Raw genomic sequence first — 288,358 nt, 5'->3', positions numbered from 1 at the left:
ACAAGATATAGCCATTCTGACTGTGGGGGGAAACGTAATCTACAGCCAGCATCTACTCTACCACCAGATATTTTTCTCCATGGTAATAACAGCCAGATCTCGTCTGTTGTTTCTTAGCCACTTGAAGGAACTGACCCAGTTCTGTTATAGTTCCACCAATGGATGGATGGATGAATAAAGAAATGTAATATATATACATAACAGAATATTATTAAGCTATAAGAAAAGGAAATCCTGCTATTTGTGACAACAGAAATGGATCTTGAGGGCATTATGCTCAATGAAATAAGTCAGACAGAGAAAGACAAATTACTGTGTAATCTCACTTATATATGTGGAATCTCCTGTAAGCTAGACTCAAAGAAACAGAGAGTAGAATGGCGGATACCAGCGGCTGGAGGGTGGAGGAAATGAGATGTTGGTCAAAATGTACAAACTTCCAATTATAAGTAGAGTGAGTTCTGGGAGCTAATGCACAGCATGGTGTCCTTAGTTAACAACACCTACACATTGTCTAATTGTGTAAGTACTAAGAGAGTGGATTTTAAATGTTCTCACTGCACACACTGAAAAGGTAATGATGTGAGGTGGTAGGTGTGTTGACTGCATTTGGGTAATCATTTGGCAGTATATACATGCATCAAGTCCTCACAATGTACACCAAAAATTACACGATGTCATACATCAATTATGTGTCTGTAAAGCTGGACAAAGCAGTCAGGTGGAGCAGGTGAGGCTGGTGGAGGAAAACCATGCCCTAAGGGGGACCCAGGTGCAGGTGGGCAGAGAACATGGGCTGTGCCAACACTGCTGGCCTGCTCTGTACCATGGGGATGGGGTGGGGCAGGGTGTCACAGCTGGGAGTCTTGTGGAAGATTCTGGGCAGCCTCAGGCAGCTCTTCCAAGTTAGACTATAAAAACCAATACAATGTAAGAAAGAATAGCACAAGTGCCTTTATTCAGCTTCTCCTCTTGGCAACATTTCCCATCTACTCTCTGCAGGCCTCCAAGCAGAAAAACGAACCTGGACCAGGAGTGTCTGGATTTTTCATCATCAACACCTACACCAAAGAAAAGTGGAAATTTCTAAATGAAGCATCTTGGAGACTTTGAATATTTATCAAGAGGACAATGAGCAGTTAGTTACCTCCTACGTGCCAGGGGAGGATGAAAATAAGACACAGACTTCAAGCATAGACTTTGTTCCAGTATTATTCTTCCTTTTGACCTCAGTGTAAGGGCTATTGGGTGTCTGTAAAGGGATAGGCAGACCATGCAGAACTCAGGGTACTCTTCCCACATTTTATATCAATAAGGGTTGTCCTAGAATTGCTCAAAAGCTTATACTTTGTTTTGGAGGAAAATTAAAAGCCCCGCCAGTCCCAAAGTATCTCTGTCATGGGGGGGCTGGAGGTGTCCTACAACTGACTCAAAATACTGTGTTTGTTTAAACAGTAAGAGTGATTTCTACAGGGTGGGCCAAAGGTAGATTTACAGTTGTGAGTATAGGAAACATAGTTTATTCTTCTATTATTTATTAATTACTAGAGGCCTGGTACATGAAATTCATGCGGGGGGGGGGGGTCCCTCAGCCCAGCCTGTACCCTCTCCAATCTGGAACCCCTTGAGGGATGTCCGACTGCCCACTTAGGCCTGATCCCACCAGGATCGGGCCTAAACGGGCACTCAGACATCCCTCTCACAATCCAGGACTGCTGGCTCCCAACCACTCACCTGCCTGCCTGCCTGATTGCCCCTAACCGCTCCCCTGTCAGCCTGATCAATGCCTAACTGCTCCCCTGCTGGCCTGATTGCCCCTAACTGCCCTCTCCTGCTGGCCTGGTCACCCCTAACTGCCCTCCCCTACAGGCCTGTTTGCCCCAACTGCCTTCCCCTGCTGACCTGGTCACCACTAACCGTCCTCCCTTGCCAGCCTGGTTCCCCCCAAGTGCCCTCCCCTGCAGGCCTGGTCGCCCCCAACTGCCCTCTCCTGCAGGCCTGGTTCCCCCCAACTGCCCTCCCCTGCTGGCCTGATCACCTACAACTGCCCTCCCCTGCAGCCATCTTTGACCACATGGGGGCGGCCATGTCGTGTATTGGAGTGATGGTCAATTTGCATATTACTCTTTTATTAGATAGGATTGTATTATTTTCCATATGAACAACTGTAAACCTGCTTTTGCCCCACTCTACATTTAACAAATGAATAAAAATTATCACCAAAGCATCTTCCCCACCACGTGGCTCAGAGAAAAACTCTGAAAGAAAAGAAAACATGGGCAAAATTGCAAGGCTGTATCCCCTACACATGGGATAGTGATGGGCTTATAAGTCAGAGGGACCTGGGGACACTAGGCATTTAGTAAATATATGAGCACAGGATGGTAGAAAATAAGACAACCCCAGGCTAAGGCGTAAATTAAGTAGGTGGGGTTTGTCTTTTATGCTCTTTCCACTCTTCTATCCCTCTGCTCTTTCCTGCCCATGGTCTCTTGTGTATCCTTGGTGTGCCTGCACACACATGCATGCACACACATGTGCACACACATGCATGCATACACACAAACATAGAGTCCCCAGTCTGCTCTGTTGAAATTCAGGTTATACTAGCTAAGAAAGAGATATATGCCCCATCTTTTACAGACTTTAAAAATGCTGGTAGTAGAAGATTTTTAATGTCTTAAAACCCTTTCAGACAAAGGACACTGTTCCTAATACTGGAGGCTGACAGCTGACAGAGAAAACTGGGGGCACAGAGACCAGCCTGGCCTTTCTCCACTCACCATCTTCCACACCCGCTAGGAAAATCCATCAACACTCTGGGGCAATACCTTCTGCTCAGTTACGATCAAGCTTCTCCAGCGCCCCAGTTTCACACAGAGCTCCCTAAGGGTATTAGACCTCGGTGTGTACTCTGTGGTGAAGGGAGGAAGAGCACAGGAATTAGGAAAGCACCTGAACTACAGTATACTGTACAACATTTAAGTCAATAAAGATACAGCTACTTTAAGGCAAAATTAAATCAAAATTTGAAATTATTTGTGTAGTTTTATTTTTAAAGGGATCTTTGGGAAGTCCAACCACTAACTTATATTTTCACAGAATGTATTTGGTCCAAGTAAAGAAAATTTTCAATTATGGTACTTTTATTTGAAAGCAAATAAGGATTTATATCCTCTTTTCATGAAATATGATTGTTTTGACCAAAAAGAGAAAAAAAACTAAATATTTTACATCCTTCAAAACGCTGAGTCAAATTATTAACCTCCCTAGTCATTTCAAGAAATCTCAGTGTTTTCCATCATCTACTTTTTAGTTTGAACCTGAGAAGTTGAATATCTACTTAACTCCCAGAAAATATGCCATCATAGACCTCTAAATATGCAGTTCAAAGAACCCACCAGCAGAGGGAAATAAAGATGCTAAATCGTGAAGCTGTAAGTATAGTGAAATCAGTGGGAGTTTCAATAAAAGGAAAAATGTTATATACAATAATAATAGCTTATATGTACATGGACTTTGAAAACTTATCAACACACATCACTGATCAATTTCTATGGCAAGGGCAGTGGAGTTTGAGTGTAGAAAACAGTATACTTACATCTTAAAATTCCACCCCCGCAGAATCTACATGCTATTGAAAAATTGTGGGAATAATAGCTTTCTGTGACTCAATGATGAGGCTACCTTTATCAAGAGTAGAATCTATCTTCCAACGATGCTCGAATGCATAGGAAAATGCATATCTTGGAGAATGGATAAACTCTTGAGTGACATGAAAATAAGTAATTGTTCAAATAGAAAATGTACGATATGAAGAAGGAACAGTTCACCCTATATTAGTGTGGATATAAACAGAAAGGTATCTAAGAAACATAAAAATCACCTCTAGGAGCTAATTGTAAGTAGAAGAGAATTAACATGGGTGAAGGAGAAAGGAGTTGGTTCTTAAACATACTTTCATTTGTTTGTTTGTTTTCTTTTATGTATATTTGCAATATAAGGAAATAGTAGCTTTCAGACCCAGTATCCCAATGTAAGAAGTGACCTGAGGATTCAGAAAACCACTTCTCTGATTCCTCCTTCTATCTTTTCTGTGCTGTCCTTCTGGAACTCGTAGTGTTCAGATATTAACGTCTCTTGAATGGGCTTTCCCATTTTCTTCCTACCTTACTCACCTATGTGCCTTTTTTGGTTCTACTTTTTTTTAATATTTTTTATTGATTTCAGAGAGGAAGGAAGAGAGAGAAAAAGGGAAACATCAATGATGAGAGAGAATCATTGATTGGCTGCCTCTTGCATGCCCCACACTGGGGGTCAAGCCTGCAACCCGGCCATGTGCCTGACCTGGGAATCAAACCCTGACCTCCTGGTTCATAGGTTGATGCTCAACCACTGAGCCAGACCGGCCAGGCTGTTCTACTCTTTATAAATTTTCCAAATTAATCTCCCAGGCCTTACTTTCCTTTTTGTTTCTTCTCTAGCGAATTTATAATGTTTTAGTGAAGAAGGTGACAGGTTGACACAGGGATGCCCAGAAGCTCTAGTGTATTGGGCAAGGAGCTGAGCCCTAGAGCAGACATTCATCTTTGTTCTTTAGATTCCATGAAAAGTGCTTAGTACATAGCAAAGGCTCAATATGTGCATGGTTGTGGAATAAATAGATAAATAAATAATAAAGCTTAGGTTCGGGTCCAACTTATATTTCTTTCCCACATCATCATGACATGGTATGCCCTCTCTTGGTCCCAGTTTCTAACTTGTAACTTGCAATTTCAGACATTTTCTCTCGGCCACAGACAGCTCTAACATAGTTTGATTCTAGCAAGATAATTAATCTGTATTTTTTTGTAATGCTCACTCTTTTAATCCCTGTGACTGTCCCTTAATCCTACATAATAAAAGGCTAATATGCAAATTGTCCCCTCTACTGGGAGTTCAGCCAGGGGACGAAGTGGGCTGGCCAGCCTCCCACGTCCCCTCCCTGCTGCCAGTCGGGCCCCAATCAGCCCCAATTGTGGTGGGCCACCTGGATCCACCCATGCACGATTTCGTGCACCTGGCCTCTAGTCACAAATATAATTTATAAACACACACAATCAACTCTAACTAACTAAAAATTTTAAATTATCTTATATATAGGATCTCTGATACAGGTATAGAGTGATTTAAAATAGGTTTAAAAAATCAGCTCTGTAGTACTTCAAACCCACTAAAAATCCATCCCAATGTATTTTGGTTTCGCTGAACTTTATTTACTTTTAGTAAATAAACCAGAAAAATTATCAGTATGGCAATTTGGCAAATAGAGTTTTTTGAATAAATTTCAAAGTGATTTCTTCTATCATGTATAAGAAATCTAACTATCCACATTACTTCATTAAAATGTGAAGTTTTATACAATTTTCTGATTATGCAGGGGCCTCATCAAGAATTTTCTTGTGGCCTTAACTGGTTCGGCTCAGTGGATAGAGTGTCTGCCTGCAGACTGAAAGGCCCCAGGTTCGATTCTGATCAAGGGCATGTACCTTGGTTGTGGGCACATCCCCAGTAGGAGGTGTGCAGGAGGCAGCTGATCAATGTTTCTCTCTCATAGATGTTTCTGACTCTCTGAAAAATCAATAAAATATATTTTTTAAAAGAATTTTCTTGTGGAACAGTACAAAGGGTTTTTGTATCTTTTTAAAAAACTTATCTGTATTGTTGGAAGTATTACAGACATCCCCTTTCTACCCCATTGACCCTCTCCACCCTGCTCATGCTTCCTCCCCAGGCCTTTACCTCACTACTGTCTGTGTCCATGGGTTATGCACATATGCAGATAAGTTCTTTGGTTAATCTCTCCCCTGCCCCTCCCCTCTGAGAAGGTGTCTATATCTTGATACTGATTAAAGGGAAGCTATCAAGTCTTATCCTACAATCATTTTATATTTAAAAAAAAACAAAAACAACAGTTTAAAAGTCAGTCTCCCAAGTTTTAGACATCTCTACCTCTAAGTCAGTCGGGCCACAGCCAGAGCTTTTAAACCTTGACTTCATTTGCCAATCACTGGTTTAAAAAGCATGCTTTCCATTCCTCTTTTTAAATAAAAGCAGCCTTGTCTGCACTGATTTCATCATCTCCATTGAAAATGTTTATCGGCCAAATGAAAAAAAGAGTCCAAATTAGAAACACTGATACATCTTCTGACATTGTTCATTTAGAAGCGACTTCTCAGGCTGTCATTACATTTACCACATAAAAATCAGAAATGATTTGTTTGGAGACCTACAGCTATTTCTAGACCCAAGCGATTTGGCCAACTGTAGATAAAGTTTCATTATCAGCCTGAACTAAATAAGCTGTAATTATATATAAATCAGGGTGATTTTTGCTCCGTGAACTGAAGTTATTAATCTACTCGGGCCCAGCCTCCAGGATACCCTCATTTTATAAAATTATACAAGTGTGTTTCCCAGCCAAGAATGTACAAAGTGATGTTTGAACATTCAGATCAAGGATTGGTTGGACAATGCGTATGCTTCTATCATCTGATTGCTTCCATCTTTCCTCTGGGTCGAGGGAGCCAGGCTAGGCTTGTACTTCCACAAAACATTCTCCATTCATTCTCACTCAGCATCCTTGAGCTTATTAGTCAGACGTCATTTCCTCCAATAAACAATAGGTTCATTAGGTCGGGGGCCTCTGCCGTCTTATTTCCTTGTGTGTGTTTACTACTGCCAATGTAAGGGCCAATATTTGCTGTCTGGATGAATTGAATAAAGGAGAGAACACCAGCCGTATTGGTCTGATAACTGAATTAGGGAATGGAAGCTGAAAAGTTTGAATTGACCCTGAAATTTCCAAAAATTTTACCTTGCGGTAGTTTGTTTAAAATTTGGTATGCAAAATGTTATACGAATGAAGTAAGCAATAGTAAACAATGATAGCATGGGTAGCTCAAGAAGTAGGTTTCAAGTTACCTGAGTCTAAAATAAAATGTTCTCCGTATCTATGGGTGGAGATTTTACTAGAAAATTCAAATTAAATAAACTAAAAGTGATATTCAGTACTTAAGTATTTAAGAAACAGGATTTAAAAATTCAGTAGTTTACTGAATTTTATTATTTCTACGCTAATTAGCATCATAATTCATTCAAATGGCAAATGAGATGCAGACGTCTCAGAATATGTACCATGTTAATCAAATGAAGAATGGCACTAAAATTCGAGTTTGCTTTTCGGGGATATCAAAATTTTGTACTAAGGTAACAATGAGATTGACATTTTTTGAGAACCTTATTCTTTCAGAATAAAAAAAAATGCCTTTATTCTCTTTTTAAAGCAATTTCTGTTTTCTTTTCGTATGTTATAAAAATGTAATGCTTCCCTGTGGGCATGCAAACATGACCAGAGTGCTACAGAGCAGGGCTTCAGATATAATCTAAGACACTTCCCCACATGTGACAGCAGAGACCAATGAGTCATGAAATTGCTCAGTGCTGGGTGTGTTCCTTCTCATAGAACTCATAGTTCATGCAAGACATTTTTCTTCAAACCTTTGAAATCAAAATATAAACTCTACTCAGTGTGTCAGCATCTACATTAAAATGAAATTCCTACTCTGGGAAAAGCTTTAATTAGTATACTTAGAAGTTTGGAAATTATCAGTACATCATGGCAAACAATTTAAATGTTTCTCTCCCTATCTGGGGAGGAATAAAAAAGGAAACATAGGAGGAAAAGAAGAAAGAGGTCTTTATTTTGCTTATGAACAAAACTATTAATTTATCTGCATCTGTACTGGTCGACTCAGCTTCCATCCGACCAGTGGTCAGCAAACTCATTAGTCAACAGAGCCAAATATCAACAGTACAACGACTGAAATTTCTTTTGCGAGCCAAATTTTTTAAACTTAAACTATATAGGTAGGTACATTGTTATTAACTTAATTAGGGTACTCCTAAGCTGGCCTTTGCTAAAAACGTTATCAATCTGATTGAGGTACATTCGCTGAGGTCGACCCCTTCCAACTCTCCCATCTACACTCGTCTTGTATACTTGTTTCGTCTATCTCCTTTCATTCATCCTCTCTATATGTCCACCCCCCACTTCTTCTAATGCCACTTCTTCAAAATAGGCTCGCCCAGGCCGAAAACCAACTTCTGCTCATGGGCCATGAAGTTTCAATCGCACTGTACGTGCACGTCCACATGTGGTATTTTGTGGAAGGGCCACACTCAAGGGGCCAAAGAGCTGCATGTGGCTTGCGAGCCACGGTTTGCCGACCACTGCTCTAGACTGAAAGGAATGTCCATTTCCTACCCAAGTGCTCAGGATTCTATCCCAGTCCACTACTCAAGATTGCCCTTGAAATTATCCTCTCGGCCTGCATCATCAAATTCTTCCTTTATACTCCAAAATACAACTTAGTACTCTTATTTTATTTTTTTAATATGCACTATTAGTGACTCTCATTTTAAAAAATAATAAAATAAAATTTCCCATCCATAAACTTTCCAGGTCTCCTCTAACAATCAGTGTTTTCATATTTCTTCAGATAAGGTTTTTCTTGAGTATCAAGTTAAGAACACTTCATTACTGGTTATTCCAACTTTTTGTTTATTTCTACTTTTAGGTTTGTTAATATTTGCTGTATATATTTAAGTGTTCCTGTTTGCGGTACATAAATATTTATAAACATTATAACTTATTGTTAAATTTTTATCATTATGTAATACCCTTCTTTTGCTCTTATAACAGTATGGTTTAGAGTCTATTTGGTCTGATGTAAGTTTAGCTACTCCACCTTTCTTTTGGTTTTCATTTGTATGCGGCAACTTTTTCTATTCCTTCACTTTCAAGCTGTGTGTATTTACATGTAAAATGAGTCTATCATAGGCAACATATAGATGGGACCTGTTTTTGTAATCCAGTCAGCCATTCTGTGTCTTTTGACTGGAGGATATAGTCCATTTACATTTAAAGTAATTACTGATAGGTATGGCCTTATTGCCATTTTGCTCATTGTTTCCTGGATATTTTTGTAGTTCCTTTCTGTCTCTTCTTCTCTTGCTCTCTTACTTTGTGGCTTTATGACTTTCTTTAGTGATATACTTAAACTTCTTTTTCTTTATCTTTGTTGTGTTTACTATAAGCTTTGGCTTTGTGGTTACCATGAGGCTTACATAATACATGAGGATTACATAATAATCAGTTAATTTTGACAATACATTTACTATAAGTAGTTACAAATCATAAAAATCTTGGCACAATAGATAAATACATACTTTTATATTATCTAAATGGCCTCTATCTTGGCAGTACAAGTTTAGCTATTATAACTGGTATGGTGCAAGGAACACATTCCATAAATATTTAGGCTCTGAAAAAATGTGTAACTGAGAAGAGCCCAACCCAGATGATGAACACTGGCCCTAAATACACTGGAGAAGACATAAAGGTAAACATAGCAGTTCTTCTATTGCATGATACTTTATTTACTACTAGAGGCCTGGTGCACGAATTCGTGCATGGGTGGGGTCCCTCAGCCTGGCCGGCGATCGGGCCAATCAGGGCCCATGGGGGCCAGCCGGCCAGGGAGGGACCACAGGAGAGCTCCAGGGCATGTCCAGACCTCTCACCCAGTCCCGATCGGCTGAACCCCAACAGCAAGCTAACCTACCGATCGGAGCATCTGTCCCCTGGTAGTCAGTGCATGTCATAGTGACTGGTTGAGCGGTAAACCGAACGGTCAACTGATCGGTCAGACACTTAGCATATTATGCTTTTATTATATAAGATTAGACACTATGTACCAACAAAGCCACAGGTGTTCAGTCTTCCACTAGCCTGTCTGTCACTAGTGGGTTTATCTTTTTAGAGTTTCAGATTCTACAATAACACTCTTGAAAAGATCAACCAATTTCATTTTTACTAACTAGGAAGTACTTTAATATAGATAATTTAAGCAACTTTCTGAAATTATACATTTTATGACAAATCTATTCCTAGAGTTTCAGGTTCTGATAAATGATAATCTAAACATTTATTACTCATTGCGAAGTGGTCAAAGACAAGGTCTAGTTTTATCAAGATGAAACCTTCCTTGCATTGAATAATTCTCCCATTAAAAAACAAGCATAATTATGTCAATTCCAGAGGCAGAACATAAACACAGAGAAATCCATTTAAAATAGTATTCCTGCTGAGAAAACATAAGAAGACAAGAAAAAAAAATCTGTAATGGAAGGAAAAGGCAAATAGCAAAAATAATGAGCTTTAAAGTTAGAGACAGACAGCTATTTACTAAAGATGAGCATTGATGGAATATAATTCAGAATGAAACATTGATGAAAAGTTGTAATTGTTGGCTTCAATAATAATAAAAAAGCTTAATTATTGAAGTTTTCAAAAAGAAACAATATATTTACTGGTATACATGTTATGTGCTTCACTAGTCTTTTTGTTGTTATAAGTGTCATTAATGTGGTCAAAAAACTCAGAGCAAACACTAACGGAAATACAGTAGGTCAAATGTGAGGTGTGCTGGAAAGCCACTTCACTGAGTGACAATGGCGTTTCCACATCACCACGTCTGTGGCCTAGGTTGATTCTGTCAAGCAGGTGCCTTTTCTCTCACAGCTCCACATGTGCACAATTTCACACAGTCCAGGATACATGAGGCCACGGGTCAGGTGTGTCACATCACCACCATCACCAAGATTACTTTTCTTCTGCCACTTGTATACTCGAGTGTAAGCCTCCTGAGGGCAGAAACGGGACTATTTGTTTATGTTCACTGCCCAATGCCCATTGCTCAGTAAAGTGCCTGGTACAGGGGAGGTGTGGCAGAAAGAACACATAAATATACAAATACTCTTACAACTGGTAGCATCTATTCCTTCCACTACTTATAATCTTGCTTCAATAAAATAATAAAAATAGAGAATCAAAAGGTCCTTGATAGATATTTATTCTAATCTTCCACTTACATGACAATCTTCTTAACAACAGCAACAGCAACCCAGTATGTGTCGGTACTATGCTAAACACTATGCCTACAGTGGAACTTGTAATACCAGCATGGAGTATATATGATTATTTTCCTTTTACAGATGGGAAAATGAGGCTTAGAAAGTTCAAGACACATGTGAATGGCCCACAGCCAGCAAGTGATAAAGCCGACATTCTAACTCGTCTTGGACAAGTTCAGGTATCAAGCCGAATTAAGTTTGGCTAAGAGTAACAGAAAACTTCCTAAGGATGGTGGCTTGAACCCCAGGCTGGCGTGGCAGCTGTGCTCTATACAGTTTTTCGGAACCCACGCTCCGTACAGGTCCCTGCTCGCACATACCTGGACTGTGGCCTTCATCCTCTGACTCTAAGGCAGTATTTCTCTTCCAAGGAGCATGGCGGAAGAATAATCTAAGAAGAGTAGTGAATACATGAAACGGTGTCTTAAGGAAAGCTCTGTGAGCTAACAGATTTGCTGACTTCTCATTGACCAGAATGCGCAACGGGGTGAAATGCTTGCTCTCTCTGAATTCTAGCCTGCATTTCTCCCAGGGCCTTCTGCAACCTCAGAAATACTACTTAACTGGAGGAATTCTGCTTGAGGCTTGAACAACCCCTGGTTGGAGGGAATCTTGCCCTAAGAGGTGAGGAAATATGCACAAAGTAATGACAGCTCGTCAGAGACTCACAGGAGTCTGCAGAACTGAACTCAGATCAGCGGGGGTCAACAGATTGAACCAGGAAAAGGGATTTAGAATTTTCTAGCTCTTCCTTGGATCTCTTTCATGCCCAGCTGTCTAGCTATCTATGGCCACCCCCACCTCTTGCCTCTCCCCTCCTCCCTTCCCTTGGCCACAAAAGACGCCTGAATTCTGGCCTCTCTTAAGATGGATTTGCAGATGTCATAAGGTACCCCATCTTCTCAAGCTTGGTCTTCCCAATCGATAAACCTTTGCTTACTGTATATTGAATATTTGCCTTTTTCTTTCATTTTTTTAAGCCCCGGGCCCATGAACCTTGTGCCTCAAAATTATGGGTTAGATTGTGTCCCTCAAAATTCATATGTTGACATTCTAATCCTCCATGCCTTGAAGGAAATAGTGCCCTTGAAGCTGTAATTAGTTAAGATGAAGTCACACTGGAATAGGGTGGGCCCCCTGATTCAATATGGGGAACTCCTTACGAATGCCATGCAAAGAGACAGGTGTGAACACTGGGAGAACAGGCCAGTGAAAATTCAGTCGCCATAAGCCAAGGAACTCCCAGATGCCAGGAGAGAGGCCTGGAACAGATGTGTCTCTGGCACTTTCAGGGGAAGCATGGCACACCTGACGCTTTCATCTCGGACCTCTAGCTGCTGGAACTATGAAACAATAAAGTTCCATTGTCCAACCTGCTCAGTTTGTAGTATTTCCTTAAGGCAATCCTAGCAAACCAATAAATATTTATTCTAATCTGGAAAAGGTGGTCTGGCAAAAGTTAGCTTTTTGTATCTACGTCTAGCCAAAATTTTGGAAAAGAGGGAAAATGGTTATTGCAGGGCCAGAGGCAGTCTCTGCCAAAGCATGCTACCCTCTGAGCGGTGGTCTCAATATTCCATGTTATGTTGAATCTGTCACTATTAATTGTGAAAGCTGTATTAGCACTGAGGAGAACCAAAGCTTTGCCACCCCAAAATGCACCTTATGGGATATTGACTTTCAGCTGGTTATTAAGAAACAAGAGACTCTGAAAGAACCGTTCACGTTCCCCCACCCCCCTACCTGCCTAAAGAAATTCAGGTGCAAAACCTGCTTAAAGGAAGGGAGCATCACCTTCGTATCATCATATGAACTGACTGTGGCAGAAGGAGAGAAATCTAACAGATCCTGTTGGTTGAACTTCCTTCTGGGTCCCATTGCTTCTGGGTGGCCCAGTGAAAATTTAATACGTGTTTGGTCTTTCTTGTCTACTTGTGAATTGCCTAGTTTTCCTTAGAACTCCCAGACCCTTGCCTACTTCTCCTTTGTCCAAAATGGCATATAAGCCTCAACTGCCCCATGCGTGCATCTTTGGGTCCCATCTTCTTATGGCACCCTTCATGGACATCCGTCATCAACTTTGGACATTTTCTCCTGATAATCTCTCTCCTGTGAACTTGACTATTAGCCCAGTGAGAAGAATTTAGAAGGTGGGAGGAAAGTAATTTGATCCTCACAGTACATTATATTTTGAACCACCTAGAATGAAAAAAAAAATGCTAACAATTTAATTATGATAAGTCACCTACTATAAGGTGCATTCTTATTTCAAAGATGTTAAATGTATAAAAAGAGAAATGGGCATCTTAGAACCAATGATATAGAACCAATGGACTATAGACAATGGGATTATAACAGTAAGCACAGAAAAGAAATAGTTTACATAGGCTATAAAAAAAAATTATGCTCTGGCTTATAAAAAACAAAATGTCTTTCTACATGATTAGAAAAAGTATACATGTCATAATCAGATACAAGGGATATAAAAATGTCAATATGGATATAGATATATATAAATATATAAGAATAAACCTCTTCTTTGATTAACCTTGTTCAAAATGCTTCCATCATAGTAGGGACATGTAGTATCAGTCAAAATAATATCTGATATCAGTTATGTTTATTCTACAAAAGAAGAATAATTTAGGGGGGAGGGTTCATGAAAGAAAATTAATGCACCTTTCCCTACCAAATATAATAATAATAATAATAATAATAATAATGTTTTAATTGGGAATAAAAAGATGATCTAATAAATGAGACTATGAACACTGTGAAAGCATTAAATACAGTAGCAACTAAGTTCCTTGTTAAAAATGTTTTTGCCTTTCTTTTTCTTTTTCTTTTCTATGAAACTCAGTCCCATTTACTTGAATTATTCTTCTCATTATGTATAGGCTCGACTTCTTTAGAAGCAACTGGGATTTTTATCTTTAGTCCCAAAGGAAAGTTTTAATTGTGTGTTGCCATGACAGTTTGAATTATTAAGACACATATTACTAAGGAATTCTACAACTTTCTAATTTTAGAGGCTCTTATCAAGAATGCCACTTTCTTTAGATGTAGCTGAGATCTGAAAAAAAAAAATGCAAAGCATCCATTTCACGATTAGAAAGAAACAATATGAGGATCAGTCAACTTACTCAACCAGGGCCAGAGAAAGGAAGCCAGGACCTCCCACTGTGCAAGCTTTGATCATTTTACATTTATGAACACAATACTGAGCTTAAGTCATTAACCGACCTGGGAAGCAGCACCAGATATTAATAGCAATAATTATTATAGTATTTAGAGTATCTCCCCATAGTATTACAGAACCTAATAAAAACAATTTGAAATTCAATTACCTCAATGAGTAGCTAAAACAGTAGTAAAGATATGAGCTAACAAAAAGAAGAAAATGATGAGAATCTAAAAGAACCGTTGGACATTGTGACTTTAAGCAAGGCAGTCTCTGGGAAGCTGTTTTTTCTACGGCGAGAGGGCTAAGTAGTGATAGTAATTTCAGTCAGGGGAGGGGAGAGGGGAACAGTCAAAATGCAATCAGCAAAATGCAGGTGATAAGTAACTCACTCTAATAATTTGAATTAATTTACATGTTCATAAAGCAAGGAAAAAGAGAGCACAAAAAAGACATTGGGCCCTAACCAGTTTGGCTCAGTGGATAGAGTGTCGGCCTGCCCAGGTTTGATTCCAGTCAAGGGCATGTACCTTGGTTGCGGGCACATACCCAGTGGGGAGTGTGCAGGAGGCAGCTGATCAATGTTTCTCTCTCATCGATGTTTCTAACTCTCTATCCCTTTCCCTTTCTCTCTGTAAAAAATCAATAATATATATATATTTTTAAAAAGACATTGGAAGCACCCAGCAATTTAAGAGCTTTAGACAATAAGAGATTCATTTTCAGCAGAAATCCATTTTATGAGAAGAAATTTTAAATCATAAAGTTATTATCCACATTTTTATCCATAAGACTTTAAGGAACCAAGAAAAGTTAAAAAGGAATTCTCTTCTCCAATTTTTGTAAGTAAATTCAGTATTAGAAATACCTAACAAGGAGAGAAGAGAGGTCAGCACTGAGAAGCAAGGACAGAAGAGAGGAGAGAAAGTTCTCAGCGCAGAACACAGCCATCCATCAGCATTTTAAAAGCCAGTAAATGAATGTGAGAATCCCTGGCTAAAGAAACAAGGTAAACAGAGAAGACCAAGCCTTGGAAACAAAAGTGGAGGAGGAGTGTGAAGGGCAGTGTGGAACCCTTTCAAATACAGCGACAGTGATTTTTACTGTAAAAATTGAAGTGAGTTCAGTCCTGTGATGGATAAAGAGGTCAGTGGTGGCTCAGTAAGGAAGGTTGGGTGAAATGGAAGAGGAAGGAGTAAGAAGAGAGAAAACAGAACAAGAAGTGTGATCTATTCTTTTCAGGGACTTGACTTTAGAGGAAAGAATAAAGATGGGCAGTACCTTGGGAAGGAAGTTTGGTCAGAAGGGTTGCTATAAAGGTGAATTTGAGCTGTGCATGTGTTTATTTTAAGGTCCTTCATTCATTTCTCACCACAGCAGTTTCAATCCTTTACCTTCTCCTCACGCTCATATCCCTTCTCCCTTCCCTTTCAGAGGCAGCTAAGAAACTCACCTATTTATTAGTAATACAGTAGGTAGGAACCATCAGGTAAAAATTTTTTCAACTTCTCAATAGAACCTCCCTCCCGCATCTCAACAGCACAAAATGTCTTACCTTCTGCCTGGCTATCACAGTAGAAGTAATAAACCTGCTCCAAATAAACAAGTGGGACTACATCAAACTAAATAGCTTCATAGCAAGAGAAACCATCAACAAAGCAGACAGATAACCTATGAACTGGGAAAAAAATACAAACCATATATCTGATAAAGGGTTAAAATCCAACATATATAAAGAACTCATACACCTGGACAGCAAAAAATAAAATAACCCAATTAAAAATGGGCAAAGGACCTGAATAGCCATTACTCCGAAGAAGATATACAGAAGGACAGCAGTACATGAAAAGTTCTCAACATCACAAGTCATTAGGGAAACATAACTTTAAACTAAAATGAGATATCATCTCATACCTACAAAATGACCATCATCAAAAAGACAAGAGATAACAAATGCTGGTGAAGACATGGAGAAAAGGAAACCCTTGTGCACTTTTGGTGAAATTATAAATTAATGCAGCCACTATGAAAACTAGTATGGAGGCTCCTCAAAAAAATTAAAAATATAACTACATATGATCCAACAATTCCATTTCTGGGACTATATCCAAAGGAAACAAAAACACTAACTTGAAAAATTCTCTACACTCCCATGTTCATGGCAGCATTATTTATAACAGCCAAGACATGCAAACAACTTAAGTATCCATCAGTGGATGAGCGGTTAAAGAAGTTGGGTAAAGGAATATTAATCAGCCATAAAAAATAAAAACCAAGAAAATTGTACCATTTGTGACAACACAGATGGCTCTTGAAAACATGCTAAGTAAAATAAGTCAGACAGAGAAGGACAAATACTAAATGATCTACATGGAATCTTTAAAAAAAAATTCATAGAAAAAGAGATCAAAATTGTATTTATCAGAGGTGCAGGGCCTGTGTGGTTGGGTGGAGTTGGGGATGGGAGAGGAGAAAAATAAAGGAAGGTTAAAGACATAAACTTCCAGTTAATTTGCTTAATTTATCTTATTATTCATTTATACATAATAACATATGATCATTAATTTATCATCTAACTTTCAGGTTATGATTTATCTTTTCTGCTAAATCTTATATTTAACCCATTGCATGAAGTTTTTGATTTAAATAATTACACTTTTCTGTCGTAGGAATGTGGAGAAGAAAAATATTCTGTATTCCCATACATTTTTCAGCCCACATGATGTGAGTCACTTCCAAGAAGAATCTCAGATGGGCTTGTTTGCTAGCTTTCAGCTGTCCCTTAGCCTTAGCCAAGAAGAGGGCCTCATGTTGAGATAGCAGAGCATGGCATTCAATCAGCCTGGATGTCTAAGTTGCTGCACTGAACACAGTTACCACAGAGAGCCAACTGATTCTTGGCTGACTTTAAGGGAGTAAAAGGAACATTTGTTGTCAGGGTTACATTTTGCCAGGGCTCAGCTTAGTCTAATACAAATTATTAGTCTCCTGACTAACACAAATGTCCAATTACTTCTTTTTTAACTCTCTTTGGTTATTTTATCTATCTTCTATTCTTTGGTCACTTTTTTAAAAATATATTATAATATATATATATATATATATATATATATATATATATATATATATATATATATATATATTACATCCTATAAGCAATGTTTTCATTACCTGATGTCCTCAGGGTTTACATTTGTTTGTTGTTGTTTTCTACCGAATGTGTTTGAATTTTTTTGTTGTATGTTTATATTTGATTGAATTTAGTCTGTGGATGAATAGGAGGGACCAGATTAAGGATGAATCCCTTAGAGAGGAATTTCAGAGGCTACTGCTGCAGACAAGACATCTCAACAAGCTGGGACCACTGTGATTTAACCTCTCAGCTTCCAGATTCCCTGGCCACCCAGGTAATACAAAGTAGAAGCCAAGACTGAGGGGGGTGTGAGGCAAGCCTATGGCACACACCCAAGGATCCACTTCATTCCCCCATCTGTTGCTCTGGCCAAAGAGAGATTTTCATGTCTCTTTCCATATCTGGCTAGCAGATTTTTCCATTCTGCACTTTCACTGAGTGTATATCCCTCTGGTAAAGCAAGATTTTATGAAAATTCTCTTCACATCCCCCAACTGCACAGGCCCAAGACCTAATATCCTGATCCATACTTTAACCATTATTCCACAAAATTTCTGGTTGGGACAAGATTGGGTCTTCCCTTCCTGTGCCCAAAGGAATGCACCAGATTTCATAGTGGTTTCCCATTTTTTAAAATAAATCTTTATTGTTGGAAATATTCTATATGTCCCCTTTTCCTCCTATTGCTCTCTCCCACTCCCCTCCCTGACCCCCAAGCCTTCACCACCCTACTGTCTGTGTCTAGTGGCTTGCCATTTTGACTTCACTTTTTAATTTACTGTTGTTAGAGAAAGAGGCAGAACTTGAAGATGTCCTTTATTCTCTTGATAACTCAGCTATAAATTTAAAAATATATTTATTTTAATTTGATTGACGTCATTGGTTTTTTTCAGAGGAAAAGCTTAAAGGAAACAAATTTATCTGTACTTTTACAACTGGCTATCTTCCCACCACTTTGTGTACTATGCAAACACAAAGGTATTTATTTAATAAATGTTACAGGACTGTTCATATTTTAAAAAAACCAATACCACAAAAATGTCATAAGAACTATTTTCTAATTTCTAAATATTTAAACATAAGGAGGATAATATAAAAGAAAGTAAAAAGTGAATATCAAGTTCTAACCATCCAGATATTAGAAAGCTTGATATTCCTCTAAATGTGTTTCCATCTTCTTTCAGAGCCATACAAAGCTATCAAAACAAATAACTTCCAGGAGTAGAGGATTTATTTATCCATCCTTTTAATTGTCATGCATTGATTCAAAGTTAAATATTATGAACAATGCTTAGCACTGGAGATCTAAACCACTTATGTTTTAGGTCAATGCTAGAACTATGCCTTTCAAACTAAAATTTTACTAGGACTCTGTTATTGATGATTCGACCTTGTTCCAAAAACATCTACTGAGCACCTAGAGAAGATATAGCAGTGAAAATAAAGGGGAAGAAAATGTTCTAATTATGAGAAATCTTCTTTCTTACTTACTGAAACTGTATATCTAAAAACAAAAATGGACTCATCAGTGCATGTTATCCTCTGCCTTTCACCTCTATTTATATTATTAATCCTTGACAAAAAGATCAATATATTGTGAATTCATTTCTATATACTCAATATCAGTAAGATAAAATATAATTATGAAAGTACTATTACATAAAGAAGTACCAGATAGAACTATTATAGATACTTAGAGATGAGCTATGCGTCTCTCATTTCCTGTACTTTACTGTACAAGTAGATATAATAGTATTTCTTCCATTATGAATTGAAATATTCTTAAATTTGTTGAAGAATTTCAATAAGCCAATGAAAAGAATTATTAATCCCCTTGGATAGTAGTGGGAAATGCACTGTAATTGGTAGGCTTCGTATCAGGGTTCTTGGCATTTCTCCAACTGCATTAGCAATTGGTCATCTTAATTACATGGTCCATTAGTTGAAATCTGCATCCCAAAACCACCAGGCACAATTCTTGCCAACTCAGATCCATTCATTGTAAGGTCAAAGTTTCCTTGCTCATTGCAAAATGAAACTAGATATATTAAGTTAAAATATTCTGAGCTCATTAAGTATGCAATCTCAAATTAGTCACCATATCACATACAGAAGAGAACTGCAATTCCAGAGACAATGCCTCTAATACTTTCAGTGTTTTGTGATGTACGGTAGTTCTGCAAGAGATCTGCACACTCAAAATATTTTAAGACTATAACAAGCATTGAGTGTCTACTTTCTGTGCCTTACAGATATAATCACCTACAATGTTGACACAGATGTTTCGGTCTAACTGATAATAATGATTAGTGTGTTTCAAAACAAAAAGTAGATTTGAAGCCAACCTTATCACTGCCAGCAAGTACTTAATCCAGAAGTATCTTTGGACCCTTAACGGACGCCACCATGCAAGGTTTCTTTAGCACAATCCCTACTCAAAAATACTCAGAAAACCAAGTAATAATGAATGGGTCTATTCCATATTTATCCCTCCACTCTGACAGATATTACCATTTTGGGGGCATATACTATGTGCTCCATGCTGGTGTACTGAGGTAAATAAAAGATACTCCCTGTCCTGAGATACTTGTGATCCAGCCCACTGTATAAATTTCTCAAAGGCATACAAATTTATCATGTTATTTTCCTATCACGGAGCCCTCATTTCTCTACTTTCTCCCAAAGGGTATAGTGGAAAAACTTACTCAAATCCCTTGTTAACATCCAAAGACTATGCTATACATTTCTTGAATCTCATCTAATTAATCAAAATATTGAGGCTAATCTGGAATATAGCACATGATGAATTCAGGCAAGTATTGTTCTAATCTTAATACCCTTAATCTTAATACCTATATGACAAGCCACCCTAGAATTTTGCCCAGCACTGAAGCCATGCTTACTGATTTATATGTCGCAGACTCCAGCTCCCCCTCAATGAAAAGGGGGACAGCAGGTGCCTGTCTCCTCTCTTTGCATATTTCTTTTTAGTTCCTCTGAGATCACTGAGAAAATTTCAAGTGCATATGCCAGTCCTTAAAGCATATGAGCTTCAATAGTATAGTCTCTTAGTCAATAGACCTGCTAAGTACTAGTCTCTTAAAATATATGTTTTTATTGATTTTCTGAGAGAGAGAGAGAGAGAGAGAGAGAGAGAGAGAGAGAGAGAGAGAAACATTGATGAGAAACATTGATTGGCTGCCTTCTGCATGGCCGTCACCAGGGATTGGGCTTGTAACCCAGGCATGTGCTGTGAGCAGGAATTGAACCAGCAACCTCATGTTGCATGGGTCATCACTCAACCATAGAGCCACACCGGCCAGGCAGTACCAGCCTCTTAATAGTCTTTTCATGCAACCAAGATTTCATATTTCTTCATCTAAAACTTATCCCCTTTGACATGAAAAACAAATGGAAATGGGAGAGCATATCTACTTTCTTCAACTCCACATTACAGCTTTGGCTTCACTGCATAGTCATGCCTTGAACAAAATAACAAAAACAAAAAATAAAACAGCCTTTTTGGTGCCTCTACACTTGTTCTATGCTTTTTTGTTGTCTATATATTTTTCTTATTGCAGCTCTCATGGTGCATCTTATATTGTTCTGTGTTACTGTAACGTACATCCTAATGTTACTCTAATGTACCTCCCTAGGTCACTGTCATCCAACCCATCTTCCTACCAATCTCTTTAATATTATGTCTTAGTAAATTGCTCTCTGTGCAGCTGTAACTCTTTCTATAGATTATCTTCCCCTTTTTCGTTTTCATTTGGATCAGTTGCAATTGTAGAGTTTGAAATTCTTTTTGGGAGGCTCCCCGCCTTCTTAACTCATCTTCCATTTTAGTGGGTCAAGCAGTGGGATCAAATCTGTTAGGCTAGAAGCTTAGAAATGATATGACTTAAGTCAAATCATCTCATGCAACTCTGGCTGTCTGGAAACAGGAATAAAGCAGTTTCCTGGAAGGAGCTGCATAGATAGGATGAGCTCTGTGGTGTTCAGTCTAGTTTCTAATCCTATTAGTCCCAGGGGGAGATAGATAAAAGGACCATTAAAGTGATACAGACATGTTCTGGCCTTTTGATTGCACCTCGATCTCTGACAATGACTACCTCTTTGTGGTCAGCAAAGAGGCTACCAGTGATGTAAGGAAGTTCTGCAAAAGATCCGCACACTCAGCTAGGCCATCTTCAGTGGTGGCAAAGATGAAGGGAACAAAACTGTACTTAGTGCATTTATTAAACTGGAGCCATTGTATGACACAGTGTAATTAAAAGAATGTGGACAGACTTGGAACAACCTTCTACCATCCCAGAAGCCAAGAGACAAGTCAGAATTAGAAGAGGTGATCATTTTAAAGGCACTGCCAAAGAGCAATGGGTGGTGGTGGTGGTGTGATGGTGATGATGATGATGGTGGTGGTGGTGGTGATGGTGATGACGATCTAATATTATGACCATATCCTCAGGCTTATGTTGGCTGGGAACTACCTTGCTTTGAAGAATCTGTACCTTCCTTTTGCAATACTTCAGGCACATGTCTAATTATAACCAGCATTTCCATTCACTAACAACTGGGAACTTTAAGATGATACAAGCCTTCTCACGTATTAAAACAAAATTTCCCCTGTTTCAAAAAGTTAGGTTGACTGTAGGTCCCATCACTCTCTTTACCTTTTTACTGTTTAGACATGAATAGAAATTTCAGCAACCATCTGAAGAGATAAAGTTCCAGGAAAAGAAATAGTATTTGAGCCTATGCTATGTGCTATGTATTTTCCCATATGTTAACATAGTTAATATTTTAGTACCTCAAATTCACTGATGCTCACAGGGTTCGAATGGCGCCCCAGAGCCCGGTGGCGTTCTCCACTGCATTGCTGATCCTTGTCCCTGCTCAGGCCTGCACAGGAGGTGGTCTATCCTCCTTATCTGGCTACACTGGTATTTGGCCACAGTGACAAACCCCCGCTTTCCTCCCTGCGATTTCGCCTTTCTTCTCTTCTCACATTCCTTTCCAACGCGAAGGCAGTTGCACCCTTCAGGAAGCTTCTGTTGTTGCCTCCATGACCCATGACCAGGAGTCAGGCCCTCCTCCCAGTCCCCACCTTCCCAGCACATCTCTACTAGAAACCTCTGAGGAATGAGTACTTTATTAAATATTTATTAAAAAATAATAGAAGGCCTTTCCATAACTCAGGGCATAAAAATTTACTTCAAAACTCCTGTTTTCCTCCCAAGTTGAACCCACAGCATCCACCTCCTCTCTCTTTCAAAGTCTCCCCCCAAAGCTTCTCTTCCCTTCCCCCAATAGGCTGTACTTTCACCGTGGCCCACTTATGTCTTCTTTTTTTTCAAATGTGGATTAATGTATCTCTTCTAGTATATCAAATCTCACAGTCATCATTTATACTGTCTGCAAGTTGACAAAAAGGCAGAAAATAAAAGACCCTCCCATTTGTTATGTGAATCCATCCTCCTTACAAAATGACTATAAAATTATTATATCACGTTTTTCTACTATATATTCAATCGTTTTCAAATGCATTGTATGTGCATGACTCCATGTGAAGTGTTAGGAAAATAGAAAGAAATGATACACAGTCACTAAGTAATTTCCCTCCACCCATAAAAGGAACTGACATTTAAATATGCAATCAAGTGAAGAGGCTGTAAGAAGATATACATAATGTATTCAGGTGATACAAAAGGGTAATTAGGAGTTAAAAAGTGGGAGATGAGAGAAGTCGAGTAAGATTCCAACCAACTATGGAACTGAACATTTGATCAGTGACGTGGCCCCACTTCTAGGTTGAAATAATTCTTAAAGTCTTAAGCTCAAAGAACATGCCTAACGGAAGGAGACAAAGCTGAGCCTTGCATCATCAAACCAATGCTGATTCCTATAAGGTGTTCCTTGTGTTCTGCCATAGGGCTCAACACAATCTCACTTGGCTTCTTATGGACACTTTGCATTCCCACACTCCCCAGTCCCACTGTCCAGGCCCCATTTCTAAATATGTCATCCTTGCTACTTCCTCCATTTTTATCCTCTTATCATTGCCATTCCCAGTGTTTTCCATAAGAATATTTTTTAAAGTTTTCCCCTCTCTGGCCAGTGAATCTTTATGTTGAAGGGGTTTTGATAAAATGAATAATCTCTTTATAATATTTAAGATGCAGTTTATCCTCAAGAAAAGATCCCATCTTACAACATTTTTAGCCATGACCCAAAAAGAAAAATTTTATTCCTCACCACAATATTTGTAGCTAGTCATCTTTCCCTGTGCTTTCCCTTATTTTTCTAAATCCATGCTTTATGGAAAAGAATAGATAAGCATACCTATTTCCTAGTTATTCCAATTCTTTCCTTTTCTTTCTTAAGTAGCGGATATGACATAGATTTTACTCTCTATTATCTCCTGATCCCCATTCAACAAATATCTAAACAAACCTCTGTTAGCTTCTGGAGATACTGAATGTATAAGAGAACCTCCACAAGCCAGAGTCAAGCGGGAAAGACCACACAGTACGATGGCCAGCATGGAGAATGCAGTAACAGCTCAGAGAATAAGCATCTACTTCTCACCTTCGTGGTGAAAGATACATGTGGAAGAGCAGGCACTGGAAGGTCCTTTTGGAGTACATAGCACTTGAGATGCCAATATTGCTCCATATCCAATAACGCGGCCACTCTAACTTATCCCCCCAAACACCTGCCTCCTTCATGTCACTTACAATTTTCTCATTTTCTCCATCCCTCTGCCACGGTCTTAGTTGCACAGCTATCTTTCTCTGGAATACAACCAGCCCCCTGGACATTCCTCCTGGTTGCATAATCATTCCCCTCCAATCTTTCATTTACTCTTCTTTTTCCCCGTGTTAAAATTCAAGACTTACCCCAAACTCCTCAATGGTTGCCAAACATTCTGTAGGTCAAGCACAAACCCTTCAACATGTCTCAACTTGTGCCTTTGAAGCCACACAGTCCCTCAGAAAATGTGTCCTTGAGACTCGGTTTGAATTCAGTCACCTAATAGCTGGAGGTGTGAGGCCAGTGATTTCTCTAAGCCACAGAGTTCTCATTTTCAAAACAGCGAATCTCTTCATCGGATTATGATCAAGACAAAATGAGGTAAATTCTCCAATGTTTTCAGGGTGCTCTCTGGCACATAGTAGTACATGCGTATCAGCTGTAACTATCCTCTCTCCAACCTCCTCTTCTCCTGGGATATCCCGCTCAGTGCATGTGAATGACAAACCTCTTCCTCTGAGTCACCATACTGCCCATCTTTGTGTCTTTCACATGCTTCTCCTCTACCTACATCTCCTGTCCATGCTTTCTCCAAACTTCCTAACACCAACTTATCTTTCAGGTCCGATTATGGATGTCATTTTCTGCCTCAGATTCCCCAGCGCTAAGGTGGATGGTTTTCTTATGGTTTCCATCAGTCCCTCGAACAATTTATCCTACTACAAACCACTCCATTCTCCTTCACTGGATTAGTAATTCCTTAAGGGCTTATTCCTCATTGTCTCCCCAGTACCCACCACTGCCACCGGCTTACATACGCACAGCATTAGCTTTGGGGAACAAATAATCTAATTTTCAATTGCTTATACAATTTGAGTTTGTCTGAGCAGGAGCCATAGCACTATTATGAGCTCTAGAAAAGCCACGCTTTATGAGTTGTGCTCTTTTGAAATATGTATTTCTTTATGTCCAGGTCTGTATCTCATCCCCTTTTATCTTCACTGCTCATAATCAGCAGCTAGAGGAGTATTTTCTACAGCAGTGGTTCTCAACCTTCTGGCCCTTTAAATACAGTTCCTCATGTTGTGACCCAACCATAAAATTATTTTTGTTGCTACTTCATAACTGTAATGTTGCTACTGTTATGAATCGTAATGTAAATATCTGATATGCAGGATGGTCTTAGGTGACCCCTGTGAAAGGGTCGTTCGACCGCCAAAGGGGTCGCGACCCACAGGTTGAGAACCTCTGTTCTACAGACAAGTCAACATATAGTAATTGGTGTAAATGAAATGAAATCTCTTTTAATTGCACAGTCCTAAGACTCTTTCTGTGTGAATGAAGCCTGAAAAAGTAAGTTTGGGATACAACTTATTTTTGCTATAAATAAATGCCACTGGGTTTTATGTCTTTAATCCTGATGGTTTATATTATTTTTAGAGTGAACATTTAAAAAAAAAAAAAACTAATGGACACAGCATTATTCAAAGAGAAATTTTGAAAGAAAGGAAATCTTGAGGATTAATGTCCTTAATATTCATTTCTGACAGCCTATGTTCAAGTTTAGGTTGTCTGGTCAACATTTGGGTCTGACTCGTAGTTTCCAAATCACGGTGTGTCGTGTTCTAAATCAATTCCCCAGGAGAGATTTAGGGATAGCTTTTCCACAGGTTTTCTCAATTAAAGATGCATCAAGTTTTTGCCCACATCACCCACATCTGCTCATAAAAAATGAATAATGGAACACACATGTGCAGACTTGCGATTCATTTCAGCCTTGTGCAGGTGCAAATGCAAGTTTTAAGGTGCAAAGTGGAGCCACAAACGTTGTGGGCTTGTCCAGCCGAAACTCTAGCCTTTAATCACATCTAAATAACTCCTCAGGTGATGCAATCACAGGACTTTGCTCACAAAAAGTGTGTAATAAATATCATAGATTGAACTGGTGCATATTAGCAGATGAAGCTACATTATTTAGAGAAAATGAAATCCAGCTCATTTTCACCAATCTGGTATTTGTTAATGCATACTCTTTATATATATTAACCCCAAATTCACCTTGAGTATGTTTCAAAGCAATTTGACCACATAAAACAGGAAATAAAATGCTTTTATTTGTATACATAATTGATTCGGGGGTTTACATTGACAGATAACCTAAATCTATTGTAATTACTACATATCCTTGCAGCTGGGGTAGGCTTCTCACAGACAAACTAAGTCAACACTCGGTTACAAGAAGTAATAGAGGCGCTCACTGGTGCAGATAATCCTGAGCAGCAGAAAATCCCCAAATCTTTTCTTTTCAGCTTGGATGTGCAGTTAGGAGATTTTTTTTCCCCCATCAGACATCCACTCCTAATTTCATTTCCCTTAGGTTAAAGTTCTGTGAATTACACACCTTACTAATGATTAAATTGTTCCGTACCTTTCATTAGCCAACATATACAAGAGTCTGTCTCTTGCCAGTTAAGGTCATATGGGTAACAGAGCTGATTGGGGATGGAGAGCCGAGCTTTGCTTTCTGGGGAGACAAATGCCTCCATAGCCACCCCTTGTGGCTAGATTTTCATGAAGTTTATGAAACATGGTATGCACTGTGCCGTCTGATGCTTACCTGTACCTCGATAGTTATTTTGCTTGAATAGGGACAATATATTTCTCCCTACTTTGACATTAAAAAGTCTCCCAGTTTCTTTATTTCTTTCTGAATTAGAATAGCCCAGGTTATAGAGAACAGTACACACACACACACACACACACACACACACACACTTACTTGTCTTCATTTTGATATTGTAAATACAAAATGGTATCATCAATATATTAAGTTGTAAGCAACAGATATGAATGTATCATTATGCAAGGGAACATAATAGAAGGGAGAATTTTCCAGGGAACCTTGTTTTGACATATTCTGTGATCATGAGAGAGTTCAAAGGTCAGAGAGAGAAAGGAGATTTCCCTCTGGCTTCATGCTTAAGTGTATTCATCTCCTCTTATCAAACCCAAGGCAGAGAAAGCTGAAAATCCGGTTCCGCTTTTACCTTTCCCTCCTGCTATAACACCGCTTAGCAAGACCCTCCCTGCTCTGTCTATCCGACCGTGCACGCTTTTCCAAGCGCAGCTCGGACCCTGCTCTGGTGCAGCACCCCCTCCACTTCATCTGGAAGCAATCGCTCCTTCAGAACTTCCACAGCCCTATTCTCCATCCCGCTCATTTCGCACTTATTTACTGACCGGGAGACACACAATGTTTTCAGAAATGTTGCAGCCATGGTGGGGACTTTTTTTATCCTCTTGTATAGAAAATAAGTGGATGTTTTTTAAAGCAAAGTAGGCCTATGTGTTTTTATTGTTCTTTGTGGGCCTTAAATCTACTTTGTTAGATTACTGGCTGCATTGCAAAAAGGAAGTGTGTATGCAGCACTTGCAATGTGCTAGGTATTTCTTTGAGAGCCTTGGAAATATTAAAAGTTCTAAATACACATATCAGGCTGCTAATACATGTGTATTTTTGTGTGCACCTTATATCATATATGCATGCACACATATGTGTGACATTTGTGTACATATCTGTATATATGTGTGCATATATACTTGTTTTGCTCTTATAAATATCATGTTGGAGAATGGAAGTAAAACAATATTTATTCTGGAACTTATTATAAACTAGGGGCCCGATGCATGAATTCATGCACCTTGAAAGGAACCATGGGCTGCAAGGCTGCAGTGGGCACAGGATGGGTCTCAAGCAATCCTCTGCGTCCCCACCCAGCCCCTCCTGCCATGCCCCCCAGTCTCCTGTCTGCCAGCAGCCCCGCTTCCACCATCATTCCCATGTGCTGATGGGGCCAACCCCACTTGCACCCACTGACAGTGTGGAGTGATTGGGGTTGGCGCCAGCAGCAGGTGTGAGCAGTGGCTGCTGCCCCAATGGCCCCTCAGGAGCAGGGGTAGGTGGAGAAGCCCTGAGGGGCGATCAGGGCTGGCAGCCACCGCTCACACCCACTGATGATGCAGAGCGATCAGGACCGGCGCCAGCAACAGGTGCAAGCGATGGCTCCAGTGCCGGCTGTGGACCCCGATCGCCCCTCAGGAGCAGGGGGAGGTGGAGAAGCCCTGTTTTAGCAAATCGAGTTTAATCTTGTTAATACAGAAAACAATGCTCTTCCAGATAGGCCCTTATCAGCTTCACCCCCCACAGTTCCCCCTTCACATTTTTAAAAAATATATTTTTATTGATTTCAGAGAGAAAGGGAGAGGGAGAGAGATGGAAACATCAAGCTGAATCCACTAAGGATTTATTTTAAAGAGAATACTAATAATCTTAATAAATATGGTAATTTAGACACTACGAGCTAATCCACACAAAAAACCTCCCAAAGAAAGGTATCCAGACTATTGAGGAACAATGTCCATTAGCTATCCCAGCACAGTGCCCAATAGAGAAGGAACTTTTCATAAAAGGAAAAGTCAGGTTAAGAGACCAAGTGGATCCAAGACAGCGACTCAAGCCCTGCTTCTCAGATGCCCAAACTCAAGGATCTCAGGGGTCTTAGGCAGAGAGAAAATATAAGTTTGCAAACACAAGATCTGATACAAAAGCTGGAGAAGAGAACTATTTTATCTTACACCAAAGTCAGCAATGTGTGTTTTGTTTCCTGCAGTGATTTTGGAAGGAGTGATACTCACTGCATAAAAGCAAAGAAAACTATCTGAGCAATGTGGGGGGTGAGGGCGGGGAAGCAGAAAAGTACTTCTCACCAAAGGTGGTTGTAGGGAAAAGAGAGGTGCTGTGATGGGAGGCAGAAGAAGATACCAGCACTCACTATGCACAACAGCCCATGAGGGCCCCGAATCCCATAAAGACTGGAAAGAAAAGACCAGAAAGCATTATTGTTATAATGCTTTGTACCACCCCAAAAGATTATCAGGAAACATAGAAAACGTTAAAATCTTCTTGACTGAGGAAGTCAATTTCAGGTTATAAAGGCTGTGTAAGCAAACATTATTTACTCATATTAAAAATGTGTTCTCGTTTTACATTTGAGGGAGAAATCCATTATATAGAATTTTAAGTTTTTTTCTTAATCAAAAGACAGTTTGTACTATTTTTATCTCTTCAAGGCCTTCCGATTGTTATCAACTGTTATTATTAGTTATTTTTAGATATACCCCAGTTTTCTTGCTGGAGCTGGGTTTTCTCCCTGGAGAAGGGAAAAGGAGCAGGTCGTACATTTATTTTATTCTCTCTCACCGTGGAACAGAAGCCCAGAGCTCGGGTTTGATATATGGAGGCGCGCACACATTAACTGTGTCCCACCCCCTAAGAGAGAGAGACGACCACAGCCGAGATTGCCGCCATTCATCGTAAGTAAGATTTATTATGGTGTCAAATTAGATTCTAAATTTTGATTCTCTAAGAAATTAGAAAATGAGTGACGTAAGACCCCAAAGGGCATTTTGTTATATTTTTTAATGCATATTTCCTTTCATGTTCATCTCCTTATTGGCTGACTCCTAATTCTGTGTCTTTCAAAGTTGTTCAGACACAACTCTTTTTTTTTTTTTTTTTCCATCAGCACCTTTTCTTTGCTGCACCAGAAGAGATAAATTGGGAGAAGAGACAAACTAATTTGAGAAAAAGGAGAAAGTGTCTAGGAGGGAACTGTAACCATTTATACCAAAGGGGACACACCCAAAACTGTGCCAACCCCTCCAACCTTTTTTATAGGAAAGGCTTAGAAATCTTGGCTGTCCTTTGCTCGTTTATTTTTTATTTTTTATTACAATTCAAAGTGAAGGGGAATTCAAAATATAATTTCCTGCCCTTTGGTGCCATCATGAGGCCAGAATAACAAAGTGCCCGGAAAAGCAGATCTTCAGGGTAACCAAGGGTTTTAATATTTTCTTTTCATTCCGAATGTAATTATCCAGAGAATGAAAGTTTGTTTCAGAATGAAATACAATTACCTTTACTATAATTGAAACCCTCCAACCAACAAATCATAGCTCATATATCTACATAGGTAGCTTATTGAGTGGAATAACATGAACCTTAAATCTTTAAGCAACTGTGAAATTACAGTTCAGTGAATTTGAAGTCAGTAAAATATTCAAAGTTTTGAAGTTACAGAGCCATGACCTAAAGCTTTTAGAGTATTTTAAACCAATCATAGCAGCATCTTAGCTTTATGTATTTACTTTTTTACTCCATGGTGTCATAGGGTGGCAGGTAAGAAACTATGACAAAGTCCCTCAGAGGTCCCAGCACACAATGTTATATCTCAAGAAGAGAATGTGCTATTTTATTTTTTAATATATTTGTATTGATTTCAATACAAATTGAGGAAGGTAAAGGGAGAGAGAGAGAGAGAAACATCAGTGATGAGAGAGAATCATGGATCGGCTGCCTCCTGCATGCCCCCTACTGGGGATGGACCCCCAACCCAGGCATGTGCCCTGACTGGGAATCAAACCCGGACCCGTCAGCCTGCAGGCCAAGGCTCTATCCACTGAGCCAAAGCAGCCAGGGTGAGAATGTGCTATTTGAGGAATGGGATGAGGGGCGGTAGAAATCATAGGGCAAAGCAACGCACTAGACGGAACGGCTAATGAACATATGACTTCACACCCAGATGAAATCCAAGTACAAGCCAGTCTCAGACGATTCAGTGCCTCAAATCATCATGACAAAGTACATCTTTTTAAAAATCACACACAAAAAAATGTCTTATTGAAAGTCTCAACCAAATAGACCCTGTTCTTCCACAGCGTTTGGACGGACAGACCCAGGGACGCCCCTTCCTCAGCCTCCGCCGCCCTCCACGGCTCCTCCAGTCGCCGCCTGGAACCCTCCGCCTCCTCGGCCTCCGGACCGGCCAACGCCATTCTGTCTGTTTGGCCTTAACTCCTTGTTGCCGAACAACCATGAGCTCCCAAATTCGTCAGAATCATCCCACCGCGGAGGCTGCCGTCTCCACCCCCCCCCCCCAAGCCCCCCATCTGCGGCCTCACCTACCTCTCTCGGGGCCTCTGTCCCGGGACCGGGTGGCTCTGGGGGCGCCGCCGCTTCCTCAAAGCAGTAGCAGGAGGGCCCCGAATGGCTCTCAAAGAGCAACCAGCGCGGCCGCCCTCTCTCCGGGACGGGCTGAGGCCTCCCCAGGGCGAGTGGGCGACACTCAGGGCGCCATGGAGGCCGCCCTGGTCCTGGAGGACCAGACCCTGGAGCGCAGGCCCGGTTCCGTCCGCAGCCTCCGCTCGGTGACTTCCTGCAGAGCCACTTCCGGGCGAGCAGGTGGCGCTCACCCAGAAGATGGCCGACGCCTGCCTCCCTCCGCGGGCTGCGGCCCAGGCGGGGCTGGGCGCGGAGCTCTTCCGCAGGCTCCCCCTCCAGCCCGACCAGCAGCCCTGGAGCCCAGAGGCCTCGGAGGGCCCCTCTGCATCCCCTGGTGCCTGGCTCTTACCCGAGCCTCTCCCGGAAAACACCAGCCATCCTGTTAACCCCCCTGGAGCCCTCTCCCATGCATGGGACCAAATAAAGCTTCTTGCAGAAAAAACAAAACACGTAACAACAACAAAAACTATGGAAAACAGTATTGAGTGTCCTCAAAAAAATAAATATGGACTGCCATTTGACCCAGCGATCCCACTTCTTCTCTATTATCCTCTATTCTCTGTTATCTTTTGATGGATTAATACTGCACAAAATGCATTATAAAATGTATCTGCAGACATACAAGCATATAACCTAAATATAGTCAATTCCAATTTCCCATTCTTATTTTTTTCAGGACCTTTTGCATAATACTTATAAAGTTTAAACTTAATCTAAAGATTCTATGACTTCGGTGGTAATCTATTAGGAAACATAAATTAAAAAGTAGCAAGCCAAATCTCCATGCTACAAATTCATTACAGAGAAACCATAACCAAAGTGCTTGCTGCCATGTTCAAAGGACTGCATGCCGCATCTACTTCCTTTTCCCATGAGACATCTGTAACTTGGGTGCTCTATAATATTCCCTCTCCAGTATATTGCTCTCCACGTCATCATACACCCCCCTTTTCTCTGCCTCCATTGTCTCTAACCCAACCTCAGGATAATTAAGGACACTGGCCAGGGTAGTTAATATTTTACATTATGATAGGAAACATATATTCTCTGACGTCAAATGTATGGCAGGCAGGGATCTGCCTTCTCTTTCTTCAAGGCGCCACCCTTCCCTTGTTCTGAACGGTATCCATGCTTTCCCACAGAGCTTCTTCATTGTTCCCGAACTTCCCAACCTCCTTGATCTTGACTGTTATAACCTTGGAGTGATATTCTCCTGAATAATCCATTGGCTCCGCATTGTTTTAGCAAAGCAAGTTTAATCTTGTTAATACACTCACAGCACCTCCCTCTCCAGTGACAGCAATACACACAACCTAAGTTAAGCCAGTGAGATTGACTCTCCCAAGAATGTACACCGCAGGTGAGCATGTGGCTTTAGATGGAGGTGACCAACAGCAAAACCCTAAAAAAAAAAAACTATGATAACAACCTAAATCTGATAAATGAATAGACAAGACGTGTTATATCCATACATGGGATAGTATTCAGCCATTAAAAAGGTGTGGCTTTCAGAGGCTGTAAAGCTTGCGAGATCCGGCCGGCCCAGGACGTCGGATCCATTGTCCTCCCAGAGCTTCGACCCTTCCCTGGAGGCTCTCAATAAAATAGATTGTGCCCCCTTCCTAAGAAAAGAAGTGTGAAATGGTGGTACATGTTAAAACATGAATGAGCCTTGAAAACATCTTAAATGAAAGGAGCCAGAAACAAAAGGCCATATAGTCTATGATTCCACCTGTAAAATACACAGAACATGCGGATTTATAAAGAGAGAACACAGGTTAAGGGTTGGCAGAGTCTGGTGGGGAATGGAGGAGATATGGGCGTAAAGCTCAGTAGGTAGGGGTTTCCTTTCGGGGGTGATGTTCTGAAAAGAGGTAATGGTGATGGTTACAAAGCAATGTGGATGCCGCTGGGTATATACTCTAAAATGGTTACAATGACAGATTTTACGTGACGTCTTTTACGACAATAAAACAATTATCAAGAAAAACAGATGACCATTAATTCCTGGTTCTGACATCCAAAACTCCAGTGTCTGTCCTTCCGAAGACTTGGTTATTTAGCTTTTCATTCTATTTAATGAGTTTGTAATTTTCTAATAAATACATTCCTGCCTATGTTTTCTATAATCATTTTGTTGTTTCAAACAACACCTAATTCTTACATCTGATATTAAGAGTGTAGAAGATCAGTTTGGTAACATATAGTAAAATAGATAGTATCCAGTACAGCTATAACTAAACATCTGTAAGCAGGAGTAGGAACAAATCAGATAGGGGTATAGTTATACCAAGAGAACATAGCAGAAACAGAACGTTGCAAAAGCTCCTCAAAAAGTAACTTTGGAGGTGGGTTGTAACACTATATTCTTAAATAAATCTACATCAACCCACAATACAGTATTAATGCTATTCTAAATATTGATTTAGACACACTATAGAAAAAGCATAGCATTTGGAATGTAAAAAAAAAAGCTGAGTTTGAACATCTCTGCCATGAATGCATCATCCAATCTTTATAAACTCACTCAAGTTCTCATTTACCTTATTTCACCCCTATTAAATAAAGACAACACCTGCTTTTCTCAATTGCCTCTAAGCTTCTCCCTCATTTCTGAATTTCTACTGTAGTTTATAACTAGAGGCCTGATGCACAAAAATCCGTGCAAGAGCAGGCCTTCCTTCCCCCAGCTGCCAGCGCTGGCTTCCCTCTTGCACCCAGACCCGGGCTTCCCTCCTCCAGAATCGGCAGGCACCCAGGACCTGGGCTGGCTTCCCTTGGGCTGCCTGCAAGCATCCGGGACCCAGGCTGGCTTCCCTCCGCCCCGGCTTTACCAGGAAGGACGTCCGGAATGACATCCAGAAGATGTCTGGTCTAATTAGCATATTACCCTTTTATTATTATAGATTGGTGCCAATGCCAAGTTGGCTGAACATCCCAGACACCTGGCAGTGAACCTGGGCCCATCAGATGCCAGTGCAAGAACCAAGGACAGTGAGTACCAGACAGGAGGCAGAAAGCCTGTTTGGGCAGAAGACTCGAAGGGCCCTGCAGGGAGACGTGAATAAAGAAGAAATGAGGCCCAAGAGTTTTCTCTTCACCGAATCCTTTGATTTGTTTGTCCCTGGAGCAAAGGCGAGGTCTCTATTTTAAATGTTTATTCCTTTTATATCACAGTTTCCGTTCTATTAAAAAGACAACAACGAATGAAAAGGCTGGCAGCATTCCTCTAAGCGGGTGATGAATTTTTAAACTTCTGAAACGTCAGTGATGAGAGCTCCACGAGCTTTCTGAACCTTTTAGGTGTGGAGCATATGTTTTCTTGATGAAAACCACAATATTATCCTAATAGGATTTTCACAATAAGTAGCTGTGGTGGGAAATGACAATAGTATCTTCACACTTGAAGGCACCGTCAAAGACAGACGCTCATCCAGTTAAATGTGCTTGCAGTGCCCTTCATTTTCTTCAATTCCAGTTGACATTGATATTAACCTTGTATTAGTTTCAGGTGTACAGCACAGTGGTTAGACGATCACATATTTTACAAAGTGCTCCCCCTGATATTTCCAGGACCCACCTGCACCATACATCGTCTTTACAGTATTATTGACTATATTCCCGATGCTGTCCTTTACATCCCCGTGGCTATTCTGTAATGACCACCTCTTGCAGCCAGCCTCCCAGCCCCCCTCCCCTCTGGCTACAGTGCCTTCACAGCCAAAGTTGTAAAGGAGAGATATAGATGTATAGATGCCAGTGTATAGATGCCGGTAAAGCAAGCTGAGTCATACAAGATGATTCAAACCAGTACCTTTTTCCTACCTCTTATCTACTGGAGGTTTTTGAGCTTCTCAACTGCTATCCAATAAGCGATTGCTTTAGACTAGTACACTTCTGTCCTCCATGAAAGGGGCTAGGCCTAGAGGTTAATTAACAATGTAGGTTCAGGAGGCAGCTGGCCCAGGTCCTCCTCCCAGCACCACCATCCATTAGCTCCGTGACCTCGGGGAAGAGCCAAGTTGATGGAGTCTCAGATAGGCACCCACCTGCCCTCCCTGTGCGGCGAGGGCTCACCAAGGGCACAATGGCCTCGCCAAGACTTCTGTCTGGGAGAAAGCTGCCCGCCAGCTCTCACTCTAATGCTGGACTCCCCGTATGTCTCAGTGCCTCTCGAGCTGCTGCCTCCAGGCTGTAACACAGAAAGAGTGAGTTCGAGTACGTGTGGGCATGGGCCCTTTTCAACAGACTGCCTGGGCCTCCTGCAGCCCTCTGTCTCCCTCTGTCTCAGTCCCCCTGGTTTCTACCGCCAGGAGTCATGGAGACCTCTTCTTCTGACTCTGGAGCCCTGGGGTGGGGCCCCTCGCTCTTCAGAGGGACTTTTGCAGCGAAGATGTCCCTCCCAATTTTTATCCACCACGTGTGGGTGTGGGACCAGCATGCACCCAGAAATGTATGGGTTGTTTATACCTGGAATTTTCCATTTAATATTTTCAGACTGCAGCTGCCTGCAAGTAACTCAAACCATGGAAAGCAAAACCATGAATAAGGGTGGGTACAGTAGTCCAGCTCATTTGTTTTCGCCGTCTGTTGCCTTTGCTTTTGGAGTTAGACCCAAAACCTCATCACCAGGACCAGTGCCAAATAGCTGACCAGGTGTGTTTTCTTCTAGAAGGTAATGGTCTGATTACTTAGCCCATTTGACATTTGACTAGTCGTTTGAACTTAAGGACTTGTGCCTCTCTTTAGCTCGGAGAAATACTGTTCTTATACACTTTCCTTCTCTACATTTTTTTTTCTCCTTCTGGAACTCCTCTACTAAAAGCAACTGGACTATGGATTTTTCCTTCCTCCTTGTGAAATGTTTTCTCATATTGTTCTTCTTTTTGACTTTTTATTTTATGTTTGTGGAGAAGTTTTGACTTTGCCCTTATACTCTTTTAGATTACTAATTTAATGTATTTGTGCCATTTTTTCACTTAATTATTTTAATTACTTTTAAAAATTACAATATTTAAAACTATATTAAAGTCATGTATATTCAGTATAACCTGCATAGAGTAAATTACATAAGTCCTTTTAGTACACAGATCTATGAATTTTAACTAAAGCACACAGTCATTTAACCATCACCATTGTTAAGATATGGAACCTCCAGGAAATGGTCACATTTTAACTTCCTGTTTTATGTTCTTTTCCCCATAGATAACTGTTCTTTTTTATGCATTATTCTCTCAAATCATTTGATAAATTTTAATTACTTTTTTCCTAAATTATTCTGTTTCATGAAGCCCTGTAGACTTTTGAGGATTAACTGTTCCATCTGATGCTTCTCCCCACTGCCCTGCTGGGAGCTGCTGTGTGTTTTCCTGTGATTTTTTGTCCATTTTCCCGATGACTTCTCCCTTGAATGAGAAAGCTGACTTCAGGCAGGTCGGTAAGTTGGGTAAGATACACACATGGCAGCTTCACTTTAGGGCTATGGGCATGACACAGTCAGGCAGCTGAGGATCCCACAGGACCAAGTGAAGCCATCTTTCTTGGTTGTGCTGTGGTGAAGCGCGGGGCTTGGTTGGAAAGTCTGTAAGGAGGATTCTCTGGAAGGTCGGGGGCCTCCATGGGGACCCTGCTGAAGGCTGCAGCCCTGCCTTGACTTTTTCAAACAAGTCCGAACCCCCAGGTGTTTTACTGGAATCTCTATATTTAGTCTTTAAACCTGACCTTGTAGAAGCACATGCTTTCTCAAGGATGCTTACCCTGCTGTTAGCATCTAATAGTTAATTTTAGTTCAAGCTGTTGTTACAATAAAAGCCTAAGGAGGCAGGCGAACAAGGCTGTTTGCTCCTATAGCCAAGCAGCCCCTTAGCCCTCTCTTTCACAGAAACATGTGTCAGAGTAATCCATTCATCTGTCACTCAGGGTCTACTGGTCAGCCCCAGCAGTGCACTGTTCTCATTCTGGGCAAAAACTTTATTTCTTTCTCTTTTATGCTTGTCATGATAATCCAGAGGGTCTTGAGATCTTGAGATACACTTCCCTCTCTCTCTCAGATATTTATTCCCCATTAGGAATCGTGGTTCAGATTTAAGGCTCTGGTCTAAGCCAACTGCTGAAAACTATTGGGGGGAGGGAGGAAGAGAGAGAGAGAGAGAGAGAGAGAGAGAGAGAGAGAGAGAGAGAGAGAGAGAGAGAGAGAGGTGAGGGAGCTCTCAACCACTCCGTCTGCTCCACAGGATGAGATTCACATCACTGCCTCAGCATTCAGGAATTCCTCACAAGTTCTCTTCCACTGATGTTCACTTCCTGTCTCCCAGCACCATTGCGGAATTCCTGTTTCTGTCCTTCCTCCCTTTTTTTCTTCTTTCCTCCTTTCTTGCCTCTTTCCCTTTCTCTCTTCCTTCTTTTCTTCCTTATTTTCTCATTTCCTATCATTTTGTTTTTAGCCCACTATCTTAAATCAATCTTTTTTACTTATTGGATCCTCTACTTATATACTCATTAAAGAGAGAGCAGTATAACTGTTAAAGTGTGCACTCTGACCCCAGAAGGCCCAAGCAGGATTGCCAGTCTTCCATACATTATCTGTGTGACCTGGGGCTAGTTGCTTTACTTTTTGTTCTTTGATTTCTTTGTCTGTAACTTGGTTATCCCACCTGTATGAGGTTGTTTTATGGGTTAAAAGTTATTATGTGTAAGTCACTTAGAACATTGCCTGACACAAATTATTAATGTTTGATATAGTATATTCATAAAATTCAATGAGATTTCTTTAATATTATTTCTTAACTTTTGGTTTATGGGTTGCAACAACAATTTATTTTATTTACTTATACTAAAGGTGGGGGGGGGACTGTTTGTATACAGATGGTTGCATAATGTATTAACTAGAAACAATTCAAATTTTATTAACTATAGAATGAATAAGTAAATATTTTATTGTAAATTAAAAGACAAACATGGAAAAAAACAGATTCATGAAAATTTTGTATGAAAAAATAGAATACCTACTAATATTTATACATTAATTTTATATATAACTTTCAAGTGTTTAAAGATTAGAATCACAAAAGGTTATATTTTAGCCATTTTTTGTTTTAACTGGATAGATTGTTATTTTAACAGAGAAAGGAAAGAAAAAAACTGCAATGCCTTTAAGAAGCAGCTGCGTTTTAAGATGGCTTCAAACGTCAGTCCAGGAGACAGACAGTGCTTGCTCTCAAACACCATAACAGCCACTGGGACCCACCCTAGAATAAGACAAAAGTCCTAGCGCATTCTGTTTTGCTTAAATGAAGTAGCTCTTTGTGTCTCAACTTTTGAAGGCAGCTCAACCTACCTGTATTACAACATCACAGCTACAGTCCGTTTCTAGCAGTTTTCCAGTGAAGAACAAAGCTTAGATTATGTGAATCCTGAGAATCACGGAGAAGATGGTCCAGATTAGACAATGGGAGCTATAGTGTTAAATTAAAACAAAAAGTAGGATATATTGTTGGTGAAATTTTTTTATGTTTTTAAGGGCATGTACTGGGATAAAATGGGTGAAATATTTTAGAGCACTTCTTTCTTGTATGATTTAGGATCAGAAAATCAGCAAGGTATTTTTTTAAAATGTAGGCAGAGCAAATAAAGCTAGGGATATGCTTAGCATGTATAATTTAAATAAAATGCGCTGTTTTGATGGTTATATTTTGTAGATTTTATAATTTTAACATCTAACAGTCACCTGCATTAAAATATTTTACAAGTGTAGCTATATACAATGCTAGTGTTAAGCACATGTATATGTTGTAATCTTTTAAAAATTAATTTGTAAGCTAATTTACCAAAAATGAAAAGTGTTAAGCTTATCATTCATTAGCTTATTGCTAAATCGTTGTGTTATAGACAAGTGAACAAGATGTTTACATATATTTTTTTTCTTTTTAGCAGATCAAATTTTGTACAATAATACTGATAAGCCCTGATTTGTAGGCTTTTAAAAATTATATTTGGAAAGATACACTACATTCCTTAAAAATGTCCCTGTGATATTTTCATTCAGTTAACAAATTAAAAGAAGAAAGATAAAATGTGACAGCTGAGAAATATGACAGTCTATTTACTGAAAACTAGTTTACCGATTGAGTTAAAATAATGAGATGAGGAGACTTCTGGCAGACACGTAAGACTTGTTTACAGTTTTATTGCAGTTTAATAATTTGCTGATTGCATTATAATCACAGCAATATTGCATTTTAATCACATGCATACATTTGGTTAACCAAATTAATGTCTTTAAATCACAATTTGATTTTTGCTAATACATAACCAGTTCTTTTTCTGCCCCTGCTCCAATAAGGATCATAATCAGTACGCATGCTTTTGAATCAATTCTTTTTGGTGAACTCCCTAGCCACAATCTGTTTCTAGCCTCCTGAAGACATTATCTTTCACACAAATGTGGAATAATGAAGAACGCCTCATAGAATAATGTACAATACACTGGAAGCAAGCCTCATCCAGCACAGACCTGCAACATTCCTTGTGTGACTAAAAGCCACAATTATTGAAGCAGAGAACCACCCGGCTCTTCGCAATCTGGGTGCCTGTCCTACCTGGTGCCGAGGCTGCTTGGGGTTCCATGGGCCAGCAGCTGGTACGCAGGACAGAATCGGACACAGAACATGTCACCAGACCCTTTAGGACCTGCAGAAAGAGTTAACATTTCTTAATGTGCCTCTCTCCCATTACTCAAGCATTTACAAAGTTTTCGTAGAAAATATTATGAGAAGCAAAATGACTCAGAATCCACTGCCCAGATCATCTCTGTGCTGTTTTAAAAATAAAATGAGCCCTGGCTGGTGTGGCTCAGTGCACCTAAAGGTTGCCGGTTTAATTCCCGGTCGGGTTACATGCCTGGGTTGTGGGCTTGATTCCTGGTTGGGGGCATGCAGGAGGCAGCTGATTGATGTCTCACTCTCACATCGATGTTTCTCCATCTCCCTCTCCTTCTCCCTCTCCTTTCCTGTCTCTCTAAATATCAATTTAAAAATCTTTAAAAATAAAATGAAAGTATTACACCTGTGGTAGAAAATTCAAACAACATAGAGTGGTTTTACAGTGAAAATAAATACTTTCTATTTATTTCTACAAATGCGACAGTGTCTTGAGTTCCTTCTAAGAGTTTTTTTATGGTAGAAAAGTATTGTTTTATGTCTTTATATGTGAGATGTGGTTTCATGAATAAATTGTTCTACTTTAATTTTATCACTTAATTCTTATAAGCTTTAGGCAATGTTATTATCTCACTTTTACAGATGAGGAAGCTAAGATTTAGAACGATGAGTTTACCCAAAGTTCTACAGCTAGTAAGTGATGTACCAGGTTTTGTGCCCAAATCCCCCAAGTTCACAGTTATTTTGCCCCCTATGACAGTCAAGGGACAGTCAGGAAGTAGAAACCACACCAAGGTTTTTACAGAGCGAAGGTATGTAACAACTGTTCACTAGTCTTGCAGAACTGAAAACTCAGAAAGGCAGACACTCCTTTTTCACAGAGGCAGCGACATCAGAAGTTAGACGGCATTTACACCATTGGCTCTCCAGGTCTCAGGCCTGCAAACAACACTGCCAGCTTTCTTGAATCTCTAGCTTACAGATGGGTGACTTGGGGATCTCTGACACTCCGTGATCATGTGAGCCAATTCCTCATATCATCTATATCTATCTATCTATCTATCTACCACCTATTTATCATCTATATATATATATATCTATCATCTGTATCCATCTATCTATCACCTATCTATCACCTATTTATCATCTATATCTATCTATCATCTATATCCATCTATCTATCATCTAACTATCTATCTATCACCTATTGCCTGTCTATATCTTACTGTTTCTCTGGAGAAGGCTGACTACAACTGGCAAGAAAAGATCAGAGAGACATGCGCACTGAGGAGTTTCAGCTTTCTGTGATTCCATCGCGATGTCCCTGACATTTGCTAGGAGCCTCAGCTGGCTGTGGTTTTAACACACTGCAGTCCTGCAGTCTCCCCTGTGAAGTTTTGTGTGTACTTTTCAGCACGGTGGCTGTATAGCTACGGGAAATATGGAGCCCCTGGAGGCTGCTCTAGAAGCTCTCTGGCTGAGGGACTGCGATGAGAGTGTACACACCTGAGCCGCTCATCTTCTGTCTGTGAGGGCTCCAGGGCCCTTAGAAGAAGCTGTTCCAGGCCCTGGCTGCGTTGACTCCACTGCTGCCCGATGGCCCATGGCAACAGTCCCTTCCTTTTGCAGCCGTTTAATTACTGCCAAGAACAGGAGGTTGTTTATGATTCATTTGGATGCTCCTACATCCCTTGGGTGACTAGCTCCTACTGGTCAGGAGCTCCATGCTGCACGCAGGCCTAAGGCCACAACCAAAATGGTCTATTTCTTAGGTATACTTTCTGGATCCACTCATCACACATACGTCTGCATGTTTTCCAGAGTCAAGTCAGGAAACAGAGCCACACATGTTAGTTTAGCCGAGACTATCGCATAAGGAATCGTTAACTAGGTACCGAGGAACAGAAACCTCCAGAAAGGGACGCCCAGATACCAATACCAAGAACTATTCCTGTGGCTGGTGGACCAAGGCGTTGAGATTTTGTTTTACTTTTTACATTTTTCCATACCAGTTGACATTTGAAATCATATTTGTTTGAGGTGTACAGCATAGGGTCCTGAATTGCCATCTTGGACTCAGCTCTGACAGTGTAGATTTTAAATGTGATGTCCGTGGTCTTATCTTCAACATTAATTTTAAAATGTCATTACATTAGACGAAAAAGTGATTAGAAGCCATTGGGGGGGGGGGTGTTTTTATATTTAATAGCAAACGGCAAAATGCCACATGATATCACACCTGTGCTGAACGGAGTTGGGCCCCTTGCTCCTTGCAGCGAGGGAGAATGGGCACCCAGGAAGCCATGGATGGCTCAGGAAGTGAGTGTTGGGAAGAAACAAACATGGGACTTGGGTTTGTGTTACATGATTTTGGAGGAGGGTTCAAACAAGTGGGGTATTGCTAAGGATCCATTCTGTCAGGAAGCAGGTGCAATTCTGTGACTATCTTAATAAATCTTGTGTTACATGACAGGAAGCAAGGTTAAAGCTGTGATTCACATTCACACACACACACACACACACACACACACACACACACACACACACACGCTGCAGTTACTTCTCCTCGCCAGGAGAGGGCGATGTTTGCTCACTTTGTGGTTTGAACATGTTATTTTGAATGTGTTCAGAATTGATGATGAAGTGGTCTTGTTTTTGTCTTGATGGATGATGGCCTTCGAATAGCCTTATCGGATGGTGGTGTTCTGTGAAATTATTTGTGTTAACAGGAGAACACCCAGGCTTTTCTATGAGTACCAGTCACCCGGGGTGTGTTTTTAGGAACTTTGGCAATTATTCTGAGGAGCTAGGAAGCCAATCTATGGCTGGGACCGAGGAAAACCATCACTTGTCTCTTATTTTAAAAGATCACCTGGGATGGTAGATGGATAATGTATTTTATACTTTTATATATTTAACAAAGACATAAAGCTATGCATTAATCTTTTAGAAAATCTGCTGGCCAGATTTTGTCAAGGTGTCCTTGCATTATATCTTAATGAGTATGACAGAATACTATGTGAAACTTAACCCTGATATTTGTATATGATTTACTTAATGTTTATGTCTATTAAAAATCAACCAAGCCTTTGAAAATAAAACACATTCTCTTTTAATAAGTTCACTTGGGTCTCTCTGGCATCTCCAATGCACATAATTCTTACAGCTTAAAGTAAAAAGAGGGAACTAGTTTAACAAGATTCTTAATTTTATCGTGTAAAAAACCGAATTTTGTGTTATATCTAATCATCACCTTATTTTAGTAAAAATTTAAACCCCTCAGTGCTACACCTTCAAGCAAACAAATAGAAAAGCACCTCAGAAGTTAGAAGTCTCAAGGCTCAAGAAGCCTCGTCCTCTTTTCTGGAACTGAATTCGTGTTTAGAGGAATTTGGTTTGTGCCAGACTGCACTGTCCCAGAGCGCCTCTGCCTGCCACGCCAACCGAGGGGTAGGACAGGAAACAGACAAATGTGCAGACCCTCTTCTGACAACGTTTTTCTTTAAAATTTTTATATCATTCTGCACCTACAAATATCCCTTTTAATATTTTAAAGTAATTATTAAAATTTTAAAATATTTTAAAAAATGTATAGAAAACCATATCAGGAACCTACTACCTGTATTTAACAGATGTCTTACTTCCATAAGAAAAAATACCCAGCCGAAACCGGTTTGGCTCAGTGGATAGAGCGTCGGCCTGCGGAATGAAAGGTCCCAGGTTCGATTCCGGTCAAGGGCATGTACTTGGGTTGTGGGCATATCCCCAGTAGGAGATGTGCAGGAGGCAGCTGATTGATGTTTCTCTCTCATCGATGTTTCTAACTCTCTATCTCTCTCCCTTCCTCTCTGTAAAAAATCAATAAAATATATTTTTTAAAAAAAGTTAACTCTAAAAAAAAAAAAAAAAAGAAAAAATACCCAGTGTCGTTCAGTTGGTTGAGCAGCGTCCCATTCACTGAGAGGTTCCAGGTTAGATTCCCAACGGGCACATGCCTGGATTTCCGGCTCAATCTCAGTAGGGGGGCGAGCAGGAGGCAGATGATTGATGTGACTCTTTCATGTCAATGTTTCTCTCTCTCCCTTTCCCTTCCACTTTCTCTCTAAACCAATAATATGAAAATAATATTTGTTTAAAAATAAAGCGCAAAATTCTAAAGAGAGGAACAAATACCTTCAAACATTTCCTTAGATATTAATGGGTTTAGGAGTTGTGATTATGTTGACTGGAAGTAGAAAGAGCTATTTGGTGCCAAAATAAATAGAATATGTTAATGTGATTTAAGTGCTATTAATGATATTTAAATATTTCTACCATATTTCCATCCATCAATGTGATTTTAAGTTCCTGATATTGACCCTACTCAGGATTCAGGATTTGGAATATGTAGCATATTAATACTTTTATGAAACATAGTTTCCAAAGTGAAAAACATATTTTGTGAAAACAGTTCTGAAAGGGCGGATGCCTAAATACATATTTCTAAAATGCAACTTTTTTTACTTGTCGTCCTCTCTTTTCTTTCTTGGCTTCTGCTTTCTCTGTTCTCAGTCTTTTTTGTCTGCACACAAACAGTGCCAGAAGGTCTCAATTCTGAAAAATACCATCTTCCTTTATCATTCCCTTTCTCAGTTAAGTCTATACTAAGATTTTGGTAAGATGTTAGGTTGTCTTATATCTCCCCTGAATTAAATATGATTCTGAAATACATTCATATAGAGAATGGATATTTCTAAAGTCTTTAAAAATACATAGTCAGGGTCATTGGGCCCTGTAAACACTATGAATTTTTCAAGTTGCAATAACCATGAATGGCAAATCGTACTTGCATCAGGAGTGAACAAACAATATTCAACTTCTTAATCCTATTATCAAAGTGAGTAAACAGAATTCAATTTAAATAGTACCCATTCAGAATTGCTAGTACAGATCTGAATAATGAATGTGCAGTGTAGGTTTTCTGATGTCACTGGCTTTAAGACAAATACCTTGGTCTCAAACGTTCAAATGTACTTCTGGTAAATTGATGATGATGAAGGGGGTCTGTGTGTCTGTGTCTGTGTCTATGTGTCTGTGTTCATTCAACATTAAATATATCCATGACATTTGACTTAGCTTTTACTTTATTATTATTAAACTACAGGGCCCGGTACACGAAATTCATGCACAGAGGGTGAGGGTGTCCCTCAACCAGGCCTGCACCCTCTCACAATCTGGGACCACTGGCTCCTAACCACTCACCTGCCTGCCTGCCTGCCTGATTGTCCCCTAACCACTCCCCTGCCAGTCTGATTGCCCCCTAACCACTCCTCTGCCAGCCTGATTGACACCTAACTGCTCCCCTGCCAGCCTGATTGTCCCCAACTGCCCTCCCCTGCTGGCCTGGTCACCCCTAACTGCCCTCCCCTGCCAACCCGATCGCCCCCAACTGCCCTCCCCTGCAGACCCAATCACCCCCAACTGCCCTCCCCTGCTGGCCCAGTCACCCCCAACTGCCCTCCCTTGCTGGCCCAATTGCCTACAACTGCCCTCCCTTGCCACGACCTGCCTCCTCCACCAGGACCCACCTCTTCTGCATGAGGTGGCAGAGACACCGGGACCGGCCTCCTCCATGCTGCACAGAGCGGCGGGACCCCCAGAACTCACCACGCAGAGTAGCCACCAGGCCCCGCCTCCACTGTGGCCATCTTGTGGTGGCCATCTTGTGACAACGTTGCGCAGGAGGACCACCTAGGCTTTTATTAGTATAGATAATAGTGTAGTCATTAAAGACATGTTAGCCATGCAGTTTTTGATTTTACAGAAAAAAAATGGGAGAATTAATAAGTAAAAATAAAGTGAAATAATAATAGAGTATAAAAAGGTGGAGATGAATAAATTTTTTAGAAATTCACAAATAATGATCAGAAATGCAACTTACAGAGCCCTAGCCAGTTTGGCTCAGTGGATAGAGTGTCGGCCTGCAGACTGAAGGGTCCCAGGTTACATTCCAGTTAAGGCCACATGCCTGGGTTGTGGGCTTGGTCCCCAGTAGGGGGCATGCAGGAGGCAGCCCATCAATGATTCTCTCTCATCATTGATGTTTCTATCTCTTGCTCCCTCTCCTTTCCTCTCTGAAATTAATTAAAAATATATATTTAAAAAAAGAAAAGAAATGCAACTTATAGAGAGACAAAGGATTTGGTTTAGAAAAAAACCTGAACAATAAAATTTACTTTCTAGGATTATATCCGAAGATAGTCATTATAATTAGCCTTGATCCAAAATAAAATGAGTCAATACTACTAAAAAGCATTTTGACCAAAAGAGCCCTTTTCTAGAAGAAATAAATGTGCCTAACTTTCAACACACTTAACATCAAATCAAAATTTAAATGAAGTCGAATTAAAATTTAATTTAACTTAGCACCACCTTTTGGAAAAGTTTGATGGTGTTGTTGAACTGGTGGCCTAATAAAAATCAGATAGCAATGGTTTTAGATGGATTGTTGCTATTCTCACTACACTGACAGTATGAAAATGACGAAAATGTTTTTACCAAGTACAGGATGAAAGGTTCTTAGATAGGGGGGTACTAGAGTCAGCATGGATTCGTTCAAATAAAAAAGTGGGCGCAGATCATGGAAACAATTCACAGAATATATTTATAATAGGAAGGCTTTCTGAAGAGACATGATAATTTGTAAATGTAGTCACTATGTTTCCTGTAATACTTGTGCTTTCTAATCCCCCTCTCCTCTACTCAAGCTATTGGAAAGGTTGGGATTATTCCCGTATGTGGGCCTTCCTCAGCCGTAATCTGGGGAAGGATCCTCTTTAATTTTACTACAGGGAAGCCCTGATGGGATTTTTAAATTTCCTCTAGAAAGGAGTCCCTCAAGCTGAGCCTGTGCCGTGTTACGTGAAAGGATTTATCTAGAAATGATCCAATTTGGAGTGAATAAAGGTAGCGGGTTCAGAGAGTAAGTCTCGAGGTGAGTATCTGGGGCATGGCTGAGTTCGTTCCCACAATGTAAATGAACCTGACTACAATGGAAACTTGACTTGGCAGCCTTTCACTATGTGAAACATTTTCACTCGGAGCAGCCAGATGTTTCCTCATTTTGCAGAGAAAACTCACCGAGTAGCAACAGATCCTTTATGAAGACCAGACTCCCTAGCTGACTCGGGGACTGGTGCTGGGTATAAGCTCGGAATAAACAAATCGGGCCCGAAGAGGAGGGAGGAACACGCTCCTCTGGCCTGGAGTCACCTGGCTCCCTTGGGAACGGGCACTTCTCTCTCTGCTGGGGGGGGGGGGGGGGGACACGTCACGCTTGTCCCTGTGCCCTTGTCACAGTCTTTTCCCAGCTGACCTCCAGATCCCTCTCACTGCCATTGCCCCAAAGAGGAGACAATAGTTAGCACCTTTCAGTGTCTCTTCTGCCATTTCACTGCTTTTTAACCCACTGTTTAAACAACGAGAACTTGAACCCACTTGCCTTCTGTCCTCATCCTTTAGCTTTTTTTTTTTTGCTCTTCTTTCCCAAACTGCTTTTCCAGATGGCTGATCCATAAATAATACTTGATAAGATTTCTGTCATTTTCCTTCTGCCTCATCTCCATGCTGTTGTAATAGCAGACAGAATCTCATTACTTCTCCCCTCCCTCCCCCCAAAAAGTGAATTGTCTGCCTTCAGGTGGTTGTCTAATCCAGGTCTCTTGTTGCTTTTACACCTTCGGCTGGAAATGGAAATGCCTTCCGCACTGTTGCCGTGAGTTACCATTCACAGGCAGAGGAGAGTCCGCTTTGACATCTTCCTCTCCTCGCCCTTGATGTAATTCTCACCAGTTGCTATGGATTATCTCTACTCATTATCCTAAAACCACCCTTCCTTTTCTTCCTGGTGTTACTGCCTAGTCCTGACTCATCCTCTCCTGTTTGGATTAATCCACAACAGCCCCCCCAGTCTGGTTTCCGCACCTCAAATTTCACCCCATGCCAATATATTTGCTGCAATGTTGTTGGAATGCATGAGCTTTCTAAAACTACTACCAGATCATGCTATTCTTCTGTCTCAAATTCTTCAATGGCTCCCAAGTAAACAGATTCTAAAACCCTCTGCAAGACATTTGAAAAACTTGAGAACTGAGTACCTGCCTCTATCCCAGCACATTTGCAAGTCACATTCCACGGGAGAGCTGGCAGCCCCGCGGGCCTTGAGGCAGACTCCGCTGTGGTGTCCCCCGCTCCCTGGCTCCTCCTGCCTGGAGACCCCGGGCCATCACCGGGAGGTCGTCCATGACACCCTTACTCTGCTTGGGTCGTGCACCTAACCTGGTATTTCCTTACATCGCGGGCTGCAGTAGATTGTTTTTCACTTGTCTGGATGTTCTGCTAGAGTTAGACAAGAAGCCTTATGGACATGGATCACCCCTCTTTATACTGTGTGTGTTTTTACATATGTAACATAGTAAGTCCTCAAATTTTTTAGATTAACAATATATTTGTGAAAATCCAAGGTCAAAATATATTCCCCATTGTTCTTTCAAGTTATGTAATTATCAACTGTTCTTTGAGTAATTGCCATTATTTATATGTCACAGATTTTCCAAAAAAAGTGATTTATCGCCCTAACCAGTTTGGCTCAGTGGGTAGAGCGTTGGCCTGTGGACTGAAGGGTCCTAGGTTCGATTCCGGTCAAGGGCATGTACCTTGGTTGCAGGCACATCTCCAGTAGGGGGTGTGCAGGAGGCAGCTGATCAATGTTTCTCTCTCATTGATGTTTCTGACTCTCTATCCTTCTCCCTTCCTCTCTGTAAAAAAATCAATAAAATATATATTTTTTTAAAAGGTGATTTATCTAACAAGAAATCCACATCATGTCATTAGAGGAAAGCATAAACAGAAGTGATACAGCACAGAGTGGGTTGGTGAACATATAACGCTACCTTGATTGCTAGAGAAGAACACAAATGAAAAAGCAAGCAGTAAAAAGCACTGCCTGCCACTGGGTGCCACAGCTTAGCTATTGGTGAAAGGCCATTGCTTGTGCCTCTGTATTTAGTTTCCGACTTACAAACCTTTAAATATTAAACAGTTATTTTATAGCTACCATGCTTTCCCCACGGTGCATATGTTCCCTTCTCCACTCAAACAAGGACTCTGTGAAGATCCTGATCAGGATTATCTTGGCCTTTGGATTCCATCAGGGTCATATTGAGAACTTGGCTCGAGCAAAAATCTGGCTCCAGCACCCCCCTCCCTGACCAGCATTCTGTTTGGCAAAGCCTGCCAGGTGCCTGATTGCACAGAGAAATGGGACGGGCTCACTCAGTGTGACAGTCAGGAGAGATTTCACAGATCACAAGTGTTGGGAGAGGCAAGTCAAAATCGAGCCATGCAAACGTGGCCTGCCATCTTCCCGCTAAATGAGGGTGCCTGCCAAGCAGGAGGCCAAGGTCACATGGCGGCATTTCTCGTTTGGACAATAGCCCAACACAAAGAGATGCCTCGAGGCATACCACTGGTGTATATAATTTGGGGATGGGCGGGGGCAGAGGGGGGGAGTGGGGAGAGAAATTCCAAACTCTGTTCTTTACCTGATCAGCCAGCAAGTACAGGGAAATTGGGGTTTAGCATGACTTGGTGGATAATAAGCCTTTAAGTAATGACATTTTTACAGTTTTCCCTCAAAGGAGTACAATGCCAACTTTGTTGTGAGGCAGATGGTGGGGAAAAAGGTGGATGTGAGTCTGATCATTTAGCAGGCAAATTAATTTATGTGACAATAACCAGCCTCCACATTGGGTTTATTGACTCATTACATTTTCTCCCTATGAAATTTAGTAAAATGCCAAACTCTACATTTTAAAGGAGCTGAAGGTTATTTTCTCATTTTAAAAGGGGCATATGCAGCATTAGTCGGGATCTATAATAACAATATTTCCACAGCTTCAAGTTAGTTACTGATTTTTCTATAGATTATGGATAATATGTTCGTAATAAAATGATGGTACCCAAGCAATCCTTAATTACACTTCTTTAGGAGCCTAAGTAATTTTCAAAACAAAAATAAAGTATTACCATAAAACAGCGGTTCTCAACCTGTGGGTCGCGACCCCTTTGGCGGTCGAACGACCCTTTCACAGGGGTCACCTAAGACCATCCTGCATATCACGTATTTACATGACGATTCATAACAGTAGCAAAATTACAGTTATGAAGTAGCAATGAAAATAATTTTATGGTTGGGGGTCACAACATGAGGAACTGTATTTAAAGGGCCAGAGAAGGTTGAGAACCACTGCCATAAAACCTCAAATTATTTTGAAAAGTGGAAAAAAAGATGAAGGAAGGAAGGGAAAGAAGACTGGGGTGAAAAAATTAATGACATTTTAGCACCTCCTTCAGTTAGTAAAGTCTGCTTACTATTTGTCTTATTGACCTCTTAAGGCCAAATTAATGAAAAAGAAAGACTTCTATTATAGAAAATCAAAAGGAGAAACAGTAACAGACACTGCCGATCACACTGAACAGCTGACAGTGCAATAAATTCTTATAAACCAGCCATTTTCAACCTTTTTTATCTCATGGCACACAAACTAATTACTAAAATTCTGCAGCACACCAAAGAATATATTTTTTGCCAATCTGACAGAAAAAAAAAAAAGGTATAATTTTAATTCATTCACACCGGATGGCTATCGTTGTGTTGGCTGTTGTCATTTTATTTGACAATCTAAGGGAAAAGAGGTCAGTGGCCCTGACTAAATAGTCAGATATTGCATGTTTTACAAATTCTTGCGATACAGGGGTTGACAATCGCTGTTATAAACCATACCCTAGCATCACGGGCTAAGTCCCTGCTGGGGCCTGCTGCCTGGTGGCGCTGACAACAGCCGAAAGCTCTCTGGGGACAGGTGTTTGCTTCACCACACCAGGGCCCCACCAGCTACCGGCTCCTGTATCTGCTACTTTCCACGTTTCAAAGGGCATGTCTTCTCAAAGTTATCTTGCTCCACCGTTGTTTATTGCCACAAGTCAAAAAAATTTGGTAGAGCCCTAGCTGGCTGGGCTTGGTGGATAGAGCATCAGCGTGTGGACTGAAGGGTCTCAGGTTCCATTCCAGCCAAGGGCATATGCCTGGTTTGCGGGCTCGATCCACAGTAGGGAGTGTGCAGGAGGCAGCTGATCAATGATTCACTCTCATCATTGATGTTTCTCTCTCTCCCTCTCCCTTCCTCCCTGAAATCAAAAATATACTTTTAAAAATCCTAAAAAGAAAATTTGGTAGAGGTGTACTTTTTGTCTGTAATACAAAAATAATTGCTATAGTAAGCATGCTTTTAAATTTAATTTTAACCAAAAAATTACATAAATGCATTCTGTTAGCAAAAGTTTGACCAGTGTGGTGACTATGGGCTAACAGGAGCACACTCCTTTTTTCTCAAAGAGGATTCCAGGTAGTTGTCTTTGTATTTATGAACATGGAGGTATGCACATGTTGTTCTCTGGCTTGCATTATTCACAGGACATGTGTGTTCTTGGGAGGATGCCACACCCTACAGAAACTCTACCTCAGTGTTTTCGTGGCTGCATAATACTCCAAAGGGTGAATGTTCTCTACTCATGTAGTTAGGTCCTTTTACTTCCTCCTCTGAGATGAATAAGAGGGCTACATCTTGCTTATTGTGGACAAAAACTCTAACTCCACCATTTTTAAATGTCTTGTCCAGAGGAAAAATCTGGCAGGAGACCTGGAGAATCACTATAACAAAGCATAACGAGGATTACTAATCCTTAAGTTATTTTTTAACATAAACTAGTATTTTCATTGATTTCAGAGAAGAAGAGAGAGGGAGAAAGTGATAGAAACATCAACAAGGAGAGAGATTCATTGATCAGCTGCCTCCTGCACACCCCACACTGGGGATGGGGCCTGCAACCCGGGTGTGTGCCTTCACCGGGAATCGAACCGTGACCTCCTGGTTCATAGACCAATGCTCAACTACTGAACCACACCTGCCAGGAATAATCCTTAACTTATTTGGAAAGCAGTTTATCAAACAAATACTTGCTATAAAATGCACTCTCAGCTGTTCTACCCAGTTATGTCCCCTACAATACAGTACCCCACTGTTCATGATATGTTTCTCTTGGCTAGGGTCTATCTAGTGGTCTCCATAGCCCCTGCTTCTCTGCCTCTGCCTCACCTTGAGCATGACTCCCAGACCATTCTCGCAGCCAGGTTTGGATGAAATCTGCATGTCTTCACTGCTTTTCATGGCTCAGCCTCAGTGGGAGCTAAGGGGATGGATGTGCTGTTCCATCTCAACCTCTGACCACTGTGAATTCACTGTTCACGCCACTGCCCCTCCCTGAGTCTGTTTCCTCATCTATAAAAGGAGGGATGGTGACTGATGGCATAATCTGTGGTTACTCCCGTTGTAAGACTCTCAGCCCATTTAAGTATTGATCAAAGAGCTGAGAAATTCTGTTTTCCGTGCCAACTCTCAGATCAGCAGTACATTTCATCCTCACTTCAACACAATTTAAGACCTTTTGAAGGATTTTGCTTCCGTTTTCAACATGTGAGTATTGATGTTTATTGCAATCCGAAAGCTGGAAGGGACCTGGCTCGTCTTTGTATCCTGGCACCACTTGCAGCTAGTGACATGAGGCGCTTTTGCCAGCAAGGCCTGTTTTAATCAAACGCTTTCATCTGAAATGCAATTCACCATTTCTAGGTGGGAAAGAATAATCCCCCACAGGATGCATGTACAAAGCTGTAATGCTGAGCTCTTTAAATACTTGCACCAGGAGGTAAAACTCCTCTCGTTGAACAAACTTGCCTCAAGTGCTCTCCGCACATCACTATCCTAAGGACACGTGATGACTGGCATGATGCTCCTGGCTTCGCGTTGCTCAGAGCTGAGTAGCAGATAAGCCATGAAGACTACAATATGTTAGAATATGGGGAACGTCATTACAGGAGCATCTCAAACTCTAGGGGTTCACAGAGGGAGGAAAACGCTGGTGACCAGGGTGAGGAGGAAAACATTCATGAAGAAAGTGGTCTTTGTACAGCAGTTTTTTAAAAATCTTTTGTTTCGTTAGTTTCACTTTCATGTGGTTAGTAGCAGTGAAAAGGCTTATGGAGGAGGAAATTTAGCATGATGGTGTAGACCTCACTTTTCCTCACCTTCCCCAACCAGGCAGAATCGTTAGCTGAGTTTCAGTGATAAACCCGGTGAGAAGACAGACATCATGACTCCCCTGGAGCGTATGTCAGTGGGAGACTCCGGGTGGCTGAGTTCACACAGAAACGAGAAAGCTATAGCCACCACCCTTCATAAGTCACAGCCAACCCAGCCAGATCTAGTACAATGTGTTGTTTCCACAGCTGAGGTTTGAGTTGTGATAATCATGAACACTTCAGTCTTTTCTTCAAGTTTGGAACCAGTGGAGAAGTAAATGCAAAAATCAGACAGGTATTTAAAATGATCTTTTCTGTGCTGCTAACGTGTCTTAGATGGAGAATGCAGATGGGGTCTGGCCAGTCACCCACGCCCCTCCCTCCACCCCACCTCCTCCTCACCTGCCTGAATGGACTTGCCCTCTCAAACTGCAGGTCTTCCCCTGCAGGCTGGAAGGTGGACTAAGTGAGGACCGCGGGCTACATGACAGAAGGACAGGCAGCTACTTGTAGGAGAGGAAAGGGGTGAATGACAGACAAGCTCAGTCCCTTCTCAGAACCCACAAGTCAAGGAAGCTGTGCCTCCTTCGGGGACAGTGAGCATGGGAGAGAGGCAGAGGCCAGAGTTCAGGGGTGTTTTAGTAGAAGTGCCCCATGTTAACACCCAAGGCATGAAGAACTTTTTTGGGGGGAGGTGGGGGGGTGGGGAGGGGGCGTTCATTTCCTTCCACAGGCTTGTGGTTGATCCTGGGATGGAGGAAATCAACAGTTCTATGTTTTCTTTATCAACCTCACTCCAGCTTTCATGAAATGCTGCCCTGACATCCAGGTTTGCCTGCATCAGGTATTTGTCTACTGTAGCAGCACAGTTATTCAATGCACTCCCTTCTCTCCAGGGAAGTATTGTTCTGAAAATGACAATTCTCCCCTATTCTATTCTCCATCCCTGGTCTTGCCAAGCTGTGTGGTCAAGTATAGATGTCCAGACATACACTGTAACTGAAAGACCATCTAGAAATACTCCCATTATACAATGACAGCAAAATAAAATGTTCCAAACTTTCCCACTGTGCATTCCTGTATATGAACAAAGTTCCCGGGAGAAAGCAAAAACCAAAAATGAACCTCCCCATTTTTCAGTTCCTCAGTCTCACCTGGAAAATCTTCACTGTGATCCTTAGTAGCAACCATCTCTGCCAACCATACTTTGTTCAGGACCTTAGAAGTACAACCAAGTAAAGGTAATGCAAGCCTCTCATTGTTTTACTTTTTAAAGAATCCAGAGAGATACTGGAACACAAACCACACCACTAGCTCCATTCCCATCACATGTATATATACACATATACATGCATATCTATGTACACACATACAAACAGGTACACACACATGCACACACACATGTACACACAAATACATGTACATATATACACACACAAATGCTTACATACATAATATACATACATATAAGGAAATCACTGTTAACCATAGCAAACTGATGTCCATAGAACCCAGAAATTAATACCATGTAGAACAACACCCTTCCCTTTTAGTTTTATTGTTGGTATCTTTTGCTGTGCAAAAGTTTTTCAGTTTAATGTAGTCTCATTTGTTTATTTTTTCTGGTGTTTGCCTTGCTCTTGGAGACATCAGCAAAAATATTGCTCTGAGAGATGTCTGAGATTTTGCTGTCTTATGTTTTCTTCTAGGATGTTTATGGTTTCATGACTTACATTTAAGTCTTTTATCCATTTTGACTTTATTCTTGTGTATGGTGAAAGTTTGCATGCACCTGTCCAATTTTCCCACACCAATTATTGAAAAGACTGTTTTTGCCTTAACCGGTTTGGCTCAGTGGATAGAGTATCAGCCTGCGGACTGAAGGATCCCAGGTTCGATTCCGGTCAAGGGCATGTACCTTGGTTGCGGGCACATCCCCAGTGGGGGGTGTTCAGGAAGCAGCTGATCGATGTTTCTCTCTCATCGATGTTTCTAACTCTCTATCCTTCTCCCGCCTCTCTGTAAAAAATCAATAAAATTTATTTAAATATATATATATATATATATATATATATATATATATATAGAGAGAGAGAGAGAGAGAGAGAGAGAGAGAGAGAGAGAGAGAGAGACTGTTTTTAGTCCATTGAATGCTCTTGCCTCCTTTGTCCAATATTAATTGACCATAAAGGTGAGGGTTGATTTCTGGGCTCTCTATTCTATTCCATTGATCTATATGCTTGTTCTTATGCCAGAACCAGGTTGTTTTGATTACAACGGCTTTGTAGTATAGGTTCCCAAGTATTTCTTGTAAGTCAAATTTGCTATCAACAAGTTCTCTCAGTGTTTGTTTATATAAGAATGTCTATATTTTGTCTTTATTTGTAAAAGGTAACTGCTGGATATGAAGTTCTTTGCTGACAGGGTGTTTTTTATTTGGAGGGGGGGGGGCACTTTGTATATACATCCCACTTCTTTTTTACTCCCATTGTATCCAATAAAAAGTCAACTACAATCTGATTAAGGTCCCTTGTAAGAACAATTTTTTTTCTTATTGGCAAAGTCACCTCTAGTTTCCTCAGCTTGCCTAACCAAGTGTGGAACCTCTGCCTTATAAACCAAGATAGGCTGAGGGGATTCTGGGACCCAGTATTTTCAGTGTCTGCGCCCAAGATAGAGTCTCCATCCCAAATGGGGACTGGGTGGAAGAAGAGAGCCCCTGTATCTTGGCTCAACAAGTTCTCTCAGTGTTTGTTTATATGAGAATGTCTACATTTTTTCTTTATTTGTAAAATATCTTACTGCTGGATATAAAATTCTGGAACTTAGCCTCAGCCACAGGTTGCTGAGCACAGGATGAGAAAATCTGTCATCCTACCCCTTCCAAGAAGATACCTTCATTCTCCAACTGATTGCTGGGGCGAAAGGGATCCCTGTGTTCTTGGATACATCCACTGGAGTGAATTTTCCATCACAGTGGAAGGAGAGAGGGGAGGGAGGATTGTCAACAAAGAATTTTATATCCAGTAGTTATCTTTTACAAATAAAGAAAATATATAGACATTCCCATGTGAACAAACACTGAGAGAACTTGTTGATAGCAGATTTGACTAACAAGAAATACTTAAACAATACTACAAAGCCCTTGTAATAAAAACAGCCTGGTTCTGGCTGTTTAATAAATGTGTTCTCATTTACTGTTTAGCCTTAGAACTAGTTTCAGAAGCTTTAAATGGTTGTCTTTTTATAATTTTTACCTGTTCCACTATGGAGTAGATCCATGGAGTTCTCATATTTTTATGCCCAAAGTGGAACTTACTTTGTCTTCAATGTTCACTGAATCTCTATCGACAGATTATAACTCATTTTAGACAACTGTCATGGACTTAATTGTTCTCCCCCAAAATTCATAGAAGAGAAGTTCTAAGCCCCAACATTCCAGAAAATGACTCTACTTGAAGATAGGACCTTTAAAGAGGTAAATTTTAAGTTCCAATGGGGCTAAGTGGGTGAGGACTGATGTCCTTAAAAGAACAAGAGACACCAGGATGCACACGCACAGAGGAACAGGCCAGGTGAGAGCGCAGCCAGAAGGCAGCCATCTGCTCACTAAGGAGAGAGAGGGTGCAGGGAAACCACGCCTGCCAGCACCTTGATCTTGTACTTCCAGCTTCTACAACTGTGAGGACATCGATTCCTGGGTGTCAGCCTCCCAGTCTCTGATGTTTTGTTATGGCAGCCCTAGCAAACAAATACCATGACTGTGATGGTTTTTCCTCTTTGCATTGTTATTTTTCTCCAAAATTCCTGAGCAAACACCTTCCCATCCCCTCCTATTACCACTCAAGAAATTTTAAAACAAAATAGGACCTATCCTGGCATTTTTTTCCAGCCTGCAATAGAAGCGGTGAGTTTACTGCAGTGCGAGAGGCATTTCTACTTTTAAATGGTTTTATGTATCATTTTGGACCAACCCCCTCCAAAGATCCAAATCCCGATAGCTCACTTTTCTGCAAATTGCTTGATATTTTTAAGATTTGGGAAGATTTATTAACGCACCCTCTCCTCCCACCCCTGCACACTCTGTTTTTCTGGGTTTCGTGTCAGCTACTCAAAATCCTCAGCATATTTTGTTTATATTCCTTTAATATTGCCTTTTTCAAAGATAATAAAGAATGTGAAGTTCTGCTCCTTCCTTTGTAGGAGTCCTGCATAATTTTCGTTGCTTTTAAGGTATGTTATTGTTTATTTTGTTCAGTTTCAGAAAAAAACGACACGATGTTGTCTTCTGGCTTCATTCTGTCATTATTTCATTATTCCATTCCGCCCTCTTGCTTCTGAAACACCTCTCAAATAAAAGAAAGATGGTGGAAATGTGGGGTTCTGCCAGCCTATTTCTTGAAAACTATCCTAAGAGGATGAAATTCTCTCCGAGGCAAGCCTAGAGTGTTCTACAACGAAGCTTCTGTATTTCCGACCATGGTGTCGTCAGAGCCCTCTCTCCTACTGTTACATAAGCCGTGTGTGGCCTTATGAGGACACACTGCTGACCAGGACCAGTGACATAACCTACCCCGCCATGACTTACATTTCTTAATTGGAATTAACAGCCCAAGGACGACATTGGTGCTAATAGCACAACTGTGCCATCTGTTTCCACGCCAGAGTTGTGGCGATTTCTACATGATGTATGGGAAGATCATTGTAAGAGGTGCAGTTCATGATGAAGCCTGCTCGTAATGCCTCTTTACTAAACCAATTTGATATTTACAAATGCCCAAGGGGGGGACAAAGCTACTGAAATTGCATCACCACCTTCAAAAAAAATGTAAAAGGGTTTGTTTAGTATTAATGTGGTATACAATTACTTTTGAGCCCTTGCCAAGAGTTCCAGGGTAATAGAGGATATGGATGTCCCAGTGTGCCTGGAAATTATTTTAATTTACCAAACCGTACTCAAGCGGCTGTTGGTAGATTTAAACTTGAGGACAGATTCTGCAAAAGGAATAGAATTATGCAAATATGTCTCGGAATGAAGCCCCAGGCTTGTCGCACGTTAAATCACCGGAGGTCACGTGGCCCAGGTGGAGACATTATGTAATATTCAGGAGGACAAATTGCTTCAGGAAGCTGCAGCTTTTGCAGAAGAATTCAAAAATGGCAGGGAGCGTGACGCCTCGGTAGCCCCTCCTCGTGGAGCTCCCACAACCTGGCCTTTGCTCTTGGTCTCCATGTTACTCAAGTAGCTCTCCTATTCTCGCTAACGTTTTCTTAAATTGCCAAAATTAGCTCTCTTCATTCTCCATCTCCTTCCAGACTTTACACCAGGGACCTTATCTTTTTCCTAAACAACTCTATTTTTTAAACTAAAAGCCATCTATTCTGAGATGAATGTTATGCCTTCCCTAGTGTTTGAAATAGCATTTTTTTTCCTTACACTATATCATGCCATTGTATGTTTATGTTTAATGAGATGTTTTTGCATTGAAATTACAAATTACACAGAAATGCAAGTTATTGTCAGACTGAAAGAAGGCAGCATATCATTTAAAATAGGCAAAGTTTACATTTAAAACTGTGAACTGAGCTATTTTACCGTTGTTACTTATCTTTTGGATTATGCAGATAATATTTTGCAGAGGGGCAGCAAAACTTCTGTTTTCTCTGAAGTCCTGCCATCTATTGGCTAATCAATGCAATAAGAAATTCTTCTAACAATAATTTTAAAAAAACAGCCACCACAACAAGTCTTTCTAATCATGAAATAGAAAATAGATGTATTCTTTGTAAAATTAAGTAATTATTTTCAAAACCAGTTTCTACAATGAAGAAATGAAGAGAGATTTTAGTGCTAATGATTCAATACAGTAATTTTCAAGAGAAATATTTTGCTTTCATGAAAGTTGTGGACAAAACTAAAGAAAAACTGAATAGGAGCTTGATAAATAGCACAAAATATATACATAATAATATCTAACCCACAAAAATATAATTTCAACAGTGATATGTGTACTATTATTCCCATTTCACACACAAAATAAGGAAGTTGATTGCAGAGACGTTAACGTCCAAAATCACACATAGATAATCAACAAAGCCAGGATTTCAGTCCGCATTTGTCTATTCCAAAGCTAAAGCTCATGCCAATGGAAAAGTAATTGTTTAAAAGCTTTGTAGTCTTAGTTGTAGTCAAAATAGTCACTATGAAATATATCTAAGTCTAAAACGTATGCTTTGGAAGGCTGTGGCTTCTCGTTATATGGCTGGAGACCTGACATCTCACAGTAATTGACAGTCTGTCAATCACCAGTCCACCACCCTCCCATGGCGCGTGGGGGGCACGTGCCTTCATCTAGAAATTAAGAGTCTTGGCTGTGGGATGAATAGCTGAAGAATAAGCTTAGTTGTTTCAAAAATATCTCACTGCGATTATTTTGCTTAATCCTCATCCCAAGGCAGTGGGGCAATATTATTCCCTGAGAACATGAAACTTAAGTGAAGGGCCTGGGTCACAGAGCTAGTGTGGCAGACCTGGGCTCTGACTCAGCTCCGTAGACTAACATCATTCAAACGAATGAATGATATCCATGTTTAAGCCAGAATACTTAAGTTTTTTATTTTGATGCTACTTTTTAAAAAAAAATAGTTAAAATTGTATTAGATGGGGAAAAAAACCCTAAAATCTAAAAGAGCTGAAAACATCTATAAAATTCCATGAAAAATATGTAAATTTTTTATTATTCAAGAAAAATTTGGACTTTCTTATGAGAATGAATCAAGGTAATAAGAAAATGCCCCAAAGTCATTGCCATTATGAAATTGGAAGGGTTTTTTTTTTTAATTGTAAAAAATTAGCAGCTTGATAATAACGTAAAAGGATGCAACATTTTTTAACGATACAAAGTGGACTAAAACCATCGTAAGCACTGCCAGGAAAATATCTACAAACAGATTGTCCTCCTATAATTAGATTGGTGTTAATAATTAGCCAGGCGCCAAATGGCAGTTTGGAGAATTGCTGAAAGACTTTCAGACCAATTCTTCCATTTGAGACATTCTGGGACTAAGAAATGTGTGGAATTGAATTAAAACACCGGTAGAGCAACCCTTTTTTCCTCTCTTTTCCATTGCAAAGAAGTTTACCTAGAATTCTGGTTGAGACTCGTAGCTGGAAGGGAAGGGAGAAAGGGAAATGACATTTACCGAAGTCACAGGTGCCCGCCTGTAGCCAGTCAAGGAGGACTCGGAGTGAAGACACTATCCCTGCCCTCAGAGAGCTCCCCTGGCTGCTGTATCTCACAACAGATCCCCAATTGTTCTTGTGGGACGAGGACACACAGGCTGGGTGAGAGGACCCAGGATGGTGAAGGGAAGTTGCCCATGGTCTCCCCTACTGTATGGGAGGCAGGGATTCTGCCCAACTTGGCTGGTGGGAGCACAGGATCAGAAACAGCAGAAACTAAAGGTTTGTAAGTATGTTTTACAGGTGGAAAAGCATCGACAAGGCATTGTTACTCACTGATTCATTCATTTAATAGATGTATTACCAGTGTAGCCTACTACTAGGCATATGGAGGGAAACAGAAATATAATAGTGAGTGAGGACAAATGTGTCCTGTACCTTAAAGAGTTTACAATCTAATGGAGGAAATCATTATGAAGGTAAAATGCAGTGTAGAAAATACTATGACAAGAATATCATGAGTCTATACCTCACTCCTTAACAATGTGCTTCATTCAGCAAACTTCGTGGGCCCTCTCATTTTTCACTAGCGTGAATGAATATTGACTAGCAAGGGCTCATCGCTAAACTTGACCAAATCAATAGGCCAATTAATGCATAATTATCAGGTTGTGTGGAGAATATATATAATTCCTCCTGTTCTAGTTCACTCACCATAATTCCCTAATGTTGTCAGGTACTAAACTGCTGACACTAAACTAACTGATTTTCTTATATGCATGTTTGTTTAAAAAGAGAAGATATAAAAATAAGTTTTAAACTATCTGCCTATTTCAGTTCTTCATGCCTTTGTTGGCTTCTATTTTTGTTTCTGAACATGTTTATATGCCTTTCCAACAATTTGTCTCAATATTTTTTATGAAGTGGATACATTAACAGCCCTGATGGCTTTTATAAAATGGAATTGACTTGAAAATTTTAAAAATTAATCTTGAAAGATAAAAAAAAACCCACAAGTTTAGGGAAGTAAAATTAAAAGTCATATTAAAAAACATATAAATATATTTGAACAGTAATTTCATTAACCAGCAATAACCATTAGTAATATTTTGTTATATTTTTACATTATTTTAAAGCTTACTATATATATATATATATATATATATATGTATATATATATATGTATATATATATATATACATATATATATATAAAATTGATTTCAGAGCAGAAGGGAGAGGGAGAGAGAGATAGAAACATCAATTATGAGAATCATTGATCAGCTGCCTCCTGCACGCCCCCCACTAGGGATTGAGTCTGCAACCTGGGCATGTGCTCTCGACTGGATCTAACCTAGGACCTTTCAGTCCACAGTTCCATCCACTGAGCCAAATTAGCTAGGACACAATTTTTTTCTTAAGAGAATTTTTCTCTATATTAGTGCATATAATTTTGAATTACCTTTTAATGGTTATAGCATCCTATTCTAGGTCATAACTAAACAACCCTCTTCTTTAGCAATGAAGCTATTTGTATATTTTTCTTACAAATAATGCTGCAATTATCAACTTTGCACACATTTTTAGAAATAAAGTAGCTGAATCCAAGATACTAACATCTTTAAGGTTTTGGATATATCATGACAAATTTTCCTCCAGATGTGTAGCAACTTAGGTTTCTAATAGCAGTGTAATAGAAGGCATATTTCCAAAAATCCTGGTCAAGACTAGTTTTAGCTTTTTCTATATTTACCAATATAATAAATAAGTGCAACTCATTGTTTTTAGTTTAAAATATTTTGAACACTAGCATATTAACCTTTTAAGGTATAATCTTTTGATTTTAAAAATTAATGCAGATGAGCACAAGACAGGAAAGTTTAAACTTATATTGTAAGCCCTAAGCATGCATGGGTTTTATTAATGACATGAAGAAAAGGTTGTCTTTTATTTTATACCAAACTAGAGGCCCAGTGCACGAAATTTGTGCACTCGGGGTGGGGGGGGGCCCTCAGCCCGGCCTGTGCCCTCTCACAATCTGGGAGCCCTCGGGGGATGTCTAACTGATGGCTTAGGCCCACTCCCCACGGAAAGTGAGCCTAAGCCGGCAGTCAGACATCCTTAGTGCTGCTGTGGAGGTGGGAGAGGCTCCCACCACCACCGCTGTGCTCGCCAGCCGTGAGCCCAGCTTCTGGCTGAGCGTCTGCCCACTGGTGGTCAGTGCACATCATAATGATCAGTTGTTATGCCGTTCAGTTGTTTTTCATATTAGCCTTTTATTATATAGGATATGAGGTGAAAATGCTAAGGATTAGGCCTACCAAGGTTGGGTAAAGACAAGTGAAGAGCTCTTCAATCTTGGTCATCATTGGCATTGGGCCTATTTAACAGAAGTTTATTTTTAATACATTTTTATTGATTTTAGAGACGGAGAGAGAAAGATAGAAACATCAATGATGAGAGAGAATCATTGATCAGCTGCTTCCTACTGGGGATCAAGCCTGCAACCCTGGCATGTGCCCTGACAGGGAATCTAACCGTGACTTCCTTGCTCAACCACTGAGCCATGCCAGCCTGGCAACAGGGGAATTTTTTAGAATAAATGAATCTTTGGTAAATCTTAGTATAAATTGTCACGAGATGTCTGGGGAAGGAGAATGAAAATGAGTGGAGGCAGATAGCCAATAAGATATTATTATAGAAAACTAAATATAATGTTATGATAAACACTCTTAGACATTAAAAGAGAAAAGTGAGCTGGTATCTATAAATTTAGTCTTTTCATACTAACTATTATCTTCTTACTTCCTTAATCAACCTAAAGCACCGAGATCTGTGAAGGAAGGAGTCATTGATACTTTTTTATTTTTTACTTATTAAAATAAATGCTAATATATAAATTTCTTTAAATTGCCATTAATACAGATTTCCGTGTACACACAATGCACCTAAGAAAAGGTAGCTGTCCCTCCTGAGACAGGAAAGAAAAAAAACTAAGGAGAATGAAGATCAGTGTGTTCTCATCAGAAGTTCAAAGGACAACAAAATAAAGGAGGTAAATGAATACCTGTTACATACATTCATTACCAGGCAGTCTAGAGTGTGCATAGGAGAGTCCAGGTGACAGGCCTCCCACGAGCCTGAAGCCAGCCTCCATCCTACAGGAAAAACACAACTTCCTTTGGGGGAGAACTGCTACTGCCAACACAACTAACAAAGACACGTTAACAAAGATGCAACTATGGCCGCTCACAGATTTTCGGGTGGAAAACACACACACACACACACACAGACACACACACACACACACCTGGCCTAGAGTGAAAATTGCTTCTCATCCCTTCATATTCTCCTCATTGTTTCTATTCACCAGTAACAGCATGGGTAAACTCTATGTTACCCAGTATCCCAGAGACCTGTATAGGCATGATGGTTCCCTTTCTCATGGAAAACATTGCTGTGCAAATGGGGAAAACATGACTGTTGCCTGTTGTCTTTAAGTTAAGCACGTCAAAATGTATTAACATCTTTCTCTGAAATAGTCAATGTGCATATTGCAAAAGTAAAATTTGTGATGCTTGTGGTCTTTTAAATATATTAGATCAGAGAAAGAGGGGTTTGCCTATTGAACACCAATCAAATACAGAATTATTAGTTGTAAGTGGCTCGTCACTCTGCTCCAGGAAAGGTAATACGGGGATGTTCAGAGCACAGAAATAGTCATGCGGTTACATGTTAAACCTTCCATGTTTACTCTCCAAAAGAGGAGGAGGCTCAGAACCAGTTTGAACTTTTGAGAAAAAAACAGGAAGAAGAAATCTCTCTAGCAGATGGCTTAATTAAATCCAGCAGAAGGCTGACACTAATGTAAGTAATATCTAAATGTTTAATAGTATTTGGGGTCGAAGTAAATGGGAAATAGAAAAACCCTTGACGACCCCAGGCTCTTATTGTCCCAGAATGTCTATCTCCTTGTTTGTTTTCAAAGAAGCAATATGTATCTTAGCTGGGAGAATTTTGATTCCATTAATTTTGGCCAATTCTAAAGGTATCAAGTCATAGAACCTCAAAAACCAAACTTGTGGTAGTTGAATTAAAATACAAATATTACTTTTTCTCTCCATGAAGAATGTCATAAAACAAAATTTCTTATTCATGATAAGAATCAGGGAAAATATACCATTTGTTAAAGTTTGTTCATTCTAATATTAGAAAATGCTCACCTTTAGAAATTGCAACACATATTATATTTTTTTTCTACTGTTAATTTGATAATCTAGTATAATCTGTCATTACCAGAACGACTTCCCTCAGGTCATCTTAGAGAAGTGGCTGGAAAAGCTAGAATGAAGATATTGATTTGATCTGTTCTGCATTAATGAGTGTTCATGTGGCTCAGTCCCAAATAGAAAATTATATTAACGTAGAATTATTATATTAAATAAATTTACTAGTTCCAGAACACTTTTCTTGATGAACATAGAGTTTCTTTTGTTTCAATGCTTTTTTAAAGCAAACTCTAACCTTTTTAATTTCATTTTGATCTGACTTATCCATTATAAACTGTATCCCTGACTAGATGACTTCCGTTATAAGAATTATCAGCTTCTATTATCAGTGTTAGTGTTAAAAAGGAGTCTCTTAGGAGAAAATACAAGAAACAGTAGAGTAACAATAAGATGACTGCAGAGGTTGAAATTATTTCAGTGGAATTTTAATATGATTTTAGAAGAAAAAGAGACCCAAGAGACCATCTAATCCAACCTCTTATTTTTTGTTGTGGGAAGGTAAGCCAGAGAAAGTAAGTAGCTTATCCAATGTTAGTTGCAGATTCAAGACTAAAGATACATCCATTGAATTTAATTCAGTGTTATTTCTAACCTGATTAATATCAATATCACCTCTCTCTCTCTCTCTCTCTCTCTTCTCTCTCTCTCTCTCTCTCTCTCTCTCTCTCTCTCTCTCTCTCTCTCTCTCTGGTGTGTGTGTGTGTGTGTGTAATCTTATCCTCTGAAAGTATTTACATTTGGGAAAACGTTTAAAATAGTTTTCCCCAGACTTTATGACCTTGAGCCTTGAAATACACTAAGATTTTGAAATAATATGAATATAGCTTATTAAGAAACCAAACTGAATTATTCTGAATTGGTTGTGGAATATATCACCCATATTAACATATTTTATCACCTTTATAAGCCAGTTAATTTTTCATTAATTCAATATTTTGTTGCAAAATCACCTAACATGCCAAAGAAATGAAGTTGTGGCAGTAAAACATTGGTGGATAAATTACTTGTAGAAAAAACAATGCTTCCAAATGAGGCACACAAAAATATCAGGATTATAATAAGCTAATGATAGGTTAATAAATATTTGTTTGGCTCTGACACAAGTAAAATTTTATTAATATATTTTTACTTCAGATTTTGTTTAAAAATTACTTCTCAGATCTATTTCCCAATGACAACAATAAAAAGATAGCCAATGTAGCAGGCATTGTTTTTTTTGTTTTGTTTTTGGTTTGTTTGTTTGTTTTGGCGGGGGGGCAGGCACTGTTTTAATTACACAATCAATAAGTTAATAATAGAGCCCTAGCTGGTTTGGCTCAGTGGGTAGAGCGTCGGCCTGTGGACTGAAGGGTCCCAGGTTTGATTCTGGTCCAGGGCACATGCCCCGTTGTGGGCTCAATCCCCAGTAGAGGGCATGCAGGAGGCAGAGGATCAATGGTTCTCTCTCATCATTGATGTTTCTACCTCTCTCTCCCTCTCCCTTCCTCTCTGAAATCAATCAAAATATATTTTTTTAAAAAAGAATAGAGCCTATGTTAATTCTTCTCACCCAGCTTTATTGAGAAATAAATAATACATAACATTGTTGAAGTTTAAGATGCACAACATGATGATTTGACACAGGTATTTATGGCCAATTCAGAATAATTCAATTTGATTTCTTAACAAGCTATATTCATATTATTTCAAAATCTTAGTGTATTTCAAGACTCAAGGTCTTAAAGTCTGGGGAAAACTATTTTAAACTTTTCTGTAAATGTAAATACTTTCAGAGGGCAAGATCACACACTCAGAGAGAACCACAATTCCTAGGTTCTTAGTTCTGTCATCTACCAGAGCTCGACATCAAGAAAAGGAATCCAATCTAGGCCTCACTTTTAGGACAGATTAGCTCTGAGCTGTTTAAAGGCTATGTATAGGGGACTGGGCCTTTTATTCCTAGGTGGGAATGCCATACTGAACTAAATTAAACCTGTGCCGTGTACAGTGGAAGAAACTGTACAAGAGGCCAAGAGAGGCTTAAAAAAAACCCTCAGCCAAGATCACACAGCTAGTAAGTAACAGAGGTAGTCCTCTCCTTAGTAAGCACTTCCCACCCATCTCATAAACAGCCTGTTACTCAGAGCCCTTGAAATTCTTGATTCCAGTGGAATCATTATAAAAAAATAATTTTGTCCTTTTTTTATTGTTGACACTATTACAGATATTCCCCATCCCCCCTCCCTTTGCAACCCCCTCCTTCGGGGCCCTCACAACACTGTTGACCATGTCCATGAACTATGCATGTATGCTCTTCAGCTAATTATTTTTAATGAAATAAAATCAAGTTTAGCTCCATCTTGGACTTCATGTTTGAGGTCTTACTTTGCCACTGAACTAAAATTCAAACGTTCCTTGTTGAAATGTCTGGTGGGCTTCTCCTCGTCCTCACTCTCTGGAATTCCAGACCCCTCTCTGGAATCTGGGCCTTTTGCTGGGTGGTCTCTAGCTGTGGTTTGGAAACTTTCCTTTGAAGTTGGGGCTCATCTGTCTCGGGCATCTTCTGAAGTTTACAGCATCCCTGCCCTGCAGGGAAGAGCTAGGATAAGGAGCTATGAGATGTTGGGAGGGGTGGAAATCAGATTAATAGAGTCTGGGTTTCTAGCTCCACTATTATAATCCAAAACATGTTTAAAATTCCCCATGAACCTGCCCTGCATCCCTTGAGAGTTTGGTGGGCCAGCTGTAGGAGATGACTGCTCCCCGCAGTTCTAGTGAGAGAGCACAGAGAGGGAGTGGCCCCTCCTTCTGTCTGAGAGGACACCTGAGAGTATCCCCAGGAAGAGAAACAGTGAGGTGATGTTTGCCTGGTGATCCTTGGGCAGCAGTTCTCAACCTGTGGGTCGCGACCCCTTTGGCAGTCGAACGACCCTTTCACAGGGGTCGCCTAAGACCATCCTGCATATCAGATATTCACATTATGATTCATAACAGTAGCAACATTACAGTTATGAAATAGCAACAAAAATAATTTTATGGTTGAGTCACAACATGAGGAATTGTATTTAAAGGGCCAGAAGGTTGAGAACCGCTGTCCTTGGGAGTGATGGGACACTATGACTGTAGGCTATGCTTTTGTCTGATCACTTTTTTGAATTACCCAAAGCCAATAAAAGAAAATTTTATTATGGGTATTTTTAGAAAAAGCCTTCAAACATTTTAAGAACCATTAAAGGACAGTTATTAAGAGAAATTGTTTTGGTCTACAAAATAGAGTGGATATCAATAGATTATAAATTTACGAACCAGGGCTTTTGACCAAATTATATCAGAGAATAAATCGGACTAATTTTCAAATAGGCTATTATGTAGGCTTGACTGGAAAAGAATTATTAGAGCAAAGGAAGTAGGAGGAAAACAAAATTAAAATGAGTTGTTGAAAGGTGATGAAATTATGTCATTGTTGGCATAGACTATGAAATACATATAAATCCCAGCCCATTTTAATGAGTTCCTCTCCAAGGATCTTGGAACCCGTTTGCTAAAGAGTAAACCATTTGTCTATATGTGACATCAGCTTTCCTCACACTGTGTATCCAAACTGATCAGGTGTTGGAGGAATCAAACGGAGAAACCGCCTCAGAATCATTCGGAAAAATGAAATGCACTGTGATAGGAAATGAGTTCTGAAATTAAGAGCATCGTGGGAAATGTGTATAATTCAGTCACAGGAAGAGGCTAAAAAAGGCCATTGAAAAGTTGATTTACTCATTGTTTAGTGCCAGATCCAAATGTAATTGCAGTGGGGGGATTAGCATTAGATTACTGCAGAGCAGTTTTGAAAAACTGTGTATTGGCCAATTTGTTTTTCTAAATCTATATAGCATTAGCCAACATGAGTCAGGCTGTAATCTTTTTCAGCCTCTGTTTACTTAGTGCCAAAACCTCCAAATAGAAAGTTTAAAAAAACCCCACACTGTATTTATACAGTTTTATGCAGGTGCCACAACCTGGGAGAATGGTGGACTCGCATCTCAAGACCATCTGGCCTTCCTGCCCAAGCCCCAGTGCTTATAGGGATGGGGAGGGAAGGGCTTTTGCTTTTTTCCCCTCTATCCAATTATCTTGGTAGCTATCGGCTTGCTCTGGCCCTATCCATTCATCTTTCCAGCCTTTGGTGAGGTCAGTGTAGAACCTCTTTCTGTGGCACCTTGGGCAATGGGGAGTCTTACAGGCTCCCTGTCTACAGTATCAGGTCAGTGAGGAGGGGATTACTGCAGGACCCACCATCAGGAAGCCTGGAGACTCCCCAGTCCTCAGCCTGCCTCCCCAAGCTCAACACGGTGCCTGCACATCTGGGGGAGTGGGTTGGAGTCTGGGGCATCATATATCATAAATGTTAGGCAATATTTTTCAGGACACCTCAAGTATTTCTAAAACTAAAAAGCATTAATGTACTGAAAATTATTGGTGATCACAATTGCTATCTAGTATATTTATAATGTAACGAGAGGCCCAGTGCATGAAATTCATACATGGGTAGGGTCCCTAGGCCTGCCTGGCGATGAGGGCTGATCGGGACCTTCTGGCTGCTGGCCGGAGCCTCCCTTCCCCAGCTGCTGGCTGCCAGCCGGGGCCTTCCTTCGTTCTGCGTCACCACCTGGTGGTCAGCACATGTCACAGTGAGCAATTGAACTCCCAATCTCCCGGTCAAACTCCCGAGGGGACACTTTGCATACTAGCCATACACACACACACACACACACACACACACACACACACACACACACACACACACACACACATACATATACCTATATACTCTAGAGGCCCAATGCATGATATTCGTGCACTGGGGGTGAGGGGTGAGGGTGTCCCTCAGCCCAGCCTCCACCCTCTCCAATCTGGGACCCCTCGAGGGATGTCCAACTGCCTGTTTAGGCCTGATCCCACAGGGCCTAAACCAACAGTCGGACATCCTTCTCACAATCTGGGACTGCTAGCTCCCAACCACTCACCTGCCTGCCTGCCTGATTGCCCCTAATCGCTTCTGCCTGCCAGCCTGATCACCCCCTAACACTCCCCTGCCATATTGATGCCTAACTGCTCCCCTGCTGGCCCATTCACCCCCAACTGCCCTCCCCTGCTGGTTCAATCGCCCCCAACTGCCCTCCCCTGCAGGCCTGGCCCCCCCAACTGTCCTCCCCTGCTAGCCTGGTTGCCCCTAACTGCCCTCCCCTGGCGGCCTGATCACCCACAACTGCCCTCCCCTGCTGGCCACCTTGTGGTGGCCATCTTGTGACCACATGGGGGTGGTCATCTTGTGCGAGGGTGTGATGGTCAATTTGCATATTACCTCTTTATTATATAGGGTAGAATGTAATATATCACCATATAACTCTACTCTTTAACATTTCCAGGTATTCTCACATCTGTTATCTTCCAAGAACCTTGAGGAAAACTGGGTCAAATACTATTTCATATTTTGGAAAACAGACATAGCAAAGATCTAGTGACATGTTAGATGTGGCTAGCTTACCCAGTTGCTTTATTCATGTATTCATTTAGTCAGGTAGTCACACTGTTTGGGGTACTATCCCTTGCCCTTGGAAACGATGACGACTATGGTCAAGGTCTGGCCACCCTTTACCTCACATTTCTGCCAGATCAGATAAACAGTCACAAATTAATAAGTGTTTGGTGTGCCTCATATTGCTAACTCATGCTCCTCCCATGGATGGGAATTTTAGGAGCAATGGAAAGTGGAACCCTGTGCGGTTCATATCTAGAGAAACTGGGCTTTTTTGTCCCCTCAAACTGAGTCACGTCAGTAAGTGCATTTCAAACTTTGGACAGATGCAATGGATTTGTTTAATGAGTGTCCAACAATTGCAAACTGCCATTTTTAGGAAAGAAAGAGATTTATCTGAATTTTAAAAAATAATAAACAAAAGGTATTTAAAAATAACAATTTCTAAAATTGCAGTGAAGACCTTCCATCAATTCCCCCCTGGAAAAATGAGCCACACTGATTGTCACATCACATTGGCTCAGTAGTTGAGAACTAGAGGTGCCTGCAACCCTGTTCTCTTCCTACTAAGTAACAGAACTCTGAATTCTAAATATTAGCTATGTACCTCATTATCCAGAATAAAAGAGTTCCTCCAGAGTTAGGTAAGTCCATGTGACTTACTTATTCTGACCAATGAAAGGAAGTACAAGTGTTATATGTAGTTTAGGAAATGGCTGGTTAAAAAGACCTGGCCAAGCAATGTGGGTCCCTTTTTTGCGCTTTTTGTCTCTTTTGACCACCTTTTCTAGGATGCAAATAAGATGGCTGGAGATCTAGCAGCCTTATTGACTTATGTGATAACCTTGAGGATGCAACCTAATGATAGGATGATGGATTAGAAAGACAGATGAAACTAGAGCCACATTGGACTGCCAGCCACTCAACTTCTTGGAGAGAGAGACAGAGTTAGAGAGACAGAGAGAGACAGAGACATCACAAAGCTGCTCTTAATGGGTTTTATTGTTATGTTCAGATAAAACAAATCTATCCAATACAATTAAGTATATTACTCCTGATTTTTTAATATATATATATTTTTTATTGATTTCAGAGAGGAAGGGAGATAGAAACATCAATGATGAGAGAGAATCATTGATTGGCTGCCTCCTGCATGTCCCCTACTGGGGGGATCGAGCCTACAACCCAGGCATGTGTCCTTGGCCGGAATCAAACCTGGGACCCTTTAGTCAGCAGGCCAATGCTCTATCCACTGAGCCAAACAGGCGAGGGCACATGCCTGGGTTTTCTATTGGAAAACCCTAACATGATGATCAGTCATTATGAAGATAGAAATTGTTTGATGGCTCTGGCAGAAAGTTCTAGATATTTGGATTGAATATGGATTTGAAAGTAATGGTGGGATTTCTCACTCCTTAGTAATTTCAGTGCTTGAAATGAATTAAGGGGACAAATACCTCACACAAAAGCGAGGTTTGTTAATTTAGACAACAGCTGTGAATGGACTTCTAATCCATTCTTTAGTTGTATGTGTCTCTGAAAGCATTTTGGAATGTACTTGATCTTAGTATAGCTGATAAATCTAGCCAATAGGGGGGCCACTGATTTCTCTCCCCAGTGAGTGAAAAAATAACCGAGTGCTGTGAAAGAACTCCAGGTGACCAAACTGTCTGACCCATAATTTGCTTTTCTCATAAATTCTCAACAATAAAAATTATGATATTTTGGCTTTAAAGTTATAAGTCCAGCACATTTAAGACACTGAATATCTTTGAGATCCAAAATTGACAAAGATGTGTGAAATCTCAGAGATGGCTATAATAGCGATATCAAGATAATAAAGAAATATCTTTATTTCATTCTTTATTTTAAAACGACCTTGAATAGCATTTGCTCCTTCCCTTAATTAGGGAGTGCACTTCAGAGTGAAAAAGCACAAGGAATGCTAAGAACATGTACACTTAGTGGCCAAAGATAAATTTTCAATTTCCACTATTTCCTTCAACTCAGCATTAACATCAAGAGGCATATTGCAACGCCAGCTGCTCCCTGTGAATGAAGTAGTTTGTGGATTGGCAGTCAGGTGGAACCAGTTTTATTCCATCAGGCATGCCCTTCCTTTTTCACACTTAGCAGGTGCTTCATTAGTGCTGATACTAAGTATAAATAATGGCTTAAAATTTGTCATTAATTTGGAAAAAAAAAAACACACACAGGTTTTGGGTGCTAATAGGACAAGTCTCCCTCATTAACTGTGTGGCAATGTATCACAGTGCTTACAACTTCAGGCTCCAGACCCACCCACAACGGCAGGGTTCAAATCCCAGCTCTGCCACGTGGGATCTTTGCAATCCTAGTTTAAGAAATCTGTCTGGGCCTCGGTTTCCTCGTGGTCACTGGGGAAAGCATGAGTAGCCGCCTCACAGGAATATGTTTTTCTAAATGGAAATATCTTTGCTGGAATTGCCACCTCTTCATTTTCACTTCAAGCAGTCGGGGTTTGAGCCCTTGATTTGACTATCAACACCCAAGACAAGAAAAATGTAATCAGCTTAAACCAAAGGCACAATGGATATGAAAACATGTTTGCTGAGATGAACTGCCTCCCATTAGCAATCTTAGCTTGTATAAACTAGCCCTGGCCATCCTACTGCTTGTGTGCAATTCTTAAGAAGTTAAAGGATAATTGGGATTTCTGTGGGAATAATAACTGAGATTACATTTCAAATTTGGAAAATGCATTTGACAAATCTCTTTCCCTCCTGCTCCTCTGAAACTGCCACACGTATTGCAGGTTACGGAGCTGGCCTCGGGCCCTCACTGTGGCCTGCTCACCAGACTATAGACATAGAATATTAAGCAGAAATGGAACATTGGGGAGAAATAGAATATTGGGGACCAGCTACATTATAAGAAATATTAATCGTGCTCTGTTAACCGTGACTGTTTGGTTCTGATTAAAGAAAGCGCCTTCGATGGCCAGCTAACCTTCGGGGCTTGCGGGGTAAAAAAGTCATGAACGCCTTTTTTCCATTAAGTGTACAAGTGGAAAAAAAGGTGTCAATTTTCTTAGCTAATCTAAAAGTTTAATGATTCTACTATTTGAATGTTTTCTGGAACTTGGCCTCCTCCTAATTTTCCATACAATGGCCTTTGTTTAGTCCCTCACCATCTTTTCTGCCCTTTCTTCCCAACTTCGTCTCCACCATCTACTTCATCTCCCACCAGATCTGGAATTCTCCCAATCAAGGATCAGGGTCATTATAAAGTGGTGGGAGAACCATAATATTTGCAGTTAAACAAGCTAAATTCTAGCTATTCCATGAGCCAGCTGGATGATATTGGACAAGTTACTTTTTTTTTTTTTTTGAGATTTTAGTAAAAAAATAATAGTACAAATACAGCCTGGTGCTGAGAGACTAAGATCACATATGCTCAGCACTTGGCAGTGTTTGATCTACGCGGACATCTCCCCTTTGGTTTCTGCCCCAGCCCTCTGCTTGCCATTTTCGTTGTATTCAAGTACAGTGGGGCCTTGAATTACGAGTGTCCCGACTAACGAGTTTTTCGAGATACGAGCCGTCTCTCGGCCAATTTTTTGCTTTGAGTTGCGAGCAAAAATTCAGGTTATGAGCCAGCTTCAGATACCCCACCGCTAGTTGGCTCAGCGAACGTCACAGTGAACACCACATCAGCCCAGCATCACGTGTCTCACTTGTTCACTTTAATGATTTGACATACGAGTAATTTGAGTTACGAGTTCTGTCATGGAACAAATTAAACTCGTAAGTCAAGGCCCCACTGTACTATGTCTGTCTGCTAAAGGCAAGGGTACTGTGCATGCTTTCTCATTAGCCCCTTCCCGGACACACGCAGCACACTGAGGTGTCCACGCTGCTGCTGTTGCTATCGCCATGTTGTGAGAACGTGGTCTGTCCCCATGCCCGGGAACTCCTGCTGACCCTGGCTACTTGGACCCCACATCTTTCCTTGAACCATCCCTGTCCGCTCAAAGGCCTCAGGATGCCTCGAGTCCACGGTAAAATCTCTGCAAATTGTACCTTGAAGAGGAGAAACCCTTTACCCCACACAGCCTGCCATATAAATGAATAGGACTCTGCTATTACAGTGTCTTTATCCACAGGACTTCATCGTCCCAGAATATCCTGCCCCGGGAAGATAAAATGGCAGATCACTCGATTGTTCCTTTCAGGATCTTCTCCAGACTCCATTTAAATCAGTGGTTCTCAACCTTCTGGCCCTTTAAATACAGTTCCTCATGCTGTGACCCAACCATAAAATTATTTCCGTTGCTACTTCCTAACTGTAATGTTGCTACTGTTATGAATCGTAATGTGAATATCTGATATGCAGGATGGTCTTAGGCGACCCCTGTGAAAGGGTCGTTCGACTGCCAAAGGGGTCGCGACCCACAGGTTGAGAACCGCTGATTTAAATGAATATCAGAGCAGTCAGCTTTCAATCGATAGCTTCAAACGGCTGTTTACTCTCTTCTTCACCCATGCCCACCGCCCACCGATTGTAAGCCATGGATCACCAACCTTACCCGGTTCTAATTGGCACTGCCATTGAAAGATCTGCCTTACACCAGAGCTCACCAACTATAAATAATCCACACTGCCTCCCCTCCCTGACAACAATAAACCTACGTTTCCCTAACAACCAAAGAGCGCTGTTGCTTACAGAAAAGAACTCTATATGATATTTTTAGTTTTCTAATTTCTAAGAGAGGTGTAGGTAAATGACAGTACTCTCCACCTCCCACAACCTACATCAAAATTACATCTAAAAATACAGAACCACCATCATTCAGAAGCGCCTGAAATCTGCATGGAAATCCTACAGCTAGAGAAGTCAAGAAGAAAGCGCATTGAGACTGGCAGTGTTAGGGTGAGAAATGTTGGGGACCAGCTATAATTGTAAGAAATACTAGTAATGTTCTGTTAACCATGATAGTTTTGTTCCGATTATAGAAAGTACATTCTAACCTGGCTGGGAGTTGCATGTGGGACCTGAGCTCACCTGGAAATGTGGCCCATCCTCTCCATCTGGGAGCTGCCTATTATCATGGGAAGATTAACAACCTGGTTGCAGAAACCAGAGGCACCGCGCCTTTGCAATCTCTCAGGCCTTTGCATACCCCCAGGCCTTTGCAAACCCCCAGCCCGCATTGCCTGTAAACTGCCCATTTTGCCTATCCATTCTTATCCCTTTTGCCTACTTCCCCCATGTAATCTTTGTCCTTCTATCCAATATAAACTGCCAGCTTATGGTGAGGTGCAGAGCAGATGTTTGTGGATGACCTGCTGCCCTCCCATGCTGCCGGCAGTATTGGAATAAACACTCACATATGATTCAACCCCATTTCTGCTTAACTGGCTCAGGTAGCGACAGGCAGCCTGGACCCATTGACTGTCCAGTTACAGTAGGAGGGGCAGAGGCAGGGAACAGGCTGCTCAGACACCCACATGTGGCGTGTTTTTAATCAGGAGGGCCTCTCCAAGGCCTCCCCTGAAAAGCAGGGGGTCCCAGCCCCACACCAGACCCCTCAGCACAGGGTTCCAGAGCGGGGGAGACAAGTCCCTGTAAGTTTGGGCTGTAAAAACCAGCGGGGATTAATGGTTGAGTGACACGGAGGCTGCTGGAGACCCACGGCAGCTCCCCCTAAAGGGCCGGCGCATGAACTCACATGGTCCCACTTCAGGAGCCAGGCACGTAGGGGGAGGAACTGGACTGTCTGGCATCGGGGTGCTCCCAGGGGTCACGGTTCCTGTGCTGAGATCTCCGGAGTCGCAGAGCTGACCGGCAGCCGCCCACACTGTTTGCTGCGCCCAGGTGATTCCCTGAGGTCCCGCCCCATCCAATCTGTAGCCCCACCCAAGTTTAAAATAAACTTGTTTGCAGCAGCTTTTCCATATGAAGGGTCTGACCTGGCTCAGGCTTCAGACTTTGTAAAATCTTTCAAACAAGCTGCAGCTGGAGTCAGCGCGCCCCAAACCGATCAATAAAAGGCCCAAGACTTGGCACTAGCACCAGCCTGCCTCGCTTCACAGCTGGGCCTCACCTGGGCATTTCCAAACCCAATACAAGTATTAGCCACCGCTCTGAAGCTCCTGCCGGGTGGCCCAGGCGGTGGCTGACTGCGCACCTCTGGACAGGCAAAGGTGGGGTATTCCTGTGGTTTGGGAGGTCTGCCTGGCTTAAGGAAGGTGAGAGACTGTGATTAGAATTAGGCAAGTTGACAACCTCACAGTGTAGAAGAGAGGCACCCGGCACAGCTTGGGGTGCTAACATGAGTCTCCAAGAGAAAACAATCATTTCAGAGCACGTGGTCCTGAGGAGGGGTGTTTGCTCTGAGAGTACGTTGAATAGCTCCCGTGCAAGTCAATGTACTATTAGAAAGTTCCTGGAACAAATAATGAAGACCTTTTCCATTTTTCTTCCTGGGAAAGAATTTCCTAGAATAGCAAACCCATGTTAATGGGGACAATCCAATAGTCAAGGCTTGTGAGAGGAGGCAGCACACTGTAGCCTGAGCTGCCAGCCGTGTGGGTATGGAGCGTTTTGGTTCTCAGGGTTTTTTTATTTTATTATTCTTATTTTTTTATTTCAGAGAGGACGAGATAGAAACATCAATGATGAGAGAGAATTATTGGTCGACTGCCTGCATGGCCCCTACTTGGGATTGAGCCCGCAACCCGGGCATGTGCCCTGACCAGAACTCGAACCAAGACCTCCAGGTTCATAGTCAACACTCAGCCACTGAGCCACACCAGCCAGGCGGTCCTCAGGGTTTTGATGAGGCACAATACTGGAGAGTCCTCTCAAGTACACTAGCATTGGGGATAAGTATTTACAAACATTTCCAGTGGTTAAAAGTTTGATCCTTTTAAACATTATCAGGGTGTCATATCCCCAAAGAGCCATTCTTAGTTCAAAATATCGGGCCCACCCATCTAATCCTGGGTTTCATTTCAGACTGCATCAGGTAATCATCACAGAAGGAAAATGGCTACATTTACAGGTAAGAATACATATTTAAGTGGAAAAGTCTAAAACAGCAGCTGTCTTTTAAGAGCAGGGAACTTTATGTTCTCTTATGTTTTTAAGTATTCAATGGCTGATAAAGGTCAGTACAAAGTGTCCTTTTATTTATTGGAGGCCAATCCAAAACCGCAGCTCATGACAGAACACAGTAATTGTGTTGTTTTGCTCTAGAAGCAACAAAAAAAGTGTTGTTTACATTTTTCTGACGTTTTGGCTATTACAACCATATTAAGATTTTCAATCCCAATTTGTCAAATAAATTGTTAAGGTGTCACATTTTTTATGATATGCTTTTACAAGAGAAATATATCATAATAGTGTGGTTTAAACGTGAAAATTATGCTTCTTTAAACAGCTTTGTCTGGAGTGGGATTAAACTGGCTGCCACTTGCACAGTGACTATGGCTTGAGGCAGGTTAGGAGGATGGTTAGCAGGTTAGGGGTTGGCCAGAGACAGCACCGATGGCTTGCAGCAGGGACAGGCGCTCCACTCCGGGTCAGAACTAGGTTGAATCCTGACCCTGGTACTTAATTCTGAGGCTCAAGCAAATTCTTAATTCTCTCTAAGCCTCAGGTTCCTGTCAGTATAAGGCTGATCCTAATACATTTTGGTGTGTCAGTCAAGCTTATGAGAGCGAATTCGGGGGCTCAAGGGGCACGATGAGGCACTCAGGAGTGGCAGCCAGGCACTATTATTGTGTTAGGATTTAAGAATATTGGATATGTCTGGGCCCTCATCTGTATCTGAATCTTAATTAATTCCTGCTTTCTTCCTTCCGGGTTTTCTTTCTTTCTGACAGATCCCCATGGATTATACCTTAAAAATAGTGAAAAGATGTCAACTCTAGGCTATACCTTTTCCTAGTTCTTTTTAAAATTTCAATTATATTCAATATTATTTTGTACTGGTTTCGGGTGTATGCACGGTGATTAGACAATCATATATGTACAAAGTGGTCCCCTCAATATTTCAAGTACCCACCTGGTACCACACATAGTTATTACAATATTATTGACTATATTCCCTCTACTGTACTTCACATCCCCATGACTGCTCCGTAACTACCAGTTTGTACTTTTCAATCCCTTTATCTGTTTTCACCCAGCCCTCATCTCCCCTCCTTTTTGGCAACCGTCAGTTTGTTCTCTGCATCTGAGTGTTATAGTCTTGGGCCAGTTACTGACTTTTCTGAGCACCAGTTTCCTCATTGGTGTAATTGGGCATGGTGGCATTTGCTCCCTAAATTTGTTCGAGGATTTCATGAGATAAAGTATTCAAGACATCATTGATTGTGTCTAACAGTATAGACAGTTATTAGCCAGTTAAATCTGCTTACTATAGAATTACCTGCTGAATAATGTGAGGAAATAGCAGGGTCCTATTCCCAGGCCACAATAAAATGGACATCATGTGTACAGACACAGAGAACATTAGCTTTATGCATATTGATAAAATATTGAGGTACCAGAACAAATTCATTTTAAAACTTTTTCTAATGAGACAAATCAAAAATCATTCACCCCTTCTTTTCAACCAGACAACTGGCTCAAGTAGAAGTATTTTAGTTTTGTGTCTAAAGGCTCCAACACTTTGCATGGGAGGGTGACAATAGTTTCTATGCAGTAGCCTGAAAACGATCACAGCAAAACTAATCATCAACTTTTGTTTCCTACCATATAGCAAAGGCACATCACTGAATACACTTTTGTTGCTTTAGTGTAAGAAAGAAATATTCATTGTTTGAACTGCTAAGACAGTGGTCGGCAAACTCATTAGTCAACAGAGCCAAATATCAACAGTGCAACGATTAAAATTTCTTTTGAGAGCCAAATTTTTTAAACTTAAACTATATAGGTAGGTACATTGTTATTAACGTAATGAGGGTACTCCTAAGCTGGCCTTTGCTAAAAACGTCCTCAATCTGATTGAGGTACGTTTGCTGAGGTCGACCCCTTCCAACTCTCCCATCCACACTCGTCTTGTATACTTGTTTCGTCTATCTCCTTTCCAAAAACCGACTTCTGCTCATGGGCCATGAAGTTTGAATCGCACTGTGCGTGCGCGCCTGCACGTGGTATTTTGTGGAAGAGCCACACTCAAGGGGCCAAAGAGCCGCATGTGGCTCGCGAGCCGCGGTTTGCCGACCACTGTGCTAGGATACATTATATTTCGTGGAAATCAGATCCCATCATTCTGGTTTTAAATCTTTCTTTGGCATTCCAAGGTCTACTTATGGAAATTGAAACTCTTTAACATGGCTGTTCAGAATATAACTTGCTTTCCCACTTACCTGGGCTTTATGCTTCTCATTATTTTTTTGTATTTTTATTACCTTAAGCTGCTTGCATTTGTCTCTTCACCATGACGTTCCCGTTACCTGCAATGCCTTTCCTCAAACATGCCAAGCTCATCCGTAACCAGCACTTTCCCCGGGAAATCAGAGTTATTTATATAACCCTCTACACCACTGATGGCGAACCTTTTGAGCTCAGCGTGTCAGCATTTTGAAAAACCCTAACTTAACTCTGGTGCCATGTCACATATAGAAATTTTTTGATATTTGCAAACCATAGTAAAACAAAGACTTATATTTTTGATATTTATTTTATATATTTAATCGCTTCTCGGCCTTTTGGCTAAGATCAAGTGTATTTATTTTATATGTTTAAATGCCATTTAACAAAGAAAAATCGACCAAAAAAATGAGTTCATGTGTCACCTCTGACACGCGTGTCATAGGTTCGCCATCACTGCTCTATACTGTTTCCACAGGAGCCTGTGTGTACCTCAGTCATAATCTTACCACTCATTTCATCGTCACCCCTAAGCTGAACTTACATGGTCATCAGGAAGCAGACCTGACAAAAATACCTTCTAATCAAACTTCTGTTGTACGAATGCATGATACTCACTCATCACTGTCTTATTTCCAATAGAACTGGTACTGTTCAGACAGGTTGGGTGACAAGAACACAGACACTACTCATTGATGTAAAATCCCAGTCAGGGCAAGATACACATATTTTGCAAAGAGTAAGCTAAGAAGCTGGCTGAGCAGATTTGCACCTTATGATTTGGTGATGAAGAGCAAGCTCTATTGTGCATGGACTGCCATGTGCCAACCCGTTACATAAAGGTCTAGCCAAGTACCCTGCTTTCCTCTGGGGACCCAGGCTTCCCTTTAGCCAATTTTGCTTCAATACATGGATCACATGGGTTTTACCACATTGAGTATAAATGGCATCCAATCCTAGAGATGTCTAAATCTGAGCAAAAATGGGACTTTTTAAGTTAAATGTAATGGGGTTACATTAGCTAATAACATGATACAAATTTCATGTGTACAACTTTATGACATCTGCATACTCTATTGTGTCCTCACCCCCTGAAGTCTAGTCACCTTCTGTCACCATGAATTTGACTTCCCTTTACCCTCTCCATCCACCCCCAAACCCACTTGCCCTCAGGTAACTACCATTCTTTTTCTTTTTTAAGAAATGTATTTTATTGATTTTTTTACGGAGAGGAAGGAAGGGGGATAGAGAGAAACATCAATGAGAGAGAAACATGGATCAGCTGCCTACTGCACACCCCCTACTGGGGATATGCCCGCAACCAAGGTACATGCCCTTGACCGGAGTCGAACCTGGGACCCTTGAGTCCACAGGCCAATGATCTATCCACTGAGCCAAACTGGTTACGGCAGTAACCACCATTCTTTCATCTGTATCCATGATTTCATTTTTCGTTTGTTCATTTTTTGCTTTTTGCTTTATATCCCATATGCGAGTGAAATTATACGGTTCTTGACCTTTCTGTCTGACTTATTTCAGAAACTGGAAAATTAAATTAAGCTGATATTAGATGAGAAAAACATATAATTAAAGGAGTTGCTGTCAAGAATTAATAATTAGCCCAGCCACTGTTGCTCAGTGGTTGAGCGTCAACCTATGAACCAGGAGGTCACAGTTGGATTCCCAGCCAGTCACATGCTGGGTTTGCAGGCTCAATCCCCAATAGGGAATGTACAGGAGGCAGCCAATCAATGATTCTCTCTCATCATTAATGTTGCTATCTTTCTCTCTCTCTCTCTCTCTCCCTCTCCCTTCCTGTCTCCAAAATCAATAAAAAACAAACAAACAAAAAATGCTTTAAAAAAAGAATTGACAACTAGTTTCCTTTAACTTGAGTTCAACAAACTTGTATGAATATACAGATATGCCCACAGCAGTTTTAGAATCAGGAGGGTGAGGCCTATACTCTTTTGCTCACTAGATCCAGGTGCATTTCCTGCTAGTGCTAGCAAAGTTGTTTCTTACATCAAAGGCGCCCACTTTTCCGTAGTGTGTACTGAACCAAAGGCTGTGACGACTTGTCAATGGGCAAAAATCCTTCCTTCCTGTGGTGCAAAAACAAACCAAGCAGATGGGTTGACAGAACCAAAATACATCAGAGCCACGGGAGGGCTCAGGGGTACTTGACCGCAGCCGAGCTCCATGCTTTCCATGTGATGGTGATAATAGTCTCTACGTCAAGGTATCAAGCTCGTGGCCCGCGGGCCGCATGCCTCGTTTACTTGGCCCGTGTTAGCCTTTGAGTTTGACATGCTTGCTCTACATGGCCGCTTGAGAAAGATCACAGCAAAACTCATTATCAATTTTTATTTCCTACCATACACCAAATGTACAGCACTGAACACAATTTTGTTGCTTTGATGTAAGAAATATTAATTGTTTGAAGAAACAGTATACAAACTACTTGAAATTAAAAAAATGCATACATCATTGTCCTTTTGTTGTTTACAAAAGACCCAATTTACAGTATCGACCAACATAGTTGAAAGGAAAATAATTCAGTGCAAATTACAAAACACGTCAAGTACAAAGGAGGCAAATAAATACAAATATACTTCATAAAACATACTGCTCAAACTATGCAAACACAAATAAATTATTAACCCGAAGTCATAGTAAATTATAGTAATAAATACATAGGCTGGTAAGAAATTTCTTTTAAATTAAATAAAATATATAACAAAGTTGTTAAAATATTTAGCAAATTAAGGTTTGTCTGTGTAATAAGTGAACTCATTTGTATGCATCTATCAAGTACTCTAGAGCAAACTGTTTGCAAGTACGTAACTTTAATAGAAAATTTTGTTTGGTGTCCCATTTATAATAGACAGCACACATGGTAGCTCTTTTTCTTTATAAATTGATTTTTAAATAAACACCATTCCTACCTAAGAACAGACATCTCATTTTCACTAAACTAAATTCAAGAGTTCAAATGAACCCCAAACCAAAGATAAGCCCCATTTAATACATAACAATGACCACAGTGGCATGGAAGTGGAATTACTGTTGATATTACTCTTCATTTGTGCAGGTAACAGTAATAACAGTGGAATATATCAAGCCTGTGAGTGCCATCACATTCAATCTACATATCCATGAGGCTAATAGAAAATAAACACTTTTATTATAGAACAGAAAACTAGGCCCACACTAAGTTCAAGTGTCCATTTACACGGAGGCACATTGCACACGAGGTGTGTGTGCACACCAAAAAGGCAGTTTAGCTGGTTGTCTATACCTTTTCTTAAAAAAAATAAATATAAAAAAACTTTTGAAACAATGCTTAACTACTTTACAATCCCTGAAATAGACATTGCCTTTACTATAGCAACTACTAAACTCTGATCTATGCAGAAATTCAAGATTTCGGGCTCAATTTTGTGTGTGTCTGAGTGTATGTGAGTGTGTATATGTGGGTGTGTGCCTGTGTGTTGAGTGTGTTTACTCTGTAGCACTTGTAGTTCTACAGAAAGATATCGATCAAATTGAAAGTTTCATCGTTGCCTAAAGTAATGACTCAGATCGGAGTAACAGTTTTCCATGTGTTACTATAGTTTTCCATTCCTTTCAGTCAACCAAGCAAGATAAATGCTATTTCAGGGGATATGGTATCTACAAAATTTTCCATTTGGATGTGTTTGTATTTGCTGAGTACAAATCTACATCAATATTGTCACTTGTATATTGTACCAGCATATGGCAGGGAAGCCTGGCTGGTCACATCAAGTCTTATTTCTCGTCTTGGGATAAGAGTTGCCAACTATCTGATATGACTTGAAAAACAAACAGACAAATCTGCACCACTAAAAAAAGCTTACGTTTCTTTAAAACATTTCAGATAAATAATTCATGTTTACCGAAACCGTACAGCCAAGTCGAGTAATTTGCTGATTTCTATATTTAATTATTGCTAACAAATTCTGAACAGGCTTTTTCAGGACCTGTGCTTCTGTGAGAGCGCATTGCCCACTAGTGGGCGCCATTCATCTTCCTCCTTCCACGCATCTCACCTTAGGACAAGCCCACTTATAAATGCGAAACCCAGTGAAAGGGGGGGGGGGGGAGTGCAATAAAAATCAAAGGGGAGCAAAGTGCAGTCCTTAGACAAAGATTTCCTTCAGGCTTTTTTGTTTGTTTTTTTTTTTGTTTTTGTTTGTTTGTTTGTTTTCTCATTTAAGCCCAGCAAGATATGTGATTTGAGACTAGCATTTCTATTTAAATTCTATTGGAAAAGAAACACGCTTGTAAAAAATATGGCAGACTTCAAAATGCAGGTAAAAGATAAAAAACCTCTTTGATTAGAAATGAATAAAATATTAAAATGTCACATTACTTTACATATACTTTACAAAGAAAAAAATTCAAAAGAGTGCAATGAGGAAATAAAAGAAAAACATATGAAAATAAATACCATCTAGTATTTGACAGCATCGCTTTTAATCCATAGAGTCTATTATAGTTTTTTAATTATTATTATTCCTTTCCTTTTTATGTCAGCTGGGGAGGAAATTAGTGCAATGTTGCAATGGTAAATGCAGTGCGCGGCAGCCTGCTTGCCTCGGCAGCGCAGGCGCCCGGTTCACTGGTGTGACTGCTGTTGGTGATTTCTGGTGCCCACCGCGAGGCGCTCCTACACGTGGATGCCCTTCACTGCCTGCTTGATACTTTCTAGCAGCGCTTTGCATTCTGGGGAATAGTCCCGTTCCAGGTTGCTGTACATGTCTGTGAGTGTATTTACATATGCTTCGAAATTCTGCTCACTGATAGGCCCCTGAATGGAGACAAAACACATGGAACCAATCACAGGGATTCAGGCTGAGGCAGAAGGAGGACCAAAGGGCGCAGAAGCCTATCAGGGACTCGTCTGGGAAGGAAGGTAAGGGTGGCTGGGGCTGCTGGAGTTTGGGGAGATGGAGAGAGAGGAGGTGCGCATTGGGATTCACCTGCTCATTCTTTCCTCAATTTATGGGGTTAGTGCGATCGGACAGTGTTTTTGAGGTCCGTGTGGGGCTGCGTAAGGTAGCTGTCTGGCTGCTGAGGTGGGCCCTCAAAGCTGCCCTCCCTTGGGATGCAGTCTCAGCCCCCACTGCTTGGGCTCAGCACAAAGCAGACCTCCTGTGTGTGGAAGGGAATGTCAGCCAGGCTGGGGAGGAAGGCCTGTTTGAACCAGATGTTTCCTTTGACAGCGCTCGGCTGGATGAAAGGAATCTGAGATTTGCGCAAGCTGGTCCCTAACCAGGTGTCTGGTGGGAAAGGTTCTTCTTTCATTCTCAGACACCTCTTTGTGCATCCCTCCCCCCACCCCCTTGCAGCCTCATTGTAATGTGCTTTATTTCTCTCCCCGTCTTTCCAGGTAGAATGTGAGGTCCACAAAGTCAGGGACTGCTCATCTCATATGTTTGTGTGTTTCGGTATCTCCGCGGCCTAATGCGGTGCTTCAGAGAGAACAGACACTTGACGTGTAGAAGTTGCACGCTGTGTGCAAGGAAATAAATGACAGGAAGCACTCCTACCCAATCATTCTTTGGTGCCCCCCCCCCCGTCCCTTCCCCGTCTTTTTAAAAATGCATATGCCCTGCTTACTTCACAAGATGGTTAGAAGAGAAGACTTTTACAAGGTCTAAATACTTTAGGTATAAAGAATATTGTTGCTATTTAGAAGGTGAGCTTCCTATACTTGGAGATTATTTTGTTTTTGCTCAGCAAAGTACTGATCTAAATTATTAGTGTTTTCTTAACCGTGGTTTTCTGTTCCCTTTTAGCTTCTGCATTTGTGGTGTCACATGCTTCTTGGAGTCACAGAACTGAACAAGGACCCAGGTGACAGAGTGAACAAAGCCCGCACTGAAACCAGGCCCGCCTGACTCATGCTAGCATTGGGACCTTGATCAAATCATGTAAATTTTCCGAGTCTCTACTTCCTCAACTACAGAATGAGAACGTCTTTAGTGCTTTTGTGAAAATTTAGTGTGATTAACCCTAAAACTTACCACTAGAGTACCTTATATGGTAACTATACAAAGTACAAGTTATCTTGTATGGTAATGATTATTTTAGTGGCACTGGTAAGGAAAAAATATTAAGGAATATGTTGGAAGTATGAGTTAAACAAACATTAATAAATAATATTAAAACATGTTCAATAATTACCTCAATACTGACCACAAAGTAATCATTTATTTTTCTTTGTGTTTTATAGTATTCCATTATTGATTTGTTTTTTAATTGTCAAGAGACAGATTTGGAATTGGTTAAAATGAGGGCTCCATGCTGGAAAGTTGGGTAAATTGAGGGACTTAATTGTTTTCAGAAAAATCAATCAGATTTCTTTATTAAATTGCTGTTTTTTAAAACATTCTATATATAAAATTTGTAGCATTAGAAAACTTGTTCTAAAAATGGACACAGTGAGGAAATTCAAAGCATTCAACAATGCAGCCCCCCCCCCTTTCAAATGTTCATTATATTTATGAAAATGTAAAGGAAACTAATTTTCTATAAATTTTAAATAGTTTCCATGCTTCAAGTATGTGTTTAGATTTGGGAAATATCACTTTTGTGCTTTTTTTTCTATAGCAGCGGTTCTCAACCTGTGGGTCGCGACCCCTTTGGCGGTCGAACGACCCTTTCACAGGGGTCGCCTAAGACCATCCTGCATATCAGATATTTACATTATGATTCATAACAGTAGCAACATGACAGTTATGAAGTAGCAACGAAAATAATTTATGGTTGGGTCACAACATGAGGAACTGTATTTAAAGGGCCAGAAGGTTGAGAACCACTGTTCTATAGGAAGATGACTTAAGTATGGCCTTCATACTTAGTACAAAGAAAGCATCAGGTTAAATTCTTTTCTGCGATTCTTAAGTTGGGTGGATGACACAAATGTCTGTGTCTCAGATTTTGTAAGCCATGTAAGATTTTTATTTGGAGAAACAATTTTAGCCAGAGAGTTTTGGCCTCCAACTTTCATATTACATTATAAAACAATTTTCAAATAAACCTTCATCTTTAAGTGACTTCTACTCTATCCAAAACCCTTGGCCTTCATGTAATTTAAGTGTATGAATCTCCGAATGAAGGAGGTCATTGCAAGTCATGCATAATGAAGCATGATACCTCGGTGACTGCTGGCAGGTCTCCTCAAAGCTCGGTGCTTCTGTTGGTGACTGACACTGACCCTGCAAACCCTTGGAATGGGGCGGCCACGTTCTGGCCTTGGACTTACCATCTGTGGGAGCTGGATGTCGGCAAGGCTTGAAATGAGAGCTTGGCTTAGACCCGCCAGCTCCTTCAGCAGGCTTTCGTTATTCTGTTCTATAAGTTTGTTCTCCGCCTCTATTGTCTTTAAATTGCTCTCCATAGATGTGATCTGCAATGAAAATGACTTGAAAATAAAAGAAGTGGAGTTTGGAAAGAGTACAAAATGTTTCTCTTGGAAGGAAATGCATTGGCTGAACCTCAATGCCCAGGAATGCCTCCCCGGTAACTTCTCTTCACAAAACAGCAACCCCATCGATGGCTCTAAAGTTTGAAATTGCATTCCCAAATTTATATCTTCAGCCCAGACTTCCCCCACATCTCCACATGGCTAGATGATGGATATCTCAAGCTCTGTGTTTCCCCAAGCCTGCTCCATCCTATCTAATAAAATGGTAATATGCAAATTAACCATCACTCCATCACAAAGATGGCAGAGCCATAGCCACAAGATGCTTCGTCGCCGTGGCAATGAGGCAAGCGTTCCACCGGGCCACGGAGGGCTTCTGGGCAGTGGGCACAGAGCGGCGGGGGGTGGGGGAGTTGGGGCAGGGGAGGTGGTTAACACTCTTGCGTCGTCGCCCTGGCGACAAGGCAAGCATTCCGCGCCCGGCTGCGGATGGGCCTCTGGGCCATGTAGAGCCTCTGGGCAGCGGGTGTGGAGTGGCCAGTCCCCGCAGAGAGCTACTGGCACATGGATTCGTGTGCAGGGCTGCTAGTATACTATAATCTTCTCCTTCCCAGTTAGTAGCAACTAGAATATTGCTCAGGCCTTCTCATTATCCCTGATGGCTCTCTTTCTCTCACACTTTAAATCCACTGGGCTCCTCCTTCAAAATATCCAGAATGGGCCGACAGTCCCCCATCTTCACTGCTGTGCCCTGGGCCCAGCCACCAGAGTGACTGACTGCCTTCTCACGGTGGCCCTGAGTGTGGCTTTGCCCCCTGCAATCTATTCTTTTGGTCCATCTTCAACACAGCTACCAATACAAGTTTCTTAAAATGCAGATCGCATGTAGGTCAAATATGATCACATTAACTTTTGGATAAAAACCCCAAAATGTTCTGTGTTCATTCAGAATAAAAACCAAGTCCTCAGAATGGCCTCGGACACTCATGTGTTACCCCGGGACACATCTCCTTTGATCTCCCACATCACTCACCTGCTAGTTCTCAAAACTCTGTGCTTTCTCTAGAAGTAGTGTTTTTATACGGTGCTTTCACTCTTTGAAACACTTGCCCCCCCGTACTTGTTTGGCAAACTCCCTCAATTGCTGAAGTCTTTGCCAAAATGATTCCTTCTTCTTGAGGCCTAGCCCGGCTTTCCTGTTTTATATTGAAATCTGGCTGCCTCTCCCTACCCGCTTCTCTCATACCAATGATTCCTTTATTTTTTTTTTATTGCTTTCAGAGAGGAAGGGAGAGGGAGAGGGAGATAGAAACATCAATGATGAGAGAGAATCATTGATCAGCTGCCTCCTGCATGCCCCACACTGGGGATCAAGCTGCAGCCCGGGCATGTGCCCTGACCATGAATGGAGCCAAGACCTCCTGGCTCATAGGTCAATGCTCAACCACTGAGCCACACCACCCAGGTCAAACAATTTATTTATGATTTTTTATGTTATTGTCGAGCTCCCCCATCTAGACTTGAAGCTCCATGAGGGCAGATGCCTTTGCTGTCTTTGCTAATGGTTATAAGAGGAGCTGTAAACCGAGTTCTTTTATAGACTGATCGTTATGCAATGGAAGATCATGGCATTGTTCACATTATGCTGGGTCAGGAAACCAAATCTACGTTTCAGGTGGACTTAAACCTTCTGTCTTAAACTGCTGGCAATGACTTCTGGGAGTCAGTAACCACAGTGATCTAAAAATCCCACATTGCAGGAGAGGAGAGAAGGGAGAAAGATACTGTACTTTTTGCAATAGAGTTATTATTTAGTGTGCTAAAAAAAAAAATCCTGGACTACATTTTTAATTTCCATTTGGATAAATTTAGTCAGGAATGGGACAGACATTACAAAGAGAATGCAGAGTTAAGACATTGCTTTCAATTTTTGGTAAAGAAGCTATGCAGGAAAATCTCCAGAAAGATCTGTTTTTAACAAAAATGGACACATTCAGAGGTGTTGTAGAAAAATTGAATGTGAAAAGTTGCCCTGTTTTACTTGAATTTTTAAACCAATCTAAGTACTCATATCTTCTCATATACAATTTCTCTAAAGCACCATGTGCTCTAAAGGACTCTACAATTACAGGATGACCTGCTTAGAAAGCCTTTGATGCACCCGAAGCAGAAACATTAATACCTTTGCCTTCAGCTACCAAATCAATGATGGCCCAGGTGACCCGCCTACTCACGTATTTACAATAATTATGTAATCTAGACATGCTTAGTATATTCATTATAATATATCAGTGTGTGGGTTTTTTGTTTGTTTTTTCATCACAAGGTTTAGCAGTTCAATGATTTGCCTCCACTAAAGAGTATGATTACCATGAAGATACCTTTCTGATTCTTTACCTGTGTCTGAAGTTTCATCATATCTGCTTCAATTTTAAGGTTGGATTCGTTCAATTCCTTTATTTCTTCATCCAAATGCCTAATTTCTTCATCACTCTCTATACCTGCAAAGAATCAGACTCTCTTAGTTCACACTGAAATTATGAGACTGATAAATCTCAGTCACTTTACATTTAGTTTGTGGTTTGTGGAGTGGTTTGAAATGTTGAATTTGTATCCAAATCCATGTTCAAGATTCCAAAATAATAGGTAGAAGGAGTTGAAGGGTTTAAATCCTTTGTAAGAAAAAGAAAGGCGTATAAAAGTACCACCGTTTAATTTGCCCATTACGCTGCAGGTGTGCTGCACGACATGTTGGTGTTCGTAAATGTTTTCTCATTTCAACTTCACGGCGCACTAGGAGTCGTGTACCATTATACCTTTCTCATACATGCAGACGGTGAGCCTTAAGCTAAGTGAGGCCATGCCCATCACTGACCGGAGATAGGACCTGCCCAAGTCCAAAGTCAGAGGCAGAGGTGGGACTGAATTCCAAAGGTCATGGGTCCTCTCGTACACAACCCTGTAAAGGCTATGAAGACCCAAGTTATGCTGATTAATTAATGCACCGTTCCACAGGTAGAGCCGGGTGCTGGCAGGTGGGTGCGAGTCCAGGGACATGAAATTTGGGTTCTCTACGTGGGCCTGGGTGAGGGCAAGGAAATGCAACCTAGAAGAAACATGTGCTTTGCCCGTGACTCTTGTTCTTGAACTTGGGAAACTGACTTCTTTGTGCTTCCACTTCCTTGTCGGTAAAAGAGGCATAAAAATCTATGTTGTGAGAATTAATACAAAAAATATATGTAAAGTGCTGAACACAGAGTAAACTGTCAATGAACAGGCATCACTTTCCCATCACTGTTTTATAGAAGGAATATGAATGGATTGGAAAGGTTTTTAAAAGGTGGGATGGGTAGTTAATAGTAAGGATGCCCGAAGCAGGATTTAAGGTAATCTCAACAGTCCATAGTGATGAATCTAAACCAAACAGATGGCAATTAAGAGAGATAAATGTAAACTTTCACTTTAGATGTAATAAGATCAATTTCATGAGAGCAGGTTGGGGACTTGACAATTTGTTTGAAAGAGAGCCAGGCTCTTGCACTTTCCTGGGGTTACTGCTGTGGAACACAGTTCATTATCTGCTTTAGGTGAACTTTACAGACTCTGTGAACCAGCAATTTCAGCCGTAGGTACACACCAGAGACAAACAGTTGCATATGTCTGATAGGAGGCGGGCACAAGGTGTACGTAGCATATTGTTTACAAAGGTACGACCTGGAAACAAGCCACATGCCCGCCAAAAACAATATGGATGACTCTTACTAATATAATGTTACGAGAGAAAAAAATAAGCCTGGAAAACTTACATACAGCATGCTAAATCAGGTGGCTGTTTTCTAGGTACTTATTGCTTTATTATAAGTAACTAACTACCTAAACAAAATCGGCCATGCATGAACCAATGCAGAGAGTGTGTCATAAGATTCCTAATACTGGGCTCTGAGATAAAGAAGAAAAGCAAACTCACCAACTAAGACCTCAGTATTTTAGTATCTAAATGAACTTGAATATGAGTAACAGGATGACGCAGTCATTAAGAAAAGATTAAACAATTACCCATGGCACTATCTGGGACACAGGGCTCATTCCGCACTGGCCTGCTGCATCTGGAGAATTGTATTGCATCGTCAGCACCATATCTCATTGGCTGATTTGCTGGTAGAGGAATCTCTTCCCAGGCAACAGGGATTAAAATATTTGTTTTCAACAACTTTATGGAGCATAGATTTTCAATTAAACAAGTATTTTGAGCAAATGAAAACTTCTATTGCTATGTTTCTTTTATATATATTGTGTTTTTTCTTTATGTCTCCTTGGAGTCAACTTCCTTTTCAAGGAATGTCATTTTCTATTGGTGTAGCTCAGTGGTTGAGTGTTGACCCATGAACCAAGAGGTCACCGGTTCAATTCTGGGTCAGGGCACATGCCCAGGTTTCGGGCTCGATCCCCAGTAGGGGATGTGCAGGAGGCAGCTGATTGATGTTTCTTTATCATCGAGTTTTCTATCTCTATCCCTCTCCCTTCCTCTCTCTCTAAAATCAATAAAAACATATTTTTTTAAAGTAAGGGAAAAAACCAGGTATAATGATAATGTTTGAGATAAACATTATACTTTTAGTTCAAATGTGAGAAAAGCTTCCATAGTGTATATTTACATTACAATTCCCAAATAAAGTATAATTTGGCATGCAGAACCCTGTGAGGAACTACTACCTGGGCCTCCATGGAGATGGTGACCCTGGCCATGAACTCTTACCTCCAGTTGCTTTGAGCTTGATAGTCATTAGCTCTTCCGAGACCTTGCCCTTTTTGATAGCTTGTGCATTTAAAGGACACCCAGATAAGCTGTGAAAATAGGAATAGGCTAATGTGTGAAACATATCATTTCATATACAAATTGAAATTTTTATTCACTACTTACTATTTAAGTGTTTGCCTGCCTATTAATGACATTATAACATGCAGTCCCTTCGTAGAAAGTAACAATATATATATAAATAAAAGCAAAATGCCCTGAAAAGATGTAAAATGTTTTTTATGATTCTTTCAATAAAAATACAAATAGCTACTGCTCATACCATTTAATTAATGTTATCAAATTATTTCTATTCTGCATACATGTAAGTGCCTTTCTTTAGTAGTGGTTACTTTATTTCCTATAAACATGAAATGGTCCATACATTATTAATAAGAATTGTCCCAAATTAGTCAAACTTCCATGAATAATAGAGCAGAATCTAGTTCTTTCCATCTTTGTATAAACTATATAGCCTGACCTATACAGAATGGTTCAAATTATTACCAAATAATAACCCTCCTTCCCCAGGCAGTTGGGTATGGGAAAGTTTCTAGCTTATTCTTTAACTTTTAAACCCTTTTTGTCATTCAAAAAAAGCTCTACCTTGAAAGGAAAATAAAAGGAACAACGATAAATATATTCAGACACAATCATTGCCCAGGCAACATATCGTCCTATAGTGGTGTTTATACTCAGTTCCTTATTTTCATTATTCAGCAGTCCTTTCGTTAATGTATCTGTTGTACTTAAATTGCACCAAGAGGATAATAACATTGAACAAAGCTTGTATTCCATGGTACATAATCAGATGATTTTGTTGTTTTAAACACCTATTAATTCTTTTGTAATTTTGTTGTATTTTTGGAGATACAATTTTTAAATGAAATTAAAAATGATCACAGTCATTGAAAATATTTTCCCACAGAAATGTGATTATAATCCATGTATGAGACAATTATTTTCAACCTAAAGATTAGGGCACTTGGCCAAGTGAAAAATATTATTTCTGAAGCAAAGTAAATGTTTGCTGAGTGAGTATATTTTTAAAGAATTCTAAATTATTGTATGCGAAAATTATACAAAATATAAAAGTATGTAATATTATACATACAAAGGATCATGTGATTTGCCAAAATTTGATAAATTATGTAATATTTTACACAGGAAAAGAGAATAATGAAAAAGCACAAACTGAATTTGCACCCGATTTTTCTAGTGTAGAAGTTTCTCATTGTAAAGTGTGGCTCATTTAAGCTTCCTTATTTGTTTTTCTGGAATGTTTGCACAAATCTGTCTTGTTTCATGGCACATATTGTTCTCAGAAAATGGTCATGAAGAGGACTAATACCTTGTTGCTAAGTTCGGTTTTTAAAGTGACCTGTCAGAGTCTGTGTGTGAAGTAATGGACATTAACAGCTCATTCGCCTTCTCCGTCTCCCCTAGGATCTGCGTGGCTCGGCCAGCCCGGCAGTAAATGTCCAGTTGTAACTCACTGGTGTGGCAAGTGTGTGAAGTGTTCCCAACTATGTGACTTGGAACCAAAGAGTATATTTAAGATGTGAAAGGAGGGCTTTGATTTCAAATAGCTGCTTGATATTTTGTCTCTTCCAATGCAGTTCTACCTTTCAGAATATAAAGCAGATCCTACATTTAAAAAGTTGGGGTGGAGCCCCAACCGGTTTCGCTCAGTGGATAGAGCATTGGCCTGCGGGCTAAAGGATCCTAGGTTCGATTCCGGCCAAGGGCATGTACAGGCACATCCCCAGTAGGGGGTGTGCAGGGGGCAGCTGAATCGATGTTTCTCTCTCATCGATGTTTCTAACTCTCTATCCCTCTCCCCTCCTCTCTGTAAAAAATCAATAAAATATATTTTTTAAAAAAAGTTGGGGTGGAAAATATTTTAAAAGTCCTTATTCTTTTGAGGACGCCCTCCATGCGGTTCCATGTCACTGGCTGAGGAAAGGTGGCGGTTGGCTGGGATATGTCCCTGCCAGGATTTGGGCTCCATAATGCAAATGGCTGGGAAAGTGTGCCTTACATGGTTTTGATCAAATTTGAAATTCTATTAAGGCCTATCAAGGCAATTTTAAACTATCATATCTTCATCTGCCTTGTTAAAATAAAATGGCAAGTGATAAAATTTATGTAGTGGACATCACTGTTTCTAATAGATTAATGAACCTCATAAAATTACAAAGTTATGGCATAGCACTGAGTTCTATTAGTCACAGAAATTCTGTTTTAAAAGCGACATACAACCACAATCATGTGCATGTGTGTTTGTGTCTTTGTATTTTAATATCATATTTGTCTTAAGATTGCTATTTTTTTCTTTCTTTTTTTAATTTGAGAAAAATGATTTTAAGTATAATGTTACATGCAATAAACATTAATATTTCAAGAAAAAAAAGATTTTAAATATTATTTCTTTTTTGTTGTTGTTGTTAAACCTCACCCAAGGATATTTTTCCATTGATTCTTAGGGAGAGTGGAAGAGAGGGGGAAAGACAGAGAGAAACATTGATGTGAGAGAAACACATTGACTGGTTGCCTCCTGCACGAGCCCTGATCAGGGCCAGGCCAGGGAGGAGCTTGCAACCCAGGTACATGCCCTTGTACCATAATAGAACCCAGGACCCTTTGGTCTGCAGGCCAACGCTCTATCCATTGAGCAAACCAGCCAGGGCCAGATTGCTATTTCTTAAATGGAAGTTTATAATGTAAAGATTTAAAGCAAGCTTTTAAAGCAATTGGTATCCTATCTAATAAAGAGGGAATATGCTAATTGACCCTCATGCCGTCACAAAGATGGCAGTGCCCACAGCCAATAAGGAGGGCATATGCTAATTGACTGCCCCACCCTCAAAGATGGTGGTGCCCACAGCCACAAGATGGCCAGCAGGGGAGGGCAGTTAGGGGCAACCAGGCCAGCAGGGGAGGGCAGTTGGGGGTGACTGGGCTGGCAGGGGAGGGCAATTAGGTGTTGATCAGGCTGGCAGGCGAGTGGTTAGGGGTGATCAGGCTGGCAGGCAGAAGCGGGTAGGGGCAATCAGGCAGGCAGGCAGATGAGTGGTTGGGAGCCAGCAGTCCCAGATTGTGAGAGGGATGTCCAGCTGTCAGGCCTAAACCGGCAGTCAGACATCCCTCGAGGGGTCCCAGATTGGAGAGGGTGCAGGCTGGGCTGAGGGACACCCCCCCCCAAGTGCACAAATTTCATGCACCGGGCCTCCAGTGTAAATATAGTGCTGCTTTAATACAGAGATTGGATATTGTTTAACTATTGTACAAGACAAGTTTTGTAATTATCCCCATTTTCCTGATGGAAAAATGGAAAAAATTAGAAAACTTATCTTAGTTGATGGCTGAGGAAACTGTATGCACATGTGGCCTGGTACACGGAAGGACTCATTAAACACATGGACATGGATGACACAGCGCTCATGCAAGGATGCTGGTATCCCAATGCTGTCTGCAGGGGCAATTCCCTGTGCTGATGTCCTTTCCTGTCCATGGAAGATCATTACAACACCTCTGTAGCTTGCAGGGATTTGTGAAGGTTTGAGAGAATAAACTTAGCACAGTGCTTTCTGCCAGAACAGAGAGAGCCCTGAGTAGGTGACTATCAGCTATCACTGGTGATTGGAAAGAGTCCTGAATTTTAGGTTCAGAATACATTGCATGTAAACGTCTATGGTAGGTCAGAATGTGCTATTCCAGTTTAAGTCGTTCTTACTTTAAAAAATTATTGTATCATATGCATGTAATTTTTACAAAAGAGGAAGAAGATAGTCTGTATAGAACACCTGTGGGTGTGCCAGAAGAGGCTGGGCATTTTTGTTATATTATTCCATTAAATACTATGAAAAATAATATGCACATATACACATATATAAGGAAGAAAAGCATTCTGCATTAAAGAGAAACACACAAATTAAATGCCATCTCTTGGATCTTGTGAGGAACAAGAGAGATCTCCAGTGAAGAGCAGTGAGATCTGAGTTATTTGTTTGTCTAAATTCTTCATCGCTTTCCTTCTCCTAGAAAAACACTATCTGGTCATTAATTTTGCAGCCTGTGTGTGTTGTTGTTTTTTTGAACTCGTCATTTTGATTTTCATATTATGAAGTGCATCATGTGTGCAGACACATACACAATAGGTCTGCAGTGCAAGGAGCACTCCTAAGATGAACGCGGTTTTCCTCCCCACGTAGCGCGTGCCTTACTTGCACCTTGGCAGCTCCTGAGCCCCTCCACGATTGCTGTCTCCTGTCCCCCAGAGAAAAACCATTAACTGGAATTGGGGGGAATAATTACCTAGCTTTTTACAATGTAATGCGGTCACATTTTTAACTCTTTGTAATTAGAATCATACTGAACATATTCTCCAGCAGCAATTTTTTTTCCACTCGGCATTGTGTTCTGAAAGTCCCCCGCGCTGTGCCTTCATTTTCACCACTGCGCGGCAGTCCCTGTAAACAGACACGGGTTCCCTATGCTCTCGGCGGCCAGTGGACAGGCAGGCAGGTCGCTTCCAGCTTGGAGTTAGCAGAGCAAAGCCATCGCAGACATTCTCAGACGTGCCTCTGAGCTCCACCATGCAGGAGACCTTCTGGGGCATCAGCCCAGCGGCTCGGAGGCTGGGCAGCAGGCCTGTGCGTCTGCTCTTTTTCAACTTGACTCCTGAAGGCAACTCACTTCCTGGCGTGGCTTTCCCCACTCCTCTTCCACCTGCAGCTGTATGAGAATCCCTGTGGTCCTCAGCTCACCTTGGTGACATTGTCTAAAGCTTCTTCATGGCTTTAAAGCTACCTCTATTGCCCTAGCTGGTTTGGCTCAGTGGATAGAGTGTTGGCCTGCGGAATGAAGGGTCCCAGGTTCGATTCTGGTCAAGGGCACATGCCTGGGTTATGGGCTCGATCCCCAGAGGGGGCGTGCAGAAGGCAACTGATCAATGATTCTCTCTCATCATTGATGTTTCTATATATATATATATCTCTCCCTCTCCCTTCCTCTCTGAAATCAATAAAAATAATATTTTAAAAAAAGCTACCACTGTTGTTGCTGACGGAGGGTTGTGCTCACCATAGCATAGCAGTAACATCTCCTTATCAGTGTTAACGTGTCTATTGCTCAGTCCGTGATAAGAAAGTAAAGCTACTCTGCAGTAATGGTGACATTAGGCACACTGGATTTGCCACTGTCAGTTCAAACTATGGGATGGCGATTCCAACTCAGAATAAAACCATTTGTACTATTGGGGAAGAGACCAGGCATTTGAAAACCATCAAAAAATAAATGACTGAACAAGTCCAGGTTTTCTCCATAAGCAGGTGTCATTGCATAGCCACTTACACCAGCACTTCCTGGAAGGTTTCACTTTTCGGATTCCATTGATATGTAGCTTTAAAACGGAACGAAATGTTAAAATGCCCGGGCTTTGCTCAATCCACATTCTGCTCCGAAGCAAAGCATCGGGCTCCCTGAAGCTCTGTTTGGTAAGAAACCCGCACCCCAAGCATGGGCTGCAAGGCTAGACGGGCCCTCGCTGACTGGGGGCATGTGCAGTGAATCTTCCGTTAGGTGGAATGTGAACCGAAAGGTAGCATGCGATCACTGTCCCCACAAAGGACTCTGTTGAAATGCGTGACACTCGGAGACAAAAGGATGAAGTCATTGTGAAACTATAAAGGGTTTTCTAAATCTCTCTCATCCTGTCACACACTTAGTAGTCACTGTGTTATTTTCTTTCTGGCTGCTGGGGATGAATCACATCTTCCCAGCAGAAAAATAACTACAATTTGGCCTGAAATTGCGCCAGTTCGCAAGAGGGAATGGCAGGGAATGGCATAAATATGTGACGTGAAAGTTTACAATGACAAAACATAATAGAGTAGATATTACCTCTTGGAACTAAAGTGAACCCTTAAAAGACCGAACCATTAAAAAAAAATAGCAGCATAAGCAATACTTTAGTATACAAAAGACAAAGGCACCATTTCTAGAACACTTGTAAATCGTGTAGTAAATTTTCAGAAATAGGGGAAATAGGTTTGATTCTTCAAACTAGTCAGCTCTCCGACCACACTCATTGTCATCACATCTTAAATGCTATAACGTGTGACCCTGCGGAGGGCTCCACCCACCCACAAAGCCCCCCAGGTGACAAATAATCACAACAACACAACAGAAAGAGAATAAAGGTTACCTTCTGTGGGTGACAAACACACTATTTACATGGCCCAGCCCATTGCAGCCTGGCAGGGGACAGTGTGGAAGTTCTTGTTTGTTCATTTTCCAGGAGAGGGGGGCCCCATGGAGAGGATTCTCCTTCTGTCTCTTGGCAGCCAGGGGACAGCCAGAAGCTGTGCGATGGGACGTGTATTTACCTGATATGTGACCTTGGCCGTCACACCCTATCACAGGACATCTAGAGGGACACAGCAGAGATGTTACCGGCTGGGAGAGAATGGACAACTCACATGACATGCAGTAACTGAGTGAACAAGAAGGCAGTGGCGGTTCCACACTATCCAGAAGGCAGATGGTGAGATTATAGACTATAAAAGATGCCAGTACAACTAGCAAAATAACGTGGTTCTGGGCTAAGTACTAATGGCCCGTGGGCTCCGGGCTAAGCAATTTTCACGCGTTATTTCCTGTCATCTTCACTGCAAATCTAATGGGCAGAGAGTGTTATTATCCCATTTCACAGGTGGGAAAAATGAGGCTTATCAAGCTTCGGAAACTTGTCATCCATTTTACAAGAAGTGGAGTCCAGTTCAGACCCACACTTTTTAGCCCTACAACCAGGTGAGCCCTGTTGCCGGCAAAGGCCACGGGTGCAAAATGTTAGCTACCTTGTCCTACATTACATAGCACATTGCTCATAGAGCAGGAATTTTGGTGTCCAAATACCTAAATATTATACTTAGAAATGCTGTAGAGCAAGCAATTTAAAATTCTACATCTAGCCCAGCCGGTGTGGCTCAGTGGTTGAGCATCAACCTATGAACCGGGAGGTCATGGTTCGATTCCCGGTCAGGGCACATTCCCCGGGTTACGGGCTTGATCCACAGTGTGGGGCATGTAGAAGGCAGCCAATCAATGATTCTCTCTCATCATTGATGTTTCTATCTCTCTCTCTCCCCCTCCCTTCCTCTCTGAAATCAATTAAAAAATTTTTTAATTCCTACATCTATATTTTTATATGTCATCCTAGCCTTGGTAGCATATGTCTCAGAGGAGGGACTTTAATTAAAGCTTGGGGGGGGGGGGGGATGCTGCCGATTTGCTGTTCTGTAGCGCTTGCAGAATGCTGCTTTCCTTTAAAACAACTGGAAGAAGTACGGTCCCCTCCTTCTAACTTTAAAGTATCATCATCTGTGGAAACACAGCTATGAATGGAAAACTTTTCTCAAACATCCGAACACTGACAGCTGCCTCAAGGATCCCTGTGCGTGAGATGCAATCAGCGCCCACTGGCACCACAACGAGGGTCCCGCCCATTGGACCCACAAGCTACTTCTGGCCCTGCTGCCGCTGCGGCCTGGGCTGTCACACTTACTTGAGTTCAGGGTCTTCTTTCTCTTCCTTCGTAGCAGTCATTTTGACACCACCTTTCCTGGCCCGAGGGCAGCCGGACAAACTAAAATATGGACCCAACAGAGAACAAAACCAGACCATGTCAGCTCCATGGCCACCGCTGCTGACACTGATTTCATTTCTCAGAAATGGGTCAATCCTACCTTCTGTGGGAAGCATAGTTTCCAGTCACGTGCCCCGAACCATCACAACCTGGGGTCGGACACCTGGAAAACAAACACAGGAAGAGAGCGCTGGCCACGTGGCTGTGGTGGAGGGAGGGGGGTCATGACACACCCAAACAGAACTCAACAGAAGGGGCACCTTTTGGTGGGGCCCGTGTTGCTTAAATAAAATTAGTTTTTGGCTAAGAATCCATTTTAAAAATTTGTTAAGCTATGTGACTCCTGTGTCTTAGGCTTAATAGTCTATATTCGTTATCCTACATTCTCTTTTCTTTTCTTTTCTTAAAAACTTGTTTGGGAAGGAACCTAAAATTTGACCCACAACTTACTGCTGGGCTTCTGTCTACATCATGCAAAGTTCTTATCTTTCACTTAAGAAACACAGTTTTCCAAATTGTTTTAGAGCATAATTTATTGTCTGTGATACGCTCCACTACCATAACAACCCAAGGAGTTCAGGTGAACAACAGTGTTCTATGCGGATTCCAGAGACTTGGCACATTAATATGGTTGCCAAAGGAGCTAAGTCATTTGCACCTGGTCTGTTCGGCCTCATGGTCCAACTTAAATGGCCTTTTGGAAAATCTACCAATAACTATTATTGACAGTCAACCATTAAATTTGGAGTGAGGAGGGTGAAAGAGGAGGAAAAACCCAATTCTGCTTGGAAGGCTAATTAGAATTAGGTTTCAAAATACACTTGAATACAGTTTATACTGCTTCTCTCCCTTTTGCCTTTTTAAAAATCCCAAATACTAATAGATACACACCGACTGACATAAAATGCTTGATTTTTAAAATTTTCTTGAAGAAATTATCTTTATTATTTCGGTTATATGCTCACAATGGTTCAGTTTTCAACCCAAACACAAGATTGAGAAAAATAATACCCAAAAGGAAACTGTGAATACCTCCCCTTTTCTTAAACTTGAACCCACTGAACTTTCATGAAAATGTTTTTATATTCAATCCTGAGGCAGCAAATAGGAGTAAATGCTTTTTCCAAATGAAATATAAAATCAGCATCCATCTCTTCAAGCCAACCAGAGAAATCTGCATTGAGTCTTTTATTTTGTACTTATTTTTTAAATTAAATTTATTGGGATGACCTTGATTAATAAAATTATATCGGTTTCAAGTGTACAATTCTATAATGCATCATCTATATATTGCATTGTGTGCTTACCACCCAAAGTCAAATCTCCTCCTATCACCATATATTTGCCCCTTCCTCCCCTTCCCTCCCTCCCTTCCTTCTGGTAGCCACCTTATTGTTGTCTGTGTCTATGAATTTTTGTTTGTCTTGTTTGTTCATTTTCTATTTTCAGTTTTATAACCTGCATATGAGTGAAATCATATTTATGCACTGAATCTCTAATCAACCATTTTCAGATATAATATGTCTTCTATTTTGTAGGAAAGGGTTAAATGCCAGTCTTTTTCTATTAATATTTTACTGGTTTAGTAGCATATTGCAATTATTGAAAAATCTGTGTCAAGTGACCTCGCTCTGGAGTTCTTCTTGAGTCTCCAAAGAAGTCAATGAAATGTCTCTTTTTCCTCTATGTACAGAAAAGATCCAAAATTGTCACTTATTAGATGACTGTATAAGACCTAAGTACTGGAGATTGCTATAAGACCTGTCAACCTACATGTTTTAAATGTACTACCAACATTTTTTCCCTAGAAATAATGTTTAGAGAAAATACTTAAGAGAACCAACAATTACTATGAAGGCATGGCAATGTGGAAGTTTAGAGCAATTCTATAAGACTGAATAATTAAGTACTGAGTAAGATGAAATAAGAGTAAGTATGCCTGGCACTTCTCTCTTTTCAATCTCTTTTTAGTTTTTAGTTAGCATTCTTATGTTTTAGTCTGCGAAAGTGGCAGTCAAAAAAACAATTTCCAGAATCTTCACCAACACAATCGATTGTAGTTTACACTTTGAAAATGAGAAAAGTTGTTTATTGTATAGTTCCCTTTACTCTTTCTGGTACTAAAATTCTGAATGTTATATCTATTTAATATTCCATCTTTTTTCACATACTTATTTTCTGTAATTTTTAGATAAAATTTTAGAACAAATTAGAAAATGGAAATACTAAAAAAAATTAAGAACATTTAATATCTGAAATTTTACCTGTGGTTTAGATAGCAAATGTTGATTCTACTATTTATATAAATAGTGTTTTATCATTAAACTTAATAACACTCATTTTTCCTAAAATATTATTATTTTCAAGTAAAGTTCATTAATTTTGTTTAATATTATTCCTTTGTCTTTTAAAAATATATGCCCTATTATATTTTTAAAGGGTATAGGTGGACCATTACTTTTAATTATTCTACATGTAATATAACAAGATATGAAAATAAACAAGTGAGAACTTTGGAATAAAAGAAGATAAGAGTCTGGCCGGAGTGGCTCAGTGGTTGAGCATTGACCTATGAACCAGGAGGTCACTAATCGACTCCCAGTCAGGGCACATTCCCCGGGTTTCAAGCTCAACCCCCAGTAAGGGGCGTGCAGGAGGCAGCCAATCAATGATTCTCTCATAATTGATGTTTCTATCTCTCTCTCCCTCTCCCTTCCTCTCTGAAATCAATAAAAATATATTTTTTTAAAAAAGAAGATATGAATGGAGAAAATAAAATCAATAAGTAAAAATTAATATGACTTTGAGATTTTTTAAAACTAGGTAAAAATGAGCCAAATGTGTCTAGCACCCAAAAGTGAAAGGCAGTCAGACGATTCAAAAGGCCCACAAAGAAAATATGATGCAGCTTTCTTAAAATCAGATGATGCAAATAGTTTGCCACACCTTCAGAAGTCTGATTTATTATATAAATTCTGATGTTAACAGGGGGAAAAAAGTATTCTTATACTATTACATCACTGCTTTAAAAATTATTATAAAAATCAAAACTCCCAAAGCAAGCAAAATAATTAGCTTAAAGTGATTTGGGTTTAGTCATTTGAACATTTTGCTGAAAGAGTGTGCTGGTTAAAATTCACGGAGACACAATTCACTGCTTGTCAGTGACCACGCTGGTCCTGGGTGAGCAGAGTCCCAGCACAGCGGGCACAGGGCACGGAGGTCACGCTTCCACACTTACTTAAGCTCCTGAGAGTTAGCAGCCATGAGGGACTTAAGCGTCTTATCGGCTAAAGGACATCCAGAAACACTAAAAAGGGGTGAGAAAAACAAAAAACAAAACACAGAACACTGACATACACAAATCTGACTCAAATGGCATCCTGAGACTGTGAATATCTGTTAAATTTTCTGGTGACTGGGGATTGGGAAAAAAAAATAATTAGGTTTGAATCTGGCTTTGTTACTCTAGCCAGGTTGGGCTCATGGACTCCTCAGTTATTTCTGATAAGAGTTGGGTTTGCTATTTATCAAATGAAGGGCTTTAACCCAGTGACACTCTGCAATTCTAGAATTCAGTGATAGAATCATTACTGACAAGGAGTCCATGCCCACGGCACCACCAAAGGATGGTGGCTGACAGGTTCAAATCAGCACCCAAAGGGTAAGCAAATCAATGAAGAAGGTGAGCGCAAAGATGAAGCAGAGCCTTTTGTCACTGTTTCACCTTTAACACCTTGACTTGTTACATGCCCAGGACTGGGGATGCCACATCCACAGCTAACTGGTCAACCCCAGTCACTCTGTTGTCTAACCTTTGTTTTACCTGAATGCTAAAGCTAGATACAACCAAAGCCCTGACATAAACTCTCACTTTGTAGCCTGGACTACAGGAGCAGAAAACCATTTTTAACCAAAATCATGATATCTATACTACATAAGTGAAAAAACTAAAGATTTAACTTAGCTTTATTTATGAAAAACAAACCACCACCACCACCACCACCACAACCACCCACCCACACGCACACAAACCAACTAACTTACACTCTAATTCATGATCAAGATATCGTTCTAGAATGGGCGAGAATTAGTATTTAAATCATAACGAGATGATAAAACGAGGTACCTGCGATGGGATGCATAGTTTCCGGTGACGTGGCCACTTCCATCACATCCTGGCGTTGGACAGCTGGACCAACAAAAAATCTATCATTAGCGTCAAGTGCATTTTATTGCTTCACTTGCTTTGTCTGGTTCGTTATAAGGTAGCTTCTCTTTTCAAGGTCAGTTACACAGTATAGGACCTGCAGAAGCTAGTGAACTAAGGATCTATGCTACAGAAGAATGAGTGGACTAGCGAAAAGAAAATGGGCATGCTCTTATCAGCTCAGCATCACATCCAATTCTCTGATTCAAATGATGTAGGAAAGTGATGCTAAAATATATGTTCTAGTGATGATGTGAGTCAACAATCAATGATGTTTTATTTCTTTGAAAATATGGGTTATAAAAATAATGATTGTAAACCCATGCTTTGCAATGATAGTGTCTCTTAGGAATACCATCACCAATTATATAACAGATTTCAGAAAGGAATTTTTGTTACTTTTTAAGAGACCAGGCAACATAGTAATTTCATAAACATTTTTTAAATCATCTGAAAAAGAAAAAAATCTTTGAAAATACTACATGTGACTGAAATGTAAACTGACATTAATAGTTGACAAAGTTTCTGACAGTTCCGAAATAGGTAAGAAATTTAGTTAAAAAGCTTGCAATCACTTTTATTCAAGTCTTGAACCCAACAAAGCAATTGCTAATTAAAAATAAACCTAAACAATAGGGCACCTGGCAAGATCAGAGACTTGATTTTATCTCCAAAGCTAGTCACATTCTGGGCCTCTTCTGTGTGTTTTGAAAATAAGCTAACAGGTGCATTATTCTGAGCAGTTCTGTGTCCAGCTATAGCATATGTAAACAAGCAAAGAAAAAATGAACAATGACTAACATTTGAGCTGAGTTATCTTGCAAGTGACATTCTCCCCCCAAATGGAGAAGCAATCTTTTCTGAACATTATACAAATGGTTTATCAGAGAGTGAAAGACGTGTTACAATGATCTGTTAATTCCCACTTTGGAAATACATCGCCACCTAGTGTTCAAAACAGCATTGCATTTACTTTATTTCTTATTTCTATTTTTAAATTACTACTGTTAATACTGCCGAAGATAGGTAACGACGTACTAATAATTTTTAAACAAGTCAGCTATAAATACTTAGTAAATGTAATAATAAATTGTGCACTTATCTACTGATTAATTTTCATGTTTGGTGGTATCAAGAGTTTAAAAATAAAGAATTGGGGGGAGTGTTGTAGTGGGAAACGCTTATGTTTCAGATTCTGACAGCTGGCTTTAACTACAAATCTTCATTGAAATCCTACACAATAACATTTGCCAGTATGCTGAGAAGGTTTGCAAGTGGAAGTATCAAAATTAGAGAGAGGAAACTAGCTAGTTCCCTCAATAAGTGGCATTCCAACTCTAAGCAAATTTATGCTAATCAACAACATCAAAAAATCCTATTTCAAACAACTTTTGGGAAGTAATTGAGGCACATTTATTTATGTGTTAGAAACATAAAACATAAGAAGGACAGGGTGGAACTGTAAAGTAGTGAGACTTTCACAAAACCAGAATGTCAACCCATAAATATAAGGGGTATCCACTAAAGCACTCACCTGTGTGTAAAGTGTGGAGAGTCCCATGAGGTCCCTAGAGATCATTTTCTAGGAATTCATAAATATATTCCAAAAATTGTTCAACGTCTTTTAAAAACCCTTCCTCGTTCGTTTACTTTTGTACCAGTAAAAAGTACCCATTAAAAAAATAGTCACACTTCATTTTTCTTTCCTTTGAGAATGTGATGAAAACGATGAACTGTCTTACCCAAATAGCAATTTGCATTAAGTTCAAAAAGGTTTGTAGACACCCTGACTTGGGTTTTTTGGAGTCGATGGATATCAGATTAAGAATTTCTGATCAAAACATAAACATTTCTATTGGCTTTATGTTGTTTTTTTAAAAAAAAAATAGATTTTTAATTCTTTTAGCATAAGATCATGCCATGTAAATGGGTTGTTGGTGTTTCTTTTTTCTTCATAATCCTCTTAGTTTTGTGCATATGTTTAGGTCCATGTAGAATATCTAACTATTGGATGGTTGAAATTGCCCTAAAACATTCCTAAAATCAACTAGATAAGCCGAGATATTATTACTCAAAATATACGACCTTGAGTACCTTATTTCCAGAGTCTCGCAGAGTATGCCATGTTGGATCACTTACGTGATTAGTTCTTTTTTGAGATCTCTTGCATGGAGCTTGGGTTTAGGGCTTGGCATGGAGGCCTCTCCAGGAAACTTCTTTTCCTCTAAATTTTCTAGAGAGTTCACTGGGTCTTTCTGGAGAAAAAAAAAAAAAAAGACAAGAAACAGAAGCACAGAGGGCATTAGGGAACCCTGGAAAGACAGCTGTATTTGAAGTCCTCAGGGTCAAATGTGAGTTTTGGCTTGAAGACTTAGCTGAAATTCCTCTAGGGTTTATGCACAAAATAAATAAGATAATGAGTATGAGGAATGAGAAATTATAATTCATGGGGATACCTTTAAAATTTTCACATTTTGGCAAATATAATTACAGGGGCATTTGTTGAGCCAAATAATTAAGTTACTATTCTAATAGAGTTCAGGTTTTATTGTATGATGAACATTGCCTAGAGAACATAGGGCTAGTTCTTTATGTACACAGAAGTCATTGGTAAAACAGAAGAAAAATTGCAAAAGTAAATCACAAAAAGTTTAAATCTGAAAAGGAATAAGTAAATTTAAGTTAACAGAATGTTCTTTCTAATATACAAATAACTAAGATTTAAATTATTTGTTTAAATATATAATAACTGCCCTAGTTGGTTTGGCTCAGGTGATTGAGTGTTGGCCTTCGGACCAAAGGGTCCCGGGTTCAATTCTGGTCAAGGACACATACCTCAGTTGCAAGTTCCAACCAGTCAGGGCCCTGGTTGGGGTTTGTGCAGAAGGCAACCAATCGATGTGTTCTTTCACATCAATGTTTCTCTCTATCTTTCCCTCTCCTACCTTCCCTAAAAATCAATGGAAAAAATATCCTCGGGTGAGGATTAACAAATAAATAAACAAATAATAACCAAGTCTACAATGTCTAGGTATTTAGTTTGATTTTTCTGGATCATCGCTTTAATTATTGCAGCACTTCCTAATTTTTCTTAAGTTACCTTAGTTACTTTTTTTTTTTTTTTTTGCTAAATTGGTATGCTTTTACTTATTGAATGGAATTTCTTGTTGAGTTATCTCTAATTTTCTTGGCCTTCTTTTAAGCTTAAGACTGACCTTTATTTCATAAGACTCATTAATCCTTTCAAATCACTTATTTACCATCTGATATATTATGTTACAGGAAACTAATGATCCTTTTCTTCAGTCACATAATTAGTTCATCATTTAGTTTATATCTGGTAAATAGTTTCTGGATTTAATATTAAATTCATATGAACTAATACAGAAAACTGTATTCTAATTCTCAAAAGTACTGATCTAAGTAAGGTGATAAAGCAATTTAAAATTTTTAGGTAAATCTCATTTAAATCAAGTGGATATAAAAATGCAATGGTAAAATACAATTTTAATAACCTTAGTCTACATTAAAAAGCAACGGAAAAGCAAAATACCTGAATATTTCCAACTAAAGAAAAATACTAAACCTTGATCTCAGTTATAAAGGCAAATGCAATTTCTTTCATTAATTACTTAGATAACAATTCAATCAATTATTTTACACAAGACCATATAGTGTAAATACATTGGTAAACTATCTCAAGTTATATTATCATCAGATTAAATTAATAAAACCTGTGTTGATATAATTTTTCTATATATTATTTATAGTGTTAAGTGTTCCATTTTATTTTATTTTATTTTTAATATATTTTTATTGATTTCAGAGAGTGAAAGAGAGAGAGAGAGAGAGAGAGAGAGAGAGAGAAACATCAATGATGAGAGAGAATCACTGATCGGCTGCCTCCAGCACACCCCACACTGGGGATCGAGCCCGCAACCTGGGCATGTGCCCTGACTGGACTTGAAGCCGGGACCCTTCAGTCCACAGGCCGATGCTCTATCCACTGAGCCAAACCCGTCAGGGCCCATCTTATTTTATTGATAAATGTTTGAAAATAGCAGCAGAGAATAATAAACCCTTGAAAATGAAAGAGAAATAGGTACTTGATAATACTTGCCTACTCAGATACAAAGAGAAGTGCTATTTTACTGGCTGCTTTCATGGAAGCAAAATAGATGAATGATGCTTATTAGTATACTTTTCAAGTTTTATAATGTGGGTGCCTAAAGTGAAGCAAGTCCTAATTATAAGATGTAAAACCTAATAATACCACCATCCATTCCATTTAGTGTTATCTGGATTCAGCCTAGCTAGTATTTTCTACTATAATTTATAAATGTCTTGGCTTTTGGAAAGCAGATACAAATGTTAAGTTCAGTATTAAGTCTCAATGTAGAACAGTCTTTGTTTTTCTGTGTAGATAGTGAAGTTCACAAAAGTGGCATAAACTAAAAAGCCATCTTATTATTTTTTTTATGATAAAAAACAAAGAATCTCTAAGAAGGTATGAACAGTTATAGATGAACATGTAAAGGTTATTCATTGTTCAACTGCTCAATCTGTGCATTATAGAAAGCAAGGAAATAGGGGCCTTTGAAAGAAATGACCAGTTATGAAAGTTTAAGTTGTTTGACTAAAATGCATACAAAATAATGCTTGCAGAATATATGATATTTCATTTGGTATAGTAATATGTGGTAATGCTTTAATAGACAATTTTATTGGGTATGACCTTTTTAAAATATTTTGTAACTTCTGTTAAAAACTGTGGACTCTTATGTATGCAATCCTACATAACAAAAAGCTAATATGCAAATCAACCGAATGGTGGAATGACCGGTCACTATGACGCACACTGACCACCAGGGGGCAGATGCTCAACACAGGAGCTGCCCCTGGTGGTCAGTGCATTCTCACAGGAGGAGCACCGTTCAGCCAGAAGCTGGGCTCATGGCTGGTGAGAGCAGCGGTGGTGGTGGGAGCCTCTCCCGCCTCCGCAGCAGCGCTAAGGATGTCCAACTGATGGCTTAGGCCTGCTCTCCGGGGGACTGGCCTAAGCCGTCAGTTGGACATCCCCCAAGGGCTCCTGGGCTGCAAGAGGATGCAGGCCAGGCCAAGGGACCCTCCCCCCACATGCACGAATCTCGTGCACTGGGCCTCTAGTTTCATTATAAAATAATTGTTTTCTTCATTTTCTTTGCTCAGCAAATTGGCCTTAAAACACTTGCAGAGAACATAGATATTCAAATACAGATGGCCATCACTAAGAAAATTCTTCATTTGTTACAGAAGCATTTTATATTGGATAAATTCCTAAACAGGACTAAGTAAAAAAAATAAGTTATAAGAATATATAAGAATTTTTTTACATATAAAATATCATTAAATAAAATAATATTATTTTTAAATGAATATTTTGAAGTTAATATTTTTATCCTATGGCTATGTAAGAAAGAACATGGCATATATGTGTGTGTTTAGAGAGGGCCTGGATGCAACGAGATTCCTTTAATGTACAGATGGACGTTTATATGGATTTTAGTAAAGACCAGAACATAATGGTAACATGAATAACAGATAATAGCATCTGGCACTTTTAACATTTTAAGCCCTGAAATCGTTGGAGAACTGACAGTTGAATGAAACTGACAGCCGTAGTTATTTCTCAGCACTTTCCTTCTGAGATATTTTGAGTTTTTTCCAGATTCAGGGATTTTTTAGGGGGCATCTGGACAGGCTATTTCACTGAGAGAGACAGACAATATTTTCTGAAAATTGCCACCAAAATTAAGCAACTGTTGTGCATATGAGCTAGATAACAATGAATTAGAAATAATCGCTCAATTTCTGGTTGCCTGTGTGTAGATGTATGTGTGTCCTGTGAGGTGGGGGGTGGGGAGGTGACGGAGGTGGCAACAGGAGGGATGGGGGTACGGGAGCAGGAGCAGACCACAAGGTAGTCTTCAGTATATCACCGGGCCATGTGCAGCCACGCCAGTAAAGCTCACCGAAAATGACAAGCGTGGGCCAGTCCCTGTAACTTGTGTGGTCACATCCTATAGTTCTGGATCCTGCTATTCTGAGAAGCGCTGTAGACCACGGTTGCCTCCACCAACCTTGCCACATACTGTTTCTTCGTTATTCTCTTTTTTCTTTCCTTTCTAATTTTTTTCAATATTCCCTAGTTGTCTCCATTTTTTTTTTTTTTTGGTGTATTTTTTTTTCTTTTGTTTCTCTCTATTTCCTCTCTTCTCCCTTTTCTTCACGTTAGGGAAGCCCAGCCCATTACTTAATTTCTGCATGACCAAGGATCAACACCTTTCCCTCCTTGAGATTCAATTTTCTCCTCTAAAAACATTGATAATAATCCTGCTTCTCAATATACAGATCTCAGGATAAAGATATCTTTATTTTTACTGAACATGGTATCCCTCTGATACCTTCCCAAGGAGGACATTGAATGCAATCTACTTTTTCAAAATAATACCTATTAAGTATCTCACTTCTCATTTTCAAGATTCAGAACAGGATGTGAACAATACCCTCTATTAGTTGATTACCTTGTCACAGGTGAAGGAACAAAGAACAAAAGGTGAGAGCGTGTGCTGGGGGCTAAGGTGATCTAGAGCACTCTTTCTCCTGCCCGTCCCCACTGGCTGTAGCTCCCCCAAGCAGTGGGTCACCCATGCCAGATAACTGCGGTAATAAGCATTAAGCTTAAAAACTGTTTTGTCAACTCAAACCTAGGCAAGCACTTTGACTCTAAGAACTCACTTAGCATCTTCAAATTCCTTTTTGTTCTTCTTTTTTATATATATAAATTTTATTGATATTTTACAGAGAGGAAGGGAGAGGGATAAAGAGTTAGAAACATCGATGAGAGAGAAACATAGACAAGCTGCCTCCTGCACACCCCCCACTGGGGATGTGCCCGCAACCCAGGTACATGCCCTTGACCGGAATCGAACCTAGGACCTTTCAGTCTGCAGGCTGACGCTCTATCCACTGAGCCAAACCGGTCAGGGTCCTTTTTGTTCTTCTTAATGACATTGAATCTCCACATACTTTCTAAATTCCAGATTTTAGATTATTTAGGTTGCAAACTGTAGAAGTAAAAATCTGTACTATCAGACCTGGAGTAAGTACGCCATTCGAAAAGAGCAAGAATCTAAACAAATCCATTTTTTCCCCATGAATTTGCCAGAAAATAAAACATGCCCACATATACTAGTATATATGAGCATTCGATAAAAACATATTTCTATTGAATTATAAAAGCTGCCAAGGTGGATCCATATTTTGGGGGAATTATGCAAAAAATGAGCTTGGAAAGTAAACATAAACTATTTGTTGTAAGATCTTACTCTCTGGCTGCATGATAAAAGTGTAGCCAACGAGGTCCCTTAGGCACTAATTAGACCCCCAAATGGGAGAAGCTTCTAAGCATAGAAAAGGTACGGTATTGGCATTGTTGCGGAGGGCACAGAATTATAACCAATGTCCAACACAAGACCCTAAATGGACGTGAGAGCCCACTTGTCTGACATGTGCTTCATTAACTCAGGACTGGATCCGTTTGTCTGACTCTGTACGAACAGAAGGATGTCCAGTGAACACTGACCATGGCCCATTACAACACGGTCACAACGATGAGGCCAGAAAGCCTGAGTCCCCCCTGCACATGGCCTTGAGACACTTGCACACATGGTGGGCTTTATCCCAGCAGGATTCATCCAAGAATAAGAACGCAGTTATGCTGACTTAGCAAAGCACTGTCCTTCATGTGACATACGACTTTTACTGAACCCCCAGCAACAGATCTTATAACGTGGACTAGGATTCCCATTAGTGGTGTGGGGGGATAGGCCACAATCCCATCAGCAATCGACTGGCTGGAGACTCAGAAGACTGGGGAATTGGAGGGTACCCCCTCTTTTCTAAAGCTGACTTGTATGAAGTGGGATTGAATCAACAATCTTGATCTCATCATGACTATGCTTGATCAGTTAATATGAATTTCAGCAGATTTCTGGGTTATAAAAATAGACAGGAGCCTGAAGTGGCGGGGTAGGGGGTGGGTGGAATGTGGTGGGAGGAAGGAACACATGTTTGTCAGTTTGTGGTCATCGCTCACGGTAAACCAGCTTTTTATACTTTGTATGTGTCGGTTTTATATTTAGTAAAGTCAAATATATATTATTTTTAAGAAACTGTTCTTCTAAAATACAATTAGGATAGATGAACTAAGACCATCCCTCAACACTCTAGATATGTTTTTAAAAGGCAGGCATAATAAAGTGACTACGTCCAGCATGACAGAATCTCATCGGAAGCAGCTGCTGTATCAATTGCCCTCTCCACTCCCGGGATGGTGTGTGTGCTGGTGACACAGAGCGTGCCTTGGGTCCTCAGGACTCCCAGGAACCCATCCCCAGCCATGACACATAGGGTTGGCCTTTCCTTTCTACTTTGTGTGCCTGCTCCTGCTCCATTTATCAGCGGGATTTGTTATATCAGTCCTCCAGCTACATTGAACACATATGTGGTGGGAGAATGGTACTGGGCCTACCTTAGACATAGAGATAATACTGCCAGTGAACATGAGCTCCAGGGAGGAAGGGAGAGAAGGAGAGAGGGAGGGAGGGAGGGAGACAGGGAGAGAGGGAAGGAGAGAGGGAGAAACAGGAGGGAGGGAGGGAGAGGAGGAGAGAGGGTAGAGAGGGATTGCAAACAACCCCATCTGAGATCACTACTGTTTATGTTGACTTATGCTCTGAGATGTTAAAGCATATGCTAAAATGAAATTACTCTTCCCCTAAAGTCTCTGGACTTCAAAAACCTGGAAAAGGTGGTGCACACTTCCAAAGAGAATGGCTACTTCAGTTCTTTAAACATGTAAACGCAAGTATCTATAACTTTCCCGACAAACAAGCAAACGAGAATCGCTTACTGTAGCAATTAGGGTCACATTTGCAGTGATGTAGAGTCTAAACCACAGAGGGGTCCGGCCATGAATTCTTTTGAACGACACTAAGTCATGCTAATTAGGCCAAGCCAGGTGGCTCAGACTAGGGAGATGAAGGCTACAGGAACTCCTGCACAATCACAACATCTGGCTTGCAGGAGTAAAAGCGCCTCTAAGATAACCAAGTACGTGAATGCATCTTCTTGACTTTGGGATTGAGACAACTCAGTCACCCAGCACGTGACCCAATGACTCCATACAGCTGTGTCTTGGGGTCTTCAGGACCCCCTCAAATACCAAAATCCATGGACACTTGAGGTATTTGCGTGTAACCTACACACATCCTCCTGTATACTTCAAATCATCTCTAGATTACTTGTCATACCTTACACAACATAAGTGCAATGGACATAGTGGTGATACTATATTATTTAGGGACTAATGACAAGGAAAAAAATGTCTCTATGTGTTCAGCGCACATTCAATCATTGGTTTAACTACATAGCACACGTCAGCAACAACGTAACTTTCTTCTGAATATTTTCCATCTGGAGTTGGGTGACTCTGCAAGGCGGACTGCACATAGCGTTGCTAACACAGTTCCTTCACAAAACCAAGGAAATACATTTGACACGACTCCTATTTGTCCCTGAGTTGGTTTCATCTTCTATTTTCTGGCTCAGAAAGAACTCATAATACAGGCGGCTGTGTCTGAAGGCATACATAGGTCATATAATCTCTCGCCCAGTTCACACAATTGTAGCCATAATGGAGATAAAATTCACAACAATAGCCCTAGCTGGTTTGGCTCCGGGGATAGAGCATTGGCCTGTGGACTGAAGGGTCTCAGGTTCGAATTTGGTCAAGGGCACATACCTGGCTGCAGGCTCCATCCCCAATGTGGGAGGCAACCAATCGATGCGTCTCTCTCAAATGGTTGTTTCTCTCTGTGTCTCTCCCTCGCCCTTCCACTCTCTCAAAATCAATGGGAAAATATCCTCGCATGATGATTGACAACAACAAAAAAATTTAATATTATTTTAGGCAAGTAACAGGAAAAGTTGGATTAATTTATAAATTTCCTCTGAAATTCTAAGTTAACACTCTACCAAAAATCTAAAACAAGGCACAGAATGATGTGTCATCTAAACAGGACTGTGAAAAATAATTTAGGAGAAAAAAAAGAAGCCAATACTACCCTTCCATCATGCCCTTCAATCTTAAACTTATGGACATACTGAAGCAATACCTCTTTCTCCTCCTCTGTCTTCCCATGAGCTTTGCTATAGTTGATAGGAGCATCCCAGCCCTCTTGGACACACAGAGCCTGGTAGAACGCTGCATTGACCAAAATGCTGCTTGTTTTGAATGGGGAAGTGGAAGGAGTGGGAACAGACGTGTTCGAGGAAGTTAGGGGTGCCGCTTTGTCCGGGGGTCGATTTTTTTTCATGCTCAAGTCCAATGTGCCATTTTCATCCACTTCTATCTCGGCTCCCTGGTACACACAGGACACAGAAAAAAACAACGTGTAAGCAGTTTGCTGTTATAGCTGAGCCATGTGGGGCTTTTGCGGGATCATTTCAAATGCAAGCTTTTATGTAAGTATATCTGATGTTAAACCTCGCTTTCTGATTTGCTTTGGTTAATGTTCGATTCTTAGGCGGACTTTTCAGAGCAGCCCCATTAGTGAGCTCCATGTTTCTGGGTTTAAACAAAGTAAGGCTAATAGAAATATGAGGTTCCAAATACTAAATGTATTGGCTAAACCGGTCCGGTGTTTTTTAAAGTTTAGCTTTAAATCTTCTTTCCTCGTTTGCAGAATTCTCACTCGCAATCCATCACCGAAAGCATTAATACTGGCCTTTATAAAAAGGTACAGCAGTATTCCTCCCTCCAACCCCCACATCACAATATTAACCTAACATGAGAAAAGTGGGAAAATAACCAGGCCGGAAGAGAATTCTTACTGGAATGCTAGATTGACATGAAAGTAACATATTACCCTGGGTTACTTGAACCGGAAAAGCTTTGTTAAATTGTGGGGGGGCAGATGTGCAAACCATGATTCACTCGGGGCCTTTGGGTAGCAGCTGCCAGGATGGCCGCTCACGGTTTAAGTTCTACAGTAAAATCTTCAGAAGAAAGGTGACACTTTAGTAAAAGACTTAAAACTACCCTCCTCACGGCATTTCTTGTGGGGACACCTGTGGCTAAGGTTTTCTTGTTTTGTTTTTGAGGCCCACGTGCCCGTGTGTCTGCATATTCTGCAAGGTGCCTGCGCAGGCGGGCTTTTCACGGCATCATAAGTCAGGAGCACTGCCAGATGCTGGGAAGAACACGCTTGTCATGTTCCTAAGTGGGTCAAACGAGTCTCTTTCTGGCGTTCTCGCCATCATCCGTCAATTCACGTTTAACTTTTGAACGACTTCTCTACTCTTTGTCCTTCAGGCTGGCAAACCAGGAGGCGTCCTTGAATATGTGAGCAGGATCCCTGACGTGTGTGGTAGCCAGTTACCTCCCCGGGGATTTACTCGAACTCCCCATTTTCACTGCCTTCACCTCCCCGACAGCTGCCACTCAGGTGTGGGCCACACACAGTAGCTGGGCTCACTGCTTGCCCCTGATTTAGAAAATGAAGCCGGCCGGCCTGGCTCAGTGGTTGAGCGCTGATCTATGAACCAGGAGGTCACGGCTGATTCCGGGTCAGGGCACACACCCGGGTGGTGGGCTCTGTCCCCAGTGGGGGGCCTGCAGGAGGCAGCCCATCAATGATTCTCTTTCATCGTAGATGTTCCTATCTCTCTCTCCCTCTCCCTTCCTCTCTGAAATCAATAAAAATATATTTTAAAATCACCTCTTCTGTCTGTTTGTTCTACCTGTAAAGTTCCTATCTTCAGGCTCTCGGGCTATGAGACAGATATGCTTCATTGTATCTGTGGGAGGTAAATACACTTCTAATATGTTTGTACTAAGACGCTTTGGCCATATCTTTCTGTCCTTTTTAGTAAATAGTTTAATCTCCTGTGATAGTTTTAAGCCCTGAATTTGACAGTACAGCTTATCCGGGATAATAACTTAGTAACCACAACATCTTATGCCATCTGTATAACATCAAATACACTTTTCTACCAGCATTAATAAACCTTAGTTACAAAAACCCAAGATATTAACCATATCAGTGCCATGTGCTCTCTCCATGATATAACAATGCATTCTGTCATGAGCATATCAAGGCAATTATTGGCTTCATAGCTGCTATGTAACTACAGCAATAAAACAGATCTATAGTAATCAAGTTTAATAACCAATGTAAAGTGCTAAATGCCATAGTTGCTGGCATTTTTTCATTAAAAAAAAAAAAACTTGGGTTAAGACTGCACAACCAACATTCACATAAAATTCCAGACCTCTGTGACAGATGGCTTAGGGAAAGGGAGCCATGTGCCTGGGCTGCAGAGTTTTATAGTACAAAACCCACAAATAGTGCAGATTTGAGCTCACTGAAAAATATCAATTATCCCAAGGCAACGCTAATATGTATTTTAATTTTCACAGGGGGGAAAAAGGTTCCAAATAGTACATTTTTCAAAAATACAGTTGTTATGAGTATACATCTTGAGTAATCATGTGCTGATTGAAAAAAAAAAAATCACTCCTAGTGTTTAAAAAAGGCACTTTCCCGCAGCCCAGGCTCCAGCCGGCTGCTCTGAGCACCTGACTTGCCTGGGAGAGAGCACGTTTGGGCACCAGGGTACAGATGGGCTTTAAGTGAGCGCACAGATGCACTCAACAATTACACACAGTCCCAGGGAAGGGTCCCTTTCTGCCCGTCGATGGGTGGATCACACGTTCACGGCACGGGGTTTTATTCAGAGCTGTGTCTATGGACATCACTTGTCTCCAGTCTGAAACTCCAAATGGCAGGATGAAAGTGGGGAGGAGTTCGAGGGGGGCGGGCGACTGGAGGAGGAGAAAATAGCCCTTCAGCTGCTATGCAGCCCCACTCCCAGACTTCTAATATTCTCATTTCTCAAAGTGCTCCTTGGGACCTTTAGTTTAACTTTAAATTTTAAGTTTTCTTGGAGGGTAGGCATAAGTCTGTCACTACTCATGTACTTTCCAATTTGGGAGCGTGTCAAACACCATCTTATCCATTTCAGCCACTTTCAAGTTAAAGATGTTACCTACGATTCACTTATTTTTTCATTGAGTTGCTGATAAAGCATTGAATATTTTCAAGCTCCTCTATTTGGGGGGAAAGAAAATTGAAAAAAATACATTGTTCCTGACTCCGAGGAGCTTGTTTTATGTGTATAAGAAATTTGTAGTAAAAGGTGATTTAATAAATGCTATAAATTATTAAACTGAAAAATTGAGATAATTATTCATTGTAATTGTTATCTGCACTATAAAATAAGAAGTGTCTCAGTTGTACACCAACAGAGAAATGATTACTGAAATTATGCTACATCTATTTAATGACACATTATGCAACCTGTAAAATAATAATTATGAGGACTTTGTAGCATGGACAAGACATATCACCTACCAAAGCAGGAAACAGCCTGGCATTTCTTACTTACAAGTAGGAAAAAAATAAAAAGAAATTTGTCTCCAGAGGAACAAAAAAGAAAACTGCGTAAAGTATGGCCCTTCCATTTAGAGGATGGACTTGCGGCGATTCCCCCCAACATTTTCCAGGCACATGAAAATAGTGCGTTGTTTCAACAATTAAAAATGTTTTCATACATTAATGATGATGATGCAGTTAAAGGAGCAAAATCATAATTTTTACTTTAAATGTTCTGATTATAAAAATTATTAATATTCAAAATATTGGTAGAATAAGCCATTGTTTTCCATATTTGGCAAAATTTTCTCTTAATACTAGGTAGGTCTCCCATCACCTTTTCCTTTCTGACTTGGCTAAAAGGGCGGGCGCAATGAAGCGTCCCTCTGCTGAGGTTTCTGCAGGAGTTAGCCGCTCCCTCATTTTCATCTCTTGTCTTCTTTCACGCTAGCTTCAGGGTGTTTGGGAGTATCTTTTCATGATTGGAAGCTCTCTGAAATCTGCTTTCAAAGCAGGCAGATTATTGAAAATAAAGGGGAAAAATAAATATCTAATTCTTACTAAATAGTAATTGAGTATTAAAACTCCTAAATTAAGTGTCTGCCATAGGGTATAAAATTAAAATGACATTTCCCCCAAGTCTTTGTCTGAAAAATGTATGAAATTAAAATGGAATTCCCCAAAAATCTTTGTCTGGGACTTGGAATCATAGTCAGTGGAAATTGTTGGTGGGCCAGCAGTCTGAATACCACACAATGACAAGCTCTCTAAAAAGATGAGACGTGGAACAGGTGTGAGTTCAAATGGCAACTCCAACATTCACGGCTGTGCCACTAGGAGAAAATTATTTAATGTCTCTGCACCACTGCTGCTTCATCGGCAAAATGAGATAATATCTGCTTTATGGAATTTCTAGAAAGATTAAACAGGATTAATGTGAGCAAAGTGCTAGCTTATAGTGCCTGGTACATAATAGGTATTCAATGAATGACAACTAATCCTATATAATAAAAGGCTAATATGCAATTGTCCCCTCAACCGGGAGTTTGACTGGGAGTTCGACCGGGAGTTCAACCAGGGGGCAGGGCCGACCAGCCAACCGCCCACGGCCCCTCCTCCTGGCTGGCCCTGCCCCCGATCGGCACCTCCCACCCCTCCTTCCTGCTGGCCTGGCCCAATCAGCCTCGATCGGGGCAGGCCAGCCAGACCCCAACCATGCACAAATTCGTGCACTGGGCCTCCAGTAATAATAATAATTTGGGTCTTTGAATACCAAAAGAGACATGTTTCTATGCTACTGTGCACAGAGGTACAGTGCCAGTTATTAAATATCTATTTTCCCTACACGTGTATTAACTGGTTCCTTGGAGTCCTTGACCCGAGTCCCTTATAGCATTTCACACACAATGCATGGTGTAAAGTTACTGAAAAGGCCGCTTTCCGATTCTAACCACCCTGAGAGCTGCTAGGCTATTTCTGATATCAGGCAGCAAGAATGGCGATGTGATATCATGTTGTTTCTCGGCCTTGCTCAAGCACAAAACAGACTTTGAACTTTAAACATTTCAAGCAAGTGTCAATTTTTTGTTTTCTTTTAAGGCACACTGTGCATATGCCACTTTGTCTAAACAGGTGGGGGAGACACCAAAACAAACAACAGAACGCTTGGCAAGCAGCAGCGACCGGGATAAAGATAGACTGTGAAGCGTGTTCCTACCTCTGCTGGTGAGGGTGGGAGGGAGGAAGGAGAATGGGGAGCGTCTCTGACACGTGCTGGCACAGGCTGTTACGGGGCAGGAGGAAAGCACTCAGCAAACTCCACACGCCCGGGATGCTCACCCCATGCCTGCTGCCCATTTGACTGAATTCTCCGCTAGTATCAGTAGCAACAGTCACCAGACTAAAGGGAGAGTGTCTGAGGCTGTGGTCCGTGTATGCTTTACAAACTCATATAAATTCCAAATTAAAATAGAGGACATTACATGAATCTTAGAACAAATGTAAGTACTAGAATCAAAAGAGGGCTCAGACCTCACACAAAATTACCTCTAACGATTATGCTATCCACTAAGTACCGATACTATTTTTTTCTCTTGACTTGATTCTTCAAAGAGATACTTAAAACATATACGGGTAATTTTTGGCAAGGTGGATGTGTTGCATTCACACCAGGTTGTATTTTAATGAATAATCCCTTTAAAAGTTATCTTCAGATGCAATGGACTTGAGTTTGGGCAGGGGTGTTAGTACTGATAGCCTCAGCGCAGTGTTGGGAAGGGCTGATGAAGACAGTGTCCCAGTGTTGGGTAGAGAGCTGCTCGGGGCTGAGGAACTTCAGAAAGAGAAGAGCGTTTTAGAATATCCATAACGCCCAATCTTCATTGTTTTTAGTGTTAAGAATTCAAAGCTCTCCTGCCACTCTGAAAACAGCCTCTGCATCTATCTTCTACTAGAGTAGGGATTTTTCAAATCAAGAATTCAGATCTCACACTCAACTTGGAATCGGTTGAGAGCTTGCCAATAGCATGAAAATCAAAATCTATATTCACCTCAACAGGCGAATAGGAAGGCAATGTCAAGGTTCCTGTCCTTAGGCTTGATGTTAAGAAGGGTGTGCCTGGGTGACATCATGATCTATAAGTTTGTTCTCTCATTGGGCGCTTTCAGTGACTTCAGAGAAGCTGCTGACGTAAAAGAAAGGACTGGATGGAGGCAGAAGGAAAATGAGAAATCAGCTCCTGCCCAAGTTCAGATCAAATTCTCTGCAAAGCCACCCATCCGCACCCGGACACGAGGACCATGGCCACTGAAAACCTAGCCTTCTGCCTGGGACAACCACTGTGCCTGCTTTGTCTGTAAGCTTTCGGAAGGCAGGGCCTGTGATGGGATCTAACCTGGGCCTGAGCAGTCCAGCACTTCAACACCTTTGGTCCATACAGTTAAGAGTCCATCTGCCAAAATGTCTCTCTAGTACAGCGGTTCTCAACCTTCCTCATGCCGCGACCCTTTAATACAGTTCCTCTTGGTGTGGTGACCCCCAACCATAAAATTATTTCCGTTGCTACTTCATCACTGTAATTTTGCTACTGTTATGTATCGTCATGTAAATATCTGATATGCAGGATGTATTTTCACTATTACAAACCGAACATAATTAAAGCATAGGGATTAATCACAAAAGCAATATGTAATTATATATGTGTTTTCCGATGGTCTTAGGCAACCCCTGTGACAGGGTCGTTCGACCCCCAAAGGGGTCGCGACCCACAGGTTGAGAACCGCTGGTCTAGTACATCAAAAATGCTTGGCTGTAGAAGTCAAGAGTACGGGAAAGCTTCATATGTCCGCATCCTTGGTTCCGAACAGGGAACTCAAGAGATCTATGGCTGTTTCCCATCAGACATAAACATGCTCACAGCCTGCCATGGGGGAAAAGCAAAGCTAGTGGAAAGAGAGTCAGCCTAGTCCTCAACGTGGAGGGGACGACTGTTCATCCAACGTTAAGCAAAAGGCACAGAGCAAAGTGCAATGCTGACGATACACATGGCCCACAATGGGCACTGTGTCAGAGGCCATTTTCAGGGTTAATTACTTTGGCTTTCTCTCTCTCTCTCTCTCTCTCTCTCCCCACCCCCCTCTCTATTTTATTTTTTGCTACAAAAATTATGTTTTGTGGTTTTAGGAATTTATGAGGTTCTCTTCTTTATTCAGAAAACAGGATCGACAAGGACAGAATTCTACCAAGTGCTACAGTTGTGTGCAAATGTGTGCCCGGGGGAAGGGTTCCTTACCAAGGGACACTTTGGAGGGGCCATCTTTAGCCTGTTTTAACGACCACTGTGCCATACGAGGTCACTTTCATGGGGGAATGGTTTAGAAAGCTTCCAGAATCGCAGACTCCTTCTAAAAGTCTATCTCTGCCCTTCCCGTCTCTTCCGTCTTCATCATCATCACGTCGCGGATTTGGCTTCTGCAGTGAAGACTGGGCTGGCAGCTGGGAGGCTGAGACCAGCAGTGAGCTCCTGTCCCCTGGGCAGGCGCATCTGCTCCACAGGGGACACTGGCACTCAGAGCGCGCCCAGTGGGAGCAGAGGAACATACACAGGAAGTCGGTCATTTGCATTTTTGGAATAAACCAATTTAACAGTCACTTTTCTGACCAGAGAAAAAATGTTTTTTAAAAAGAGAACATATATTGATAAGGGAAAATGCTCTCAGATTTTAGTCATCTTTGTTTGGTTCATTGTTTGGCTTCATCAATTAATAGAACACAGGAGTGTATTAATTAAGGTTAAAGTCAGAATTCTGAGAAACAAAAAAATATCTGCATGTGCACATGGAAATCATTCGACCTAGAATCTTCTACTCAAGTGATTTAGCAGCACTAATCATTATAATATTGGCCCTTTATTTTCATAGAACAGCCTATACAAAGGAATAATAAAGCACTAAGAAGAACAATAGTTCAGTATTTCTCCAACTACCTGCATATTGAAAAAGGAAAAAAAACATTCAGATTTAAAAATAATTTTTAAAATAACAAAAGTTGCATTTTGAAGTACCCTAGATCATTTATTTAAGTAAATAATTTCTGACGTGGTGCCCTTTGAATTTGGATAAGTTGGTATTTTCTTTATATTTTTAGAGGATGTATTTTTCTTTGTTTAAGAATCTCATTTGTTTAAAAATTGTTTTTGAGTGATTCTTGGCCACCAACTCTTCCTGGGGTTTACTTGGCTCAGATTTGTCCAGAAGCTAATTCCGATTCTTCTGTCAAATGCTCCATAGCGCCGCGTTCCCACTCTCCTGAAGGCCTGGCAGGCGCAGGTGAGCAGCTGACCACACTGGGGATGGGGCTGCGCTTAATTGGCAGCGAGACCAGTATCCTTTGATCGCCTGAATCTTGGGGTTAGCGTTTAACCCAAGGCTCTTTCACTGAAAGTAGGAGTAAAATCTCTCCTCCAAATAAGCCCACACTCTATTTCGGTTGCCTTCCGCCATCTGGGTAGAAACTGGTTTATTTTAAGGGAGCCTTTTGTGTAGGTAGGGCTTGCTGGCTCCCGCTGAGGCTGATGGCAGGCTCAGCCCTGCCCTCCCTCTGGGGAGGATCACTGTGACTCGCAGCCCATCAACCCCTCCTTCTCAAAAGGCAGGACACAGGGCCTCTGTTTCTCGTTGTCATCGAGGTGTCAGAAACACGCATGTGGACTTCTCATTGCTGGTTAGAAAGGCGAGGTCATTAGAGAAACAGAATTAACTTCTGAAGCTTCAGAAATGTGGCCTCTTCATGCACCTCCTAGAATTCAATTTTGGATTTGGATGCCCGAAGCCAGGGGTGGGGAACCTTTTCCCTACCAAGGGCCATTTGTTTACGTATAACATCATTCAAGGGTGATAAAAATTATTAACTTAAAAATTAGCCATCTATATTTGGTTAAGCATTTAATTAGCTCACCCCTAATGCCTTGCCAAGTCCAGACCAAATGATTTCACGGGCCTTAAATGGCCTGCGTGCCGGACGTTCCCCACCCCTGCCCTAAGCCCTCAAGTCCCCCTGCACTATCTCTTGTGGATTTAATGTGTCCGGGTTTTACTACATGTCCTTTGAGAGCTACAGCGCCCTGGGCTAGCGATCACATGCAATTCCAAAATGCCCTGAGTCAGTTTTGCGAAGGTTTTACGAGTCACTGTTGAATCATACAGTCCCTACCCTCTTTGATTCGCAGACAGCAAAAAGCTTCCCTTGTTCAGACTGATTTTAATGGCAGCCCTCTTTTCTTGTGTGCCAAACTCCTCAAACAAACAAACAAACAAAAAAAAAGAAACACACATAACTTTGAAAGCTACACATCTCCCCAGCCAGTCTCTATAGCTTACGTCGCCCCCAACTTGGGGGCACCACCTTCCAGAACAGCCCCTCTTTCACGCCTCCTGGAACCGGCCAAGCTCATCCCTGTCACTGTGGCCCCTGACCCCCTTCTTCAGACAAGGAGGGGATGTGCTTTCGGGGTGGGAGCGGCAGGGCAGTGCACGTGGTTAGGAACATGAAAGGCAGTTTACTCTCAGGGTTCAGTCGCCGGCCCCCCCTCCAGGCTCTTGGACTGGCCTACCTTGGCATGCAGGCTCTGTGGTTTGTTGGAGAGGATGTCTGCAGCCTCCCTGCAGCGGGTGGAAAGGTTCAGGATGGCAGCAGCTGCTGCTATGTGGGTGTCTTCGCTGCACTGACCGTAGCTGTAAGAGCTGGCACGGCAAGGGCTCTGTGTGTGGGCGCCTGCACCAGGCAGTCCATTAGGAAATTTCCCTGGATTTGAAAAATGCTTCGCTGCTGAAAAGAGATTTGATTAGCAATTGCATGTACGTGGTGCCGGTCATTAAACAGATTTGTTTTAAAGATATAACTTCTTGCTTTAAAATATGTGAAGAGTGAATTAAAACACGATCCATTATGCACTGGTACATGCAAGGAAGGTTACCCAGATTGGTTATCACAGAAGTTCACAGATGGTGTGAATGCTGGAGAAAAAAGATGCCTATTCTCTTAATATTTTTTGTATTTATACATCTTATAGCAAAAACTCCACAGCTAATGTTATGGGGCAGGTGCACTGGCAGCATTTGGGGCAAAGATTGTATATTAAAAACCACTCTAGCTAAAACACATCAGGGCCTACAGAGGGTTAAGGCTTACACATCTGTAAACTGTGTAAACAGTCATTCCAGAAGAGAAAATATATATCCTTTCAATATTTGCTTTCACAATAACAAGTTATATTTAGATATGGAATTGCATTTCTGTGTATTTGATACCCAGGTTTGTTTTGTACTTAAACCAGTAGAAGTTGTTCTTCCTCCAACTAGATGGAACTAACTAGATGGCAGAGTCTTTAATGAGCTGGCATTTTGCATATTCAGGCAGCACACGATGAGCAAAGGACAGAGAAAATGTCCTCAAGGTGAACAGAAAGGCAACTTAGATATCAAGGCGGAGTTTCTGTTGTATGTTTCTGTTGTGGGTACCAAGGCATTGCTGAGAGAGAGGATTATGCATATTTCTCTTCACTGGGTGTTTGTAAACATCACTCAAGATTACAGGAGACACACCCAAGATAATGGGGGATTACATTAAAGCAGTTAGTTATTCATTTTGCTGTCAATATTGGTTATTTTAAATGTTTTATCATTATTTTTATAAAACAAAATTTGAAAACTTATCAAATGTTATCCCTACATAAAAATATGAAAATATCACTGAATATTTCACATTTTCAAACCAATGTTGATATTATGTGAGTATACAGATAGCTCTTATTAACTAGCTTTACCAGAATTAAACAGATATGCACGTGTGTGTGTTTTGCATATTTTTAATGAAACTATATATAACACTGTATAGATAGATACAAAACATACTCTGTGCATGTGTGTGCGCACATGTGTGTGTGATATTTTTTCCTTAATCTAACAGGTTTTCAGTGCTTATTTATGGTGTCTGGGACCTATTTTAAGAATAGGCAAAGCATATTTGGAGTATAAGCTCCTTCTCATTGATAGCAGACTCATTTCAGGCCTGGTTTTATACTGTTGGGTTTCATACAGCATCCTAGTCCTTTGACAGAGGAGATCAATATCCCAGAATGAAGCAAAGGCTCTGTGTTGTAGGAGCACTCAGTCTTGGTGAAGAGGTGTGAGATCAAAGGATTTCACAGAATTGTGGAATGTTGTATATACTTCGTGGTCTATGGAGGACTCGAAGTGGGGAATTAGTTTGCTTCTTCCCTTATGATTAAGTTACTATAATGAAAAAATCATTCCTGGCTTTATTGCCAATGTCACTTTCTCTCCTTTTCATTAAAATACTCAAAAGACTCTAAACAACTTGAAAAATAATGTGTTAGGAAAACCATCAAGCTTTATATGTTAGAGCATCGTTGAGTTATGAACACATCTTCCATGTGGATGTGTTAGCATTAGAGTATTAACACATTTTCAATGTTTCTATATAAATTCTTAAATTTGTGAGTAAATATCTCCATAGCCACACACGTTTTTTCCCAGTAAATTGTGTTCCTTCTTAGTCTTTTCACTTTTTCTCCTACTTTCAGTCTGAGACACTTTTGTTAATTAAGTAATGTTTTAAGTAGTATTTCAATATTTTACCTATTAAATTTTCAAAATTCCACTCTCCGTCAAATTTACTCTCTTATAATAGCTATTACCATTTTCAATATATTAATCCCAATCTCAGCCAAATGTGAACTAAATATTTCTTTAGAAAATTGTATTCAGACTCAATCATAGTACCACATTTTTAGAATAATTCATTCATTCATTAATCACCATATTCAGTGTAAGTTCATATAAAATCAGCAACACTCATCAACTTACGGTTGTTTCTGTTATTTCGATGTACAATATATTTTCTCTTCTCCCAGCAGTGAGTAGCATATTTAAGTGCACCCCCCACCCCCCACAAACACACACATACACAATATACACTTTTTGGAATAAGCATTAGAATTCAAAGCTTACATTCAGGAAACGGTGCATTTTTTTGTCCTTGACCTGTTTGTATTAGGGGGCGTTTACCAAAAACCTGTGCATCGAAGCTGGCATAATCAAACGGTACTTTTCCAAATTTCTCTTGTTCTTTTGACACCGTGGCTCTGGGGGAGGCGATGGCTTGTGACCGGAAATTGAATTCTATTTGCTTCACCAAGCTTGTCCTGAAGAGTTTGAAAGAAATATGGTGAAACTCCTGGTGAACACACCACCCTCAGAATTAAAACAGATCAGAGGCGGCATGCCTGCGGGTACCCTTAGCGGCGCGGCACTGCACTGCGGGAAAGGCCTGTGGTCACAGCTCTGCACCCGGAGTAAGAGATCGGGAGGCGCTTTGGGCTCGGGGTGGCTAAGGGGAGGCTTCATTCTGTGTGTCTGAGTCTCACATCCATAAAGGAAAGATGTACAATCTCCCATTCATCCGATGCAGATGCCACGAGGAGCAAGGATTGGATGGATGTTAGCACTTTGAGCTCCTTCAAGAAAAGTGCCATGTAACTATTAGTAGGGCACTGACAAGGTGTGCACGTTCTGCTTGCGAGGACTGTTCATCAAATTAGCAGTGAAAAGTAACATAACTAGTGAGGAACAGCCGTTAGATTCCGACCAGGAGAAGCGATGCTGGCCTCCCTGCCGTGCTCGGCAGAACTGGCAGGAGCCTGGCACCCAAAAGGGCAGCCAAGGCACCAGGAAACGGATCGGATTCCTGGATTGTGAGTTTCTTTTCAGGCTTTTCACCGTTCTTGCTAACTGCAGTCTGAATGTTTTTGCTAATTTACATAATAGTTTAAATAGTATTTCAATATTGTAGCTATTAAATTGCCATCATTTCAATAGGAATCTAAATTACTGTGTTATCACAGCTATCATAGTTTTCAACAAAATTATCCCAATCTAAGCTAAATGTGAATTAACTATTCCTTTAGAATTATTGTAGTTGGATTAAACAAGGGCATCCTGTTTATGGAGTACCGGTTCCAGTCAATGAAAACACAAATATTGTTGTGCTATGGTCTAATGGTAAAAGAATTTAAACAAATATACCTTTCAGGATAGATAGATAGATAGATAGATAGATAGATAGATAGATAGATAGATATAGATAGATAGATAGATAGATATACAAGGTGTCCCAAAAAACATGTATATACTTTAACAGCTGGTAATTCACTCTTTTTCAGGTTCAACTGATTTGAAATAATAGGCGAAGCCAGACTAAGCTTTGAACAAAGAAAATTTATCTACTAGACTTTTTTATGGGATACATAAAAGATAAAGTTTACAGTACAAAACTGGCAACAGCTGACAAATTGAGGGTGCACAAATCCCGAAGGAAATGACTCTTGATGCTTGTAATTCCAGTGCTTTGCATTATCAGCAGTGCTTGGACCAGAACAGTCATCAGTTTGAAAACAGGTGTTGACCAAAAAAATTATTCATTTCTGTAGATTCTTTTAAATCTTGAAAATGACCTGTATGTTAATAAACACTTACTTTATAATCATTCAAAGTGTGTATACATTTCTGGAGGATTCCTATATATATATATGTGTGTGTGTGTGTGTGTCTCCTACCAAAACATGCCTGACTCATCAGAATGTCAAAGTTTTGATGATATTTCCTGGATTTGGTAAAAAAAAACTTTTTTGCTGAAATATAAAAATATTTTGAGTGATGAATTAATCTTGCTATTGTGTATATAATTTGGTTTATACTCCTAATGTTGCATGTGTGCCAGTCTAAAACAATATTTATTTTTTAAGAAATTAGCAAGTTAAAGCTTAATGTTATTTCTATATTTAATAAATAACCTACTTAGGGAAAAACTAGAGAATACAGTAATACTAAGAAGCATATTATAAAATATTAAATTGCTAGTTATTCAGTAATTCATGTACTTCATTTGACATATATTCTTTTTTTAATATATTTTATTGATTTTCCACAGAGGAAGGGAAAGAGATAGAGAGTTAAAAACATCAATGAGAGAGAAACATTGATCAGCTGCCTCCTGCACACCTCCTACTGGGGATGTGCCCGCTATCAAGGTACATGCCCTTGACCAGAATCGAACCTGTGACCCTTCAGTCTGCAGGCCGACGCTCTATCTACTGAGTCAAACCTGTTAGGGCTTGACATATATTCTTCACTCATGGGATTTGAATTCCTATTTTGAATCTTTTAATTAAATCTATAGGATCACATATTAATAGAAGCCAAATCTCAAAAAAAATATTCCTACTATCTATTTTGCATTTCAGTGTCTCAGTAACAATGAAGATCTGATCATCTGTTTTCATCCTGAAATGACTTTTCTTAATATATGATTTTTTTATTACTAAATGTATAACATCACATTAAGTGGCATCATATATAGTTTACTACTTAGGAATAAATATTGTCTTCTAAACTACGAGAGATTGCACCTAGGACCAATTAGATATATTTTATTAATAGTTATCAACTTACTCAATTAAATCTTTGTTTTAAAAAAAAGTTAAATGTGCATGTGGAAGAGAAGGTGAATATATAGCATCACGTAGTTTGAGTGACATGAGTGATTTATGGTGGCATTTTCTCTGGGGAGAAAGGTTAATTCAATCATTAGGAAGACCATAACTGACCAGTGGAATGGGTTGCCTTTAGTGATGCCAATTTTTGATTAATATATGTTATCATATACTTTAGTTCTTTTAGACTCAACCACATTATGTTACCTTTGCATACAGATTAATTTCAAGTGAAACTTCTAGAGGGTCTAGAAGTTCATTTAAGTGACAGTATGATCAACTGGACCAGCCTCTCCAGCGGCTTTTGGTAGCTGAGAATGAATGTTGGCTGCAGTGAACTAGCACACGAGAGGGGACAGATGCATAGTGTGGAGCGTGGCATGAATACAGCACCAGGCGTGTCCTGGGAGGGTCATACCTGTGAACCTGGTCAGAACACTGCCCAGTTTGGGAAGAATCAAACTGACTTTTGTCCTGGGACATTGCCAATTTTTCAGCCGCAGCAATTGGACAACCCGAAAGACTGTCAAAAATAAAAAGGTGAGGATTTGAGTTAAAAAAAAAAAAAGATAACATAATTTGCTTTGGCAGGTACCTCACAACATACCTCGCACACACTATTAAGTCACATTAATAGCTCACTTAACACAGTAAAGGGGTTTGCAAACTATAGTGTCAACATATGTCCCTCAATCACATCTCAGAGGTGGTAGATAACAAACTCATATTAAAAATCAAAGTATTATCTAAAGAAGAAATAACTAAATTATCCTGAAACTTCTATAATATTTTAAGTGGACAGTGCTCACTCCAATTGCAATGTATCCAACTATAGATGTTAGCATGATAACTCCATGATTTATCTTCGGATCTTTAGGGAAATGTTAGCGACTTCATTGGATATCTGAGTTTAAATAGAATATGAAGGTTTCTGGCAATATGCTTACGAATCAAATAGTATCTCCAGACCACATAGTCTATACATAATACAAAATACACATAAAACAATAAGCATTTTCACCAAAAAATATTTACGTATACACAATACATTTGTATATAAATGCACATATGTGTTTTAAGGTAGATGAGATCTCAATGAGATGAATCTCCATGAAGTGTAATAATATTTAGCTTCATCCTAATATATAATCAAAACCACAGCATATCGAAGCCCTTTGAGTACCTTTTTAATGCTTTTAGAATGGGGTTCAAGATAACTCCTAAGCGATTCTTTTCAATATCAAAACAGCTATGGGTTCAGAGCAAAAGAAAACATGTTCTACTTGTATGACTATATGAATGTGTAATCCTGGTCTTCAAATTTAACGTTTGTGTTAGCATAATTGACTGCTAAAAGAACATTTCCAGGAGAGTAAATAGTGAGGTCATTTTTTCTTTTAGTCTGCACAAGTTAAGAGTACTTCTTATCTACTTCAAGTGGTCAGGTATCTGATACTGCTGCAGTGAGTTGGATAACACATTGCTAGCTTCTTATTTTCTTGATGGGAAGTGTCTCTCACTTCTTTCTTGTAATGTAAAAGATTAGCAACTCATCACCATTACCTCCTGTGGGTGTTCCGGTTGCTGTTCACATGCCCTCTTCCTGTGCATCCTGGGGTGGGACACTTGAGCACATTTTCATGCATGGCAAGAACTAAGCACAAAATGTCACATAAAAGGAAAAAATAATATACGATAAGCACATGACACAAGCACAAGATGATTTCTCAAGTTTGCAGTCAAATGAATTTAGTTACATAACCCACACTGCTCCCTCCCATAGTTATTGGGGTTGAAGTAAATGGGCACTTAAGGACTTCAACAATTAAATTCAGCAAGTCTGAGGTTTTCTAAACTTCATATTATGGTTAACGCTAGGCTTACATGAGATGATTCTGCTTATATTTAACTTAAACTGAAAAGCTTATATGCTTCCTTTTATATTTATACTAGTGGCCCAGTCCATGAAATTCATGCACATTAAAAGGGAATTAATTAGAGGAAATATTTTAATATTGTTATTTTGTTTCCATCTCTCCATCCCAGTCTCTCCCTGTCTCTGTCTCTCTTTGTTTTTCTAGCAGTCCTCCAGGCCTCCCTGCCTCCCTTTCTCTTCCTCTTTCCCAGCGTGAGTGGGCAGGGCCAATGGGGGCAGCTCCATCCTCTGCCTTCCCTGGAGCCTCATTCTGAGAGAGACTCTGAGAGCAAGCTGGGAGGGAGGGAAAGAAAGGGAGAAAAGACTGTGAGCTGGTAGGCATTGTGTGTGTCTGTGCGTGTGTGTGGTTGTGAATGAGCGTGAGTGCCGGTCCCCCCTCCCCCGGCCTTGGCCCCACTATCACAAGTCCCCACCCACCAGAGCCTGCTGCACATGCAGCCTGGGCGTTAGGTTGAGCCTTCGGTTGTTTTGGATGTGACGGACCATGGCTCTTTATATATATACTAGGGGCCCGGTGCACGAAATTTGTGCACTGGGTATGTGTGGGGGGGAGTGTCCCTCAGCCCAGCCTGTCCCCTCTCACATACTGGGAGCCCCCAGGCGTTGACCCCCATCACCCTCCGATCGCCTGATCGGCCCCTTGCCCAGACCTGACGCCTCCGCCAGAGGTGTCAGGCTTGGACAGGGGACCCCCATCTCCCCCCAATCACTGGCTCTGACCCCCACCCAGGCCTGAGGCCTCTGGCCCAGGAATCATGCCTGGGCAGGGACCCCCATCTCCCTCTGATCGCTTGCTCCACCCCCCACCCAAGCCTGACGCCTCTGACCCAGGCTTCAGGCCTGGGCAAGGGGACCATCATATCCCCCCAATCCCTGGCTCCGCCCCCCACCCAGGCCTGATGCCTTGGCCAGAGGAGTTGACCCTCATCACCCTCCGATCACCAATCACCGGATTGGCCCCTTGACCAGGCCTGAGGCCTCCGGCAGAGGTGTCAGGCCTGGGCAGGGGACCCCCAGCTCCCCGCAGTTGCAGGCTCCGCCCCTGCCCCTACAGGAAGCCTCGGGCTGAGGCGTCCGGCCCGGGCAGCGGGGACCCGCAGCTGCAGCGGCCCCGCGATCGTGGGCTCCGCTTTAGGCCCAGGCAAGAGACCCCTAGCTTCTGGGACTGCCAGCTTCGACCGTGCCCAGCTCCCATTGCTGGCTCCACCCCTACTTCCTGCTATCACTGGCCAGGGCTGCAAAGGCGCCTGATTCTCTGATCATGGCTGGGGGGCAGGGCAAAGGTGGCCCTGGGGCCACCTTTGCCCTGCCCCCCAGCTCTTAGCTCCCCCCTGGGTTTCCGATCACTGTCAGTGGCAGGGTGCTTCTTCCTGCTTTCCCTTTCGCCTCCCTGCATTGTGCCTACATATGCAAATTAACCGCCATCTTGTTGGCAGTTAACTGCCAATCATAGTTGGTGGTTAATTTGCATATAGCCCTGATTAGCCAATGAAAAGGGTATCGTCGTATGCCAATTACCATTTTTCTCTTTTATTAGATAGGACTAGGGGCCCGGTGCACGAAATTCGTGCACTGGGTGTGTGTGTGGGGGGGGGGGAGTGTCCCTCAGCCCAGCCTGCCCCCTCTCACATACTGGGAGCCCTCAGGCATTGACCCCCATCACCCTCCAATAGCAGGATCGGCCCCTTGCCCAGGCCTGACGCCTCTGGCCTAGGCGTCCGGCCCGGGCAGCGGGGACCTGCAGTGGCAGCAGGGGGTGCCGCGATCGTGCGGGCTCTGCCCCTGCCCCTGCAGGATGCCTCTGGCTGAGGCGTCCGGCCCGGGCAGCGGGGACCCGCAGCTGCAGCGGCCCCGTGATTGTGGGCTTCGCTTTAGGCCCAGGCAAGGGGCCCCTAGCTCCTGGGACTGCCAGCTTCGACCGTGCCCAGCTCCCATCGCTGGCTCCACCCCTACTTCCTGCTATCATTGGCCAGGGCGGAAAAGGCACCTGATTCTCCGATCATGGCTGGGGGGCAGGGCAAAGGCGGCCCCAGGGCCGCCTTTGCCCTGCCCCCCAGCTCTTAGCTCCCCCCTGGGTTTCCGATCACTGTCAGTGGCAGGGGGCTTCTTCCTGCTTTCCCTTTCGCCTCCCTGCATTGTGCCTACATATGCAAATTAACCGCCATCTTGTTGACAGTTAACTGCCAATCTTAGTTGGCAGTTAACTGCCAATCTTAGTTGGCAGTTAATTTGCATATAGCCCTGATTAGCCAATGAAAAGGGTATCATCGTACGCCAATTACCATTTTTCTCTTTTATTAGTGTTGATGCTTTTCCTTGGAGTGAATGGAAAACATTATTTATCAAATGAGAGGCCCGGTGCATGAAATTCATGCATGTGGGGAGGGTTCCCTCAGCCTGGCCTGCACCCTCTCCAATCTGGGACCCCTCGGGGATGTCCGGCTGCTGGTTTAGGCCAGATCCCACAGTCGGACATCCCTCTCTCAATCCAGGACTACTGACTCCTAATCGCTTGCCTGCCTGCCTGCCTGATGGCGCCTAACCACTTCTGCCTGCTAGCCTGATTGACACCTAACTGCTCCCCTGCTGGCCTGATTGACGCCTAACTGCTCCCCTGCTGCCCCAAAGGCCCCCAACTGCCCTCCCCTGCCAGTCCGATGGCCCCCAACTGCCCTCCTCTCCTGGCCCTGTCGTCCACAATTGCCTTCCCCTGCCACGACCCTCCTCCTCTGCTGAGACCTGCCTCCTCCGCGCGAGGCGGCGGAGATGCTGGGACCGGCCTCCTCCATGCTGCACAGAGCCATGGGACCCCCAGGTCTCAGTGTGCGGAGCGGCCACCAGGCCCCACCTCCGCTGTGCATGTGGCCATCTTGTGATGACATCACACATGAGAGGCACCTAGGCTTTTATTAGTATAGATAGTTGTTCTTTCTATCTTTTCCCCACAGTGTGAAGTTCTGAATATGGTCTTTTCTTATTTCCCAAGAGACATTATTTTGATTCTTTGTCCATCACCCCCCACTCCTCACCCTCACTGCCATTCAATTATTGGTGGAAGAGTATGGTTGAGGCAATCAGTGTGAGGACCTGCTAATCCAGTGGGGCAGTGATGAGCTAATTAGTTTCAGTGATTTGGGAAAAAAAAAAAACCCTTTTGAGAAAGGTGATGTTGAGGCATTCCCATCACTGTGGTTTTTATGACCCAAGAGGTGTTTCAATGAGTAGGTTCAAAAAGTAGAGGCTGTAACAGCGATACTTGAAAACCTAGGAGGCAGTCCCTTCCTTTTCCTTTAGTTTCCTAGTTCACAGTGGGTATGTGGGTGGAGAGACCAACTCCGGTTTGCTCTTGCCCAGGGCCCCCAGCTGCTGTAGGTTATCCTGGGGCAACATCCCAGGCATTCCGTGACCCTAAGCGCAGAGGCGGTCCAGAGGGCAGTGGCGAAGTGATGCACTTCCCACATTTCAATGATGCACTGAGGCTAACGCTCCTTGTGGGCATAAGGAGCCCATGCCTCTAAGTAAGAAAGGGCTGTGCAGTCACACAGCGTATCAGCCATGCCGTTCATTTTCTGTGCTTTGATGCTTTGATATCTGGGGCCTTGCTGACCGTGGGGAGCCTGCCCCTCCCAAGGCTACCTAATTCCTAGACACAGTAAACACTTTTCAGTGGCAAACCAACCCCTTCTGAGCCCTCACCCAACGGCCTCTTTCATCAGGTTCTGGCATTACAGAACCCTCTCACCTGCCCCAACCTCCCAGGGCCAGAGCCCCTGAAAGGAATCAATCTAGCCCCGTGGTCGGCAAACCGCCGCTCACGAGCCACATGTGGCTCTTTGGCCCCTTGAGTGTGGCTCTTCCACAAAATAACACGTGCGGGCGCACACGTACAGTGCGATTGAAACTTCGTGGCCCATGCGCAGAAGTCCGTATTTTGTAGAAGAGCCGGTATTTTGTGGAAGAGCCACACTGAAGGGGCCAAAGAGCCGCATGTGGCTGGCGAGCCGTGGTTTGCCGAGCCGCAGTTTGCCGACCACTGATCTAGCCAACCCTAAACCTGCTCACTCTGTTCCTTCCCAGGAAACCACAATAAAGGTTGTTGCCCACAACACACCCCCGCCCTCACTCTGCCCCCCAAACTGGTCCTGGGACCACCCGGGGTGGCCCTGCCTGGTGAGGCCTGCCCCCTCCTCTTGGGAACTGTGAGTAACAAATTACCTTCTCAATATCAGTCATCGCATGACCTATTGGCCTGACTGTTCCCACGTTTTCTATCTCTACACTGTGTTTTAAACACCAGGCCAGACAAAAATTATCTTGATGAAATGTTTAATAACTTTATATTTCCATTCCTAATTCCAAATTAGAGGAGAAAGAGGACCACACTGTGTTGCTGTGGGATGTACAACAAGGCAGCTCCCTCTTTTAGGGCTAAGCAGTACTCACTTTCGAGGGGAACCCGCACTTTGTGGGGGCACCCCGAAAGGCTGCGGTGGTGGGGGTAGAGCCCTGTCACATGGCCTGTGCCATCGCACCCGGGGATGGGGCACTTGGTCTCCCTCTTCTCAGGCCTCGGTGAATCTGCAGAGAAATGAAATGGAAAGATTCGTTTGGTTATTCTCCTTTCCCTTCCTTTTCAATAGAACGGCCTTGCAGGGTGACATTCTCCCTTTATTCAGTTTTATCATCATAAACATTCTTCTCACGTTGCCTTGAGTGAGACCCTCAACTAAGACCTGTGGACACATAAAAAAGATTTTCAATTTCCTTGGTTTCCTAAGCAGAGGCTGACCCAGGGCAAGGGAGTGTTAAAACACAAGATGGCTTTAAGTTGTCATGCCACCGACTGTAGTTAGAGCCTCATTGTTAAAAATCAAGTCCACACCACGGGATACACAGGCTCCTGAAAAGAAAAAGAAAAAAAGTGAGAAAGAAGAAAGACTTTATTTAAACCCAAAAACTACCTCCTATTGAAGGTGTCTGGAAAAAGCCGGTTCAAAATGACCAAACAAAGAAGCCACCATATCTGAGAAAGACATCTCTGGCCTTGTCACTCACAGAGCAGGCGGCCCCCGGCTTCAGGGCCCAGCGGCTGCTCCTAGACACGTGTGGAACCTGCTTCTGCGAGAGTTAGGACAAGGATGCCAGCATGCCACCTGGTGCCATGCCCAGGGCTGCAGAGGCCCAAGGTTCCAAAACGCCAATGGTTTGCCATTTGGGATCTGCAGGCAGTGACTACAGAAAAGGCGCTGCTGGCTTTCCTCTGAACGCAAAAGCTAAAAGCAGAGGCAACAGGAAGGAGGTTTGGCAAAGCAACATTCTTGCGGGAGACTTAGAGAGAACGGAAGTACGAAGAGTGGAGGCCGCCCTGCATGGCCTGGAGGGTGCTGCCAAGAGCAGAGGTGGGGGTGCGGATCCCAGGCACAGCCAGGCAGGGACCGGGGACACCTTGGTCGGGGGAAGGGCTGAAGACAAGCCCTGGGTGTTAATCTTCTGGTCTTCTGGCACACACATGGCTGAGGGTTAGCTAAAGGGTTAGCTCAATATGTAAAATGAATGAGAACTAACAGAACTACTAAGGAGGTTAGAACTAACAGAGAGGCCTTCTATAGAACTTTCATATTTGTGGTCGAGATGGCAGATGAACTTCAAACACAAATGCATTCTTATAGCCCAAACGGCCTCCCTCACTAGTGCATGGAATGAAAAATAATAATGAAAATAAATAAGCTGCCGGCGATGGGACAGGGGGTGCAGGGGTGTGTGTGGGGGGGGGTCCTGCCTGGTGGATGTAAAGGGCACATGTGCTGCCACTCCAAGTGTGGCCCGGGGAGCAGGGCAATGTCGCGTGGTGTGGCAGCCGTCTCCAGGGCAGAGGACTGTGAGAGCAGACGTGCCTCTGAGATAGCATGCCACCCCAGTTGTTGGAGTACAAGCGGTCCTGGGCAGGTGGGCACAGCAGGTTGTATGTAATACAATTATTTGGGAGCATGGTTTCAGCAAAGGGGGAGGAGCCAAGGGTCCTTCAAGCTGTCACTCAGGGGCTGGGGATAGGGGAGCCGAAAGAAAGCTCTAAGTTAAGTGAGAAATGAACAGAGGAAAGATAGGGATGCCTTGAGGAGCAGGCGTTTTGTTTAAAGAGAGACAGGATTTAAATGCCCTCATGTGGAGAACATACACTTTTCTGTAAGAGACAAAAGGGTCCTATTAAGAGCTTTGACTTGTTCTATGATTTTTATGGCGATCGATTTTATTGAATCCAAAAATGTTGCCCACTTTCAGGTTGTCCTCTCCGGTAGACCGCTGGTCAAATTCCTTGAAGTTTGCTGATAGCGAAACTCAGAGGGCTGACAGCACAGGAGAGTGAATTAGAAAAAAAGGAGAAACAATGTGTAATTCGGTGCCTTTCCTCTCTTGGACCTCACCCAGGTGAGGCCACATTTCTAAACCACACTGAAAGGTTTGGCGTCGAGTGTGCCTCCTCGTTGCCACGCTATCGGTGCACAGGAAGCCAGAGAGGGTGTGGGAGATAAGGCCGGCTGGCTCCCGACCAGGTGTGGTCCCCTGACATCCATCATGCACCTTTGTCTGCAAGCTCTTTTCTGTGGGTGAAACGAGATGCTAATGAAATGCTCTATAGGGCAGAGCCCCTGTGCAGGCTGGGAAGCCAGAGCTCCTGTGATCTCAGGCCTGGCTCCTCCATTTTCTGTGTGAAATGCTGCATAATGACCGTCTCCCCTGATGAGTCTACATCCTGGTTTGTCTGGGACTGTCCTAATTCGCGCCTGATATACCTGTGCGGTTGTTCATATCACTCCCCTTCACTCCAAGAGACTGAACTATGCATTCTACGATGACTCTACTTATATTTCGACTTAAAGTCTCACTAGATGCTTGGTGGCAACAGGATAGTCAAACTTTACTTAGAATTGCTGACTCATCTGAAGTCTTGGGTAAAATGACATTTTAAAATTCTACTGTTCTCTCCTTAACAGCTGTCACATGCCCACAGTCTATAAAAAATGAGGATGATATTTTGAAGAGCGTGGCTTTCATTTGGGAAGAGTGTTGACTTAGAAGTATGGAATTTATGCCAGAGAAATAAAGCATGTCTAACGCTGCTGGCTCCCAAATCTAAAAAGAGGAACAGGAAAGTGAATACTTAATTCGGACTCTGTGGGCATTCTCTGGACCACACCTACAATTTCTCTGAGTTCCACTTCTTTTTCCCTGTCTGTTATATACTAATCTGGTCTGGATCTTCCTAGCATCGGCTATTTACACCCCAAGGCAGGACAATGCTCTACACCAGTGGTTCTCAACCTTCCTCATGCCTCGACCCTTTAATACAGTTCCTCATGTTGTGGTGACCCCCAACCATAAAATTATTTTCGTTGAAACTTCATAACTGTAATTTTGCTACTGTTATGAATCGTCATGTAAATATCTGATATGCAGGATGTATATAGGTGACCTCTGTGAAAGAGTCGCGACCCACAGGTTGAGAACCGCTGCTCTATGCGATAAGATATACTGTTGACCCATGCAGCAGCATTAGTCATTCAGTAAATCTCCAACACCACCCAAGTCTACAAGCACAGATTCCAACACCTTGTTAATTTTTGAAAACAAAAAATAGTTTCAAAAGGTCTACAAAATTGACCCAAGGATCATCAAGTATTTTAAGCTGTAGCACAAATAATTAAAATTTCTCCAAATACTGGATTTCATTGGCTGGAAGATTTCATCAATTGTAAGATGAAACATAATTTGTATGCTAGTAAGAAAGAAACAACTATTAAAATTTAATTATGGCACAGTCTTTGATTTCAGAGATATTAAACTGGGAAACTATGTATCTTAGGATAAATGAAATGTAATATATTAGATATTATGAGTTGGGGGAATTGGAAGTAAATTTCTTTTTTACTTTTGGCTTGCAGTTTATTAAAAAAAAATCAAACAAACAAACAAACAGAAAACCCAAACACGCAGATAAATCCAACAGTTGCATATTAGTAGAGCACACAGGGCTAAATACAGTGTCCTGTCCCAAACCACACACGCGTCATTAATATTCTGTCCCCATCCCAACCCTGGCAGAATGTTTGCATAACATTATCTTGTTCCTCACTATGTGACGTCATCTTATTCTTTTCTGCTTTCTCAGCTCTGAGCTGCAAGGCAATACCTAATAAGACTGCAGGTGAGTACTAAAACGGACTTAAAATGACAAAACATGCCATTCATTCATGCATAAATAGCAACCAAACATCCAACTCTTCTAATAAGGACAAGCTTGGGGCCACCACCTTGATTTTCCCTGATTCTGTGGTTACCAGCCTTCAGGGCGTCCAAGAATCAATTGACAAACTTGCTTAAAAAATGTCGAGTTCTGGAGCAGTGAGTCTCATGAGATCCTGGAAATACCCATCTTAAACAAGCTTTCTAGGCACATACATACCACCATTTGGGAAACTCCACTTAACTGTAAAAAATCATTATCAGGCCCACCTTGTGGAAGCCTAGGGGTGGAGTGGGGGAGGGGATTGTCTTTATGGGAGAGAAAACACAATTTCCCTAAAGTCTGAGGAACAATTTTAAGCTTATTTACTCTCGAATTCAAGCTTGGCCCAGATTTTTGTGGACCCTGAGTCAGAGAGCTTGTAAAAAGCAGAGGCTTATAAAAGCATTAACAGCCAGTTTTATCCTAAGAAGGATCAGATAGATCATCCTGCTTGGCTTGCAAGTAGTTTGACATTATTTTTTTATTTTTATTATTATTATTAATTTCAGAGGGAAAGAGAGATAGAAACATCAATGATGAGAGAGAATCATTAATCAGCTGCTTCCTGCATGTCCCCCACCAGGGATGGAGCCCACAACCTGGGCATATGCCCTGGCCAGGAATTGAACCGTGACCTCATGGTTCATAGGTTGATGCTCAACCACTGAGCCACACTGGCCGGGCTATTTTGAAGCTTAAAGACAGTCAGATGACCCCAGAAAGAGGGTGGGAAAGAAATAATAAATTTCTGGAATTGACTTGATTAATATGATGATTTAAAATCCAATAAGTACTAATATACTTCTAATGTGCAGTAAAGTACTTTTTAAAAAGTACTATATTCTTTTTAAAAGCAATCAGATTAGAAGAAATAGAGGCAATGATCCTTTTATCGTGTGTCAAAACACTACACAACTGACCAAGCTTGATCTGAGAACAATTTAGAGAACTTGCTTATTTTGTAATATAAAATATAAACTAGTTTTCAAATGGTGTGAAGTTGTCAAAACAGCTATCTGGAAGAAGTAAGCAAGTCGTAGCTAATTTTTTTTCTAACCCTAATGCCATTTTCTTTCTAAAGTAAATGCAAAAGCATGTCTTACGTTTATTGTTAAAGAGTTGTCTTCCACCGATGTCAGTAACTTTGGCTTGCCTCCTTTCCCCTGCTAGGTGCTCCAGCAGAAACCTGTCCAGCTCTTTGTAGGTGTCACGGAAAGCACAGCCTCGCTCGGCCTGCAGGGCGATGGCCTGCTCCAGCAAACTTAAGTTCCCCTTCGCCTTCTCCAGGTCCACGGACTCCTCTGTCATCACGGCCAGGCACTGGCTGTCATCCTCCTCAGCCCCGGGGAAGGGGGCCTGCGCCCTGCCCTCCAGGGCATCCGTGCGAGCATGGTGCGGGTCTCTCCTTTCTGGGTCAGAATCACACCTGTTTTCACAAGAGATAAACTTGTCACCTTCGGTCTTTATTTCGGGAACTTCCACTACGTCTTTCCTATCATCCACTAAAATGTACTTTGGAACTCTACGTGGTTTGGTTTCTTCGGAGAAGCTGGAGCCACTGTCCCAGCCGTTCTCTGTACTTTCCGAGTTGCTTTCATTGTCATCGGAGGAGCAGAATCTCCGCTGGGAGTCGCTGATGTGGTCTTTCCCGTCATCGGAATGAACCACAAAGCACTCGTCCACCTCGTCGCTCTCTGCTTTGAGAGACTGGATGCCACTGTCATTGAAGTTTTCATTTGTGGTCTGGACAGATGCACTGTTTTCAAATTTCCCCACGTGCATTAAAGATTTGACCACGAGCTCTTGGTAGCAACCGTATCTGTCTTCCTTCCCGTGAGAGTTTTCTTGTGCCGTTGAATGAACAGTCTCACCCAGAGGTTTTGTCATGATTTCTTCTATGGGGAAAAACACACGCCAGTATTTGAAAGACAAGAACAAAAGTCGTTTATGGAAATTTTTCTAAGAAAATTATTTAAATGTATTTAATAATTAAAAATTATTTAAGAAATATTTTCAAAAATACTTTAAGAAATCACACATAATATATACACACATATGTATATATAATATGTAAAATATGTGAATATGTAGGCTCTATTCATTTTAAAAGCATTAGGGAGAAAATATATATCTTCTTAAAACAAAACTTAGACCTTCATATTCTGAGAATTACCTTTAAAGAAATGAGCTATTAGAATTTTTAGTATATTAAGAACTAAGTACTTCTAGGGTACTGAAATCCATACATAATAGTAACAGAATGCTGAATGCGAAATTATTGTTAGTTTACCTCTTACATTTGCAAATCTTAGCCACCTAGAAATCAAATATATATAATGCCAGGCACTATAAAGGAAATAGTCATCAGATTTCTCTGTTAGAATGGCAGTATATCTTCAAAGCTTATTTGGTTTCAGTTTTCTGTCTTCATAGTTTTTTTCAAACATACTTTCAGATTTTATGGGATTTCGTTAAAATACGAAATTCGTCTACACGATGATAACTAAACAAGTTCTGAAAGCTTTCTAGATTTCCTGACCACCTTCATAATTGTCACCCAAAAGTTCCATGTGGAAGGAAAGACAAGCAAATGGGGAAATCAGCATGATCAAATCACGTCTTACACAGTAACACATTTTCTGGTCTGGTGCCTCGTGCATTTGTGTGAAAAGGAAATGAGACGGGAGATGGGGATGTTTGGAGGATGTTGAATGTTAACTGTTGTTCTCGGTGCAGGACCAGCTGGAGTCCTGACAGTCAAGGAGCCCATGACTGAGAACAGGCCTCAGTGCTGGTCTGCCTGGGACAGTCCACCCATCCCTCTTGTCCCAGGGCCGTTGTCAGCGTCACCCCCTTTCCTTCTCAGCAATGGCCCAGTGGGGGTGGTAAGATTGTGTGTGTGTGTGTGTGTGTGTGTGTGTGTGTGTGTGTGTGTGTGTGTCCCAGTGCAAACACACCAGTGAAGGGTCCAGATTATGTGATGACCTAACCCTTGCCCAGGTCAAGGTGTCCTCCAGCGAGAACAGCACCCAGCACATACCAGGCTGTGAAATACACCAGACAACCCAGCAATGCTTCCTTTAGTGAATACTATGACCAAAAAAAGAGGAGGAGGAGGAGTGGGAGGAGGAGGAGGAGGAAGAGGAGGAGGAAGAGCAGGAGGGGAGTGGGGGACGGGCAACACAAAATAATCAGCTGCCTTAAGGACTGCTAAAGACACCAAGTGAAGTGCATTCTGTGTTAATAAGCATCTTTGGAGGGAAGAAAAGCACAGCCATCCAATGTGAGGGCTGTGGGCGAGGGTGTCTGAGCAGAAGACAATGAGCCTTTTTTTGTCTCATTTAATTTTTTTTTATAAACATTGTCTCTGACAAGGACACTCAAAAATACATCTCCATCATCTTCCTTTCTGGTAATTATCTCCCTAAATCAACACTGGACTGCCAGGATCAAGTAAATATTGCCATAGTAACTAAAAGCATTTTTGGATGAAGGGAAGAATTTAGTCACAACACTAGCCCCTTTAAATAATGCTGATTATAGGGTGCAGTCTTTTGTTGGGATCTATTCAACATAAACTGAAAAATTTAACATTTTACTTCCTAGAAAAGAGACTGGATAAACAAGCACATAATGTTTGATAGGATGGTCTATCCTCTCCTGAATTCATATCAGAGGAACTCCAGGTTTAAATAATATATTAAACATAGTCTAAAATGCAAATGAAGTTTTTCTCAATATCACGGTTGGTGATTAAGAGAAAGTGTAAAGGGTTATGATAATTTTAAAGTATTATGAACTACAGAAAACAAATAAAAAGCATTTTCAGTGAATATGCTCAATTCATTGAACTATTCTCTCACTCCACTTAACTACCCACATGTGTACAATAATGATTTATAGACATTATACCTAATTATGCATATTTGGGCTGTGGTAGAGTGCTAACAAAAGCTCTAGAAAGCAACAATTACCTCTGTTGCTTAGCTACATAGTTTAAAATATTCCTATTAAGTGCAGATCACCAGAGAGGCGGGAGTGACAAAAAATGCACATGTGCACGACAATGCACTTCACTGTGCCGCTGCCAACTGCCAGCGTTTTGGGTCATTTCCAGTTTACATAATTGCTTGGTTCAACTGTTTGTTATATGCTAAAAGAAAATATTTATTAATTATTCCTCAGAAAGAGAGGCGTCCTGCCGACAGCCATGCCTGTGCGCCTTGCACACGAAGGTTTCCAGGGATGGCCTGAAAAGCTGCCATCCGACTTTCCTTCCGTGAATGGCTCTCTCCCTGGCTTTCACTGTAATCACAAGGGGGGGGAAAGAGTTGAGTGAGCCTTTGAAGCCGACAGGTCTGCGACGAGACACTTGCTTCTCCCAGCTCTGTGACGGGCCGCCTACTTCTGTATGCGCGTGTGTTTCTATGTCCCAGGGTGGCCTCGTGACTTCGTTTGTGCTTTTGCCACTGAAATCACTAGACGATTCCTGCCTTTCATATCAGAGGAATCTAGGCTGACAGGTCCCTAACCTCTCTGACCCTGGCGTCCTCCCTCACACGGGGAGGCACCTGCAGACTTCCCGGGGAGCGCGTGGAGAGCAGGTGACACCCCGCAGGTATTCAGGAAGGTGGCTCTCGTCCCCCTTCCCTAGATACTGTGTTAGATGATAGGAAAGGCAGGGGCTACATGGGACCCTCCACATAAATGAGGTGGAGCTTGTTTACCACACGGAGGGTCCAGGGTGCAGGTTTGCCATTAAATGGATACAAGCTCATGATGTGAACTTTCAGGAGCACTAGACCCTCTCCCTTCAGCACCTGAACTGCCCACTGAAGATGCAACCAGGCGCACCCCTGGCCAGGTAAAAACCTTGGAGTACCAGCAGTAAATGAGAGAGAGATGAGAAGCCCTTGCACTGGGCCTGGGGACCAACCTAGCTCTCTTTCCTTCTGAGGGTGGGGGATCACTTGCTCAAAGGACTAAAGAAAACTTAAAAGAGTTTTGCTCTTTTGACCAGAGATAGGAGCATCTGTGACCTGTCATTTCTGGAAATGTTGACCTAATGTTGCAGAAACTTTGCGCAGTCTGCTTTCTGAAGGTGGTCAGAGCTTGGGGAGAATTAGCTGCTGAAGCATGGCTAGCTGGTTATTTTGCTTATTCTTCAATTGTTTCCTAATTATGTCCTTCTCAACATTTACAAGCTGCATTACCTTAAGCATTAAATCTCCGTGGTCCTTAATCAGCATGTCTGTAAAATTCTGTCCATAATCATACACATGTCATTGTCAGGTAGATTAAGTGATATAACCTATTTGCCAAGAATATATTAAAAATTCAACAATAATGGCCACTACTTCTGGAATTTCGGCATATTCATTGTTATTAGTAGTGATTCCAGTACTAAATATAAAAAATAGGTAACATTTATGAACCTGAAATAGATGTCCATCAACACTTACAACTGAAATTTTAATTGAGTACATTTTGACAATATATTTTCTTGGTTAATACTAAGCATCTACAATGGTTACACATCATGATACCATCAGTGGGGAGATACAGTCCAAGTCCAACCACACTGATTCAAGGACTTTCTAGATTCTATCTGCAATTTTCATGAATCAACAAAAATCTAACCAACTCAAGGAAACAAAAAAAGTCAAAGATGATTATAATTTACCAATGAGCCATGAGGCTTTAAGCCCTATGTTAAATACAGAAAAGTCAGAAAATTTACTTAAACATCATCAAATCAGAATATAACTTTTTTTTTAACTACAGAACCTCAAGCTACTTGTAAGCCAAGATCACTGGAGATCTGTGGATGGTGATCTGAGATTCGTGCTCACTCATCTTTCATATGCTTTTACATCTTTTCTGTTGACACCTATTGCTATTACTATATTTCTATATATAATAGATATTTATGACCTAACACTCTTGTTGCCTTTGGTTTGTATAATATACACTTTTTTTTTCAAATTACAATTCATTTGGTATATTTTGATTCCTATAAAGTCACGTTTAAAAAAACACACGTATATTTAATTTAGAACAACTAATTTCATTTTCTAATAAGTCAAGCTTTAGATTTCTTTTTTAAATATAATTTTTTGAGATATTTTGCATTTCCTTTAATTTCAGCCTCATGCACAATGTGGTTGGTGATATTCTGACTCCTGGAGGCACTGTGACTACCAGGGACCAATGGGAGTAACTGTGAACTGGGGAGAAACACCCTAAAATTCTGAGATTGTAACTACATATAACTTGTAATGCAAACAGCATTTAATGAGTGAAGAATTAAATCCATGAAACATAATGTGTGCTTATAGGTAAATTAAAATGATTGTATTTTGGAAATAGTGGGCATAGTAATAAATTTTCTTTATCAGTTTTCTAGATGGAGATGCTAGGCAGCCAACTTTACGTCCTTCTGCAGTCCGTTGTTATAAATATTTCTTTTTTAAATGTTGAAAATATTAAGGTTGCATCCCACCTGCATTGGTCCATGTTGTTATCACCAATTATATTTTGAGGGCTAACTAATACTATATATATTTACAAAACAAAAATATTTTGTTTTATTCATGTATGTCATATCTTAAATATTCTCAAGATTAAATCTGCCCTTTTATTTTGAAAGGTTCTTTCAGGCATTAGGCATCTACCCTATTTGGGAGTCAAGGTATTCATCAGCTTTCAGGCTTAGTATCTTTTATATTCTTCAAAAAGAGGCACAGTCCAATCCTGCATTTTGAAAATGAACGCAGGGCAAGCTTGAGACATCCCACAGTTACAGACAAAAATCAGCCCTCACTAAATGGATTCGACGTGAAAAAAATATTTAATCTTGCTTCCAAATTCAAACACACAAGCTCTATGTGTTCTGCAGAAGCTAAGACTGAGTCTTCGGTGCCTGAGGGCAAATGGAGAGTTTGGGCCCCTCCTTGCTACCTGTGGTCCGGTGAGCGTTGGTCCCCAGCAGGCCGTTGTCCTCTTCCACCTCCGTCCTGGTATCGAGCCCCTCCTGGCCATTCATGCTTGGGCTGTAGTGTCTGGGCTTCATCAGCAGGGACTTTCTCTTGTTGACAGGGACCCATGACGCCTGCTCTTCAGCTCTCCTCTTCTTTGCCATGGAGCAATCATATGCCGCACTGTAGGGATTGAGGCAAATGAAGAACATGGTAAAATAGTTGACTGCTATTTGACGTTCATGAGTATGACTCCAAGTCTGTGGGAACTTGGGACTAAAAGCCTAGGGCTTGTTTTTGGCAAACCCTAAATTTTAGGGTTTGTAGTTGGCATGAAAGAAAACAGCCCATCCACTAAATCTATTGTGGATTCTATGTTACTGCCTGTCCAAAGATCATCCTTAATCCTGAGGAAGCATATGTGAATCTGTGCTTCGCTTGGCGCTACACTAAATACCCGGGGAAGGATGAAACAAGATTTGAACTGGCTTGCTAATCCTAAGAAACAGCTAATGTGAAAAATTACCACCGGATACAAAAAAACACACATGCCCAAGATGGATAAATTGCAAGGTTTTTCAATAGTTGTTTGCTACCCAAAATGCGTATCTCTGCCACAGTTGCACATCAAACTTGAGATGCCACATCCTGAGCTTTGACTTGAAGAAAGGAGAATGAAAGGAGGGGACATGAGGAACATTTAATCAGCCCATCTCCAGAAGCACCCCTCCCCCCCCGAAAAAAAGTAAAAAGATGCTATGTGGCATTCTATTTTTTATTCTCACCCTTTTAGCACACAGAACAAACACAGAAAAGGAGGAGAAATGAGATTGGATTTCACAAAAATAGGCAACAATTTATTCTTACTCCTGCTTTCATATCGTTTTATTTGAGAATGCTCCTGAGGATGGCCCTTTCAAATAGATCTCCTGCATTCATCTCACTCAGATTTAATGTTGATCACTCTACGTATTGGAGTTAAGACAAGCATTCTCTTGGCAAGATACAGGAAGACCAGAGGGTTTAGGCAACAGTGAGCCTCAAAGTAGTATGTTATTCCTTACTCCATCACTAAAAAATTGATGAAATGCTCAGTAATATTACTAAAGAGACAAAGACCTTAAGTTGTTCTCTTTAGAAACATTAATGCAAAGATGGTGGCCCATTCATGAGAATTACTTGATCATTGTTATACATGCATCCTTGGATTTCAAAGAGGAGATTAAAAAATGTCAGAAGAAAAAATACTATTTCTTCTAGAGGGAAAAAAGATTCTGGAAGGAAAGATCATTCAAGAGGGTTAGAAATCTCTCAAAAATAGATTAAAATAGAAGAATTTAAAATTATTCTGAGGAAGAGAAGGGTGTAGTGCCTAAATAAGCTAATGTGCTTGTGTAAAATTTCTCTTCGGAGCTCAAATTTAAACTGACCATGCACAGAAGATGGAGCAAAAGAGAATATAACCAGAGAGCAAACATGTGCCTTTATAAGAAGACCGCAGCAAACAGAAACTTACATGGCCTGAACCTACCAATTCATCAAGGAAAACAGCCTACAAATATGGTTATGATCGCATGAGACCACGCCCAGAGACACAGAACTACCCTTCCCCTTGCCTTCTTTTCAAGGAGATTGGCCTTTGAAGAAGGAGGACAGAAAAAAACATATCAAAGGGAATAAATTTCCTAGTTATAAAAAAAAAGTTCAAGAAGTTCCCTAAATGAAAGTCTCCTACATCAAGTGCATCTCCACCAAAGATGCTCAGAAGAAATACAAGACCACTAAAGGATTATCTCAAACTAAGGTTTATAGAACATGAAAGAGTTCTAAAAAATGTCACTCATATATTAAAGCAGGAAAAAAGAGTGGATTCTTAAAACCAACTTAAGCATAACACGGAAAGAGGCTGAGAAAGTTTACGAAGATGAAGATGTGTCAGTCCTAGAAACACTGATCAAGGAGACGTGGGTGGTCGGGGTGGTTAAAAAGAACTGGTCAGCCAGAAAAATGTCCTGTTTCTCTTTGATGGTTGGGGTGATGAATGGGACTGTACATCTACTACCTGCAACACCCTTACAAACTCTGTCTGGTTAACACTGTTACCTACACGTACTTATAAAGACAAATTACATTCCCCAAATCACAGATCCGGTCATTGGTGGTGCTGAATCCCAGTCTGTGGGCCCCAAGGCTCAGGCTCCCTCCTGCATGTCGCCAAATCCAAACAACGAACTTGGGTGATTTCCATTTGCATGTGGCAGTTGGGTGAAGTGGTGCCTGGATAAACCAGCCACCCCTCTAACTGGAAGGAAGCTGCCTGTCACCAGGCATTGCCCCATGCTTCGGGTGCAGGTATCGACGATGTCCATTAGCTCTGGGGGTGCTACTGACTTGCGGCAATGAAAAGCCTGCTGCAGGATGTAATCAAGACCCCCAAACTGTCCAGAGATGGAGCAGTAGAGTGAATCTAACGAGGTGACATTTAATGGCAATAAAACTCAAGATCAGTATTTGGATCCAAATAATAACTGTGTCAAGGACGAAGAAGAAATATAAGGTTTTATCAAAAGTACACATTTAACTGAAAATAAAGTTATTGTATTGGACACACTGTGTGTATCAAACGACGTTCCTTAAGTCATATTAGCTGTGTAATCTGTAACATAGAATTGAGTCTTTAGGAAAACCAAATTCCTTATCCATAGAACAAGGGTAACCATTTTTATATCACATGTGGCTGGTAGAAGGTAACATCTGGGCTGGTAAGAACAAAAATAGGTCAAGATAGAGCTGGTCTGACTCCCAGATCAGTGCTCTTTGGACTCCATCAACATCAGGCTGATGCTGCCACTCTGCAGCATCGCAAACTCTCTCTCCGACACACTGTGCGGATGTATGTATAAAGGCACTTTCCTCTTTTTACGTCTAATTTATATTTACATAAATTACATTAGATTTATACATAACATTTGCTTTAAATCTCACACTCTGTGCGCTTCTCCATTGCAAAGTAGCCATGGCCCCCGACAGCATTCGGAGCTAAAATGAAAAGGCTTTATAATAAATATTACCCTTTGTGTGCGCATGGAAAATGGTCCCTTTCCCTCGTTTTCCCCGAGGGCACACTATTTTGGCTTTATTGTGACACTTCACTGTGACACTGCAATGAGGGAAAGCCATGCTTTACATGTCGCTGAAAGAAATGCCACAAAATGCTAACATATCTTCTCAAGGTTGCCAGAAATAATTTCCACTGGGTTGTGTTTTCCCATCTGCAGAGCTCTGAAATGTTAAGGAAATAAATGAGCTCTATTATCTATATTTTTCTAGTAGATGAGAAAGAAAGAGAAAAAATACCCCTGCATTTATTGTTCTGTTCAATCAAACTGTTGCTTCAAACATCCAGAGTCCTCCAGGGAACTTTATCAACGCACCAAATACCTTTCAATGCCATATTTCAAATCTATGGTTTTGATTTTATTAAAATATCTGTAACATATCTGCATTTTTACCCAAAGGCAATGTTTGGTTACATATTTAATAAACGCTTCCATTTAGAAACTCAAATTCTAATTTGAAATCGTATTCCCTCTGATGACAACATATGACTGAAATTTTATTTAACAAATGATTGAGGAAAACAATAATTAGATAACATGAATGAAAAAAATCAGTGCTGGAAATATATTTAGAAGTCAAATTCATTAACTTTTCAGATTTCAGAAAAGAGTACAACAAATTAGGGAACTGTAACCCCCAACATTTGTCCATTAAGCTCTGGGCTCCAGAACAGTTTTCTAATTTATTTTCCACAGTAATCAATTCTCAATGCAAGTTACCAGAAAATATGTAACACATTAAAAAAAATGTAGCTTCAGCAGTAGATATATTCTAATAACCTTTTTCCAAAAGAATATAACAAAAATGATTTGGAAGTTATTAATCCCTGAGTCCAAAGAAATGATTTACATGCTCCAATATTTCCATGGAAATTTCATAGTGGATATTCCTTTTGATTTTTTCTATCTAGGCAGAGTACTACAGACTCATGGGGAGGTACCAGAAAGTATGAATTCGAATTAAAGAGAAATAAAACGGTATATGGTGATGGAAAAAGAAAAACTTAAACTATTTTTTTTTAGAGGCATGATTGTGTTTGAGGAAAACCCAAAAGAATCTATAGATAAAACACTAAAATAAGGAGGTGAATTTAGTAAGGTCACTTTAGAAAATTATTTGCATTTCTATAAAGCAGCAATAAACAATTAGAAATAATAATTTAAAAAAATAAAACCATTTATACTATATAGAAATGAGAAACACCTAGGAATAAATATAACAAAATATGTATAAAGTGAATATAAAACAAATAATATTTCAAGAAAATTAAAGACAAATAAAGAAATATAAAATATTCATGGAATAAGAGACCCAGTGTTGTACAATTTGAATTCTCCCCAAACTTACCTTTTAGATTTAATACAGTCCCCAGAAAAAAAAAATCTCAAGAATAATTTTTTTTAGAAATTAAAAATTTAATTCTAAAATTTGTATGAAAATGAAAAGCCCCACGAATAGCAAAGATCATCTCAAAGAAGAACAAGAACAAAGTTGAAAGACTTATAGTCTTGGATGTCAAAGTTTGTCATAAATCTGTGGCACTTAAGATAGGGTGTTATTGGGCAAGCATCAACAAATAGACGAATGAAACCGAAGAGATCGATGTTCCCTCTATTGGGTCCGGAAATAACCTCACACCTATATGGTCAATTTATGACAAAGGCGTCACTTGGGGAAGGGTTGTTACGTTAATGGATAGCACCAGGTCCATGGGATCTATCTGAGAAAAGCCTTGACTTCTACTGTATAGTAGATACGAGAAATAAATCCAGAAAAAGTATGAATTTAAAGCTGCTAAAAAAATGTGCAACAATATCCTCATGTCCTTAGTGAAGATTATAAAAAGCACTAATTTAAAGGAAAAGACTAATTAGCATGGCTTAAAATTAAAAACTTTTATTCACCAAAAGATACCAGTAAGCAGTGCTTCCTATCACTATTCTGATTCTTGATCTGTTGACACAAGCATGCTTACACTGTGAAGATTCATTGAGCTCTACTCTTACGATATGGACCTCCTTCCATTATACCCTTCAAAATGGTTTTTTAAAGACCAGGAAGAGTAAAAAAAAAGTAAGCTACCAAGTGGGAAAAGTTTCTTCTAACTCATATATACAGAATACTTTTTAAATCTTCCAGATAATTAAGAAAATGACAATTGATTTAAAAAGTAGCAAAAGCCATGGGCAAGCACATCACTAAAGAACTGATACACAAATGATGAGGAGCTCAGGCTCTTTCATCTCCAGGGAAATGCCAAAAAAAAAAAAATGTATTGGCTTCTTAGCTAATAAAGTAGGAACCCTAAGTGGGACCCTCTAAAACTTCTCCCTTCCCAGCACCAAATAGTAAATCTACAATATTATATTCTAGAAGGCATGGCAAAGGTGAGCGCCACCCTTAGAACTTAGAAAATGCTTGGCGGGTGGTCCCTATAATTTTTCCATTAAATTGACAAGAGAGGACCCCAATAAGATTGATCCTGGTGATTAACAATGGACTGCTACAAACTCAAACAAATAATAGTCCTTTCTGCTAGACCAAAATATGTGATGTTTACTTCAGCAGATTAACAGACTCAGGTATGTGTTTTGTAGTCACTAACGGGACAAATACATTCTTTCCCATCGCTATCAGAGAGCAGAACCGGGGTCAGTTAACACTCCAATAATAAGAAAAAGAATGTAGGTCTATAGCCTTACTGAGGACTGTGCAAATTCTACTGCTCTCTGTCACAACACAGTCCACAGGGACCTGGAAGCAAGACATCCCACAAAACATCATTGGCAAGTTATGTTGATGACAGCATCTTAGTTGGCCTATTACAAATTGGATATGCTAAAAATTAAATGTGGTTGAATAAGAACAGCATCTTGTCAACACAGGTTAAATGCAAGTATAAACTCGAGTTTAAATGACTCTTTTTACTTTAATTAGTCAATCATCTGAATACTTTTTACTTGAACTAGTATTCCTAACAATAAAATAAGAATGACAGCTGTGAAATTTCATAAGATAAAAATACTGTATTTTTGTTAGCATATGATAAGCCCATATACATTCACAAATACCTAGTTTTAGAAGAAAATAAAATGTACTCCCCTTTAATTTCTCTCGCACAGTATTTCAAAGAATTTTATATAGAAACTAGAGGCCCAGTGCATTAAAATTCATGCACTGGATGGGGGAGTGGGGGCGCCTCAGCCAGGCCTGCCCCCTCTCACAGTCCAGGAGCCCTCAGGGGCGGGAAGCGACCCGGTGATCAGGGGAAGGCGACGCCCCCATCCACCTCTGATGCTGCCACTGCCAGCAGCGCAAGCCTCGACCGGCCCTGGTTACCTGAGTCTCAGGTGGCCCTGGGTGGCTGGGCAGCCACCATCTGAGGCTTGCCTGTGCCTCAGGCCAGTCCTAGGAAGCTGGGGGGCTGAGGGGACTGGGGGGCTCTGGCCTTGCCACGTGCCTGCCACCCCGGCGGGGCTGAGGGGACTGGGTGCCATATCTTGTGGCTCTGGGTGCCGCCATCTTTGAGGGCGTGGCAGTCAATTAGCATATTCCCTCCTTATTGGCTGTGGTTGCCACCATCTTTGTGATGGTGTGAGGGTCAATTAACATATTCCCTCTTTATTAGATAGGACTAGAGGCCTGGTGCATGCAAATGCGTGCAAGTGTAGGCCTTCCTTTCCCTGGCTTCCAGCACCAACTTCCCTCTGGCACCCAGGACCTGGGCTTCCCTCTGGCCCGGCTTTGTCAGGAATGATGTCTGGAATGACATCTGGTCTAATTAGCATATTACCCTTTTATTATTATAGCTTGTGCTGCCAGCAGAAATTTTGTTGCATATTATGCTTGCAAAAATGGTTAAATTTTAAAAAGCAAAAAATCAAAGCACTGCTTAAGTAGGGGGATTGGAAGGTGCTCCCCCTCCTCCCTCCTCCCTGGGCTGGGTCTACAGGACTGCACAGTCTGCCAGAGTCCCTCCTGCTTCCTGTGGAAGAACCAGCCACGCTGGCTCAGCTTTTTTCTGTCCGAAAAGGGGTTTTAAGCCCCTAACCTCAAACTTGAAAGGAAAAATAATCTTAAATACAAGTATCTTCATGAATGACGCAGAAAACAATCATTCGCCCTGCCATTTAGTCAGTCAACATCCCAGTTTATTTTTCTGGTGAATAATGACACCCGGTACATCCTCTCCCTAACTTAGCACCTGGTCTAGACTTTCTAGAGTTGTGTGTAGCACAGTGCTGGGGGCTTGCTAGAGGTCATGGAGAATCTGAGGGGGGGCAAAGGGGGGTTGCCTCATCTCATCCCTGTGCAAGCACTTTGTGCAGTGGGAGGAGGAGCAGGACCCTTTCGTGCACACTCCTAATTAAAGAAGAAACAGTTCACTTCCTCATAAAACCTAGAGGTCAGAGTGAATTGCAGCCACTTACTAACGGGAATGAGAACTGTAAGGTTGTTGAATAGAATGCAGAACCACTATCCAGGCACTGGTGAAATTCCATTTCAAAAACTCGATTTCAGCCCTCACTTTTGAGTGGGGACATCAGAATGGAGTAAGTGATCGTGATTGTAAAGTAGGCATAGAAAAGGGTCTGCTCTAAATTATTTCTGAACAAAAATGACAAAGGTGGTTAATATTTAGTTTGTGATCATGTGAATAAACTCAAGATCATATGAGTTAGAGAAGTCCGAAGGGGAAATGTTTATTGTGATCAACCCATAAGGACATTATCTCTACCGTATCCAAATCTATCAAGTATCAAGTTCCTATTATGCGTATGATGCAGATACATCTTTATAAATGAAAATGATCTCATTTATTCACAAAGTAAAAATCATTAACTAATGATGGGGTTTGGCACTTCTTTGTTACTGTGGGTCAATCCCTCCCAGAAACACTCAAACCAGGGCCACGTAAGTAAAACTGAGTTAATGTAGTAGGGCGGGAAATCAAGATCAGGAAGCACAAAGGCCTAATTAGTACCGTAATGAATGGAGTATAGGTGTCCTTCTGTTCTCTAGTAGGAACATGTTTTTTTCTTTTTCCCAAGATGTACATACATGAACTCTTCCTAAGGAGAAGACTCTGGGGGGTTATTGAGAATGACAGAGAATGGAGCTTAATGTAAGTTTAAACTTTTGATGTAAGAATTAAGTGTTTTTTCATGCAATAGATAATCATACCTTGCATATTATAATATAATATGGTGGCTTCTTTCTCTTTGACATTTTCTGCTTGTAAGTGAAATTCATGTATAAATAGTTTTATTGGGTGTTATTTATATTTGTATTATTTCTTAGTAAGGAGAGTCACATTATATTTGTCACCAAGAACAGATTTTACTAATGTCGACCTTTTCATAGTTCTCCAGTTTTTTTTCTGACAATTTCTGTTGTTTTTACTTTAGATATTTCTCAAATGTTCAAAAGAATTTTTTTTCCAGCTTGAAGAAAGGTGGATCTATTGTGAACAGTTAGAGTAGCAATTTGCAGAAGAAGGACAGGTCATACAAAAAGAGGGGAAGATTTGAGAGAGGGAGGAAGTGTCTGAGGTGAAGGGGTCAGAATGGAGGAAGGCAGGGAGACTAGGAAGAAGTGAGTGTGGGGGGTGATTGGGGTGTTGAGGGGGAACTAGCAATGAACACTAAGAAGGTACAGTCCGTGTGGTAAAAGGAAATCGGGGAGCATTTGTGTTGGGAAGTCACACTTCTTTGAAAACGGCCATGGAGAGCGAGCCTGCCCGACTTGCCTTTCAGAAACTCAGAGCTGTGATCCTACAGGACAGACCGAAGGCTTTGTGTCGGCTTTCCCCCACCAGGACACGGGGTACTTGGAGGCTCTGCAGCAATGACCATGAACACTTTGGGTGTCCAGGTGTCTCAAGCCTCTCTATTCACACAGGGGGAGAGAGATGAAGTGCAGCCCCCAGGCGCATATTGCAATCATTTCCCTCCCCGAGCTTCACTCCCTGGCCCTGAGTTTGAGTGAGTCCCTAGAGACACACTGCCCACTCCAACTCTGAGAGAAAACCCCACGTGTGCCTCCCACACAGATGGAGTGAGTTCCCATGCCTCGGGCTGAGAACCACTGTGAAGATCTTTAAATAAAACCGCAAAAGTATTCTTTCTTATCTACAGTCTCTGTATTTTGCTGTCTCAGCCTTCGATTTCTTCTGTGTTCACATATCCAGCCGTGGCTTTACTTTCTGATCTTGTGGCATCCGGCCACTCCTGTCCACAGACTTACTTGGCTGATCCCTTCATACAAGCAAACCCAGGAAAGGGCATGATGCATTTCTATTCCAGTTTTGTTTTCTCTTCAGGACCAAAAATGACCAAATGAGATCCAGGGAGCGGTTTACAAAATTAAGAGAACCTCACTTTTCTATTTGATACTTTCAGGAAATATATTTGTAGAGGAAAACACTTATTGGCAGTAGGAAAATGAATTAGAAATGATTATAGCTAGAGGAGGCTGTTCTGTAGTTAAGGGGCCAGTGGAAGCTCTGTTAGCAAACAGTCTTGACTTTAAAGGAACAGAACTAGTGAAACAATCTAAGAATTTAGAAGCAAAAAGTTGCAGTCCCTTTAAAGATGTTATAGAAAATCGATATATGAGACATTCCTTTACAATGAATTATTAATTGCAGTATTTATTCTCAAAACAAACACTGATAGACAATATAAAGTAAAATATTTCTCAAGGAACATCATGTACTAGGGCCACAACTGAATAAAATAGATTTCTTATCCTTAAAATGTTGACTGTATCAAAAAGGTAGAATTATATATGATTAAAGTGTGGGGTTTTTTTTTAATAGTTTGCTCCTTTTTTTATTGTTTTCCCAACTAAACTGTAAACTTCAAGGCAGGGATCTGCTTTCTTTTGCATGAGTGGACAGATGGATGAGATGAATAATAAAATAGCTATGATTAAATGTAATAACTGCTTGATGACAGACAGGAAAAGAAGAGCTCTGGGTACACAATGGAAAAAGTATCCGTCAGGCTGGGTGGTCATGGGGAGAATGCATGGAGGAGATGACATTAATCATTAGCCTTGGAGTATGAGAAAAAATTCCAAATGGGAGAAGATGAAGGGAAGAATTTTGCCAGAATAGCCTGTAACAGAGCTGAGATGGAAAGAGCATTTTATAAAATGAAAAATATGAAGTATCTTTAGGTATGGATTTCCTGAAGAAAACAGTATGGTGATGAGATGGGAACAAAATTTGGGGGGAGGGAGTTGCTTAGGAAAAAAAGTACATTCTCTTTCAAGGAGGAGAACATAAATGAGAGAAAATATGCAATGGGAAAAAAAAAAAAAACAAGTGAAAGGTAGTGTAAGAGAGGATCAAAGGCAAAGATAAACTCAGGAGATAGCCTATCTAATAAAAGAGAAACATGGTAATTAGCCATACATCCGCTACCCTTCCCATTGGCTAATCAGGGCGATATGCAAATTAACTGCCAGCCAAGATGGCGGCCAGCAGCCAGGCAGCTTGAAGCGAAGATGAGGCTTGCTTGCTTCAGTGATGGAGGACTCCAACGTTCCCCGCCTGCCGCTGCCGGCCTCTGAGCTGGCAGTTTGAAACATTGTTATAAATATAGAAGCTAAACAAAACCCCAGAAACCTGCTGGAGTTGAAACAGTGTTTCGATTATAGAACCCAAACAAACCAGATACCTGCTTTCAGCAGCAGAGGCCTCAGAGCTGGAGCCAGAGCTAAAGCTGGCCCAGAATAAAAAAAAGAAAAAAAGGAGCAGTTGGGAGCTTCAGTCAGCCTGAAAACAGCCCTCAGCCCCTCACCCAGACTGGCCAGGCACCCCAGTGGGGACCCCCACCCTGAAGGTTGTGTGACCAGCTGCAAACAGCCATCATGCCCTCACCCAGGCTGGCCAGGCACCCCAGTGGGGACCCCCACCCTGAAGGGTGTGTGACCAGCTGCAAACAGCCATCATCCCCTCACCCAGGCTGGCCAGGCACCCCAGTGGGGACCCCCACCCTGATCCAGGACACCCTTCAGGGCAAACCAGCCAGCCCCACCCATGTACCAGGCCTCTATCCTATATAGTAAAAGGGTAATATGCCTCCCAGCACCGGGATCAGCGGAGCCGAGAGGCCTCCCGGCACCGGGATCAGCGTGACAGGGGGCAGTGCCCAAACCCCCTGATCGCCCTGAGGCTCTGTGTGTGACAGGGGACAGGGCCACAACCTCCCTATCTGCCCTGCTCTGTTCGTGACAGGGGAAGGCGCCCCAACCCCCTGATCAGCCCTGCTCTGTGCCTGATAGGGGGAGCTCCCCAACGCCCTGATCGTCCTGCGGCTCTGTGTGTGACAGGGTGCGGCGCCCCAACCCCCTGAACCGCCCTGCTCTGTGCATGACAGGGTATGGAGCCCCAACCCCCCTGATGGGCCCTGCTCTGTGAGTGACGGGGTGGCGCCGCAACCTCCCCATCGACCCTGCCTTGAGTGTGACAGGGGTGGTGTCCCAACCCCCCAATCGGCCCTACCCTGAGCGTGACTGAGGGTGGCATCGCAACCTCCTGATCCGCCCTGCTCTGTGCATGACAGGGAGCTGCGCCCCAACTCCCCAATCGGCCCTGCTCTGAGCCCGACCAGGGGCTGCACCTAGGGACTGGGCCTGCCCTCTGCCACCCAGGAGCAGGCCTAAGCCAGCAGGTGGTCATCCCCTGAGGGGTCCCAGACTGCGAAAGGGCACAGAACGGGCTGAGGGACGCCCCCTCCCCCCCGAGTGCACAAATTTTTGTGCACTGGGCCTCTAGTCTAATCTAATAAAAGATAAACATGCAAATTGACTGTACCTCTGCTACACTCACAAGCCAATCAGGAGCAAATATGCAAATTAACCCAGCTAAGGTGGCAGTGGCCATAGAGCTGGAGCATTGTCCCTGGCAATGGAGGAAGCCAAGCTTCCCACCTGCTCTGCCCACCCTGAGCTCCGCTCAAGGCTACAAAGTTTCAATTATAGAAGATAAAAATAAATTCCAGATACCTACTTCCAGCTGCCGTGGCCTCCGCTCAAGGAGGGGCTGGGAGCCTCAGTTGCCAGGGGCAACCAAAGCTTCCAGGACCTGGGCTCTGCCCAAGGGTACAAAGTTTTAATTATAGAAGTTAAATGAATCCCAGATACCTGCTTCCAGCCCACGGCCATGGCCAGCCTGAAAATGGCTATCAGCCCCTCACCCAGGCTGGCCAGGCACCCCAGCGGGCACCCTCCCTGATCCAGGACACCCTTCAGGGCAAACCAACTGGCCCCCACCCTTGCACCAGGCCTCTATCCTATATAATAAAAGGGTAATATGAAAATTGACCCTAATAATAGAATGACTAGGAATGACTGGTCACTATGACACACACTGACCACCAGGGGGCAGACGCTCAATGCAGGAGCTGCCCCCTGGTGGTCAGTGTGCTTCCACAGGGGGGAGCTCTGCTCAGCCACAAGCCAGGCTGATGGCTACCAGCACCGCAGTTATGGTGGGAACCTCTCCTGCTTCCTCAGCAGCACTAAGGATGTCTGACTGCAGCTTAGGTCTGCTCCCTGCTGGCAAGTGGACATCCCCCAAGGGCTCCCGGGCTGCCAGAGGGATGTCTGACTGCCAGCTTAGGCCCAATCTCCCAGGGAGCGGGCCTAAGCCAGCAGGTGGACATCCCCTGAGGGGTCCCAGACTGCGAGAGGGCACAGGCCGGGTTGAGGGACCCCCCTCCCCAAGTGCACTTGGCCTCTATAATAATAAAGCGTAATATGCTAATTAGACCAGACGTCCTCTGGACGCCCTTCCAGATGAAGCCGGGGCTTCGAGGGAAGCTAGTGTTCCGGGTGCCAGAGGGGGAAGGAAGGCCCACTCTTGTATGAATTTCGAGTATTGGGCCTCTAGTGTTTGAATAAAGCAAGAAGTTAAATTTAGGTATGCTTTGAGATGGGGGAAAGGGATGGGGCATGGGACAGGGAGTTGAATTTAGAGGCCAGAACTGAAGGTGCTTTCTAGAAAAAAAGGTTTCATTAGTTAAGAAGGTAGCAAGACTTGACATTTGAACACTTCTCCAAGGTCACTCAGCTAGTCACGGATAGAGCCCCAGAGCCCAGGCCTACTATTATCCCATTGTTCACTCCACCACATGAACCAGTCAAATTCTAATTGAGGGTTTGCATTTGGAATTATGAAAGTAACCCATTGAAAGAAAATATTAAAAGCTAAAGCACACCATGTCTTGGTTGTAGAGAGTTAATTTGTCAGCATTGTGGGACATTTATTTCAGTTCACACTTTAAGCAAGAACAATATTACAAGATGTCAGAAACACTGTTTACAAACATATCATGTAAGTGAAATGGGACTTCAAATGATTATAGTTTACTTAAACAATAACAAGAAATGAAGTGTTTTGCTTGAGAATTAAATTCAATGCATTCCTTCAAGGAGGGTTGATGAGAAACAAGAAATAGTGTTAAATAACTTTGTGTTGAGTTAGAGATTTTCAAAGAGCACATTAGGATGAGAAGCTACCAACCAAAACAGCAATTGTGAAGCGCTCAGCAGGTTGAAAGAAACCTCCATATATTGGTTACCAGTGTATCAAAGTAGCCAGACAGTCATGTGACATGTGGAAGTTGACAGATTTTGGATTTTGTTTGAGATAATAACTTTTCTGAAAATACACTTGAGATGGCTAGAGAGTCATCTATGGATGCCTATAAAATGGTGTTAAAAAGTGTCCTTATATAAATTCTCTTTCTAATGACCTTTGAAAAGTATTTAAGAAAGATTTAGTTGATTTCAAACACATCCAAGAGGTCCCATCAAAGACTTGAAAAAGACCAAGGCTTGTGCTTTTTGCTACGCCACCGTCAAAATTGTTTGTTTGGGATCCTGCTACTCTTCATCAAATAGAAATGCCAACGATCATTAACAAGAATTCAAAGATCAAGAAAATTCCAAAGAAACACCATTGGAGATTAGCTTTTCCAAGTAAGGACTAAAAAACTAGCACTTCTCAAACTTTTATACACATGTTAATAGCCGACAGATCTTGCTCACATGCAGGTTCAATAGCTCTGGTGCGGCCCAAAAATCTTCATTTTTAATAAGCTCCCACGGAATGCCGACCAGCTGATACTCTGAGTAGTCAAGCTCCGGGATTATATTTGATCCTCAAGTTGGAAGTGATATCTCCCCCTGAATGCTTATAACACCCACAATGCTGTTATTATATAATTCTTTGGGTTTATTACATGGATACCTTTCATTTCATCTCCACTGCAATACCTAGTACTACGCTCTATAGAAGAAGGGTTGAGTGAACAAACATTGAAGGAAATATTCATTCCTCAATCAAGAGTGGCAGATTCTGCTATGTAAAAAGATTTATGTTACAAAAAAATAAAAGCTAAAAAAAAATAAAAATAAATAAAAGCTAGATGGGTGAAAAAAATTATCTCTATGAGTGAACTCTGCAAACCTGAACGCCACAGTGAAGTAAACTTTCATGTGCAACCTGCAGTGGTGGCATTTTGTCAGTGTTAGAAAATGTCTGATTTCTAGAAATATTAGTGCCTTGGACTCCTATAACTCATCGGTTAATATCCTTGTGATAGTATTTGGTCACAGAAAAAAAAAGGTAAATAAAGCATATTTTCTTGTTCTGATTCTTTTCTGAGAAATGCCACTCTGAATATTTACTCATAAGCCTCATAGTATTTTTTCTGAAATGAAGACATAATTTAAAACAAAGGGAATATACAGGGAGTGAAGCTTTGAGGCATAAGATGACAATCATTCCAGAGAGATCATTTTGTTTATTGTACTATATTTACTAGGGTAAGAAAGTGTCTTAAAATGTACTAAGGAGGCTTTTGACAAGAATGAAAATAAATAAAAAGAGTTTGTTCTTTAATAAGTATGTTCCATTAACTATAATGCTATCACATATTTATAGTATTACATAGCCTTTTATAGCATTTAGCATTGAATTTGCTATCAAGTGGGCCTGCAATATGTGCCTATTGAGTGAATTGTTGAAATAATATGCACTGTGTCTAATTGGATCCATAAAAGCTCACAGGATAGTCAAGACAAATGATATTATCCACATTTAACTCATGAGCCAAGTTCAGGGCAGTTTAGTGCTTTCTACGCGGTTTTTGACTACGTGACTGAACCAGAGGCAGAATTGGGTAGTCTGTCCCATGCCTTTCCGTACCCCCTGCAGCAGAAGCATAGGAAAGCCATTCAGAAGCTGGAATATATTTTCTAATTAGAGCAAAGGGTGTAAAAGCAGTTTTCCAATGCATGACACAATTACCAATATTAGTAGGTGCAATCACATGAGGATCAGATTAAGGGTAATAGTAACAGACGAAAAGAGCAAAGATGAGACAGTGGTCATGATTTAGAAAGGTGCCAAGAGAGCCTTCCAAACACCACCTGTAGCCTGAATTGTGTTAGAGGAAAGACTGGGAAATGCTAATAAGAAATCTGATTAAAGGTGGGCCTGTGGTTATAAATTGCTTTTTTAATGGTGATGATAGTAGCTGACATAGAGGATAATAGGGAGATGAGAATGTCAGTATCAATTTTTATTAGCGTCATGAATAATATAGTGTATTTAAATTAGCTTCTTTTGGTTTAGTATTTTTGTAAGCGGTATCTCTAGAAGCAATAACATGCTCAATGCATTCTAAAAAGGAAAACTAAATAAAGTTGCCAATATTCCCTACAAAATAGCCTTAACTCTCATACTGAGTAAAATATGCTATATTGCCTAAGATGCTCAAATTTCAGACGCAAAACAAATTCTGGATTCTAGATCACCAGAAACCTGAGGAAAAAATTGGTGGAGCAAGTGTAGCCAATCAACTTGTACAAAATTAAAAAGACACTAAAAATATAACCTAGCAAGTAAATTAGAACTTTTTTTCAAGAATTTACATAGAATGATCATTAGGGTCTATATCTGGGGTCAATTTAAACTATTTCAGCAGCAACTTGAGACCTACTCAGCCCAGGCATGAGTTGAAAACAAGCAATTATGAAATTAACAGTATTCAGTAATTTTTACAAACAGGTTCTTATTCAAGAAAAATAGGTGAATTAAGTTGGTTTCTAAATGTTATCAGCAATTATCACCAGCTTTCTGAGTTGGGCTAATGACAAATTAGGTAAAATTAAACATCTGATAAAAATAATTTTTAGGGAATTAGAACAATTTATTACTTTATTGTTTAATTATTTTTAATTAAAAGATACTCTTTGTTTGAATTTCAGAAAATTAAGCTTTGAGAGACACACCATAAGGGTTAAAGCATAGAATTTCAAAATCCAACTGACCCATTTCTTTTTTATTTATTATCTAGGCAGGTACTGTTAATTGTGTACGACAGAAAGCATGGCTTGGAGTTGAGAAGCTGGTCTCTGAGTCAGAAGTCTGGGTTACTAACTAGTGGTGAATGAAATCTTGGGCTATTTACATAAGCTATTCAGTTTCACTTTTTTCATCTGAAAATTGGAACTCTCATCATTTTTTTCCTTGTAATGCTGTTGCGAGGATTCAATGACAAACAATGCTCAAGAATGTCTGGCATACAATAAGATCACAATAAATATTAGCTCTATTGTTATTATAACAAATGCTAATAAAGTAACTTAAATAGTAATTCTTATTTCTCCAGAAAGTTCTATTAAACATGTTTTCCCCCACAAAGTTGCTTCTCTCTATGAATTCCTTCCTTTTTCTCTATGAATTACATATTTCTCCTTGGCCAAAGCACACACTCATCTGTTCAATAGTCTCTTTTCTTTTTCATGTTATCTTACAAGACACGTCACTCAAAAGGCCTCTCCCCTCCCCTCCAAATAGTTGGAGTCTCTAAAAAAGACTCTGGCTGAAAACACAACCACTTCCACAGGCGAGCAGACCGTGGGCTCGTGGGCACCCAGTTTCTGTGCAGACCAGTAGGAAACTGTTCCCCATGATGGCAAACACCTCACTCACTTGGAGCCTTTGATCACGTAACCGTCTTTTGATCGTTCTACGGGGAACATAAAGTCTCCTAACAGACAGGACTTTTAAATGAGATCAGATTTTAAAAGCAAGCATTTAAGTGAGCCAGAAAATTCAATCTTTTCATTCTGCCTCAATGTGGGGTATACTATATGTTTTGCTCTTATAAAAAGTAGTTTATCATGTAAAACTCTCAATGATAACATTGATCATGGAGGCAGGGCCATGGATTCCCTACTCAAATATTCCCACAGCTAAGGGCATTAGCATGAATGCTTGTACTCAGTTCTGATAGATTTGTGTCCCCTTAAATGGGTGAACCAAAGCTGACAGAATGAATCCTGGGACACAGAAGTAACTCAGCCCTGGCTTCGGGAAACCACAGAGCACAGTTGCCTGGGAAAATAACTATGTGAACTGTCAATGCACACGTGACCAATTTCAATGTGGATCCGACACTGTTACATCTCCTTCAGTTTCCAAACATTTCCCTGAGGAACACATACAGACCACTGTTGTTTTCACAAAAGTGGGTTAGTTAGCGGGTTTGGGACTTTCTGGGATTGCAACAGTAAACCTAGAGCAGAGACAAGGTTCTAATCTTGTTCCTGACACAATTTCACTACAAAATATCACCAGTACAGAAAACGTATTGGCAGAATGTGTTTATTTTCAAATATGTCCTTTAAAAAACCACACTAGCCTGGCCGGTGAGGCTCAGTGGTTGAGCATCAACCTATGAACCAGGAGGTCACGGTTCCATTCCCAATCAGGGCACCTGCCCAGGTTGTGGGCTCAATCCCCAGCAGGGGGCCTGCAGAAGGCAGCCGATCAATGATTCTCTCTCATCATTGACGTTTCTCTCTCTCTCCCTCTCCCTTGCTCTCTGAAATCAGTAAATAATATATTTAAAATAAATAAATAAATACTTTTTAAAAACCGCACCATACTTCACAATAATATTGTTTAAAAAAAATCTATTTGGAGTTTACTCTGCAAAACCTATTAAGGTGGACGTTTCAGAATATTACCTGAGGTGCATTTACAATATACAAGGTGGAAATGCTTGGACCCACCCCAGTAGCTATCAGTCACATTAGAAAAAGTCACGTGGTTACCTGATAGAATTATCTGAGTATTAACAAAAAAAAAAGAGTAGAGAATTTAGGACTTGGGTTATCCATTAATCAAGTTCTTCACTTACCATCAGTGCACAAACAAACCACATGTGAGGTGTGTACACAGAGGCAGCACACACTCTACGGAGAAAAGTGGAAAATTACTCACATTACAGCAAAATGCTGTGGGTTTAGTTATCACAAGAGTAGTTTGAATTGTTTTAGGTTAGCTATCAATAGTTTTTCCCTTCTTTGGCATATAGACAGAGGCTACGTGAAATAAACCCATTGGCTTATTCCCCATACTAAAACAGGGATTCTGAATACAAAACATTCTAATAATTAAAGCAAATAAATACTAGAAAAAGTAATGTAGGACAAACCTTACCTGAGCTCCTGGATTAGAGAATTCATTGGCACTGTTGAAAAAAAAAAATCAGTTACTAATTTCAAGAACTGTACAACTGAAATTATTCACCTACCTAGACATAATGGTCAATAATGGTTAGTATAGACCCCACGTAAGTTCCCACTGGTGGGTTGATCTTTTCTGGTTCTGGTTCCTTGGAGACAAGAGGACAAATGAATATGGCCCAGAACAGATGACTCCAGGTTTAGTGCCTAGGGTGACCCTGGGAACTTGATGTCATGGGTTGGACTTTCTGAATACTTGTCTTTAGAGATACATTCAAAACTCACAGGGGCATGAAGGACTTGAATTATTTTTAAAATCAATTTAACCCATTTTATTGTTTATGGAGAATTTTTCCAAAAAAAAAAATAAAAAACCACCACACCCCTATTTACATTTTAATTGACATTAAACAAGTATATAAATAAAACTGACAAAAGATTTACTAAAGAATATGTCCCAAGATTTGTTTCATACATTTTATACTTAGAGAGAGGAGGATAAGCATCAGCCATATTAAATATCAACATCTTTCAAAATAAGCAATTTATAGAGAAAAAGAACTTTGATTTTTCTTACTGGGATGATGGGAACTAAAGAAGTCCATGTTTATAAATACCTGCCTACACAAGGATAAGCAGCATATTGAGAGAGACAACAGGTGGCTTGAAAGATTACTCATGCTGCACGAGAAACAGTTGTCTCATTTCTCGAAGAACATTTTGGCTCTATTTAAGAATGTATATGTATGTGCCAAAGGAATTTGAAGTAAAAAAAAACTGCAAATTAAAACAGCCACAATTTCCAAGTACGCTAGAGTAGTGTGCTTTTAGGAGTCTAAGCAAGAGATTCAAATAATCCAAATACAGTCCCTAGGACTCTGATATTTATGGCTGACCTGAGCTTATACTAAATAATGATGCAAACTCTTTTTCTTAAATTTACATTTTATGGGATGTTTGAGTCTACTCATGATTGCACTTCATAAAAACTTAATGTTTAGAAATACTGCATTCTAAATATTACACTACATGATGCAATTACTTTAAAGGTAACGTAAAGCTAAAACTGGAAAATAATACAGTGTCAAACTTCTGTTTAGGTAAAGCCCCATATCTCATATAGCATCATTCTGTATTTTGGTTACCATGGCTAATGATAAACATAATTACCTTTTAACTAAAAAAAATCATCCTGGGATTTATTTAAAATTTTGGAATCTGAACTTTACTCAAACAAGAATTACTGACCTTGACTACATATGTAAGCATAGCTAACAAAAGCCTTCCGTTGGATTAGCCACTTTCAATGATGGATCCCAAAATGCTTCCAAAATATCTTCCCATTGCTACCTGACTCAGCCCTTCTCAGCAAGGCCGACCGTGAGAGGACGGGGTGGGGAACGGCTACCCAGAGTGTGTTCAGACGTCATGGTGAACCTGCAGTTGTCCATTTAAAATGAAGGGTCCCCCAAAATATAGCTAATTATAATAAAAGTTATTTTCCTTAAGGTGTATTATTGCACGTCAATCCTGTTTTCCAGATGTTGATATCATCAAGGGCCTGTTTCTATTTCAATGTTACGTTACCATCTGTTGGTTACAAAAAGGGAGGGAGAACCATTACGTTAAACCTTTCACACATTTCTTTGCAGAGCTGCCGGAAATTCCCAGCAGGGACAGTCAAAAAATAAACATCATCATTTTACTGGAACTAAGTTTAGATTGGGAGCCACGAAGCCAGATAACATAAAAACCAAAACCCGTTTTGGCAATAAACGAGCAATTTGGTCTTTTCCCTCGGCCATTAAAGGTCACATCAATAATGTGAAGGTGTCCATGAAGCATTCTTCCCTCGCTGACCCTGAGGTTGTTTTGCAAGATGTTCGAGTCTACTCATGATTGCACTTCATAAAAATTAGCATCCTATATCATTTGGGCTCTTCTGAGTCCTTCAACTCCTGGTTCGGAATATTCTGCCTCTCAATACCATGACCCAATGTTCTAGTTTGATCTACCAAAAAAAAAAGAAGAAAGAGAAGAAGGAGAAGGAGGAGGAGGAGGAGGAGGAGGAGGGGGAGGAGGAGGAGGAGGAGGAGGAGGGGGAGGAGGAGGAGGAGGAGGAGGGGAGGAGGAGGAGGAGGAGGAGGAGGAGAAAGAGAAGGAGAGGAGGAGGAGGAGGAGGAGAGAAGGAGAAGGAGAAGGAGAAGGAGGGGGAGAAGAAGGAGAAGGAGAGGAGGAGGAGGGGGAGAAGAAGGAGAAGGAGAGGAGGAGGAGGAGGAAGGAGAGGAGGAGGAGAGGAGGAGGAGGAGGAGGAGGAGGGGGAGGAGGAGGAGGAGGAGGAGGAAGAGGAGGAGGAGAGAAGGAGAAGGAGAAGGAGGAGGAGGGGGAGAAGAAGGAGAAGGAGAGGAGGAGGTGGAGGAGGAGGAGGGGGAGGTGGAGGAGGAGGAAGAGGAGGAGGGAGTGAGAAGGTGAAGGGAAGGAGGAGGAGGGGGAGAAGAGGTGGAGGAGGTGGTGGAAGGGGAGGAGGAGGAGGAGAGAAGGAGATGGAGAAGGAGAGGAGGTGGAGAGGTGGAGGAGGGGGGAGGTGGAGGAGGAGGAGGAGGAGGAGAAGAGGAGGAGGAGTGAAGGAGACGGAGGAGGAGGGAGGGGGAGAAGAAGGAGAAGAGGGTGGTGGTGGTGGTGGTGGAAGGGAAGGAGTTGGAGGTGGAGGGGGTGTTGAAGATGTTGGTGTGGAGGTGGTGGAGGGGAGGGGGGGAGGGGAGGTGGTGGTGGATGAGGAGGGGGTGAAGAAGGAGGAGTAGGAGAAGAGGAAGGGAGGGGAGGTGGGGTGGTGTGAAGGAGTTGGTGTTGAGAGGAAGGAGGAGAAGGAGAGGAGGGGAGGAGGAGGAGGAGGAGGAGGAGGAGGAGGAGGAGAAGAGAAGGCGAGGAGGAGGAGAGGAGGAGGTGGAGGAGGGGGAGGAGGAGGAGGAAGAAGAAGAAGAAAATAAGTTCTGAGGAGGTTGTCATCATTCTGCATGGCAGGGACTGGCACCAGAACACCATATTTCATGGTGCGGTGGGCACGGTGTCCCGGAACCTGCTTGCTAACTCACCTTCGTTCCTTAGAGCGGGTACGCAGCTGTTTTATCGTCAGCCTCTGCATCCATCTGTAACAGGAGCACAAGTCCTGAGGTCATTCCTTTGATAGTGACCAAAATGTGAAAACATGTCACTAGAAGTTCTTAAGTGATGAAAAACAGAGTAGCCTTCCATGTTCTTGAATAGCATTCTGACCCTGCAGGGAGAGAACTGTGACAGCCCTCGCACTCCCTGCGTTTGGGAAATACTCCTATAGATGCTGGGCCCCAGGAAACAGTGACAAGAGGGCAGATGTCCTTGTCCATAAGTGTTTGCTAGTGATTCAAACACTGTTGGCATGACAAGGACAGAAAGAAAAAGGAGTCTGATTAACAGCGGTTGCAAAGGAGACAAAACCTCAAATGCCAAACAGAAAGGTTTCACACTAATTTCCTAAGTTTCACACTAATTTCCTAAAACTTGATTCCTTTGCATTTCTAGACCTTTTCTGATACATACCACTTGCCAAGTCAGAAAAAATGATTCCCCATGTAAAAAAGCAACATGGAGGCAACCCCTTGAAATGTCCCTATTTCAAAATACCATTGGAAATGTTGATTAGCAAAAATGGTATATATTTACTTTAAAAATTCCAGAATAAACACTGGTTATAATCATCCCAGTCTATAAGGAAGGTGAAATTTGAGTGTTGGGTGTGGCAGTAAATATCCTAAAACACCACCCCTAAATATTTTTAATATAATCAACTGCATTCTCAAAGGGATGCAAAAATTCTAGAAACCTATTGTTTTTGTCCACATGGAGATAGATTCTGACCTGGGTACATTCATCCATTTCCGTAGACTCCCCTAATAATTTCTTAGCTTAATTCACTTTTGCACGTTGGCGGAAAGGTTTCTTAAATAGAAAGAAGTTGCTTTGCTGGTTGAAAGTCAGACACGGGCAGAAGGTGCTGTGTGTGGCTCCCACCCCTAAATCCTGTCAGGAGCGTGGAAGCCTGTGACTGCGATGGTAATGGGAGACACATCTCTGCTCTCCGAGGCTGAGTTGTGATTGAAGGCACTGACCTGCCATAGACTTATAATAGGGGAGCAGGTGTGGCAATGATGGACTTTAATTTCCTTTAATAAACCTTTTATGTGCCACACTTTTACTGCCATTTGACGCTCTCCAAGGTCCTGCACATAATAGGTTCATTACTTTTGATTACTATAGTCTATTGAGACAAACAACTCCAGAACACACTATATATTATGTTCAGTTAAACCAATATAGACTATTTATCCATTGTGCATTTTTTCACCTGCAACACTACAGACAAAATTAACAGCAGCTCTCGTCAGCTAAAACTATTAAAACCACCAGCACTCTTTTGTCATCATTTCATAATAAACACCACACCGATCATTGAACTGCTTTTTTAAATTAGCAAACAAAAAGTGCACACTGCTTTTGCTGAACAGCAGTTGCTTTCGTCTAAATAAAATGGTTCATTGTTATGAATATTTTAAATTACATAATAAGACTAAACAACAATAAAACAAAGGTGGGGTTTTTTTTCTGTAGATTTTCCCCCCTCTTAAAAACACATGGATTTATGACAGATGTGACACTGGCTAGGATTACAATGGCTTGGTTTACTCAGGATGGTGAGCACTGTGTTGTAAAATCCTCCTCCTCTGTCAGTATCTCTGTTGCATATAAAGTGGCTCAACTCATGCAAACTCCCCTCCATGTGCTAAACAAATAACTAGATTAAGAGAGAATGGTAGCATGGGGGTTAAAATGATGAAAACCATCCACTCCTTCTGAAGAAGCTACTCAACTCAGGTCTAACGCTATTCTGCCACACAGGTGCTATTAGCTCTCCCCAGCCACTGAAAAATTTCCCCCAAAGGCAAGTGAAGGTTGAACTCCATGAGTTTCTTTCCCAAAATGAAGCGACAGACGGCAAAGAGTACCAGTGGACACAAATTAAAAAGTTTCCGAAATCTACTTAAATGTAACCTTCTTTATAACAGCTTTACGACTAGTTCTATCTATCATCTATCTATCTATCTATCTATCTATCTATGTGTTTGTTTATTTATTTTTAATCCTCACCTGAGGAGCGAGGATATTTTTCCCATTGATATTTAGAGAGAGTGGAAGGGAGGGGGGAGCAGGGCAGAGAGGAGAGGGGAGAGAGAGATATCTATTTGTTGCCTCCCACATGCATCCCAACCAGGGACGGGAAACGATCCTACAACCCAGGTATGTGCCCTTGACCAAGAATCAAACCCACGACCCTCCAGTGTGCATGCTGATGCTCTAACCACTGAACCACACTGACCACACCAGCCAGTGCCAGACTGCTTCCATTTGCAATTTGGCTATCCAAGGACCTAACTGTTCTTTCCTCAACCCATGCAGCCACCTCCCCATGAAGGTCGTTGGAAGGGAAGTGTAAATATGCATGGCCCTCTGCTTGACTGGGCTTAGAATGCAGGTTTATAATTGCATGTTGTGGAGCTACCCTCCTCTTGTTGGTGTAGCATGTATATCCTATATAAATATTGTAAAAGCTGATACTCATTGACACAACTACGTTTTCAGATTTAACCTGTGGGCCAAGTTGTAGGAACAAAGTGGATCAAGGCCATAATATACAACCTACCTATTTCACCTTCTTTCTCTCCCTCACACCTGAAGAATAAAAGTATGAAAATCAGTGTCCAGTCTTGTCTTATAGTTTGTCAGGGAGTAAAAATATCAGAAACCTAAAGCACAGGTGCTTTTACTTTGGGGCTGGGGGGTGGAAGTTTCTACCATTTATGAGATGGCTCACTCTCCTCATACATTTCAATCCTATACAATAAAAGGTTAATATGTAAATCGACCAAACAGCAGAACAACTGGTCCCTATGATGAGCACTGACTACCAGGGGGCAGACGCTCAATGCAGGATCTTCCCCCTGGTGGTCAGTGCTCTCCCACAGGAGGAGCGCCACTCAGCCAGAAACCAGGCTCATGGCTGACAAGTGCAGCGGCAGCTAGAGACCCCTCGGGGATCCCAGACTGCGAGAGGGCGTAGGCTGGGCTGAGGGACCCACCCCCCCCCCCACTGCCCCAGTGCATGAATGTCATGCACCGGGCCTCTAGTTTGAAAATAAGTCTTTGTTCTCTAAAATCTTGAATATGAGAAAAAAAGTCCACCAAAAAAATCAATAAAGACATATTTTTTTAAAATCTTGAATATGGGAGTAAAAATTTGTAAGTGTTCTTCATTTGAGTTGTTATCAGCAACTCTAATAAATTTCCAATGAATAGCCTTAATTTTTGTAAAATCAAACCTCTTATTCAGTGGGTACCTCATTCAGGTAATGGTTGGTGAAAGGCAGAAAGAGACTTGTACCTCGGTGCATGTGTTGAGACCTGGGTGGGTGAGGTGAGGATCATCATCTTCCAAATCCTCTCAGATTTATAGAAGAGATACGTGATTATGGTGTGAATCAGGACACTGACCTAAATAACATGGGCCGCAACCTGAAAACGACTTTTCCCATTGGGAACATTGTTGTTTTTCATTGGCAAAGGAGACTTGATCATTTTTACTACTTCAGTCCCGAATGGTATTGGCAAGTCTGCAATTAATTTTATAAAATTTAATGAGTCACTTCTCTTTTCAAAACAGAAATGTGATTTTCTAAAAAGCTGTCCTTCTCTCAGTTTCTTAGGGCCTTTATCTATCTCATTCCATGGTTTATAGAGGAACAAGACAAGATGTTTTCTGAGATTCCTATGATTCCCCCTGGCTTTACAGTCTACTTCTCAATAGAGTAATAATATTAAAGGTTGGCTTTGCCACTTATTTTTATTGATCTGAAACTACTTTTTAAAAAGTTTATTTAACTTATAAGTGTGGATACGTTTAATATATAATATAATATTCTATGATATAATATTTATATAGGAAGGGGAAAAAAGTGGTTTTTGCTTGGTGTCTGATTCATAATAAAGGCATGAAGAAATCTGTAAGAACACGTTATCCCCCAGTTCTCTAGGAGTTCATGCAAGCAGAAATGACAGGAGGGAAAATTATAAAATAATGAAGGCAAAGAGGCAAAACTTGGGGGAAGGACATGCGAGAACAGACGGTGGGAGTGAGTAGACAGGCAATGACGAAGAAAAGTGGCCACAAAATAAAGTGTAACTGCTTAGCTGAATGTGGAAAGTTCTCATTTAACAGCCTTATGTACTTACAAACCTACATACAGGTGCACACAGTCACTTTCTAGTTACTGGTACTTGAGCATCTTTTCTCACTGGTGCTCAGTGCAGTGATGGCGAACCTATGACACGCGTGTCAGAGGTGACACGCGAACTCATTTTTCTGGTTGATTTTTCTTCGCTAAATGGCACTTAAATATATAAAATAAATATCAAAAATATAAGTCTTTGTTTTACTATGGTTGCAAAGATCAAAACACTTCTCTGTGTGTCACGGCACCAGTTAAGTGAGGGTTTTTCAAAATGCTGACACGCCGAGCTCAAAAGGTTCGCCACTACTGGCTTAGTGCTTACATCAGGGACAATCACCTGATCTGTCCACAGCACCCCAGTGCCCAGATCTGGTACCTTCCTTTGTGCTGATGAGGGAGCCCTGAAATTACCATTTTGTGGGATAAAGGGGCTCAAGAAGCAGGACACATAATTCATAAACTCAATTTTGCTCTTATTCACACAAGTAAATTACTGGTATGTGAGTAGATTTAGTTTGATTTTATTTTCTACTTATAATCCTATTTTAACCTAAGGGTAAAAAATATTCAAGTATATGTATTTTTTAATTTTCTGCGTCTCCAATTTATGTATTTACTTTCTTTCAATTTTATGCTGCTTTTGTTTTAGGCGTACAGCGTAGTGGTTAGACAATCATATACTTTCCATCGTGTCCCCCTGGATATTTCCAGGACCCCAACTGGCGCCCTACATAGTTCTCACAGAATTATTTCATATATTTCCCATGCTTTAGTTACTTCTTAAAAACTATATAAAATAAATCTTTTGGTCATGTTTAAGTTTTATGTCTCCTTCAACAGAACTCTAGACACAGACATCCTCACTGCTCGTTTATCAGTAGTCTTGTGTTTCTTAATCCTATATAATGACAGCCTAATATGCTAAGTGTCCGACCGTTCGACCAGTCGCTATGTGCGTACTGACCACCAGGGGCAGACTCTCCGACCAGTAGGTTAGCTTGCTGCTGGGGTCCGGCCGATCAGTACTGGGCAAGATGGGCCGGACACACCCTGGAGCCCTCCTACAGTCCCTCCCTGGCCCCGATCCTGCACCAGTGGGGTCCCTTGGCCTGGCCTACGCCCTCTCGCAATCCGGACCCCTCAGGGGATGTCAGAGAGCCGGTTTCGGCCTGATCCCCACAGGCCAGGCCAAGGGACCCCACCAGTGCACGAATCTGTGCACCAGGCCTCTAGTCTTAATATAAAAAGACATGGTGATCATAAGGTTTTAAGGACACTTTCTCAAAATCCTTATATAGTTAATCATAATACTGTCTAGGTATATATAGTCTTATTCAGGAAGCTACTTCACATTTGAAAAGTCCTTCACATACATTCAACCTGTAATCATTTCTATGTTTAACCAGATTGTATTGTGTTCCCCTCCTGGTATATTTGAACTGATGATGTAGTTTTGTATGTTGTGTCACGTTCATCTGTGTGATGTCCCTTCAGTCCAGGAGCTCTCATTGCAGTGGGGAGAGGAAGTGCCAGGGTCCTCTCGGTGAGGAGCCCTTAATCCTTTTCACTTCCTTTAGAAGGATCAATTTTTTAAAATGACAAAGAGAGACTCAGGAAGTTGGAAAAGACTAAACCACCCCCTCCAAAAAAAATGAAACAACTAGATGATGCCAGTACCTTGGAATAAAACTTGGCGAGGCTGAAGAACAAGGAACCCTACAGTGAGCACCCTTTCTTTGGATAATTCTGCCACCGTTTTGTTTGAACACAGCTTTGGATCAGCCCAAAATGGCAGGGAAAGATGTTTGTTTCCCTGATACACAGGACAACATGGAAGGAAATAAGTTGTGATTCTAAAGGAATAGTTGACTTACCCTAAGACAGAATGTTCAAGGATATTTTTCTCTGTTTGTACCCTCTGCTTACTTTTCTGGGTGTTTTTTTTTTCCATACATTTATTAATAGGAAGAGCAATTCAGAAAATAAATATTCAAGAGTCTAACCTAATAAAACAGGGTTTTTATATCATTTGTGACAACACATATATATAATCTTTTAAATCGTTTCTGAATTCTTTATCCTAAATAAAATATTTTCTGAATCTTTTGTTCAGGGCACACTGACCCTGATTTCAACTCTCTGTTCCTATCTGTCTCTTACTGTTCTGTCTGACTCTGTAGAAAGCCAAGGAATTGCATAATGTCTACCCTTCACATGTATGATCCCTCTCTTTGTCTCCACGAATCCCTCTTATGCCCAACAAGCACCATACTGAAAGGAAGGAGCAGGTCTGGTCTGCTCCCAGATTCAGCACGGTTCTCTGGGAATAGCTCTTCGCCAGGGCCACGTGCATGCACATTTCCCAGAGACAAGGTGATTTTCTAGAACCACTTGGACATGCACTGCACTGAAGAAACCTTAAACCTGAGACCAGCTGGTGGGCATTCTAAGGAGGCTGATCTATTTTGAGTCTCACTTCTCGTTTCTGAGTCGTCACTGCTGTTGTAGACTTCATCCTGCAACTTTGCACAACTGGCAATGCTGAACATAAACCAAAGCCATATGTTTGTGTCCTTTTGCCAAACGACTCCAGCAAATAGTCCTATTATTCCCTTAGGTAGCCAACGTGTGCCAAGGTTTTCTATTAGTTGCTGTAGTGGCCTCTGAGTCACAGCTTTGTAACATAAGGGGGTAATTGCGGGCTTTATGTTTTAGGAGTCATTTTTTTTTTGGTGTATTTTTTTAGTGGGCCCTATTTAAAAAGAACTCAGAGTTAGTAACACCTTAAAGGGGCCTTGATTTTTTTCTTATTGATATTTTGTGATGCATGTGTTGCAAAATAGGTAAATGCTAGCAAACAAGTTCCTTCATATATAGATAAATTATTTTAAATAGATTTTTCTCCCAAGGACAACCCAATTCCTTACTTTTCAGTGTTTGTAGGAATTAACTCTACACATCATATAGTGTTTAAAACATGATTTAAAAATATATCACTTATTTACTTTTAATCCTTAAGTACTAATTTTCTAATAAAAATGAATTTAAATTGAATTTTTAGAACTTTGTTTTAACACTGAACCTTTCTTTAAGGGCAAATCTGGGGACAAATAACACATCCCAATCAATATGTAAAAGGTTTTTAGGCTCAGAGGACTTCTTCACCTGCTTGATGTTTTTAAATATCAAAGTGACCATGTTTCTGACAAAAATCACACTTCTAAATTCAGCACTAAGAAAAAAATTTTTTTAAAGCAAATTCACAGAGATAAAGCACTGCTATTCAGGAGAGCCTTTATATACATGCTTTGATTGGATTCGTTTTCTTTCACTAGATGATACTTTTTCATTAAAATGTTGCCTTACCTCTCTGTTTCTCCAGGTAACTTGTATGCCAACTTGGTTTGCCCTGCTTCGTTCAAGTGACTAAATGTCTCTGCCCGCTTCAGTGAGAAATCCTAAAATTCATTCTATTAAGACGAAAGAAGGGAAGTCTATCAGGTAGGACAAGTTAAGTAGATCAATAATAAGCACTGAAGTGAACAATGAATGATGTGCTGACACTTTTACTTATCATTCAGTTGGACTATACCAGTGGTCGGCAAACTCAATAGTCAACAGAGCCAAATATCCACAGTACAACAATTGAAATTTCTTTTGGAAACCAAATTTTTTAAACTTAAACTATATAGGTAGGTACATTGTTATTAACTTAATTAGGGTACTCCTAAGGCTTAGGAAGAGCCACACTCAAGGGGCCAAAGAGCCGCACGTGGCTCGCGAGCCGCAGTTTGCCGACCACTGGCCTATACTATAAAAAATGTATACTATATATCAGTGTAAAAACATGTTTACTTTTTCAAAGGTAAGCCACATTCCTTTTTCGTCTTTATTACCAAACTATATATAAATTATGTCTTCAATTTACCAGGGAAAGTGGGTAAGAAAGACTCCCTTTAGCACTGTTATTTTACTTCTAACCACCAAAAGAGAGCGTTCAGACCAGCTTTGGGGTGTGCTACACTCAAGTCACGGAAGACAGATGGAAATGCAGCCTGTTGGTATCCAGGGCTCTCTGGGACGAGGCTGTCATAAACGCGACTGATTCTTCTTGCCACTGTGTTAACCTGTTTTCCAGGAAGCAACTTGCCCTTGGCTTACTTTGCGCTCAGACAGAACGCACGGAGCTGTATCCCTTCTACTTGGTCTCGGGGACAAGAACAGAATCTGTGTGCAAGCACACTGTGTGGCCCTTGAGAGAAAACTCTGAAATTCAGGGCAGTACACTCAGCATGTGAGAGGGGCTGTTCATACCAACATCACGTACATCACACAGACCTAACACGTTTTCTCTCTGGCAGTTCTGGGATTGTAAAACACACGCCACCAACCTTCCTCGCCGATTTCTCTCGTCTCGTCCTGTGTTTTACCCTTCGCAGTGGATTGAAGTGACCGGCTTCTGAACCATAGATTTCTCGGTGACCTGCAAGGTTTGACCACACATTAAGCAGATGCTTCTTCAACTCCAGTCAGCAACTGTGGCTCCTGGGAGAAGAGGGATGAAACTCTCTCAAGTGCTAGAGTAGACCACTGCCAGGATGAAAGAATTGAAAAGTCGCCTGGGAGTTGGGGAATTCTTAGTTTGTGGTCGATGGCAGCCAAAAATACATAAAAAGGCCTTCTCTGCAAATGCGTTTGGCTTACTCTGCTTCGCCCTCGGTTCAGAAGGAGTTCTGAAGCTTCCCACCTGCCCATTCCCCTTTGTCTGCCAGACTCGAACCTAAAACAAAAGATCCTGGAAAACAGTCACAACGCTCCTTCTAAATCCTGAAAGTAATGGCTTTCTGTCTAATGCCCTATCGTGGTATGTATTTATTAGCAATACATTTTCCATTTATTTTCTCAAAGATTGCCAATAAAGAACGGAATCGCATAAGGGAGTAGCTGTAAACCCTCCGAGTTCCCTAATGTCAAAGTCATTAGCATCCGAATAAGCACACAGCAGCATATCATCTGCACAATTGCCATTTTTTTTTACTACTTTTAATAGCGTTTCTCAGAGGGCTCATTTTCAACTTTCTTCAGTGGTTAGTTGGTTCCCAGGGGAAAAGCAGCTTCCTGATGCTTGCGGCTTCCACCCAACAAGCCGGCCGTTTGCTGTCAGACGCACCAGGCCTCTGCCCTAACCCCATCTGCTGTCTCTCCCCTCCCCGGGGATGAGAGTGAAGGCTGCACAGCTGAGATCGACTTGGAGAAGTGGGCAGAGAGCTGGGACAAAACGCGACTTTAGAAACGTGATCTGACACACACAGGCTCGAAAGGCCCAAGTACACAAAATACATATGGAAAGTGCAAGCCCTTCAGAGGCTCCGCATTCCCTGTGTCCATCATCACTAACGCCACCCACCCTCTTGGCTGATGCCGCTGAAATCGGTTCCCTCCATGCCCTGCATGGGCCCTGTTATTATAATACTTTAAAGGCAATCCCTTTAAAGCCCCATCTTTATTAATTGCCACACTTTAATCTCCTGTGCTCATCTTAAACCATTTTATAACACCTAAGGTCTTACTAAAATATTTATGGAAAATACTCATTTTGGAAGGCAGTTAACCTGGTCAAGACTTGGGATCTTGACCAAGCTCCCACACCAGGCAGCAGAGTTAGTTCTAGCTACACATTGAAGCTCATATTTTTATAAAACAGCAATCGTAAGAGATAAAACTGCATGGCAACTAAGGTGTTGGTAATCTAATGGGCTACAAAATCTTTAAGTGTGCACTCTAATTAAGGCATGTCTCTACAGCCCTGGGCAGTGTTTCTCAGTGGTTAGGGCCTTGCCCCATGAACCGAAGGATCTCAGGTTCAACTCCCCGTCAAGGGCACGTACCTGAGTTGCAGGTTTGATCCCTAGCCCTGGTCAGGGTTGGGTGCGGGAGGCAACCAATCCATGCGTCTCTCACACATCAATGTTTCTCTCTCTCCCCCTCTCTCTCTCTTCCTCCCTCCCTCCCTTCAACTCGCTCTAAAAATTAATAGAAAAAAATATCCTCGGGAGGATTAACAAAACAAAGGCATGGCTTTCCTTGTTTAATGGAGTCATCACAAAGTACTCCATTTGTGGGCTTTACTATATGCCAATAATTAGGGACTCAGTTCTTCACAGCTGCTTCCTGGGTGAGTCCCTGCTTCTGAAAAAGCTTTTTAAACCTATGATACCATGTAATGAATCTGCTGTGTGCTAAAAGAAAAAAAAAGGCATATCAGATTATATTTGATTGGGCGGCGGTGAATGACCTAAAGTGAGATGATGTATATGTCAGTTGTATCCTTAAAGCAGAGAATCATAGATTTACCTGCCTTTCCAAACAAAACAAAACAAAACAGAAAAAAAAAAAAAAACAGGAAAAAAATACTGCAGCATTTTTTTAAAAATCCTCCAACTAGACTCAAAGTAAAAAATTGGATGCGAAGACAAATAAATGTAATGTGAAATGCATGTAGCACTTGTAGCCCTGAAACATAACTAAGATGAGCTCACCACAACCGCCCACTCATTCCTGGGATTTGCTGGTCTATTTCAGTCCGGTTGCAAAGGCACAGCAGGGTCCCCTCAGAAATTTGGAAAGTGAATACAAGCTCCAAAGACCATGCCCGGCCAGAATTAGTGTCTTAAGAAGTAAAATAAAAGCAGAAGCATGCCAGCATGTTTACCTTCGCATGGCCACCTCCGGAGGCCCTGCCTCCACAACTTCTAAGAGTTCCAGTCTCTTAATCACTCTTCCAACCTTAACATCTCCACCAATTGTTGATTATTTGGAATGATGGAGGGCGGGGGAGGGGCTCTCCTCACGTGTTTATTTTTGTGAATGGCAAAGCAAGTCCTTTGCAGCTCTAAGTGTCCAGGTTTATTTTTATATGTATCAGTATGATATTTTAAGTTAGAGTTTAACTTCGGATAAACTTTAATGATATCTTTGCCCGGACAATCAAATTCTTCGGTTTTCCATTTCCCATTTTGCTGTATTAAATTTCCCATGAACATGTATGCCCCTTACTTCAGAGTTTCTGATCAATGAGCTGTAGAATTGTGTTTTTCCCCCATGATAGCAAGAGACATTTAGAAACTGATTCATAAAAATTCTGTAAACCTGTTGCCACTTTATGCTTATGCCTCACAGATGACGTTGTTCTACTTAGCTCCCCAGGTCGATATTCCAGCATATGCTGCATTGGCTGGAGCAGATGAAGAGAAGTGGTGAGTTTCATGTAAGTTGCTTTAGGCAAAGAAAAACACTGTGGCCCTAGCTGGTTTTGCTCAGTGGATAGAGCACTGGCCTTTAGACTGAGGGTCCCGGGTTCGATTCGGTCAAGGGCACATGCCTGGAGTTGTGGGCTCAATCCCCAGTAGGGGGCGTGCAGGAGGCAGCCGATCAATGATTCTCTCTCATCATTGATGTTTCTATCTCTCTCTCCCTCTCCCTTCCTCTCTGAAATTAAAAAGGAAAGAAAGGAGAGGAGAGGGAAGGAGAGAGGAGGGGAGGAGAGAGAGGGAAAGAGAAGGGAGAGGAGAGAAAGGGGGAGGGGAGGGGAGGGGAGGGGAGGGGAGGGGAGGGGAGGGGAGGGGAGGGGAGGGGAGGGGAGGGGAGGGGAGGGAAGGGGAGGGGAGGGGAGGGGAGGGGAGAGGAGGGGAGGGGAGAACACTGAGATGGGCCACAAGCTTTCCTTTTACCATCAGCCCATCATCAGGCCCCTGATCCCAGTAGGAGCAGAAAAAGAGCTTCCTCGGCATGAACTGCTCTTCAGGAGAACTGCTGGCATTGTAGGGTGAGCCAGTGGTGCCCCTTACTCTCAGGGAGGATGTTTGGGTTTTAAATCATTACATAGTCAACCAGATTAAGTCTTTGATATTAGCAATCAGGTTGCTTTTCACGACCCATTGTGAACATTTTTTGGCTTCCCCAAGTGGCCACTGAAGTTCAGATGTAAATAAAACTTCTTGTTATTCAGTATAGGTTGTCCTCTGAAAAGAACAGAAACTAAAATTGATGCATGAACAAAATTTCCACGGGTGGATTTCATCGGTTTTTACTGGTTTGCCCAGGTTTATGAAATTCTCTGCCCTGCAGTCTTTTTTTCAAGGAATTCTAAGCACAAGGAGTGCTAAGGCAACTCTGCTCTCCCAGAAAAACGCAATTTTTGTTTTGCAAATTGCGGAAGTCATACGGAGCACCCGAGCATCAAAACAACTCCCGTTCCGCCGCACTGTCTATGCAGTAATTGTTCTTGTCCTAGCAGGCATTAGAGTATTTGTATTTGTCCTTCCAGCACCTGTGAAACGAGAACACGGGCCCCTTCTCCCTAAACTCAAGCAACACCAATAACTTGTGCAAGACCTGTATTTCTCAGGGCAAGAGGATTTGACTTTCACCCGATTTAAGTAACAAAACAGCCTCAAAGATACCTCAAGCCTTGCTGCGATTAACATAACTGCATTTAGATGCCATTCATGACTGATAATTCCAACACCTTGTGGGGGGAAAGTTGCATGCTGTAAACATTATAAACATATTCAAATAAGCTTAGCACAATCTGCCATGCTGCTTTCTGCCTAGATCATGGACCAGTGAAATGGTTAATGCAAATGGATTTATAATTTGCTTTGGGGGGCCAGTTTCTTCTCCTTATTTATTAGCCCAGCTGATGGGGCAGATTTGATGAGGCACTTCTGGAATAATTGAGTCATCACACAAAGAAGGCTGCTAGCATTCAGAGTGGTTTTATCAGCAGCAAGCAGGCCTGATTACTGACAATTACACTCTGATCCGGTGATGGAGGAGAAAGAGCCAACGAGTGGGAAATGTCCGTGTTTCTATCCAGGAATAATTTCTACATTCATTTTACATGCTAAGTGTTTCCTATCTCTGCATAATAAACTGTAAACAGGAATAGATGGCACAATGTCCCTTAATATTTCCTGGTAATGAAGACACAAATGTACAGTGAGTGCTGATAAATATAGATGAAACATAAGCTATTCTCCTAGTCTGCATTGTTACCTTTAAAACAAATGCATTTTTGTGGTAAAAGCATAATCATAGCTAATGCAAAAAAATGACAGAAGATTGAAACTGTCCTTGTCACTACACAGGAACTTTGTAAAAGTCCTGTTAATCACTGCTGCCTTCAAGGCTGGGGAGCGAAGGTGAGGTGCAGGGAACCACGTCAGTTTGTTTCTCCACCGTCAACTGGGAAGAGCTCCTTGGATTAGACTCAGCGAGAAGCAGGGCTGCAGGTGACCTCCACCAACACTCAGAGAGCGTGTCGCCACCCCACCCCGGGGAAGAACCAAGCTGGCACAAGGAGACACCTCCACCAGCCATGGATGTCCACTTCCCTTCCCGCGGGGCTGTCAACACAATGGTGACCAAGAGCAATGAAGTCACACCTGAGGCTGCTTGGTTCGCCATGGAGCGCGAGGCACCGCTGTCTTTGTGCAGCACTCTTTACTACTTGTTTCTGACGTGGTTTGTTAACGAAACACTATGAGCAAAAATGCATCTCACGGAGATGATCTTGTTAAACTGGCTTTCCCTCTGACTCAGAATCTAGCTTGAAACGCCCAGAGGAAAGACTGCTCAGATTTCTTAAGGTGCCGCTATAGATTTCAGTGGGAGAAAAACTTTCATTTCCGGTAATATCAAGAGTTCCTTCTTCTAAAAAGCCAACCAGGTGTGGAGCTGTATACATAATGAACCTGCTTGGTTCTGTTTGTTTAAATTCTTTCCCTAAAGCCCCTTCCTGGCTTCCAAAAAAATAAAAGTTATCCTATGTTCTTTATGGTAACTATGGAAACTCTCTTCTATTAAACTAAGCACTTAACTTCCAGGCTTTTGTTGCCATTAAATGTGCTATTTTGAGTAAATCTATACTACACATGCGTATAATGTCAAAACATTTTGAATAAAGTTCAAAGAGCACTTGTTGCTTCAAAAATGAGGCTTTTTATTATGTAAAGGGAATTTTCTCTTTTTAAGCTGTTTTGTTATATAGATTGTTACACAATATGCTTTATAATCTTAAATACTTTCTATTTTCCTTTATCCATTTTATGAGGTATTTTAGAGTATTTTTTCAACAAGTCTGCTGTTTTTCCCAACAGTAGCTGTTTGTTTTTCATTAAGATCAAAAATAATCATAATAAAGTCATTTATCTTCATTATCTGACTAGGAAATGTGGAATGGGAGAGCCTACTGAAATTTACAACAAAAATGACATGATTGTCAGTTGTTGAGGGCAATGGGCACTGGATTTTTGCAGCATTTTAATCTCACTCCAGTGTTTAACTTAATATGCATTATTTTAATACAAGTACCTTTTTCCTAAAAAAAATTTACTTATTGGCTCAGTACACATTCATCTAGCATAGGTTGCTCTATGCTGGACAGTGGGCATTAAAAGATACATAAACCTCAACTCTTGTCCTCACGAGTACAGACCAGCAAATTGATGGTTCCAATAAGTGGGAAGTGTGACCACGGAGAGAGGCAGAGGGAGAAATGGAAGTGCAGGCTTAGACCAGACTGGAAAAGCTTCCAGGAAACGATGATTACTGAAGAATCCCCCCTAGAGAGATTCAGAGAACTTTAACTAAAATAAATAAATGCCCCCGAGACCAATCGGAAAGATACGAAGAGTCAACACTGTGCTTGGCTCCGTTACACAATGTATTAAGCCAGAGAATTACAGAAGGGTCAAAGGAGAGTAGGTGGTAAAATGAAATGTCTACAATTAAATGTTTAGAACTTATCGATTTCATTTGTCACTTTCAAAGAAACTTTCCCCTTCAGAGTCAGAACCGCAAAATCTATCTGCTGAGAAGTGATTTATCGCTCATGCTGTGGTCCAAGTGACAGTATTTCACAGAAATTCCGTGTCCCAAAAGTGTTGGGCTGGCACCTTCATCTTGATTATTATGCTGGGCCTGATTCTATACCCACTCATGTCCACGTACTTTTCTCTGTGCCCAGTATAAGCTCATGGAAGTGAGAGGCTATGACCTGTTGACCTTTTACTGCAACATAATGTTGGAACCCGAGTAGGTGAATTGAATTGAAACAAACAAAAAATAACCCTCCTCAGCTGCCTGAGATATTTTGTTAATTGTACTTCAATACAAAGCATCCCGGGGACACAGCACCTAGGAGTCTATGGATTTAGTCTGTTTTACTCCTATGCCAGTCAAAGAGAATGTGCCTTTTTGTCTTCCCTTATGTTGAAGATGTCAGCTCCCAAATGCAAAGAAGAGCAAACATGACCACTTCATGGTCAGCTTTTACCCAATGTCTACTATTACTTGATTCAAATAAAAAGCACAGTTTATGATTTGATTTGGTTCTTTTGTGAGAATAAAAGCCAAAGGAAAAATCAAAATATAGCCTTCTTTTTCCCAGTTGGACAAGAAAATTATCTAAAAGATCTCCAACTCACTCGACCTGTACCCAGTTCCCAGTTTTTATATCTCACTTTTCCTACTCATACTGTGTCAGAATGTCCTGACTATTATGCACTTACATTTTATTTCAAACTAATGACATTTATACTGGAGGGAAAGTAAGCACTAATCATGAGGAAAGACAAAAGTAATCTATTATTTTGCTCAAAATAGTAAATGACAGTATTTTCTAACTAACTATAGCTCACCTTGACTAAACTCTTAACAAGAAGCATTTTGTAAGTATTTACATGCACTTTTTCCTTAGTCCGAATGGCCTGCCTGTGGGGCGAGTACTATCAATTTCCCATATGAGGAGAGGGAACAGAGTGCGCTCACTGCCTCACCCACTGTCCCCACAGGTGGCTAGATGTTCCAACAAAGCGGGTACTCATTTGCACTTTGGATGCTAGGCATTGTGTTCACACAAATGTCACGTGGAGAATTATTTTGGATGTGGGAAGGGGTAGAGCAAAGCAGCAGACAGAAAACCCAGAGTTGGTGGCAATCGCCATGAGCATCTACAAAGCGAACCTTCCAATGCCTCAAGACTCTCAGTCTTGGACTCTCAAGCAACATTTCTCCTCCTCACTCAAACACTGGGGACTCTTCATAGAAGGTATATGGCCAGTGGCAAAATACATCCCATCTATTGGCTGGCTTCTTACTCTTCCATATGAGTTTTCTTTTGCTGTTGTAATACATCTTCACAAACGTAAAGGCTTAAAACAACACTAATATGTTATTGTACAGCTGTGGAAGTCCAAAGTCTGGCACGGTCTCACCAGGTTAAACTTTAAAGTCGGGCTCCAGCTCTTCTGGAGGCCACAGGGGGAGAATTCATTTCCTTGCTCATCTGGGCTGCTGGCAGCCTCCAGTTTCTTTCTATTCTGGGACTGAGGTCCCTATTTTCTTGCTGGTGGTGCTCTAAGAGCTATTTTTAGGTGCTAGAGGTCTCTGCATTCCTTGATTCATAGCTCCCTGTCTCCATCTTCAATGCCACGATTGGTGAGTTGAGTTCTTCTCAAGTTGGCATCTCTCTGACCCATTCTTCTGCCGTTTTCTTGAGAACCGTGTGATTAGTTGGGCCTACCTGGCTCATCCAGGGTAATCTCTCCAGCTCAATGTTCTTAATTTAATCACACTGCCTGGTGAGGTAACCTATTCACAGGTTTCAGGAATTAAGACATAGACCTTTGGGGGGAGGAGGAGGCATTATTCTGTCTACCACATTCCTTAGCTACATATGTGAATAATGACTGTGTTAAAGTATTAGTGCTCCTTATATGAGACATGTGAAGTCATAAATTAAGAGGAACAGATGTACACACTCCTCAAAAATGTAAGAATGTAACCCAAATTACCATGATGATACAAACAGTCATAAAGTCAAAGATTTTGGGTTGTCCCCTAAACACAAGTTCCTTAATGTCTCAAGTTTGTGAAGGGCATTGAAAGTTAGGGATTACTTTTCTTTGGGGGAAAACTTTACTTTTAAATAGCCTTCACTTACCTTCACTCATACCCATTGGATTTGAACTGGAGAGTTTCCATTGCTACTGATGAGAAGCATCATCAGAGGAAAAATGAAAAAAAAAAAGAAAAAACTTAATTAAGTGGTAATTAGGTGCAGCTTATTGACTATATAAAACAATCCTTTCAAGTAATTCACAAACCGACTGTTCATGTATGGGTTGGGGTACACATGAATCTTCAATAGTCAAACAAAATATTCCTTTGAAAGAATTCTCCCCCAACAAGCAAAATAAGTGTCTACTGTTATCAGGAAATGCTTTTTAAATTTGAGCCCTATTGTATATAAGTACATCTGAGAACCTTTTCTAGGGACACACCTGAGAGTGGAAGTGAAAATTATCAATGACAGTCTTTAAAAAAAAAAAAAAAAAGAATCAGTGGTTTAACACTAATTTCTAATCAGATCCTACAGAAAGGAACAGCCCGCATGGCAGCTGTACTTTTCCCAGGGTTAATTACCTTTCTCTGCTCTCTGCTAATGAGTCAGCTGTTCCTGTCATCGCACACTACACTGGTTCATCTGGAGTTCTAGCTGTGGACAAACACCGAGTGACAGTCCTATTTACATGGGGGGGGGTGTGTGTTGTGCAAAAATTTCAAAAGGACTTTTTTAATCCTTTAATTCTCCTGTGTTTCCAGGCTAAAAATATTTTTGCAAATCAGATCTTACTTGGTCAACTATTCTTTTCCTCCACTGGATTCACCACTAGCAAATGTAAAATGCCAAATGCTGAGGACGAAGCAAACTTCAGCATTGCCTCCACAGAATGCTTTGTTTCACTAATTCCTTAGCATCATAACCATTACCCTGTCTAAGACAGAGCCTGGAAAATCTGCAACTTGCGTCACTGGTTACAAAGACTTTTCTAAAAAGATTAACTACAGAAAATTAAAGTCAGAGGTAGAAAATAATCTCATGTGAAAAGACACAAAACATATCTTGGATTTATTTGTATATACAAAGTGAATTAGAAAACTGAGTTTTTGAAAAAATTTCGACTTAGAAACTATGCTTTCACCTAATGTCTAGAATCAGTGGTCGGCAAACTCATTAGTCAACACAGCCAAATATCAACAATACAACGATTGAAATTTCTTTTGAGAGCCAAATTTTTTAAACTTAAACTATATAGGTATGTACATTGTTATTAACTTAACTAGGGTACTCCTAAGGCTTTGGAAGAGCCACACTCAAGGGGCCAAATAGCCACATGTGGCTCGCGAGCCGCAGTTTGCCGACCACGGGTCTAGATCATTGTGTGATATATATGATCTATATGTGGGATTATGGAATATATATACCATATACATATAGACACATGATTTATTACCCAGGTAATAGCTCTGCTACCCAGATAATGGCTCTACTCTCCATCTCATAATCTAGACAGTGTGCCTTTAAATATTTTTTAATATTGCAACCAAGAGATTTACACATCTCTTTCCCCCATCTTTTGTTTTAAATTTCAGGGGGAACTAAGACGAATATAAAATCAGTAAAGTATCCATTGAGTTCCACTTTGACAAGCTCCAAAATGCCTCTGAGTAGAGGACACTCTCACACTGGTGACTTTCCTGCTGTAAACCTTAGATCGGTGGCTCTCCGATCACCTGGATCACCTGGGCATCCTGTTACAATGTAGGTCCTGACTCCGGCACCCTCAGGTCCGACATTGCTCATAAGGGTCCGGGTGTGCCTGCTGCCCCAGGGGCCACGCTTTGAATAGCAGTGTCAGAGCAGTGGTTCACAAACTTCTGTTGGCCTCAGAACCACCTAGAGGGCTTGCTAAAGCACAGGTTGCTGACTGGAAGTCTGTGATGAGAACTGAGGAGGTACATTTCTATCAAGTTTCCAGATGATACAGGTGCTGATGGTTTGGGGACTAAACTCTGGGAATGGTTGCCTTCGATATTTACTATTAGATGCATTGAGACAACTCAGTCCCCAAAGGCTAAATGCATCCGCATGAAACAGAAACGCTTCCACTTTATTCTAGAGCTATTTGTCTGTCTGCTTTGTGTTTTAATACTTTATGATAGAAAGGAACAGGTAAAAAGTGAATGTTCTGGCCTATCATTGAAGTACATTCTGAGAACCACTTTGTAGTGTACTGAACTCGATCTTCCCTTCAGATGAACCCACTGATGTCAACAAAGAAATAACAATTATGTACTCCTTCATCACAGGTGCCATTAACAAACGTAAGCCCACAAAGTACAAATCTAGGACTGCACGACATTTGAACGTGCCAAAAGCAAATACACTATGAAAATGAATTCATTAAAAATTATATAATACACACAAATTTCAACGTCAGGCAATGATGCAGAGTTCCTCGAGGCATTCATTATTTTGCCAGCTCCAGGAAATTCTCACATTTTCTAAATGGTGTGTCTTATATGTATACACCGTGTGAACGTGTCCTTTTCATTGCTGCTGTTTGGAAGAATATTATCCTGGAAACTTCTGGAAGGATGAAAAGCCTTTTCGTCTAATACTAAAGATACATTTGCATCGCTGTTCCTGTAAATATCTCAGTGATAAGCCTCTTTCAAGGGCATTTTGCAATGTCATGCATAGGAATGCATACATTAGGAAGAGGAGAGTGCAACCAATTGGTGATAAGATAAATTACAGAATGAAACCTGGCTGAGTGTGTTTCAGGAAAAACATGGAAGGTGAGTTTCCAAACTAGTTACCCTCTGAGCAGAAATTAGGTGCTTTAGCATTGGGCTGCTCAGACCAGGAAAAATATTTATTGTCCTGAAACCCAAACTTGTTAAACAGGGCTGCAGTGACGCTGGAAGAATATGGCTTAATGTAAGAAATATCAGTGAGCACATAGGGAAGATTTTAAAGGGGTAAATGCCACGACTGAATTCCCATGCTCTTTATTTGGTTGTGCTACCCCACTGACATTGATTAACAAAGCTACTTTAAAATCATCCATCTCACCTAAATAGAAGAAGATGAGATGACAGTGTCACAAATAAGGAATTTGATGGTATCTGTGTAACCCACCCTTCCAGTACAGAAGAGTATTAATTAATGAACTCATAATTTATTTACTCAAATCTTCATTAAGCACCTATTCTTTTGGAGAAGAGGAGAAACTGTTTACATAAACAAGTGGAGTCCTCAGTGAGTGGAGAGGGGTGTATGGTGTGTGCCACTCGAATAGTATGGGCATTTCTGTTGTGGAAATCAAAGAGACAATAAAATAAAAATCTATGAGGAGCCCTAGCCAGTTTGACTCAGTGGATAGAGTGTTGGCCTGCAGACTGAAGGGTCCCTGGTTCCATTCCGGTCAAGGGCATAGCCAACACATCAATAATGTTTCTCTCTCTGTGTGTCTCTCCCCCTCCCTTCCACTCTCTCTAAAAATCAATGGAAAAATATCCTCGGGTGAGGATTAATACCACACACACACACACACACACACACACACACACACACACAGTCTATGAGGAGAGGTGGGTGCCAATTTATTTTTTTGGTAACTTGGGAGAACGATCTGCTGGGCTCCTTAAAAACTCCCCTTCAGAAGTATGCACATCAGGGTATGTAGTTGGAGTCAAGAACTCATAACCATACACATTTGTTAGCGTGGACTGAGACTTCATGTGAATATGGAGGTCCTAAACTGATCTCTCTCCTTGGATGATTGTTAAGAGTTACAATGAGTCAGACTAAATAAGTGCCTTTGGTCATTTGAACATCTGGTTCTATAGTTGTCTCCTGTGGTTAATCACAGGTCAGTACAGTTCACATCAGGCATTTTGTCCTATTCTTAACCAATTCCAGTCTATTATTTTTATTGGCTTTCATTGGTCAGTTGTTCTCTCTATATAACAATATTATATTAGCTATAAGCATGACTGGGGGAATCTGACCTTAGTTTTCTGTCAGAGGTAACAGAATACATATTTTTTAGCTACATTCAAATTTTCCCCAAAAAGCGTGTGCAAGAAGAAAATGCCTTGGGCCCAGCCAGTGCTGCTCAGTGGTTGAGTGTCAACCTATGAGTCAGGAGGTCACAGTTCGATTCCTAGTCAGGGCACAAGCCCGGATTTTGGGTTCAACCCCTAGTAGGGGGTGTGGAGGAGGTAGCTGATCAATGATTTTCTCTCATCATTGATGTTTCTACCTCCCTCTCCCTTCCTCTCTGAAATCAATAAAAATATATTTTTTAAAAAGAAAAAGAAAATGCCTTGGAAGAACTATAGAATCCTTTCTTTCAACGACCTAATTTACACAGTGTTTTCAAAGTGAATAATGAGAGTGCTCATGAAATGAAGATTTTTGCCTGAGTAATCTGGATGGGTTTCCGTTTATTGTGTCAAATCCTCTTGTCTCACATCTGAGTTCCATGTTCCCATAGGAAGCTACACCTATGGAATAGCACCTGGCCCCCATCAGGAACTGTTGACATGTTCATCATCTGCTTTGGATTGAAAGTTCCTGCAGGACAAGGAAAATCTCCTCTTTGCTTCCCTTTCCTAGACAAGGTACTCAATGGGAGTGTTGGCTATTTGAGTATCTGTTGACTATTTTAAAAAATAAGATATATGATGAGTCTACTATCTCTGTGATAATAAATTTTAAGAAAACAATGCATCAAATATTTAGAGATAAAACATAGAAATGTCTATAGCATATAGCAAAAAGTTATATGGGTGACAATATGCAGTTTAGATTAAATGTAATGCTTAAAGTAGATTATTATATTATTGATTTTATATCAGAAAACTAATAAAGTAGAAAATAATCCTATGAATAGTTACTTGTAAATTGAGACTCATTTAAAAATTTTTTAAAATGTACAAAAAGCACATGTGATACTGCTATGCTCTTAATACATCTAACTATTGACTTTAATGCAAAGGGGAGGGGGTTTTAAAATTTAAGGATTATCACAGCCAGTTCAATCGTACGTTCAAATTAGAAGAGTGACTGGTAGGTTACAAAAGCCTAAAAAAACTAAATTGGGAAGTTTTTTAAAAACCAGGAAATAAAATAAAAAGATAATAGAATAATATAACATTATTTATCATGAAAGAATAAATGAATGTGCTAAGAGACTTATTGACCTCAAATTAAACATTGGTGGTGAAGAATAGAAAGTAGTAGGCAATGCCTTAGGTGTCTACAGGAGGCAAAAAGTAAAAACAAACAAAATCAGGTGAGGCTTTCAGCAATAGCTGCCATTAATTGTGCATGACTTCCAGGATTTTTATGGTTTCGAATCTAACATTTAAGTCTTTGATCCATTTTGAGTTCATTCTTGTGTGTGTTGTAAGGTGGTCTAGTTTGTTTTGTGTGTGTGTGTGTGTGTGTGTGTGTGTGTGTGTGTGTGTGTGTGTTGTTGTTGTTGTTGTTTTGCTTATATCTGTCCAATTTTCCCAACACACTTTATTGAATACTAGAAGCCTGGTACATGAAATTTGCGCGGGGGGGGGTGGGGGGGGTGGCTCCCCTCAACCAAGCCTGCACCCTCTCCAATCTGGGACCCCTCGGGGAATGTCTGACTGCCGGTTTAGGCCTGATCCCCAGGATCAGGCCTAAACCGGCAGTCAGGCCTAAACCAGCAGTCGGACATCCCTCTCATGATCCTGGAATGCTGGCTCCTAATCACTCACCTACCTGCCTGCCTGGTCAGCCCTAACTGCCCCCTCCCTGCCGGACTGGTCACTCCTAACTGACCCCCGCCGGCCTGGTCACCCCTTACTGTCCCCCCTGCCAGCCTGGTCGCCCCCAACTGTCCCCCTCTGCCGGCCTGGTCACCCCACACAGCCTCCTTGTTCAGTCATTTGGTCATCCCTCACTAACCCCCCTGCTGGCCTGGTGAGAGGCATCCATCTTTGTGAGGGCATGAGGGTTAATTTGCATATTACCTCTTTATTATATAGGATACTATCTTTAGTCCATCGTATGTTTTTGCCTCCTTTGTCAAGAATTAATTGACTATAAAGGTCTGGGTTTATATTCTGTTCCACTGATCTGTAAGTCTGTTTTTATGCTAGTACCAAGCTACTTTGATTACTGTGGCCTTGTAATGTAGTTTGATATCAGATAGCGTGATTCCTCCAACTTTATTATTCCTTCTCAAGATCACCATTGTTATTCAGGGTCTTCTATCCAAAGAAACCCAAAAGAATAATCAAAAGACTATATGCTCATTGCAGCATTATTTATAATAGCCAAGGTTTGGAAGCAGCCCAAGTGTCCAGCAGTAGATGAGTAGATAAAAAAGCTATGGTAAATTTGCACAATGGAATACTACTGGGCCATAAAAAAGAAGAAAATTTTACCCTTTGTGACAGCCTGGATGGACCTGGAGAACATTATGCTAAGTGAAATAAGCCAATCAGGGAAAGACAAGTATCATATGATTTCACTCATATGTGGAATATAATGAACAAAATGAACTAGCAAGCAAAACAGAAACAGACTCATGGATAGAGAGCAGGCTGACAGCTCTGGGGTGGGGGTGGGAGACACTCAAGTATGATAAAAATCATAAAAATGGTATGTAGGGGAAGACAGTGATAAATGACCTGGAAATGCTTTGATAATGACTGCAGACTGTGAGCACAGATTTAGAGTGGGGACATGCTTTGTTTCTGAGCTAACACCAAGCTGAGTTTGAATCCTAACTCGCACATTTACTAGTTCTGTGATTCCAAAATTGCATTTAATCTCCCTAATCTTCAGGTTCTTCATCCATCAAGAAGATACAATAACAGAACCTCACTCTAGAGCTGTGAGAATTACATAAGATGTCACATATAAAAGCCATTGCACACAGTACAAATTCTGTAAAATTATATGATCCAAAAAGAGATCAGTCCATAGGCAAAGCCCACAGATGGGTAGTACACAATTATAACCCTTCGTGGTCATGTGTAGATGAGATTAGTTAAATCCTTGGAGATTAAACAGTTCATTTTCTTTAAGAGAACATGTAATTAGTAGGAAAATTTGCTAAGTACTCACTCAAAAATATTTGTCAGTATTTTAATTCTATTATTTATCTAATTAGATACCATTATAAATGTTTTTGTATATTGCATATTAACTCAATCTGCACAACTATATGAATCAGGGATTATTAATTATTCCTGTTTTCCAAATGAGGAGATTAAAACATGGAGAAGTATTTGCCCAGGTCACACAGCCAATGAGGAGCAGCGCTGGGAACTGGATTCTAGCTCCAATGCCCATGTGTTTAACCACAACAGTCTCTCAACATCACAAGACAGGTGATGGAAAAGCAAGGATAGATAAACAGAAATAATATTCCAGTGTGGGAACCAAACCAAGGAAACAATAAATATACAATGCAATTTAAGACAGTGATAAGTACTATGGAAAATAATGTAGGATAAGGATGAGGGTATATTTTAGTTTGAGGTCAGAGTAACCTTTGAATGAACACGGTTCATTCAAAGAACCGTGTGCCTGGAATGAAAAGGGAGCCAATGTATCTAAAATATATAAAGAATGACTGCAACTCAGTAATTAAAAATGCGCAAAGGACTTAAATAAACATTTCTCCAAAGAAGACATACAAATGACCAATAAACACATGAAAAGATGCTCAACATCATTAGTTACCAGGGAAATGAAAATCAAAACCACAATGAGATACAACTTTCTACCTACAAGGATGACTAGAATTTAAAAAGAGAGAGAGAGAGACAATAACAAGTATTGGAGAGGAGCTGAAGAAAGTGGGCTTTTATACGTTATTGGAGAGAATATAAAATGGTGCAGCTGCACTGGAAAACAGACCGGAAGTTCCTCGGATGATTAAACATAGGATTACTATATAATCTGGCAATTCAACTCCTAGGTACATACCCAAGAGAAATGAAAACATATGTCCACACACCAAAAAAAACTATACATGGGTGTTCACAGCATTATTCATAATAGCCCAAAAGTGCAAACAACCCAAATGTCCATCAACTAATGAGTGGATACATAAAATGTGGTACATACAATCAGTGGAATATTATTGTTCAGTAAAAAGGAATCAAGTACTAAGGCTTAAAAACAGTGTGCTCAATAAAAGAAGTCAGCTAGAAAAGACCAAAATACTGTGTGATTCCACTTACATAGAATTTCCACCATAGGCATAGCTACAGAAACATAAAGTAGATTAATGGGTCCTAGGACCTGAGACAGAGGAGGAACTGGAGGGTGATGGCTAAGGGGCATAAGAGTTTCTTTTGTGGGAAATAAAAGGTTCTAACATGGTGGTGATGAGTGCATAACTATGAATATACTAAAGACTATCTAATGGTGGGCTTTAAGGGGGTAAATTGTACATTTTGTGAATTATACACCATTAAAGCTATTTTTAAAAATCAGGTGCAGCCCTAACTGGTTTGGCTCAGTGGATAGAGTACGGCCTGCAAACTGAAGGGTCCCGGGTTCGATTCCAGTCAAGGGCATGTGCCTTGGTTGTGGGCACATCCCAAGTGGGAGGTGTGCAGGAGGCAGCTGATTGATGTTTCTAACTCTCTATCCCTCTCCCTTCCTCTCTGTAAAAAATCAATAAAATATATATATTTTTTAAAAAAAATCAGGTGGCACCCGACCAGTGTGACTCATTAGCTGAATGTCGACCTATGAACCAGGAGGTCACAGTTTGATTCCTGGTCAGGACACATGTGTGGTTTTCAGACTTGATTCCCAGCGTGGGGAGTGCAGGAGGTCGCTGATCAATGATTCTGTCTCATCATGGATGTTTCTATCTCTTTCTCCCTCTCCCTTCCTCTCTGTAATCAATAAAAAATATATTTTAAAAAAAAAAAACAGGCGGAGCCGTTTCATTTTAAGTGTGACGGGATGCCGCTGGACGGCTTCGAGCAGAGGAGTGAAAGCAGAGAAATCCGTCCCTAGGCCGTGGAAGTCCTCTGGGTGTAAGAAGGTGGGCTTTGTCTGGGGAGGAAGTCGTAAAGTAAAGAGAAGGAGGACAGCGTGGAATTCTATCTCCAGTATCACCAGGAAAAATACAAAAAGAACAGATATTAAGAGCAGAAATGTATCTGCTGCTCGTGCTAGGATCCAAACTCATTACTCCCAACTCTCTGACACGCGTCCTCCGTGGAGAGAAGCCAATTCCTCCCTCTCCCACTCTTTGCCCTCCTTCCGCCATATGGCTCCAGAAGGAAGGACGTTCTGCACGTCCCCTTCACCCTTCTCCCAAGAAGAAAACCCCTACCTCTTCTGCTTCTCACTAACATTCTGAGTTTCTATGCCATTATGAATTATAAATAACATTCAGGAGTGAGACAGAACCTTTTGCTTTTAATAGTATGATGCAAATGTAATAATTAACAAAAACTAACATGTTAGAGGAACTTTCAGTCTAAAACATTTCAACAGAGTTGCTGCCTAATGTTATAGAAAATGTTGCTGCTATTAATTCTGAATGGTCTTAACCTCTCCTCTTGACACTTAACCAATGTATTTCTATCTGCATCTTTGCTCTGGTTTTGGTGGAAGAGGGTCCCTCCTTTAGAAAATAGACTCCATTACATGCGCTTCCTACTTCACTTAGTTTTTCTTTCCTATCTTCAAACTTTTCCAATGTCTTATCTCTTGTGCTTCCTTCTCTTCAGTATATAAACATTTCTCCTGCATTTATTACTATCTCTATTCTTCAGCGTCAAACTTCTTAACTTCCCGTAGTCATTTTTTTTTCACCCTACCTTCCCTATACAACTCATGGGCTTTTTGCTTCCACCTGTAATTCCACTGAATTTTCTCTGGCTAAAATCACCAGTGACCTTCTATTTGGTATGTCCACTGGTGCATTTCTAGTCTATTTTCCGAGGAGTTAACACTACTGCTCAGTGTTTCCTAGAGAAATATTCTATGTTTGTTTTCTCTGACAATCCTGGCGTTCAGCCTTTTCTAAATTCCTTCTTTGTTGGTCCGCCCTTTTCTACCTTCCATTCAATATGGGTGCTCCCTGGGATTCCTCGTTTTGTTCCTCTTCTCACTCCACATATTCTCCTTAGAACCCACACATCCAATGTCCACCTTTCCATCCCAGATCTCATTCTTGAATTTCAGATTCATTGAACAACTGAATAATCAACATCACCTGGTTGTTTTTGCATTCAACATGTACATCAACTTTTTCTTCTAAATAACCTTTTCCTTCTGGATCTCTTATCTTGGTTACCCATCCATCCTATAATCCAAGCCAGATGGCTGTCATTTATGACGCTTGTCCAGTTTTCAATTCATTGTCCTGGACTTGCCTTTTGCATAGCACAGTCCCACTCTATTGTAAATTCAGTTTGTTTGTGTCTCCTGCTTTGGTGTGAGATCATACAGTACTTAAGTCTGTACCCTCACTGTTTGACACAGTTGCTCAAATATAATAGATTCTCAATAAGTTTATTAAATGGATGGATTCATGAATCTTTAAATGCCTCTTCTCTGAAATCTTTCCAGAAGCTACCTCTAAAGAAAGGTGGTCATTCTATTCTTTGGGCCACAACTCTATCTTTAGAGTAAAAATAGAATTGACTATGTCTGGTGAGGTTCTCTGGCCCCTCATACGTTAAGGCCAAGTGGCAGAGAGGAATTTCATGTGGTCACAGTCTACTGTGTTTTTGCACAGGCCATGATGGTACAAGCTTCCCCTATCACATAAACAAGGTTGGGAGAGCCTTGGTCCTCTACATTGGCTCATAAAGTCCTTGAATATGCCATGTCTTATATTCATTTTTTATACTTCTGGTACCTTCGAGGAACATATATATTTCTTAGTCAATTCATTGTACAGAATCTAAATAACCTCTTCACAATTTTCTAGTGCTGATATTTACTTTTTTTACTTCACTCTCTTGGCAACTTTAGTAGATATAAAATGCAACCATATCTTAAATCATATCCATAAAATACCTTAATTTCTTATGAACCTGATGTGGTATCAACCTAGGAAGGGTTCTATTGTGGTTGAAACTCTTCATTCCTACATCAATTCTTTCTTTTAACAAGCACTTGTGTGTTTCTCAATATGTTCAAAGTTTCTGTGCTAGATACTGAGAATAAGATCATTTTAAATAGTTTTCTTTAAAGGACTTTGGTCTGACCTCATTAACTTGACTCTTTTTACTTAGTATTATATTTTCAACAGGGTATTTGCAAACGATTTTTTTAAAGGCTTTCAGGTTAATCTAAAATCATTTAAGGAAACTCTATGAGTATTACAACTGCTAATTAAGATCTAAAATTAAAAAAATTGCCCTCGCAGATTTGGCTCAGTGGATAGAGCATTGGCCTGTGGACCGAAGGTTCTCGGGTTCGATTCGGGTCAAGGGCTCATACCGCAGTTGCAGGCTCCTCCCCGACCCAAGCCCTGGTTAGGGAGTGTGCAGGAGGCAACCAATCGATGTGTTTCTTTCACATTAATGTTTCTCTCTGACTTTCCCTCTCTCTTCCACTCTCTCTAAAAATCAATCGAAAAATATCCTCGGGTAAGGATTAAAAGAAAAGAATAATAAAAACAAATAACTAAATACTACAAAGTGTCTAAGCCTTTTGTAACTTGTAATCTATGTTTCCAAACATTATTTCAAGCAAAAGTGAAATAAGCATGAGCCCACAGAGGCCAAATGTGTGTGGTCCGGGCACACTGACCAAGGCCATGGTGTGGAATCTCGGACACACTGCAGTGCCTCTTCTCGGGCCAGTCTTCTCAGCTGCTGCTCTGGTTGTGGTTGTTGTGAGAATTAAAAGAATTCACAGACATAAAGTTCTTACAAGAGTGGTTGGGCCTATGTCAGTGCTATGTTGTTATTATTATCACTATTATTATTCTTGAGAAAAAACATTCTGCTTTACACCAACATACTCAGAGGAAGAACTGAATTACCAGATGTGTCTAAGTATCTGTGTTGGTGCTCACGGAGCTAGTTTGGCCGAATGTTTGAGTTTTAATATGATAGCGCTAAGTCTTGTATGGTTCTTAGAATGACCACTTCTGACATCAAGATCGATTGGCAGGCTAAACAGGTGCATCTTAGAGAGGTAGAGGAAAGGCTTATGCTGTGGCTGAATTGTTTTTCAAATTCATGGGATGTTTTAATCATAAAAAGTTCATGGAGCTTTAGAATTTGAGGAATGAAGAGAGTCCGGGGTGCACCTACTGTAACCCTTAATGTGACAGATGCTATCTACAAGGGAAATAAAGCGATCCATCAGATCACTTCATCAGGATCATTTAACTACTTAATGACATTTCACTATGACTAGAACCCAGGTGTACTTGGGACACTGTTTTGTTTTGTTTTTCTTTTTCTTATATTTTGTGCCCAGAGGCCATGTAGCATAGGGAGAGATTAAAAGCATGGGTTTGGGGAACAGTTAGATTTGGGTTCAAGCCTCTATCCTGCTGGTGACCTAAGAAAAAACATCTTAATGTCTCTCAGTCCGTCGCTTCCTCTGCAAAAAGGGGGTTTCAATGGAAATATTATGAGTATTAAATTATATATACGTGTAAACAACACAGTGCCTGGCACAGTGGAAGCACTCAGTAAATGTTAAAGATTATTATTACTGTCATATATATCATCGTCGTTTGTAAAAAAAAAAAATCAATGTTTGTACCCCAAATTCTTTGTTATTGGCCAAACTGTAAGAAATTGTTCTTGGGACAAATATTTAAGGTGTGTGTGTGTGTGTGTGTGTGAGAGAGAGAGAGAGAGAGAGAGAGAGAGAGAGAGAGAGAGAGAGAGAAAGAGAGAGAGATGGTGGGGGTGAGGGTTGGGGAGGTGGGGTTGTGTATGTTTCCATTATTTGACAAAGGCAAACCCTAGGATCCTGTGGCTTCCTCACATTTCCCTCAGCCTACTTGCAGTCTGCTGTGATGTGGCCTATATACCAACTCTAACCTGTAAAACCTGACCCTTGGACTTCCCTAGTTGATAGGTTGATGATGGAAGAAATATTTCCAAGGAAGGAAGTAAATCAGGTATGAAATGTTTGATGGTAGCAAAGAAGGGCCACAAGAAGATGCCTGCCATGTACATAATTTCATACAAAAATTCTGGTCAGAACATAATTTCATACAAAAAAAAAACACTTGGAAATTTGACTCTTTAAACCAAAAAGCCTGTATCAAAACATACAAACTCTTCTACAATCTAAAATCTATGGCTGGAAGGTAATCAGTTGAGTGTGAGAATTTCAGAAAAATAAAAACAGTGGAATATTCTATTCAAAAAATCTACTTAAACACATTTAATTTATTTGTGAAAACAAATGTAAGCAATATCTGGAAGGGTTTTTTTCATTTGTTTGTTTTGTTTAGACTAATGATAGAGCTTTAATCCCTAGGAAAAAAATTCCCAAATACATCATAGAAACTAGAATAATCCTTCATGAAGTCATAAGCAAAAAAAGAAAAAAGGAGAAAAAAATAATTTCTCCTACAATTAAAAATACCCACAACAGCCACCCTGATCTCCATTCTTTCATTTCCTCAGGTCTGACATTCTGCAGATGACCGCCCTTATTTGTCCCTACATGTTTTCCAAAATATAAAAGTGAAATAGAGTCCCAAGGGCACTGTACTTGAAAGGTTATGAGAGTTAGAGAATTTTAACCATGCCTGCCAAATCAGCAGATGGCTTGTGATTATAATTATATGCATCAATAAAACGAATAATCTTTACAAAATTTGAATTTCTACTAAAGTAAGGGATTTAGTAAGCAGATGCAACAGAATGCATTTTCTTTAACCCTTTTGGTAGACACTGGTATCTCTCACACACAAAAAGATCAAGGGCTCTGTGCATAAAAGGTTGTATACTCTAATTTTTGCCCTCTTTCTACAGTAGTCATATTGTCAGCCTCAATCTTTCTTGATTTTATTTTCTTCTTGAGCATATTTCATCCTCACCCCATTTTCCTCCTTCAGAATAGAAATGTTAAAACTAATTCCCTACCATTGTTTGCTATTTGAAAGAAGGAAATTTAAAAGAGCTACACACCTTCACTCTAATTCACACCAAATATACTATAGAAACAAAAAAAGCACACAGTAGATGCATCTTTCTAGCTGATAGTATTCTTTTACAAATTGGGTTTTCAATAACAAACTTGTTCATTTTACTCTCTACATCTCAGGAATGAAAATACTATTTATTCCACTTAAATAATTAACCAGTTCATTTTGATCTGGTTCTGGATGCCATGACAAGTAAAGAAAACTAAGTTTCATCTCATGCCAAGAATTTACTCTAAAAATTGGGTACATATATGATACATCTAATAAAAAAGGATGAAGTGAGGTTTACACACTGGCCTTTAGCCATGTTTCTTTCATGAGGAAAACCTCAGCCTTTAGAAAATTAAATTAAACCAGCTATGTTACTTTTAAGTTTTGAAAAAAGTGGAGAAAATGTACCACTCAAAAATTGCATACTTATTTTTTATGAAACCATAATGTGTTTTTCATGGAATTACCAAATGTAACTCTTCATTATAATAGTATAGCTATTAAAATATAGTTTACTTCAATAAACCAGCAAATATGATATTTAGGAATATTTGGAGAACATGTATTTTGTGCAGGTATCTCTAGCATCATCCTATTTGCATTATATTAATCAAATAAATTAAAATGTTCTGATCTAAAAAGCTAGTATACTATTCTAATTAATACCACTTAATGGTATAAATAAGTTACTAAGAAGACTTTGAAGGCATTGGCAATTTTGTGGGCCAATGCAATTTACCTGGGGATATAAGAATTATAGACCAGAAATTTTTAGCAGCAAATTTCTTGCAAAGTTGTAACTTAAATGTATATGTCAAATGATATAGAACAAATATTCCTACAAAAAATCTGAAGTGTTAAATCAAGAAAGTAATAAATTCTTGCCTGAAACCTTATAAATTTGATGCAACACTTGACAAACATTATTCAAATACTTGTAAAGAAATTCGAGTAAGTCTTAAAACTCACTGGAATGAAGTTTTAAAATATGCAGAAAAAAAACTAGATTTGATAGGTGACAAAATAAAATAATACTTTACTTGAAATTTTCTTTAACCAAATATAAAGTATTAAAGGAAATAATATAAGCCAAAGCTTGAAATAAATCTCAAAGGAGGAAAATTAAGATATTAATTTTTTTTTAAAGAATGAAGAATGAACTTAAATAATCTTAGTAGATAACAACCTTTTCTATAAATACTTAAGTTATAGATAAACCATTTTGAAATTAGATGAAATTAAATATTTCTGCTTATCGAAAGTTTAAGTTGAACTGTAATGAAATTCTAATAAACACTTTAGATTTCTGTTAATAAAACTAAGCCTATTAGCCCATTTAATCACATATACTTCATATACATTTAGTATTTTTAACTTGTTACCTTAGACTTGAGCACTCAGTCATGTAAAATGAAATTTCCACAGTCCTTCAAGAAATCTCACAAAATGTAGGGCTCTGGAAGTAAAGACATGAGAAAGAGTTCTATACTGGTAGAAGCAAATGCGGAGGGAACATACAACATGATATTGGCCACTTACTGTCTCAAACTCCAAGTGAAAGTTCAAAAAACAACAACATATGCCCAAGGGCTGTAGGCACATTATCTTATTTCATTTTCACATCGATCATAAGGCAAGATTCATCTACCCCAACCCCCATCTAACAGACCCGGAAACTGAGGCTAGAATCGTTAAATAACTCATCCGGGACCCCAGGTTTAGTAAATTGAAGAACGAGGTTTCAAACATATGAACTTGAGAAGGGGGTGTTGTAGATTCTCTTGTCACTTTTGTCACTCATATGGCACTTATAATCACTACCTTATTATCTAGGAAATGTTTTCTAGTTTTTTAGATCATGGATCCTTGCAGGTAGGAATGAAGACCCTACAGCTCCCACAGCCCCTAATACAATCCTTTAAACCAAGTCATTTAAATAATACATATTTGTCAAATAAGTGAATCTGAATAAAAGTTTAGAAATACAAAGTTTCCTTTTATCAACAAAAATTAAGTCCCTCCAATTTCTTTAAAAAAGAAAGTTATCCATTAGACAAACCATTTCCTTAGTGGTTTTCCATAGTTAAAAATTTTTAAATCTCTCCAATTCAGGACCAACATTATGGAAACAAGTTCATATAAACCAAAAGTAATGATCTGTACCCTCTCCTCTTAATTACAACAGAGCTCTATATATCTTTTCAAGAATGACAATTCCATTCCTGTGAAAGTAATTCTACTCAGTTATATCCACACTGTCAACAGATTTTAGTCAAGTTTGCTCACCCTTTGCTACACTGGTGAGGACAGGAGTAAAATAGTCATAGCCTTCCGAAGTGATTGCGCGTTTTCTGAACATTTCACTCCTGTCTTAACATGCTGAACATTCAGTAACTATAGAAAAATAAGCTATTCCATTTTGGAGTACACTTCACTTTTGAAAACATGAAATTCAAACTTAAAATGTTCAGCACAAGAACGATAATCTAATATATCTGTAAGAATGACTGGTTGTATAACTCTGCCTTAAACTAAAATTGTTAGGTGGCAATTGTAGCTATTTCAGATAGCTTGCTTTTCCCATGATTGCTACCACATTTAAGGCATCATGATGAGATTACACATTAGAAAAATCTGAATTTAGTTAAGTAAAAGTACATGTTCCCTATATATATATTTTTTACTTGAAATTAACAAGACACAATTATACAACTTACTTTACAAAATCTGTTTCTTTTAAATTCTGATTACTATAAACATAATAGAGTTTATAATACATATGTTATATACTATATACATATAGACATAAACAAATTAGATAAATAGAATGAATGTTGGGAACACATTTGAAAGAAGAAAAGTACTTTAAGATAAAAAAAAAAAAAAAGAATGCGTGACCTCTAATCACCCAGATCATATTATGAACCTCTATTATGAATCTCTCCTAAATACTAATAAGAGTGACTTATTCCATATCATAACATTTCTGCATTCTTAGATAAATAAAAATGTCTCAGTGCAACTTAGCAACTGATTTTTATAAAATATGGAGAGTTTTACTTCATGCACAGATGATTATGACATGACATTCTGATATTAAATGACAGTGTCGTTAAAAATTGAATCCTGACACTGATATGATGCATCCCAGCTATTTTAAAACACCACACTTATGCTAACAATACTTTTCAAATATTCTCAATGAGATTGCAGAGTTTGTTAAACCAGTGACAATCCACGCAGCTGGCAGTTTCCTAGAATAAAATGTTTAATTTACCTGAATTTCTTGTACCAAAATCATCCCCTCTTGAACTAAACATCCTCTGAGTACACAAGTCTAAGGCAGACAGACATTTCAGCGAGGCAAATAAGACTTTCTGGCAACTTCCTGTTGCCATATTTCTCTGAAAGCTTAGACTTCAATACTGCAAACACATTTTTCCCAGGGACATAGGAAGCCAATGCCGCTCAGTGTCAGACAGCTTTGATTTTTTTTTCCCCAAGTAAAGCAAGCAAATAACCGCTAATCCTATTCAATATCACAGATTTGCAATAATTTTATTTGCAGATTCAAGAGAAATAGAATACACAAAGAAAAGAGGAGCCTTTATATTTTTTCATTTTGTTGTGTTTGATGATTAGATTTTTTTAAGATATTGATCAAGAAAATGATCATCCTATATATTATAGCAAATATATATTAGCAGGTGTGATAATTTTATATTGACAAGAATAAACTTTACTGCACACATTCACACCCCAGATTTCCATTTTCTTTTCAAAGCAGCAGGACTAACTACAATCAAAGTTGCCACATGCATCTGAAAGTTTTTCCAACCTGAACACACACACCTGAACGATTGCGAAAAGTACCGCTTCTCCGATAAACAGCCTATCCTCAAATTCAGGTTCACTTGCCTTTTGGAATACACTTTACTTTTGAAATGTAAAAAACTTTTATGTACCGGTAAAGCAAAACAGCAAGAACAACAACATAAGAACACGGATCAGTGGAACAATATTTTCAGAGTGATAGCAAAACCCCTTCATTCTGACCTACTTGTCGAGAGCCGGGCTCTCAGCCCCACGCACGGTTAGGCTAAGATTTGTTCGACTTTCTCCCTAGGGCTTAATTGCCAGACTGACTTACCGGTGCCTCCTAGCCTTTGTTCTGCCTCTCTCGCTGACATCAGGGAAGCAGTGATGGAGAATAAAGCAGGGGTGGGCTAGGTTCGTCCAGTGTTTGTGTGGTTGTGTGGTGTGCAGGGACACTCTGTGATACTCTAGTGAGCTGCTAAGCTTTTTTTGTAGGCTTTGTGTCATTTACTTAACGACCAATCTCATTAGCTGCCAGGGTACAATGGGCTGATGCATTTTCTATGTACATACTCTACACACTGACCCTCAAGGTTGCAGAAGGTCTATTTAATCAGTCAAATGCTGAATATATTTGCAGTAAATCACTAAAAAAAAAAGAGAGAGAGAGAGAAAGAAAGAAAAAACGGGACTACAGAGGTATCTTACAGGCTTACTATTTACTATTCACAGGTAATAAAATGATGCATATTTAGCCAAAACAAGGCTAGAAAAGGCAGAGATGAAATAGCTAGTTTGCACCGGTGACCTTAATTTTAGGAAACTTTCAGAATCAAAGGTATTTTCTCTTCCCAAGGAACCCAGATTTGAAATTTAATTTCTGTCTTAGTTTAATCATAGTGGCCAAGCAAAATAAGAATTGCTTTCTTTAGCAGTTTCTCCTCCCTCCGAAGTCACCCCCACCTCCGTCCTACCCCTTGTCCAAGCAACCTCAGAACTGGCAAAGTTGCATTTATGCCCTCTTTCAGTTACAAGGTAAAAACCCTTTTAACTCCTATGAAAAATGAAAGGCTGAGAGCCCTATGAATGACGACAGCTGTCCATAAGTATCAGGGAGAGTTCCATTGTCCGGCTTGTCCCTGGATAAAATGAATACTTTACAGCAGAGGCTGCTCAGCTTGGCTAAAGAGTGTGGGGAGAAGGGGAGCAGGTCACTGGAGATTTCGCACACTAATTTAATCTGGGAAAAGGACAGGCTCTGCATCCCCCTTGAACAGACTGGCAGCAATCTGGGCCCCCACAGAACTATCTCCTTTTGCCTGCGCTCTATTTATTCCTTATCTCTGTTTACCAACCGCTAGGTCCCTTTCATTCACACCACGAGGCCGTTTTCCTACTATCAGTCAGCAGCTGACACTGTGGAAGAGCCTCAAAGGCAAAAAAAAAAAGAGAGAGAGAGAGAGAGAGAGATCAAAACTAAACCAAAGCTGTATAAACAATGTAACAGTACAAGTAAATGCATAAACCCTGATTCTTAACCCAACCCACAGGGTGCAAACAGAACCTTTATAGTAAATCCAACAAACCCACCACAGTGAGCTCTGGGCCACAGAGAAAGAGAAGTCAAAAACCCATTCATGAAACCACCATCCAAAAAGAGTGGCTAAACTGAGTGCTGGCTGCTGAAGCAACCCTGCTTTCAAGGATGTTCTTATCTTGACGTGGATCAATTAACTGGCAACCAGGAAACATTTCCCTCGCCCAAAAAGGCGACCTGTGCATTTTTAAGGGAGACCTCATTCTCCTTCAAATATTAGCAAATAAAAAAATCCACCAATAGGACTATAAGTTAAAGGGAATTCAACAGTAACTTTTCCAACACCTTATTATGTTGATTAACTTTAAACAATCCAAAAACTGAGCATCAAACTTCCATTATGTTTATATAAAAGTACTAAAAAGTCCTGAGTGAGCCAGCTAACTAAATCTTTTACCCATGTCTTATGTCAAAGTGACTAACATGGCAGAGGAGTTGGGAAAACATTGCGTACAAGTTTCTGTCTTGTGAAGTGCTCTGCGGGCTGTGAATGAAAACAGACGGCAACAACTAGCCTGAAGTATCGAAAGAGGAGAAAACAAAACGAGTGTTACTTGGAATCTTGAAACTTTTGAGTAAATGTGAATTTTGAATCTAAAATTGGCTTTATTAATCTGGAATGCTAATCTTGAATATTTCAGCCAATGGGGAAATGTCTTTCTATAAGTAGTTCATTAGTGTGATTCAGAATATATATGATTCAGTGTGAGAGTCCAGGTAGCTCAGTCAGAATATATGTGATTCAGAATATATATATATATATATATACATATATATATGTAATTAGCATAAATGTACACACTGCTACTCATATACACATATACAGACTGAGAAAGGGTGTAATTTCTAGTGCCTACAGTTCTCTAGATTTGAAAAAGCGTGACTTAGTTGAAATTTCCCTGAGATTATTTTTAATCATTGAAACGATTGGAAATGATTGGTTATTGTCATAAAAATCAACACCGTATTGACTCAATCACTAAGACCTGTACCAAAAAAGGGAAGACAAAATGTAGCTCATTATCTAGGATGTTCAACTGGACCAGATTTCAGTTTGTGTTTTCACCTATATGCATTATGAGCAATGAAGTCTTTACTACTTGGATCCTTTTTTCCAAATGAATTAATGAATTAAATTTATCCTTTCACCAGCTGCTAGGCAGCAGATGGAACCATTTCTGAAGCCTTGTTGAATTCAATCCATAAAACTCATTTCCTAGGATTAGCAGTCCAAAGTTTCTTTTAATGTTTATATACCGCTTGGGATTTTGAATTTCATGATGTTAAACTTCCAATTTAACTATTCTTTTTGCATTTCATATCAAACAATTATGATCTTTTTGGATTTCTATAGCAGACATGGCAGGTCACATAAGGACAAGAATTCATTTCAAGAGCAATAGTCAGGCAAGTTACATTTTTTGATGTTTGTTCACATTGGCCTACTACCATGGCAACTATTTGCACTGTGCTTTTATATTGTCAACCTAAAGAATTATATATTTCATAGCTTATGATTTTTGTTTATTTACTCGTAAATACTTTAAAGCTGCAACTAGGAACATTTATGAACATTGTGGAAATTTACAGTTTTTTAATTTAGTTATAAGAGTAAGATTGTTACATTGCCTGCAAAAAAACTACTGTATGCACAAGGTGAATCTATCTAATAAGAATTTAATACTGACCTTTATAAATGGTAATAAAGCCAATGACACAGATTATGCAGAGATGAATTTTATAACAGTTAACATTTTGAAGAGCATACTACCATGGACAGCTCCAAACATTTCTATTCTACTTAATGTGCACTTACAATTGTCTAATTTAAGAACAACCAGGAAACTTCACATCCTACTGGCTAATTTTATAACAGAATAGTAATGCCACTCTTTTTTAAAAAAAATGGTGGGGGACTCCTTTAAACATAACTGAATTAGAATCTCGTAAAAGTTCCAATGTACTTTGAAATGTTTTAAATTCAACTACCTGATGCTCTCCAAGGTACAGTATATCCAGCTCTAAAGTACAAAAGCTTTTAAGCTAAAGTGATGCTGCTTCTTTAACATGAATATAACCAAAAGGAGAGTGAATCACTCTTATGTTCAACAGTGACTTCCGCTAATTTGGCACAAGAAATCTATATTAATCTAATATTGGAGTAAGCCAAGAAGGCCACATAATAATCACCACTGAGTAATTGAATATTTAGAAGAAGAAGAAAGGAGATAACTGGTAATCTTAAGTTACTCGCATAAAAGTAGAATAATAGACAGATGATATTAGCAAGGGAGAAAAAGTTAGGAAAAGTCTAATTTCAGTTTTATTTTAGATTATGAATCTGATTATTCCCTGGAACTTTATTTTTTTTCCTAGCATAAAGGTAGAATACACAATTATATTCGAGGTTTTTAATCATTTTTCCTTTAGTTCTGATGGCATAAGATGAGAGTTGGTATTACTTTTTCTGACAATAAGCCACTTTCTTTTTAAAAAAATCAATGTTGGATAAGTTAGTTTACATATTTTGCCTAATAGCTGCTTTGTTCTTTGTAAAAGCTTACTACCCCCATCTAGAAGACTACTTCTACTATTTCCACATGTATCCAAGCAAGCATGTTTAATAAATACCTTGTTAGGATGAAAGAAATATGAGGTGAAGTACTGTTTATCAGGGTGTTTGAAACATTTCTCTAGTCTTAGTAATATTTTATTGATCTCATCCTTCTGCAAAATTTTGTTCAAAGTTAGTCTTTCTCATTCTCCAGTCTTTTCTAATATCACTCTTTAACTTGCTGAAAAGTCTCCTGACATCTGCATTTATCAAAAATGAACGGTATTGTTTTTTAAGGAGACTGCTCTTAGTCAATTCTCTAAATATTTACAGTTAAGATTTTAATTACAACACTTATCAATTTAATTTTTTGCCACTTGCCACAAACTCTTTCCCTATGTGTGGCCAAGGCCAGAATTGTACTTTTCAACAATAATATGAGACATCTTTTTGATATTGGTTATTCCTTCATATAAGTAACTTACATTGTGTTGACAGCCCTCAACCCCAAAATATCTCCTCTATTATAGTGAGATGTCAGATTTGGGGTCTCACTGGTAAATTTTGCATTTTCAGAAATTATTTCCACTTTACTTTGTTACAGAGGGGAAAAAAAGTGTACAAAGTTTCATCTCATATCAAGTATTCCCTGCTGCAAATTTGCACGTTTCAAATATGTATATAAACAAAGGCGTTACTGATGCAGTATAAATGCAATTGCACCATGACATTTTATTCTGAAATCCTCCTCAAAGCAGATACCATAAGCATTTTTACCACACACAAAAAGGAGGCAGAAACAGCATTTCAAATAATGACCAAGTATACATCACAGCACGAACCAGCAACAGAAGTTCAAAACACAAATCAGAAAAAAAAAAAAAAAATCCACACACTTAAACTTCAACCTACTGCCACATATTATTTCCCCAGAAACAGAACTAAATGTTATGGCATCAGACGTGAGAACTTACTGAGCGACTTTAACATCAGCGCAAGCCATATGCGGTTCAGAAGTTTTAAACTTACTTTTTTGCTTGTTTCCAAAACTTACATTTCTCTTCTCCCTGGCGTGCTGAACGGAAACACTAACGCTGTTTCTTTGAAAGGTAGTTCCCATGATATGACAACCAGTGCCTTTGACTGCGTAGAGATAAGCACCTGCGTCTGTGTCCCCTCCTTACGTCACACCTCCCTATTCAGACCTTCTCAATATAATTCACATTTGCACATCAACAGCCTCTTGCGCATACACAGATTTTTTTTCGGCTCTGGGCCCAAAACTTTCACTTTAATTTTCATCACATGATTGCTGTGGCATATGTCCTTCCAAACCTCCCATATATCAGTCATCATGCAAATGAGATGGAATATCACTCCGCTGCAGCAGATGGCCAGGGATGATAACAATGGCTCAACAGAGGAGATTCAATGTCCCTGACTTTATCGCCACGGCAACAACAACCTAAAATATATGTAATGGAAGTGGTGCTTATTAATTTTGCAGGCTCGAGTGTTCTGATTTTGTGAGTGAATGGGTTGAGTTAAAAAGGGGGCTGTGTCCTCCTGCCTCTAGAAGACTATCTATAAAAGCCAGAGACCTGGAAATTATTTTCAGTGACTAAGAAGGCAACAGCCTAGCAATTATTTGAGTAATTAGGTGTAATTCCTCCCTGTAGGCCTTGTACCCTCCTGTGCTTGCTTCACAGAAGCTCACGCATTAGACAGGCACAGATACTGAAAAGAAAAGTGCCTCAAGATACAGCGGGAGAGCTTGCGGGAGCCCCCGTCACTTGGCCTCCACCAGGCTTGGTAAACACAAGCCTCAAGCTATAAGTAAATAGAGGCCCCACTTCACAAACACAGACCAATTAAAATGACAAAGGCAACCACACTTCTGGGTGGAGCTTGGGAAGCTTTATTCCGCGCTGACTGCCTGTGAGTGGCACACAGAAGGGCCCTGGGTGCCGAGCACCAAGCCCCCTGCTCCCGCCCTGGCTGTCAGGGCTGGACACCAGCTCACACCCCTCGCTCTTCGCCGATTGCCACCTCCACTGGGGAAGTTTTTCCGTGTGGCTACTTTCAGCCCTAACACCAAGTGGATGGTCGATGTGCTCTCACGCCTAATATTACTAAGTAAATTAACGGAAAGACCATTCTTAAGAAGGTACAACAAGCCCTTTTACATTTTAAAAGAATGACTCCCAGCCTGAACCGGTTTGGCTCCGTGGATAGAGCGCTGGCCTGCGGACTGAAGGGTCCTGGCTTCGATTCCGGTCAAGGGCATGTACTGGGTTGTGGGCACATCCCCGGTAGAGGGTGTGCAGGAGGCAGCTGATCGATGTTTCTCTCTCATCGGTGTTTCTAACTCTCTATCCCTCTCCTTTCCTCTGTAAAAAAGCAATAATATATATTTTTTTTAAATAAATGACTATCAAACAGCCCAACCAAGCAGGAGCGTTTGTGAAACAAGTATGGATGGAAATCTGAGTGAAAAATCTTGTCTCCAAATCTTTTCCCAGAAACTATTTTTAAAACACCCTTTTCGCCCTAGCTAGCTTTGCTCAGTGAACAGAGCTTCGGGCCAGGAACTGAAGGGTCCCAGGTTCATGTACAGGCTCCATCCCCTCCCTGCCCAGGCCCTGTTTGTGGCGCCTGCAGGAGGCAACCAATCAATGTGTCTCTCATGCATCGATGTTTCTCTCTCTCTCTCTCTCTCACCACCCCCCCCCCCCCCCGCTTTCCTTCCACTCTAAAAAAAAAAAAAAAAATATCCTCCAGTGAGTATTAACAACAAAAAACACCTTTAAAATATTTTCATGCTAACCAATAAAAAAATAAAAAAAGATTTACTTTTTGCTCATTTATAGATTTGAACCACTTTTTAAAAAAATAACTATAATCTGTATCATTTATTTTGTCAGTAATAATTCTCTCACTACTATGCCAGAAATTATATAGGTGAACCACTTTTTTAACATTTTTAAACGTTTGAGTCTGCTTATTTTGTACTGCTTTAAAAAAAAAAAAAAAAAAAAAAACCCATGGCAGTATCATCTCATAAGGGCAAACTAGATTCTGTCCATAATAGAAAAGATATTAATAAGAGCTCATTACCTTAAGAGAGAATAGCTTCTAAAATAAATAAATAAAAAACAACTTCTCACATCCTTTCAACACAGACACTGTGATAGGCTTTCTGTCCAGAATGATGGGTGTGAGGTGAAAGGTCTTTGTCTTCTCTTCCAGAACGACCTAACTTGTTTGAGACCCTTTCCCGCATTGTTCTCTTACAATCTTAGCTTTAGGAGAGGCACCTCAACTCCCCGGCCCCTGACCCTCACTCCTGGTTTCCTAACTCCCCACCCCCACTCCTGCTCACCTTCTCTGGTTGGCCCCAGCCTCCCTTCCTAGCACCTTCCCTCCAGGGACCTGGCAGGGATAGCAATTCCTCTAGCCTCCAAGTCCATATTAATCTAAACAAAGTATTCTACTACTTGCTAAAATCAGGAACAATACTGAATTCTTTAAAACCTCGCTTTAAAAAATAATTTCATTCCCGCCCTAGCTGGTTTGGCTCAGCAGATAGAGCATCGGCCTGTGGGCTGACGGGTCCTGGGTTCGATTCCGGTCAAGGGCACATACCATGGTTGCACTTTCCTTCCTAACATGTGGGTTCTCAATTCATCAGTGTTTTGCAATACACTGTAAATAAAATAATCGCCTGGTGCAAATATCATTGTGCTATTTAAAAGGCTAAAGATTTATGCGACCTGAAGAGAAACCAGAGCATGTCATTGTGCTATTTAAAGGTAAGACTCCAATGCAAGGGAAATTAGGGAGCAGATGTCCGATCTGAAAATACCCACACTGGGCATGTATAGTACTTAAACTCAACTCTTTAAATGAACCTCTTTACTGAGCTATCAGCTATACCACTACGAGATGCAAATAAATCCACACAAGATGCAAATGTTGTTGCTGCAGGTACAGTGTAGTGGCAATATGAATTTCTAACTGACAGACCAGTTACCTGATCAATTTCAGTGACTTTAATAGGCGTTAACACTGAAATAAACCTAATATTGGAAATTTAAAAAGTAGGTTTTACTGAAATACAAATGAGCAAATTTCTTACCCATTCAAAGTATACAATTGAATGATTTTCACTATATGGTAGAGTTGCATGACCACTGCCATCATTTTAGAACATTTGTATCACTCCCTCCAAACGATGCCATAACCGTTAGTAGTCACTCTCCATTCACCCCTACTCCCCTCCCCCACACCAATTTCCTCCTTCAGGCCCAGAAACCACTAACCTACTTTCAGTCTCTATGAATTTGCCTATTTTGGACATTTCATAATAACCATACAACATTTGATTCTTTCACTCAGCATAATATTTCCAAGGTTCAAGGTTCACTCATGTTATAGCATGTATCAGTATATTTCTCTTTATTACTGAAGGATATTTCCTTATTTTACTATGCCACATTTTATTTATTCATTCATCAGCTGCTGGATATCTATGAATGATGCTGCTATATATATTAATATATAGTTTTTGTGTGAAAATATATTTTTATTTCTCTTGGGTCTATACCCAGGAGTGGAATTGCTTGGCCATTTGGTAGCCCTGTGTTTAACTGTTTGAGGACTTCCCAGATTGTCTTCCAAAGTAAATTTTCCATTTTAAATTCCTATCAGTAGCGTCTGAGGGTTCTAATTTCTCCATATTTTCACCAAAATTTGTTATTGTCTTTTCTCTCTATGGCTGTCCAAGGACATGCGAAGTAGTATCTCATGGTTTTGATTTGCATTTTCATGTGTTTATTCGTTATTTGTATGTCTTTTTTTTTTAAAACTGTCTATTCAGATCTTTTGACCATTTTTAAATTGGGTTATTTGTATTTTACTCTTAAGTTGTAAGAATTTTTTATATATGTATTCTAGATAAAAGTCCCTTAGCAGAAACATAATTTGCAAAAAGTTTTCTCCCACTGTATGGTGTGTCTTTTTGCTTTCTTGACTTCATCCTTTAAAACACAAAGGTTTTTAATTTTGAAGAAGTCCAATTTATCTATGTGTTTCTTTGATTGCTTGTGCTTTATTGTCATATCTAAGAAACTACTGCCAAATCCCAGCTCACAAAGATTACATCTGTGTTTTCTTCTAAGAGTTTTATAGTTTTAGCTCTTGCATTTAGATCTTAATCCACCTTCAGCTAATTTTTTATATTTGGCATAAAGTAGGGTCCAACTGCATTCATTTGCATATGAATATCCAGTTGTTCAAGTGCCTCTATTGAGAAAAATATTCTTTCCTCATTGAATTACCTTGGCATCTTTACAGAAAATCAATATACCACCAGAAGTGAGGATTTACTTCTGGACTCTCAATTTTATTTCATTAATCTATAGATGCCTACCAGTATCTTTATTCCAGTGCCACACTATCTTGATTACTTTAGGCTTGGAGTAAGTTTTGAAATGGGAAGTGTGTGTTCTCTAGCTTTGTTCTTTTTCAAGATTGTTTAGGCTCTTCTAGGTCGCTTGAATTTTAATATAAAATTTGGGATCAGCTTGTCAATTTTCAAAAAGAAACCAGCTGAGATTTTGATAGGGAATGTGTTGAATTAGATTACTTTGACTAGTATTACCATCTTTACAATATTAAAATTTCTAATCCGTGAACATGTCTTTCCATTTGTGTAGGCCTTTAACTTCTTTCAACAATGTTTTAAAGTTTTATGCTTCTCTTGTTAAATTTATTCCAAAGTATTTTATTTTTCTTGATGCCATTACAAGTAAAATTGCTTTTTACTTTCATGGTTAGTTTGTTCATTGCTATTGTATAGAAATACAATTGATTTGTGTATGTTTATTTTGTAACCTGAAACCTTACTGAACTTACTTATTAGCTCTAACAGTTTTCTAGTGGATTCCTTAGTATTTTCTACACACAACTCTATATGCAATATCATGTCATCTGCAAATGAAGATAGTTTTACTACTTCCTTTCAATCTGGATGACTTTTATTTTATTTTATTACCTAACTAGAGACCTGGTGCACGGTTCTTCAGCCCGGCCTGTGCCCTCTCTCAGTCTGGAACCCCTCAGGGGATGTCCACCTGCTGGCTTAGGCCCGCTCCCCGGGGGGGTCGGGCCTAAGCTGGCAGTCAGACATCCCTCTGGCAACCCAGGAGCTCTCGGGAGATGTCCACTTGCCAGTGGGGAGCAGGCCTAAGCTGCAGTCGGACATCCTTACCGCTGCTGAGGAGGCAGGAGAGGCTCCCACCACCACTGCTGTATTGGCAGCCATCAGCCTGGCTTGTGGCTCAGCAGAGCTCCCCCTGTGGGAGCGCACTGACCAGCAGGGGGCATCTCCTGCATTGAGTGTCTGCCCCCTGGAGGTTAGTGTGTATCATAGTGACCAGTCATTCCCAGTCATTCTGCTGATAGGGTCAATGTGCATATTACCCTTTATTATATAGGATAGAGGCCTGGTGCACAGGTGGGGGCCAGCTGGTTTGCCTTGAAGGGTGTCCCGGATCAGGGTGGGGGTCCCACTGGGGTGCCTGGCCAGCCTGGGTGAGGGGCTGATGGCTGTTTGCAGGCTGTCCACACCCCCTTCAGGGTGGGGAGAGGGTCCCTACTGGGGTGCCTGGCCAGCCTGGGTGAGGGGCTGAGGGTCATTTTCAGTCTGGCCACAGTCCCTCCAGGGTGGGGATCCCCACTGGGGTGCCTGGCCAGCCTGAGTGAGGGGCTGATGGCTGTTTTCAGGCTGGCCACACCCCTTCAGGGTGGGGTCCCAACTGGGGTGCTATGCCAGCCTGGGTAAGGGGCTGATGGCTGTTTACAGGTTGGTCAAGCCCCCCAGTGGGGACCCTCACCCCATGGGAGTGTGGCCAGCCTGGGTGAGGGAATGAGGGCTGTTTTCAGGCTGGCCACACCCCCTTCAGGGTGGGGGGGTCTCTACTGGGGTGCCTGGCCAACCTGGGTGAGGGGCTGATGGCTGTTTGCAGGCTGCCCACAGCCCCTTCAGGGTGGGGGTCCCTACTGGGGTGCCAGGCCAGCCTGGGTATGGGACTGAGGGCCATTTTCAGGCTGGCCACTGCCGCGGGCTAGAAGCAGGTATCTGGGATTTATTTAACTTCTATAATTGAAACTTTGTTGCCTTGGTCCGGCTCAAAGCCTCAGTTGCCCCTGGCAACCTAGGTTCCCAGCCCCTCCTTGATCAGAGGCCACACCGGCTGGAAGCAGGTATCTGGGATTTATTTATCTTCTATAATTGAAACTTTGTAGCCTTGAGCAGAGCTTAGGGCCAGCGGGGCAGACAGGAAGCTTGCTTCCTCCATTGCCAGGGGCAACTCAAGCCTCCTGCTCACTCAACTCTGTGGCCACCACCATCTTTGTGATGGAGTGAGGGTTAATTTGCATATTACTCTTTTTTTTTTTTTTTTTTTATAGGATTGCCCTGGCTAGAACATCCAGTATGGATTGAAATTGACAAGAACAGACATCGGGGTTTTTTGTTCCTGATCTTAGAGGGAAAGAATTCAGTCTTTCACCACTAAGCAGGATGCTAGCTAATTTTGGGATTTTGAGAGCTAAGTTTAAAAGCATTTTAACTTAAAAGTGAATTGCTATCTAGCCCACAGTAAACTGCCATAACTTGGTGTTTTTTAGGGAGATAAAAAACATCCTCTACTCTAAAAATTTATAAGTACCTGGTGTGGAATTTGTCACCGTGCTGGCCACACTTCCTTCCTAGCAGCCTGCCTCCCTAAAACCTGCTGAGTTATAGCTGGAATCATCTGACAAGGATGGGAAAAATGAGACATTTTGGGGGGCTAGCGATCTGAGTCTGCCAGTAACCTAATGCACATTCTTGTTAGCCTATAGTCTAGTCACTGCCCCTTTAATGATCTGCTCTTGCAAGACTTGTTTACCTAAGTACTACTCCCATTTTAGAGAGGCCATATGAGCACTGGCACCAGGCCAGGCCTTTAAATGTGGTCGCACAGCCCCCACCCCAACACACGGGGCTTTTTGCAAAGCCCGCAAAAGGTCCAGAGGCATGATCCATATTTGGGGGACAAAGAAACCAAAGAGGTATAAAGGGAAAACTTCCTCCATATTGGCTTACTCAGGATTTGAGAGAAAACAGCCTCCCCTGAGTCCTGTACTAGTACATGAGAAACACCTGAAAATAAATGGGTTTTACCTGTACTCCTGCATATTTGTCGGTCGCCTGGTAAATTCTGTAACAACACGGGAATTCATTCTCTCCAATTTTGACTGCCTTGCTGACTCAGAGCATCCCTAAGGAAGTTACTAGCGCCCTGTCAGAGCTAAGTAGAAATGTTTACTTTGAAGTGTTTCAGATTCTGGTAGTAAAGCCAGCTGGACCCTAATCTCAGTGTCTTGGGGGCTGTCTCAGATTTGGTGGGTCTCTTACCATTCGCTATTCATCCCTGGCCTACAGCGTGATTAAGAGCTCTCCACAACGTGGAAACGCATTGGTTGAGCTCAGTCAGCCATCTCACTGGTCCAGGAGGCAAGGCACTTGTTCATTTTCATGTTGGGTTGACTCCCAAGTATAAACTTCCTCAATCTTAGCAGGTATTTCAGATTTTAAAGTTCTAGTCCTATTGCGTTATTGACTACTCACCATGCTGATGACTTTCCATGCTTATGCTTCCAATTGGCTCTATATAACATGCCCACCACACCACACTCAGGACCCCCAGGCTCCAACAAGTGCTTTGCCATTCCCACAGAACTTTACTAACTACTTTAATTGTACTTTTCAACCTTATTTCCACTGCCTTGTTCTAAGCTCTCATTGTTCACTATACAAGCTCCTAACATAACCTAGTACCCACCTCTCAAGTTTCGACTATTATGAATGAAGCTGCTATATATATCCAAGTGCAGATTTTTGTGCAGACTTGTTTTCAACTCCTCTGGGTTAAAAAAAAAAAAAAAACCAAAAAACCCACCAATGAGTGTATTTGCTGGAATAGATAGTAAGATTACGTTTAGTTTTATAAGGAACTGCCAAACTGTTCTCCATTTGCTTTTTCACCAGCAATGACTAAGAGTTCTTCCCAGCACTTGGTGTTGTCAGTGATCCGGATACCTTTAATTTTTTAATTGCTAAATAAATACATTACAGTCGCTTCCATATCTTTAAGCCATCAGAGACTAGAACATGTGGATGCATATAACTAGTCAAGTTTACTATATTTCATTTCATGCTCTACCAGACTGTTATAAAAATAATAGTATGAAGCCATTGTTACTATATAATACCACAAATACATTATATTAAATAGAAACATTATAAACTTTCCTTAGGCTAATAATCATATCATTATTAACAATAGCTAATATCTATTTAACACTTAGTTACCCCAGTGCTTTATTTTCCTAAGTCATTTGATTCTTGCAAAAACACTGAGGTGTATATGTTACAATCTCCATAGCAGAGACAAAAAAAAAAAAAAAAAAAAAAAACAGGCTGATATTGTATAAGGAAATATTTGGCCAAAGAAATTAACCTCTTAACCACTATGTTGAGTCAGAAAGAACTGGGGCCCAGATCTGGCAGTAAATCAATATGTGAACTTAGACCAGGCCTTGTGCCTTCGTTTTTGAGTCTATAATTAAGAAGGGTAGAAGCAAACAAAAGGAAAGTGTAAGATGTTGAGGTGAGTACAATAGAGTGAAGGTAGGGTAGGAGAGCTGAGGGTGGTTTCAATGGTGTGTGAAAGAGGAGAGAGAAATCAGGAAGGAGTGGGTACTAAAAATGGAGACTTCTGGGGCACTGCAGGTATGCGTGCCCCAAGCTCAGGTGGGACATGAGAATAAGCCCTTGGGGGAACTAAAGAAAAGATACTGGAGGTGGAGAGGTCCTGGAAATGAGAGCCAGGCACATGAGCAGGGTGACCACATGGCCAAGCGCGGTAGCAGGAGTGTGAAGAGAATAGTGAGGTGGGGCTGGAATCATATATGACCGTGGGGACAGCGACAAGGAACAGGAAGGGGTGGTTAAGATAACATGAACGTCACATAAATTGGAATTTTCAAAATTTGAAGGAGAGGTAATAAATTGGAAGTTGCAATGGGGAAAGGCGTGGGGGAGGGGTGGGCAAGACTACAATTCTCTCTCCAAACTCAGAGGTAAGTTAAAAATATTAATAAAGAAAAACAAACAAGCAAAAAGAACATAAAATTTCAACCTGCCCTTGGGAAGAATTCGGGGATGATGGTGTCCTCAGAATATGGAACATTAGAAGATCCATGTCCTTAAGACCTTTATAATTGAGTGGAAATATCTATCTATTATTAATTAACAAAAAAAATGGCAAAATAATTACTATGCAGCTCGTATTTAAGAGCAGTGTCATACATTCTTCTTGCTGCATCCAAATTTTAAGTGGGATATTCATGTCAACACACTCCACCTGGGAATTAGGAGGTAACACAGCTGTCAGGCGCAGTGGCAAAGAGCAGAAACATGCTCTGGCTGCCAGACCCTGATCTTATCTTGGATGCGTTCTCTCTGGGATCCCCTCGATTGCTGTCTCATTCCCGCCTTTCATCTCGGCAGCTAATTCGTCCAGGCGTAGACATCTGAGATCAGAGTAAGATTGAAAGGAAGCAGGGTACGACCGGAAGCATAACAATCACAGCTCACCCCTAAATAGAAGCTTGGGGAGTTATTAATTTTCACCCTCATCCTCAAGCTCCCATTGGCTAGAACAGAGTTCACTAAAGATTCCTCGCTCCATATTTGCTGATTATGACAAAATTCAAATATTGAGAAATAGCAGAGAGCATTTGATCAGTATGAATGTGTCTGTACACATAAAAATGAACCCTCATTGGTTCTTCATTATAAAAACTGAGTGTTAATTTGGACAGCAAACACAAGCAGGCTTCCTGGGTCTTCTTATATTCTACTTTTTACTGTGCTTCACCTACTGTACTAAGTGTTGACTAAAACATAGACAAGTTCCTTCCTCTGCATGCCCTAAAATGTGAAGCAGACCAAAGACAGGCAAGAAGGAGGAGGTCTTGCCCAACACTGAGCAGACCTGGCATCTTCCCAAGCCTCCAGATCACTGGGTGAAGCAGAGAAGACCATTGATTTACTTTCTTATTTACTAATGTATTATTTGTTCCAGAAAGAACTTAAAGCAGCTTGTAAGAATTCATAACATTTAAGAATGTACGATAAATCTAAATGAGGAGTAAAAGGAGGAAAAGCCAAGTTGGGAAATATAAAATTGGGCAGGGATCTGGCCGAAGAATGGGGAGCAGAAAGCCCTATTCCCTTGCTGTGGGTACGCTAGCAACACTGTTCTACGTTTCTTTTTTTTTTTTTAAATATATATATTTTATTGATTTTTGTACAGAGAGGAAGAGAGAGATAGAGAGTTAGAAACATCAATGAGAGAGAAACATCGATCAGCTGCCTCCTGCACATCTCCTACTGGGGATGTGCCCGCAACCCAGGTACATGCCCTTGGCCGGAATCGAACCTGGGACCCTTCAGTCCGCAGGTTGACGCTCTATCCACTGAGCCAAACCGGTTTCAGCTGCTCTACGTTTCTTAGCATCGGTGCTTAAGGGACACCTGTCACACAGCTCAGAGTACCTATGAGGTCACAACAGACCCTGTGCTCAGGAAAAGTACAGCTGCTCCTGGCGCTGAGACCAGCATTAAGAAAACTCTGCATTTCACCATGGACAGTGGACTCAGCAGCATCCTCACAGGACACACAATGACTTTTTGTGCTGTCCCTCAGTAGAGGCTGATGACATCAAGTTATAGTGCGTCGAGTTCAAAATGAATAGAGGTTTGCTGCTGGATGTCCTTCAAGCAACCATCACTAAATAGTAGTAGTAGTAGTAGTAGTAGTAGTTAATCCTCACCGAAGGATATTTTTTCCATTGATTTTTAGAGAAAGTGGAAGGGAGGGAAGGAGAAAGGAAATGGGGGGGTGGGCAGAGAGAGAAATGCTTATGTGAGAGACACATTGATTGGTTGCTTCCCAAACGCTCCCCAACCCAGCTGGGGAACCCAGGTATGTGCCCTTGACCAGGACTAGAACCCATGACCCTTCAGTGCATGGGCTGATGCTCTAACCACTGCGCTACTGGCCAGGGCTAAATATTATTTTTATTAGAAAAGATTTAGTCCAATGCTTATGCTGATGGCTTTGATGATACTCCTTCATGGAATGCAGCTCTGTAATCTGTCAGTTAAATACAGACCCCTACTCTGGAGGAAATCCAAAACCTAACCAGGGCTGTGCGCCTGAAAGATGACCCATAATCCTCCATTTGAATGTGAACTGGGGGTTTACTTGTAAGAAACCTTTAAGATGAATTATAGTGCACAGATAAATAGGTGCATGCATTTTCACTCAGAATGACTGATGATTTTCTCCAGGAAAATGGTGAAGACAGGTATAACTTACCCAATTCTAAGGTATAAGGTGAGCATAGCCTGGGATACCAAGTTTCTGAAAGGACTCTGTTACGTAATAGGATGTCAGAACTACATGAAGGCACAGGTTGTATCACTGCCACAGACACGTTTGAGAAAACACGGACTGCCCTTTGAGCCAGTAAGCAGCTCAACTAGTAGGAGTTCAGTGTGAATAGGTGTCGATGCTGATGAGATCACGTCTTAGAGGGGTGTTCGGTCACATTAGAGAGGACATGGATCAGCTTGGATCCTCTTTGGAGTGACCCTTCATCTGGGGTCTCAGTATTTCGCATTAGAAGAGAGTCACTCTTTTCTCTGTCTGCACTGCCAGTTTCCTGGTAGGATCATGGAATCAAAATGGGTCCTTAGACATCACTTAGCACAAGCCCTTCATTTTGTAGATGAAATTGACAGATGTGATTTTGGCCAAGTTTATTGAATTATTTATTAAATCTCTGACCCCAAATCTTATGTTCTTTCATATTGACCCTCTCTTCAGAAATATTCACTCTTACAAGGTCAAGGATGAAGACTGCCAAGTGAGTCTCTGAAGTAAACTGTTATTATTCGCAGATGACATGATATTGTATGTAGAAAACCCTAAAGACTCCCCCAAAATACTACTAGACTTAATAAATGAATTTGGCAAAGCAGAAGGATACAAAATTAACATCTGGAAACCTATGGCATTTTTAAACACCAATAATGACCTCTCAGAAAGAGAAACTAAAAAAACAATCCCATTTACCATTGCAACAAAAACATAAGATACCTTGGAATAAACTTAACCAAGGCAGTAAAAGACCTGCACTCGGAAAACTACAGGACATTGCAAAAGGAAATAGAGGAAGACACAAACAAATGGAAAAATATACCATGTTCATGGATTAGAAGAATTACCACCATAAAAAGGTCCATACTACCCAAAGCAATTTATAGATTAAACACAATCCCTATTAAATTACAAATGGCATATTTCACAGATCTAGAACAAATACTCCAAAAACTTATATGGAACCAAAAAAAGACCCCAAGTAGTGCAACAATCTTGAGAAAGAAAAACAAAGTAGGAGGGATCATAATATCGGATATCAAACTATACTACAAAGCCATTGTAATAAAAACAGGCTTGCACTGGCACAGGAACAGGCATATAGATCAATGGAACAGAACAGAGAACCCATAAATTGACCTAAGCCATTATGCTCAATTAATATTTGACAAAGGAGGTAAAAGCATATAATGGAGTAAAAACAGTCTCTTCAATATTGGGAAAATTAAACAGGTATATGCAAAAAAAATGAAACTAGACCACCAACTTACACCATACACAAGAATAAACTCAAAATGAATAAAAGACTTAAATGTAAGTCATGAAACCATAAAAATCCTAGAAGAAACCATATGCAGCAAAATCTCAGACATCTCTCATAGCAATATGTGTATTGATACATCTCCTAGGCAAAGGGACACAAAGGAAAAAATAAGCAAATAGGACTACATTAAAATAAAAACCTTCTGCACAGCAAAAGAAACCATCAATGAAATGAAAAGGGATACCATTTATGGAAAAACATATTTGCCAATGATACATCTGATAAGGGGTTACTTTCCAAAATATATAAAGTACTCATACAACTTAAAAGAAGGAAGACAAACAATTCCATTAGAAAATGGGCAAAGGACCTAAATAGACACTTCTCCAAAGAGGACACACAGAAGGCCAAGAGACACATGAAAAAATGCTCAGTCACTAATCACCACAGAGATGCAAATTCAAATGACAATGAGGTATCACTTCACACCTGTCAGAATGGCTACTATCAACAAATCAACAAGTACTGGCAAGGATGTGGAGAAAAGGGAACCCCAGTACACTGCTCGTGGGAGTGTGGACTGGTACAGTTTCCTCAAAAACATTAAAAATGGAACTGTCATTTGACCCAGTGATCCCACTTCTAGAAATATACCTTAAGAGTCCTGAAACACCAATCAGAAAGAACATATGCACCCCTATGTTCATAGCAGCACCATTTACAAGAGCTGAGATCTGGAAACAGCCCAAGTGCTATCTTTAGATGAGTGGATAAAAAAATATATGGTACATTTACACAATGAAATACTATGCAGCTGTAAAAAAGAAGGATCTCTTACCCTTTGAGATAACATGGAGGGACCTGAAGAGTATTGTGGTTAGTGAAATTAGCCAGTAAGAGAAAGACAAATATCACATGATCTCACTTATTTGTGGAATCTAATAAACAAAATAAACTGAAGAACAAAATAGATCCAGAGACATGGAAGCATGGAACAGATTGATGAATCTCAGAGGGAACAGGGGGAGGGAAGGGAAGGTGAGGAAGTTCGAGGAAATTAACCAAACAACTTATATGTATATATGCATAACCCATGTACACAAACAATAGTGCAGTGAAGGCCTGGGTGGGGTGTGGGGTGAAGGGGGTCAATGGTGGGGGAAAAGAGGACATCTGTAATCCTATCCTACATAATAAAACCCCAACATGCAAATCGACCAAGTGGTGGAATGACCACTTGCTATGATGCACACTGACCACCAGGGGACTGATGGCTGTTGAGCACAGCAGCAATGGCGGGAGTCTCTCTCGCCTCCACAGCAATGCTAAGAACCTCTCGGGGGATGTCCCCCTGCCGGCTTAGGCCCGCTCCCCACAAAACAGCTCTAGCTGGTTTGGCTCAGTGGATAGAGTGTCGGCCTGCAAACTGAAGGGTTCGATTCCGGTCAAGGGCACATGCCCGGGTTGCAAGCTGGATCCCCATCATGCAGGAGGCAGCTGATCAATGACTCTACCTCATCATTGATGTTTCTCTCTTTCTCTCCCTCTCCCTTCCTCTCTGAAGTCAATAAAAATATATATATTTTTTACAAAAACTAAACAATTTCACAGGAAACTAATACTGATTTGTTAAGGGCTTTCCAACTACCTGCTCAGATACCAGTACTAGTTCATTTTTCAGTCAGAGTGGCAAAATCTGCTGTTAAAACGTGACAGACTCCAAACTTAAAAGCTACATTCTTGATACAATAAGAAATGATTGTTCACTTTTAAAAAATGTGTTTCACAAAAGAAAATGGGCAAATCGATTGAAAAGGGGGTTACATTTGACTGGGCTATGGAAATTGCCTAATAATAATCCTAATGCCCCAGTTAGTGTGTTGTGTCATCAACAAAACCATCTGAATAAAAACGGGATTTTAAAGGCACTAGACCAGGGGTGGGCAAACTTTTTGACTCGAAGGCCACAATGGGTTCTTAAACTGGACCGGAGGGCCGGAACAAAAGCATGGATGGAGTGTTTGTGTGAACTAATATAAATTCAAAGTAAACGTCATTACATAAAAGGGTACGGTCTTTTTTTTTTTTTTAGTTTTATTCATTTCAAACGGGCCGGATCCGGCCCGTGGGCCGTAGTTTGCCCGCGGCTGCACTAGACTCTTCCCTACTGAAAAGATGAAATAGAAAAGACTGCATCAAAGTGTCCGAGCATATTTAAAGCATTTGGCACCTTCTTCCAGGCTATTTCCCACCATGGCAGCACCAATGTGCACTGCCAACAAAAGTGCAAAAGAGCCCTTGTCATTTGTCCTTTCAGTCATGACTCAGTAGTGCTGCTGAGTATTCACTGGATCTCGCTAACGCCGCTCCCTAGATACTTGGCATCTAGTGGATTATCAACAGATACTCAATGCTACCACTTAATATTTCCCACACACTTTGTCCTCCCTCAGAGCTCCTGGATTTGTGACATTAAGGTTTTTGCAGGAAACAAATCTTTAAAAAGTCATGTGAATGACTATTCATGCCGTTTATTTAAAAATTTTCTCTTAGGTTCTCTGTCCTGCACCAGTGCACTATTAATATCGCCAAATGACATCAGTCTACTATTTTGTCATTGATCTCCCTTCCTAGTTCATTCCCCATTAAGTCATCATCTCCCTGAGGACAGGAACTGTCTTTCACACACATCCCAGGCTCAGTGCAGTGTATGATGTCAAGCAGAAGCTCCTCACAATAGTCATGGGGATGTAAAGTCCAGCACGGGGAATATAGTCAATAATATTGTAGCAGCTATATATATAGGGCACCAGGTGGTATTGAAAATAATAGCGGAAATACTTTGCAAAGTATATGATTGTCTAACCACTATGCTGAATATCTAAAACCAATATAAAATAATACTGAAAGTAAACTGTAATGGAAAAATAAAAAATAACAAAATAGAAAAGCAGGAGTTACTCAACAAATGTTTATAGAACACACAAGTGAATGAAAAAAATGTTTTCTTAATGGTGTTGCAAGTAAGTTTAAAAACTTTTCAGTCTTGTCCTGGCTGGTTTGGATAGAGCATTGGCCTGGGGACTGGAGGATCCTGGGTTCTATTCCAGTCAGGGGCACATGACTGGATTGGGGTCTCGGTCCCCAGTAGGGGGTGTGCGGGAGGCAGCCAATCAATGATTCTCATCACTGATGTTTCAATCTCTCCCTCTTCCTTCTTCTCTGAAATCAATAAAAATATATTTTAAAAAAAACCTTTTTAGTCTAGCAACATCTTAAATGTTAAATTGAACTTTGTAAAACTAGCCATCAAATGGAGAGGAGTAAAAAGAATGTAAATTAAGGCAGAAAGGTATTAATTTGTAAATTAAGGCAGAAAGGTATTAATACATTTTTGAATGTATGACTATTTTGAATATATGATCTAAGATAATCTGGAGCATTTCAACATGACAGAAGAAAATTCACAAAAGTTGTAAGTGACTAAAAACAGGAGGGTCTGATGAAAAGCATTTTGAAACCTGGCACTCACACCCCCAAATGCCATAATGGCGTAATGAGTTGCATTTCTAGAGCACAATAGAATGAGTTAAATAAAAATACCCCATGATTCCTTGTGTCTGAGAGTTGCAGTTCCACTCTAATGTCATATGCATTCAGCATTTTAAGCTTAAAGGGATGTAGGGGTCTGTCAACAGAAGCCCGGTATTTCTTACAACAAGAGAATGCTGTTTATAATGTGACACCAGCTGCTCAGGCAAAATGGGTTCTATTAGAACTAATTTAATTTTAGATAAGTTGATCTATTTGCATTTTGAGTCCCCAGTTATATGACTAGGTACTACTCTACAGACTGATCTTGTTGCAAGCTCCAGTGTGTGGACAATGCTTAATCAGTGTGTACATCAGAAAATAAACATAATCATCAAGTACACTAATTAAGCCTAGAAAATGTTGCAACATGCATACAGTATATGGATTAACAAGGCAATTCATTAAATATCTTAATTATGAATACTATATTTCTCAAACATTTTATTCCACAATGCTTCAGATGAATTCAGCAGTTCTATAACCCATTGACACTACTCTCTTAAGTGAATTCTTTTAACTCGTGACACATCTGTGTATCCTCTCTACAGTGGAGGTTTCTATTAAAAAAAAAAAATACCTTAAACCAGATACCTTAACATCTTGTCTTAGAGCAGCTAAAAAAGGAAAGCTCAACTGCTTGTAGATACGTTGAAAATAATTACAATTATAAGATGGAAATGTATCAAATGCCATAATCACACTAAGTAATCCCCCACTTTACACATCCACTCTTGAAATGAAATGATGGATGCTTATGTGCTAAACAGAGTTCCTTTAGGAAAAAAAATACGTCAAAAATAGTTCATGTAAAATATATATGTAGATAGAACATGCATATGCACACATATGCGTATTTTCATAAACTATAAACATGTATATGTTAAATATATAAATATATATGTATGCGAAATATATATATACTAGGGGCCCGGTGCACGAAATTCGTGCACTGGGTGTGTGTGGGAAGGGGAGTGTCCCTCAGCCCAGCCTGCCCCCTCTCACATACTGGGAGCCCTCAGGCGTTGACCCCCATCACCCTCCAATCGCAGGATCGGCCCCTTGCCCAGGCCTGACGCCTCCGCCAGAGGTGTCAGGCGTGGACAGGGGACCCCCATCTTCCCCTAATCACTGGCTCTGGCCCCCACCCAGGCCTGAGGCCTCTGGCCCAGGAATCATGCCTGGGCAGGGGACCCCCATCTCCCTCTGATCGCTTGCTCCACACCCCGCCCAAGCCTGACGCCTCTGACCCAGGCTTCAGGCCTGGGCAAGGGGACCATCATATCCCCCCAATCCCCGGCTCAGCCCCCCGCCCAGGCCTGATGCCTCGGCCAGAGGAGTTGACCCTCATCACCCTCCGATCACCAATCACCGGATCGGCCCCTTGACCAGGCCTGAGGCCTCCGGCAGAGGTGTCAGGCCTGGGCAGGGGACCCCCAGTTCCCCGCGGTTGCAGGCTCCGCCCCTGCCCAGGCCTAACGCCTCTGGCCTAGGTGTCTGGCCCGGGCAGCGGGGACCCACAGCTGCAGCGGCCCCGTGATCGTGGGCTCCGCTTTAGGCCCAGGCAAGGGACCCCTAGCTCCCGGGACTGCCAGCTTCGACCGTGCCCAGCTCCCATCGCTGGCTCCACCCCTACTTCCTGCTATCACTGGCCAGGGTGGAAAAGGCGCCTGATTCTCCGATCATGGCTGGGGGGCAGGGCAAAGGTGGCCCCAGGGCCGCCTTTGCCCTGCCCCCCAGCTCTTAGCTCCCCCCTGGGTTTCCGATCACTGTCAGTGGCAGGGGGCATCTTCCTGCTTTCCCTTTCGCCTCCCTGCATTGTGCCCACATATGCAAATTAACCGCCATCTTGTTGGCAGTTAACTGCCAATCTTAGCTGGCAGTTAACTGCCAATCATAGTTGGCAGTTAATTTGCATATAGCCCTGATTAGCCAATGAAAAGGGTATCATCGTACGCCAATTACCATTTTTCTCTTTTATTAGATAGGATGTCCTTTATCTATAAACTTAGCTTTCAGAAATCAGCACTTGCCCAGCAAAATTCCATTAGTGAGCATAACACAAATATAAAGAAAGAAAAGCAGTCTAGTATTTCAGGGACACAATCGTTTTGTTCCGTCCAAAAACAGGTAATTTCCAACAACATGTAATAGATAGAGGAAAGGAGGTGAGAAATAGATCCTGCTTCCTCCATCTTACTAATCACCTTAACTATAAACACATAAACCAAAACAGCATTCCCTGTCTCATGGCAACGGTATATTACATTCTAGTTGCATATAGTTTTTATAATTAATAAAAAAATTTCCTATTAACAAATAACAAAACAATTTTTAAAACTTGTTCAGGTATATAATCAAGCTTTTAGTCTGTAAAAAAAACCGGTTCAATTAATTTCACAGTTTAATAATTGGTGTATTATTATATCTTTCCCAAAGTTTTTTAATTCATAGAAAGCTATTTATTTATGAAAAAATAAAAATTTAGATATGTACTTGTCTAAATATATGAAATACACAGAAAATTATTTATTTCTTTATAATAAGCCAAACTATATACAGGGCTCTAAATCATTTTAATTCTGAATGTCCTTTGAATAAAACATGTTGCTCACTCCTTCAGATTGAAAATTTGCTGATATCGACAGGTTTGATTTCTATACAATTCATAGTCAAAATTCCAGATGTTAACTGATATAAAAGTATAATTCAAGTACTTAAAATAATTTAATGATGGATACTTCTATGACTTTTTTGTAACTCCAGGTAAAAACTTAAAATAATCCTGACTATTGAATCTGGAAATAGGAAAACTACACAAGTAAATAAAAGCTTTTGACCTTGTGAATAGCAATTGTGTACTGTTTTCTACTATCTGGATTACAGTGCTGTCTCTTATGTTCTTTTAAAAGTAAATTATAACTAAAATGAGCTGGATGACTTTTGTTCAAGTTCACTTCAGGTTTAAATTCATTTGTCTCAGTTTATCAACTTTGAAGCAATGTTTCTCAGTGCATTTGGTGTGCCATAGCATCAAGCTTTGCCAAATTCAATCCATTATCTTTGAAGACCAAACAATAATAATTTCTTCATCACTGAAATGCAAGTAGTGCAAGTCAATATTTATCTGTAGTAAATTATTATCCTTCTAACTAAAAATTTGGAGGAATTACACAAAATATGGTATGATTTCTAGAAACTAAGCAGACGTCACTGTAAAATAGGCTGTTAGAACAAATCATTTAATATGCAGGGTGCCTCCAAAAATGTATATACACTTCAATAGCTGATAGCTCAATTTTGAAAATGAAATGTACTTTAATAAACACTGCCTTTATAATAATTCAAAGGGTGTGCATACACTTTTAGGACACCTATATTATTTAGTGGGAGAGTATCACAAACCATTTTGTGAAGCTGATAAAAGCTGTGGACCCTATTTCAGAACAAATTGCATACAGTTATAAACAGATTTTTTCATAACAACGTAGCACAATGCTTCTCATCCCCAGAACACATAAGTGAGATGAAAGAAACAGCTGGAAGTCTCTAAAATTTAGAAGGTCATAGCCCACCAATGTAGCAAGAAACAAATGAAGTATTTATTGAAGAAAAAATTACATCATTCAAAATAAGGCAAGAAAGAAGAATTAGCATCATTAAAATACTACCCAAAGCAATCTATAGATTCAATGCAGTTGCTATCAAGACACCAGTGGCATATTTTACAGAACTACAACAAATACTCCAAACATTTACTAGTATGTGGAACCAGAAAAGACCATGAATAGCAACAGCAATCTTGAGAAAGGACAAAGTTGGAGGAATTACATACTTGGTATCAAACTATACTACAAGGCCACAGTAATCAAAATATCATGGCAAATGTGGTACTGCCAACTTTTCAAGTGCAAAAGTAATAGCAGTCACAGGCATAAACTAAATATAAAAGCCCAATATGCAAATTGTCCCCACAGGAGTTCGACTGGGAGACCGATTGCTTGCTATGATGTGTGCTGACCACCAGGGGGTGACGTGGAGTGAAAGAAGGCCCCAGCCAGCAGCCAGCAGCCGGGGAAGGGAGGCCCCAGCTGGCAGCTGGAAGGAAGGCCCTGGCCAGCAGCCAGAAGGCCCCAATCGTCCCTGACCACCAGCCAGGCCTAGGAACCCTACCCATGCACAAATTTCATGCACTGGGCCTCTAGTGCTTTATAAGCACTTTCAAAACCTTTCTTTCTCCAAATCACCTTCTGAGACAAATCTACCACAAATAGGATGAGAAAAGCCTATGTCAAATGCCCACTTGGTCACTCAGACCTAACCCATTACTGTTGCAACTCAATCAACACTCCCTTTCAAGGGACAAACATTTCATCCTTTGTAAATACTTGCCCCGTTTGATATCAGAAAGAGAGAAGATTAATTTGCTAACCTTCCTAAATATGTTGATTTGCTAATACAGAATTTGTGGGAAAGGCAGGGACATTTAGTTGTATTCTTTTATATCTCCAGGATAAAGCAGGAGGTGTGGCCGATTTTCCTCTGCCCTCTGTTACTAGCAATCTCCCTTTATCCACAGAATCCAGCTCAGGGGAGCCTTTCCTCATCAGGTCCCAGTAACTCCAATTCCTTCCCCCCGCCGACGCCCCCCCCCACCCACCCACCTCCCGGCTGCCAATCAGGCTAAGTCAGGTTTTCCTAATAAAGGATTTCTCGACTTCCTGGACTTTTTCTCCCTAACACTTCTTCATGACCACTCTGTGCTCTCTGCTATGCTATTTCCATTCTAGGGCTTTGCGCTGACCATTCCCTCAAGGGCTCACTGTATTGCGGCTGGACACTCATATCTGCCCAACACGGGCTTGGCCAGAATCTCTGCAGTGAAGCCTTGAGAGCATCACCCCTAAGTCATCCCTCTCTTTTCTCTCCCTGATCAGAGTACCCTGATCAATCACCACCAAGTTTCAATCACTGCCCAATACTTACTGCCTACTTAGAGTCTCCTTTCCCACCACAATATAGACTCCAAAAGAACGTGAGCCTTGTCCACTGCCCATTCCTCGGCGCTGAGCACCCAGTAGGTGCCACCAATCATTTGCTGAATGAACTAAAACTTTGGGCAGAGGACTTTTCCCCCCAGTAGGCAGGTCACACATGCCCTGTCTCTCCACTGTCCACTACTCTATTCCCACAGTGGCTGGCAACACCTGGTACATGGTACAACTCCATTAGTTTGTTGAGATATTGAGTCCTTGTTAAGGCTTCTTACTCTTGTCATTTGCTTTAGAAAAGCAAAATTAATCGACTACTACTTTTAGTTTAACCATTTAACAAAAAAGTTTAAGAATGTTGGAAATTAAAAGTGCTGGAAATTAAAGTGATCTTGAACCTTTCTCTTTTGAAGTACTATCTTAGTAGTCCAATTGATGGATACTGTATATTAATTACCAGATGAATTTATGGACTTTAATGATCTGCAACTGCTCATTTTTGTTCAAAATATACTCTTATGTTTTCATCTTTTGATGTACAAATGACCTGAATTTTATTGCATCTCCTTTTGATTTCTCACTTTTCAGCTTCATTAATAGGTTTATTCTCCATTCTTTCACATAGTATCCATACACTACGAAAATGTACATAAACTAGAGTAGTATCTACTGAAAATCACTAAAATAGATATTAACACTTCTCGGAGAAAAAAATATTTAACTTGCAGATTTAGAAATATGCTCACTGGTACCACTTCAAGCACTCCATGCATTAATCTGAAAAAAAAATGTTTATTTTTGCACGTTGCTTAACAAGCACCTATTCATATGTTTTCATAAAGCAGTGTCACTTCACTGCTTTACTGAAATGCACTAATGTAAGAGGTGCTGGTGCTTGGAGGCCAGATGGTACTACATCATATGACAGTGCTAAGACAAGTAGAACTGGTTACATCTTGTGCATGTATGTGTCTCCATGGAAGAAATATTTGATTAAATGTATTCTGTGTGCAGGAAATAGCTGCTAGGAGATGTGACGACAGTAGAAAAAATTATTTCTTACAAGTTTATCCACCCCATGCCTTAAACAGCCTCAGGTGTGTGTGTATCAAACAGAATCTTCTCACTCCGGACCATAACGTATTATTAACATAAAATGAATAAGCTACCGGCATGCTGTCCTTTAGGGAAAATCTTGGCTCAGCAATGCCTTCAGCGATCACTGGGAATACTGAGACAGGCATTTAACTCCAATGTGTGTCTATTGAGTTTAATTGTTTTTACTTTTATTCAGACTTACAATTGAGTGTTTTTAAACGATGGGGCTCATCTACAAAACCTCTTTCTATAGCAAACAAACACAAAGCCTTGGTTTTGTAATAGCCAGACACGAAAGCTTAGAAATTAGGTTGTCAATCAACTCTGTCTCCTCCCTTCAAATAAAGGAGGAAAATCTCAGATATAAGGTCTGTGTATAATGAAGTTATTCTTCTGTCCTCTTTCCTATAAACAAATCAGCACACAAAACTTATCAATTAAATATCATCCTTTATGGCTTCAACCATATTTGTAGGAGGTTGGAAGTTAATAAATCATAATAATTATGTGTGTTCCCTCTGGACTGTGAATTCCCTGAGTGTGATGATACTTATACATCCATACAGATCACCCCCTCCCCCCACCCCAGGTTCTGCTACTTGTATGAAGTACAGAAACCTCAGTTCTGCAACGTTATATATAACATGTTTTAGTGCTTCATTTACTTGGAGAGTCTTTAGGGAGTTGCTAAAAAGGTAAGAAGGGATAGCAGAATAGATAAAATGTAGAGTCAGAAGACAGAGCTTAATGCTGTACTCTTGAAGGGATGCAGAATATGCCATCCCAAAACAAGGATTTGGTATAAGGATTATTTTGAACTAAAGATAGTCAAAATCCAGGCTCCGATAAAGCTCTTTACCTCTCCTCAACTGCTTAAACTTACATTATAAAAAGGGCCTGTATGAGTAAGAAAGGTACCTTTTTACCTAAGAAACTTGTCTGCATAGAAGGGCAATGTTTGTTTTCCAAACATCTCCTCTTCCTTCCTAGAAAAGGTCTTCCTTCCCTTGGTATCCCCAGACCCCTGCCCCTTTCCTTAGCTCAGGATGTTATAAAATCCTCAATTACCTGGCTGCCCTTTAAGTCTTCATATCTTTATGGGGCTCCTGTACATATGTCATTAAATGTTTGTGTTTTTTTCTATTAATCTGTCTTGTATCAATGTAATTATTAGACCAGGCCAAGAACCTAGAAGGGATGAAGGGAACTTTTGTCTGCACTACATTCTTCAGGTCCTGACCTTGCTGTATGGACCAGAGCTGGCCGTGATGACTATGTGAAGGCAAAGGAGAAAAGCAAGGGCAATGCAATGCACACAATATGCCACTGTGATGAGTAACTTACAGAGCACACTTAGTGTTAAAAATGTCCTTTCACCTGCTCCATGCTCAAAGACAAGATTAAAAAAAATGAGTGCTTTTGGCCCAGTGTTTCCGTATACTAGGCCAGTAACCAACATAAACTTTGTCACTACACTTTGCCTTTTTATTTTTTCATTCAGAATTGGATTGTTGCTGAATTCTTTACATTAAAAAAAATTGTTTTGCAATGTTTAATTCCTTTATTTTACCAATTTTGTCTTTAAAAATTGATTAAACTAGTTAGAGACTTAGTTTCTTCATGGGTGGGTAAGAATAATGCCTTCCTTGTCTGGTTATTATGTGGATCACATAGAATATTATTCATAAATAACACCTTGTTTTTACATTATAACGCACTATACAAATGTTAGTAATCTTTTGAGTGATACTCTAAGACCACAGCCACCATTGCTGGTCTGGGAATGAAATCTAAAGCCTTACATCAAAGCAGAGAAAGATTTGTTCCCTTGAAGTTCAGATTCAAGTGACACTGACAGCTGACCTGGGGTTTGGAACAGCGGCCATAGCTTGGTTTCCATGTGCACTTGCACATGGTGGGCACCTCCTCACTGCACACCGCTCACAGGTTTCTGCCTTCGAGTGTCCAGGTGAGCCCTGGGCACAGCTTATCTGTTAAGATGAATTTACATGCGATGGGAATCGTGGCTTCAGCCATACCTGAGCTTCCCTAGGGCCTCACAGAGGCGCTGTGAAAGGCTATTTTCACATATTATGAGTGCGGTACTCTTTAAGCGAATTTGCTGTAAATAAGCTGGCAAGGAGCATTGGCCCAAAATGAAGCCAACCTGAGATCCTTCATGTCTGTCTGACCCTGAGTCAGAATGGAACTGAAAAATGGACTGGTTGAACTCCCCGAAACAAATGATGCTTGAGTGGTTTCATGCATAATAACTGCCTTGGATGTAAATGGGCCCATCCATCAGCAGTCAAACCTCTCTGTTCCTGCAAAGTCCTTCATGCAGGCACCAACGCCCCGCCAGGAAGTTGCTGTTTCAGCAGGCCCCAGGCGCCGGGAAATAAGCCAGAGCCCTCGAGACCAGGGACCCTCTCTTCAGAGAAGGCTCCAAAGACTTGGAGGAAACTCTGGTAGGCTGGGATTCGGGATATATCCTTTCCTAACAATATGACTAGAGAGCTTTAACGTTTAGCTTTCGTAGGCTTACCCTCTGCTCATACAAAAGTAAATGAGGTGACATTTGCATAAAACTCATGAATTGTTAGTGCCTTCAACACCACCCTCAAAGATAAAACTAAAAGAAGATGCCTTTAGCCTCAGGTCTTCCTGTGCACTGTCAGTAGCCAACATAATATTTGTCTGAACACCTTACCCTCTTGTTTCTTGAATTCAGCACATGATTCTTGACAAGGCAGAGCCCCCACATTTAGGCTACATCTTTGGACTCAAATCTACTGTGTAGAGAGGATGTATTTCCCAGCGTTATCACACACAGCTCGCTGCCTGCTCACATATATTAGCACGTTGCTATATGCTACTGAGTTTTATTCCTCTGAAAACAAATATGCACTGATATGCTTGCAGTTTGGATGATGAACACAGAATGCAAATAAAAGGAGATGGATAGGAGTCATTTTCGGACAAGATTTACCTCGAAGGAGCCCACAAGCAGCAATTCATTTCCTCACCTCTGGCCTGACAACCACTGACATTCAAGTCAAAGGCATGTCCTAATCGTCACCCATGTAACCACTTTTTCTTTTTCTCACATTTGTATGCTAATCACCAGAAGCAAAAATAGACTTAGATTGGAAATCAAAGATTGGTTGTATACAGGTAATAGAGTGCTTGAACGCTTTATTTAAAGATAGAAGGCTCCTGAACCAGGCTTTATTATTAAACTAAGACTATCTATCCTTTTTGACACTTTTTAAATTAAGTTCTTCCTCTAATTTATGTTTTTGTCAGCTTTCTTCCCTTACTTGGTTTTAAACTGGCTTCTCCCCCCACCTCTCTCTAAGTAATAAACTACTCCAGAGAAGGGGAAAAAAATTTTAATGACCCTAGAAATTCAGATTAACAAAATGGATCATTTGTATATAATCACAGAATTATGAATCCTTCTGAAATATCTGTGCAGAAATTTTGCCTGATACAAAATTTCATTTTCTCTCTCTGACTCCCCCCACTTAAAAGCAGAATAGTTATGCTACCTTTTTAATAAGGTCAGACAATTTAAAGGAAAGGGGTTTGGGATAATTTTGAGGCTCAAACAAAAGTACAGGAGTACAGGAGGCAGCAGATCAGTGATTCTCTCTCATCATTGATGTTTCTATCTCTCTCCCTTCCTCTCTGAAATCAATAACAATATTTTTTTGAAGTTTTTTCTTGCCCTAACCAGTTTTGCTCAGTGGATAGAGCATCAGTCTATGGACCAAAGGGTCCTGGGTTCAATTCCAGTCAAAGGCACGTACTTTGGTTGCAGGCTCCTTCCCAGCCCGAGCCCTGGTTGGGGTGCGTGCAGGAGGCAACCAATCCACGTATTTCTCTCACATCCATGTTTCTCTCTGTCTTTCCCTCTCTCTTCCACTCTCTCTAAAACAGCAGTTCTCAACTTGTGGGTCGCGACCCCTTTGGGGGGGTCGAACAACCCTTTCACAGGGGTCGCCTAAGACCATCGGAAAATACATATATAATTACATATTGTTTTTGTGATTAATCACTATGCTTTAATTATGTTCAATTTGTAACAATGAAATTGGGGATCACCACAACATGAGGAACTGTATTAAAGGGTTGCGGCATTAGGAAGGTTGAGAACCACTGCTCTAAAAGATCAATGGAAAAATATCCCGGAAGAGGATTAATAAAAAAAAGGGGGGGGGGGGTTCTTTTGAATTAAGAAAGACAAGCTCCAACAACGTGTTAGCATATCAGACAGAAAGTAGTTTGTAGGCGCTGGCCTTGTCCCTCCAGCTTCCGCCGGCCTCTTCGCTGGATGCTCAGCCTGCCTCCCAGTATAGTCTTCATCCCATCCGACTTGTGCAGAGTTCAAGAGAGCTAAGGACAGAGTAGGTGAGCAGCTGCCAGGTGCTGAGCTGCCAGAAAATCGTCTGCGATGCCTTGATGGAAAAAAATTGAGACAACATAATTTCCCCAACTTGACAGAACCCCATTCCTGGAGAACACACGCCACACTTAACATGCAAGTTCCTCTGCTGCTTGGCATCGTTTTTGTGTCAATGTTGTGTGTAAAAAACATATAGTACCATGCTAGGGGGAAAGCACGATTTCTAATTGCTTAGATTCCATAAAGAATTCGGGATCAAACGTTGTTTTAAAAACGACAGTGGGCTGTTGGTAACACCCCCTCCCCCCACACCCCCAGAGTTATTTGACTTCCCAGCAGACATCTGCCACTGAAGTCGGGCTGAGCCCCACAAAGGACGGCTCTGCTTCTCCCACGCGGTGAGGCTGTTCCTCCGCCCAGGACACTCGCCCCCCTTCTCCCAGTCCGGAGGCACTTTCCATCCCTCCACGTGCACTGCCATGGCCTCTGTCGGAACTTCAGATGCCACCTGTCTCTCACCACCAAACCCTCAAGGCACCGGCGGACACCGTGAACACAGGACGGGCGGTCAGGCTCAGATTCTGACTCTGTGGGCACTGGCTGAGCGACCACTCCACACCGCAGCTTCCCCAGCTCCAGGATGCCGCAATACTGGTTCTGCCTGACCAAGTTCTACGCATTAGAGTCAAGTCTGGCACGTAGTAGGCACTATAATCATGTGTGTTAAATAAACCATATTCAACCCATGTGATCCAATTTAAAAGAATTAAATCGGGCCCTAACCGGTTTGGCTCAGTGGATAGAGCATCAGCCTGCGGACTCAAGGGTCCCAGGTTCGATTCCGGTCAAGGGCATGTACCTTGGTTGCGGGCACATACCCAGTAGGGGGTGTGCAGGAGGCAGCTGATCGATGTTTCTCTCTCATTGATGTTTCTAACTCTCTATCCCTCTCCTTTCCCTCTCCCTTCTTCTCTGAAAAAATAAATAAAATATATTTGTTTAAAAAACGAATTAAATCGGGCAACTGTTTATTGATTAGCCACAAGAAATTACAGTGAAGGTGCCATAAATAAATATCTCGTGTCTTTAAAAAAGACTTACAGGATATAAGATATGTATGCAAATAAGTATTAAATAAAACAAAGTGAATATAAAAATTTTTCAAGAATAGATTAGAAAAGAAAATATCAATAAGGTATAATTGAAATTCAAACAAAAACTTAGTTGCAATTAGTTGAGGAAATGCTAAAAGCTTAATGTAGAATGGCATTTAATGATATCTCTGAGCATTACTAAAATTTTAATAGTGAGATAATAATGTATGAGTCAGAGAGATAAATGGAACAAAACTTATACCCCATGAAGAGACCTCAATTAATGTAAAAATGTGTGTACAATAAAGTATCTCCTAGACTCTACAGGCACCGCCCTCACACCCCAGTGAAGATGCTGCTGGACAGCACAATAGTGTAGGGTTGAGGGGTGTGGAGTGGGCAGCCGGGCTCAGATCCTGTCACCGTGGACTAGATACTTAAATCCCCTCTGCTCCTCTTCTTTGTCTCTAAGATAGATTGCAGCTTTTACGGTTAGGATGTCTTTGAGGAAAATATCTTTAACTTTTTAACTCTTACAAAGTCAGACCTATAATTTTTTGTTGTTATTATTTCTTCCATGGATTTTATGCTTAGAACCCTAGCCTCCTGGAACAGAGTTGTTTTTTTTCCCAGCCAGGCTCTAAGTTCTACATTAAATTTTTACTCTGTCTGAAATCCATTATGTTATGATTATACATAGGAAATAACATTTAGTATTAACGTTTAAACAGAGGGAGGGGCGGGGGCTGAGTGGAGGTGGGGAAAGGTGGGGGATGGGGGAGATCTGTAATAGTGTCAACAATAAATAAAAATAAATCTAAAAATTAAACAAACAATTGTTCAGAAAACTATATTTGTGCCATTTATTGTTATTTAGCAAGTGCTAACTGCTTTATATGCATTATTATACAGATTGTTGTATACTTGAACTTTATAAAAAATAATAAAAGAAAAACTAAGCATTAAACCCAAGAAGATAGAAAAATGTTAAGTAATATATATGTATGTATATATGTGTAAATATTTAAAAATTGAGATATATAGGTATATCTATCTATATATTATACTAGAGGCCCAGTGTATGAAATTCGTGCATGGGTGTGGTCCCTAGGCCTGGCTGGCAATTGAAGTGCAACCATCTGGCATGGAAGGACAGGTCCCAGCTGACCTCTGCACCTTGGGCAGCACCTGGGCCCCGGGGCCCCTGAGCGCCCCCTCTGCCTGAGTCATGGCGCCCAAGTCCCCATGCGGATATGTGGTGAGCGCGGCTAGACGCCAGGGTGCAGCTTGGGCCTCTGGGCCACCCAGTGACGGTGCCACACAGAAGCCTGGCTGGCCTCCCAGACCGGCTCCTACACAAACCCACAGGGAGCCCAACAGGCCCCTGTGATCCTGGCGGCTGAGACCTGGATCACCCAAAAGAGGCCACACAGGTGAAGGGCAGGCTCCTCATGGGCGCCCAGCACCTGAGCGTGGGAGCTTCCCCAGCGCACAAGCCCTGGCATTCAGAGGGAGGGTAGCAGGGGGAGTGAGAGCGAACTCAGCCAACACCCCGCATTCTCACCACACCTCTGTCCCCTTCACCCCCACCCCCAGGTAGCCAGCGAGAGGTCGCAGCCCGCACCCAGGTGCCGCCACCCACCCCCAGTTCTCCATCCTAGCCTAGAGCCCAGCCCCAATCGAGCAATCAGGGCCTGCCAGCCGCTGGTCACCATCTGTGGGTCGATCAATATGGGCCAGACCCCCCACCCAGCTCCCTCAGCATTTAGAAGCCAGGCAGTGGCCCCGCCCCCTGCCGCAGCCACTGGTTGCCCTCTGCAGGGCAATCATCGGGGCCCATCAGGGCCAGCAGCGCCTCTACTACCGCCGGATGCCAATACCAAATCGCTGATGCCGACCATGTTCCGCACTACCCCCTGGTGGTCAGCACATGTCATAGTGAGCGGTTGAACTAATTGAACTCCCAGTCGAGGGGACAATTTGCATAGTAGGCTTTTATTATATAGGATAATAACTGCTCAGTGATTTTTACCTCTTAACCATACATTCATATTTTCCATTTTTTTGTTTCTCTCTGGGCTGCATTTTGCATAATATTTTTAGTCTATGTTCTATTCATGAATTCAATCTCTCTTTAGTGTTGTCTAATTTGCTCTTTATAATTTTGAAAAAATTGTAATCTCAATTTTCATTTCCAGTTGTTTCATTTTGTTCTTTTTTTCAAATCTTCAATGTCATTTTTTAAAATATCATTCTCCAATCTCATATTTTCAAGCCTCTCTTTTCTATATTAAAACATGTTAAACCTACTTGTTTTACACTCTAAATCCGATCATTACACTACCGATATATGTTCGACTGCGCTTCGCTTTGTTATTTTTGTGATTTCCTTTGTAGATTTAAAAAATGTGAGTCCATGCGTCTTATATAAATTCTTGCACACCTACCTGAAATAGTACCAAGCAGGTTTTTATTTCTGCCATTCGTCTGAAACCATTATCAACCTGAGACCACTTTACATCAAATTCTCAATTTCAGCTTTTCAACCACTTAGAATCAGTTGAGGCTGAGGAGGGTGTGAAAGCCAGCTCTGGGTTACAAATACTCATGGGGGTTTATTTTTCTCCCACAGGGCCCCATTCAAGTCATGCTCTTTGGGCCTGAATTCACCTTTCCTGCAGGTGTGGCCCTGAGGCCCTGTCTCTGGAGAGCCGGGGATGAATTCCTTCCCTCTGTCCTGTTAGAAAACACAGCAGACGCTCTGGATCGGGCAGAATTGGCAGATAACCAGGCCTCTTAGGGCCAAAGTTGCTTTGACACTTTTTGATCTGCCCTTTGAGGTTCCTGATTTTAAATTGTTTTCAGCCTTCTGTTGATTCCTTCTGTTTATATAGCTCAGTGATATATTTCAAACACAATAACACAATTAATCCAGCTCTTTCGGCTTTTAAAGTGGTTTCCATTGGGGAGTTATGAAAGTTAGTGTGTCCACCAGGCTGTCAAACACAGAAGTGCTTTTCTCAATTTGGAATCTCTTACTTATTAAGTATGGTGATGAGGATATGGTTGTTTGTTATATTATTCTACAGATCATTGTATGCCTGGATATTTGTGGAAACAATAAAAAAACTTAGCATTAAGTTCAAGAAGCTAGAAAAATTCAACATTAACAAAAGTAGATGGGAGGAAAGGCTACATTCTTAAAATGTTAAGTGATTCCGAGAACAAAGAATCAGATATAGATATGATAAACAAATTTAAATGGGTTATTTTTTGGTTTGTTTGTTTTTACTCAAATCTGTGAAAGAGGCTAGGGCTGGCAAGGAGAGGCTGCAGGCCAAATCCTGCCCGCCACCTGTTTTTGTAGGACATTCGAGTTCAAATGGTTTTTATAGTTTTAAATAGTTGGGGGGGAAATAAAGAATAATATTTCATGACACATGAAAGTTATATAAAATTCAAATTTCAGTGTCTATAATAAAGGTCTATTGGAGCCCAGCCACCTCATTCATTTACATCCTGTTTCTGGCTACTTTTATGCTACACAAGCAGAGTTAAGTAGGATGGCCCACAAAACCTATATATTTACTCCCTGCCCTTGATAGAGCAATGTGCTGAGCCCTGAAAAATACACAACTCTGGTAGAATTACCAGACAGAGAGATGTGGGGAAGAAAGAAAGAGAAAGTAGAGATACACACTCAAAAAGGAACATAGGCACAAACACCAAAGGGATAAAAACATTATAGCTCTCTTTGAAAATCAATTAGAAAATATCAATTAAACAATTATTTCTAAGAAATTGCATATTCCTAAAATGTTATTTAATTTTTATGCTAAAATAATTGTTATTTTTAACTAATTTTACTTACATTACTAAAATTTTCAGAATCGCATTACTAAAATGTTACCAGGAAGAGGTAGAATGCCTGAATTGCTTGCTAACAGTGGAAGGAATGTTTAAAATTGTCAGAGACATACTAGCCTCTTCCCTTCAAAATGGCCATTTATGCCAATGTTTTACCAGCAGGTTACCTCAAATCCAATAATAGCTAGCTTATTTAACTCTTTTGAAGCGTAAATTAGAAAGAAAATCTTTCAACATTTTTTTCTAAAATTAGAAAACTGATTAATACCAATACCAAAATAGGAAGATTAGCATAATAACTAATAGAAAATTCCTGAAAAATAACCAAATTACGATAACCATACAGTTAAAGAATGATGTGATTTTAAAACAATTAGTGTCTTTTCTGAAAATGTGGGGATGTTTTAATATTAAGATACTTATTAATGTGTTTGGTTATATTACTGTCATAGGGAAATAAACTATCATCTCAGTAGCTGCCAAAAATGCATTTAACAAAATTCAACATTCATTGTTGACAAAAACCAAGTAAAACAATAATTGATATTTATTTCTAACCTGATATAAGAAAGTCTATCTCAAAACAACTGCCATATTTGCACAAAATTAAAATGCTCAAAACATTTCAAATTAAGTAAGAAAAAATATATCAGCTTCAGATTATTCAACACTTATAAGCAATTTGCTGAAATGGATGTTATTATGATCTACCTGGAAAATCTCAAGAGACTCAGTTGAAAAATGATGACACATAGTATGAATGCCTTCCTCCATCCCTCCCTCCCTCTCTCCTTTCTTTCCTTCCTTGTAACCTGATACTAGATGTCAGAGCCTAGGTGGGTTGAAGAGGTGGTGTGGTCACAACCTGGCAAGGCCACAGTAGTCCAGGCAAGGTGAAGGTGGCATCTACAGAGCAGAGATCATGAAGGGCTGGCATAGAGTGAGGCGGGCCTCCCACAGTAGTGCTGTTGTGATCCATCAAGAGTCCCCAAGCTTGTGGAGGGCATCTGCACAAAGCAGCCTATCTGGGTTTTTGAGGAGGCCATCCACATGGGGAATAAAAGAGCTTGGGGGTAGAAGCAGAGTATGTTTAAATACAGGGGTGTTAAATGAATAAGGAAATATATGTTTAAGATATTGGAAACCACATATTCTGTCAGAGAAGAAAGTTACAAGTGAAGAAATGAAGAAAATTCAAATAAATTCTATGATGCTGGACTGAAATTGGAAGTATGGGGTGTAGATCATGTTTTGTGCATGATATGTATATAAAAATAGATGTATAAATATAGATTTCAATGGTATGTATGTGCTTGTATGTATGTGTGTGTGTGTGTGTGTGTGTATATATATATATATATATATATATATATATATATATATATATATATATATACTAGAGGCCCGGTGCACGAAATTCGTGCACTGGGTGTGTGGGGGGAGGGGAGTGTCCCTCAGCCCAGCCTGCCCCCTCTCACATACTGGGAAGCCCTCAGGCATTGACCCCCATCACCCTCCCATCGTAGGATCGGCCCCTTGCCCAGGCCGGACGCCTCTGGCCTAGGTGTCCGGCCCGGGCAGCAGGGACCCGCAGCTGCAGCGGCCCTGCGATCATGGGCTTCAATTTAGGCCCAGGCAAGGGACCCCTAGCTCCTGGGACTGCCAGCTTCGACCGTGCCCAGCTCCCATCGCTGGCTCCACCCCTACTTCCTGCTATCACTGGCCAGGGCGGAAAAGGCACCTGATTCTCCCCCCAGCTCTTAGCTCCCCCCTGGGTTTCCAATCACTGTCAGTGGCAGGGGGCTTCTTCCTGCTTTCCATTTCGCCTCCCTGCATTGTGCCTACATATGCAAATTAGCCGCCATCTTGTTGGCAGTTAACTGCCAATCTTAGTTGGCAGTTAATTTGTATATAGCCCTGATTAGCCAATGAACAGGTTATCGTCGTACGCCAATTACCATTTTTCTCTTTTATTAGTATAGATACTAGAGGCCTGATGCATGAAATTTGTGCACTTGGGGGTCCCTCAGCCTGGTCTGCACCCTCTCATAGTCCAGGAGTCCTCAGGGGATGTCCAATTGATTGCTTAGGCCCGCTCCCCATGGGCCTAAGCTGGCAGTCTGACATCCTTAGCACTGCCACAGAGGCGGGAGAGGCTCCCACCACCACTGCTATGCTCTCCAGCCATGAGCCCAGCTCAGGGCTTTTGGCTGAGTGGTGCTCCCCCTGTGGGAGTGCACTGAGCACCAGGGGGCACCTCCTGCATTGAGGGTCTGCTCCCTGGTGGTCAGTGCACGTCATAGCAACCAGTCATTCCGCTGTTCAGTCGATTTGCATATTAGCCTTTTGTGATATAGGATGTTACCAAACATATATTTTCCCTAACATTGTTCACTGAAAAGGCCTATATGCACCAACTCTTCCACAGCAATGGCCACACCTAGCACCTTGGTTCCTAAATGCCTTTCCACACGAATAGGAACTGGGCTCCTTAGCGAAATGCCTGATTTCAAGGCTGGGGTAGGGGCATAAAAGTACGAGGTGAATCTGGAACATTGTTTTGTGTCAAAGAATCATAGGATATGTCCAAGGGACGCAGGAGCCAGTGACAGGAGTTCTCCTACTGACCAAGTCTGGGATAATTTGAGCATCAATATAATAATGATAGTAACTTATAACACCTTGACTAATGAATCTATACAGGTATAAAAATACAACGAAATGCCATACACCCAAAGGTTGTGGGTTTGACCACTGGTCAGGGCCCGTACCTAGGTTGCAGGTTCAATCCCCAGTCAGGGAGTGTTTGGGAGGCAATTGTTTCTCTCTCTCCCTGCAAGGAAGGGCAATTGGGGGGACCAGGCCTGCAGGGGAGGGCAGTTGGGGGGGGACCAGGCCTGCAGGGGAGGGCAGTTAGGGGTGACCAGGCCTACAGGGGAGGACAGTTAGGGGTGACCAGGCTTGCAGGAGAGGGCAGTTAGGGGCAATCAGGCTGGCAGGGGAGGGCAGTTAGGGGTGACCAGGCTAGCAAGGGAAGGTAGTTAGGGTTGACCAGGCCGGCAGGAGAGGGCAGTTAGGGGCAATCGGGCTGGCAGGGTAGCAGTTAGGTATTGATCAGACTGGCAGGGGAGTGGTTAGAGGGTGATCAGGCTGGCAGGCAGAAGCGGTTAGGGACAATTAGGCAGGCAGGCAGGCGAGTGGTTGGGAGCCAGCAGTCCTGGATTGTGAGAGGGATGTCTGACTGCCCTTGCAGGGTCCCAGATTGGAGAGGATGCAGGCTGGGCTAAGGGACACACACACACCCCTGCATGAATTTCGTGCACCAGGCCTCTATTTTTCCTATAAAAGACATTATTGGGACAATTGGCAGTGCTTGAATAGGGTCTCCCCCACTGCATGCTAGACAGTAATCTAACAAGTTAATTTCCTGATTCTGGTGGTAATTTACTATCTTGTGATTATGTCCTGACTTGTAGGAATTGCTAAAGTATTTGAGGTGATGGGGAACTTACTATAAAATAGTTCTGGGGGAAAAAAATGTCCATAGTATTATTCATGCATCTTTTCTGCAAGTCTAAAAATATTTAAAAGTAATAATCACTTTAGCATAAAAAAGAAATAAAGATACAAAATAACTGAGGGATATACAATAAACTTAGTTAAATTAAGAAATATACCATATTCCTAAATGGAAACAATCTACATATTTAAAATAAAATTATCATATAAATTTTAAGCAATTTTAATTAAAATGCCAACAAGATTTTTTTCAAACCAAGTAAATCTGAAATAATCAGCGTGCAAGTACATATGCACATACACATACACATACATATACTTATAAAATAAAAAATAATGAAAGAAACTTAACATTTGAGAATTAAAATATATTACAAATTATATTAATTTAAGCAATTAAATGGAGTTTTTCAAATCTTTGCATACAGAAATATTAATTCTAGAAGATCACCTGGTGGAAATTATTTTATATTACTCAAAAAGATGGAGTTTCCCAAGCCGGTTTGGCTCAGTGGATTGAGCATCAGCCTATGGACTGAAGGATCCTGGGTTCAATTCCAGTCAAGGGCACATGCCCAGGTTGTGGGCTCAATCCCCAGTAGGGGGTGTGCAGGAGGCAGCCGATCAATGATTCTCTCTCATTAATGTTTCCATCTCTCTCTCCATCTCCCTTCCTCTCTGAAATTAATAAAAATATATTTAGATTAAAAAGATGTAGTTATATGTATATATAATTACATACATATACATATGATGTTTATCATATCAAAACTTATAAACAAGTTACATGGGTAGTTATATACATATATTGTTAGATTTAGGATAACATTTTTGGTTTGCTGTGTCATAGTCTGTTAAAACAAAATACCAAGTGACTTAAAGAAAAGAAATTCATTTCTCACAATTGCAGAGGCTGGGAAGTGCAACATCAGGGCACCAGCAGAGTCTGTTTCTGGTGAGGGCAAACTCCCTGGTTAATAGGCAGCAGTCTTCTCGCTGTGTCCTCACACGGTGGAGGGTGAGGGAGCTCTCTCTGAGGACTCTTTTATAAGAACATGAATGCCATTCATGAGGGCTCAACCCTCTAACCTAATAGTCTCCCAAAGGCTTGAGAGTTTAAGATTCAGCATACGACTTTGGGGGGTGGGGAACACAAACATTCAGTCTCTACCACTTTTTATGTATTCACTCTTTATCTTCAGTGACTATATAATATTTAGGTAATGTAATAATGAAAAATTAAAGAAGTATTTCATGTACTGAAACGTTGAGAGAAGATCATTTCTTTATAAATAAAGCTTGAACACAGGTAGGAAATTTTAGACCATGGTTCATGAACTAGTTCAAGAATAACATAAAGCGTATATTAGGTAACATCTATAGAAAATGGTTTATACCAAAGTAAACGGATGCATTTAACACAGCAGATCATGTCCTCCTCTTGGAAAAAGTTTCTTCACGTTAGCTTTCCGGAAAATGTGCTTTGTTTCCTTCCTACCTCAGTGGGCATTACTGCTTCTCCTTTGCTGGTTTCTCCTTGTCAATCTCACTTTTGTTGGTGTCACCTGGGCCAGGAGACTTTTGCACTCTACAGTTCTGTTGTCTGATAGCCACACTTCTAAGGCTTGATTAAACATGCCTATCACAATATCTAGAAATATGAAAAGCTGTACAGTGTCTGCATTGAGCCACTAAGTATAAGACAAGCTCACCAAAATAATACTACATGTGCACGTGTGCGTGCATGTGTGTGTGCCTTTTGCTAATTCAGCACAAGCGTGTTCATGTGCTCCTTTGCATTTACCTCTCATAGGATCTCCATGAAATATTTTCAAGGTTATTATCTTCTGTTTACAATTCAGGAAACTAGTAGAGAGATATTTAATAACTTCCCCATATCCAACAGCCAGACAGTTGCTTTGACAGCTTTCTCCCTCAATCCTGTGTTCTATCCATATTCCACCTCCTGGGAGTCAACGCGCTCCTTGAGGTCAGGACTCACAGATGTGGATAGGGCGGCACCAATGACCCTTCAGGACAAGACTCTTCATTTCATTGCAAGGATGGCAATTAGTGACTGCCTCCAGCAGTTAATGCCTTAAGAATGCCACATTCTCTCAAAAGAAGTCTCCATAATTGATCGACCCTCTCTGCTAAGACAGCAAATCAATAACAATATCGTGCTCTGGAGGAGAGGAGGGGCTGCATAGATGAGTCTCAGGCTTGAACATCTCAAGGATGCAGTGTGGTGTTTGCTATCATATCTTTATCGAGTCACTGGGATGGATCCTACAGGAACCAGATGGACCCTAGAGTGTCTTTGCTAGAACAGATCAATATAGCCTCAGAGACATGCTATATGGCCACTGAGTTAGCAAGTTCATTCTTCTCTATCCCAATCAGAAAAGAGGATCAGAAATACAATTCATATGGAGAAAACAACAATATTCAATGAATATTGCTCCAGCCCTTATACCTGACAGGAAAGATGGCCAGCTCTGAGCGGGGCCAGGAGTAGGACACAGCTCTGCCGCAGGTCCAGCCAGCCTTGATGCTTCAGCCATATGAGTGCAGACCCCACAGTCTTGGAGATGCCAGATGTAAAGAAAAGATGCTGTGTGCAGCTTAGGTCAGGCCCCAGGGGAAGAAGCACAATTTTGTGGGCCAGGAATTCAGGAAGGGCTCAGCTGGGCAGTTCTCCACGGGGATCTCTCATGTGGTTCCAATCAGATGTTGGCTGAGGACAGCATCATCTGAAGGTCAATGGGCTGGACTCGCAGGACTGGCGGTCCTCAGGGACTCTTCACCCCTGCACCTGCACGTGGCTCCTGCCAGCAACGTGGTCTCAGGGCGGGCACACTTCTCCCCTGGCAGCGGGCTTCCCTAGAGGGTGAGCGTTTCAAGAGATTCAGGTGGAATCTGCATGGCCTTTTCGGACCGAGCCTTGGAAGTCCCAGGGCATCACTTCAGCCATCTCTGATTGGCTGAAGTAGTCCCGAGCTCTCCCAAATTCAAGGGGAAGAGACACGGAACTCCACACCTCTCAATGAAAGGAATGTCAGAAAATCTGGGGGCCAAATTGTAAAACTTCACATACATACTCTGTAAATATTTTGCTTCAAGATATATTAAGTACAACTAGCAAGTATAACACAGGTTTTATGGTTTAATATAATTTGTGTTTTTTAAAAAATTACATATGTGTGTGTATGTTTGTACATTTGTATGCAGAGTATCTTAGGGAGGGTATTCAAGAGACTGATCCTATAGAGGCCTCTGGGGAAGAAAGCTGTAGGGCTGGAGGTCAGGGAAGGGAAGGAGACTGTATAAGAGACTTTGAACTCTTGAATTTTGTAACACATGTAAATAAAATTTAATTTAAAAATAAAAACTCAAGCTATATATTTATTGGAAGATGGTACATGCAAAACATATAAATCACAAAGAACTTTTTGACTCATGCAAATTAATAAACACACACACAACCCAATTTTGAAAAGGATAAGTCAAGGATATTATATTTATATTTATAATTTACTCGGGAATAATCCATGATTTCCTAAAAAATGAGATGCTCGATTTCACTATAATCAGGAAAGTGCAAACTGAAACCACAATGAGAGACTATCAGATTGGCAAACTTTAGAAAGTACCACAATACCAGATACTGGTGAGGATGCAAAACAATGAGGCTCAGACACTACTGCCAGTTGCTACAACTTTGAAAACAATTCGCTAACACCTGATGAAGTTAGTGAGATATATACCCAGCGGCTCATCAATGCAGCAGCTGGAGATAAAGCCTAGAAAATATTTCAGACCTTACACATGAAGATTGCTATAAGGCTACTCATGATGCACTGTTTGCATTAGTGGAAATAAATAAGTGCTCATCCATAGAGACATACCAGGGAATATAGGGCCGCAGTAAAATAACAGCCTAACTAACTGTGTGACATCATGCTTCAACATACTTAAATTTAGTAAACACAATATGAAGTGAAAATTGTTTAAGTTGCAGAAAAATTTCTTTAGTATGCTACCAATGACGCAGATTTCCAAACTTATAAATAAACAGTACTGTCATATATATTGTTTGTGTCTATATATAAATGTGGTGAAAATATAAAAACCTAGACAGGAAAGATGCACTCCCATTGCAAGGCGGGCATTACCTATGGAAGGGAGACGAGAGCTTGGGGTCAGGGAGGAGCTCAACTGTGCATGACCATTTAATTTTTTAAAGAAACAAAGATCTAAAGAAATTAGGCAAAAATATTAATATTTTAATTATTAAATGTTAGTTCTAGTTTTATCTGCACTTTTCTGTCAATATCCTATATAATAAAAGCCTAATATGCTGTGTCCAGTCATCCAGCCGTCCATTCAACCAATCAAAGCATAATATGCTAATGATATGCTAAGGCCGCTCAACCACTCGCTATGACGTGCACTGACCACCAGGGGGCTGACAGTCAACCAGTCGACCAGTCACTATAACATGCACTGACCACCCAGGGGTAAGACGCTCCGACCAGTAGGTTAGCTTGCTGCTGGGGTCCGGCCAATTGGGACTGAGCGAGACAGGCCAGACAGTCCCTGGAGCTCTCCCATAGTCCCTCCCTGGCTGGCCAATCTCCTATGTCCCTCATCAGCCCCGACCCTGCACTGGTGGGGTCCCTCAGCCTGGCCTGCACCCTCTCGCAATCCAGGAACCCTTGGGAGATGTCAGAGAGCCGGTTTCAGCCCGATCCCACAGGCCAGGCCAAGGGACCCCACTGGTGCATGAATTTGTGCACCTGGCCTCTAGTGAACTATATTGATGATGAAAATTAGAAAATCATTTGAAGGAGCTATAAAATCACAATTTAGATAATAATCTAGAAAATGAACACAATTTTTAAAATGTTGCTTGTTTTTTGTGCTGCTTTGAGCTGATGTGCGTGAGAGTTGGGGACACACAGTTGTGAAAGGAGAGAGGTCCCATTGTCCCCTGGTAAGCAGTGAGCTTCTATTTGTGTGTTTCTAGAATCACAGAGTGATGTCAATACAAGTCACCAACTATGTCATAAGTTTCACAATTCCTGGAAGAAACAGTAGCAAAACAAAATAAAGTTTTAAACAACTAAGTCAAGAAAATATAATATATTTTAAACACTTCTAAAAATTCCTTATACAGATTTATTTATACAGTGAAAGTAGGTCCTCATTCTGATGTCATGACACTTAAAATATATCATTTTAATTACCATTGACTAGAACAAAGAGGCTCTTTGTTTCTGAGCCTTTACCCACTAAACAGAACTTCTCCATTAACTCCTAAATAATTAGGTTGAAGCCATATTTTTTAAAGTTATTAAACTAGACACATGGTTTTTGTTCCCAGCTTCCTGCTTTCTCCTCCCACCCATATGGTTACTATGGGTGCAACTATATGCTGCTTTCTTGGGATAGTTTATGGGATCAGAAGTGGGCAACTGACAAAGTTGAGCCAATTAGGATTCTTCTCTGAAATGTTTGGGGGGAAAAAGATATTCTGTAATAAGACACAGGAAGCCAGTATGAGAGGAGGAGGAGGGAGAGAAAGGCTTGGCAACACATAAGTGAGTGAGTTCCTTTCTCCAGCTTTTCCTACGGAGCCTCATCCTTTGTGTGGCTCAGTGGTCTTGTAAGACATTCAAATACTCCTCCAGGAGTTTTTCTCCCCTTTTTATTTACTTAAATATGTTAAGATTGGATTTATGTCACAGAAAACAGCCTTAATGACTATCCTTACTGGCTCTCATTTATTGTGTGTACAATAAAAAAATAAAATTTATGATATAGCTGACCCATTTTTGTACATTAAAACTACTTTAATCAAATAACTACTTCAATTATACAACAAAGAATAAGTTAACATAAAGATAACATAATGGTGTTATTTCTTTTTTTCTTTATCCTTATTATTGAAAGTCTTACAGATGTCCCCCTTTTTCCCCCATTGGCCCATTTTACGCCCCCCCCCCCCCCGCCAAGCTCCTCCCGCCTCGGGACTTCACTGCACTATTATCTGTGTCCATGGGTTATACATATATGCACATAAATTATTTGGTTAATCTCTTCCTGCTCCCTCACTCCCTTCCCTCTAAGATTCATCACTCTGTTCCATGCTTCCATGTCTCTGGACCTATTTTGTTTGTCAGTTTATTTTGTTCATTAGATTCCACATACAAGTGAGATCATATGATGCTTGTCTTTCTCTGACTGGCTTATTTCGCTTAGCATGATACTCTCCAGATCCCTCCATGCTGTCTCAAAGGTTACTTCTTGACACTCTCTTTTCCCTATAAGGTCATCCAACCCAGGATCTCTCCTCTAAGGATTAATTGCTCTGCTTGCTCAGAGGCAGAATTCAGTGTGATTACAAAACTGTGTCTTGCTGCTTCACCTGAAGGCATGCATTATGCATTTCCAGTAGAGTAAATCAAATAAACACTATTTGTTGTCACTATCCAAGGAATACAGGATCACCTGTGTAATAGAATTCATTTTGTTAAAAACCAACCAATAAAGCGATGAGGAGAACCAAGATGGCGGCATAGGTTAACGCCGGAGATTGCTGCCTTGAACAACCAAATCAAAACACACCTAAAAGACGGAACGGACATCATCCAGAACCACAGAAAGGCTGGCTGAGTGGAAATTCTACAACTAGGAGGAAAGAGAATATCATACCCAGACTCAGAGGAGGCGCAGTGCTGAAGTGAAATACTCAGGTACGGAGTGCACGCGGAGCGGGCTGGCGGCGGAGGGCGCGGTTGGTGCTTTCAATTGGGAGGGAGTCTCAGATTCTGAGCTCCAGATCTGGGCGAGTCTCTAGGGACCCAGACTCAAACGGGAGAAGAGGGACTGTCTGGCTTCAGTCGGAACTCGAAGGCAGCTTTCTCTCCAAGGTTTGCAGCGGTTGCTGGGACTCTGTGAGGCAGAGCCCCTAGGGACGGAACTGAGAGCCGCCATAACTGCTCTCTCCCGCCCACCCTGTTGATCCCGAGCCCGAGCGACCCACCCGCCCCGCCCAAGCCCTGCGCAGAGCCATTTGCCAGATAGCCTCAGGCAAAGGCTAGATTAGCACCTCCCTAGAGGACAGAAGTTTTCCCACTGCAGACACAGCTGATTCTCACAGCCAGCTGGCCTGGAGGTCAAATCCCCCTAGTATTAACTACAACAATCAAGGCTTAACTACAGGAGGACTGCACACAAAGACCACTAGGGGTGCACCAAGAAAGCATAAAAAATGCGGAGACAAAGAAACAGGACCAAACTGTCAATGGAGGATATTCAGTTCAGAACCACACTTTTAAGGTCTCTCAAGAACTGTCTATAAGCCGCTGATAAACTTAATGAGATCCTCAACAAATATAATGAGACCCTCGATGTTATGATAAAGAACCAACTAGAAATTAAACATACATGGACTGAAATAACGAATATTATACAGACTCCCAACAGCAGACCAGAGGACCGCAAGAATCAAGGCAAAGATTTGAAATGCGAAGAAGCTAAAAACACCCAACCGGAAAAGCAAAATGAAAAAAGAATCCGAAAATACGAAGATAGTGTAAGGAGCCTGTGGGACAGCTTCAAGCGTACCAACATCAGAATTATAGGGGTGCCAGAAGATGAGAGAGAGCAAGATATTGAAAACCTATTTGAAGAAATAATGACAGAAAACATCCCCTACCTGGTGAAAGAAATAGACTTACAAGTCCAGGAAGCACGGAGAACCCCAAACAAAAAGAATCCAAAGAGGACCACACCAAGACACATCATAATTAAAATGCCAAGAGCAAAAGACAAAGAGAGACTCTTAAGAGCAGCAAGAGAAAGAAACTCAGTTACCTACAAGGGAGTACCCATACACTGTCAGCTGATTTCTCAACAGAAACTTTGCAGGCCAGAAGGGAATGGCAAGAAATATTCAAAGTGATGAATACCAAGAACCTACAACCAAGATTACTTTATCCAGCAAAGCTATCATTCAGAATTGAAGGTCAGATAAAGAGCTTCACAGATAAGGAAAAGCTAAAGGAGTTCATCACCACCAAACCAGGATTATATGAAATGCTGAAAGGTATCCTTTAAGAAGAGGAGGAAGAAGAAAAAGGTAAAGATACAAATTATGAACAACAAACATGCATCTATCAACAAGTGAGTCTAAGAATCAAGTGAATAAATAATCTGGTGATCATAATAGAATCAGGGACATAGAAAGGGAATGGACTGACTATTCTTGGGGGGGAAAGGGGTGTGGGAGATGCGGGAAGAGACTGGACAAAAATCGTGCACCTATGGATGAGGACAGTGGGTGGGGAGTGAGGGCAGATGGTGGGGCGGGAACTGGGAGGAGGGGAGTTATGGGGGGAAAAAAGAGGAACAAATGTAATAATCTGAACAATAAAGATTTAATTAAGAAGAAAAAAAAACAACCAATAAAGCATAGTTAAGTCATATCCTCAAGCAAAGAGAATACCCATACTCAATAATTACCTTACAACAATACTGGTAACTACAGCCAATGGTTCGGTGTGTTGCTGAACATCTTAAAAATCCTGCTTCATCTGTGGCCACCAAAGGAATCCATAGCTATCCCTAATCAATCAATCAACAGCAGTTTCTCAAGCACAGTTATGCACTCAGCTCTGAAGTCAGACAGTTTTTCTCCTTGAAGGCCAAGAAATCACATTCTACAAAATGATTGTGCTATAGAAACTCTATGGATGGGAGGGAAAGAGCTAGGCTCTAGATACCACAACAATGTATCTAGAATAATGAATTTCTTTTAAATATTCATCTGAAGTCCGGAGAGGCCAAGCAGCTGGAGGTCTTGACTCCCACTCACTTTCACCACAGATGCTCCATTTGATCTGGGCTTGAAATGCGGTTTTGTCACCTATCCGTTTTATTACTTGGAACAAGCTATATCATCTCTTTTCTTATGGCACGGACTATAGAAATAATGTAACTTGTCCTACGTAATAAAGGCGATATGTGACAAAACTGGACTTCAAGCCCAGAAGAGCAATCTAGACCACTTTTGTGAAAGCACTAGAAAATAGTTTGAAAAATTAAGATGGGCACAATTTTTGTTTATGTTTTGAATGCCAGTCTAAGGACATAGGACTTGATTTTTAAGCAACAGGGAACCAATAGAAATTTTAAAGGGAGTAGTGGCATGGCCCAATGTTGCTTGATGAAGTATTCATCAGCCTACAGTGTTCAGAACAAATTGTGAGGCCAAGAAACAGTGAGAGGCAGAGACAAGTCGAAGATGATCACAATAGCAGAGGTCGACTGTGGGGGTGAATATCATGGAGAGAGAAAAAAATGATAAAGAACAGTAAAAATACAGTAAGTCATTATGACATTTAGTGACTAATTTGAAGTAGTTCCCACCCTGGGTAACTGAAGAAATGATGGCAGCAAGGGTAGACATAGAAAAGTCCTGAGGAGATCATGTGAAAGAGTAGTTCAGCAGTCCTGAGTAGAGAACTTCTAAGTGCCTGATCCCACAGTGCTTAAAATAGAACAGAAATTAATACGTTTGCATTGAGTCAGATCTAAAAGTGGCTAACTTCTGGTATACTGCAGCTAAGAATGATATGTTCCCTAGTGGCACTGTAGTTACGTATCCTAAATGCTTAATTAGAATAAGGTGTCTGTGTATTATTAAAATCATTATTGAACCACACTAATAAATTAATAGCTATCTTATTTTCAAAAAAGGGAACAGTAAAAAGAGGACAGCAAGTAATGCCCTTGTATTTTAAGCTTCGAGTGACTTTTCTTGTCTTCAGCATCTTTACTTAAAATTCAAATACAAAATTCTATGGTTCTTTCATTTCCCTATTTCTAGATACCATTAGCCCAGTGGTTCCCAACCTTCTGGCCCTTTAAATACAGTTCCTCATGTTGTGACCCAACCATAAAATTATTTTCGTTGCTACTTCATAACTGTAATGTTGCTACTGTTATGAATCGTCATGTAAATATCTGATATGCAGTATGGTCTTAGGCGACCCCTGTGAAAGGGTCGTTCGACCGCCAAAGGGGTCGCGACCCACAGGTTGAGAACCGCTGCATTAGTCAGGAAAACTTTGCCCAGACTCTTTGTAGACGGGATTCTGCACTACTACGCTTTTTTCTGATCTTACCCATCCTCATGTAAGGATGAGGGTCCCCAGGGAAACAGTCCACCTGGGCCACTAAATTCCCAAGTAGATTAATTACGTACAACTGGCAGCTGACCACGTAACACTCATTTGCTGGAAATCTCAAGAAACCTCAAGTTTCTCTCACATGTTTCTCTTCATTGTATGAGGATGGCATCACTGAGCTGCTTCTGAGATGGCTGTGAAGAACACCTAGTCATTTCGTGGTAAAACTTCAGGTTGAATCCTCACCAGACTCCACACTCTTATCCTGAGTTGCCTGGCGTCATATGTGTCAAAATGCAAAGCACAGACAAGATTTCAGAAACCCCTATACCTCTCGAAATACAACAGACTTATTTCTAACTGTTTATGTTCTATCAGTGCAGAATAAATTCCAAAAAAAAAACAAATGAGGCTAAAACTTGATTAGCAAGTCTTGATTTTACTATCTATTCCCATTCCCACAGTGGTAACAACTGGATTCAGGGTAGAGCAGCAGGGGAGAGGGCAAAGGGAGTTTACAGGAACTGGAAATGAGAGGATTTACTACGAAGAGAGGCCCAGAGTGCTAAAAACAAGGCTTTTCTGGCAACACTAGGTGCCACCATGTACAAAACATTCATTAGGGTGACCTTTGGTTTAGTGAATAAAGGTGATTGGGTAGATCCACAGGATTCACATTTGCAATAACGAAAGCAGAATAGTTATAAAACTCATTTTGTATTAAAACTGCCATTAGCTAACTATCTATTTATTTAGCCAGGTGAGGCTATCGACATGCCACAAATTCAGTAGCACAAGGCAACGTCCATGGCGCCTCCTTTGTCCCAATAACGATGCATAAAGATGTATATTTTCAAGCTGGGAAGTGATAATCATGGAAAATTTATGGGAGGGATATCTGAAAGGCAGCTTAAAGGCCCAGAAGCCATAGGGAGCTGCACAATTTCATAAATACTGAAAAAAGAATTATTGCAAATCCCCCACTGAGCCCATTATACGTGTCAGACCTCGGGAAATTTGAGAAAAGTGATTTAACGCCTGAGATGGTGACTGCCAAGAATGAATATGTCATAATTTTTCACAGAAGTGAGGCTGGTTAGCAGTCAATCAACAGCCCACGAAGAGTCCACTGGCCCAGGCCAAGTCCAAGTGGTGCTCCTGGGGAAGCCAGAGAGGCCGTGTTCGAGGGAAACGGCATATTTCGCCAAGGGCTGATGCTGGGAAGGAGCCCCACGGTCTCCAGTGGGGCTCTGTGTGATAGCTGCTGGGTCCACAGTTAATCGCAACCTCCTCTGGCCACATCACACACAAGCCATAAAGGGCACAAAGGCAAAAACAGTGTCTCTGCTCTCCGAAAACATCGGAGCAATTATCTCCGGGTCAAGTCTACCCAGCGATTCCTCATAAGCATCCCGGGAATGTCTTCCCAACGAGGCCATTTCTGGGAACCTGCATTCTCCCATACCGATGGAGTGCCGCGCTTGGGTGGATGTAAACCTCGACGCACTAAGACATTTTTGGTCGGTTCCTCCTATCTCTTGGATTGACTCATATGACAAAACTGGCCAGCCCTGCTCTTCCTTGAATTCTGCCCGGCCGTCTCCACTCACCATGAGAGAGGGTGTGTGTAGACCCCACGGGGCCTTGTTCTGCTTGCCTGAGAAGGAAGGAAATACACCACAGAGTGGTTTTTTAAGTGCCACCTTCCTGTGGTTTAGAATATCCAAAATCTCTTGTTACACTGATGTACTCAGCAACTCGCTGGTTCCATTGTAGAGCGCACTGTTTCATGGTTTTCGGGCAGCGCTTTTCTCCATATTGTTTTAGACACGGTGCCATTATAATCACTTGCAATTGACCAGTAATTGTTGCAGAAGCAGGCCTCCCTGTGCCAGTGCCACCCAGTGGCTGGACTACACCCAGCCGAGTGCACTAAGTTCCAGGATTCAATCAAAGCTAAGCCCCATCAGTATCCAGGTTTCTCATTATGAAGTTGGGCCAATCCTTGCTTCAATGCAATCCCTCCGTCTTACAGAGCACACACAAAGGCGCTCGTTTTCGCTGTGATTCAGGTCCCTGAAACGCCTCCGCAGGAAAACGCCGTAGGAGCTTTGGCCGTGATCATTAATTCATGTTCAAGGATCTTGTTTTTTGCAATTGGATTTATCACCAAAATGGAGATGTGTACCCATATCCCATCTGAAAAGTGAGCATAGTAATGTTTTCTTTCAGGAATGTGAGCATAATCTCCGTTCAAGAAAACAAAACTAGCCCTGACCGGTTTGGCTCACTGGATAGAGTGTCAGCCTGCGGACTCAAGGGTCCCGGGTTCGATTCCAGTTAAGGGCATGTACCTTGGTTGCAGGCACATCCCCACTGGGGAGTGTGCAGGAGGCAGCTGATCGATGTTTCTCTCTCATCAATGTTTCTAACTCCCTATCCCTCTCCCTTCCTCTCTGTAAAAAATCAATAAAATATATTTAAAAAAAAAAAAACTAATGTGTGTCCTATACCCTTATAAAGTGAGAGAATAGAGCCAGAAAGGATAGCTGTTTCTAAGTATTTATCCTACCCTTGGTTAATAATTAAATTGGAATTGCACACGGAAAGCACAGACATATAACCCATAAAATCCTACACCAATTAATTCTCAATAATTTCCTATCAGCCCAGCCAACATGGCTTAATGGTTGAGCATCGCCCTACGAACCAGGAGGTCGAGGTTCGATTCCTGATCAGGGTACATACCCAGGTTGTGGGCTCGACCCCCAGTAGGGGTCTTGCAGGAGGCAGCCAATCAAATGATTCTCTCTTATCATTGATGTTGCTATCTCTCTCTCCCTCTCCCTTCCTCTCTGAAATCAATAAAAATATATTTAAAAAAAAAAGCCCTAGCCAGTTTTGCTCAGTGGATAGAGTGTTGGCCTGTGGACCAATGATTCTAGTCAAGGGCACTGACCACGGTTGCATTGCAGGCTTCTCCCTGGCCCAGGCCCTGGTCAGGGCACGTGCAGGAGGAAACCAATCAATGTATTTCTCTCACATCGATATTTCTCTCTGTCTTTCCCTCTCGCTTCCACTCTCTCTAAAAATCAATGGAAAAACATCCTCAGGTGAGGATTAAAAAACCATTTGCAAAATGCAAGCCTTTGAGAAACAACTTATATTTCAGTTTTTCCAATGAAAAATACCACATACTTCGGCAAGTGGACTGAACATGATGTAAGTGTGCCAGACCGACTGCTGGTAAACAGGAGAAGTTCATCTGCTGGGTGAAGGATGTGTCATGTCTCTGCTGGCTTTGGCTTTCCCCCAAGCACTCCAGTCACTCTCGTTGAAACTTGGTAATCTGACTGTTTCCTAAAACAGAACTTCCCCTTCCCACACAGCCTTGCTTCTTCCACAGCACCTTGTGTGCCCTAATGATTCCAGTTCCTTTTTCTCTTTGGTATTCATTTATCACTCTTCAGTGTATTCCAATGACTGACTAAAAAAACAAGACAATGTTTTCAGGGAAACACTGTGTATGTATATGTTTGTGTGTACTTGTACTCCTGAGTGCGTTGTTCTGTGTATGCATTTCTATGTGTAAGCGTGTGCTGTGTGTGTGTGTTCATCGGAAATGGTAGGAAATGGCTGAGCCCGGCCTTTCAGGGTTAACAGTGTTAATGGAGTTCTTACTCGCTGTGAGCGTAGCCGCGTGGACAATCACACAGAGGATACTGTCCGTCATCTAAGTTTATGCTTTCACACAGGGGAGGCTCTTCTCTAGGAATGTTCCTCGCCTGGGAAATCCTGAACTCTCTAAGGAAAATAAGAAGGGTTGAATCCAAACGCTATTTCGGTTAATGCTTTCCTAGAGGCTGAAGGGGTTGCATAGGATCACTGCCACTGCGTCTCGTATTTACAAGGACAAACAGCCCGCGTTCCTAGCTCATGGTGGGTTGTTTCACTAGCGAGTGTCTGTGCGGCGCTCTAATGTGTAACGGACTGCTACAAAGGCCCTTTGTCTCGTGTGATTGCAGGTTTTGTAACTGACTGAGTGTAACAGAGCTCTGCTCATGTCGGGACTCTTATTGAACTATAGATGTCAAACATTAAAAATGATCTTAAAATATGCATTTGCTCTAGGATCGAGGAGGAATTTCATATCATTTTCTTTATGTGCCTAGTAGATTAAAAGATTTCCTTTATGTTAATATGCAAGTTTATTGTTCTTGTTATCTTCATCTAATGGCCTAAGGAACCAGGTGAGACAATTTTGCGAGTTTAATGATCACTGGCATAGAGTACACGGGAGGGTCACTCAGGACATGCCATCCCTTCCAAGGCACTTTGCCAAAAGAGCCTGGAATTAATTAATTAATACTGAGGAATCCCCTGCCAGTCCCAGCTTTGAGAGACAAATAAAATAAGATAAAATAAAGTAAGTCTTCTAGGCTGTAGGCCAACACACCTCTTCCATGAAAATTAAAAACCTAATCAGAAATCTGATATGAGATGTCCTTTTTCAAAGAGTAGCTAATATAGAATTCATTATGTGGGATAAAGGGAGAGCACATGGTGGGCCCAGTCACAATCTATGGCATCTGTATCATTCTTTATCATAAATTAAGTTGCCATGATAGCCACGTGGGAGTTTGTGTTGCTACAATATAGCTTCCGTGGATCATGATGTCACATTCGGGACAGACCCTGTGCTCCCCTGACAGGTAATGCTTGGGCAAAGTGTGCAGCCCGACTTCCCCTTGCATGAACCCTGAGCCCAGGCCATGGGCAAAGAACTGAAGAGGAGAGGATGGTAAAGGTTTCCCCATCTGCTTCTACAAACCGTAGTCTTAGCGAGCATGTGGAGAAAAAAGGAAAAAGGCAGAGGCGAAAAGAGAGTGACTAAGAAGCAGTTAAAGAAAGAAAAGAGCCACAGAGATAGAGAGAAAGAGAGAGACGTCCAGAGAGGCTGACAGGGAACAAGCACTTCCTGGTTAACTCATCCCCTGTGTGATTGGCTGGTTCTTGTGGACTGTTTCCCTGGCTGCAGTTGCTGTGCAACTGCTTCCTGCAATTAACTGACTTTATTTACTTTGCCTGTTCCTCCCCATTCGTTAACCTCTTGTTTGCTAAGCCATCTGAGAAGCCCACAACCCTGGCTGGAGATACTAGCACACGGTACATCACTTTAAACTATATCCACTTGAAGCTCTGAAATATATGTAAATAAACATACTTATTTGTATTCTATCTACTTAGATATAAATGTATATATTTATTTATACTTATGGGATGTATTTATAGGTTTATTTATAATTGTGTATAATATTTATGTAATATTAGACACACATATTTCCTAAATTACTTTAAGTCACATGTGAACACAACATCGATTTACTAACAAGTCATTTCCTCACCATTGTGGATGTCTACACACAGACATGCACACATATATTAAGTATAAAAATATTGACACATCCGACCTCTCTCTGCAATGAAAAATGAAGAGGGAGAAAGCATAAGTCTGACCGTTTTAGGTAGGACATTTATATCTACGTATATAAAACCTGGCAGAGTAGCTGAAAAATCATAGCTACATAGTAAATTTAGTGAGTGAATGAATGAATGGTAACACACTGTTGTCTTTACTGACACTTTGACCAAATGGTTTAACAGGTTCTTCTTGGGAGACAAGTCTGCATCTTGCAGTGCACGGCCACTGGGGAACATAACTCTGGGGTCATCATTTTATGTGGTGGGTAAGCAGTTAGCTTAATATAGTTGTATCAATGACCTATAACAGTTACCATAGTCAAATCTGTTTGTATGCAGCTAGAGCTCAGTAAATATTTTTTGTGGGGGTGGGGACAAAAGGGAATGTTCTTCCTCTCACATTCTATTTTTAAAAGTATATATATATGTGTACTAGTACGTATATATATGTGTGTGTAATAAATATATGACAAATAGAACAAAATCTGTTGTTTTTTATTGTAAAGTACAGCCACTCATATTTACATGCAACATATGAAATACTATGCTATGCAATCTAAACAGTAATCAAAATAGATTTAACATGTTAGAGAAATAGTTCTCATAGGGCAGGAAATATTTAATGGCTTGATTGACTTAACTTTGAGCATAGTCTAAATTTATACTGACTTGATGTATCTTTTTCCTTTTTTCATTTCTAAGAACTATGATTATAAAATTATCTCTAAGAAACATCTTGAATTCCCTACACTCTGCTCAGTGTGTTTTTTCTACATTCAATTTGCGAAAAGAAAAATTTTTTATGACAAAACATATTCTCTCAGACCTAGAACTCATTTATTCTTTTCTTAAAGAGTTGGCACAATGTTTCTTTTTTTAAAAGCTTTTATTGAATTTATTGGGGTGACATTTGTTAATAAAACTATACAGGTTTCAAGTGTACAACTCCGTAATACATCATCTGTATATTGCATCATGTATTCACACCCAAAAGTCTCCTTCCGTCACCTTTTATCCCCCCACTCCTCTTTCTGTTTTTTTCCTATTTTTTCTATTTTAATATTGAATTTATTGGGGTGACATTGGCTAGTAAAATTACACAGGTTTCAGGTATACAATTCTACAATACACCATCTGTATATTGCATTGTGTGTTTACCACCCCAACCAAATCAAGTCTCCTTCTATGGCCATTTATCCCCCTATACCTTCTTCCAACCACTTCCCTCTAGCAATCATTATGAGTCTTTATTTTCTATTATAATCCCTTCACCCTTCTCACCCAGACCCAATGCCCTCCCCTCTAATAGCTAACAGTCTGTTCTCTGTAACCATGAGTCTATCTCCACTTTGTTTGTTAGTTTATTTTGTTCATTAGGTTCCATATATAGTGAAATCATATGGTATTTGTCTTTCTCTGACTGGCTTGTTTCACTTAGCATAATGCTCTCCAGGTCCAACCATGCTGTCCCAAATGATAAGATTTCCTTGTTTTATACAGCCAAGTAGTACACCATTGTGTAAATGTACCACAGCATTTTACCCAGCCATCTACTGATGGGTACTTGGGCTGCTTCAAAATCTTGGCTATTGTAAATAATGCTGCAGTGACCATAGGGGTGCATATATTCTTTCCAATTAGTGTTTCCAGTTTCTTAGAATATATTTCCAGAAGTAGAATTGCTGGACCAAAGGTTGTTTCTCCACACTGCTTTCCATAGTGGCTGCACCAATCCAAATTCCCAACAGTACACGAAGGTCCCCTTTTCTCCACATCCTCACCAGTACTTGCTTATTGATTTATTAATGACTAGAGGCCCGGTGCACGAATTTGTGCACTGGTGGGTCCCTCGGCCTGGCCTGCACCCTCTCGCAATCCGTGACCCCTCGGGGGATGTCAGATAGCCGGTTTGGGCCCAATACCCACAGGCCCGATCCAGACAGGAGGGAGCCCAATCCTGTGCACTGAGCATCTGTCCCCTGGTGGTCAGTGCACATCATAGCGACCGGTCAACCAGTCATTCAGTTGCTTAGGCTTTTATATATATAGATAGCCATTCTGACATATGTGAGATGATATCTCAATGTGGTTTTAATTTGCATTTCTCTGATGATTAGTGACATTGAGCATATTTTCATATGTCCTCTTTAGAAAAGTATTTTTTCAGGTCCTTTGCCCATTTTTTAATTATATTGCTTTCTCGGTGTTGAGTTGTATGAGTTCTTATAAATTTTGGATATTAATCCCTTATCAGATGTATCATTGGCTAATATGTTCTCCCATTCAGTGGGTTGACTTTGCATTTTGTTAACCCACTGTGCAAAACTTCTTAGTCTGGCCCTAACCGGTTTGGCTCAGTGGATAGAGCGTCAGCCTGCAGACTCAAGGGTCCCAGGTTCAATTCCGGTCAAGGGCATATACCTTGGTTGCGGGCACATCCCCAGTGGGGGGTGTGCAGGAGGCAGCTGATCGATGTTTCTCTCTCATTGATGTTTCTAACTCTCTATCCCTCTCCCTTCCTCTCTGTAAAAAATCAATAAAATATATTTTTTAAAAAAAAACAAAAAACTTCTTAGTCTGATGTGGTCCCATTTGTTTATCTTTTGTTGTTATTGTTTCCCTGGCCTGAGGAGGTATATCAGAAAAAAATAATTTGCTATGAGAAATGTCTGAGATTTTACTACCTACATTTTCTTCTATACAGCATGGTAAAAATAATATTTCCATTTCACCAAGGAGCACCCAATTTAGCTATTTTTTTTTTTTTTTTTAGCCAAGATTCAGGAGAACCCTGCAGATGTGCGAGGTACATAGTATTAACCATTCAACAATCTTAGAGGACCATATCATCATCTTCATTTTGTTTTGCCCCCAAACATAGGGCATGTGAACTACAAAGGCAGATATCAGGCTCGGATCTTTCTGACTCTATAGCCCAAATTCTCACCCATAGAGCTCACTTCCACCTGCTCTGGCCAGAGGACAGATGTGCTTTGCTTTAAGCAAATGACACATTGTAAAATGAGAAACACATTTGAAGTATTAAAGAGGAAATTCTTCCAAGTAAGGTATCCTAAATGTTTCTCAAGGGAATGTTTTCTGCATTTTCTTGTGTAACTAATCATTATAGCAGAACAAGACTTGCATAGCTTTTTCCATTAGGAAAAAGAAAAACAAAAAAAAAGGTTAAATAGAAAAGAAAGTGGTGGAGAGAATTCCACTGAGAATCTTTTAAAGAATGCTACCAGCTCAGCAGGGGTGCCTATATTTAGCCAATTAGTCAGACACTTTTCTTATCTAGGAAGCTACTGGGGTGAATGAATAGGTTGTAGTTTCAATTGAAAGAAGACCAGAGATGATTTGAAAGAAAAGAATTCTGAGAACAATAGGATTTCTTAAAAGAGCAAATGACAGGGAAAGACAATGCCAAAGTAAAGTAAAAGAAAGAAAATTGGAGGGAGAAGAAAAGGGAAAGCTGAAGATAAGAAAGACAACTTCTAGAAAAGAAAGAGGAAGAAACTCGTCTAATTCTTTACGTTTCTATATGTGCCCACTCTCACTAAAAACTACTGCACCCACAGGTAAACCCTCCAGTCCTAGAAAAGTATAATTCTCTTGCTACTGAAACTTGGCCACACCAAACAGAATATCTTACTTCTAGAGTTACCAATTATTAATAATTGTGTCGGTTATAGTTTTTATCAGAGCAAATAGACAAGATTCTCCAAAGCCTCAGAGGAAGCCAGGAGCCTCCATGCCTGGGAAAGGGACTTGTTTTTGGAGAATGAGTCAGCCCATCACAGGAGAAACCCTCGTCAGCTACACAGTGACTCAGCTATTTCTAGAGAGGCCATTTGCTCTCTCACAGGGCATTGGAAAGGTACTCAGATGGCTCGAGAGACAAACATCGATTTTCCCTTTAAGTCTTTACCACTGGGTGATGATATGGATCAGACACCTCCTGGACATCACTTTGTTGTTTAAAATGAACCTCAATTTTACTACATCCACAATGGAAGGAAGCCCTCTGTTCAAAACAAAGCAATTTTTAAAAAAATATATTTTATTGGTTTTTTTAGAGAGGAAGGGAGAGTGATAGAGAGTTAGAAACATCGATCAGCTGCCTCCTGCACACCCCCTACTGGGGATGTGCCCGCAACCAAGATACATACCCTTGACCGGAATTGAACCCGGGACCCTTCAGTCCGCAGGCCGACGCTCTGTCCACTGAGCCAACCTGATTAGGACAGAGGTTCTCAACCTGTGGGTCGCGACCCCTTTGGGGGTCGAACGACCCTTTCACAGGGGTCGTCTAAGACCATCGGAAAACACATATATAATTACATATTGTTTTTGTGATTAATCACTATGCTTTAATTATGTTCATTTTGTAACAATGAAATTGGGGGTCACCACAACATGAGGAACTGTATTAAAGGGTCGCGGCATTAGGAAGGTTGAGAACCACTGGGTTAGGGCAAAACAAAGCAATTTTTTAAAGTTATTTTCCAAGATTTAAGATTCCAGGGAATAATATAACCATTCCAAAATCTAGGAATCTTCCATGACGTCTCCTTTCCTGCCATTCATTTTAGTCAAACTATCACTGGGCTTATAGCTATGAATTCCTAAATAGTGCTACAACCTCGCCACTTCTCTGTTTCCACCATCTCCCCAGCCCAAGGGAATACCACCAGACTGAAATCCTTCGAGGTCCTCCCATTGTTGTTCAAATAAAGACAATAATTCTTTAAGTGGCCTACCAAGTCATGCCTGTTTGGCCCCTATTATCAGCGCTGCCTCGTTTCCCGTTGTGCCCCCTCTTCCCCATCTTCAGGCCCCACTGTCTGTCTATCCTTCCCAGAGAATACTTCTGAGGCCCTCTTCCTCTAGTTAATTCCTATCTCAAGTCACTAACCAACAAAATTCAATGGGTGGAATTCTTCATCAATATTTCACTTGCTTTTTGGATTGTTTGGGGCAGAAATACAACAAAATTCACAGAGCCATCTCAGGAACCAGATCTGAATTTTCTGCATTTCATAGTCAGGAAGAAAGGTAAGATGAGCATAATTAACTGGATAAGAGCAATGATACAAGCGTTGGGGGGGGGGGGGGCAGGAGAGGGATAGAGTTAGGAAAAGCCCTGGGACCTGTATCCTCTGTTCCCAGGGTGAAGGGGCTGAGGTGGAGTGGAGTGAGGAGGGGGAGTGAGCAGATCTATGGAATTCTTGCCTCCTACTTCTCAATGGCACATGTAAATTTCTCATGAAAGAAAATACATAAGCACTGGGGTGTTATCTGACATTCGTGGAAAATGTACTCGGAGAAGTTCTGAGCCCGAGTGGCAGAGTGATGCCTGCTATGCCCTTATGTAGTCTCCGTCACAACCCTCAGTCATGCATAAAATATCTTCCCTGCTTTTCCAATACCTTCATTTTATATGATTTTGACCCAAAGGCTATGCAACCAGTTTACAAGTCCACCAGTGCTCTCAGAATAACATACACTTCCCCATGCTCACTCCACTGAAAGATGGGGAAGTCATTTTCAGAAAGTCCTTTATTCCAGATCTTTCAAAACCAAGTAAAGATGTTTGTTTTTCCAAAGGTTGCTTAATGATCATTCTTTTTGACATTGCATGATGGAAAGTCAACAATGTGACATTTGCCATAAGAAAAACAGAAAGATGGGACTGAGAAATACAATAACAAGAGCTGCCACTGCAACAGCCAGTGAGTCTGGGATGATTTTTCTAAGCAATTTGTTTCTTTGAGTCTGGCAAAGGCTTTGGCTTCAGTTCCATGTTCTTTGATTATTATTATGCCTGTCTACTAGTGGAAACTGCAAGTACTCTTTGTGTCTTTCCACCCTGGAAGAGTAGAAAGAGAAATGAGCCAAATCTGCTTTGAACACAGGGTTGGAAGAAAACAATCCCACTATTGACTCAAAAGACCTGGAAGGGCTATTTGCCCAATAGCTTCATGCACTAGAGAGTTACGGAGCCTATGTCACACCTATAGGGTGAAATCTCTGATGAGAAGGATAGGGCGAAACCCAGAAAGCTATATTGTATGCGCTTGTGGAACTAATCTGTTCAGGGTAAGCCGTCAGCTTGATTTCTGATGGAGTTGAGACCTCACTAACCTGCACCACAGGGCACCCCAGCCTCAGGTACTGTAGGTGGACAAAACCCTGATCCACTCGGCACTGGTCTTTGGACAACTTCCATGTGATTAAGTGTAACTAGCTATAGCCTAACAGGTTTTCCTTCTGTTGCCCAAGTTTTAAGGTCAAATTGACATACATCTAGGCTCCAAATCTTTTATATATGGTGACTATAGCTCTAGTTGTAAGGATGAATTGGACAGCGTCTTCCAAAAAAAAAACTGTCATTCTCACGGTCAACTTATTTAGCCAAAGAATATAGATGCATAACGCATAGACACAGACAACAGTGTGGTGATGACCAGAGAGAAATGGGTGGTGGGGGCTGGGTGGAGGTGGGCAAAGGGTGGGGGGAATTGGGAAATCTGTAATAACGTCAACAATAAAAATAAAGCTTAAAAAATAAAATGTAGGGAATATGGCTATCTCATTTCAAGAAATTTTCCTTTTAGTGGTATATCTCCTGATGATTTCACTTGCACGATTAAAATATATAATTTATATTTAAAATATTTTATGTATTAGTCATACCACAGCAATATTCAGAAAAGTTTCATGAATACCATGAATGAAACATTTCTAAAATTAGTTTAGAGAGTGTATTAGTTTTCTGTAGCTACAGAATAAATTACTACAAATTTAGCAGCTTAAAACAATGCTTGTTTATTAACCCTCAGTTGTTTATGTCAGAAGTTCATGCACAGAGTGACTAGGTTCTCCGCTTGAATTCTCATAAGACTGAAATCAAGGATTTGACAGGATCTGAGCACATGAGGGGTTTGGGAGCTGCTTCTGGGTGCATCCAAACTGTGGCAGGATGAGTTCCTGTGGCTGTGGCCTGAGGTCCCTGATCTCTTGTTGGCTGTCCTCTAGGGTCCCTCACAACTGCTAGAGGCCATTCTCAGTCCTAACATTGTGGCTCCCTCCATCCTCAAGGTCAACAACAGAAAATCTCCCTCACATGGGATGTCTCTCCTGCTTCCAGTCTCTGACTTCCTCTTTCTCTGCCCTCTCCACCCCAATTTAAAGGGCTCATGGGATCAGATCAGGCCCACTGAGGATCAACTCCTTTCTTCAAGGAAACTCCATCCTGGTCAAGGTCCCAGGGATTACACAGGGCGCAGACAGCAGCGGACGCAGACTTGGGGGCCATATTAGAATCCTGCCTCCACACAAAGGATTGAATGGTATTAAGGAGCTCCCGATCTTGCAGATTCACCTATTGGCTCTTCCTCCAGAGTTGTCTGTCTGGAGCACAGTGCCATGGCGAGCACCGAAGCTGGGGCTCTGTGGTCTGAGGCGCAAGTGCAGCTCAGCTCACTCCTCCATCGCCCTCTTTTCTCCTTTGCTTGGTTCCGGGCCAGCCCAGGGCCATTCACTCAGGGCCACATGGGGCTAGTGCTCCTCGCTGTCATCTTCCCCTTCTTCTGCTACCTCATTGCTAGTTCTATTTTAGTTCCTTGGATATTACTCACTTTTTGTGGATCTTTTGACACCTTTAATTGCTCTCTTCTTCCCACGCCTGTTAAGTTTTCTCACCCTTTGCTATTGGCATTAGAAACATTTTATATAATTTGCCAAATAATGTTTTACCACTGCTATTTCTGTAAGTGACATTGCTTTGCCTTTAACCCTGTATTAATTTTGCTGCAAAGTGTTAAGTTGCATGGGCTTTGGTTATTTTTGACATAAGATTGGAGAGCTCCTTCAATCTAAAGTTTTATTTCTTCTTACGGCTGCTAAGTCACAGTAGAGACAATTGAAAATTTTATGCAAAACTCAAAAACTGATTTTATAAACTACTTCATCTTTTGGTAGATTCTGACCACCAACTCTAAGAAAGAGTTAGAACATTTTCCCAACATTGAAATCCTTGCAAACTCTTCATAAAGCTAAAGCATAAAAACTTTAGCAGTACTAGGACGACAATTCTTCAAATCTTGGAACATTTCATTTCTAAAGCTTGAAGTTCTTTCTCACTCATAGGAATAAGTGGAGAAATCATCACTCTTTCCCTTGTTTCTTACCCATTGGGGGCACAGTTCCGATTCTGGAGAAGCAGAGACAAGATGTAACTCTATGACTATGGTAACAGAGTGAACAAGAGCCACATTTTTCTGTTGCACAAAATCTACATGCACCTCTTTCACCAAATGTCTGTGACCTCTGAGATCACCAAGATGGGATTTCTTTTTTCTTTAACCTAGCTTTACTTCTTTTTTAAAAAAAATTATTTTTCAATTACAGTTTACATTCAATATTTTGTGTTAGTTTCAAGTGTATAGCATAGTGGTTATACAATCATATACTTTGCAAAGTGATCCCCCCCAATATTTTCAGTACCCACCTGGCATCATACATAGTCATAACAATATTATTGACTATATTACCAATGTGGTACTTTTCTTCCTGTGACTGTTTTGTGACTACCAATGTGTACTTTGGAATCCTGTCACCTTTTTCACCTAGTCCCCAGCCCCTCCTCTCTGGCAACCATCAGCCTGGTTTCTATGTCTATGAGTCTGTTTCTATTTTGTGTGTTTGTTTATTTTGTTCTTTAGACTCCAAATGTAAGTGAAATCATGTGGTATTTGTCTTCCTGAGTGACTTAATGTAATACCCTGGAGGTCTATCCTTCCCAACAGGGTTTCGGTTCTACCTGTGAACAGAAGGAATGAACTGTTCATGCTGATTCTCAAGTCACACCCACTGCTCCAGCACTTAGCCCTCCTTGCCTTTGTCAGCTGTCCTCTCCCCCCACACCACACAGTTTCTGGAAATGTGGCCCACTTTTCTAAGACGCACTCTGGTGACCCCTACACCAGGAAGAAGGATGCCATTTGTTCTCCACTTTGTTCCCAAACACAACCTGAAACGTGTCTCCCTCACTGCCCCTGACCGGGAAGTGAGAAAAGGAAAAGAGGGAGGGGTCCTAGAGTGAACCTTGAAAACAAGGGGAAATTTCTGAGAAAGTCCTCATGAACGACCTGAAAGACAAAGTGTTTCTCCATCTCTTTCCTGGATTTAAAATAGGCCTTCCCGGAAGCCCTGTGACCAAAGCTATAAGTGGGCACCGGACTGGCAGTTGCCCTCAATCATGTTGAATAAAATGAAAGTCTACTTTCTTCCATCCCCCTCCCCCACCTAACTTCAGCAAGCATAGCAAACGTATAGTTTACACGGACATCTTAGATGTATACACAGTGAATTTTAATCCATTTCCAAAAATGTGTGTGTTGGGGAGGGGGCGTGTTTTTTTACTTTGGAGAACCCCAAAGTCACATCCACAGAAAGAGATAAGACAAAGCCCTTTCATCTGGCAAATCACCAGAGTGACTCTGAGTTGAAAAGGATGTAAATGATAATGTTCAACTTTTTATAAGATTAAAGGGAATGATCCAAAAATATCTACAAATGTGCCAAGCCTTTGAGATCATTTCTTCTCATCTATCCATGGTAGGCAGAACAATGGCTTCCTGAAGATGTCCAGGTCCTAACCCCTGGAACCTGGGAATATGTTAGGCTACATGGAAAAGGAGAATTCAATTGCAGATGGAACTAGATTGCTCATCAGCTGACCTTGAAACCATGAGATTACTCTGGATTATTCAACATGCCCCAATGCAACACAAAGATCACCTACACCTGGAAGAAGGGCCATAGGGGGGAGTCAGAATAACGTGAGATAAAAAGACTTGACCCACCCTGATGGTTTGAAGAGAATAAAGGGGCTAAGAGCCAAAGCATGTGGGCAGCCACAGAGCCTACCCAGAGTGAGAGGAAAGGAACCCAACTCTGCCAACACCCAGATCTTAGCCTGGTGGGACCTGTGTCAGACAGCTGGTCTGCAGAACTATAAGAAATACATTTATATTGTTTCAACCAACTAAGTCTTTGGTTATTTGTTATGGCTGCAAAGGAAAACTAATACACCATCTGACACATCTTTAGTAATCAATTTTTAAGAAGTAATAATATATCTGAATTGATACATCTTTTTTTAATGTATTTTTATTGATTTCAGAGAGGAAGGAAGAAGGAGGGAGAGAGAGATAGAAACATCAATGATGAGAGAGAATCATTGATCAGCTGCCTCCTGCAAGCCCCCCACTGGGGATTGAGCCCACAACCCGGGCATGTGCCCTTGACTGGAATCGAACCTGGGACCTTTCAGTTCACAGGCCGATGCTCTCTCCATTGAGGCAAACCAGCCAGGGCTGAATTGATACGTCTTAACTGGTACTGGGAGTTTGTCCTTTCAGTATGAATGGAATGACATAAAATTAATTTATCAGATTAACACTTCACACTACTGGTTGCATTGACAATTGCAAAAAAATATAGACATCTTAATTCTGCATTATGTTCCATAAGAAAGGCAATCTGATTTTTATAACTTATAATCTTTCCTAAATTGTCTTCCCCAACGGCCCTGGAGAAAAGGGACTCTACTTGTTAAAAGTCCAGGGTCTCTGCACGAGCAGATTCCACACAGGGATCTAGGATTCTGTCCTATTCTCCAGAATTCTTTACAACATTTAAAAAAGTAATAAATGAGACGCAAAAAAAACACTGTTGCTACCTAAGATGAATGCCAAAAACAAAATGTAGTCTAGACCCATACACTCTCCCAGCAATTTATAGAACCGATCTTAAACTTTGTGTAATATGTAAACATTGGCATTTATTCAGGTTTGTTTGGTTATTCCCAAAAATAGTCAGTGGTCATAATTTTGCTATAAATAAAACAAAGACTTCGTACATGCTCCCCGAGATTCATTCTGGTGGATTAATGAGGTTCTCTTGGTTCTTCCCACCCATTGCTGCAGCTCCACATTTCAGACCCAGGGCTTGAGCGGTAAGAGATCAACCAAAGGGCTTGTATGCATGCATATAAGCTTAACCAATAGACACAGACAGTAGGGGGGTGGGATCATGTGCTGAGGGATAGGAGTGGCCAGAGAGAGGTCAATGGGGGATGGGGGGAAGACATGTGTAATACTTTAAACAATAAAGAATTTAAATTTTAAAAAAAAGAAAAAGACTCGGGGCTCTTGGTCACCCCTCTTGGTCCCAGCTTAGCCCCAGAACTGTACATTCAGCCGGGCCTGGGGCAGCCTCTGCCCTTCGGACTCCCAGCTCTGCCACTGCCGTGCACGAAGTAGGGGACCATGGTGAGGCAGGATCCCTTAATGACCCAGAAAAAAAAAATCCATCCTACATTTTTATTTAAAGAAATAACTTTCCAGAGAGCATGCACTTTGAAAATATAAACAAGAAACAAAATATAAATAGTACTCCTGGGAGGAATCCAGAATAAAAATGAAGCCTAAAGAAAGAAAAAAGAGGAGAGAGAGAAGACTTTAGGCTCTTGCATGGGGTTTCATATAACTCTCACCCAAAAAGAATACAAAACAGTCTAGGACAGTGGTCAGCAAACTCTTAGTCAACTGAGCCAAATATCAACAGTACAACGATTGAAATTTCTTTGGAGAGCCAAATTTTTTAAACTTAAACTATATCGGTAGGTACATTGTTATTAACTTAATTAGGGTACTCCTAAGGCTTAGGAAGAGCCACACTCAAGGGGCCAAAGAGCCTCAGCTTGCCGACCACGGGTCTAGGAGACCAAGAGACACCTGGGTCTTTTGTTTATTCATTCAACAAAGGTTTATGGAGTGCTATGAAGTTCCAGGCCACTATCAGGATGAGAACATGAGTTTTATTATGTTGTTAACTCTCTCGTTGGAAGTGACATTTCCAGAACCATGAGTCAGTCAGCTAGGACAATCCATCTAGAACGTCACTGTGCACGCACACCTGAGGCCTCGCCACAAGGCAGATTCTGATGTGCCCGAGACCCTACGTCAGGCTCTGAGAAGACCTCGAAGTTGCTGCCCCAAGGACCACACTGAATACCAAAGAGCTCGGACCCAGAACTCAAGGCCTGTTTAATACACCTCATTTTACTACTGTTCACCCGAGAACATTTTATAAAATCCTGGGGATAAATTATCTTTCCCTGTCACCACTGTACAACTATGTTATACAAGGCAATAATATTTTCTGATGATGACCTTTGTAAGTCATAAAAAACTGACAGGCAAAATTAAAGGACAAGGTATAGTCTCATTTTTGTGTGGGGAAAAGACATATGGTTGGGGTAACAATCTGGAAATACATCGCATGTATTCATCAAAATAGAACAACACAAAATGTCAGCAACTTTGAAGCTCTCACACTGACTAAGCAAGCAGGTGTTTTGTCAGCAGGATTTGGAAACATACAAGTGAGACAAGGGACAGCAGCATTAGAGTAGATAGCTAGAGATTAATAAAAAGGGAGCAAAGGGAATCAGACATTATTAAGCATAATCAACTAGGGATCACAGGCCTGCTTCACCAGGAAGCTACAACTTCACACACTCCCCAGGGAACCACAGATCCATTCGCCAAGGATTACTCCTGGGCAGGAGAGAACAATAAAGGGGAAATTCCTCTGCTGGGCACATTCGCAGTAGAAGCCAAAATGGCAAAGGGGGGAGTGGTTCTACTATGAGTCATTCACAGTGGGAACTAAGATAGCAACCTTACAGGCCTGTCCGTCTAGCCTGGGGAAAGGACCAGATTGGATAAGGAGCACAGAACCCTGGAAGGTCCAGAAGGAGGACCCAGGACCAACCTGCAAAAGCTTGGGAAGTGGATTAGTTTGAAGAAGAGCCTGGTCCTTCCCAAGCCCGAGATAACACAAGCCAAACGTAACAGAAAGCGCACTCTCTCTCGCCCAGTGACATGAGCTTGTCTCATACGTGTGTATGTTCTCCATAGCAGCCATGTGGCCCTAGCAGCCGCGGGGTCCCCGGCAGAGGGCACAGGCCTGGGCACAGCCAGGCAGAGTGCAGCTGAATACACAGACTAAGCCAGCTGGGTGGTGACACAAACTGGTCTGGATGGGACATAGGGTGCAAAATGTCTGGGCACTGGCCCTGTTTCCGGGCTGATGAAGACAAGGCGGAACTTTCCCACAGGGACATGGAGCTGACCCCAGGACAGTCCTTGTGTTTACTTCACCTTGAATAAACCTTCCTACATCACAGCCTCTGGTGGCTGGGTGCTGGGAATGCTTTCCTCGTGACTCCGGGTAAGACCACCATTTCCACTGGCAACAGGAGGACTGAAAGTCAGCTTTCACTGGAGGAAAGCTCTTTAGCCAGGGCAGAGGTGGGGGCATCCAGTGAACGTGAGTGCCCTGCGTGCACAAATAAACCAGGCCGTTAGGAGCCCACCTGACAATAAAGCTTCGGGAGAGGCAGGTTTTACTACCATCTTTTACAAAGCACAGGGCCCTGACTGCTCCCAGGTGCGCACTTCAGGTTCATGCTCCTCGCCCCTTTCCTACTTTATATGAAGTGATCGTACCTTTTACTCACAGAGCTGCGGAGACGTCCTTGACTGTACCAACCATAGACGTTTCTATCATTAAAGCCTGATTGTAAAGTCTCCCCTAAGAACAAACGGCAGGCACTGTGCCGGCTTTATAAAAGTTCCATTAGTCCTCGGGGCAACGTCTCCGTGGCCGGAATCTAAATCCCACGCACACAGTCGAACCATCACTGACCATAAAGGACAGAGTGGCTATGACCTTTCACACAGAAACACATTTGTAACTGAATTAAAGGTATAATAATAAAAGGATTAAAATTATGGCTATGAGTCAATCATTTCTGATAGATGGGTACTATTCCATAAGCTAAGAAGTTAAGTAGTGTAATGAGATTACATTATGTAATTACAGATTTGCAAACTGTTTCTTTTAAAATCCTCACTCCAGTGTATAATGTTAAGTAGTTAATTATCTTTCACTTGAAAGTCTTAATATTTCTTGCTAGATTAAACGAAATATAGTATATTGAGAAGGTAGTCTCTTCTTACCTAACATAAATGCACAGTATGGATATGCTAGTATTTTCAAGGAGAAAAAAATTACCATTTTATGCAGATAATAATGTAATATTCAAACAGTAAAGTAATTCCCTCATTTATTACAATAGCTGTAATTATAATAACTGTATCATCATTAATAGACATATAATGGCAGTACAGCTATTAACACTCAGGTACAAAATCAATTTAATCAGAACTTTTGTTATCAAAAAGTTATTAAGACTCCTTTTATGTATAATTTGAATTTCCCCCAAAGCATTCTAAATAGCTGAGACAATTAATAAAGAGCCAGACATCATAAGAAAAACCTTATTTTCCACCAAAGCTAACACAGAATTTGTGTTACATTTATTAGACTCTTCACATTTTTTAAAATTTAGATAATTAACATAATTTAATTTTACATTTTTTTATTATTTTTTTAATCCTCACCCAAGGGTATTTTTCCATTGATTTTTTTAGAGAGAGTGGAAGAGAGAGGGAAAGACAGAGAGAAATATCGATGTGAGAGAAACACATTGATTGGTTGCCTCCTGCACAAGCCTTGACCAGGGTGACAGCTGTCAGTCTGTTCTCTGTGTCTATGAGTCTATTTCTATTTTGTTAGTTTATTTTGTTCATTCCATTCTACAAATAAGTGAAATCATATGCTACTTGTCTTTCTCTGACTGCTTATTTCACTTAGCATAATACTCTCCAGGTCCCTCCATGCTGTCCCAAATGGGAAGATTTCCTTCTTTTTTTCATACAGCCAAGTAGTATTCCATTTTGTACATCAAGCATGTCAAACTTTGGCCCACAGGCCGTATGCAGCCCACAATGGATATTTTTGTGGCCCAGCCAATATAATGGTATGTAAGAAACGTTTTAATAAAAATTTTGTTAACTTAATTTCTACAATATCCTGTTATACATAATTATTCATAACTACAACGTTTGCTAATGACTGATTGCTATAATCATGTTGCATTCATTTCCCTTACACGCCTTATGCGCGGGTGCACCATTTCCACTAATACTAGCAGCGAATATTTTAGCAGCCAATTGCCACATCATTAATCTTGGACTGACTTGTTGGTGTGCACAACAGGAAATATTATGCTTTCGGAGAACAAGAAAAATAGGTTTATTTGCGTTATGCTTATTAATTTCTGCAGTTATTCAGTGTCTGGTAAGTTAATGTTAAAGAAAAAATATTAACTTTTATTAAAATGTTCCATTATTTTATGTTAACGACTACAGGCCTGGTGCACAAAAATTTGTGCACTGGGGGTGGGGGGGGGGGGGGAAGGGGCCCTCAGCCCGGCCTATGCCCATTCACAGTCCAGGACCCCTTAGGGGATGTCCACCTGTCGACTTAGGCCCACTCTCCAGGGGATCAGGCCTAAGCTTGCAGTTAGACATCCTTCTGGCAGCCAGGGAGCCCTCGGGGGATGTCTGACTAAAGGCTTAGGCCCCCAAGGGATCAGGTCTAAACCGTTAGTTGGACATTCTTAGTGCTGCCACGGAGGTGGGAGAGGCTCCTGCCACCACCACTGCGCTGGCCAGCCATGAGCCAGCTTCTGGCTGAGTGGCACTCCCCATATGGAAGTGCACTGACCACCAGGGGGCAGCTCCTGCATTGAGCGTCTGCCCCCTGGTGGCCAGTGCACATCATAGCAACCGGTCATTCTGCCGTTCAAACAATGTGCATATTAGCCTTTTATTATTATTATATAGGATGTCCCTATTTCCCCCCTTTTGCCCCCTCTACACAGCTCTTGCCCCCCACTTCTCTCTGGCCATCACCATACTGCCAAAGGGCATTTGTTACTATGACTATTTTATTTTTTAATATATTTTATTGATTTTTTATAGAGAGGAAGGGAGAGGGACAGAGAGTTAGAAACATCAATGAGAGAGAAACATTGATCAGCTGCCTCCTGCACATCCCCCACTGGGTATGTGCCCGCAACCAAGGTACATGCCCTTGACCGGAACCGAACCTGGGACCCTTGAGTCCACAGGCCGACGCTCTATCCACTGAGCCAAACTGGTTAGGGCTACCATGACTATTTTAATATGAAATGAGGGACAATTATTTTTCATGTGCAAAACATGACAATAACAAACCAAATATTATCATTTTCTAAGCCTTAAAAATTCATTTCAAACTTTTCAGATAAACTACAACCAACCCCATCCCAGAATGGGACAGGATAGAGAGCTTTCCAACATATCCCTCTATTTCATTTTCATCATAACACTTATTACTATCATTACCTGATATTTTCTTATCTTTTTCTTTTCACTGCTGCCACAGGAAATGCTCGGGTCTTAATAACAATAACAGGAAATATGTCTGTCTTTGTATCTCATAAGTAGATGCTCAATGAATGTCGGTTAAATAAATTAATATCAAAATGGGTTCATTTTCTGAGACACTACTTGGTAGAAGGCTAACTTGACACAAAATAAAAAATTTCAGAACAATAATTTCACCCTTGACATCACTCAAGGATTTCAACACCTGATGAGATGAGGAAACAAATGAAGCTTCCCCCAGGAAGCCTTCCACAATCAATTAAAAGTGCTATCCTTGCTGAATCTCTAGAGTACATTGAATTGTCTTTCAGATATTTTAGCAATTTTGCTACACACCACTTATTCCTCACTATCACATTAACAGATTCCTTGAAGGCAAAGGACTAATTTCATGTGTTTTGCACCTCATGGGAACACAATAAATACTTATTAATTCAGTGAGATTGAGATATACTAGAATCCTCATAACACAAGAACACCTTTGCAACTTGCCATCTTTGGCATCTTTTTTTACATATCTTCTACGTAATTCTGGAAGCAAACACATGCCTGAATTGCCCTGTCAAATTGAGCTAATGCCACTCACACCATCGTAAGTGGGAGAGGGAAAAGGCTTTAAACAATTCAAATGTGCTCTTCAAACATGTGTCATATTATTTATATGTATGGGAGTGAGTGAAGATTTTAGGCTGACATTTTTATCTTAAAAATAGAACTTAGTTGATTAGGTTGGATTTATTTCAAGGAAAAATGGCATGGCTTTTTGGATGGTTCAAAACAAAGGATAATCAATTAGAACTCTAGAATCTAAAGGATGCATTAAAAAAAAAAACCAAATGATTTTCATGTTATACAGTCACAGAGTCTGAGAAGAATTTTCAAGCACTGGTCTCAATAGATGTTAAACACTGGAATCAATCATTATAGGGATCCAAAAAAAAAAATGGATGCAAGTAGCTGCAATGGAAATTCAGAAAAGCCATCTACCTGTGGTTTCCATGAAAACCCAAACCGGCAGAGTTCCTAGAAACTGGATGGATGAAAGGGCCAGAAATGCAAAGTGTAGTGATTTGGCAGGTTCAGATGCCAAACAGAGCCCCAGCCCACACCTCTTTGTACACCCATATACTTTGGCACAGTTTGCCACATCGGCTCAGAGGGACTCTTGAGGAGAGAGTCGTGATGGAGACAATAGAAACAGTCAGTCTGGACTGCACTTAGCGAGGGCAAGGCCATGAGACTCTGCTTTCTCGTTGTGAAGATTTCTTCAATACCTAAGTAACAGAGTGAAAAGAAAGATGAATCATCTACAAGTGGATGTATTTTTTTAATTAATATATTAATTTTATTTTTTAATATAACAAGCATAAACATGATTATGAAAGCCAGAGAGTGTTCAGGGTTTTTAAAGATGCACGTGGTCCTTCTTCCCAAAACCTGTGAGTGCATCCTCTTTCTATGTATTTATGACTTTATTTTAAATGCAAGTAATAGTGGCAGCTCAATGGAGCCTTCAGACAAGCCTAGGACCATTTTCCAGGTGAAGATACACATAAGATGAGGAAGAGGTTTGGACCAGGAAGAATCAAGAGAGCATCTGCTATCCGCCAGGCATTGGGAATAAGACCTAGTGAACAAGACATAGTTGCCATGCCCCAGGGGGATGAATAAATAAACCTGGTGTGTTTCCTGTCTGGGAAGCTAAATGTAAAAGCACTAGATGGGGGAAAGCACTAGAAGGGAAAAGACATCACTGAGAACTGTATGAGAAGAAATACTAAGAGCTGAGTCATCAGCTATGTCACAGGCGCTGTGCAAATGTAAAATACGCCTCACTTCCCACTCATAAGTATTCTGAGCGTTAGATGAATTTTAGACCAGTTTACATGTGGCAAACTGAAGCTTTGTGTGGAATGAAATAACCAAGCTATGACCTCACAAACATGATGGCGGATTCAGAATATATCCAGTCCAGTCTGATTCTAAACTCATGTTCTTTCCACTATTTCATACCGTGCTCCCCAAAACACACAGGACAACTGACCTGGCCTCAAGGGTTTTGCCACCCATTAAAGGGAGTAAGATGGGCCCTAGCCAGTTTGGCTCAGTGAATAGAACCTCGGCCTATGAACTGAAGGGCACATGCGTGGGTTGCGGGCTTAATCCCCAGTAGAGGGCGTGCAGGAAGCAGCCAATCAATGATTCTCTCTCATCATTGATGTTTCTCTCTCTCCCTCTCCCTTCCTCTCTGCAATCAATAAAAAAAATGTATTTTTTTTTAATTAAAAAATAAAGGAAGTAAGATGCACACATAATGACCATATCATAAGATAGAGTTGTGTGCTAAAAGACAAATAGAGCGTGCTAATGTGGGAGAGGTCTTAGCTGACAATAAGAATAGCATCTATTGAGCATTTAATAACATACCTTGCATTGTTCTAAGCACTTTACATATTTTTCCTCTAAATTTCTAAAAGAGTAAAATAAACATAATCTTTCTTAGTTGTAAATACATTATTTTAAAGTCGCCATAAATGATGTAGTGCCCTGTTGCAAAGAGTGTTTCTAAACCACTAAAAATCCATTGGGAAAAAGAAATAAAGATACTAGAAGCTGAAAGGAGGTAAAGAAACTTCGATCAGTTGCTTCCCATACACATCACGCCCAACTGGGGATTGAACACACAACCTAGGTATGTGCCCTAAAGGCTCAATCTTGTGGTGTACAGGATGGTGCCAATGGAGCCAGGGAACCGTTTATCTATTTTTCTTGCTTAATTGCTCTGGCTCTGACTTCCAGTACTATGTTGAGTAGAAGTGGTGAGAATAGGCATTGTCCCCAATCTTGGAGGAAAAGCTTTCAGTTTCTCACCGTTGAGTGTGATGATAGCTGTGAGCTTATCATGCATAGCTTTTATTGTGTTGGGGTAAATTCCTTCTATTGCTAGTTTGTTGAGAGTTTTTATAATAAAACTAGAGGCCCGATGCACGAAATTCGTGTAAGGGGCTCGGCCCCCGCCTCCACCGCCACCGCAGCTACCTCAGCCTTGGCCCCCGCCACCGCGGCTTCATCGGGAAGGACATCTCGTCTAATTAGCATATTATGCTTTTATTATTAAAGAAGGTGTTGGATTTAGCAAATGCCTTTATAGCATCTAGTAAGATGATCATATGATCTTTATCATTCTTATCATTTGATATGCAGTGATTTACCACATTAATGAATTTGTATATGTTGAACCATCCTTACATCCCAGAAAATAAATCCCACTTTGTCATAGTGTATAATCCTTTAATGAAGCGGTTGCCAACCGGTGGTCTGGGGACCCCTGGTGGTCCGTGAGATCCGAAAGGTTGGCGACCACTGCTTTAATGTGCTTTTGAATTTGTTTATTTAAAAGGTATGTTTTGATTGATTTCAGAGAGATGGAGAGAAAGAGAGAAAGAAACATTGTTGAGAGAGAAATATAAATCAAGTGCCTCCCGCACGCCCCTCACTAGGGCTTGAGCCCCAACCTGGGTGTGTGTCCCTACCTGAAATGGTGTGTGTCGACTTCCTAGTGCAGTGGTCGGCAAACCACAGCTTGCGAGCCACATGCGGCTCTTTGGCCCCTTGAGTGTGGCTCTTCCACAAAATACCACATGCGGGCGCACATGTACAGTGCAATTAAAACTTCGTGGCCCATGCTCAGAAGTCAGTTTTCAGCCTGGGCGAGTCTATTTTGAAGAAGTTTTATTCAATGTACCTATAGTTTAACTAAGACTTAAAACTTTAAGTAAAGTTTATTAAGTTAATTTTAGGGAACATTGTGGAGTGAAAGAAGACGTAGTGTCAAGGATTGAGAAAGGCATGTTGAGATGGTTTGGACATAGAGAGGATGAACAAAAGGAGATAGAGGAAACAAGTATACAAGACGAGTGTGGATGGGACAGTTGGAAGGGGTCGACTTCAGCGAACGTACCTCAATCAGAGGACATTTCTAGCAAAGGCCAGCTTAGGAGTACCCTAATTAAGTTAATAACAATGTACCTACCTATATAGTTTAAGTTTTAAAAATTTGGCTCTCAAAAGAAATTTCAATCGTTGTACTGTTGATATTTGGCTCTGTTGACTAATGAATTTGTCGACCACTGTCCTAGTGCATGGGTGGATGCTCAACCACATAGCCACACCAGCTGGGCTGTGCTTTTAAATTTATCTCAAGTGTACATGTTACATTCTTGAGCATAGTCCATATAATGGGGCAAAAAACAACTCTCAATAAATTTTAAAGATTGAAATCAAACAAAATATCTTCTGCAATCACAATGGAATGAGAGTTGATGTTAATAACAATGAATCAAGAATTTAAAAATTGTAAAAAACTAACCTCCCAATAAAGAAAAGGGCAGGAACAGATAACTTTACTGGCAAAATTTCCTAAACATTCAAGGAAGAAAAATTAATACCAATCTTTCTCAAACTCTTCCAAAAAAAATAGAAGAGGAGGAAACATTTTCTAACTCATTCTTTGAGGCCACAGTTACCTTCATACCAAAGAAGACATCACAATAAAAGGAAACTCTAAATTAATATTCTTTGTGAATATATATGCAAAATTCCTCAACAAAACGCTAGCAAACTAAATATAGTAGCATAATAAATTATACTCCTGGACCAAGTGAGGTTTTATCCCAGGAATGCTAGAGTCAACACATGAAAATCAATCAGTGTAATACACCACATTAATGGAAGAAAAAACCTGTGTGATCATCTATTGATGCAGAAAAACATTTGAGAAAATTCGGCATCCTTTCATGACAAAAATATTCAACAAACTAGGAATAGAAGACAACTTCCTCCACATGATAAAGAACATTTAAGCAACTAGATAGACATGATGGTTGCATGACATTATGAATGTACAAAACGTCACTGAATTGTACACTTTTAAATGGTTACGTGTTATGTGATTTCTACTTCAATTTTCAAAAAGGAGGAAGAGAAGGCAAAGCAGCCATGACCATGATGAACAGGCTGATGAGTCTCCTGCTCATCTAGGGCCTCAATTCTAATGCAGAAGACACGTACGAAGCACCGAAATAACTAATATTTGAAATTTGATTATGTACCAGGCCATAGTCTAAGCACTTTGAGTACAAAATCATGAACTCCTCAGAACTATCCAATGAAATAGGTTACCTTCTTTTTGCAGGTAAAGAAACTGAGGCACAGGGAGATAAAACAATTTACCCAAAGTCAAGTAGTTATAAAGTGGCAGAGCCATGATTTAACCCAAAAGTCTCACTTCAGAGATTCTGTTCAGTACTATCCTATCTAATAAAAGAGAAACATGGTAATTAGCGTACAACTGCTATCCTTCCCATTGGCTAATCAGGGAGATATGCAAATTAACTGCCAGCCAAGATGGCGGCTGGCAGCCAGGCAGCTGACGTGAACAGGGAGGCTTGCTTGCTTCAGTGACAGAGGAAGCCAAGCTTCCCTGCCTGCCTTGCCGGCCTCTCAGCTGCACTCTAGGCAACATTGTAACAAATATAGAAGCTAAACAAAACCCCAGAAACCTGCTTTAGTCCTGGGCTTCAGCCAGCAGGATCACAACATTGTTTCAAATACAGAAAGTAAACAAAGGCCAGAAACCTGCTTTCAGCAGCGGAGGTCTCATAGCTGGAGCTGAGCCTCAGAGCTAAAGCTGGCCCAGAATAAAAAAAAAAAAAAAGGAAAAAAGGACAGGTTGAGAGCTTCAGTCACCCGCCAGCTTGAAAACTGGCCCTCAGCCCCTCACCCAGGCTGGCCAGGCACCCCAGTGGGGACCCCCACCTAAATGGGGGTGTGATCAGATGCAAACAGCCATCATCCACTCACCCAGGCTGGCCAGGCACCCAAGCAGGACCCCCACCCTGAAAGGGGTGTGACCAGATGCAAACAGCCATCATCCCCTCACCCAGGCTGGCCGGGCACCCAAGCGGGACCCCCACCCTGATCCAGGACACCCTTCAGGGCAAACCAGCCGGCCCCCACCCATGCACCAGGCTTCTATCCTATATAGTAAAAGGGTAATATGCCTCCCAGCACCGGGATCAGCGGAGCAGCAAGGCCTCCCAGCACCGGGATCAGCGTGAGAGGGGGCAGCGACCAAACCCCCTGATCACCCTGCGGCTGGCTCTGTGTGTGACAGGGGGCGGGTCCACAACCTCCCTATCTGCCCTGCTCTGTTCGTGACGGGGGGGGGGGAGCTCCCCAACCCCCTGATCGCCCTGCGGCTCTGTGTGTGACAGGGTGCGGCACCCCAGCCCCCACCCACAGGCCCTGCTCTGTGTGTGACAGGGGGCGGCACCCCAGCCCCCCCACACACACAGGCCCTGCTCTGTGTGTGACGGGGTAGAGCCATAACCTCCCCATCGGCCCTGCTCTGAGTGTGACAGGGTGCTGCGCCCCAACCCCCCCCCATTGGCCCTGCTCTGAGTGTGATAGTGGCGGCACCCCAACCCCCTGATCAGCCCGGCTCTGTGTGTGACAGGGGGCGGTGCCCCAACTCCCCTATCAGCCCTGCTCTGTGAGTGACAGGGGGGAGCTCCTCAACCCCCTGATCGGCCCTGCTCTGTGTGTGACAGGGGGGAGCTCCTCAACCCCCTGATCGGCCCTGCTCTGTGTGTGACAGGGGGTAGCTCCCCAACCCCCTGATCGGCCCTGCTCTGTGTGTGACAGGGTACGGAGCCCCAACCCACCTGATGGGCCCTGCTCTGTGCGTGATAGGAGGCAGCGCCCCAACCCCCTGATCAGCCCTGCTCTGTGCGTGACAGGGGTGGTGCCGCAACCTCCCCATCGACCCTGCCTTGAGTGTGACAGAGGGCGGTGCCCCAACCCCCCAATCAGCCCTGCTCTGAGCCCGACCAGGGGCTGTACCTAGGGATTGGGCCTGCCCTCTGCCACCCAGGAGCAGGCCTAAGCCAGCAGGTCATTATCTCCCGAGGGGTTCCAGACTGCGAGAGGGCACAGGCCGGGCTGAGAGACCCCCTCTCCCCCCCCCCCCGAGTGCACAAATTTTTGTGCACCAGGCCTCTAGTCCTATTTAATAAAAGAGAAACATGGTAATTAGCTGTAACTTCGCTACCCTTCCCATTGGCTAATTAGGGAGATATGCAAATTAACTGCCAACCAAGATGGCAGCCGGCAGCCAGGCAGCTGAAGTGAACATGAACATGAGGCTTGCTTACTCCAGTGATGGAGGAAGTCAACGTTCCCCGCCTGCCGCAGCTCAGCTCTGAGCTCCGGATGAAACAATATTGCAATTATAGAACCTAAACAAACCCCAGAAACCTGCTTTCAGCCAGCGTGGCCTCAGAGCTTAGAGCGGCCAGTGATGGCAATAGAGTTTCAATTATAGAATCTAAACAAACCCAGGTATCTGCTTTCAGCCTGGCCTCAGAGCTGGAGCCTGCTCTCAGCTCCAGTGACAGCTATAGAAGGTAAATTAATCCCAGAATTTAAAAAAAGAAAAGAAAAAAGGAGAGGCTGGGAGCTTCAGTTGCCCACCAGCCTGAAAACAGCCCTCAGCCCCTCACCCAGGCTGGCCAGGCACCCCAGTGGGGACCCCCACCCTGAAGGGGGTGTGACCAGCTGCAAACAGCCATCATCCCCTCACCCAGGCTGGCCGGGCACCCAAGCGGGACCCCCACCCTGATCCGGGACACCCTTCAGGGCAAACCAGCCGGCCCCCACCCGTGCACCAGGCCTCTATCCTATATAGTAAGAGGGTAATATGGAAACTGACCCTAACAGCAGAAGGACTGGGAATGACTGATCACTATGACACACACTGACCACCAGGGGGCAGACGCTCAATGCAGAAGATGCCCTCTGGCGGTCAGGGCGCTCTCACATGGGAGGATCTCTGCTCAGCCACAAGCCAGGCTGATGGCTGCCAGTACAGCGGTGGTGGTGGGAGCCTCTCCTGCCTCCTCAGCAGCGCTAAGGATGTCCGACTGCAGTTTAGACCTGCTCCCCGAGGGCTGCCGGGTTGCCAGAGGGATGTCTGATTGCCATCTTAGGCCCAATCCCCTGGGGAGCAGGCCTAAGCCAGCAGGTGGTCATCCCCTGAGGGGTCCCAGACTGCGAGAGGGCACAGGCCGGGCTGAGGGACCCCCCATCCCCCCTGAGTGCACAAATTTTTGTGCACCAGGCCTCTAGTCTATATATATAAAAGGCTAAGTGACTGGCCAACCAGCTGGTACATATGACGCGCACTGACCACCAGGGGGCAGACACTCAATGCAGGAGCTGCTGAGCTGCGGTGACTTGGCAGTGGCAATTCTCAGGTGATGCAACCCAGAACCAGAGAGGAGGAAGCCCGATTCTTCGCGGGGCCATGCAATTCCACCTTCGGCGATGGGTTATGTTGCTGCTGGGGCATTGTTGGCCCCAAAGCTGGTTTACTGCACACTTGTGTTTGTGTTCCACACCCTGTACAACAGCAACTTTGCACAGTGCCTCTCGCACTCCGGGACCCCTATCTATCTATATATATAAAAGGCTAAGTGACCAGCCATACACCCGACACACACTGGCAATTTAAAAATAAACTTGACTTGCACATGCGCGATACATATAAAGCTCTCGCTGGCGCCAATCGCATGCATGTGTTTCGATCTGTCATTGCCGATCGTGAATTTGGTGGTTTTTGTTGACATTCTGAAGCTGAAAGAAAGCGGCGTCTGTTTTTATATCATGTCTTTGTTGTTATATCATGTTGTTATTGTTTATTTATCAATCAATTTATATATTATTTTCATATACATTTTACTAATTTTCTTTCATCTCTGATACTTCTAATATAGAGAAAGGGCGAATAGCAATATTAAAATATTTCTTCTAATTAATTTCCTTTCAAATGTGCATGAATCCATGCACTGGGCCACTAGTTATACTATATAATGCCATGGGTGGGAAGTGAGAGAGAATAAAACAGAGTATGGAGCTGGTACTGCTGAAATTCCTGGTATCCTACTAACATACATTGTGATTGCTGTAATTAAATCTGGCTGATATACATTAAGATTGATGAAACAAATACTCTGAAAGGTTTTAAGACAGGGGTCCTCAAACTACAGCCCGCAGGCCACACGCAAATACAAATATTGTATTTGTTCCCATTTTGGTTTTTTACTTCAAAATAAGATATGTGCAGTGTGCATAGGAATTTGTTCATAGTTTTTTTTTAAACTGTAGTCCGGCCCTCCAATGGTCTGAGGGACAGTGAACTGGCCCCCTGTTTAAAAAGTTTGAGGACCCCTGTTTTAAGAGAACATGGAATGTTCAGCTTGGCTTGCATTCACTTGAGGTAAGAATAGATAGAGCAACAAACAGAGAATCAAACCCAGTTAAAATTAATATTACTAACCATACAATCAAGTAATTTTCAAACTTCTTATTGGAATCACTGACTTATATAAAACTATTATAAGAAATACATTTAAATATTATCAAGTCTAACTTCATCTTACTTCAGTTAAAAGATTTCGGAGAGCTAATTAACTTGCAAATGTGTGCTAAAGCTTATACCTCAATCCCCAAATCTTAAGCTATCAGTCTTTTTAGTACATTTTACTCATAGCTACAAAAGTTTTACCCATAGCTACATACCTCTACTTACTAGATTTTAGGGAGTTGTTATACAAAATAATTTAAAATGAAATTTATATAAATACTTAGGTTGAACTTTTTATAAGGTTATATATGTACATAGATATGTTTAAAATATTTATATGAGTGGTTAATTCAGTCTACATTATTAAATATAAATAGATTATGGAACATCTTTTCACATTTCAGCTTTTGCATCTTAACACAATATTGCAGTATTTAGATTTTCAAATACTGCCAAAAATATTATATCTAACCACACATTTCCTCAAATTATAAGAAGGTGATGGGGAAATAGACATAAGAGTTAGGAAATCCTATATAGCACTTGGAAAAATCAAGTAAACAGGCAATTTTTAGCATTATTGAGTTGTGCTAAACTCTAAGTGTTGCTACATCTTTTTCTACTTATTTTATATCCATGTGTTGTCAGGAAAATGTCACCCATATGTGTTTAATTCAATTTTACATAATCAGAGCACAATATAATAGTTGAGAAGTTATTTAATGTACATTTTTTCCAGCTTGACAAAGCCTTCCTTCTGACTCTGAACAAGCAAGTGGTGTTTTGCCAGGACAGAACAGAACTTGAACAGGGGGCAGATTGAGTTTGGTTCTAAACTTAGAGCACACAAATTTGAGCGACTGCCAAGCCTGCGGAAATGTGTTTTCTCCCATCTTCTTAAAGTGCATGAGGATTTCAAAGGGAAAATTGTAAAGCCTTCCATTGTGAGTTTTCTTTTACCACTGAATACTTCCAGAATTGCAAAGCACATATTACATATAAGCTTGTGATATCTTTTATCAAGTCCTGGTCTCAGGATATTTCATTTTAGTATAGTTTCCCCAAGAGTCTATCTTGCAACATTTCTCTGCAGATTCTTTTATTGAAACATAGGACCAATTATTTCTGGTCATTTGCTCTTGAAAATAATCTACCTTCAACAATCAAAGAACAAATAACAAGTCGATCAGATAAATAGTCATGTAAAAAGAAAATGTATAATCAATAATATCCCTAATTGCTGATCAAACCAAAGAGTCTAAGATAATTCACCAGATCTTGAGGGGGGATGGGAAAGTATTAGTAAAATCAACAGATTGATCCAGACATATGGAAGGCCTGGAAGGCGACGGAGAGTGGGAGAAGGGAGAGAAAGGACATGCAAAACACGGTGCGAGTCGATCAGTTCACTCGCTGCCAATAAACTGAAAAACATGTCATGGAGAATTTACCATTTAAACGGGATGACATTTAAATAATTCCTTTTGTTCATGTTTTTTAGACTCCTCTATCATTCATAAAGCAGTATGAATTGTTTTGCATATTTCGATTCCTTTCAAAAACTTTTTTCACCTAATTTCAAATCTTGACCTTTTGCACTGCAGCGGAACTATGCTAAGAAGTACTAAGGCGGCTGAAAGAGGATGGAAGAGTTAATATCTTCCCCAACAAATTATTTGATTATGAAAAAAAGCTGATATTTGGGATCATGCTGAGAGATGGGATTTTATTTCTCGATTTCATTTACTAGCGATCATTTTAACTGATTAAAGATCAGTTCTCCATTTCATCTCTGTAATTCCAAGCATTTGTTGCTTTCACACTTCAATTTTTTTTTCTTTCAGGATGAAACCCAGTATGTTTGAAGATGATATTTCTACAGATTTTGCTTCAATCTTAAGCTAATTTACATATATGTATACATATATATATATATGTTCTTATCAATTTAAATCAATATTCTGGCTCAGAATTTTAAAAACATTACCTAGCTTTTAATTCACCAAAAAGGATGGTGATAAAATCAGCTTTTATTTTATGCTATTTGATTGAGTCATGAGTAAGAATTTGAAATATATTCCCAGTCAATTCAAGTCAGCCAACAGTTGCATTGATGATCACTTTAGCAAATAATTTATGTCGTTTGCAATTTGACGTAAATTTGAATTCTATCCCCATATTTGTATGAAAACTATATTACATAAATATGATTTAATGTAAGCTAGCATGTTTTTAAAAGTGGGATACTCTTAAAATCAGGGCCATTGAGCAAGTTTGCAAGAAATTAAATCAAACCAAGAAATGCTGTACCTAGTTGGCACCTAACAGCCCTAGGCAGCATAGCTAGATGAGTAGCCACTGCCTCCGGCTGCCTCTGTTCAAATGCTGTTTTCATCCATTTGTGACATTAGGTAAATTTATCTTCTGTTTGCCTAGGTTTCCTCATCTATAAAGTTAGACAATCACAGTGAAACCTCAACCTGGAAACATGAGGTTGTTGTGAGAATTAAATGAGCTAATACAATGCCTGGCACACACAGTGAGAATTTGAACCTTGTTCGATATTATATGTAACAAATTTTCCCCATGGAATTCTGCAAATATAATTTTTCAGTGACCTTCCTCATGCTTCGCTGTGAACCCAAGCAATCCTTGGTGCGTGGCTATTTAAATTTTAGTTATGCAAACTTAAAGAATTTGGTAGAATTCACAGGTTGCCCCTCCCAGCATGACGAGCCAGCAGTACACAGACTGCTCTGCAAACTCATTCTTACGCTTGGCCTCTTCGGTATCCAAGACCCACACCCTCTACCTCAGCAGCAGGCATCCTTCCCTTCTGAAACCCGCCCTCGAACCCTGTCAGTTGCTAGAGAGGCAGGTGTGTTTAACCTCCCACAATGACTGTAGATTTGTCTATTTTGCCTTTACGTTCTGTCATCTTTTGCTCCACATATTTTTGAAACTATTTCATGTTATAGCATTTAGCATTTTTACATTTTTCTGGTGAATTAGCCCATCTTTGAATTATTCAGAGATATCTTCCAAGCTGTTTCTTTTAGTCTTTTAGGTCCCTCTGTCTCGCGCTCAGCCCGTTCATTAATAGCAAAACAATTATATAAGATTGGTTACTATCTTGGGCTCTGTTTGAATTATACACGCCATAGAGCACTCCATGCTGCGTGTTTTTAAGTATGCTATTATATTTCTGGATGGTTGAATTGGCAAAATATTGTCTTTTATGGTAATTTTATCAGAATTGACTTATAACATTTCAACTAGCCGTGCCTTTTCCTTCATACAGTCAACATTTATTAAGTACATTTCATGTGCTAGGTCTCGGCTAGGTAAGAAACACAAATAAGGAACTCTCCTAGCCTCAGGTTGGTGATAACCCACCATGTAGAAAAATTCCAGTGTTTTTTTCTAAGATTATATTATTGTTCATTCTGAATATTATTATGCTGGATATTATATATGTGTATAGGTTTTTTTAATAATTTCAGAACGTTTATGACACCCATGATCCAGTTTTATAAAAGTAAGGCTAGTCCTAATTCTAGGTGGTTTAAGCATGTATTTGGAATGACTGGTCTATGAAGTAAGAAATCACTGGCATGCCTGCTGTGGCTCAGTGGTTGAGCGTCCACCTGTGAACCAGGAGGTCACAGTTTGATTCCTGGTCAAGGCACATGCCTGGGTTGCAGGCTCGATCCCCAGTGCGGGGCATGCAGGAGGCAGCCGATCAATGATTCTCTCTCATCCTTGATGTTTCTATCTCTCTCTCCCTCTCCCTTCCTCTTTGAAATCAATAAAAATATTTTTTTAAAAGAAAAGAAACCACTGGCAAAAGTCATGTGGCTCAGTGCAAACATGAGAGAGCCAGAAATTTTTCTCCAAGATCCTCATGACCTGAAAGGATGATGGCATCAAAGAGCACATTCTTCTTGCAGAGCCCTCATTCCTTATCACACGCTTACAGCTCCGTGGGCGCTGTCCTGGCATTACAGACACAGGGAGCTGTCTTTAAGTTGCTGCTTTCTACAATGTACACTCTTCACTAAGCTTCGAAGATAAGGGCTGAAGCAAAGTTTCATTGATAATTAGATTATGGCCCCTCGTCATTTCACGGGTCTC

At 41.0% G+C, this 288,358-nt stretch overlaps 1 protein-coding gene and 1 long non-coding RNA gene across 7 annotated transcripts; both read right to left on the bottom strand.

Annotated features, from left to right (window-relative positions):
* Positions 1–81,736: 81,736 nt before the first annotated feature.
* ST18 (ST18 C2H2C-type zinc finger transcription factor) lies at positions 81,737–163,976 on the bottom strand. Of its 3 annotated transcripts, none has more exons than XM_059672817.1 (19): positions 163,946–163,976; positions 145,280–145,479; positions 139,423–140,214; positions 134,479–134,613; positions 129,663–129,753; positions 128,518–128,622; positions 125,560–125,753; positions 123,141–123,355; positions 113,710–113,955; positions 105,632–105,747; positions 103,412–103,474; positions 102,524–102,592; positions 99,383–99,445; positions 99,202–99,282; positions 97,843–98,064; positions 91,596–91,684; positions 89,237–89,340; positions 86,678–86,821; positions 81,737–84,217 (listed from the first exon to the last, which is right to left on the bottom strand). In XM_059672817.1, exons 1-19 carry the CDS (start codon positions 163,969–163,971, stop codon positions 84,077–84,079), a joined length of 3,096 nt encoding a protein of 1,031 aa, XP_059528800.1. In that variant the 5' UTR covers positions 163,972–163,976; the 3' UTR covers positions 81,737–84,076. The 3 variants fall into 3 exon arrangements, with proteins under 3 accessions (XP_059528800.1, XP_059528801.1, XP_059528802.1); XM_059672818.1 differs by having other exon boundaries at positions 123,141–123,352; XM_059672819.1 differs by lacking the exon at positions 97,843–98,064.
* A 3,084-nt stretch (positions 163,977–167,060) lies between these two features.
* LOC132219984 (uncharacterized) lies at positions 167,061–207,638 on the bottom strand. 4 transcript variants are annotated; one of them, XR_009449655.1, is made up of 6 exons: positions 207,346–207,638; positions 199,732–199,805; positions 184,297–184,339; positions 175,682–175,835; positions 174,657–174,760; positions 167,061–167,117 (listed from the first exon to the last, which is right to left on the bottom strand). It is a non-coding gene; the product is annotated as an uncharacterized LOC132219984 (long non-coding RNA). The 4 variants fall into 4 exon arrangements; XR_009449657.1 differs by lacking the exon at positions 167,061–167,117 and adding an exon at positions 172,974–173,103 and having other exon boundaries at positions 184,297–184,342; XR_009449656.1 differs by lacking the exon at positions 167,061–167,117 and adding an exon at positions 172,974–173,103 and having other exon boundaries at positions 175,682–175,880.
* Between the last annotated feature and the right edge of the window lie 80,720 nt (positions 207,639–288,358).

Source organism: Myotis daubentonii, chromosome 17 (genome assembly GCF_963259705.1).
Source record: "Myotis daubentonii chromosome 17, mMyoDau2.1, whole genome shotgun sequence".
Classification (NCBI taxonomy): domain Eukaryota; kingdom Metazoa; phylum Chordata; class Mammalia; order Chiroptera; family Vespertilionidae; genus Myotis; species Myotis daubentonii.
Note: the sequence above shows the minus strand (reverse complement) of the source record. Positions and strands in the feature narration are given on the sequence as shown.

Excerpts from the sequence above, each read along its gene's own strand:
- ST18 (XM_059672817.1), bottom strand. The coding sequence starts at position 163,971 with ATGAATTCTCTAATCCAGGAGCTCAG. Across the intron at positions 129,754-134,478 it reads AGTGCGGGTTCCCCTCGAAA|TTCTTGCCATGCATGAAAAT; the intron begins GTGAGTACTGCT and ends TTTTGTGCTTAG. Across the intron at positions 128,623-129,662 it reads AACCGGAACACCCACAGGAG|TCTTTCGGGTTGTCCAATTG; the intron begins GTAATGGTGATG and ends TATTTTTGACAG.